Raw genomic sequence first — 288358 nt, forward strand, 5'->3', positions numbered from 1 at the left:
GGCAAACACTCTCGTTTTGCAGCTAATCAGCTGTATGTGAAAACAAGTCCCTCCCCGCCTCTGCACCTCACTTTTTCTTTTTTTTTTTTTTTTTGCGGTACGCGGGCCTCTCACTGTTGTGGCCTCTCCCATTGCGGAGCACAGGCTCCGGACACGCAGGCTCCGGACACGCAGGCTCAGCGGCCATGGCTCACGGGTCCAGCCGCTCCGTGGCATGTGGGATCTTCCCGGACGGGGGTACGAACCCATGTCCCCTGCATCGGCAGGCAGACTCTCAACCACTGCGCCACCAGGGAAGCCCTCTTTTCTTTTTTTTTTTTAATTTATTTTTGGCTGCGTTGGGTCTTCATTGCTGCACGCAGGTTTTCTCTAGTTGCGGTGAGCTGGGGCTACTCTTCGTTGTGGTGCACGGGCTTCTCTCATTGCGGTGGCTTCTCTTGTTGCGGAGCATGGGCTCTAGGACCATGGGCTTCAGTAGTTGCAGCACATGAGCTCAGTAGTTGTGGCTCATGGGCTCTAGGGCACAGGCCCAGTAGTTGTGGCGCACGGGCTTAGTTGCTCCGCGGCATGTGGGATCTTCCTGGACCAGGGCTCGAACCCGTAGTTCCCTGCATTGGCAGGCAGATTCTTAACCACTGCACCATCAGGGAAGTTCCTGCACCTCACTTTTTCATCTAAGTGAGAGACTTGGACAGTCTAACCTTCTCTCCTTTTCGGCTAAAACGCTTTTGTTCTTAGTCCCTTTGGAAAACAGAGGCCAAACGCCTCTGAGGATTGAAGTTGGCCAAGGATCTTTTACCAGAAAAATCACACACAGAATTTGGGAGTGGGGCAATTCACTCAGAGACTGCTAAGGTGTCAGCCAGGCAACACGTAAGCCATTCACTGCTGCGGTGTCCCCTCGGGGGGCTGAGGGCAGCTTGGCCGGCGAGCCACTTCTCCCTTGTAGAGATACAGGTGACGAGGAGCCTGAACCCGTAGCTCATGTCCTACACTTACACCAAAGCCAGGTAGCCTCTCCAGGGCATGCATTCAGGGCTGACGGCTGCCCTGAGCCTCCTAGATAAAGCAATATTCACATTGGGACTCAAAATGCCCCTCAACCGCTCCCTCCTTTCTTCTTCTACTCTTCACCTTCTCCCATGTCCACTGTACACATAGGCCTACTATCTCCTAAGTGACAGCTGCTGAAAATGGATTTGAGGAGTTCTGAGGAGAAACCCTGGGTTCCAGGTTACCCCTCCTTTCTCACTGAACATCCCATTTCATTACTTGAATATTAGTACAGCCATTACTACTTAAAGAAATCCTTGCTACCATGCAATTCCTTAAGCTGTTACTTTTTAACAGCCGGATGCACATTGGCTTTGCTGAGAGTAGAGGAGGTAGAAGACAAGGTTCGGGAAGGGTGTCATGAGGTCACTGACCTCAGGGGTGGGCTGTTGGAAGGGGGAGGCAAGCACTGACTAAACGCGGACATAGCAGGGCCCAGAAAATAAATGTGGCCTAGTTCTGGGCCTGAATGGGAAGGCGGCCATCAGAGACCAGGTGCCATCCATGTGTCACATCTATAAGGAGAAGTTCCAGGTATGTGTTCCCCCCAGGAAGGAGCCTCATCACATGGCTTAAACACATCAGTAGAATGAACAAGTCTGGACACATGAGCTTGAGAGTCAGAAAACCCCAGATCTGGCTTCCAGCTCTCCTGTAAAGGCCTATGGTCCTACTCTGTTTGACCTAATTAGCCAAGAACACGGACATTCTAACAGTAAGTTTCTGAGCGTCAGTGGCAAGTTTACAGTCCGTACTCACAGCTCCGGAGACTTCTTCCAGCAGAGCATGTGGTTGGAGGAGAGTCCTCCCAGTCACCACAGAGAAAATTTAACAAGTAAAAACCTGCAAACTCTTTATTAAATTCTCCCATTTCATCTGTACAGAAAAAAATGCACATTATGTTCAGAATCTCAGTAACATCTCAAAATTACACAGCATGAACATGTAAAAACAAGAAACTTCCAGGATTTTATACATAGAAAGGAAAACCATTTACAAAAGAGGCTTGTTAGTTTTACTTTTCTTTTTTTCCTTCTTAAAAAAAAAAAGTTAAAGGCCTAAGATCTCACACAGCATTTGCTGTACAGTCTGTTTTCCTGCTTCGATTAACCTGGGAACATGGTGTTGGGAGAAGCCGCTCAGGAAGCCTCGGGCTGCCAGCCCCTCCCGTCGGTCACTCACTCTAGTGCCCCTCAGTCTGACAGGGACCTGTTCAAACCATCTAGCGTGTGTGGTACAGGGCCTGCTGGGCTCTGGGGTCCAGTTGTCAATTCTATGTTGGGGGGAAGGCGAAACAGAATATAGAGGCACTATCTGAATTTTCTCCTTGCCCAAGGAGATTCCTCCACTGCATGTATCCCAACATCCCTACCTGTGCGTTGTGGCAGCTCTTGGGAAGGGAGAAGGAGAGGAAGCCACCATCAGGATCCTGTCACTACCAGCCCGAGCAGACAGTCCCACCTTTGTGCTCCAGATGACAAACAGTCCCTGGGTCTCCGCAGTGATCTCACTAGATGGCCTGGATGAACCTGTCACTCTGAAGAGTCAGTCTTGGTTTGCTCATGACTGATCTTTTATCTGGGGTCTGGGCAGGAAGGGGGATTCGGCTTCAAACTTGATTGCCCTGACATGTGACCCTGGTCCTAGGGGAGAGGAGGACCAAGAGGAGTGTAGTGGGAGAGATAACCAACCAAGACATGTGAGAGAGAGACGGAGACCAGAACATCAGCTCTGGCCCCAGGCCCTTTGGGAATTGAAGACCAGTGTGGAAGAGGGGACTTAGGAGTGGAGTATCCCTAAAGGCCTGGGGGAAACTCAGGGCACTGGAATGCTGCATTTTATAAAATTACTTAGGTGCTGTCCAAATGGTGAGAATAAATAAAAGGAGTCTTTGAGGTTTTTCAAATTTCCTAAGAATCAGAAATATAAGTAAACATACCAAAATGCACATGATTCAAAAAGCCATATTCTTCTTTTTGTTCTACGGCCCCAATTTAGTTTGAATGTGTCAGGCTGTGTTGGCTGGCTTCTAAGGGTCCCTGCTCCAGGTTCCTTCTCCGTATCTGCTTGCTTAGAGTAAGTTATATGCAGAAAACGTTTACTTTTTGGTGGGGGAGGGGAAGAAATGGGATGGGGAGGCCTTTCTCAGAGGAACTTGAGACCAGGTAAGGAGGTCCCACAAAGCAACCTACCCCTCCCTGGGTGACTCACACTAGTGGGGTTCTTTAGGATAGAAGTGGTACCACAAGCCTGGGGGTGGCACAGAAGTCAGGCTGATATAGGAGAGTGAATCTTCCTTTGGGAAGGTGGCGGGAGGTCAGCACTCTGTCTGATAGAACGTAAACGATCCTACGACTCTTTACTACTGGCTTCTCTTGTTACTCGAGCTCAGGGAACAGGAAGAAATGAAATCTGATGGTAATTTCCTGGCACACCTAGGAAAGTAGAATCTCCCTCCTTCCCAGCGTCCCCAAGAAGAATATGTGCAGGATGTGAGACGGTCAAAGGCCTGCAATGAATACAAGTCAACACCTGCTCACTCAGTATTAGAATTCCCCTCGCTTCCAAGGATGCACTGGCTCAGAACAAGCTGATGGGATCCATAGCACTGGGCCTGGTAGTGGTACCAGAATTTTAGGGAACGCTAAGAAGGAGGGCTTTCCTGCTGGAGTGAACCCAAGCCCGAGCGATGGCTCCCACCTCAGAGCATCTTGCTAGCAGACTTCTCTTGGGACAGCAGCAATAGCAGGGGAAGGCCAGGGATGCACCAGGGTCAAGGTCTCACTCCCACAGCCACCCTTCTGTGTGAGAAACTCCGACGCAGGGAGAAGACAGCCTTGCTCTTGACGTTCTGCTCAGATTTCTGACCTCCTGCACTGCAGGGCCTCCAGCCCAGAGAGTGACCTCCTGGCACCTCTGGGGTGTTGTAGAGACACCAAGTCTGAGTCTCTGAGACACTGGTGTGAGCTGACAAGGCCTGATGAGTTCTCTGGCTACTGGAATCTTCAGCAAGTGCTTGGAGCCTTGGCCTTGGACAAAAACCCTACCTGCTGCTTATGTTATTGTTCATGGGGTAGACATTAGAAGAGAAAAAGGACACAGGTCTGTCATCAGCTCCACTAGGGCCATGGTTTCTTCTTGACTAATTCTTGACTAGCTGATTTACCCAAGAGTGACCTATGAGCCCAGTAACCAGAGGTGTCCCAGAACCTGTTTTGTTACACCAATGAGGTACAGAAATGGATATAGTTGGGCCGTAGTTTCAGATGGTGCTGGGCCCCTTGGATGCAGGAAACTGCTCAGTCATATGAAACTATTCTAAAAACCAGTCACTGAAACTACTCCAAGTCGGATGGTGAAATGTTTTCTGACAACGAGCAATCAAAGATACCGGCTGAGTTATCCCTTCTATCTATCCGGATCATTTCTAAAGATGACAAATGTTTCAAGAATCAAACTCCTTTTCAAACTTCCAGATCTGCTGCAGACAATTGAGATCATCTCTCAGTTCAGAAAGAACAAAAGTATCTAGACACATTAAACTATGGAGATGTTTTATATACACTGGGAGGGAGACTGCAGAGATGGAGAATGGTACTCCCACTCTCATCAAACAGGGAACAGTCATTCTATCCTGTAAACCACATCAGACATGTCAGTGGGGGCCTGTGTACAGATATATCCCCGGTCCTCGATCCCAGACCCCACCACCCAGGGGGGAGCCCCTGGAGGTGGACTATCTAGATCAGCTCAGTTCAGTCCAAAAGTGGTGGTAGGAGGGGGCGCTGCTCGGACTCCAAGAGTTTCAAGTTTTATGAGGCTGAAGAACCCCAGGACAGTTGCTAAGAATCAGGAAGACCCTAAGAGCAGGACTTGGGGGACCAAGCAGCTTGGAAGCTCCCCTTCATGACTTGGAGTACCCTAGGCAGGGAGGATATGCAGCTTCTAGAACCCACTGCCTCCAGGAAGGGTAGTAAAAAGGAAGAAGAAAGAAAAAGAAGAAAACCACAGTATTCAAATATGTCAGTCAGGTTAGACAAGGAGTCATTTGGATCAACCGAGCCACAAACTGACCCACTTTGTACTGAACACATTCCAGGGAAGACAGATGTGGGGAGGTCCCTCAGCACGTGTGCACAGCGGCAAAGAGGCGCAGGGCAAGGGATGGAGCATGGTCTACGTGGACAGTTTTAGGCACGTGATTTATAATACTTTGTGGAGTCTAACAGGTTAATAAAATATATATTATATAAATATATCTTCTACTGTACACGCCGCCCTCTTGTGCAGCCACTGGATTCCATGCCCCAAACTCAAGTCCAGGTGCACCAGGTTGAACTGTGATGCCTGCACTCCTCCCTTTTTATACTCCAAGCCTGTCATCTCTACACTGGAGGGACGAGGGATGGTCAGGAATATTGCTTCCATAAAGCTCAGATTCAGGAAAGACTGATGAATCATCAAAGTACATTTAGCCAATGCCTACTGTAGTGGGTGTATGCAGCAAACGGACAGAAAGAAAAAACGGAGAAACGCCTCCATCTTTTAATGTAGTAATTTTCCACACCCTCTCCATGTAGAGGTCTAAAGGAGCTTGTCTGGGAAGGTGGCCTTGAACCTGCAGAAAGGTCAGGTTGGACTGCCAGTCACACCCTGAGACCAGGCTAAGTCTTTATAAGCCATTGTCTCACCTGGGAAGTAAAGCAAAGTCAATCAATACCCCGCTCCTCCTTCCTGCCCTGAGCTCCGGCCCCCAGAGTCACGGCCTCCCGGTGAAGCGGAGGGCTTCTGGAGGAACTGCCACCCCAGCAGGATCAATCCAAACGCGACTTGAGTCCTGCAGTGCCCTGGAGGAGGAAGGTCACTGGGGCACTCTGCCTTGGGCCTCAGGGTCCAGCCTCTCCATGCAGATCAGTGGACAGATCAGCTGCACACACTTCTGATCCCCTCTCCAACCCACCTGCCCTCGGCCTAGGGAAGCTCATGCTCTACTCCACTGAGGTGAGGAGATCACACAAATGCCCACGGCTGTGGGGTCCTGACCAGCAGTGGCTCTACTAGGGTAGGAACTGGAAGGCATCACTGTTTCAGCAGAAGAAAACAAGACCCAAAGCGGGCTGGTTAGTCGTTTCCCACTACTCGGTGAAGTCCATGGCCCTGACATGGGCCAAAGGTGCTGTTGAGAAGTAAGCAAGACATCCCAGTTACAGCATGTTGGGTGGTGTGTTTCCCCTCTAAAGTCCTGCCTTCATTTCACACTGTCACACAGAAGAAATAACCCCATTGCTCAAATCAAGCCTGGAGGAGATGTGTTACTATATACATTTTTTTCTTTAAAAATTTCTTTTTTTTTTTTTGGTGTTTTTAAAAAAAAAAATCGTTTGAGTTGCAGGTCAGGTGAGTTGGTTCTGGAAGTACTGGTAGTTCCATCGGTATGAGAGACTTGTCTATGGGCAGGTAAACCCGAGTTTGCCAACAAAGGCAATACCCAAAGCGGCCAGCTGCTGCACAAATGGTCGAGGAGGAGGATACCATGGACACGGGTGAAGTCTGAGACGGGACAATGCGGTGGATACCTGCTGCTGCTCTAACATGGGTGTTGGTGTCACCTCGCAGAAGGACGAGGTGGGTGGGTACGCTATACAGGAGGGCTGTACAAACTGGGCACTGGACAGGTAGTTCCTCTGGTGCTCAAGGTGGCTCTACCTGTCCTTGAGCTCTCGTGTCACTCGTTTGGTGATACGTCCACACATCAGGCCAATCAGGAACAGTATGCAGATGCTCCCACTGATCACAGAGAGAATGTAGTTCTTTGAAGGGGATGTCATCACTTGCATGGCGAGGTCAGAGAAGCCATCCGCGGGGGCCACCTGGAAAACACACAGGGGCATCATCCTCGGAGAGAAGCGGGCTGGGACAATGCTTGCTCTAACTTGCCCCCCTGGACTGCTACTGTAACTTAGGTCATTTCTTTTGGGGAGAGAGGAGGGCAACGGGCAAGAAAATCAAACACCGAGCTACAACTGTTCTTCCCGATCATACAATTCATCACAGTGATCACTGCCGCCCACGTAGTAACAGCTCTCACAGAGGACCTGATGGTGTGCTGGCAAAGGGCTCAGCATGTTTCAATCGTTTAGTCCTCACATTAGTCCTGGGACATACATTTTACTACTCCCACGCTACAGATGAAGGCCCGGAGGCCCGAGGGGTGGGAAGTGGTCAAGTGACTTGCACAAGGTCACAGGTTCTTACATATTTTGATTTATTTTCTTCACGTTGCTGTCTTTTTAAAAACAAAGAGAAAAGCTGAGATTCTGTCGGGTGCTAATTCTCTGTCGTGACTTGTTTTCACTCACCATCATATCATCAGCATCCGCCCCCCACCAAAAACAACTTGCAAACATGACTTATGCTGACTGAATATACTTAATCACTCCCCCAATCGTGGACACTCAGAGTCTAACCAGTTTTCATCCTCAGTTTTCCTCAGTGCTTTCTCCAGTGGACCTCTGTGGTAGGCTACTATAGCAGAATCAGGACCAAAAGGCTCCCCAGGCGCACACGGACCTGTTCCGTTGAGTCTCAACTTAGCCTGGGTGCTGAAAAGGGTCCAGCCCAGAGAGGTCTGGGCTGCTTCTGTGCTCATCCATGTACTCAGAACAGAGCAAGGAGGCTCCAGATTAATCTGATTTAAGAACCAACATCTGCCAACAGAAAACTAGCAGTGGAGTCACTGTGAAGCAACGCTTGGCGGCTCAAAGGCGGAAACTAATGACGAAAGAAGGGACTAATTAATGTCTCTGCTGTGCTACCTGGAGATGATGGCTCCAGGCTCACAGAGCCCAGGCGTCTTATGGTGCACTGAGAGATTTTTTCAAATAAACCTACTGCCAGTCTCACAACAAGGACAAGGAGGCCAGTGAAGTATCTCAAAGAGACCTGGGAAACTGACAGAGGAGACGCCACATCAGGTGATTCTCGTGGTCATTACCTTTGCTGCGTAACTCCACATTTCAATCCGGTCATTGAGGCGTTTTTTGCACTCAGGTTGTAACCTCACCCGCTTATCCTCCAGGGCCTCCATAAGGCAGGACATTTCTGTGCAACGGAAAGGGATAAGAAGCGTCTGAAGCTGTACAGAACAGAAATTTCGGTAAGGATGGGGAGAAGGGTACCTAACCACCAGAGAATTCAGATCTGGAGGCTATACAAAGTTAAATCCCTTCAAGGACACTTAACCCAAGAGCTACCATGGAGAAGAATATTTAAGGTTGGCTGTCCAGAGTCTCTCTTAAAACCTCTCTCATTTTATTCATTGGACACACATGGCTCAGAAACAACCATATACCTGCCCAGGTTCCACCTCACACAGAACCTGTCTGCTGAGCCCACTGTGGTCACCGGGGAAGCTGATGAAGCTGTTCAAGGTTGGACAAGGTAGGGAAGAGGGCCATGATGATAGCTTAACTTTTGCCTCCCTGATAAATAACTCAACTTCCTCTTGTCATCAAATCTTTACCTCGGGTCATGGCTCTATCAGTTCAAACCTGCAGCAGGATTACTCCTAAACTCACTTTGCCACAAAGGCATCAACCAGGCCCCCAGTGGATGCTGTCTATGGTTGAGCTGCAGCTACAGAACAGAGTAGCTGGAACTGATGTCTCAGAGGGAGTCTTTGCTCCTCCCAAGACAGTTCAGACAGGGTCAGAGTGAACACCGTGACTTACGACGCCCTCGGCCAGGGGTGATGGCTGCACAGTGGTGTTTAATGTCCAGGGCACAAGCTGTATGAAGAACTGGGTCCACAAAGATGTCTGCTTTGCTTTCCTTCAGCATGTTTAACACTTCCTAAGAAGGGAAGATCATAGAGCTTTTACAGAGGAAATACATCAGATCCGTTGTCTGTAAATACTTTACATACAAACAAAAAAGTCAAGGAGGGACGATTAAGCCAACAGAGGCTACTCTGAGATAGGTGGCAATGTGGTGATGATGCAAAGAACGCAGACGGCTAGCATCCAATTTAATTCAATAAATACAATTTGGGGACCTAGCGTATGCAGAGCTGTTTGCTAATAAGCAAAGCGAGGCAAGTTTAAGATCAGAATTGGGTTTTGGGCACTCTGGTATGCTATATTATTAAATACTAAGTGTTAGTGTTTATATTGATTTAATGCAGTTATTTTGTTACTTTATATGTCTGAAAATGTGAAAATTGAAAATCAGAGTAATAAGCTATACTAAAATTCCCAAACAGAAAGGTGCATTTGCAAAATGTTTCACTTTACTTCCATTATCCTCAAAAGGAAAGAAAGAACTGACAGAGCATAACTTCTACTGCAAGAATAATTCTTATTTGAGTTTAAAGATGTTCTGAACAACAGGAATATAAACATGATAGAACTGAAATCAACTCTGCAGACTCTCCATTTATACATGATGAAATTATAGCAGGTAAAGACAGTCAAAAATTGCTTTCTTAAGTAAAAATTACTTTGTGCTTCACAGACTGTAAAACAATAAAACAAACAAACAAAAACAAAAACAAAAACCCTGAAATGTTGTTCAAAAAGTCCTCCTTGAAGTTAAATGGGATAATTTGATGAAGAAGTATTCAAAGGAAAATATCTGGATTTAGCCTTTAGCCAACTTCTGCCACTCCTCAGACCATGTGGAATTAGAAACATTTTTAGCAGATGAAAATATCTGCACACAATATTCACAGTGACTCAGTAATATCATTGAAACACTTTTCCAGAAAGAGATTACGTTTTTTAAAAAAGATCAAATACATTATTTCACTTTCAATTTTGTAAGATAATGCATGCTTAGCTATCTTTTTTTTTTTAATTAATTAATTTATTTTTGGCTGCGTTGGGTCTTCGTTGCTGCACGTAGGCTTTCTCTAGTTGTGGTGAGTGGGGGCTACTCTTTGTTGCGGTGTGTGGGCTTCTCATTGTGGTGGCTTCTCTCGTTGCAGAGCATGGGCTCTAGGCGCGTGGGCTTCAGTAGTTGTGGCACACAGGCTCAGCAGTTGTGGCTTGTGGGCTCTAGAGGGCAGGCTCAGTAGTTGTGGCTCACAGGCTCTAGAGCGCAGGCTCAGTAGTTGTGGCACACAGGCTTAGTTGCTCCACAGCATGTGGGATCTTCCCGGACCAGGGCTCGAACCTGTGTCCCCTGCACTGGCAGGAGGATTCTTAACCACTGCGTCACCAGAGAAGTCCAGCTATCATATTTTGATAAATTTGTTTTTATGTGATGTTTCTGAAATGAACTGAATTTGTAGTTTCATTGACTTTTACAAATGCAGTACGCTTACTGATATATTGGAATTGACATTTTACTTTGGCATAGCACTTAAACAATGACCTTAAACAATGGTCTAGTCATGGGGATGAGACATATTCACAAGTAATTAGTACATGTGAAAGACTATTTAAGTTACAGACAATTAATGGTCAAAAGGCAAATTAGTTTGGTAAGAGGGAACAAGATAGAATTCTGGGAAGGAAGGTTTAGATTTGATCACTAAGATGTACAGACTATAGCTTTAAGAGGAAGAAGAGCAGAGAAAAGCAAGTGAGAGAAAATGGTGACTGATGGGAGTTACCTTTTTACACATTTCTGTTTTGATTTTGAGCAGGTTAACTTTGAGGCACTCCTCTACTTGACCTGTCTGCTCCTGGGCTGCTGCTTCTTCGGCACATAGACTGGCAATCTGTTCAGGACACACACAAAAAACAAGGGAACCCCTACTCTCACGAGACACCTTGGTCTCTGAAGCATGTCGATTGGAGATCCTCCCACACATGTGCCCGGGGCTCTTCTCAAACGGATCAAACGGATTCCTGGTGGATTTTACTCCCCTCCCTCCCATATGGGATGCCAGGCTCTGTTCTCCTTCACAAGGACTGACACAGAATTGAAAAACAGTCAATACATGTATCATCATGCTGTCAACCCCAAGACCTGAGTCAGACTGTCCCAGGGCTGGCCACAAAGAAGGCTATTCTCTGATTCCTCAAGAGGAAGGTCATACAGCCAAGTAAAATCCTAAAAGCAAATGCTTGACATTGACAGAGGTTCAGAGTCAACCCAGCTACACAACTTGGAAACACACACACACACACACACACAAAGGGGTCCTGACACATAGCCTGCAGCACAGTTAAAAATTTAACCTTCTTTGGACAGCTTTGTAAGCTTTTTTGAAATATCTTTAGCCATGTTCCCATAAAATGGACATATGTTGAACAAGGTTCACTACATGACCTTTTCTAGCTAGAAAGTCAAGTAATATCCAAGAACTGGCACTTCGGTAGAGGCATTACAGGAGCACTTTTATCCTTCTGGCAAGTGTTGGGAGTATTCTGCGTTGAACGTCAGAATAAGGAGAGGGAAGGACAAACTAGACGTAGACAGATATAATAAACAAAAATGCTGTTCAATAGAGAAATATGGAATCAAAACTGAATAGTGATAGGACTAAGGACAAACCAAATTCAGTGTTACACAGAACCAGGAACTCAGACAGTGGAGAGCCTAGAAGAGCCCTGGATTCAGGGCTGAAGGGAAACAGAGTAAAGAACTTTTCTCCAGTAAAACTTCTCTGACCAGCTCTGTTCACAACCTGTTTTGTCCCCAAATCCTACCTCATCCGAGCAGTGTAGCTGGAGCTGAGGATCCAGTCGGTAATCTAGAGCAGACTCCTGGATAATAATCCGGATCTGGTCTTCACAGTCTGAAGAGAGGCGCTACATGTGACAAGGGAGAGTATGCCAGCCTATTAGAACATGTCAGCTTTTTATCTGGGCCCTGGCTTGGGGAAGGTGTGCAAAAAGGTCTTAGGGAAAGTAGCAGCAAGCTACGGACCTCCAAAGAAAAAACTGCCAGGACTAGTGGAGGTTCCATAAGTACACTCTGTGGAAAGCCCAGGGCAGTTTACCTGGTCAGCATATCTCAACTTGAGGCAAGAGATGACTTGACCTTCTAACTCCGAATCGTCCTTGGCCTTAGTCAGGATACCATGACAGAATTTAGGAATGTCAGCTTTACAGGCTTTCCTCAGCACAGGGTTTAAGCGGTAATCTAGAGCAGAAAGGAATAAGCACAGGATAAAACACTCCACCTGGATTCACAAATGTTTTGAGATCCACTTACCCAAAGGGGGCATATTAGGTCAATGACCACTAATAAACCACTGATTTGTTTACTTGGTAAATGTTTACTGAGCTCTCACTACACTGTTTTATTTTATTTTATTTTTGGCCATGTCCTGCGGCTTGTGGGATTGAACCCGGGCCACGGCAGTGAAAGCCCAGAATCCTAACTAGGCCACCAGGGAACTCCCTCAACACGCTGTTTTAAATCAGCAATATACTGTGGTGGAAGAGCAGACGTGGAAACCCCCAGGAAACGTACTCTGCAGCAGCTCTGCAGGATCTATTGAGGCCAACATTCTAAGCAGTCCTCACAAAAATCTAGCAGACATCAGCAACCTTCCCCATGATACATATTTTTGAAAATTCTGAGAACAGACTATCCAACTCAACCTGACCACTAAGTTACAAGGTCTTGCAACTCAGAGCTTAAATTTCTCTGTTCTAAAACAGATTACCCACATATTCTCCTGCCACATGCGTGAAGTTTTACTAAATTTCTAGACTTTTCAATGAACTTTAGCCCTAATTCGTTTTGTACACCCTTCAAAGGCAAGTGTCCTATGTTTTCAGCCTCCTCTTTCCCATGACTTTCATTCTGTTCTTCTAGATGCTCTTCAAGGAAGAAGTAAGTCACTTTGCTCATCACATCCGGACTCTTCCCTTAACATTCAGGAGCAACAAAGCACCTTTAGTTTAATTAGGCAAGTATATGCCCACTCAATTCCTTTCAAGCCATACCCAGCAGGACCAGGAAAGCCACGCCAAAATGTTACCAGTGTTCTGGGTGATCTGGCGCTTGGTTATCATCTGTTTGCATTTGGGATCCATCAATTCACTGTTCTTATTTTGCTTCAAGCATTGCAACATCGTTTTGGAATCCGCTTCTGGACAGAATCTCTGCAAAGAAACAAAGTTTTATAGAAGTAGTTACCCAAATATGGCAATTAACACCATATTTATCACTCTTACATCTTTTGGGGAGCTTATGACAGAACCTAAAGGCATCACTTGGGACGAGAAATGGTAAGCCTGAATAATCACCCAGCCTCAAGTTCCCCTTTACCTATTCTCTACTATATTTCTCAATTTCTTTCTACTACCTGTTCCTATTTTGGATAGAACGCGTTCCCTACTTACATGGCTATGCTACATTACACGGCCTCTCATAAGCTTACATACTGTTTTTGCATGAACGTAACATTGTACCAGGTGACCACCTAGCCCTCAAGCCACATCTACCCAATCCCAATGGGAAATTTAGGAATTACCCAGCAACCAGTGTGAACAGGGATGTGGGGGAAGGACCTATCTGGTTCACCCCTTTAACCAGAGGGGCTATAATCCTACCAAATCCTGCGAAGCCAGCCCCCGTACACTTGTTAGTGTCCTTGAAGTCAGAGATTCATTTTGGACTAGTGATAAACTCTATCTATATCTGCTAATCCACAGTCTATTAATTATAGTCCACTGTTATCTTAATATGGGGACATGGAGTGCTGACTGATTTTTTTTTTTTTTTTTGCGGTATGCGGGCCTCTCACTGCTGTGGCCTCTCCCGTTGTGTAGCACAGGCTTCGGATGCGCAGGCTCAGCGGCCATGGCTCACGGGCCCAGCCGCTCCGCGGCATGTGGGATCCTCCCAGACCGGGGCACGAACCCGTGTCCCCTGCATCGGCAGGCGGACTCTCAACCACTGCGCCACCAGGGAAGCCCCTGCTGACTGATTTTTATAGAAGTCATCAAAATCTTACAAACCTCCCTCAAATCAGAGCCTGACATTTCCACTTTTACAGAGGACTCAACTCTTCCAGACCCAGCTAAAGAGACTTCTAACTTTCACAGTTCTCTTTGGAGTTTATTGATAGGGTGAGGAGTATCATTTTATTTTAAAGGGAAGCTGAAATAAGGGGTTAGCACTTTAAGTTTAATCTCTTTGTACGTGTGGACAAATAAAGGAACTGACATCCAGGTTCTCCAGTCAGCCCTGCTGCAGGGGGCATTTATTGAAGAAGTAAATGAAGCAAAACAACCTGTAGAACAAAAAAAGCCTTTGATGGTGACAGATGGATGATCAGGACATTTGATGGTGGCCTCCTCAGTATACCTACCACCAACCGTGCTCAAAACCAATCACATATTTAAAGGACATCTATTTACTTCTTCCTCAGGTCAAAGTGAGGTTAGCTATCTTAGCTTAGTGGTTCTGAAACTTGAGCTTCATTGGAACCCCCGGGGGCTTGTGAAAACAGAGGGCGCCACTCCCAGAGCTTGACTCAGAGATCAGGGTGGGGCCTGAGACTTTGTAAGTTCCCAGGTGGTGCTGACGCTGCAGGTCTAGGGACCAGACTTCGAGAACCACAGCCGTAGCTATATAAAACAGGTTGACATTGAGAGATTATATGAATTTTCTCTGAAATCTAAAGAAGTTTGTGTTTTTGTTATGTTGACTTACCCTGTGCTCAACCCTTGGTTTTGGGTCCCTTACCTTTATCATCTGCTTGCAGACTCTCATGAGTGTATAGTCTAGTTCTGGGTCCATCATCTCTGTCTCCTGCAGCTTAAAGACTTTCTGGTGGCAACGGGTGCTCAGCTGCTTCTTGTTTTCTTTCAGACATTCAATAATCTAGGGCATAACAGTTACGGGCAAGTTAAGAGGTGTATCAGGTATTGATAATCCATGTTTTCTGACTGAAGCATTAAGTTCTTAGTACATTCCTCACTTTTCTATACAGGTACCTTTCATTTCTAATTCCTAGGTAATAGGAATCAGGATTTCCTCACAAAGGAGAATTATAATAGATTTACAACCCCAGGGCTAATAGCAAACCAAATGTATAAACATTATGGATAAAGAGCAGGTTGTACTGGAGTCTAAGGGGAAGGAAACCCTCTCAAGATTCCTGGTTTCTTCTTCCTTCCAGGGCTGTTCCTTGTCAAGATCCCTTTTGGAGTATACATCAGGCTCTCTGCCTTTCCCTGGAGCAATAACCCTGACTCGACAGCAAGCACAAGCCAGGAAGTTCAGTTCAACTCACCATTTACCACATGAGAACAGAGCATTAGATGCCAGCTACGAATGAGACTCAATCCTTACCTTTGAAGACTATACAGTCTCACAGGGCAAAGTTATATAAACAAACAACTACAATAAAAAAGATGAGTGACTTAACATAAAAGAATAAAATGCCATGGGATAGATTTTAAGAGAGTGAATTAGGTGTATCCTAAAACCTCCCCTTCCCTACAACAAACTTTTAGCTACTATAAAAAAAAGATAAAGAAAGAAAGCAGATGGGAAGCTGCAGTAGCTAGGGCTGTAGCATGTAGTCATGAGACTTCTATGAAATCCTCAAGGCACAACCAAGAATCACCAAATACAGTTGACCCTTCAATGACAAGGGTTTGAACTACACAGGTCCACTTATATGAGAATTTTTTTCAATAGTAAACACTACAGTTCTACATGATCTGTGACTGGTTGAGTCTGTGGATGTGGAACTTAGATAGGGAAGGCCCAACATATATGGAGGGCTGACACTATACACAGGTTTTTAACTATGTGGACGTGCAGCACTCCTAACCCCATACTGTTCAAGGGTCAACTGCAGTTAAGGAACACTAATACCGTAAGAAACATGATAAACAAAATAAATCAAGGCCTCAAAACTGAGGGGGAAAGGCAACAGAGCAATCAAACGTATATTGAATATCTTCAGAACAACAGAGAAGAAAACAGTAAATAAGAATAAAGAACAGGTAGTTATGAGAAGAACCAATTAGAGATGTTACAAATGAAAAATAAGTGAAGGGGACAAGACGGTGGAGTAGTAGGACCTGAGCTCACCTCCACTCGCAAAAACACCAAAATCACAACTAACTGCTGAACAACCATCAAAAAAGACTGGAACCTACCAAAAAAGATATTCTACTTCCAAAGACAAGCCACAGTGAGATGGTAGGAGGGGCACATTGATGATACAATCAAATCCTATACCCACTGGGTGGGCAACCTACAAACTGGAAAATAAGTATATCGCAGAGGTTCTTGGACTTGGGTGACTGTTTCCTTTCCCATGTTAGGGAAGTTTTCAGCTATCATCTCTTCAAATATTTTCTCAGGCCCTTTCTCTCTTCTCCTTCTGGGACCCCTATAATGCAAATGTTGTTACATTTCACGTTGTCCCAGAGGTCTCTTAAACTCTCCTCACTTTTCATTCTTTTTTATTTTTTTAATTCTGTTCTGCAGCAGTGATTTCCACCATTCTGTCTTCCAGCTCACTTATCCATTCTTCTGCCTCATTTATTCTGCTATTGATTCCTTCTGGTGTATTTTCATTCCATAGGAGTAAGAGTTCTGAGCCCCACTTCAGGCTCCCCAGACTGGGGGTCTGGCATCAGGAGGAGGAGCACACAGAGCATTTGGCTTTGAAGGCCAGCAGGGCTTGATTCCAGGAATGCCACAGGACTGGGGGAAACAGAAACTCCACTCTTGGAGGGCTCACACAAGGTCTTGTGTATACTAGGACCCAGGGGGAAAAGCAGTGACTTCATTGCTGGACTTGGAGGGTCTCCTAGAGAGGCAGGGGGTAGCTGTGGCTCACTGCAGGGACAAGGACATTGGTGGCAGAGGTACTGACGAGTACTCATTGGCGTGAGCTGTCCCGGAGGCCACCATTTTGACACCAAGACATGGCCCCCACCCAACAGCCCTTAGGCTCCGGTGCTGGGAGGTCTCAGGCCAAACAACCAATGGGGCAGGAACACAGCCCCAACCATCAACAGAGAGGCTGCTTAAAGTCTTCCTGAGCCCACAGCCGCCTCTAAACACACCCCACTGACACGGCCCTGCTCACCAGGAAACGTGCACAAGCCTCTTAGCCCAGCCTCACCCACCAGGAGGCAGAAGCCAGAAGCAAGAGGAACTACAATCCTGAAGCCAGTGGGACCACAAACACAGAAAGTCTGACAAAATGAGACGGCAGAGGAATATGTTCCAGATGAAGGAAAAAAGATAAGACCCCAGAAGAACAACTAAGTAACGTGGAGCTAGGCAATCTACCTGAAAAGAACATTCAGAGTAATGATAGTAAAGATGATCCAAGATCTCGGAAAAACAATGGAGTTACAGACTGAGAAGATACATGAAATGTTTAACAAAGAGCTAGAAGATATAAAGAAGAGACAAGCAGAGACGAACAATATAATAACTGGAATGAAAATACACCAGAAGGAATCAATAGCAGAATAAATGAGGCAGAAGAATGGATAAGTGAGCTGGAAGACAGAATGGTGGAAATCACTGCTGCAGAACAGAATTAAAAAAATAAAAAAGAATGAAAAGTGAGGAGAGTTTAAGAGACCTCTGGGACAACGTGAAATGTAACAACATTTGCATTATAGGGGTCCCAGAAGGAGAAGAGAGAAAGGGCCTGAGAAAATATTTGAAGAGATGATAGCTGAAAACTTCCCTAACATGGGAAAGGAAACAGTCACCCAAGTCCAAGAAATGCAGAGAATTCCAGGCAGGATAAACCCACGGAGGAACACACTGAGACACATATTAATCAAACTGACAAAAATTAAAGACAAGCAGGAAATATTAAAAGCAAGAAGGGAAAAGCAACAAATAACATACAAGGGAACTCCCATAAGGTTATCAGCTGATTTTTCAGCAGAAACTCTGCAGGCCAGAAGAGACTGGCATGATATATTTAAAGTGATGAAAAGGAAAAACATACAACCAAGAATACTCTATCCAACAAGGCTCTCGTTCAGATTTGATGGAGAAATCAAAAGCTTTCTGGATAAGCAAAAGCTAAGAGAATTCACCACCAAACCAGTTTTACAACAAATGCTAAAGGAACTTCTCTAGACAGAAAAGAAAAGGTCACAACTAGAAACAAGGAAAATATGAATGGGAAAGCTCACCAGGAAAGGCAAACATACAGTAAAGGTAGGAAATCATCCACAAATATGGTATCAAAGCCAGCAGTCGTGAGAAGAGAAGAGTACAAATGCAGGATATTGGAAATGCATTGGAAATTAAGACAACAGCAACTTAAAACAATCTTGTGTATATATATAGACTGCTATATCAAAACCTCATGGTAACCACAAACCAAAAATCTACAGTAGATATACACACAAAGAAGAAAAAGGAATCCAAACACAACACTAAAGACAGTCATCAAATCACGAGAACAAAAGAGGAAGGGAAGCAAAAAGACCTACAAAAACTAATCCAAAACAATTAACAAAATGGCAATAAGAACATACATATAGGTAATTACCTTAAATGTAAATGGATTAAATGCTCCAACCAAAAGACATAGACTGGCTGAATGGATACAAAAACAAGACCCATATATATGCTGTGTACAAGAGACCCACTTCAGATCTAGGGACCCATACAGACTGAAAGTGAGGGTATGGAAAAAGGTACTCCATGCAAATGGAAATCAAAAGAAAGATGGAGTAGCAATACTCATATGAGACAATATAGACTTTAAAAAGACTATTACAAGAGACAAAGAAGGACACTACGTGATGATCAAGGGGTCACTACAATAAGATATAACAATTGTAAATATATATGCACCCAACATAGGAGTACCTCAATCTATAAGGCAAATGCTAACAGCCTTAAGAGAACAAATCATCAGTAACACAATAATAGTGGGGGACTTTAACACTGCACTTAACGTTAACGGACAGACAGAAAATCAATAAGGAAACATAGGCCTTAAGTGACACATTAGACCAGATGGACTTAACTTTTATTTATAGAGCATTCCATCCAAAAGGAGCAGAATGCACATTCTTTTCAAGTGCACATGGAACATTCTTCAGGATAGACCACATGCTGGGCAAGCCTCAGTAAATTTAAAAAAACTGAAATCATATCAAGCATCTTTTCTGACCACAACACTGTGAGATTAGAAATCAACTACAAGATAAAACAGCATCAGAAAATATAAAGTACATAGGGATAAATCTGACAAAAGATGTAGAAAAACTGTACACCAGAAACTAAAAATCAATGCAGATATAAACCAGTAAGAAAACCTAAATAAATGATAATATGAGGGGAAAACCACCTCATCTATAGAGAAAGAGATTTTAGTAGCTTGAATTTTGGTTCCCCAAAAGATATGTATAAGTCCTAAACCCGCAGTTGTGAATGTGAATATTTGAGACAAAAATTCTTTGCAAAAGTAATTAAGTGAGGAATCTCAAAATGAGATCACCCTGAGTTATCTGGATGGGACCTAAATCTAATGTAAATGTCTTTATAAGTTTATAAGAATAAGAAAATATACATAATACACAAAGGAGAGACATGGAGGAGAAGGTCATGAGAAGATGGAGGCAGAGACTGGAATCATGCATCCCCAAGTCAAGGACTGGAACCACCAGAAGATGGAAAAAGCAAGGAAGCATTTCGCCCTAGAGCCTTAGGAAAGAAAGCAGTCTTGCCAACACCCTGATTTCAGACTTTAGGCCTCCAGAACTGTGAAATAATAAATGTTTTAAGGCACCCAGTATGTGGTAATTTGGCAGCTCTATGAAACTCATATACAGATGCAAGAATTACAGTGGACCTCTCATCAGAAACTATGCAGAAAACTGTGTGAAGTGAAATATTTGAAGTATTGAAAGAAAAAAAAATCCAGCAACCCAGAATTCTATATCCAGCAACCTAGAATTCTATATCCAGCAAAACTGTTCAAAAATGAAGAGAAGAGGAGCTTCCCTGGTGGCACAGTGGTTGAGAGTCCACCTGCCGATGCAGGGGACACGGGTTCATGCCCCGGTCCAGGAAGATCCCACATGCCACAGAGAGGCTAGACCTGTGAGCCATGGCCGCTAAGCCTGCGCGTCCGGAGCCTGTGCTCCGCAACAGGAGGGGCCGCAACAGTGAGAGGCCCGCGTATGGCAAAAAAAAGAAAAAAAAAAAATGAAGAGAAGATAGACTTTCTCACACAAATAAAAACAGGGAATTCATTGCCCATACATGCACCTTGTAAAAAAAATGTTAAAAAGTTCTTTGGGCAGAAGGGAAAATATATAGGTCAAAACCTTGGATCTACATAAAGCAAGGAAGAGCATTAGAGAAGGAAAAAAAGTGAAAAAAATGATTTATTTTCTTAATTGATCTGATAACTGCCTAATAACAATGTACTGGGTGATCATAGCATATGCATAAAAAATGAATAATAGCAATGTCACAAGGGATGGGTGGAAGGAATTGCGAATGCTCTCTAATAAAATACATACACTATATGAGAAAAAAAAAAAAAGAAATGAAAAATAAAACCCAACTGGTAGTCTCTCTAAAGAGCAGGATGGAAAGTGCTAAAGGATAAATTATGAAGCTGGGAAACAACTGAAAAATTACCTCAGTGTAGTACAGAGAGATGAAGAAATGAAAAGCATAAAAGAAAAATTGAGAGACATGGAGGACAGATGCAGATGCTCCAAGTGTCTAACAGGAGTTCCAGAAGGAAGGAAAAGGAATGCAATATTTGAAAGGTTTGAGAATTTCCTAGAACTGAAGTAAGACATGAATTCTGAGACTGAATGAGCCAACCAGGATAATGAAAACAAAAACCATATCTAACTATATCACAGTGAAATTACAGATCATTAAAGATAAAGAGAAAACTCAGAGGTAGATTAACTACACAGAAATAAGAATCAGATTGACATCAGACTTTGCATCACCAACAGCAGATACTAGAAGACAACGAAGCCACTATCTCAAAGGCTAAAGTACCTGGCAATGCCCTGAACTAGAAGAGGTAGATGAGTCAATGGAAGAACATTAAAAACAAAAACAAAAAACCACTTGATTGCATTTCATTCCTGATGATTCTGGGTAGGGCCCTGTTCTGTGAATTAGGGTAAGAAAACCTCCCATGATGGTTCTTACGTGACCTCTAGTTAAGAACTTCTGTGCAATGGGATCATATGAGGGAATAATTAATTTTGGAGGTGCAGAGTGTTGGGAAAGCTATAGAGAGGAGGAGGCATTTGAAGGATAATTAGGAGTTTACTAGGCAGACAAGGTGGAGGAGGACAAGGTAACCTGAAAGAGGGAAGAGAATGAATAGGTGACAAAGAGGAATGAAGGTGAGCAAAAGTAGTCTGTCTGGGAAAAGCAGCCTGGCGTACCTTAAGAAGGGATGATCAGGCTGGATAGGATGTGATGGGGCCTATCTCACCAGCACAGAATTAATTCTTAAAAAGGTACCTTCACGTTACCTTTACAATTAAAAAATAAAAACAAAAAGTTACCTGAGCATTGCCATACTGCACAGTGGAACAGTGGTTCTTGATGTCACTCTTGCAGGCTTCATACAGATCTGGTTCCAGACGGATGTCCTCTGTCTGTATGAGGGGGAACCGGCATGGAAAAGTGAGCTTACTCTAAGCTGGAGAGATCAAATGTTCTACATATTTATTTGTTGATTGGATCTTGTCTGGTGGCCATAACTTCTACACAGCTAAGTGGCAGCAGTGTGGTCACTGCAGTAAACGGAGAAGTAGGATTGAGTTTCAGTTCTGCCACTACCTAGCTACAAGGCCTTGGCCTTTGTTTGCAAAATGAAATGCTACCATCTACTCTGACCCCTTCACAGGACTGCTGTGCGATGAAATAAGATAGCATGATGTGGAAACCACTTTGAAAGCTAAAACCATTATACAGATGTAGGACTCTACTTTTATTATTATTATCATGTTACTGAAAGAGCCAGGTTCAAATCTGAGGACCCAAAGTTCCTATTATAGAAGTATGTTTAGGCCAGTTCCGCTTAAACATAATTACCACAGAATCACTACCTCTGTATATGAAAATCTCGTACTGCAACTTTGGGGATATTACTAATACCTGGTGCCAATTACTAGTTTTTGCTTAGACTGAGGTGAAGTAAGTATGATTCACAATACAAAACATATTAAAATATATTTTTAGCTGTCTTATGTGGCTTAGGCTTATCCTCAAAAGTAAAGTGAAAAGTAGTGTCCCCTCATAGTGCACACTGTGGGTGGCTTCCCAACATCCACCTCCCCTTGATTATCAGTAAGCTCATCAGTGAGTGCATCCCCTGATGGGGGACGGGGCACAGATCTCAAACTGACACAATCAAATTGAGGAGAAGGACCTTTATTTCATGCTGGGGGCAGTTTTCTCTTGTTTCTATTTTCCTGCTGGAGATGAATATTGCAACAGGTGGCCCAGTTGTTGCAGGCAGCCATTGTGCGGCCATGAGGGAAACCAGCCTTAACAATGAAGCTGGTGTCCAAGGCAGCAGACTGGAGAGGGAGAGACCCTCGATCCTCGAGGACATTATTGATGCAATGACTACATCACATGCTTACAGCCTGTCTTACAGCTGGACTTCCAGTTATGTGTGGTAAAAAATACTTTATCATTGAAAAGAAGGGAAACAAGAAGCTGTCCTATGGTAAAATTTTAGCACGCAGCTCCAAGTCTTAACCATCACGCTTGTGGCTGAAATCTTTCAGTTTGCCCTCACCCTTCACCTAACTCTCTAAGCCCTGCCCTGTGGTTTCTGGACCAGAGGTTGTGCTCTGCAGCGTTACCATCTCCAGCTCCTCCACCCGCAGCTGCTTGCGGCACTTCAGGGACACCCTGTGTTCCTTGGCTTCCTGGAGAGTGTCGTTGCGCACGGTGGTGCTTAGGCAGATCACCACGTCCACCCTGCCAAGGAAAGAAGAGGCCTGAGACTGGCTGGAGCCATACAAAGGCAGATGATGAGAACTGGGCTGGGGCAGGGGCCACACCATCCCCCCAGAACCCAGGAACCCCTTTACCATGTTTTTGAATGCCTTTCCTGTAAGTCTCACTGTGTTTTCAGAGAGCTAAAAGCAGCAATTTGTCTGTATATGTCATGAAAGTTGGGCCACAGCTCAAATGCTGACAACATTCCTGGCTGGTGGGGAGGCCAGAGAGGGAACATGTGTGCAAGGACAGTTTAACACTTGTTTTGATGAAAACATGTGACCAGAGAGGAATGCTACTCTCCTCTTAACTCTGGACAGTGTCTTTGATATACTGAGAAAATCATTCCTGAAAAGTACAGAAATCTAAGCAAACACGGGAACTTGGTTTCTATGAGGGGAACTGTGTTCTAGAAATGCACCTTTGCAAAGAGCAGCATGGAAGAATCTGGGAAGCCATGCTATAAAAGCTCATCACTCTCCTCATTAACACCTAATTCTTAAATGAATACAGCTTTTGTTTCTTTACTACATCTCTAACTCAGTGAAAGCTTCTGCTGCTTCCCTGAAGAGATGACACAATGGAATGACGTTCGGAGGAGGAAATCAGTTAACGTCTTATTCACACTGCAACGTGCTCCTCTAAGTACACAATCTGTATGTGCTTCATCAGTTAGATAGCCTGAACCTGGAAAAATTAAAAATGCTCCTTTAGGACACAGGCTCTCCATATCAGAACTACCACCACCAGGTGTGGCTCCAGGCTGCTATAAAGAGGATATGTCTAGACAATCCAAGTGTTTGGCCATACTACCAAAGGAGGGTGTAGGAGGCCTGCAGGGCTAATCCTGTCAGAGAGCAGCAGGCCATCTGACATCCTGGATACTCATTCAGTAGCTAAGAGGGACTTTAGGGAAGCAGAACGAATCAATTAAAAGCTACATACTTCTTCTTTATGTTGGGACAAAGTTTCAACACGTCCTCCTTGCAGGCCATTTTAAACTTGTAAGAGAACCGAAAATCCTTCATCTGCACCTAAAAAAGATGATGAAAAAGAAAATCAGAAGCTCTGTGACGAGGTCTAATCAGCAGCGCTGGGTGTAAGTGTATTCATATACCGTTTGCAGCAGATAGCTTTTCAGGCCTGCACAACTCTGTCTCTTCAGACTTCATGACCTGCTAAGCTGCCCACGGCATCTTTTGCTCCGCGCACACCAGCTTCCAGTCACACACAGGCTGTGACTCTTCCCCCAGATCTTCCCATGGTATGCTCCCTCACTTTTCTTGATGCTTCTATTCAAACACCTCCTTCTCAAGTCCCTTTTTCTCCATCACCCTGCAGGCCTTACACTGCTTTATTTTTCCTCACAGGCTCACCTGAAACTATATATTTGTAAATGTACTTTTGCATCTTTCTTTCACAAGAATGTAAACAAGTCAACAACAGCAGGGTTTGTCTGTTCTCCCCTGTCTCCCAGTGCCCACAGTCCAGAGGCCCTCAGTACCATTTGGGGATGGCAGTCAGGGAGGCTAGGTGCCCCAAGAAGAGGTCAATTTTACATAGATGACTGGATTTCACCCTTCTAGGAAGGAAGTGCTTGCTTTATCAGAAATACTTCCTTTAGACATGTGGTAACTACGAAGACTATGGTTTAACCTTCTTATTCAAATACCAGACCTGGGTAGTATGATTTAAAAGAAAAAAAAAAGCTTAGATTCTAGTGTACTGATACACATTTGGGCTGCTGCACTGAACAGATATTTGGAAAAAATGATTTTTCACAGAAGAGGTGCCCTGATGTTCTGAAAGAGGAAGGGATTCAGTAACCATCCAAGCAGTCAAGATGAGAAGGATGTGCCAGGTGTTACTGACCAGCTGGAAGTGGGTGACTCCAATGGCGCACTTCTCATTCATATCCTTCTGGTGTTTGTTCTGTATGAGACACTCCATCAAGTCTCCAGAGTCTATCTGGTTATCTGCTACATCCTGGGGAAGGTAGTGCACATTTACCCTTCATTTGTAACTATTAAGGAACAAAGCCTGCACCCCAGCCCATACAAAAAATGCAAACGAGATTGATTCTAGAGCCTTTACAAATAAGACACATCATAAATTAGGTCAAAGTAAGTCTGAGACATTACAAAGGATCAACACTCAGGGGAATAAAATTTACGCAGCAAGTTGCCCTCCCTGCGTGAAGCTCCAACAAGAACATGTACTATGCAGGTCTCTTAACTCTTCTCCTTATGTGATGCCGGCAGCTGGCTTTAGGGATAACATCTAACGTTGTCTGCTGATGGTCAGATCCTTAGGGTTACTGGGTGTGTTTTCACTCCCACAATTTAGGTAGTTCAGTAAGTGACTAAAAGTAATAAAGTAACGGAATGCCCTCAACATCAGGTAAAAGGAGAGAGCTGGAAGGGGAAGCCACATTATTGTTAACAAATCCCGGCTGTATGTTATCAGAAGCAATTCAGCCCTACAAATGGGGCTTCCCCCTCCCCTCTTTCCTTACAGACGGCATCTCAGCAAGTGCTGTTAACCAACGATCTGGTTACCTATGAGGGGTAAGCAAATAGTTTCCCAGGATGGTGGCCCCTCTTGATGTTTACATTTTCAACTTTAACTGGTGAAAGTTGGTTATCACTTAGGAGCAATGTGAGCTGAAGACAGAGATGAGTTCAATACACGTGGGGGCCAGAGCCCCAGTGAAACTGGTTCTGTTTCTAACCCTTGTTCCTCTAGACAACACTTACGTGGCAAAAGTTCTGAATTATGGGCTCGCAGGCTCTCATCAGCAAGGCTTCTATTTGAATATCCTGCAGAAGATTAAAAGATCAGTAATTCTTTTTTTTTTTACATCTTTATTGGAGTATAATTGCTTTACAATGGTGTGTTAGTTTCTGCTTTATAACAAAGTGAATCAGTTATACATACACATATGTTCCCATATCTCTTCCCTCTTGTGTCTCCCTCCCTCCCACCCTCCCTATCCCACCCCTCTAGGTGGTCACAAAGCACTGAGCTGATCTCCCTGTGCTATGCGGCTGCTTCCCACTAGCTATCTATTTTACATTTGGTAGTGTATATATATCCATGCCACTCTCTCACTTTGTCACAGCTTACCCTTCCCCCTCCCCATATCCTCAAGTCCATTCTCTAGTAGGTCTGTGTCTTTATTCCCATCTTGCCCCTAGGTTCTTCATGACCCTTTTTTTCCCCCCTTAGATTCTATATATATGTGTTAGCATACGGTATTTGTTTTTCTCTTTCTCTCTTATTTCACTCTGTATGACAGACTCTAGGTTCATCCACCTCACTACAAGTAACTCAATTTCATTTCTTTTTATGGCTGAGTAATATTCCATTGTATATATGTGCCACATCTTCTTTATCCATTCATCTGTCGATGGACACTTAGGTTGCTTCCATGTCCTGGCTATTGTAAATAGAGCCGCAATGAACATTTTGGTACATGACTCTTTTTGAATTATGGTTTTCTCAGGGTATATGCCCAGTGGTGGGATTGCTGGGTTGTATGGTAGTTCTATTTGTAGTTTTTTAAGGAACCTCCATAGTGGCTGTATCAATTTACATTCCCACCAACAGTGCAAAAGGGTTCCCTTTTCTCCACACCCTCTCCAGCTAAAATATCAGTAATTCTGCTTTAGAAAGAGCCAGGGGTAGGGGAGGAGCAGTTTCTTTCTCTGAATCAGTATCATCTGATGGGTATATAGTCCAATATGTACATTTGGAAACTATTCCAGTATTTCGGTTAGATAGCCCCAGCACAGACAGAACAGCAGTTCTACGCTCCTCCTCTAACGCTCCTTCATTATACTTTGAAAGGCAAGTTTTCTAGAGGCAGATTCCCCTCGTGCTTGAGCAAGAGAGAAGACAGAAGTAAGAACTGTGGGTAGAAAAAAACATTCAAAAATAATATTAGAGTATAAACAACTCTACCCCAATAAAAAATAAAATAAAATAAAAAATAAAAATAATATTAGAGTATGTAAAGCCTTTGGAATTTTTCTCCAAAGCTAAGCAGTTCAAAATGAAAACAGGAGTAACTGACATCTATCATTCTGTCCTCGAACCAGATGACAAACTACTACCTCTCGGGAACACACGCTAACTGCCTTCAAGCAGAGTAACTGCTGTGCAGCATTAGCTGCTGAAATAACATCTTCCTTTAAAGAGTTACACACCCCAGGGGCTTCCCTGGTGGCGCAGTGGTTGAGAGGTCGCCTGCCGATGCGGGGGACACGGGTTTGTGCCCGGGCCCAGGAAGATCCCACATGCCACGGAGCGGCTGGGCCCGTGAGCCATGGCTGCTGGGCCCGCGCATCCGGAGCCTGTGCTCCGCGGCGGGAGAGGCCACGACAGTGAGAGGCCCGCGCACCACAAAAAAAAAAAAAAAAAAGAAAAGAGTTACACACCCCAGAACATCCTCATCAGCCCACAAGGACAATGAGAATGAGACAGGAGATGACACAAGATAAAAGAAGACAATGCATTTTTGAAAAACAGAAAGAAAATAAAGACCCTAAGAAATGTAATTTTATGTATTGCCAATTTTGACAACTTAAATAGTTCTAAAAGGTTTACACACACAAAAAAATAGCCATTCACTGTTTCCCTGATTTCTGGCCCTACAAGACAATTTTCACATTTTAACTGCCACCCCCCCAATACTCTCTATATTTCAAATAGTATGCCTATGTTTATGAGGTTTCTTTTTAATCTCATTTTTTGTACTCTAGTGAGTTTTAGGATGGAACAGGGATAAACATGGAATAATATTCAATCTTCCATGTTTTACTGCAAATCTCAGGCTTTTATTTTATTTCAGTGGACACACAAACATTACCAAATGGGGACTTCCCTGGTGGCACAGTGGTTAAGAATCCGCCTGCCAATGGGGGGGAACACGGGTTCGATCCATGGTCGGGGAAGATCCCACATGCCGCAGAGCAACTAAGCCCGTGAGCCACAACTACTGAGCCCGCACGCCTAGAGCCCGTGCTCCACAACAAGAGAAGCCACCACAATGTGAAGCCTGCGCGACACAACCAAGAGTAGCCCCTGCTTGCCTCAACTAGAGAAAGCCCACATGCAGCAAAGAAGACCCAATGCAGCCAAAAATAAATAAATAAATAAGTTAAACAAACAAAACAAAAAGACATTACCAAATGACCTAATTGAAAAAGCTAAGGATGACAGAATAGGAATGCTTGGACTATTCTTGAATGTGATTAAGGGATTTGAAGTATAGCTGTTATCTTTTCTTAAAGGGGGAAAAAAGATTGGTCTTGTCACTGTGATAATTCTAATTTATGAAGAAAACCGAAGGGCTAAATGCAGTGTTTAGCTACAGAAATGAGGAAAGGGGTTCAAGAAGCATCATGATATTCATCTTTAAAAAGCAAACAGAGAATCTGACAAGGTTTCTTTTGTTCTACAGGGAATCTGAACTCTCAAGAGTCTTGAAACAAAAGAACTAAGAAGAAAAGAAAGGCTGCTGACAGGGCACTCTCCTTCCATGAGCTGCAAACTGCTTACCTCGGATTCTAACTCAGTGAGGTTGCCGACTATATCTCTGCACTCTACAGCCAAGTCATCAAGATGATCCTGGAGGCATTCAAGCTCCTGCAAATGAAAAGGCACTCTCTTAGCACCTGTCAGTTATATAAATAGTCAAGGGTAGATGAGACACCAGTGTCCACTTCCTTTTCAGTGGTCTTGCTTTTCTTTTCTTTTAAACAACTTCACTGAACAGAATCCTAGAGCTTTATTTGAGTCCCCAAACTGGGATTTTTGAAAAGATGATTATTTGATGTATCAGGGTGGTTAAGAGGGTCAAGGGGGTACAACAGCCATGCAAATCCTCCAGAAGGCCAAACTGATAAGTCCAACAAGAATCAATGTTCAGGTGTCCTCAGAGTCTAAAAATCTCATCAGGCCTTTACTCCATTCCGTCAACACCTTGCTAATCTGCATTTTGATAATTATCGTTGGACAAAATATTCACAGTGAAAGACACGGCACGTTCTACGACTCTTCGTGGGCAAGTAAGTTGGGACCCAGTTTCAGGGTCTGAAACACAGTAGAGAGCTGATAGCTCCTGCAAATCAAATCTGGGATTCTAACCCTAACCCACATAAAAGGATCCTCTGAGGGTAACTGTAAAACAAGTGAGCACACTAGGGTTTGAGTATCTAAAAGCTATCTTACCTAGGCTTTGGAAACGGAGCTGGAGTTACCTTGTAACATCAGTCTATTGCTATTCCTTTTAGGGACTTAGAGGTTTTAAGTTTTACATTAGCTTACTTTCCCAAAGAACATGAACAGCTATTTCTCAGCAAAGGGCTCTGTTAAAGGATCAAGTTTAACTTACTGACTATTCTGCAAGAATCTCTGTTTCAGAATTAGAATGGGAAGCGAGGAGAAGGATTGTGGGAATTATACAAGAGCCAGAAAGGGAGTGGGGGGTGGGGACCCTAAAGGAAAATGCGTACAACTTTTGGGAGGAGATAAATAGCTAAGGGAAAAATTCCACTCATGGACTCCTTTCCTAAGTTAGCTTCACAGGGATGGGCTGTAATGTAGTGCAGCTTTCTCACTGTTACTTCACAGGGTGTATGAAAGGAAACTGTTTCATGGGATTCCATATGACTATATCCCTTGTTTCATTAGACAGAGGCAACAGCAAGCTAAACTATATGGCATTTCCTAACAATAAACTCGACAGAACTGTAGCAGGCCCAGGAAACAGACTGCTGAAAATGATATTCCCAGGCCCAACAGATCTGAGTAGGCATCATGTTGCTTTTAAAAAATGTCCAATTCCTGCACATGTGACTTTCATTAGTTTAATCCCAGAGGGTGTTTTGGAGTGGTACAAATGGAACCGTTCATGCCTCCTTCTAGTATTAATGGGCCTTTAAATAAGTAGCTATTCCTCACTGCATGGTTCCTCTGCCTTGATCTAAAAGACAAGATACCTTCCCACCTAATTTGCTAGAATGCAACAACGTATCTTTTTTTTTTTTTAACTAGGCACAAAATCCTAAGAAACCATTTATAGCATGCACATTAATTCTTGGGGTTGCTCCTTTTCTACACTTTCCCGTACGGAGAGGTTATAATAAAATGGAACAAATGCCTGGCTAGGATTAGAACTGAGCTCAAGGTAAGTTAAGTCAATACCCTTCATTTCTCTGAGCCTCAAGTGTATCAATTACTAAATGGAAAAAATAATTCCATTTCTACATCTCTTCTAGGACTGTCGTAGGGCAAGCGTACTATTCACGCATATCAGTATTCACATATCGATGTATATATTTATACTCTGCCTTCCCTCAAAAGGACCTAATGTAGCTTACAAAAATGAGAAAAGAAATAAAAAGAAGGGCAAGATAAAATCAATTAAAAATGAGTAAAAAAAGAGAAAGGAAAAAGAAAATATGTTAAGGAAAGTGGAATGAAGCCAGTAGTAAGTTAGTACACAAAATGCCTACTACAAAATCTAATACACCTGCTAGAGGCACGCCATATCTTTGGCTCGAGGCTTTTTAAGAGGCAGCACAAAGAGGGAAAACCATCAGTTACAAACCATAATAACCATAACATTCAAACAAACTAACTGCTTAGGAAAAGTACAGTTATAGAGACCAAAGAGAACATTTTCCTCAGGATTTCTTATAGGAAGAACAGTGACTAATATAACAAATCACACACCTGTGAAGCTGATGGAGATGGATTTTACGGTGTTTGTAGTCGACATTAAATGTTAATCATGAACATTATTATTATTACTGCACCATAAATAAGTAGCTTTGTCACCTACCTGTCCAGTCTCTGTTTTTTCACTGCACCATTTCCCCAGATCAATCAGGCACTTATCCTGAAGGGCAGGATCCAGCTTAACGTCCATGGCACGCTGGTGTAGGATCCTCTGGACTTCAGCTCGGCATTCCCGTGAGAGCTACATGAGAAATAATAAGCAAAATACTTCAAAGGTACCAAAACCAAAAGACACCAGATAGAACAAATCCATTGTCAGGAAAATAACAAATAAGTGTACAGTTATTTGAACCAAACTTTAAGCCTCGAATCTCTTCCAGAATAAAAATTAAATGTTCTATGAGGCTTCTAAACACCTTTATCTCTAGGAATGTGATTATAAATACATTAGGCATTTTCTAATACATATACTGTATGAAACAATATTCTTTTCTCAGAGTATCCTGATAAAAGTGAATTAGGACTGAATCACTATGCTGTACACCTGAAACTAATATAATATTGTAAGTCAACTATACTTCAATTAAAAAATGAACTGGATTTGTTCAGATGAGGTAGAGAGGTTTTTGTTCAGGAAAATTAATTTGCCACTACTCTATGAATGTAGAGTGGAATACTGGGTCTGACTCAAGAGAGAATAAACACTTGGGTGAGGAGAACTGAGTTCAAATTTACCTAAACTCGGAACAAGCAGGTGAGAGTTACTTCAGGTCAGAACCCGACTCTTCCAGATAAGTTAATGAGAATTAAGCAGAGGGTCAAACATATTAAAACTAATATTTTGGGGAGAGTTGTGAGAAAGCTGTCACTGACAGGTACAGTCAGCCTCTCCTCCTAAAAGAGCCAACACATCTGGAGGGAGGTACGGTGGGTATAGAGAGTAACTGCTTAATCGGCATAGGAGTTTCCTTTCAGAGACATGGAAATATTTTGGAAGTAGACAGAGGTGGTGGTTGCACAACTTTGTGAATGTACTAAATGCCACTGAATTTTTCCTTCTAAAATGATTAACTTTATGTTATGTGACTTTAACCTCGATTTTTAAAAGAGGCCTATTTTTTAAAAGGACAGCATACCAGATTCCAACTCTTTCTTTATTTACAAAGACAAGGAACCTCCTACTATAGTGACTACCAAGACGCTAGGATTTAGGAGCTCCTGTGATTAATGACAGGCTCATTATACGAAGAAAAAAGTAACAACAAATTTCCATATTTTCTTACGTAGCAATATAAAAACTGGGTTAATACTGCAGTAACTGAAGTATGACATTTCTTTCTGAGTCTCCTCATTCCGAATCCTAAACAGTCAGACTTTTGCATTAAGCTCAGAAGGGGTATTTGCAAACATGCCTGTGAAATAATACCATCTATATTTTCTGTAACAAATGCAGGGCTGAAATGCAATAGAGTATCTCAGAAGGCTTAAAAAGGCCACCCTGGAGAGCAAGCAGCATGTCAGTACGGGACCAGAAGGCAACAAATGTCACCTGAGAGCCAAGCAGACATGAACATCCCAACAAGAGGCAGTACTCAGGGCAGACAAATACCAAGGGAGTGGGGCGTGGAGGGTGTAGCTCCAACGCGTGTGCTGTCTGAGGGGCCTCACCAATACACGCACTATGGGCTCTGCTGCCAAGGGCAGAAGCCTAAAAACCATTTACACCTTGGCTAAGAGCTTCTAATGGATCTTTAACGCTAAATACAGTTAGGGTAGCGGCATTTGTCTACTTGTGATTTAGATTTTGGTAATTTTAAGAAAAACTGGAAATGTCCCCTCATTTTGTTAAAAACATAAAATCAGATGGAAGGAAGCTGGTAGAACAATTCTATGTACACTCACTGAAGAAGCTTCTAGTAGTGCAGCAACCCCTCCTCGCCAGATATACTAACAAAGTTTTCCTAGGATGATAGGAATCACAACAATTCACAGCAAATGAATTAAATGACGACAGGAAGAAATGAAGTCAATATTGAGCGCATACCCTCCTGCCCTGTTCCTCAGTGCGGTAGGCATGTCGGTATAAGCAAGAGAACACAGCTCCAGGAGGCATAAGTTCACTGGTTTCATTCCAACCGTGGGTGTGGCAAAGACGAGATGCATCTCCCTGGCATTTGCGGTATAAGACAGGGTCCAGCCTATAAGGTTAAGAGTTACGAGATAATCACTCTTACTATACCTTTCCTCCCAAGACATGCTAAGGGTTTCTGCAAGGTGCTTGTTTGTGTACCCGTTGATAATCACTTCTAGGGGAATGGAGACGGCAGGTGAGCACAAGTACATTCCTGAATTTTGTTCTTCATGAACACACAGTGGTTAATCTGTAGAAGTTTGTTAATCCTTAATATAGAAGATTGAAGTTCTGCCTCAAAGATGGTATCTTCGCGGGCTTCCCTGGTGGCGCAGTGGTTGAGAGTCCGCCTGCCGATGCAGGGGACACGGGTTCGTGCCCCGGTCCGGGAAGATCCCACATGCCGCGGAGCGGCTGGGCCCGTGAGCCATGGCCGCTGAGCCTGCGCGTCTGGAGCCTGTGCTCCACAACGGGAGAGGCCACAACAGTGAGAGGCCCGCGTAGTGCAAAAAAAAAAAAAAAAAAAAAAGATGGTATCTTCCCAATGTAAGGCACACAACATTACAATAATAGACTCAGCATTAACATGCCCTAGCTGAAATGAGACAAGGGTTGTAGCAATCACCAGGCAATTCACAACTTTTACTCAGTACTTTTTCTGTGAGTAAAAGTCAATCTTACCTGATATACTGGGTTCATTAAGATCAGGAAAGGACAATATAAACAGTCTCCTCCTCAACTACAGTTTCTAGTAAAACTGTTCCAATTCTTTTTCCCATGCAAGGTAAGGCAGTTATATTTTTAGTTTACCTGAACATGCTTATCAATTAAAAAAACTTGACATTTAACTTTGACTCTGGAGACAGGGGATTAGGTGATGAGCCTGCTGCCTCTCCAAATCAGACCAATGGATACTTCACTCTGTCTATATTATACTATCAACCTTGGGGGAGGGCTACTTAATGGGAGGAAAAAGGCTAATATTTAAGTAGCTTTAAAGATTGGAAAGCATCCTTTGATCATGGATGAAGGAATTACAGAAGAGGAAAAAACATACTTTTTTAAGGTAATAAACTCAGTAAACACTCTGTTATTTCGGTTTAGATAGCTAGAGTAAGCACAGGGAAATTCCCACCCAAGTTTCTGAAGTCCTTTCAAGAGTTAACTTGAGGAAACAGAAATAGACACACTGAGTCTTCAAGTAATCTTTTTCCAGTAAAGTATGGGGGTAAAACATATATTAATCACCAGAAAAATAATTAATGACCAAAGTACAGTGGCGTAAAACAATCAGGAAGCAGCTGAACTTGGGAGGCAGGAGGAACAGCCTGGTCTGGAGGTGGGAAGAGAAAATAAGACATGGACAGAGGGAGGGATTGCAGCCAATAAACAGTTATTCTGACTATAAGAGATATACTTCTATTTCATCTACCTCCTCCCTTTTTTCTGGCTAACAGGATGAGAAGAGAATCAAGTTGTCATTTACCGAGACGAGCTTCTTAAGACAGAATAAATTCAATAACTTTGAATAGTAAAAGAAATAAAGCAAACTCCCATACCCAGGACAAATCAATAAAAATAAAAATCACTATAAGAGACATATCTGAAGATGCTTCTGCTGTCCCACTGCTGCCCTAGTTCTTTCTAGATAGACGTTTGTGGTATCAGAAACACTGGACCCTGACTTTCAATGTAGTAGTTAATGGGGACTCTTGGGAATAGACCTGCAGGGGCTGTCTCCGCTTTTAGATACTGTTCTGAAAGCAAGAAAGAGATTTTTCTGGAGATTAGAGTGTCAGCTATCCCACAACTTAACAAAAACAAATTACTACTGATTATTTTTTAAAAATACAAGGGATAGTGACTACACAGGAGAACAGGCTGAGGCTTACCTTACTATGGCTTCAAAATACTCACTTCCAGTGCTCAAGACTCTGCGCTTCCAATGCAGGGGGCACAGGTTCGATCCCTGGTCAGGGAACTAGGATCTCACATGCTGCATGGCCAGAAAAACCCCCAAACCAAACAAAACAAAATACTCACTTCCAATCACGGGAGATGAAATATTGCAGCTCTAAGAGACGGTGTTCACAATCTTCCACCATTTTTTCTGTGTATAAATGTTCCATCAGGCACGAGAGGATCCTGGGCATAAAACAGGGGTGAAATTGTAACTAGAGAAAGTTCTGACAATGGATTCAGAACTCTCACACCAGTATTGCTTGGTCTGTAGAAAAAGCCATTTAGCTATTTTCCTAGGGCAATCAGGGACTTACTTTCCTGATAATCACTCAAATTAACTCAACCTAACAGTGCTTATGCCTTCTATCAACTTTAGAGCCACTTAGCACTTAGGACTCAGCTTACACAAGAGCTGTGTGCAGCTGCTTTATATTTAACTGTTTATTATGAGAAACTTCCAACCATACAAAAGTAGAGAATCATATAATATCCATCTTCCCTTCCCATAGCTTTAAGACAAAGTTTGTTTTAACCCTATACCCTCCTTGCTAATATTTTGAAATAAATCCCAGATACCCTATCATTTCATTTCTAATTATTATACTTCAGCATGTTTCTCTATAATATGAAAACATAATACCATTATCCACCAAAGAAGTAAATCTAAAAATCCTTAATATCATGAAATATCCTGTCAGCTTTCAAATTTTTCCAATTATCTCATGCCTTTTCACGTTTGTTCAAAACAGGACCCAGAAAAGGTCCATAACCTGCATTTAACTGACAGTATCTCAAATCTATTTAATCTGTAGCAGTTCCCTCCTTCCTCCCTCTCCCCTGTCCCCTTAATAGTTGACACAGTTATTTTCATATTGGTAAATAGTCTTAATCAGTCTTAAGAGTGTTTGTCTACCTCCACCAACCATACAAAGAGCTTCAAGGAAGAAGATCTTTTTTTTAACCTCCTACCACAGCATGAACATCTGGAGTATATGCACAGGAGAATGATGAGAAACATGGACTGCATTTGTTTCACACAGTTGGGTACGGTCAGCTGCAAGCTATAAAGATTTTTGCAGAATGGAAAACCTGTTCTTACTTGCAACCTGGTTTTAAGAGCTGTTTGCACATCATATGGAAAAAAACCAATACATGAGACTCAAATGCTTTATTACAGCATTTTACAGCTTTCCTAGATCTTGGATATAACTTCAGAGTTCATTTTGTCCATGATTACCCCCTCCAACCACCACATTTTGTGCTTTATTTCAATTATAATTAATTACTCTCTAATAATTATCAAGTTGCCAATGCATATGAGACAATATACACATAGGATGAAAAGTATAGAACCAAAGCATGTTTCATTTTATCCTGTGAGTTTTTCTCTCTGATTTTTATTTGCCCATTAAGTAGGATTATTCAGTGACCTAATGTCTAGGACTGTATATGCTCAGTCACTGTCAACACACATCATCACAATGCTGGGTCTAGGTTCTCTACATCATGGATGAGGCAGAGACCAAGTCTCCATCCCAATACTAGTTTTAACAAAAGCTGGTATGTGTTCCTGCTTAACAAAATTTCAGTTAAGTTGCTAAACCGTCTGAAAGTCATTTGGGGATATAGTCCCCATGCTGCACTGCCAAATACAATACAATACCACAAATAAGATAACCTACATTGGGTCTCCGGATCTTATGTGTTTGCAGGCTGTCTGTATTACAGATTCACAAGCTTCATTCAAAGCTCTATCAATGCGGTAATCTGCACCAGGGTCAGTCTCCTGAATCAGTGTTTGAAGCTGGATTAAGAAAAATTAAGAAGGAAGAAAGAAAGTCACTTATACATCTAGGATGAGCAACGTCATGTCTTCAATCAGTTCTCAGTCTGGTATATCACAATGTACTCTTAACAAGGTACTACAATTGTCACTGGCCGAGCTCAACGGCTCTTGTCAAATACTTTCCAACTAGTTCCTCTACTTTGCAAGTTTTTCTGTTTAACTCATTGTAGGTATAGCTTGCCTACCTGTCTGAACCATCCCTGGATGTGTGCAAAACAAGAGGACCTTACAATATAAAAGCTGCCTCTTTCCTCACATCTGCTAATCAAATTACTAAATCTGACACTCAGTGCCAAGGCAGAGTTGAGTGGAGAAGAGTAAACAGAAGACATTTCCAGTTAGAGATCTAATTTGGTCTTAAAAATCTAGAATTTGAATTTTGCTGCAAAGACAATGGCATAAAACAAGTATACTCTGCTTTATTAAAAAGAGATGTGAGATTTCAGTTGCAAGAAATACCAATTACAAAAAACAAGAATATTACTTATAATTTCCTATTTTTCCTCAACTATTTTTTATATAACCAAGAGATGAACCAGAGCTTGTTCATTACAAGTAGTACAGAAAAATACTTGTCACTATGCAGTTGAAAATGAGGATATATTCTTTAACATTTACTTTTGCTTGGTCCACACTCTGTCATAGAATAAAGTGAAAGCATGATAAGATGTGCCTCAGATTCTTTTTTCCTGTCTGAGGAGAAAGCAGTCGGGGCACAGATGAAAAAGCTCTAAATCAAGGATGAGAAAACCTGAGTTCTATTAATAGTTCTGTCTCTGCCAGATACTAGCTTTGAGAACAAAGGCAAGTTGATTAACCTCTAAGTTCCAGTTTCTTTAACTGCAAAGAATTATAAGGAAGAATAATATATAGAAGGTTGTGTAAGCTGCAAAGCATTTTACAGATGTAAAAGATCATTATTACTACAGATGGGTAGCAGATGGTGTTTGGGGTGGGGATCTTAAATAACACAAAGCAAATCTGAAAACTACGGTGCTTCTGCTTGGGGTTCCTTTTGTTCCAAGTTAAAGAATTGGAGCCCTTTTGTGTCATTGAGTTAGCCTCTGTAGGAGCCCTGTCTGATCCTCATACATTTGACCTACAATCCTGTAGAGGCTCATATGAAAGCACTGACCCCATCACACACTTGATCAGAGAACAAAGATCAAAAGAAAAACCCAATTTTGTCTCTCCTAAAAGAAGTCAACAATCAAGATGAGAGAAGTATGAAAGATATCTAATATTCTGGGATGGAACTTATTTATACCAATTCTTGGTGCAATTTGGAGAAGCTTCAAAATGCAGTGGTTAGTTAGTAGGAAGATTACTACTACTGTCAAATGATTACCAATTTTAATTTGCTGACAAAGACCAAAATATTTACTTCTTTTTCTGAGGGACATTATAAGCATCATGGGAGTCTGGAAGTTTCTCTAAGAACTTAGTTAAATATCCATGATTGACAGGCAAACTTTGAGAATTCTCCGTGCATGCACCAGACTGCAGGTTCTAAAAGAAGACAGTGAATGCCCTACAGACTCTAGGAGGTCAAAGGCTCAAGGGATCACTGCTACTCTGGAATCCAGTGACAGCGGTGTGGGAAATAAACACTACGTACGTGAAATATTACATGATGATACATCTATTCCTGCCCTGATTGCTTAGGAAAACGTGAGAAAATGCTTCCAAAAAATTAGTCTAGAGAATAGACAGCAGTCTCCTCAGCCTAGGTGAGACTGGGCCCAGATTTGTTCAGCCATAACTGAAAAGAATTTAAGTTCATGATCACAGTGTATTTGGAAGAGTATATACTCATTAAGATAATAATTATTCTTATGCTTCACTATTTATTTGCTTTACTATTTATTGAGAGATCACTAAATCAAAGCACCACCAAGCAGAGAACAAGGGAAAATTAATGGTCAACCACAGACCAATATGGAAGTCTACTGTATCAAGGAAAGAAACTTTGAAAAGCAAATTATTACAAAACATTCCTCCATGTGACTGAGGATGGATAATGAAGTAGATGACTAAGGAAAACTTTCTCCCTTTGGATCACCTAACTTCAATTTTTGTGAGCAAAGGCTAAAGACCACAGGTCCATAAAAAACAAAATGAAGTGTTTCTTGCCCACTTAGCCAAACTTAATGTGGACAGAACCACGTATTTTACCTTTTGAGGCTAACCTCTAGCTTTGGAAGCACTTTTCTTTTGGGCACAAAGCATGAGGTGGGTGCTATTTATTTCTCTCTCAACAAGCTAAATTTCAAAAAGCCCTGGAGGTAAACTAGATGCTTCCAAATAAAATCAAACTAATTTCTTTTTTCTGTACACCTTAGTACAAAGTGTAGCCTCAGGAAAAATATAAGTTTAGTCCTGACCACCACCCTCCCCTTTGCATGCTGCATTAAGGATGAAATGTCTTGATTCGTTCTCGGTCTGGGGCCCAGGCACACACACTGTCACAGAAGTTTCCCAGGACAATCACCAGCAAAGACTGCTCCTGAGGAACTACATCCAGAAGGCTTCCTTCTAGCTAGGTTTGGTATTCTGGATAAGAGGCGACATTTGTCTATTTTCCCCACTATGGGATGTGTAAGTTACTGTCCACTCTGGGTCAGGGTGAGTAATAGAAGCTAAGATGAAATTTTACTCCATGTCAAAATTCTATGGAAATTTTGTGTTTCAGACTGTAAAATTATGATTTTACCTGATTAGCAGGAAAATCAAATTCAATTAATATTCTGTTTTTAATAAAAAATGCCAACAACAAAAATAAGAGACTAATGAATTGCAGTTTTCTGAAGTTTCACTTAGGAGAGAATCTCAACCTTCTAATTTAGAGTATAAGGCTAAACTCTATCTTCTGTGCTTCCTAAAGGAAGGTATAGGAAACCACAGAATTCATTGTACAGGATGCCACTGTTACATTTCGTATTGTAAATTGCTCAAAGACTCTTATTCGGTAAAAAGCAATAAACATGGATAATGGTAATGAAACAGATGCACTGTATCTATTATAATACTTTGTTAAATTATAATATGTACCTGATCTATAGTTACTCAACTGTTTATCAAGTTTATCAAGAACAACTTTATCTTCTCAAGCAAAGCACACTAATTTTTTCCAACTATGTTTACAGAACTGACTGTAGAGTTTGGCGGTAGAGACAGACCCTCCCATGCACAGCTGCCCTTGTTGAACAAGAAAAGATGGTGGGATTTTGAAAACGACATGCTTTCTTGATCCTTCAGGCCAGGAATTCATGCCATGCTGCATATCAGTAACACGAAGAGAATCTTAGAAAGTTTCAGTTCATTTCAGCTCTCTTTCAGCCTCAACTCAATCAAAAGTGGTGGGAGAGGCACATTCTCTTTTGCTGGAAGACCTTTTCTGATTTACCAGAACCCGGTTTGCCTTAGTAAATACAATCTAGCCAGATATCTCTTCTTTAAACACTCCAGTAAACAATGCATTTAATCTATTTCTTTAAGTTTACTGTATAGCTCTTTTTATTTATTATGAGCTCAAACTTCTGCTCTGCAGCAAATTCCACGTTTTTACTCTGATATGCCTGAAGAAACAGTATTTTGTGTCTAGTTCTTAATACCTAAGGTTCACTGTGATGTCACAAATGATCCAGATAAATGAGCTGGGACAGCGTCAGGAAGAGGCTCCTCGGCTGATAAACTGTAACATTAACAACGGCAGCGGAAAATCTGTCCTTACCGCTTGCTGGCAGTTCATTCCAAGGTTCCCTTTCTCCCCCCGAACTACTTTCATCAGACAATGCAGGGTTCGCCCTTTTCGATGCAATCCAGAACAGTGGTGTTCAATCTCCCCCCGACAGCTCAGGATGATCTCAGGGCTCAAAGAAAAGTCTTCCATCAACATGCGGCGGTAATCTAACATCTCGCCCTGGCACTCACTGCTCACTTGCCGCCCTGTTAGGATTTAAGTCACAACATTATGGATGGTGAGCTACAGGATCGGATATTACCACATATTAAAAGTACAAGTTTTTCCCTAGAATATACCAGTCATACTATTATCTAGACTGAAAAGCAGAGAACTTAGCAAAAGCTTTATCAGCATAAAATGAGTTTAATACTCCAAAGACTAGGGTTTATCCTGTCAGTGTTCTGCCTTATACAGAATTTTATACTACTGAACTAGTAATGCGTATGTTTTGCCAACAGAAGTCTTATCAATAAGATAACTACTGGGGTAAAAATCAAAGCCAGGAAAATCCCTACTGGCTTACACCCTTTAAGCGTGTGGAAAAATCTTCACTTCAAATACTCACTACAGCTCCCCAACTCTTCTTTGAGCTGTCAATGCCATCTGGGAAAACTTATGAAATTTAACCAAAAAAAACCCAGCTTTGCTGAGGTATAACTGACATATAATAAACTACGCTTTTAAAACATACAATTGGATAAGTCTGACATATGTACGCATCAATGAAACCATCACCACAATCAAGGTATCGAACATATAACCATCAACTCCAAAAGCTTCCACATGTTCGTTTAGAATCCCTCCTTTCCTTTCCTCTCTACCCACCTACCCCATGCCCAGTCAACCAATGATCTGCTTTCTGTGACTACACATTATTTTACTAGTTTGCAGTTTTCAGAAGTTCATATAAATAAAGTTCATATAAATGGAATGATATGCTATGGACTCTTTTTTTTTTTGTCTGACTTCTTTCAGATTTTTTGAGATTCAGCCACAAATCAACAGTGCGTTGCTTTTTACTGCTAAGTAATATGATTCCATTATGTGGCTATACTACAATTCGTTTATCCCTTAAACTGCTGATGAACATTTGGGTTATTTCCAGTTTTGGGCTATTACAAATATGCTGTTATGAGCATTCATACACAAGAGTTTATATGGATATATGCTTTCATATATCTTGGGTAACCTAGGATTTACACAGCTGGGTCATAAGTTAGATGTATGCGGAACTTCTTAAGAAACTGGCCAACTATTTTCTGAAGTAGAAATTTAAAATTCCCATCAATAGTCTAGTTCCAGTTCTTTCACATCCTACTAACACTCACATGGTCAGACTTTTTAGTATTAAAAAATCTGTATAACTTCTATGAATTATCTGTTCATATCCTTTGACCATTTATTTGCTGAGTCTTTTTGTGTTTCCTGTTAATTTGCAGTTTAAGGAGATTAACTCTCTATTTTTTAAATACCAAAATTAGATGTTTTGCATTCTGCTTTATAATATGCTTTTAGTAGTCAACAATCTCCACCTTTACATTTCAAGAAAATTTCATCAAACACCCAGATCATAATCAAAATTCTCCAATTTCCTCCAAAACGTCCTTCGTTTGCATGAATACCAAACATGCATGGTCTCTGGTTGCTATTCCATTGCTTTTAAGCTTAGGAGTCTTTCACTACCCAGATATGAGAAAAAAATTCAACAAAAAGTTCTGAGTTTTATTTAACAACTGATCTTTTTCCACTTAACTTTTTAATCACTAGGCAATTGTCCTAGCATCATTCATTCGACAGCTAGAAATTTCATTTTTACATCCTATAGTCCATGTTAAGAAAAATTCTTTCTGAATGACCCTGACCTTTTATACATCCTTCTTAGTTCCTTTATCAGAGATTGACTTTTGGACTGAACAGACCCCGAGTCTGACCTTATAAGGTAATCCTTCCTTCTTTCACCGCTTAATTTCTTTATATCAACACTGTTAGAATAATAACAGTACTTACTTACAACTTACCGTATGTTACGTGCTATGCCAAAAAACCTCATTCGATCCTCACAAGAACTCCTCAACACAGGTAATATATTTTTGTTTTATAGATAAGAAAAATGAGGTTTGGAGAGATTAAGAAACATAAATAATGGTCCCCAGGCAGTTAGTATGGTGATAGAGCCATCATTTGAAGTCACATCTCTCTGACCCAAAGCTCATATGCTAAATCATTACGCTTCCCTGACTCTCCTAAAATTGCTGTGTGACATGCATTTTAAAAATTTTAAATTGGATTTGAGAAATATACCTTACTTTAAAAAGGCTGGGATGTAAAGAAAAACAAAATTTAGGGCTGTTGAGTTAAGAGGAAGGGGCTTCAATAAGACTTACGGATACCAAGCCTTCAGCCTAGAGTTTTGCTTACAAAGAAAGGCTCCTGAGTCACAAGGTACAAGTGTACTCAAAAGAGCCCACATAGCAGGAGACGATCCAAAAAGGAGCGAAAAGGATAAAAAGAAATTAACTCTTACCTCTATGCACAGCTGACTCCAGACACATCAGAAGGTAGGAGAGCCTGGCTTCCCGGGACCGAGGAAGGTTTTCCACGTTGCACCGGTATTTCTTCAAGTCACTCTTACAGGATTTGGCCAATGAATAACTGACTTTATAATCCTGGGCAATCAGCTTTTGGCGGGTTGTTAGTGCTTCTCGACACTGAGAAAAGAGGGCACCAAGGGAGCTGTGAGACCGCTCAGGAGGCTGAGCCGTTCACATGTACCTCTAAGACAAGCAGAGGCTCATGGCCAAGTACAGTAAACAACTGCAGTGGTTACCAAAATGTCTATGTTTAGGTTTGGTTAAAATTGAGCACAAGTGTGCTGAACTAGTGTAGCAAGAAGCAGGGGTATATGAGCAGGAAAGCCTGGAATTCTATGGTGAATTGCTGATTGTTGCAACAACAGCAACTGTCCAAAACACATAAATATTTGGTAGATTCTAATACATTAACTTGACAAAGTATTCTTTTCCTCTTCAACAATATCCCTAAAGTAAATTCCACCAGAATGAAAGTGGCAACTGACATAACACTCTGGAAGCTCCATTCTACTATACTTTTAAAATATAATTATTCAACACTAAATGATATAAAGAAGTGAAATGAAAAACATTTCTTCAGCCGCACAGGAAAGTAAGTGACAGGATAGCAAAGCCAAAAATAACGACTTTCAAAAGTCATGAAAGATTCTTGCATTCATCCAGGGACAAAGAACTAACAGTAATGAGAAAGCTTAATGACACAGTTGCTGAAAAATTAAATCGCTAATTATCTATGAAGCATATTGGTTTGGTTAGTCTAAACTTCTTGAGTACATAGGGATGGCTTCAGTGTAATTCTGACATAAAATTCTCTGATTTTACTCCCCAAATTGATTCCCCATTGGCGTCCCAAAGTCCAGATATCACGAGAAGCTTAATTTTTTTGGTTTAGGTGAAATATGCTTTGGTTTCCTACTAAAAGCCAAGTATCTTACCCCTGAAAAGGACAAGCTGTATCAGTATTTTATATTTTGGTATGAGTTTATAAGAATATTGTTTGAGAGGATTTGAGAAAGCTTTTAAGAAAATGAATAAAATGCTGGTTTGTTTCAAAGTAATACTTACTTTTTCACTCATAGATTCTTCAAATTTATGGTTAAAGAGGCACTTATACACTCTGCCTTCACCAGCTTGTGTCTGTAAGATGGAATATAACATCATCATCATCACTAGCTAAGTAGTTACGCTGGGCAATATCCACAATCTTATAAAGAACTTTCTGTTAAATTATTATAATGATGACTACCTTTGAACATATGGCTCAGCCATTTGTAAAATTTAGTAGCCTTTGAAAGAAAGTAACGATTGCAGTAAAGATGAAAAAAAATTTCCCATGGTATTTGAATACACTGTCATGTGTTCCCAGACATACTGTTAATTAGGAAACCAAGAGAAGCGTCAATGAGTCTCTCTTCTTACAACTTTATGCTAGAGTCAATAAAACTCTAGCATTGGCTCTGACCAGTGGTTCTGGTAGTTAAAGCTATTAATTCAAAACAGCAGGCAGAGTGGGAGTGTACACAAGTCACGCTCAGTCCTTTGCGGTAAAGATGGAGATTATTTCTGCCTAAAGGGTTGGTAAGGTCTTCTATAGGGTACGCAGGTAGTAACCAAGGATTTGGTTTTAAAAGTTAGCCACCTGTTGCTTCCTTCGTCTTAGCCAAAAGTAGTTAAATATAAATACGTAATATGGCCAATTTTTAGCCACGGAATATATGTGAATGGGATTCCCTGGTAAGATAGGATTCCTATATATAAAACAGACTTCCAAAAACTGAATTGAGAAGTGAGATAGAGTAGAAAAAACAACGTATGGAGACTGTTCGAAGCCAAGTGTTAACTAGATGTTACCTCAAGGCTGAGCAGCCGTATCCAGTACCCAGATAACTTTCTGTTATCCTGGGACCAACTCCACCTTCCATTTCAGTGACTTTTCTACATGTGACAGCTTGTGTTGGTTTAATTTTGGAATCAAGTATAAAAAAAATATTTAGGAAGAAAAGGAAGCAAAGAAGAACAGTTTCTGAGCTGACTCACATTTTCACAAAAACGTTCCCGATCATCTCGGCAGGCAAAATATAAATGCCGGTCTAAGTGAAAGTCATCTGAGGACAGCTCAGCCACCCGGAGAATGGCTTTCTTGCAGAGTTCAGAGACTTGAATCTTAGGATCTCTTTCTTCTGCTTCCTTCACCAGGCCTTTCTCCAAGCATGATACCACCTCACCCTGTGAATGTGCATCCTAAAACAGCAAGGATACTAACATTAAAAAACTCTCACCACCATGAGCATCAAATAAACATCATTTGGTTAAAAACAAAAAACCAAAAAAATCAACTCAACACACAATTGTTTATCAATGTTCTATTGAGAAATAGGGTGAGAACCAACCACATTGTGAAAGTTACAGAAAATGCCCTCGATAATCTTTGGTAAGAATGTAATAGTTGCAAGCTATAAATGAAAATACAGATCCTGGGAAATTTAAGTCAGTTTAGTTTGCACTAGAAACAAGAACCTGACTTTTCAGAGTTTAAAATGTCAGAAAATTTTAAAGAAATTACATCAGCCCAATGTAGTGATCACAGTTCATTGTCAATACTGATAGAACACTGCAGAAATATCTGTTCATTTACCTCTAAGGGCTAGGTATTTCTCAAATGTGCTTTAGTCAAGTTTAAAAAATAACAACAAACCTCAAAATTCATTGAGAAAATATGTTATAGAGACCCTCTTTCTCTTTTTTCTATTTTATACTGTCCGCAAAGACCCCAATCTTTAGTGTAATGTTGTTCACTTTGATGTTCTGGATTTATCTTAATATGATTTAACAAGATTACCACCATTTATACAAACTGCTTTTGAGAGCTTTCCTAAAACCATCCAATTATCTTTAATTGTACATTGCATCTACCCCATAGCAACCACAAGCACTCAATCGTTCAAAATATGAAAAATTTCCCCTAAACACTTTCTATTCAAGAGTCCTAATTTCCTATACTCAGAAGATATGCTTCAAAAACTTGAGAGGTATATCCATAAATATACCAAACCAAAGCAGCAGAAAATTCAGTGTTATCATTTTACTGACACACACACACACACACACACACACACGCACGTATATAAAATCTCATTATAGTAAAATACCATGTTTATGAAATCATCTGTATATAAGACTCCTAAAACTAGGTAGGGAAACATCTATTTTACTAAAATTTCAATTCAACAAAAAATGTATATAGTTTTTTTCCATTTTGTTGTAATAGGGTTTGTTCCACAGCACATTTATTTCCAAGTATTTTCATGAAAATTTTCATGTTCTCTCCTAATATACCTGTGAAAAGGGGCTACGAGCTGTGATACCTATTGTGCAGTTGAGTAAACAGAGGCCTAAAGGAGTTTATCAACTTGTCCAAGTTGCAGAACATAAGGCACCTAGCTAACAGTCCACCATTTATTTTTTAGATCTTGGAGTGCTATGAAACTCCTACAATTTGTATGTGGGTTTTGTATATTTTTCCTGAGGAGAGTTCATAGCTTTCATTAAATTTCAAAAGGTTTTCTGATCCAAAAAAGATCAGGAAGCACACTATACTAGCAGATTCTCGTGCCTTCCTATTTTCTATCTGTACCTCAAACTTTCTCACTAGCTTTATGATTCCATCCAATGCTTAGAAACCTGAGATGAGCAAAAAGCTTTTTGAGAGAGTAATTCTGAAGGGAGAAAAAACTCTGAAGGACAAGTGACAAAAAGATAAGGACAGAGAGAAAAGTGGACACAACCCCAGAAATTCAGAGTAAGGCTTATTTTTTCTTCCTAATTTATGAGTGACACTAAAATGTGTCTGACTTTGGCCCACTTAGAAGAGCCCTACCCATTTCCACTTCCCAAAGGAAAAACAAACCTGTGATAACAAAGATTTGGAAACGTATCAGTCACTTACTATTTACAGTTTACAAGAGATTATTATAAACATGATTTTGTGTTAATGAAATAATGTCCTATACCAAATTTTAGTAGCTCATAATAACTTACTGAGAGGTTGCTAGCAATTAGGTCACAATCATATAAAAGAGGTTGAAAATAATAGCATGATAGTCAACTCACGATTTAGACTTACCCTTTAGTTCTGACATCATAGGGTAAAGAAATGATTTCCCTGTAATGAGTCTAAGTTTTTCCCTGTATACTTAGGGTTTACAACTGTTTAAATGCACCAGCACCATGGTTTGGTTTGAAATCCTCTAAGGAATGTGAGATGTAATTTTAATTATAGCAATCGTAGCACCACATATTAGTATTGTGCCATAACATCACCTCCATTAGATATTTTCATTCATCATAACTTTAGATAATTTTTTCTAATAAAGATATTTCAGGAATTCTTCTCAGTTTCCCAGAGTCTCTGAGCTTTTCGGTTCAGCCCATTTGAGTTATACAACTGAAATGTATGCAAATATTTGACAAAGAAGACTGTAGGGTTATTACTGAATATGAATGAAAGCAAGGAACTGTACAGCAGCACATTACCTACAAGAAAATGAAATTACTTAGGGTTAGGTTTTTAAAAGTTATTAATATGCAGGCTTGACATATGAATAACAGATGATATTGTAAATGGATGTAAAATGAATTTTTAAAATTCTTATTGTGGTGAGACAAATGTCTGTCTTAAAACTATTACTGGGCTTCCCTGGTGGCGCAGTGGTTGAGAGTCCACCTGCTGATGCAGGGGACACGGGTTCGTGCCCTGGTCCGGGAAGATCCCACATGCCGCAGAGCAGCTGGGCCCGTGAGCCATGGCCGCTGAGTCTGCGCGTCCGGAGCCTGTGCTCCGCAACGGGAGAGGCCACAACAGTGAGAGGCTCGCGTACCGCAAAAAAACAAAAAAAAACAACAAAAAAACCCCCAACAAACTATTTCTAGGGTCCCGATCAGTTTTTAGCAGTTCAATAGGTAATATTTTTTCTTCTCCATACACCTTGCCTTATTAAAAAAATTTTTTGAAAGACCAGAGAAGGATAACACTAATCACAAAAAGGTGGGCAAGAACTCAGTTTTCATCTTTGCTATTAACCATTCTCCATTTCAACATCTGTAATGTCTTCTGTGATCTACCTCCATAGGTAAAGAGAGAAAAAGAATGTCTGAACTATTCAAAGTAGTTGGTTAAAAGCAGAAAAGGATAAAATGATAAAACTAGTGTGTGAAAAGTATAAAAGTAGTAATAATATGGGGCACTTGTCTGCAATTAAGTTCCTGTACTGGATGCCACATTCTACTTTCTCTTCAAATGATATAAATTATTTACATTTACTTTTGGAGATCTGCCTTTTCATTTTAAAAATATTTATTTAGAAAATTCTAAATGTTTTATTAAATATATAGTCTTTGTTCTAAAAATTTACATATATTAACATTCTGAAAGAATCATTATAGTTTTGAAATTATGACATTTATATGTTCATACAGAGGCAGGGTATAAACAGATTAACCATGACCCCTCTCCTCTGGCCTTTGGAGGTGAGTTCAAAGCTAGTCACAGAGGAGTTTGCAAGCTTCAGGGCAACAAATTTAAAACTGATGAGTGTGTTCTCTTCTGTGGTCAGAAGCTGACTTTATAAATTTTCAGAACTAAATAACTTGGCTTCAGAGAAGTAAACTATAGTTAGAAAAAGGCAAAGAAGGGCTGAGGACAGACTGCTATCATTTTTAAACTTGGCTGTAGCAATAGGGTGGATTACATAGAAAGGAACATGCTTTTTCAGAAGTGCAGGCATGAGTCATTCTAGGGTGCTAGGGTGGGGGTCTGGAGTAAAAAGAAATTCATCTAACTGGCAGGTAGAGCCAAAGATGAAAATGACAAAAATGTGCATTTGGATGGTCCATGGAAACATTTTTTGTTATTTTAACTAGGCTGAAAAATCAATCCTCACTGCCACATCTTTGGGCTCTGGCACTGTTATATTCTACCATGGTTCAAGTCAGTGCAGACTTAGTAACTTGTACACGCAGCTGAAAGCAGGTTTTGCACTAACAGTTCAGATTGCTAGTGGGAAGCTAACCAGCGATTATCTTTGTGGGCAATAGGGAAGAACTACTACAAAGAGAGGTGAATTGTAATGGTCTGCTCTACAGCATGGATCACTAACCACAAAAATGAAAATGTGTCATCACTGAGTCCTGAAAAGTGTGTCTGTTACACTTATATGAAGATTTTTAAGAGCGAGGTTTGGAACTGGATATAACCCTCAACACCCTAAATAAAGTCAGAGGCGCTTCCTGAACTATCAGGGTGACTTAAATGCTTTTGTTCCATTTCTACAGTGTGCTGGGAAAGTGAAGAATCACCCTTCTTTATTAAAACTGGCCTTTCATTAGCTGCCTGAAAGCTAAATGCCAGTTCACGGCGCTCTCAAGACTGACTCAGAGGTTCCCTGTGAAAGGGCGAGCCCTGTGCTGGTATGAAGCAAAGGGTATTTGGTGACAGCCAGACAATAACCAGCGCTCAAACCTTCATTTGAACTGGTGTGTGCAGTTCCAGAATTCTAACACCACGCCCCCCAGTCAGGGATGGAAGCCTGCAAGTCACAGTGCTCTGAACAGAGGGCAAAGGCACAAATGGATTTTGCTTTCTCTCGTACTTCCTGAACAGCAGATTAATGAGCAGCAGCAATTAACAGCTGATGCCATACATAGGTCTCAGACTACCTCTCCCACCGGCATCTGCTACTTTTTAGGAGTTCTTTCATTTTTGCTAAGCAAACAAATTCAGCATTAACCTGGCTGAACCTCCATTGTGACCCTCTGGACAACAGACTAACAAGGACAAAAACAAGATCAGATATAATTAAGGAAGAAGAACCTAGGTAGTTATTTTCTTTCCTGTCTTTACTAAAACTAGTTCTCCTGAGATGAACATAACATATATAACATTTACAGAGTAGCTTTCTTCTGAGAAGCTAAAAGTACCTTCCATATTTTTAAATTTTCTAATTTTTAAATACATTATCTTCTTTTATACTGGTGTGCTTACTAAGTAATTTTTTTTATGGCAACAGTGAGGTATATGCAAAGAAAGGTTAGAGAACTTGAGTCCCTCCTAATCCAACTACTTTTCCCAAAGGACTACTGAATACTTTTCTAGAGGAACGTTATAGGTAATCAGCAGCTGGTTTTGCATTTTGAAGCTAACACTAATCTTAGCAGATATTAATTCCTCTACTCCCCCATACAGTATCGAAACATTTTGTTACAAACAGATGAAGTGTACCCACAGGCCAACTAGCCTTAGATATTGGGGCTGTCTGGACCTCAACTTTAAGTCTACCTCTAGCCCTAAATTTTTCCATGCCAGTCATACAAAGCTTTTCATCCATCGAGTCTGTAAGACCCCTTTGGTGAAGGCAGTGTAGTAGATACCTTTTCTCCAAGCCGAATGCTCCCACATTTCAGAATGTTGATGTCATTTTTACAGTCATCCATGAAGCCACAGATCAGACGGTAATCACTGAAAATGATGGCTGTCATCTTGGTGATGTACTGGTGACACTGGTACTCAGTGATGTTGCCTCGGTGATCCACCAAGCAGGAAACCAAGTAACCTTTTCCAACTGGTTCATCAGCACACTCTTTGATCTGCTCAAAGGAAAGTGGCTGTTTTACACAATTATACTATTCTCTTACCAAACAACTTTTACAAAAGAGAGAATGATATTTTCTTGTTTCTTCTTCCGGGGAAGAAAAAGGAAAACACTTAGAAATGCTTGTGTTTTAAAGAAAATCGTGTGCCATGCCTACTCAGATCGTTGCACCTTCTAGGAAATACCTGATTAATATGCTTTGCAAGAAAATACATATATATACAAATGCTTAGGTAGAACTCATGTTTAAATGGAGTAAAAAGAGCTTTTTAAAAGTTTTCAGCTTTGTTGAGAAAGTTAAAATGTATTTATTGAAAAGAGCTTTTGACAGCTCTTTTTATAATGATTCTACTGAGAAGTCCCTTTATCCATGCAAAGAACACAATGGACAGTGAGAAGATTAGTCCAAGGAATAGGTCTGAAAAACAGGTGCAGAACTAAAGTCTAGTTGCATATCCCAAGCCAAGCTACACAGCAAACTATTAATGTTAGGTAAACCTAATGACCAAGGGGAGGGAGGGAGGAAGGCGTACTATTACCTCTTGACATGACATTAATGTGTTCTGAATTAACTATGGATTTGGACATATGTTTTTGAACCTAGTAGAATCCCAGCTTCAACACTGTGGTCTAGAACAGAAATATGTTTAAATATGATGTTTAGGGACTTCCCTGGTGGCGCAGTGGTTAAGAATCTGCCTGCCAATGCAGGGAACACGCGTTCCAGCCCTGGTCCGGGAAGATCCCACATGCTGCGGAGCAACTAAGCCCGTTCGCCACAACTACTGAGCCTGCGCTCCAGAGCCCGTAAACCACAACTACTGATGCCCACGCACCTAGAGCTCGTGCTCCGCAACAAGAGAAGCCACTGCAGTGAGAAGCCTGCGCACCGCAACAAAGAGTAGCTCCCACTCGCCACAACTAGAGAAAGTCTGCACGTAGCAACAAAGACCCAATGCAGCCAAAAATAAATAATAAATAAATAAATTTATTTAAAAAAAATGATGTTCAGTGCAGTCTGGCAAGAAGTTTGGGAAGGGGAAGGCCATTGCAAGTCTAATTTGGGTGGTTTAGATACATGATCTAGTGGATCAAGCACAGCGTGACTCCACATGGGTAGTGTTCCTGCAAAGTACACAAAATCACAAGCGCTAATGAAGGAAAATAGCCCCAAAATGTTGAAATTCAGGCATAAAAAAGTGAAATCTACTTACACGGTTTTAAGCTTGAATTATAAAGCAGAGAAGGTTGTTTAGAAAAAGCCTGTTGCATTTGGAGCAATTAAAAAAAAAGGCAGTTTTGACAAGAGGAAGGAGCCAAATGTAAATGTCTGTTTCCAATATAAATGAGAAGGAAAAAAAAATGAGAAGGGAATATTTTACCGGTTTTTTTGAAACCAGTAGAGACCGTTCTCTACTATTACACCACCTATGGTAAACATGTACACTTGATAAGATAAATACAATCTCCTTTTCCAAAAGGTGCTAGGTGAAGGATATACCACATACTAATTGTCCTACGGGCCGATGGGTCTCTTCATGTCTAACCCCAGGATTAAATCCAGAGCAAGTCAAAGACTCAGTTCAAGAGAGGAAATCGTGTTTACTTTTAAAGAAGCAAACCTGGAAATTTAAATAGCCTCACACTGGCTTCAAGAGGCAGCAGAGATCTTCAACAGTCAACAAGCTGAATGTAATGTTTCAGCTTAACACTGAGCTCTTTTTTTGGGGTGATGCCTAAAGAGAGGGCCGTGAATGTATTTCCAAGAAAAGGGTTTTTTGTTTGTTTGTTTGTGATTTTTTAAAAGCAAAACAGAGGTAAGTTTCAAAAGTGAAAGGAGAAATAGCTGCTTGAAAATCTCAGCATTTGTAATTCAACCACTGGAAAAACCCTGCATGAAAAACACAGGACTAGTGGCAGACACCTGGGTTTTAAAACAATGAAGTAGAAGTATTCGTATAGGCTCTAATACTGGGCAATCAATGGTTTAAAACTCTGAAGAAAGACCAAGAAACATTTTGAATTGGAGCCTCAATAGGAAATTAAATGTATATTTAGCTTCCATCACCTGAGATTTTACTGAAACACCTATTTGTTCACCACCAATTACAACCAGATGTAGTGTCTGAATTAAAAGTGTATGCTTTTCTTCAACCACTCTATTGGAGAGAAGTCTAATAAAAGTCTAATAAAAGAAATTTCTAAGATTAACAGCAAAAAACAGCATTAAATCGTCAACATATTTATGAATGGGAGTAAACTCTGAAGTGGCTGGGGAGCAGATGCTTAAGGTGCCATTAAAAAATGCTATAGTCACTCTATTTTTGACATGAGGCAGGAGAAAAGCAGGCAATATTTGACTCAATCATGGAGAGTAAATAAAAAGTTTGGTTGGCAGTCTTCAGTATTCTTATGATGTTGTTTTCCTCCTTGGAAAGATTCCAAAATTAAGAAAGAAGATAAGAGGGAGATGTAGAATAAAATGTTTTGTTGGCAACTATGTTCTTCTTGATATTTAATTTTCTTGACTCCAGTATAATCTCCCTCTAGGGAGGGAGAAGTGTCCCTGTTACATTAATCTTTTATAAAACCACAACACCCCAAAAGGTTACAAGAGGGCCATAACATAACATGTACATTACAAGGAAGCCAGTTTCATTTTATAAATACAGATGGATAAAACCAGCAAAGGGGGAGATTATTCTGATGAATCTGCATAGTCTATGAGCTAAATTTCCACATGGCACTCAAACTGGTATGTACACGAGTCACATAGGGAGTTTGAGGTGCGTAATACTGAACCTAGAAGCTGAAGATCAATGCTTTAAAATAAGCTATTCTATTCTGAAGCCCCAACGCATATGAAGAAAGGTCACTGCTTTAAAAGAATAAATCATATCTGATTCAGTAGTAGAAAGTTTGAGGAAGAAAACAGGTTCCACAAGATCCCATAATGACGAAAGTTAGGAACACAAGCTGAGGACTTCTCTGGTTGTAGTAGAGTCTTCCTTAAGACCTCAGGAGAAAATGGTCCTGAATTAAGTCATCAATAGGGTAGTTTGGGGACAAATCTATATGATGCAAGATCTGTGATTATTAACTTGGAGGTAAAAAAATGGCAACTATTTTCTTTGTGATTCTTTCAGTATGAAGAAATCCCCAGCGTCATGGAATTTCTATCACTAATTCTAAAAAATAAAATAAATTAAAATAAAAATTTCAATACCACAATTTTCACTAATATTATTTGATATTTACACTGAGCCAAGAGAAATGATTGAAAAATATCACCAATTAGCATCCATATAATGTTATACATTTTTAGTAATTATTTTTATACTCAATATCCATTTATAACAATATATACAATCTTTTTACAAAACTTTTTAATGCTAACTCCTATTATCTGAAGCATATGCCCTGTGGTTCAACTGGTCCAAGTGCATAGCCAAAACACTTAGGAATGTTTATCAGCCTCCTGGGGAAACCATTCTGATACGCCTCAGTCATAAGCAGATTGTACAATGTGTGAGAGCACTGACGGATGACAGAAGTGATTGTATTCTCCATTTGGGGACAAAAAGAGCCTGATTTCCAACTTGTCTGAATCAACAGTATCCTACTGTAAGTGTAGGTAAATGTTAAGAAAAAGAAGTCTAATTACACCCCTTTAGCCTATCTCTGAGCCAAGACATATGTTAATTCCAAGAAAAGTAAAGTAACTGAATCAGTCATTCCTCCCTTAATGACTGGTCTGGTCAACAGATGTAATTTTCGCTTCTAAGTCATTAAATATGCACAAAATTCTTTCTTTCACAACCTACCTCTGATATGGTAGACTTGCAAACCTCTCTGGCCACAGATTCAAATTTGGGATCTGTAGTTAGGTTCAGCTTATAATTCCATAACAACTAGGTATAAGAGAAAAACAAAACAAAAAAGCCGAAAAAACTCCAGTTAGAATAGTATGAAATTTAACATCAATGGTTACTATAAATGATAAAATTCCATTATACAGAGTCAGATAAAACATATTCACACTTCAGTTAACAAACAAAAAGATAAAATGTCACTGTATTTACAGATAAAAGGAAAAAATGTGCAGACAAAATAAAACACTACCATTCGGACATACATTTTTCTCTTTTTACTTAAGGACAAATTTTTTTTTAAGTCAGGAAAATAATTAAAATGAAAATTCCTGATAAGGGTTTCAGAGAAAATATAAATAGGTTGTATACGCAAAATTCTTAAATCAAAAAGTCTAACCCAGGAGCTCAAGAATTGGTAGGTTTAGTTGCAGATTTCACAATCAACAGTGCTTTTCACACATCATTTTTATGAAGGAGTGTTGTCCAGAGTCTAGTTTCCTGACACATCTTTCTTTATTCCTCTAAAACCCTCAACTTGACATATACACGATAAGGTCTATTTTACACAACTGTTTTAACATGTCTTAAGCTATGAAATCTCTAAATCCATTACTATTCATGGGCGAGGGCTGAATATTACTTTATTTTTGCAGCTTCAGTTAAAAAATTTCAATACATGATTCAATTCCTGAAAAGTAGCAAAAATGAGCTCTTAAACTCTGCTCGGATGGAGAGACAGAGCAGGGGCTTTGTACGACGTAGAACATGAAGAGGTTTGGGGGGTGGAGGGGCAGTTCACAAGCTTTTCTTTCAGATGGCTGCACTCCAAGACTAAAGAATACAATCACTCATTCACTGATTCATTCAAACATCTGCTTAGCACTTCTTATGATGTACCACACACAGTCTAATCTCAAGGGCTTCATAGGTTATTACAGGAAACAGAAGCAAATGTTTGAGCACATACTGTGTTAGGAACTGGGGGTTAAAACAGGAGGAGAAAGACAAACACTGTCCAGTGGTGGCTATGGTAATAGCAGGTAATGTGTATTTGGTTAATGGCATCACAAGGTGCCACAGCAGTACAGGGGAGGAGTACCCCACACTGCAGTAGGGGGTTTGGTCAGGGAAGGTTTACCAGAGAAAGTGCTATCTACGATGAAATCTGAAAAATTAGTAGCAGTTAGCCATATTAAAAAGGGTAAGAAGACTGTTTTAAGTAAATAAAGCAGCATGCATGGAAGCTCATTGGAATGGGAAGCAGGGCATGTTAGACGAACTGAAAGTCCAATGGAGGATTGACTGTGGAGACACAGGCCAGGACCAGATCATAAAGCCCTTGTAAGTCATGTCTGAACTTTAACCCAAGAGTAATGGGGAGTCACTAAAAGGGAAATAAGGGAGTGACATGACCGGATTTGCTTTTTAGAAGTAGAACAGAAGCTAATATAAAGTGCATTAGGAACAACACAAAAACAGGCAGTAAATTCCGCATAAGAGTGCTGAGGAAGATTTTGTGAAGAAATAAAATATAAAGGATGAGGAGGATTTCTTCTCCTTCCTCAAAACCAAAAAACAAAGAAAAGCAGTAAAAAACTCTAATCGCCCAACTATCATCAATAAGTGAGTTTTTAGAAGAAGGGTTAAGAATCTGGCTACTATCTATAATGAAAGTTTTAAGAGGATGGGACTTTTGCCTTGTTTACTACTATATGCCCGGTGCCTAGAAGAGTGCATGTAACACATAGGCATTGATAAATATCTGTTGAATGGATCAACAAAATAACAAATCTATACCATGATAAGTTCAACCAATAGGACATATAAGGCCAAACTGAGAATAGATATAGGAGAAGCTTAGTTCTAACTGAAGGCATCTTAGGCCTCCTGGCTCCTCAGAAGTAGATCCCATGATTCAAAAGATGTGGTTAGAACTGGACAAATATATTTTACTATTTATCTATCTATTACCATCTATCTAAGTCAGTACTACATGGTAATTAAATGTTATATTTTAAAATTAAGGCAACACATTCTGATTATATATGTACATCAAACCAAAGACAGATTAAAAATGTCCTCCTTATAGAGTGACTTGCAGGTGACCCAATGGCATTTCTTCCATGTAAAAAAAAAAAAAGAAAAAAAGAGAAAGAAAGAAAAAAAGGGAAAATGCAAGAAAGAAAAAAGTTGTTTGGTACTTAGAGTTGGAGTAAACAGCAACAAATGTCAAAAAAAATAAATACAAACCACAGAGTATTTCCTTACTTTATCTAATACAAACTCAGATGTCCTATGATTGGGCTAGAAACAGATTTTCTGACAAAAACCATTCAGATAATCGTTTAGATCTTTTGAATGTCTTTAACTTTTAATTTGGAACCTTATTTGTTCTGATAATAGGTGTAAATTTCCTTACGAACAGGACTCCTCCCAGATAACTATGATACTATTGTCTAATGCTAAATATTCTACCTCGTCCTTTTTTCACTTTTTCAGTTATAATTCACATACCATAAAATTCACGATTTTAAAGTGTACAATTCAGTGTTTTTTTAGTATATGGTTGACATTTGAACAACGGCCACATTAGGGGCACCAACCCTCTGTGAAGTTGAAAATCTGAGTATAATTTATAGGGGGCCCTCTGCATCCACAGTTCCCCATGCTCAGATTCCTGCAGTACTGCAGTATTTACTACTGAAAAAAAACCTATGTATAAGTGGACCCGTGCAGTTCAAACCTGTGTCGTTCGAGGGTCAACCGTATTCACAAGGGTGCATAACCATCACCACTTTCTAATTCAAGAACATTCTCATCACCCCAGCAGAAACCCCATGCCTGTTCTATCACTCGCCATCCTCCCTACTTCCATCCTTTACAACCATTAACCTACTTTCTGGTCTTTCACTTTTAATATGACTTATTAATGCTTTATTATTCTCTTTCAGGAATATAGGTTAAAAGGGAATTCAACATAGGTTGCCACAAGTACATTTTCCTCTAGAAAACAGATAAACACACATTACACTTGATTACTGAGAGGTGATTATTTACACCATATTTGATAAGTGTCCTTTCCTCTGAGTGGCTATAATCAACTAAGAAAAATAACTGCAATTTGACAATAAATACTACTGGTTAGCATGATGTATTTCAGCTTCAATTTCCTTAAGAGTCTCATCTTTGAATCCATCTACGCACCCAACTCCCTCCCCCAAATATGTACTGAGTAACTACTATAATCTGAGTATTGTGTTAGGCGACAAAGTTGAGACAGGTGGAAGTAAGAAAAAATAAAAAAAGCCACTGTCTTAGTACTCAAGAAGCTCAACCACAGGAAACAAAAGATGGAAGAGTTCGATTAGGAAGAAAATAAGCAATAAAAACACAGTGTGATAAATGTGGTAACAGAAGCATGCAGAAGATATTATGGGAACACAAGGAAAGAACATATCACAGTGATTGTAGAGGAGGGATAGGTGAGGCTGGTAGTGGTCAAGTTATACTGGGCCAGGAGTAAGAAGGAATTTTGTCAGATGAACTGAGGAAGACTGGGGTTCTAGGACTGCAAGCGTAGAAAGGACAGAAAGAATAATGATAACTTCTGGGAATCCCAGAGTTCAGAATGGCTGGAGTTGAGGGTATGAACGATCAGGGGAGAAGGGGTGTTAGATCACACTACTATAGCTGATATTAAAGAATCTGGATTTTACCTTAAAGGAAATGAGAGGCTAACGGATAATTTTAATCAGAGAACTCAAAAGATGAACTCTGGTTGTATAGAGAAGGGCTGCACTGAGGGGGTTAGTAGGCCAGTTAAAAGGCAAGAGTTTTTGGATGGGAGAAGATGGGATATATTTGAGATATTTATTTAGAATAATGACAAGATTTGGGTATGGAGAGTGAAGGAAAATTCTTTTTTTTAATTTTAATTTTTATTGGAGTATAGTTGACTTACAGTATTGTGTTAGTTTCAGGTGCAGAGCAAAGTGAATCTGTTATACATATACATATATCTACTCTTTTTTAGATTCTTTTCCCATATAGACCATTACAGAGAATTGAGTAGAGTTCCCAGTGCTATACAGTAGGTCCTTAATAGTTATCTATTTTATATATAGTAGTGTGTATATGTCAATCCCAATATTCCAATTTATCCCTCTCCCCTGCCGTGCCCCCTGGTAACCAGAAGTTTGTTTTCTACGTCTGTAACTCTATTTCTTTCTTGTAGGTAAGTTCATTTGTACTCTTTTTTTTTTTAAGATTCCACATATAAGCAATAGCATATGATATTTGTCTTTCTCTGTCTGACTTATGAAGGAAAATTCTTCCTTCACAGTCAAGCTCCTTTAAAGTATAGTCTAAGTTTATTTAATCTACTTACTCTTCCATTCATCCTTAAAATTTTTAAAATCAAAGCTGTCTGTTTAGTTAAATAGTCAAAGGTAGTCAATCTAAACAAACAAGCAGTCCCCCACAAAGTCCCTTTCTAAAGTCCTACCCATTACCCAGAGACAATTATTTTACCTTTTTCTTATGGTAATTACCTCCATACTTTTAAGCTATTAAATTGCTTAAAATTGCCTGACCTGTTAGTTTTAGATACTGTATAATAGCTTTATACTATAGAAGGTAAGGAATGAACTCTTACACCCTCTTCCTGATCCCAATACTCCCAATATAGTTAAATCATAATGTCATTAGATACTCAGTATTTACGTTCTTGATTATGTAAAAATACTATATATAATGAGCCATATAGAATATTATATTTCTTTCAATTTTTAGTTTGTCATATAGTTAACAGTCATTTATTTCATAAGCCTATTTTCGATATACCCATTACTAATTAATCCCCCATCTCTTCACTGGAAAAGCAAATCTCTCAAAATGTTCAAATGCTTCAAGTGATCTCTCAGGTGAGACATTCCTCTTGGAGTCTTCCGTCTTCCTGCTTCAGTCAGGACTGGTTGCCATCTAAGCCTCTGCACAGGTGTCATCCTTCACCATCATCCTTGGAATTCCTTTGCTTTTTCTTAGGCTGATGCATTAATTACTGGATTCTTTAGTTTTCTCTGTCTTGCTGTATTCCCTCATTTTGGTGAAGCACATCCTCTAGTAGCTTTATGAGAAAACATGTATGGGTAGTAAATGTCTTGAAAAATTTTATGTATGAAATGTCTATTTTGTATTATCTTGACTAAATATAATTTTTCCTCAGAATTTTAAAGGCACTGGTCTACTCTCTTCTAGTTTCCAGTAATGCTAATGAGAAGTATCATATTACTCAAACTCCCAGTACTTTAATTATTATTTTTTTCTCTGAAAGCTTTTGAGATCTTTTATTTACTCCCAGGGTTCTTTTCAGAACCCTAAAATTGGTTTGGGTTATCTTTCCATCCATGGTGTGAGGCACTCATGGGCACTTTTAATCTAGAAACTCATCCTTCAGTTCTTGGAAATTTTCTCATATTTTTCATTCAAGTTTTTTCTTTTTTTTTGGAGTGGCTAATATATACCAGGCACCACTCAAGACAGATGTGAGCAAAGAAGGGCAAAATCCCTGCCCTCAAGTAGTTTACACTGTATGAAGGAGAGAAAGATAATATGCAAATGATCAAATAAATAGATCAGGTATTGAATGCTATAAAGAAAATTAAGCTAGTATAAAAGAATTGAAGTGACGAGTGAGGGGTGCTTTAATAGAGGGGGACAAGGAAAATGAACATCCTGAAAAGGTGACTGTTCCATGATGAACAGCAAATGCAAAAGACCTAAGTCAGGCACATTCTGTGAATATCTGAGGGATAGCGAGGAGGCTGCTTGTGGCCTAAGTAGAGTTATCAAGGCGGACAGTGGTAGAAGAGGCCAAGGAGCAGGTCTCTACTCTCTGCATGTGTTGTAGGCCACTGTTAAGGACCTGGGAGTTTAATAAGTGAGAAAAAAGCTTCTGGGGTTTTGGGCAGAGACGTAATATGACCTGACTGTTAAAGGAATCATTCAGGCTGTAGCATGGAGTATAGACTGTAGAGGGACAAGGGCAGAAGAAAGGAGACTGCTTAGGAGGCTATTAAAGAAGCACAAAAGAGAACTGACGATGGCTTGAACCAGGGGGTACCAGTGAAAATGGTCAGATTCAGGACACATTTCAAAAGGAGCGCCAGACAGCAAGGCTGCTAACAGACTGAATGTGGGATATAAGAGGACAAGAGGACTCAAGGTTTTTGATTTGAGCAATGGGAAGAACTGAGATTGGGAAGACTGGAACAAGAGAGGTTTAGAGGTAGAAAATCAAGAGTTCAGTTCTAGAAATGACTGTGAGACAGCGTAGAAACGTGAAATCAGCACTTGGAGTCTGGAGTTTGTGGAAAGGTCTGTGCTGGATAAAAGACAGGAACCACAAATTGTCAGTCAGCAGGGCAGCATCAATTGTTCCTCTCCAATGGGAGTCATGGCAACAGCCTGTGTAGCCATCTGGCGGTATCTTCTCTCCAAATGACGGCTCAGGTGTGAGAAGACAACACTCCCAACAGGCACTGGAAGAGGTAGTTTTGGCTTAGAAACCTCAAGCCCCATGCGAGCCATTATCTGTTGAAACAGCCCTCTGGGCATAGTTTCCAGGATCCCTGCAAGGAACACACACACCCAGGTACAAGAGTCACCACATTCAGGGAAACCTATAGTATGGCACCCCCAATGAGTATTTATAATTCATTTATAGTTCTCCCCAGTCCATATAGAATTTACCAATCAGGGTCATTTTTATCTTAAGTAATACTGCCTTGAACCTTAGTTGGTATTTTACCCTTACTAGGTCACCAGGGAACTGAGCTACATAGTTAACAGGATTGAAATTCTCCTGAAGGGGAAAGAAAGGTTTTGTTAACTGTTTACTCACAGGGCTATTATGAGCTGCTATAAATGTTCCTTACATGTATAGACAGATACATAAGCATTTCTGTGGGTTAAGTACCTGGAAGTGAAAAGGCTGTATTATATACTATGCCTAAGTTCCGCTTTACTAAGTAATACCCAACAGCTTTCAAAGTAGTTACACTAATTTACATTATCACCATCAATATTTGAAAACTCTGTTATTCTAGTATATGTGCTGCCGAAACGATCACAAAAGCTCCCTTATTTTATATTCACAGTAATGCTTGGTATTAACACTGTCGGTCTTTTGAATTTTAGCAGTTCTAATGGTGAATGTAGATACTAGTATCTCACTCAGGTTTTAATTTCCATTTCCCTGATTATTAACGAGGATGAGCACCTTTCCATTTATTTGTAGATCATTCAAGTATCATCTTTAAGATATGGATGTTCAAGTATCTTACCCATTTTTCTTTTCTTTCTTTCTTTTTGTTTTTAATTAAGGGCTTAACCTAAATTTGTCCATCCAGTAGTTATATTGTATCTTAAGGAACAATTTCTATTTTTTAAAAATTCAATTTATTTAAACTAAAACAACAACAACAAAAACCAGCTCACCCATTTCTCCCACCTCTGGCAGCCACCAATCTGTTCTCTGTATCTATGAGCGTGGTGTTTTTTTTGTTTTGTTTTTAAGATTCCACATAAAAGAAAGATCGTATAGTATATGTCTTTGTCTGACTTATTTCAATAGCATAATGCCGTCGAGGTCCATACATGTTGTTTCAAGTGGCAAGATTTCCTTCCTTTTACGGCTGAATAATATTCCATTGTGTGTGTGTGTATGTATGCATATGTATACACACATTTTCTTAACCATTTAACACTTATATTGTTTCCATATCTTGGCTATTGTAAATAATGCTGCAATGAACATGAGGGTGCACATATCTTTCTGAGTTAGTGTTTTCATTATCTTCAGATAAATACCCAGAAGTGGATCATATGGTAGTTCTATTTTTAACTTTTTGAGGAACCTCCACACTGCAGTGGCTGTATCAATTTGCATTCCCCCCAATAGTACACAAAGGTTCCCTTTTCTCCACCTCCTCACCAATACTTGTTATTTCTAGTCCTTTTGATGACAGCCATTCTAACGGGTTTGTGGTGACATCTCGTGATTTGGTTTCTCTGATGATTATCTTTTCACGTACTTATTGGTCATCTGTATGTCTTTTTTGGAAAAGTGTTTATACAGATCTTCTGTTCATTCTTTAATTGGGTTTTTTTGTTTGTTTGTATGAGTTCTTTATACATTTTGGATGTTAGCCCCTTATCTGATATTTGATTTGCAAATATTTTCTCCCATTCAGTAGGCTGCCTTTTAATTTTCTTGGTTGTTTCCTTTGCTGTGCAGAAGCTTTTTAGTCTGATATAGCCTCGCCTTATTTTTGCTTTTGGTGTCACATTCAAAAAACCATCACCAAGACCTATGAAAGAGCTTACCACCTTTTTTTTCCTAAGAGTTTTATGGTCTCAGGTCTCGAGTTAATTTCTGTGTCTGGTGTAAGGCAGTGGTCCACTTTTCTCAATACCAGTTACTGAAGAGACTGTTCTCTTCCCCACTACATATTCTTGGCTCCTTTGTTGTAAACTAACTGACATATACGCATGGGTTTATTTCTGGGATCTATATTCTGTTCCACCGATCTATGTGTCTATTTTTATGCCAATACCATATTGTTTTAATTACTATAGCTTTGTAATATAGTTTGAAATCAGGGCGTGTGATGCCTTCAGCTTCCTTCTTCTTTCTCACGATTGCTTTGGCTATCTGGGGTCTTTTACGGTTCCAAACAAATTTTAGGATTGTTTGTTCTATTTCTGTGAAAAATGTCATTGGAATTTTGATAGGAATTGCACAGAATCTGTATATTGCTTTGAGTAGTATGAACATTTTAACAATACTAATTCCACCAACCCATGAGCATGGAATATCTTTTCATTTATTTATGTCTTCTTCAATTTCTTTCAGTACTGTCTTGTAGTTTTCAATATACAGGTCGTCTTTCACCTCCTTGATTAAATTTATCTTCTCCATTTTTCTATTCTGTTGTCTTTTCTTTCTTTTTTTTAAAAATTTATTTTATCTATTTTATTTTTGGCTGCGTTGGGTCTTTGTTGTTGTGCACGGGCTTTCTCTAGTTGCGGTGAGCAGAGGCTACTCTTTGTTGCAGTGTGCGGTCTTCTCATGGCAGTGGCTTCTCTTGTTGCGGAGCACGGGCTCTAGGTGCATGGACTTCAGTAGTTGTGGCTCGCGGGCTCTAGAGCACAGGCTCAGTGGTTGTGGCGCACGGGCTTAGTTGCTCCACAGCATGTGGGATCTTCCCAGACCAGGGCTCAAACCCGTGTCCCCTGCATTGGCAGGGGGATTCTTTTCTTTTTTTAATAGTTAAGACTTTTTAATATTTATTTTATTTATTATCTTGTATTTTTGGCTGCGTTGGGTCTTCATTACTGCATGCAGGCCTTCTCCAGTTGTGGTGAGCAGGGGCCACTCCTCACTGGGGTGCGCAGGCCTCTCACCGTGGTGGCCCCTCCTGCCATGGAGCACGGGCTCCAGACCTGCAGGCTCAGTAGTTGTGGCTCACGGGCTCTAGAAAGCAGGCTCAGCAGTTGTGGCACACAGGCCCTGCTGCTCTGCAGCATGCGGGATCTTCCCGGACCAGGGCTCGAACCCATGTCCCCCTGCGCTGGCAGGCGGATTCTTAACCACTGCACCACCAGGGAAGCCCTATTGTCTTTTCTTTATTGCTTTGTATGAATTCTTCATATATTCTGCATGTACTGTCAGATAAGGATTAAAATATTTTTTCCTTCTCTATGGCTTGTCTTTTCACACTCTTAATACTATATTTAATGAAACAAACTTTAATATAATCTGATTTATCAATCTTTTGCTTTTGCTTACTGCTTTTTGTTTCCCATTTATTAAATCTTTGCTTATCCCACATAGTCTCTTATGTTATCTTCTAGAAGTTTTATTATTATACTTTTCACCTTTAGATCTATAATGCATCTAGAATAGATTTCTGTGAATGGTGTGCAGTAAGGATTAAGATTTTTTTATTCGAGTGTCTATCTATATATGAGTCTGTTTTTGGACTCATTCTGTTTCACTGGTCTACTTGTTGACCCCTGTGCCTCTGCCACACTGCCTTAATTACTGCTACTTTAAGTCTTCAATCAGGTGGTGAAATTCTCTCTGCTTGGTTCTTTTCAAGACTTTTGGCTATTATTGGTCAAAACTGTGTTCCCATGTAAATTTTAGAATCAGCTTACTATTTTTTGAAACAACAAAAATGGGATCGTACAGAATCTGTAATTTGGTAAGAGCTGACGTCTTTATAATATTGAGTCTTCCAACTCACTAGCATAGTATATATTAATATATCTCTTCATTTATTTAGGTGTTCAAATTTCTCTGAGTAATATTTTATAGTTATCTGTAGAGATGTCTTACATACTTTTGTTAGATTTATTCTTATGTATTTGATGCTTTATATGCTATTTTAAATAGTTTTACTTTTAAATTCACTTGGCTTCCCTGGTGGCAGAGTGGTTAAGAATCCGTCTGCCAATGCAGGGGACACGGGTTTGAGCCCTGGTCAGGGAAGATCCCACATGCCGCGGACCAACTAAGCTTGTGTGCCACAACTACTGAGCCTGCGCTCTAGAGCCCGCGTGCCACAACTACTGAAGCCCACACACCTAGAGCCCGTGCTCCGCAACGAGAGAAGCCACAGCAATGAGAAACCCGCGTGCCGCAACGAAGAGTAGCTCCTGCTTGCTGCAACTACAGAAAGCCCACGCGCAGCAATGAAGACCCAACACAGTCAAAAATAAATAAATAAATAAATTTATAAAAATAAAATAAAAACTTTAATGGGAAAAATTATAATGCATTCCATCCCAACCCAAGTGTATTAGTTTGGTAGGGCTGCTGTAACAAAATACCATAAACTGGGTGGCTTAAACAATAAAAATTTATTTGCTCACAAATCTGGAGGGTAGAAGTCTGAGATCAAGGTGTCAGTAGTACCAATTTCTTCTGTGGGCTCTCATCTTGACTTGTAGATGTCCATCTTCTCCTGTGTCTGTGCCCTAATCTCTCTTTATTAGGACATCAATCTTTCTGTTTTCTGTATACTATTTGTCCCCATTTTCAGCAGTGTAATATCCTTTGGAGATCAGCTTCTTTCTCCACCCCTCTGGAGCTTCTTTCTGGGCTTCCTCTCTGTCAGATTCAGTCTATTAATAGATTTTTGAGGATTTTTTCCTAATCTTTTGCTTAATAAATAATGCCATAATAATGCCATAACAAATATCATTTTAAGTTGACTGCTTTATAAAGAAGTTTTTCTTATTTATATTCCTATCCATAGGCTAGAGCAGAGTTTAGCAAACTTTTCCCACAAGGGCCAGAAAGTAAATTTTTTAGGCTTTCAGGAAACTATAGTCACTGTTGTGACTACTCAACCTTGCCATTATAACATGGTAAGCAGCTACAGTATGTAACTGAATGAGTGTGGCTGTGTTCCAATAAAACTTTATGCATAAAAACAGGCAGTGGTCTGGATTTGGCCAATGGGTAGCCATTGACTGGTGGGCTAGAGAATGCTTAAATCTTCATATGCTTGTCAATACTGTATATTTATCAAATTTTTAATATTTGTTAATCAGATAGATAAAAACAGTGCACTCATTTTTCTTTTAATTTTCACACTTTATGAAAGAATTGAAATTTTTGTTGTTTACTGGACATCTTTTTCTTTCCCTGTGAATAGTCTATTTATGTCTGTTTTCTATGTTTATTAACAGCACTTTCTATTAAAGAATGTAGTCCTTTTCATCTGCACTGCAAATATTTTTTCATAATTTACATAATATTTTTGAGGAAAAAACCCTCAAATCTCTTTTTTGAGTTTTTTTTTTAAAGATTTTTTTTTCTTTGATGTGGACCATTTTTAAAGTGGTTATTGAATTTGTTACAATATTGCTCTGTTTTATGTTTTATGCTTTGGTTTTTTGGCCATGAGGCATGTGGGATCTTAGCTCCCAACCAGGGATTGAACCTTCACCCCCTGCATTGGAAGGTGAAGTCTTTACCACCAGGGAAGTCCCCTTTTCTGAGGTTTTAATGCAATCAGATTTATAAATCTTTTTTTTTTCTTTAAATATTTTTTGAGGTTGTATCATGTTTTAAAAACCCTACCCTCTGTTCATGTTTTCTTCTACTACTCCTGTGGTTTTATTTTTACTTTAAATCTCTGACCTATCTAGACCTTCTGTAGAATAAGTAGTCAACTTAGGCAGCCAACCTGCTTCTCTATTCTTGCAGTCTCCCATTCAAACTATCAAATAATGTGGACACAGAGTGATTTCAGATATATAACTACTCCTCTTTTGAGACACAACTCAAGTATAATCTCCACTATTAAGTGTTTCCTGACATCAACCCACCTGGGCAAAATTCACTCTTGTGTCCCCATTGTACTCTCACAAGTTTCTGCCGAAGCACCTGGTACTTTTTGCACAGATTTGATTTCACGTCACTCTCCTTTTAATGTCAGACTGTATGTAATATGGGGAGATATATAGACACTGAATGTATTACAAATATATATATGACACATATATATGACATTGAATGTATTAATCGTAGTTATCTCTGGAGTTCTTATCTGCTAACTCTAATATATGTCTCTATCTTCAAGGTGCTTATTTGTGTGTCTTTAATTTCTACCACAGTGTTTGGCACACAGTAGATGACTGTATGATGACTAAATGAAACCACTTTAAAATACAAAACTCTACAATTGTAAGCCTGACATGCAAAGAAACAATTTCATATGGTAGCTGTAACTGAAGAAAAATTTAAACTTAAGTATATTAATATTATTTGGCAGAGCCTACTGATTTCGACAATAGAGGAGTGAGTAGGTGTAGATTTACCATAAATGAGGTTAATCACCCTCTTGTTAAGATTAAGTGAATTTAAGAAAACATTATGCTTCCCAGAACAACAGGAAAAGCATCCCGATATCTATCATCATATATATAAAGCACGTAAGGTGAATTATGGAAAATCCATACTTACATGATTGCAGTCTGAAGAAATTTCATTTTCAGGCTAAAAGGAAAAAAAAGAAGAGATGATGTTAAAAAAAATATCCTCTCAAGTTTTCAAACACCACCAAAATAAACTCAAAACAAGAAATCTGAATATTCAACTGAATATAATACTTCAATATGAGGAGTAAAATGGGGCTTATACATCTTTTAGATTGCTGAGGAGAAATATACCAGAAAAGGATGAGACACAGTCCCTTCCCAGTCAATGGTACAATCTGGAAATTGGGAAAATGGAGAAGGATGTACTAAAGACATAAAGCAAGAGTGACAGAAGGAGCCTTACATAATACTTCATAATTCTGAAAGCTGAAGAGGATCAGGCACAATACAGGTGCCCTCACTTTAAAGAAAGTTAGATATCTGGAAAAAAGAAGGCTTATTAAAGAGGGCAAAAAAGGTCTGACAATGACTTAAAAATTAGTCTCACATGTCACCATTAGGGGAAGTGAGGTGGTGGGTACGTGGGACCTCTACGTCTATGTTTGTAACTTCTTATGAGCCTATAATCTTGCAGGTCTATGATTAAAAATACAAAGTTTCAAAAAACAGAAATTATTTATATATTCCCATGAATACATTTGCTCATAAAGCCAGGTACATATAACAGAGATAAAATGAACTTTCAATTCTGTGACAAAAAAGTAGACTAGGTTAGGCCTTATATTGAATACCTTTGCCATACACTTCTCCTTTAATTTCCTTGTTCATACCGTTAAAGGATATACAATTGTCATAATGTACGCCATAATAAAGCACTATTTCCTTTGAGATTCCATAGTACTCCAACCTGCTCAAACAAAGTAAATTGCGTCCCCTCTATGAAATATTCCTGACATAGGCTGTAAAAGATGCCACTTTCAAAATAAAAAGATTCTCCCTATTCAAGGATAGAAATTCTCCCTATTCAAGGATAGAAATAAGGCAATACAGAAAACAGTAAATATTAACAAATTAAGCAGACACACCTAGCAACACTTTAGGAAGAAAAAGGTCTCCAGAGAACTATTCATTCCACTACATTATTTAGCAGGCATTAATTCTAATGTACAAACTCATTTTTGTACTTTCTTATAAAATATTATATTAAAATTGACTTTAATTAGATTGCTAGGCCATCGTGAGATTATAACACACCACTTCTGAACTTTCTCCTTCCTTGTCTAAGTAAGAATAGATATTTTAATGTCTTTCTGAAGTGTCTTCCTAAATCTCAGAAGTCAGCCTCCGTACTATGAGTTAATCTAGCTTAACTCTGTTCCCTTCACTGAAATTCCAAGTGCTTAACTTATAGCCCTTAACAGTTTATTTGCAAGAATACTTTATTTTGTACAGGCAGTTTTCTACCTTATCCCCTTTTAATCTATCCTTTCAATTTTTTCCAATCAATCAGTAATTCTAGCTCTTTCTCAAAGCACAGACGGCAATTAATACCATTAGCATCTCTACTTGTGTTCATTTCTATTAAATGATAACTTTGGATTAAAGGGGCATTCTTGAAAGAAATTCAGAGCATTGGAGAATCTTCAAAGTAAAGTAGTCAAAGAAGATTTAAGTTACCCATGGAAAAAAAGCATTGCCATGTTTTCAGTCCATAGGACTTAAATCAGCAAATTAATGAGTGTTTTAACGTCTTACTTTCCTACAGTGATAGAATGGATTATTTCCCCCAGTTTTCTACTTTTCTTTAATACGATTTGATATCCAGATCCTTCGCCCTGTAACTCTGCATAGTCTCCTGCTGTGGAATGAGTATATACCCTGCTCCACTGATGTTAGGTTAGGCCACTGACTTGCTTTGGCCAATGGGATTTTAGCAGGCATAATATGAGAAGAGGCTTTAAATGTGCTTGGGTGGTTTGGCTTGTACTCTCGCACTCCTGACATTCCTGATGCGAACAACACGTACAGAGAACTGCTAGTACAAGGAAAAGGAGAGACACGTGGAGCAGACCTAAACATAACCCGCAGCCCAGCGCACAGCCACCCCAACTGACCTGCGCAGCCATGAGCAAGAAGAATAAATATTTGTCATTATAAGCCCTTGAAATTTTGAGGGTGTTTGTAATGAAGAAAAAAATGACTAATAAGCCCATCAGGCAAATGAAATAAGAAAAATCTCAAAACCTTTAAGTTGTAATTGGTAACTGCAATGGTTTAATTTAGTGAATTATATTAGTAAGTACAGAATACTACACCTTCTATGAAGGAATGACACAGTCCACAGAGACATAAGTGAACTGCAAATGTGGAGGTCAGTGTTTGGTTTTCATCTCTCTCGCTGTATCAATTTGCAATTGACAATAAACTGGCTTATTTTTTTTCTTTCTAGATTTAGTTTTTCTACCCACAGAGAGAAGACAATATAGGAGTGCCATGAGAACAAGGTTATGATGTTAAGCCACTGAGAGTCACTGAACTGAATAGCTATAAAGAATTTCTAAGTGTAATTATGAATAATTACTCTTATAAATTTAAAAGAGCCTTTAGAATCAAAGGACAAAGTAGTGGTTCAGAGGAACAGAAAAGAGACTTGCAGAATATAAAATATAAAGTAGTATACCCAAACAGTGGGACCATGAATAATGCCAGCACAAACTAACTTCAGAGAAAGTATAAAGAGAAAATGCTATGGTTTGGCACTCAGCCATTTGATAAGAAACTAAAAGACAGAAATTTCAAGGAACAAAAACAAACATGGGTGCTGACACAGGTCTGGTTCTGAGCCTACACCATGGCCATGAGGTCCCAATCAAGTCACTTCATCAGATGTTATCTATTTCTGCAAATCTGTAAATGCAGATAGGCTTGATGATCTTTAATCTTAGAATAAGAATAGTATGAGGACTAACACCAGAATTACTAAGGTGAAAAAAGGCTGAGGATTTTTTCCTTTTATTAACAATTAGTGAAATAATACTCTGAAATGATCCCAAGAAATCAATCAACAAGTAAAAACTGAGTAATTATGAAGTACCCAAAACTGTGCTAGGCATTGTTGTGGGATACAGAAGAAAGGTAAGACACAAATTGTCCCTAACCTCATGTAGTTTACAATCCAGTTATAGAAATAAAATGGTGAAATCAAGCAAGTAAGCAAGAGCAGGGACTTAAGCTAGGTCTGAAGGTTTAGACAGAAGAATGATTTCCAAAGGGGATGCAAGTTAGATGATCCCCTGGGGCTCAGGAAGAAAATAATGGACCTCTCTTTTTTGAAAAGCTCATGCTTTAATTTATACTTTAATGTTTTTATAATATATGTTAGAATAATTAATATTTTATGAATATATATCTACTAGAGTATGCTTAGTAATTTTTTCAAATGATAAGAACATGATCAAGATAGAAAACTGAGAGTTGAAACCTTTCTTCTCACCAGTTTAGGAGTCCTATCCCCATCCCTACCCCTTCAAATCAGAGGCAAAGCGAAGGTTCCTAGCTGTGGAAGCAGTAAATTAGAAGCTAAGCTTTGCCACATTATTAGCTGCTCTCTATTACTCTGGAGATAGAAATCTGGACTTTGAAAAGACTCTTACATCAAGTGTTTCCTCTTTGGAATTAAAATAATTGTCCTCTTAACAACAGAAAACTGGGAGGAGAAAATTTTATGAAAAGCCTCACAAATAACTTTGTTAAATTAATGATCAAATTTTGGAAAAAGACTGCTGAAGTTACCTATATTAATATCAAAAAAGAAATGATTATGAATAGAGGAAAGAGAAAAAAGAAGAAAATGTGAAGCATCCCCCCAACCAAACACAGCAGTGACTAAAATAGAGAAGGAACTCAGTTAATGCTGAATGAATGATGCAGCAATAGCACTGTGGGAGAGACAAGCCCTAAGTACTTGGAGACACCTGCCTGACTCCAATAAAGAATCTGATGGGGGCTTCCCTGGTGGCCCAGTGGTTGAGAGTCCACCTGCCAATGCAGGGGCCGTGGGTTCGTGCCCCGGTCTGGGAGGATCCCACATGATGCGGAGTGGCTGGGCCCATGGGCCATGGCCGCTGGGCCTGCGTGTCCGGAGCCTGTGCTCCGCAACGGGGGAGGCCACAGCAGTGAGAGGCCTGCGTACCGCAAAAAAAAAAAAACGGGCAAAACCAAGAATGGTGTACTAGGAGGACGCAGAATTCGCGTCTCCTCACAACTAGGGCACCTACCAGGCACTGGTGGGGGACCACGGACACCTAAGGGGACGGGAGGAGCCCCTAGTGACTGGGTAGGACGTGGGGTGTGGCGGTAGTGAAGGGGGAGGAGAAGTGGAGGCGGGATGGGACTGGCGCCCCTGAGGGGTGGCTGTGGAAGGGGAAGGTATCCCATGCCCAAAAGGGGAAATTGGGGAACCACTGGGACGGCAGAGGATCAAAAGGGAGCATGGCCAGGTTTACCATGCCCACGTGGGCCCCTGGGAGACTGCTGAAGACCCAGGCCTGATCCTCTGCCCACAGAGGCCCCCTCCAGCTGTGCAGGTCCTGAGGGAGTAGGAGGAAGGCAAGGCGGAGTAAAAGTAAAGGCCGGACCTCCAGGACCGGCACCCCTGAGGGGCGGCTGGGGGAGGTGAGGAGCTCCTACACCAAGCGGTACCCACCCCCGTTAGGGGGCGAGAACCTGGGAGAGAAGGTGGGGGAGGCGCGCAGAGAAACAGAAGGGAACGTGACCAGTGCGTCCCCTGTCCACTTAGGCACCGGGAAGACTGTTGGGCTCCCGGGCCTAGTCCTCTGTCCTCGGAGCGTCCCTCCTGTGCACAGAGCCCAAGCCCCGCCCCCACACCCCCACCCAGGGCCCCACCTCTACACTGGGAGACCCTGTCCAATGAGCTGGGCCTAAACCCCACCCACACACCCTCACTCAGAGCCCTACCTCCAAACTCTGGAACCCCACACTCCAGAGGCCCTCCTTTGGATGTGCTGCCTCTCCCCTTCTCCAGGTCCTAAGCAGAAGCCCCACCCCACGCTGCAACGTGCCCGCCTAGGCCCCACTCCACGCTCAAACATCCCCCCCCCCCCGCCCCGACACCTGCCTAGGCCCCGCCCCACCCAAAACCCCACCCCTGCCTAAGTTCCACCTGCTCCTAAACTCCACCCCCATAGCCAAGGCTTTTTTCTTTATTTTTTTCCTTTTCTTTTTTCCTCTTTTAGATTGGGGTTCTGTTTTACCTTGTTGATTCATTGTTGTTGATTCTTTTATATTTTTATTTTTCCTAATAAATCTTTTATTTTTCTAATTTTATTTTATTTTTTATACTTTGTTAGTGATCTCTCCTTTTGGCTTGTTGCCCTCCCCCCTCTTTCTTTACTTTTTTTTGCTGTGGTTTTATTTTACCTTACTGCAGTTGTTTCAATTATAGTTTTATTTTTCCTAATATATTTTTTATCCTTCTAATTTTATTTTGTTTCTTATTCTTTGATATTGTACAGCTCTTTTTTTTCTTTCTTTCTTCGTTTTTTTTTTTTTTTTCTTTCACCATGCCACGAAACTTGCAGGATCTTGGTTCCCAGGCCGGAGGTTGTGTATGAGCTCCTGTGGTGGGAGCTCCGAGTCCAAACCACTGGACTAATAGAGAACCTCAGACCCCAGGGAGTATCAACTGGAGTGAGGCCTCCCGGAGGTCCTCATCTCAGCACCAACATCCAGCTCTATCTAACTGCCTGCAAACTGGAGTGCTAGATGTCTCAGGCCAAACAACCAGTAAGACAGGACTACAGTACCACCCATCAAACAAACAAAAAAAAGAAATGACAAAAAAAATATGTTACAGACGAAGGAGCAAGGTAAAAACCTACAAGACCAAATAAATGAAGACGAACTAGATAACCTACCTGAAAAAGAATGCAGAGTAATGATAGTAAAGATGATCCAAAATCTTGGAAACAGAATGGAGAAAATACAAGAAAAATTTAAAAAGGATCTAGAAGAACTAAAGAGCAAACAAACAGTGATGAACAACACAGTTACTGAAATCAAAAATACTCTAGAAGGAATCAATAGCAGAATAACTGAGGCAGAAGGACAGATAAGTGAGCTGGAAGATAAAATGGTGGAAATAACTGCCAGGGAGCAGAATAAAGAAAAAAGAATGAAAAGAATTGAGGACAATCTCAGAGACCTCTGGGACAACATTAAACGCACCAACATTCGAATTATAGGGGTCCCAGGAGAAGACAAGAAAAAGAAGGGGTCTGAGAAAGTATTTGAAGAGATTATAGCTGAAAACTTCCTTAACATGGGAAAGGAAATAGTGAATCAAGTCCAGGAAGCACAGGGACTACCATACAGGATAAACCCAAAGAGAAACACACAGAGATACATATGAATCAAACTGTCAAAAATTAAATACAACAGGATTCCCTGGTGGCTCAGTGGTTAAGAATCTGCCTGCCAATGCAGGGGACACGAGTTTAAGCCCTGGTCTGGGAAGATCCCACATGATGCGAAGCAACTAAGCCCATATGCCACAACTACCGAGCCTGTGCTCTAGAGCCCACGGGCCACAACTACTGAAGCCCGCGTGCCTAGAGCCCGAGCTCGGCAGCAAGAGAGGCCACTACAATGAGAAGGCTGCACAGTGCAACGAAGAGTAGCCCCTGCTCACCGCAACTAGAGAAAGCCCGTGTGCAGCAACGAAGACCCAATGCAGCCAAAAATAAATAAATAAGATAAACTTATTTTAAAAATTAAATACAAAGAAAAAATATTAAAAGCAGCAAGGGAAAAGCAACAAATAACATACAAGGGAATCCCCATAAGGTTAACAGCTGATTTTTTTAGCAGAAACTCTGCAAGCCAGAAGGGAGTGGCAGGACATATTTAAAGTGATGAATGGGAAAAACCTACAACCATGATTACTCTACCCAGCAAGGATCTCATTCAGATTTGACAGAGAAATTAAAACCTTTACAGACAAGCAAAAGCTAAGAGAATTCAGCACCACCAAACCAGCTTTACAACAAATGCTAAAGGAACTTCTCTAGGCAGGAAACACAAGAGAATGAAAAGACCTACAATAACAAACCCAAAACAATTAAGAAAATGGTAATAGGAACATACATATTAATAATTACCTTAAATGTAAACGGATTAAATGCTCCAACCAAAAGACACAGACTGGCTGAATGGATACAAAAACAAGACCCATACATATGCTGTCTACAAGACACCACTTCAGACCCAGGGACACATACAGACTGAAAGTGAGGGGACGGAAAAAGATTCCATGCAAATGGAAATCAAAAGAAAGCTGGAGTAGCAATTCTCATATCTGACAAAATAGACTTTAAAATAAAGACTATTACAAGAGACAAAAAAGGACACTACATAATGATCAAGGGATCAATCCAACAAGAAGATATAACAACTGTAAATATTTATGCACCCAACATAGGAGCACCTCAATACATAAGGCAAATGCTAATAACAGCCATAAAAGGGGAAATGGACAGTAACAAAATAATAGTAGGGGACTTTAAGTGGGGACACCCCACTTTCACCAATGGACAGATAATCCAAAATGAAAATAAATAAGGAAACACAAGCTTTAAATGACACATTAAACAAGATGGACTTAATTGATATTTATAGTACATTCCATCCAAAAACAACAGAATACACTTTCTTCTCAAGTGCTCATGGAACATTCTCCAGGATAGACCATATCTTGGGTCACAAATGAAGCCTTGGTAAATTTAAGAAAATTGAAATCGTATCAAGTATCTCTTCTGACCACAAGCTATGAGACTAGATATGAATTACAGGAAAAAACTGTAAAAAATACAAACACATGGAGGCTAAAGAATACACTACTTAATAACCAAGAGATCACTGAAGAAACCAAAGAGGAAATCAAAAAATACCTAGAAACAAACGACAATGAAAACACAATGACCCAAAACCTACGGGATGCAGCAAAAGCAGTTCTAAGAGGCAAGTTTATAGCAATACAATCCTACCTCAAGAAACAAGAAGAATCTCAAATAAACAACCTAACCTTACACCTAAAGCAATTAGAGAAAGAACAACAACAACAACAAAAAAACCCCAAAGTTAGCAGAAGGAAAGAAATCATAAAGATCAGTTCAGAAATAAAAGGAAACAACAGCAAAGATCAATGAAACTAAAACCTGGTTCTTTGAGAAGATAAACAAAATTGATAAACCATTAGCCAGACTCTTCAAGAAAAAAGGAAGACTCAAATCAACAGAATTAGAAATGAAAAAGGAGAAGTAACAACTGACACTGCAGAAATACAAAGGATCCTGAGAGATTACTACAAGCAACTATATGCCAATAAAATGGACAACCTGGAAGAAATGGACAAATTCTTAGAAAAGCACAACCTTCCGACACTGAAACAGGAAGAAATAGAAAATATAAACAGACCAATCACAAGGACCGAAATTGAAACTGTGATTAAAAATCTTCCACCAAGCAAAAGCCCAGGGCCACATGGCTTCACAGGCAAATTCTATCAAACATATAGAGAAGAGCTAACACCTATCCTTCTCAAACTCTTCCAAAATATAGCAGAGGGAGGAACACTCCCAAACTCATTCTATGAGGCCACCATCACCCTGATACCAAAACCAAAGATGTCACAAAAAAAGAAAACTACAGGCCAATATCTCTGATAAACATAGATGCAAAAATCCTCAACAAAATACTAGCAAACAGAATCCAACAGCACATTAACAGGATCATACAGGGACTTCCCTGGTGGCTCAATGGTTAGGAATCTGCCTGCCAATGCAGGGGACATGGGTTCAATCCCTGGCTCGGGAGGATCCCACATGCCATGAAGCAACTGGCCCATGTGCCACAACTACTGGGCTTGCGCTCTGGAGCCCACAAGCCACAAGTGCTGAGCCCATGTGCCACGGCTGCTGAGGCCCGCACATCTGGAGCCCATGCTCTGCAACAGAAAAAGCCACTGTAGTGAGAGGCACATGCACTGCAACAAAGAGTAGCCCCCACTCACAGCAACTAGAGAGAGCCTGTGCACAGCAACAAAGACCCAACACAGACAAAAATAAATAAGTAAAATATTAAAAAATAAATTTAAAAAAAACTTAAAAAAAAAAAGGATCATACACCATGATCAAGTGGGGTTTATCCCAGGAATGCAAGGATTCTTCAATATACGCAAATCAATCAATGTGATACACCATATTAACAAACTGAAGGAGAAAAACCACATGATCATCTCAGTAGATGCAGAAAAAGCTTTTGACAAAATTCAACACCCATTTATGATAAAAACCCTCCAGAAAGTAGGCATAGAGGGAACTTACCTCAACATAATAAATGCCATATATGACAAACCCACAGCCAACATCGTTTTTAATGGTGAAAAACTGAAATCATTTCCACTAAGATCAGGAACAAGACAAGGTTGCCCACTCTCACCACTATTATTCAACATAGTTTTGGAAGTTTTAGCCACAGCAATCAGAGAAGAAAAAGAAATAAAAGGAATCTAAATCAGAAAAGAAGAAGTAAAGCTGTCTCTGTTTGCAGATGACATGATACTATACATAGAGATTCCTAAAGACTCTATCAGAAAACTTCTAGAGCTAATTAATGAATTCAGTAAAGTAGCAGGATACAAAATTAATGCACAGAAATTGCTTGCATTCCTATACACTAATGATGAAAAATCTGAAAGAGAAATTAAGGAAACACTCCCATTTACCATTGCAACAAAAAGAATAAAATACCTAGGAATAAACCTACCTAAGGAGACAAAAGACCTGTATGAAGAAAACTATAAGACACTGATGAAAGAAATTAAAGATGAGACACACAGATAGAGAGATATACCATGTTCTTGGACTGGAAGAATAAACATTTTGAAAATGACTATACTGCCCAAAGCAATCTACAGATTCAATGCAATCCCTATCAAACTACCAATGGCATTTTTCACAGACCTAGAACAAAAAATTGCACAATTTGTATGGAAACACAAAAGACCCCGAACAGCCAAAGCAATCTTGAGAAAGAAAAATGGAGCTGGAGGAATCAGGCTCCCCGACTTCAGACTATACTACAAAGCTACAGTAATCAAGACAATATGGTACTGGCACAAAAAACAGAAATATAGATCAATGGAACAGGATAGAAAGCCCAGAGATAAACCCACACACATATAGTCACCTTATCTTTGATAAAGAAGGCAAGAGTATACAATGGAGAAAAGACAGCTTCTTCAATAAGTGGTTGTGGGAAAACTGGACAGCTACATGTAAAAGAATGAAATTAGAACACTTCTTAACACCATACACAAAAAGAAACTCAAAATAGATTAAAGACCTAAATGTTAGGCCAGACACTATAAAACTCTTAGAAGAAAACTTAGGCAGAACACTCTATGACATAAATCACAACAAGATCCTTTTTGACTCACCTCCTAGAGAAATGGAAATAAAAACAAAAATAAACAAATGGGACCTAATGAAACTTAAAAGCTTTTGCACAGCAAAGGAAACCATAAAAAAGACGAAAAGACAACCCTCAGAATGGGAGAAAATATTTGCAAATGAAGCAACTGACAAAGGATTAATCTCCAAAATATACAAGCAGCTCATGCGGCTCAATATCAAAAAAACAAACAACCCAATCCAAAAATAGGCAGAAGACCGAAATAGACATTTCTCCAAAGAAGACATACAGATAGATGGCCAAAAAACACAGAAAAAGATGCTCAATATCACTAATTATTACAGAAATGCAAATCAAAAGTACAATGAGGTATCACCTCACACCAGTCAGAATGGCCATCATCAAAAAATCTACAAACAATAAATGCTGGAGAGGGTGTGGAGAAAAGGGAACCCTCTTGCACTGTTGGTGGGAATGTAAATTGATACAGCCACTATGGAAAACAGTATGGAGGTTCCTTAAAAAACTAAAACTAGAACTACCATATGACCCAGCAAACCCACTACTGGGCATATACCCTGAGAAAACGATAATTCAAAAAGAATCATGTACCTCAATGTTCACTGCAGCACTATTTACAATAGCCAGGACATGGAAGCAACCTAAGTGTCCACTGACATATGAATGGATAAAGAAGATGTGGCACATATATACAATGGAATATTACTCAGCCATAAAAAGAGACAAAATTGAGTTATTTGTAGTGAGGTGGATGAACCTAGAGTCTGTCATACAGAGTGAAGTAAGTCAGAAAGAGAAAAACAAATACCGTTGCTAACACATATTTATGGAATCTCAAAAAAAAAAAATTGGTTCTGACGAACCTAGGGACAGGACAGGAACAAAGACACAGACATAGAGAATGGACTTGAGGACACAGGGAGGGGGAAGGGTAAGCTGGGACGAGTAGCAATGACATATATACACTACCAAATGTAAAACAGAGAGCTAGTGGGAAGCAGCCGCATAGCACAGGAAGATCAGCTCAGTGCTTTGTGACCACCTAGAGGGGTGGGATAGGGAGGGAGGGAGGGAGATGCAAGATGGAGGGGATATGGGAATATATGCATACATATAGCTGATTGTTACACAGCAGAAACTAACCCACACTGTAAAGCAATTATACTCCAATATACATGTTAAAAACAAACAAACAAACAAAGCAACCAATCCCCCCAAAACCAAAGAAAGGTAGACAGGATGAATAAACAGAACTAGTGCTCTAGACTGATTTGTTTAATGAATTCAGATGCCCGCAGCTTGGGTAAGAAACTGCTAATTAGATCAACTAGGGATCTGGTTTAGCTCTTTGAATAACCACAACAGATTATAAAAAAAAACTTTGCTTAGTTCATTTGCCTTTTCTAAATCAATGACTTAAATGTTTGGGGTATTATTGTACTTTAATCTCCTAACTGGGTAAATTAAGCTGAAACAGTTGATTTTAAGGCTTAATACCCCTAAGCCCTTCCTCTAGTTCTGTAAACTCAGTATGGGCTTTAAGGGATAGAACTGTGGAGAAAGAACAATAGACTAGCAGAAGTATTTAGCTATAGAAGCTCTGTGATTTTATTTATTTATTTTTAATATTTATTTATTATTTTATTTATTTATTTTCTCCTTTATTTTTTTTGGCTGTGTCGGGTCTTAGTTGCGGCACATGGGCTTCTCCCTAGTCGTGGCTTGAGGGTTTTCTCTCTCTAGTTGTGGCACGCAGGCTCCAGGGTGCGTGGAATCTGTAGTTTGCAGCACGTGGGCTGTCTAGTTGAGGCACGCAGGCTCAGTAGTTGCGGTGCACAGGCTTAGTTGCCCCATGGTATGTGGGATTTTAGTTCCCTGACCAGGGATTGAACCCGCATCCCCTGCATTGGAAGGTGGATTCTTTACCACTGGACCACCAGAGAAGTCCCTAGAAGCTCTGTGATTTTAGATGGGTCACTTCTCTAGACCCCCAAGGACAGGCTTTGGACTATAACAGGGATTTCACCACCTAGGATCCATGACAGACTTAGGAGTGAGACTGTCCTGAAACTGAATACAAACTTCTGTGTGCAAGTATATTTTCCTGAGAAGAGAATCCACAGCTGTCATCATAATCTCAAAAAGATCCATAAGTAAGTCAGAAAGACAGATATAGCATGATATTGCTTATATGCGTAATCTAAAAAAAAGACACAAAACAGAGATACAAAACAGATACAGACTCACAAACTTAGAGAACAAATTTATGGTTACCAGGGGGGATAGGGAGAGGGATAGTTAGGGAGTTTGGGATTGACATGTACACACTGCTATATTTAAAATGGGTAACCAGGGACTTCCCTGGTGGTGCAGTGGTTAACAATCCTCCTGCTAATGCAGGGGACACAGGTTCGAGCCCTGGTCCAGGAAGATCCCACATGTCACAGAGCAACTAAGCCCGTGTGCCACAACTCCTGAGCCTGTGTTCTAGAGCCCGCAAGCCACAACTACTGAAGCCCGTGTGCTACAACTACCGAAGCCCGGACACCTAGAGCCCGTGCTCCGCAACAGGAGAAACCACCGCAATGAGAAGCCCGCACACAAGGAAGAGTAGCCCCCGCTCGCTGCAACTAGAGAAAGCCCGCATGCAGCAACAAAGACCCATCCCAGCCATAAATAAATACATAAATAAATAAGTAAAAATAAAACTAAAAAAATGGATAACTAACAAGGACCTCTTGTATAGCACAGGGAACTCTGCTCAATATTACGTAACAACATAAATGGGAAAAGACTTTGAAAAAGCACAGATACATGTATATGTATAACTGAATCACTTTGCTGTACACCTAAAACTAACATAACATTGTTAATCAACTATACTCCAATATAAAATAAAAAGTTAAAAACAAAAGAACACTGGACAGGGCTTCCCTGGTGGCGCAGTGGTTTAGAGTCCACCTGCCGATGCAGGGGACACAGGTTCGTGCCCTGGTCTGGGAAGATCCCACATGCCGCGGAGCAGCTGGGCCCGTGAGCCATGGCTGCTGAGCCTGTGCTCCGCAACAGAAGAGGCTACAACAGTGAGAGGCCCGCATACGGCAAAAAAAAAAAAAAAACAAAAGAACACTGGACAGCCTTCAAGACAATACTATGGCAGTCTTCAGGATAATAATCAAAGCCAACAATGCACTGAAGTACAGTTGACCCTTGAACAACATGAGTTTGAACTATATGGGTCCACTTATATTTGGATTTTTTAAAATAAATGCACACTATGGTTTAAAAAAAAAAAGAAACACGGGTCTAAGATGGTCGAGATTCTTTCCAGCTTTCTGAGTCTATAAAAGCTGAGATGTGGAACACAAAAATAGAGTATTTGTTGAATTCCACACCTTTTAATGCAGGTAATTTTTGTATTATGATTATGGTTTCCTACTACTTCATCTTAATCATTCTATGCTGGTCAAAGTCACAACAAACAGGTTTCAGAATATACTGCTGAAAAGCTTGAGTCTCGATGTTCTCAATTAATTCAACCATCACATTCACTTAAGAGGATGATTTTTGCAAAGAGTAGAAGTCTGGAACTACGATTTCCCCAAAGGCGTACAGACTGAGTTAATGAGTCTGGCAAGAGAAATTAAAGGATTCACAACACTAACTTGGAAGTTGTCCCAGTTTCTGAAACAGAAATCTTGGGAATTAGACTGTATCTAAAATATGAAACATTCTATAGTCACATCCACTGAAGTTGAACTACCCACCAGATCACACCTGATACTAAATTAAGTGGCAAGAGACTCTGTTTATTAATCACTAAGAGAAAACAAAAAAACAACAAAACAGGAAATCAGTAGCATTGGTGCTTTCACGGCCTTGCAAAAATCTGAAGGCTGAGCAACAGCGCGATGCTTCCTTCTGATTAGAAACATTCTGCTACAGTAGTAAGTAAATTCTTCTTTTGGGAGTTACATTAAAAACCCCGTAAACTTCCAATCATATAAGCAATTCATTTATTAACTTGGCCCAAACCACTTCACTCCTGCCCACCAAAAAAGCACACTGAAAATAATGTAGTTGGTAATGATTAGATAAACTCAGTCGTTTAGTCTGGGTAAACTTCCCCTGAGCAAGTGTAAACTGAATATTAACCCTCAGTCAGATTCATAACTAAGTTCCTTTAGTGCCTTATTCTGGCTGAGTCAGAATTAATTTTTTAATAAATTTATTTATTTATTTTTGGCTGCATTGGGTCTTCATTGCTGCGTGCGGGCTTTCTCTCGTTGCGGCAAGCGGGGGCTACTCTTCATTCTGGTGCAGAGGCTTATTGGGGTGGCTTCTCTTGTTGCGGAGCATGGGCTCTAGGCGCGCAGGCTTCAGTAGCTGTGGCTCATGGGCTCTAGAGCATAGGCTAAGTAGTTGTGGTGCACGGGCTTAGCTGCTCCGCAGCATGTGGGATCTTCCCAGACCAGGCCTTGAATCCATGTCCCCTACATTGGCAGGCGGATTCTTAACCACTGCACCACCAGGGAAGTCCCCCAGAATTAATTTTTATTTGTACCCAGGATAGCTGCTAAGTATTGTTTTTCCAAAAGAACAGTGATAAACATAAGCTTCATGCCCTCCAACTGTGCTCTGATTCACTAAAGAGTTTTGCTTTTGTATGATTCTTTAACATTCATCCATCTTTTCAGAAAGGATTTACGTACAGGTTCAGTGCGACATAAAAAGAAAAGGTATGAAACAGAGTTACAGATGCTGGCTCTCAAGTAAATTACTGTGGTAGAGGAGGTAAAACACGAGTCTGTACCTAACGATCACACGAAGTTGAATGTGGAGTTGAAGGAGCTGATATCTTAAAGAACGAAAGAAGTACCACCACCCCTCATGAGTTAGGATGATAGAATCAGAGAGAGTCTAATGGAGGAGGGAACAATTGAGTTCAGCCTTAAAAGGAGGTTGTGATTTGGTGATGTAATACTGTGTCTAGGTTGAGGCAGATGAGAGGGGGGCTGTGAACACTAGGTGTGGAGGAGTTTGAAAGGTATATTCTGTACAGAGGGCAGAGACCTGAGCAAGAAAGTGAGGAACTCTGGTGACCATTCTTAGGCTTACATATTTGGCATCTCCTAATACACAGTGAGATAACTACAAAATTTTAATAAAATCCCAACATTGGTCTAACAGTGGTTTGCCATCATCCATATTAATATGTTATGGTAAACTCAGTGCAGAGAGTGGTGCTTCAATTTACTGTTATTTACCTCTGTGCTCCCCCAATGGGTGGTGGGGTTAACAACAGGTAAATAATGTATAATTACTTTTTAATAATCTTTAAACATTTCATTAACTTTGAAGAAGGAATAAGAACAGCTACTTTAGAAACTGGAGACACTCAAGCACTGATCTATTCATAGAGATTTTACACAGTTCAAGAAGTGTACATCATAGGGGCAAAAAATAGTACAGAAGACCTATATACAGAAAGATTCAGACAAATCCATTTCTAGAAAGCAGATCATATGGACTCACAGACTTCACTGAATCTAGGAGAATCAAAGGGAAACAACATAAAGCCTTCTGCTGGGGCATAAAGGTAGGAACCACTCCATGTAGTCTAAGAAAAGCTCTTTTTCCTCTTGATCTAAATGTTTGCTTCCAGCTGGGTTCAGAGAAAGGTCCTGATCATTTGAACTGATTGTTAGTCAAAGTCCCTTTCATGTTTGCTTTCTTGGCTTCTAGTTCAGCTAGCTCTTGCAACTGCCTGTTGCTCAGGACTTTGCGTTCCAACTGTTTTTCAATCACTTTGGCATTCTGTGCACACAAGTCAGCAACTTCCCCAGCCTCAATCTTCTCTTCCTCTTCATCAATAGCAGACACAGTGACAGAGCTGAACGTGCCCATGTCTTTAGTCCATTTGGTCATTATCACCTTCTTAGGAGGCTCTTGTTTCTGGGTATATGTATTTCATTTTCCCAAAACCCTGGCCAAACCTGACTACTGCTCCATCCACAATGGAGGTCATGGGAGCATTCTTCAGCTGGGACTGGCAGAAGAGTGGCAGTCTACACTTCGTACACTTCTTCCTGTGCTGTCCTTCCACACCTTCAGGCCTCCAAAGATACATAGTACCTTCAACTTGTGTTACAAAATTTGTGACTGTGTTTGGCAGCATCAATTACATAGACCAATCCTGGGGAGTCATGGGTAATTTCTCTGACAGTCCAGTACCAGGACCATCTGGCAACACGAAGAGTAACAGACATCAAGGGGCTTCTCACCATCATCATATTACTCCCCAGGTCAAAGCTGTTGGAGCAGACGACTGACCAGGGCACTACTTTAGGTGTAGTTCAGAGAAACAGCCCAAAAACTCAACACCAAGAATGTTACTCAATGTTACTTCTATAGAAACATGATACAATTTAAAGGGATAAAAGATAAATAGGCAAGATCCCCCACACACAAATTAGGGCCCATTTAACCCTGGTTCTTGGACAGTCAGGGGACTATGATGAGGTCAAGACTTACTTGTCTTATACCTTTAAAATGAAAAATATCCTCAATGGCCTTTAATTCTAATTATATATATATATATCCATATCTATATCTATATCTATATTATAGTGGGAATTAGCAAACGGTTCTGCTCTGGTTCAGGTAACACACTTACTCATAGATAAAAAATACTGGCAAGACTTGCTGCTTTGTCAAGTACTAATTCATTCACCTTCAATGAGGCTTCAGCTCTATTTTAAAAAGATTAAAGCACAACAACCTGGCTAATTACTGGACTTAACAGCTCACACACCAAGACCGAGCAGCTCTTGACTCACTGACTGAATGCTCCATATCCATGAAGATGCTATGCACCAAATTCACTTTGAGAAGTCAAATTACATCTTATTTTTGACTAAGAAAACTCTAAAACTTGTCCAAATGACCAAATGGAAACACTCAAAATTAATAAAATTTATCATCTTCTGTGCCCAGAGCAGGGAATGACAAATAAGGATATAGTAATCTAGTTACTGAACAAAAACTGCATCATTACATTATGGCCCAAAGGATACACACTGGATTATCATTTTACAAATCTTAAAGTTTATTAAGAAATGTAAATTACAGGGCTTCCCTGGTGGCGCAGTGGTTGAGAGTCCGCCTGCCGATGCAGGGGACACGGGTTTGTGCCCCGGTCCGGGAAGATCCCACATGCCGCGGAGCGGCTAGGCCCGTGAGCCATGGCCGCTGAGCCTGCGTGTCCGGAGCCTGTGCTCTGCAACGGGAGAGGCCACAACAGTGAGAGGCCCGCGTACCGCAAAAAAAAAAAAAAAAATGTAAATTACAAAACCAAGTAATTTTCTGTACTATAAGAAATATTGTGAAGTTTTTCCCCATCCCCCCCCATTTTTCTATTATGAATCAGAAATAAAGGTACCTATAAACTGTAGGAGACAGGTCATCCTCAAAAGAATGTTTAGAGATATTTCTTTCACATACAGAGCTCATTCAACCTTTTCATCAACCTTCCATTTGGGACTGCCTAATATTGAAGAAATACAGGGATGGTTTTGTAGTGACAAGCGCTTTAAAATCCAATTATGGCCTTGCAAGGACTCTGCCTCGCTTCACCATCGTGAATGAATTTTTCTGAAACTAAATCATCCTCATGAGAGCCTACTATCAGCAAGGAGAAAAAAGTTACCTCCTACCAACTCTTTTTTTTCTCCCTAGGAGACAACTTAGAAATTCAGAATCCAATTTAGTCCTAATTTGGGGGGGGCGGGGAAGAAAAAAGTCAGGCATTCTATCAAATGCTTGGCCAGATTCCCCTTTAACCTTCAAGGGAAAGAATCTTGGACAGGTCTGTCAACATGGCTTCCAGCCATGACAGGCACACAGATGCAAAGAGATAAAAGACCTTGTTTTTCATTGCCCAGTTTCCTGGATAAAGTCAGTTTTGGTGCCCATGTTACAAGAGTGGCACCTAGAGCATTATCATTCAGTCTAAAGTGCCTAACGTTTATAAACTATTTTGCAGACAATTCATCAAAAAGGACATACTTCCTCTGAACTGTGAGGCTGCAATGACTACTACTACGCCAACACTACAAAAATACAGCACCAAAATTATTCTGAAATAGCTACTTACAGTATTTTTCATACCTCATAAAAACAGACACCATATAATAGATCCCCTCATTTCATCGTGTTTGAGAGGAAACATGGTAGAAAGAATTCTGGATTAGGAGCCAAAAAACTTAAGTTCCACTGTATATTGATTGCATAACAAGCCTTGATCAAGTCACATAATTCTTCAGGCTTCAAATTTCATGTCTACAAAACAGATAAATCCTGCTTTGCGTACTTCACAGGGCTGTTATGAGTAGAATTATTTAAAAGGCCTTTGAAAATTATACAGGGCCTTTCAAATATAAGATAATACTGGCCCTTCAGTCTCTGCACATAATCTAATCAAATAAACATCAAAAGCAACATTACTGCTTTCTAGTAGTCCATAATTCATGCAGGAGAAGAATAAGAATTCAAAATAAATGACATACATATTTGATTGTATTTGTATATACTATCTCTGAAAGGACACATAAAAATATTGACTTTCACTATATACCCTTTTGCACTTTTTGAATTATGTACCACATGCAAAAAAGAAGAAAAAAGAAGAAAAATCAAAGATAATTCCACTTTAAGACATAAACATAGACACCTTTGAAAATATCTGGAATACATATTCATGGTTGGGGCACCAAGGAAATTTAATGATATACCCTCCTCAGTCCGTATTTTTCTCTTTTTTCTCTTCCACTGTCTATTCCAAATAGGGTAGTGGTGGGGAGGAAATATGGAATATCAACATCTTCTGGGACATGGCAAGTGGAAATCTGGCCCTTTTAAGAGTCCTACAGGGGACTTCCCTGGTGGGGCTGTGGTTAAGAATCTGCCTGCCAATGCAGGGGACATGGGTTCGAGCCCTGGTTCAGGAAGATCCCACATGCCATGGAGCAACTAAGCCCAAGCGACACAACTACTGAGCCTGCGCTCTAGAGCCAGCAAGCCACAACTACTGAAGCCCACGTGCCCTAGAGCCCACAGGCCGCAACTACTGAGACCGTGTGCTGCAACTACTGAAGCCTGCACACCTAGAGCCCACGCTCCACAATAAGAGAAGCCACCGCAATGAGAAGCCTGCGCACCACAACGAAGAGCAGCCCCTGCTCGCCGCAACTAGAGAAAGGCTGCGCACAGCAACGAAGACCCAGCACAGACAAAAATAAAATAAATGAATGAATGAATGAAAGAAGAAATGTGTATTTAAAAAAAAAGAAAGAGTCCTACATTGGTAGTTCTACTCTAAGAAAAGCACATTAACAATTTCTGGCCTAGTTTTCCCAGTGTGGTCAACTGTTACATGGGAGTTTTAAAATGAGAGATGAAAACAAAATTCTCTGAAGAACATTATAGGAATTATGAGAAGAATGTCATCCTCATACACTGTTGGTGGAATTGTAAACTGATGCAACAGCTATGGAAACAGTACAGAGATTCTTCAAAAATTTACAAATAGAACTACCATACGATTCAGCAATTCTCCTCCTGGGTATTACCTGAGGAAAACAAAAACACTAATTTGAAAAGATATAAGCACCCCTATGCTCACTGCAGCATTATTTACAATAACAAAGATATGGAAGCAGCCTAAGTGCCCATCAACAGACGAATGGATAAAGACGATATGGTACACACACATACACACACACATAATGGAATATTACTCAGACATAAAAAAGAATGAAATCTTGTCATTTGCAACAACATGGATGAACCCAGAGGGTATTATGCTAAGTGAAATAAATCAGACAGAGAAAGACAAACACTGTATGATATCACTTATATGTGGAATCTTAAAAAAAAAACACAAATGAACAAACATAACAAAACATAAACAGAGTTACAGATACAGAAAAGAAACAGATGTCTACCAGGGAGAAGGAGGGTAGGAGGAAGTAAGAAATAGGAGAGGGGTATTAAGAGGTATAAACTTCCAATTGCAAAATAAATGTCATGGGTATGAAATGTACAGTGTGGGGGATAGAGTCACTAACCATGTAATATCTCTGTATGGTGACATATGCAACTGGACTTATCATGGTGATCATTTTGGAATGAGGAGAAACATTGAATCACTATGTTGTATAACAGCAGCTAACATAGTGTTGTAGGTCAATTATACTTCAAGAACAAACAAATAAACAAACAAACTCATAGAAAAAGACATCAGATTTTTTTTTTTTTTTTTTTTTTTGCGGTACGCGGGCCTCTCACTGCTGTGGCCTCTCCCATTATGGAGCACAGGCTCCGGACGCGCAGGCTCAGCGGCCATGGTTCACGGGCCCAGCCGCTCCGCGGCATGTGGGATCTTCCTGGACCGGGGCACGAACCCGTGTCCCCTGCATCGGCATGCGGACTCTCAACCACTGCGCCACCAGGGAAGCCCAAGACATCAGATTTGTGGTTACCAGAGAAGAAGGGCAGGGGGTGGGGAGGGTAAGAGGAATTGGACAAAGGCAATCAAAAAGTACAAACTTTCAGTTATAAAATAAATAAGTACTAGGGATGTAATGTACAACATGATAAATATAATTAACACTGCTATATGTTATACATGAAAGTTGTTGAGAGTAAATCCTAAGATTATCATCACAAGAAAAAAAATTTTTTCTATTTATTTAATTTTGTACTTCTAAGAGATGATGGATATTCACTAAACTTTTGTGATAATCACTTCATGATGTATGTAAATCAAATCATTATGCTGTATACCTTAAACTTATACAATGCTGTATGTCAATTATATCTCAATAAAACTAGAAGGGAAAGAAAAGGAACAGAATGTCAATTTTAATACGGTACCTTTTATACTCTTTATTTGCCATCTCAGATGATTTGGAACAGCTGAATATAGGTACAAATGTGTCAAAACAGTGGCTACTACAGCCAAATGCAAAGTGGGAAAGGAGACTAAAATAGAGACAAAATTTCCAGACATCTGACAATACTATTAATGTTTATACCCAGTAAATCTGGAATGATTCTATCAATGTAGCTCATTACCTCCAATCCAACTATGCTACTTCTATAATTGTGAAAAGATAAAACCAAAAAAATGGATATAAGATTACAGGATGCAAAAAAAGTCCTGAAATTAAATATAATTTCTCATGCTCCATACCCAAGTATCTAAAAATACCACATTTCTTCCATACTGACTAGTGGTGAGTGCACTGTTTACTTTTACTGGCCTGATGAGAAGAAGCCAATAGGGCTGAATTGCCAGACTGTACAGAACCCTTTCTGTATAACCCATTTCAGATGATTGGTGCTGCTTAAGAGAACAGCTGTGATTCAGGGACTGGCCTTCTATCTGAATTAAGTCTGCAACTACATTGCATAATTCTGAAGGATGTGCAAGTTTTGAAGCAGGAATGCACAGGAGATAAAAATTCAGTTAAATGAGAGAGATGAAGAACTTTAAAAAAAATATTTTACTTACTTACTTATTTATTTATTTTGGCTGTACCGGGTCATAGTTGCGGCATGCAGGATCTTCATTGCAGCATGAGGGATCTTTAGTTGCAGCATGCGGACTTCATAGTTGTGGTATGCGGACTCTTAGTTGCGGCACGCATGTGGGATCTAGTTCCCCGACCAGGGATTGAACCCGAGCCCCCTGCATCGGGAGCACGAAGTCTTGACCACCAGGGAAGTTCCAATGAAGAACATTTGAGTAGGTCTTCCCTGGTGGCACAGTGGTTAAGAATCCGCCTGCCAATGCAAGGGACACGGGTTCAAGTCCTGGTCCAGGAAGATCCCACATGCCATGGAGCAACTAAGCGGGTGTGCCACAACAACTGAGCCTGAACTCTAGAGTCCGTGAGCCACAACTACTGAGGCTACATGCCACAACTACTGAAGCCTGCGTGCCTAGAGCCCGTGCTCTGCAACGAGAGAAGCCACCGCAGTAAGAAGCCCGCGCACAGCAACGAAGAGTAGCCCCCGCTCTCCACACCTAGAGAAAGCCTGCGTGCAGCAACGAAGACCCAATGCAGCCAAAAAAAGAACAGTTGAGTATGGTAAGTTGGAATGGGGGAAGAAGAGTACCTGATACCTTAACACCAGTGGATGCTTAAATGGACTTGAAAAGTGGTAGAGGAACAGCAAAGAGTTATCACATAAATAGTCTCCTCTCAAAAGAGAGTCACATGGAGAAACTGAAAGGGCAAAAGAAATCACTATTGAACAGGGACTTCCCTGGTAGTCCAGTGGTTAAGAATTCACCTTCCAATGCAGGGGACCCATGGTTCAATCCCTGGTCGGGGAACTAAGATCCCACATGCTGCGGGGCAACTAAGCCCGCATGCTGCAAATACTGAGCCTGTGTGTTGCAACGAACTGAGATTCCACAAGCCACTCAGCACGGCCAAAAAAAAAAATCCCATTAAAGCCACTTGACCTCAGACCTCAAAGCCATTTAAATATCCCATTTTTTACTTCTTCCTGTCAAGGTGGTATTCTCCTTTACTGTAGTAAGTTCTAATAAATTCAGCTTTGCTTTATTAACAGATTGATGAAATTTGGAGGAGTTCATCAGGTTCTATGCCAATAGATCCTTCAACATCCAGTTCAAAGGCATTTAGGGCTGAACAGGGAAAAAATTGATATATTTTAGAAACAATCTTCTGGGGTTAACAACATCAGTAATGTACATAAAATCTACAGAAATCTTCAAAAGTTTTCCATATTTCTTCTTGCTTAGATAATATCATTCTATAGCCGGTAGAACAAAGGTACATTAATTGTATGTTAATAATTACCATTATATCAAACTATAAAGGCTGAAATGATAGAATTAAACACTTACTCTGGGAAATATTGAAAAATTAATATAAACATTAATAAAGATGCAATATTTAATAAGAATTATCCATAATCTCTAAATCACATCTTTGCCTTTTAAAGTGGTAATTTTCTATTATAAAATTGATTTGAAACAAAAGTGCAAAGAACAAAAAACCAGGAGGATCCTTTTGCTGGGAAGTTCAGTTGAGCCAATGATCACTATATGACCTGAATATATAATAATTCCCCACACTTCAGTTACAATAGGTAGGAAACAATAAAAAGCAAGACAGTTTGACTCCAATTGGCTAACTAATATGATTCTATAAAAACAGATAATTAGGGCTTCCCTGGTGGCACAGTGGTTGAGAGTCCACCTGCCGATGCAGGGGACACAGGTTCGTGCCCCGGTCCGGGAAGATCTCACATGCCGCGGAGCGGCTGGGCCCATGAGCCATAGCCGCTGAGCCTGCGCATCCGGTTCCTGTGCTCCGCAACGGGAGAGGCCACAACAGTGAGAGGCCCGCGTACCGCCAAAAAGAAAAACAGATAATTACCTTTTTGAGGAAGGAGAAATACTGTTATAGAAATAACTGAGAGAGGTGAAAGGACATAGGCAGAACAATCACAGATCCTTTTAGAATTATAATTATTATTATTTTTTTGCCGTACGCGGGCCTCACTGTTGTGGCCTCTCCCGTTACGGAGCACAGGCTCCGGATGCGCAGGCTCAGCGGCCATGGCGCACGGGCCCAGCCGCTCCGCGGCATGTGGGATCTTCCCGGACCGGGGCACGAACTCATGTCCCCTGCATCGGCAGGTGGACTCTCAACCACTGCGCCACCAGGGAAGCCCCCTTTTAGAATTATTGTTTTAAAACACTGTAAGTTTGTCAGTGGTTTAAATATGCATTACGTCTCCAGTAAAAAAAAATATTTACTTCCAATAATGGAAACAAAGGACACTTCCAGGTATTGTGGCGCACTAATTACTGTATAGTCTGTAGAACTGGCTATGCAGCATAGACTTTGGAGAGACATACCTGGGATCAGATCAATTTGGGCTCTTCCAGGCACTAGCTGTGTAACCCTGGACAAATTATTTAACTTTTGTAAGCCTAAATTTCCTTACCTATAAATGAGGATAGTAAGAGTATTTATTACACATGTAGCGATAAGTAGAGCAAAACACATAAAGCACCTAGCACAGCGCTCATTGTAAATATACAATAAATATTATCTATAAAAATAACATTTATTATTATTATAGTATACTTCTAGAAGAGTTAATTTTGTACTGCCCCAACCCCAAAATAAACCAATTTCAAAAATAAGGAAAAAAACAGAGGTTTTCTTTTAAAATCTAAGACACATAGATTCTTAGCCGTAGGAAGGCAACTTCAGTTTACGTAGTTCAATTACATTAGGATAAACTAGAGTAAAGGAATACATTAATTTAGGAAATTAAGGTAGAAAAATCTTATCCTAATGGAAAGAAAAGTCTTTAAATCACTTCACCAAGTTTGCTCAGCACAAATGTGTGTGGAATTTGTCTTGCTCCTCACTCTAATCTCTCAATCTAATATCCATATACAAATCCAGGTTAGATATCTGTTTTGAACTTCATTTAGGTTTTTGTTTCTAAGTAAACATGAGAAGTTAAATAGTTTTGATTTTGTTCACTCAACTGTTTTAAGGCTCCAAATAACCTCTGTATTTGGTTGTATTTAAGTCCAACTGTTTAGGTGCAAGTATCTTTAAATATGCAAACAAACCAAGGCTCTTAGTCATCTAAAATTGCTTTTCTAAATTTTACTTGGTAAATGTTTCTAGCCCACTGCTGGCAATCAATGCACTTCTCTCATCACATCAAACTCCAGTTGATTCATTTTGTGAAAGTAAATGCTGCTTGTCAGCAACTGTCAATTTTAATAAGCAAGACTGATGCCTTTGACAATTCAGTCAATGCCATGCATCTGTCTGGGTTTGTTACTTTAAATCACCTGACAGCCACCTGTGAACAGATCGTACAAAGCAGTGTAAAAGTGGTCCAGGGTTACACTACCATAATTCTTTCAAATACACTCAGACCTTACAACAGTATCTTTAAAATTTTGATCATCACAGTTATTATTCTTCAGAAGAGTACTGGGAAATCTAATGTCTAAAATAGAAGCCTTTGATTTAGGGTCTCTGAATCTTTAGTCTACACCAGAAATATAGAAGATAAGGATCTATGACTGGAGGAAAGTTCACTATTTCAAAGATAATATTTTAAATTCTGACATGTGATACAAATGAAATGCCTCATGGACCACAGAAAGAGGACACAACAAGTAACATAAGTGAGCCACGGAAAGCACACAAGCATTTTCCCAACTGAAATCTTACTAAATAATCCACATCACAGAACTCGACTGGGGAAAGGCTCTCTGCATTAGGCAGGGCATAACTACACCTATTCAGAAGCAGGACTTAATATCTAATAACCCAAACATATTTTTGTTTCAGTTTCAGAAAAAAGAAAGAAAAAAGACTGGGGAGAGGGGAACAGTAGAAAGTCAATTTTGGATTGCTTTCTCTCTTGCTTTTGGTGCCAAGGAATATTTTTAACCTTTTACCTAGACTCTCTATGATCCTTATTTTCACCTCAGTATGCAAGAAGAAAAGATTCAAGCATTTACCTGAGACTTCTCTCTGTAATATGGACTAAATAAAATCCATAAAATGCAACATTCTAAGACTTATTTAAAATACACACTTCGGGGACTTCCCTGGCTGTCCCGTGGTTAAGACTTCGCCTTCCAATGCAGGGAGTGCGGGTTCGGTCCCTGGTTGGGGAGCTAAGATCCCACATGCCTTGCGGCCAAAAAACCCAAAACATAAAACAGAAGCAGTATTGTAACAAATTCAATAAAGACTTAAAAAAAATTTTTTTTTAAAATAAATACACACTTCAATTGTAAGCTGTACCATACTCACCTTTATGTCTACTCTGAGTCACCTGTCTGGTTAAGAATCTTACAACATTATGAATGTTGGTGGCTAGTTATGCCACTAACATAAAGAATTCAGAAGCATATATATAAGCCAAAATATGTGATTCATGACCGATTTTAAAAGAAAAATTTAGGACATAATTCATACGAGATATCTTATTATCACCTAATTAAGTAACTTACTAAAAACCTTTAGCCAGAATTTTAATTTTTAAACTTCATCTCAAAATTACCAAATACACATTTCTTTTTTCAGGTATAGAAGAGTTTATTTTACATCATAGTACATTGTGAATACCAAATACACATTTTAAAACATAAAATAAATATGGGATAGTTTTGGTCTAACAGCCAGTTAATGAAGTTTGAAAAGAAAGATAAGTGAAGGTATTAATATTCCCTTTCCAAAAGGCTTGACACTGAATAAATAATCTCAACATCCATGATTTACCAAGTAATTTATTAGACTGGTTACTAAATTGTTCCTGCTTCCGAAACAAAGAAACAGTGCATAGGAATTGGAAACCGACTTCCCTGGTTTAAAAGAGTCTCTTATAAGTTCATTTTGGCGCCATTAAAAATTCCTAAGTTTTTCTGACAGCTCATACAACTCAATACAAAAAAAACAACCCAATTGAATAACGGGCAGAAGACCGAAACAGACATTTTTCCAAAGAAGACAGTGGGATGGCCTATAGAGATGGCCAATAGGCACATGAAAAGATGCTCAACATCACTAATTATTAGTGAAATGCAAATCAAAACTACAGTGAGGTACCACCTCACACTGATCAAAATGGCCATTATTGGGCTTCCCTGGTGGCGCAGTGGTTGAGGGTCTGCCTGCCGATGCAGGGGACACGGGTTCGTGCCCCGGTCCGGGAAGATCCCACATGCCGCGGAGAGGCTGGGCCCGTGAGCCATGGCCGCTGAGCCTGTGCGTCCGGAGCCTGTGCTCCGCAATGGGAGAGGCCACAACAGTGAGAGGCCCATGTACCACAAAAAAAAAAAGGCCATTATTAAAAAGTCTACAAATAACAAATGCTGGAAAGGCTGTGGAGAAAAGAGAACCCTCCTACACTGTTGGTGGGAATGTAAGTTGGAGTAGCCACTATGGAAAACAGTATGGAAGTTCCTCAAAAAACTAAAAACAGAGTTGCCATATGATCCAGCAATCATACTCCTGGCCATATATCCTGACAAAAATATAATTTGAAAAGATACATGCACCCCTATGTTCATAGCAGCACTCTTCACAATAGCCAAAACATGGAAACAACCTAAATGTCCATCAACAGATGAACTGACAAAGGAGATGTGGTACATAATATAATGGACTACTACTCAGCCATAAAAAAGAATGAAATAATGCCATTTGCACCAACATGGATGGACCTAGAGATTATCATACTAAGTGAAGTAAGCAGAAAGAGAAAGACAAATACCATATGATATCATTTATATGTGGAATCTAAAATATGACACAAATGACCTTATCTACAAAATAGAAACAGACTCACAGACATAGAGAACGGACTTGTGGTTGCTAAGGGGGAGTGAGGTGGGGGAGGGATGGATTGGGAGTTTGGGGTTAGCAGATGCTAACTATTATATATAGAATGGATAAACAAAGTCCTACTGTATAGCACAAGGAACTATATTCAATATCCTGTGATAAACCGTGATGGAAAAGAATATAAAAAAGAATGTGTGTGTGCGTGTGTGTGTGTGTGTGTATGTATAACTCAATCACTTTGCTGTACAGCAGAAATTAACACAAAATTGTAAATCAACTACATGTCAATAAAAAAAAATTCCTAAGTTTTTCTGGTTTTATTTTGCTCCCTAGGCCCCTTGGAGGTGGTAGTACCTCAATTAAAAACAGTAACAGGGCTTCCCTGGTGGTGCGGTGGTTGAGAGTCTGCCTGCCGATGCAGGGGACACGGGTTCGTGCCCCAGTCCGGGAAGATCCCACATGCTGCGGAGCGGCTAGGCGCGTGAGCCATGGCCGCTGGGCCTGCGCATCCAGAGCCTGTGCTCCACAACGGGAGAGGCCACAACAGTGAGAGGCCCGAGTACCTCAAAAAAAACCCCCAAAAAACAGTAACAAAGGGCTTCCCAGGTGGCGCAGTGGTTGAGAATCCACCTGCCAATGCAGGGGACACGGGTTCAAGCCCTGGTCCGGGAAGATCCCACATGCCGCAGAGCAACTAAGCCTGTGCGCCACAACTACTGAGCCTGCGCTCTAGAGCCTGTGAGCCACAACTACTGGAGCTTATGGGTCCCAACTACTGAAGCCCACACACTTAGAGCACATGCTCCACAACAAGAGAAGCCACCACAATGAGAAGACCGTGCACCGCAATGAAGAGTAGCCCCCACTTGCCGCAACTAGAGAAAGCCCGTGGGCGGAACTAAGACCCAACACAGCCATAAATAAATAAAATGAATGAATGAATAAATAAATAAATAAATTTATTTAATAAAAAAGTAACATAAAAATTCCTAAAAATATAAGTTATCTCTGCAACCTTTTCCTTGTTTCACCAATAGCTTATTTAATATAATTATACATCCTCTCTAAAAATCTCAGGGAAAAAAAGAATAGAAATAATGAATAGCAGATTCTTTTTCCAAAGATGACTGATCACTTTTGCCTTAGAATTTAAGATTAAGTAGATCTAACTTACATAATTAATTGCCACCAAAACAGATCAGACACAACAAAAGTGTCTTATATCTGTGTATTGGCTTAAGGCTACAGTTTCCATTAATGACAAAATTCAAGACATTTTTTTCACATTTAGCTTTCTTTTTGTATGGTGAGGAAAGCAACTGACTAAGACTATGAAATTGTTAATTCCTATCCCGATTCTACCAGTTAACTCATACTATGACTTGGGAGGAGCTAATCATTAATCCCATCCTCTGCCGTTACAGTGCTTTAAATTTTAAGTATGGTGAAAAGAGAAAAACACATTTTTTCAAACCTTTCTCCCATAAAAATTAGAGCCATATCCATCTAAAGCCATCTGACAATTCTGATAGTATAATCACCAACTCAATAGTTAACATCTGTGAAAAATATCCACTTCCTATTAATAGGGGGATCATTTAAGTTGTCTCTGATATCAAAAGTTATATTCTTATTATATATATAAAAATTGATTTAATCCACTGATGACAGCTTAAACTTGCATTTCAGAACAGAAAAATAATTCAGAGTGAAAAATTCAAAGTTTTAAAGTCAATATCCCAACATCAGTTTCTGCATGAGAACCTGGGCCCTTCAGTTGATCCTCCATTCTAAAAATATCTGCTGCAGGATACCTTTATTCAATCTGAAATTGAGTAAGAATTTCAAATCTATGTTCTAATTCTTACTTGGTGCAATTATGACATCACAGAGCAAGCAATGAAACATAATTTTTGGCTCCAAGTTATATCTATCCTGAAAATATTCCTAAAAATATTAAAATCCTAATAAAATAAATTCTTGGTTGATCACAAACCCCCACAAGTCTCTGGCAAAAATTTTCTTCTTAAGATAACTTATATTTAAGGAAGTTCCTGGAAAGCAGTAATTACATCCTGTGCTACACAATACTAGGCACACACTGGCATTCTACAAATATTTGTTACTTGGTTGACAGAAATTCTATTTGATCTCTAAGCTTCCAAAGGCAGGCTGTCAATCACTGGGGTCACAATGAAATAAACAGCTTCTCCTAAACTTCTTCCTTTTTGGTCTATTTTTCAGGCCTTTTATTTTAACATCAATTCCCTAAGATATCCCCAAATTAAGACCAAAACTATGCAATGAATTTAAGCTGGACAGGACAAGAAATTATTAAATAAGGATGTCAAAGAGCAGTATTCTCAGAAAACTAAATCCACTATTTTGGATTCCTGATGGAATAGTACTAGGATGGAGAAGGAAAGGATTATCAAGAATTACATTTCTGGAGTTCCTCTGCGCACCTGTAAAGGAATTCATCACCCTTATTCATTTAAATCCAATTCCCTCAGGAGAAACCGCTCATCCTTCAGGTAAAGCTTTTAGAAATGACTAAGGAAAAAATTTCATATGAATAAACACCAACAGATGAGATCTGGAGGAGAGACACAGAGAGACAGAACTAGGAGCAAAAACTGATTATCTCCCTAGGACAACAAACAAAAATAATTCAAAAGGGAAGAGGAAGTAACAGGAAAGCCATCTCCTATACGGAAAGAAAAACCCCTTTCCTTAGCTTAACAGCTGCTTAGAAAAGACATTCTTGCTAGCTTCTACTGAAGTCTAACAATTCATTTCTAATTCTATCCCATGTTCCACTATGTTCTTCACAAAGTCCACTCAGTCTTTGTGATGAGGACCCTGCAAATCTAAGTCAACAAATATTTTACATAAAATTTAAAATGCTCTTTATCCAACTAAAATTTGCTGCTAATAAAATAGAAAGGAACTTTACTCTTTTGTAAAGTTATAAAACATTACTCTTTTATTTACTTACTGAACAGAAACTGCCTCCACCTAATTGTGTCAAACCACTGCAAATAGACATTCAATTTGTTATGCGAGTACCAATTTTGTTTTGTGAGAAAACAAAATTATTCTTCTGTTCTACAGAAAATGGAAAACTTTACTTAGAGTATCTTGGGAGTGAGGGGGTAAAAGCCAAAAGAATCTCTGTTTTATACTTAATTAAAAAAAATTATAAGGGGAAATACAGATTGCTACATGCCTTAAGAAACATTGTAGGGACTTCCCTGGTGGTCCAGTGGCTAACACTCCGCACCTCCAATGCAGTGGGCCTGGGTTTGATCCCTGGTCAGGGCATGCTGCAACTAAAGATGCCATGTGCCACAACTAAAGATCCCACATGCTGCAACTAAGGAGCCCACATGCTGCAACTAAGGAGCCCACATGCTGCAACTAAGGAGTCCACATGTAGCAACGAAAAGCCCACACGCGGCAAGGAAGATCCCATGTGCCACAACTAAGACTGGGTGCAGCATAAATAAATAAATAATTTTTTCCCCTAAAAAAGGGGGGACTTCCCCAGTGGTGCAGGGGTTAAGAATCCGCCTGCCAATGCAGGGGACACAGGTTCGATCCCTGGTGGGGGAAGATCCCACATGCCGCAGAGCAACTAAGCCCTTGCACCACTACTACTGAGCCTGCACTCTAGAGCCTGCGATCCACAACTACTGAAGCCCATGCTCCACAGCAAGAGAAGCCAACTGCAATGAGAAGCCCGTGGACCGCAATGAAGAGTAGCCCCCATTCGCAGCAACTAGAGAAAGCCCGCGCATAGCAATAAGGACCCAACGCAGCCAAAATTAAATAAATAAATTTATTTAGGAAAAAAGAAACACTGTAGAATCCGTTGATTCTTTATGTGTAACTTTTATAAAAAAACTTAAAAAAAGAAAAATAAAATTATAATAAAATTAAAGAATTCTGAAACTTCTTAAAGATACCTTGTTACTAAGTGTGCTGAGTTTATTCTTGTGAATCTCAAAACTTAAAATGGGTGAAAATTTACTACACTTCCTGTCAAGGCCTGATCTTGCTTAGAATCTCTACAGATTCTTGACCCAAACCACATGGCATACTTATACTACCTAAACTCAGGTTGACTGTATTCAGTGTATATGGTATTTAAAGGGTAATTTCAGAGTTGGTAACTTATTGGATGTGGAAGTGAGGGAAAGAAGAATGAAGGATGATGGCTGCCCTACTTTACAAGTTGGTGAACAAAGTGGAAGGAGGTACCTTCCCTGAAAAGTGAAATTCAGGCCCATTAGGCTTGTATTAGCGGGTATTGAGCTCAGTTTCAGAGATGTTGAGACTGAGGTGCCTGTGGACATACCCTGCAGGTGTAGTTGGCAATATGTGTCTGGAGCTCAGGAAAGAGATTTAGGTTAGTGATAGAGATATGGTAATCATCACATTTAGGTCAGAATGAAATCACCTAGGCTGAGTGAGAACAGAACCCTCGATAGAACATTCAAGCCCTTGACTGAGGAGGTGAGTGAAAAACAACAGTCTGATAGGGAAGCCACAGAGAAATGTTTTAAGAAGGGAATGTTCACATGTTGATGATTCCATTTATATAAAAGTAGATTAGTAGCGTCTAGGTAAAGGAATGAATGGGGATTAACTATAAATGGGCACGAGACATATTTCTGGGGTGATAAAAATGTTCTAAAACTGATTTATGGTGATGATTATACCATTCAGTAAAGTTGCTAAAAATCAATGTAAACTTGAAATTGGTGGATTCTGTGATATGTAAAATACACTTCAATAAAGCTGTTAAAAAAAAGATCAGGTTGAGTGTTGCATCTTCCACAGTGTGATGTGGCTGCTGTCCCTAGTGTGAGAAAATGTTTGCTGAGATTTACAGTAAACAAAATTATACGCTCCTGCACCAAGCCAGCTGGAAACCCCTGCCATACATATCCAAGCATGTATTCTAATTTTAAAAAGAGAGATGTCTTATTTATTAAAGTTCAGGGCAAATCTCTTAAGTTCAGAAAGTAAAATTTTGTACACATGTACAGAAAGCGAAAAGTATTATGTAATAAGGAGATGGTCAACTCCCAACGAGGTACATTTGGAAATGTGAAGGGATATTTTTCTTTATCACACCAACGTGGGAGGGGGAGAAACACTAGCATTTAGAGGGCAATGTTTTAACTATCATTTACTGCTTTTAAAAACAGTAAATCAGAAATACATACTGGTCTTCATTTATACGTAATAAAAGCAGCCTCAATGTTATTGGGTCAAACAGTTGTAAGAAGGCATTCAATTTTTTATATGAATATAAAAAATATAAAAAGAGGCCGAGTATACTAAATGTCCTTCAATGTATAGGACAGTACTACACAAGGAGAAATGATTCCTCCAAAATGCCTAAAGTATTCCTGCTGAAAAACACTGATTTAAACCACGTTCCTATCTAGTAACACCTCAAAATGTAAAATATCTGTGGATTCTTATTCTAGAAATTTAAATATAAGGCATATACATTACTAACAAAATACTTCACCATATTCAAATTAAAAATATAATTTCCCAAAATTTTAACTTTGAAAAATTGCACATGACTATTAGATGTTCAAATTTTAGAAATACTGTAACATAAATTATTTAAAGATATTTAATTTTTCAGTTATTTGTCACTTAGCTTGAACCAGCCTTATAAATTTCTCTGAGCTTTAAGCACTTTTTTGACAGACCAGGCAACAACATTTGTAAGCACTTTGCTGTAACACCAAAGTTTTATATTTTCCTTTGAGTCTTTAGAAACTTTAATTTCAGGAGCTGCCTCAAGATACAACCATAGTATACTGTATATCTTTTCAGTAAAGCATTATACTGTATTATAACCTGCTTATATGTTTCTGGAGGGTGGAATTTTGTCTATTCCATATACATATTGCCCAATACAATTAACACAGTAAATGCTCAATAATATATGTTTCAAGAATAACTAAATAAAGTTATTGAAAACTACAGACATAATCTATATGATGAACAAAACTTAGCTGTGTGCCTTTATTTTCAGAAGAATTAGATAATTTTACACTGGAAAGCCTTAATAGTAATTTTATAAGGTAGAGAAGTGTTTGGATGAAGGTTACAATGAACTAAATGGCTGCTCCAGCCATAACTAAATGGCTGCTCCAGCATAAAAGAGACAAAGAACAGGCAGCAGAGGGTGGTTATTTGGAAAACACTGCACACCTATCCAACAAAGGACAGAATACACAGAAGTGAGTAGAACAGCAATTATTCCCTCTTTCTTTCACATTCTAAACTCTTTCCATCACAGAGAACTACAACTTCCAGCCCATCTTCCTACACTTACACCAACACCTAAGATTAATATTTGCAAACCCTTTTCCTTCTGGGTGTTTGGTCAGGGGAGGGGGGTGAGCAAGAGAGGAGATACCTGTGGAGGGGTACTAGCAGTTAAGGAGCACTGAAACACTTACTGACTGCATTCTAAAACGTACATATTTTCGTTTCTTGCAGTAGTCATTCAAAAGCTTCTTTCTGAGGCTGGGTAAGAGATTCCATAAAGTTTTGAGTATGTATTTTCATAATGTGGTCAAATGTTAAAGCTGGTAGGAAAGAGGGCTACAAGACTCAACTGATAGGATGTCCTGGAATCTTAATATATCTTGGTCAATATGTTGGCTTAAAAAGATAAGCATATGGGGAGCAGCGGCTCTGCTTCATGGCAGGCAACGTCTCCACAGGGTGTGGGTTTCCTAGTGGGACAGCAGTCACACCATATGGTGCTGCTTTTATTGGCATGGGCACGACAGAAGCTGCCAAAAACGGAATGTGCTATTTTAGTCCATAAGACGTGATAAGCCCAAAATTTAAAACATAAGAATCTTTTAATTAAAAAAGATTTTTTAATTTTACGATTTCAAAAATATTGGACTTTCATAATTCAAGGCTCAATTGGGTAACAGCTCTCAGCCTTTGAAATTAGACAAAGATTCAAACAAAAGTCAAAAGATGGGGAATAAGCTTGGCAACAATTCTTTGAAAAAAATTTTTTTAAAGATTTAAACAAAACTTCTCCATAGTTACACTATAAACATAAAGATGCTATGTATAGAAACAGCTTCTGGAATACTATGCTGTGATAACATCAAACACGGGCAGTAGATGTGAGAAGCTGAAAGACGGTTCACCAATGGGATGGATTCTGTATTTCTCTCTAACTACTTCTCCAAGTTTCTGCATAGTAACACACCTCCAACTTCTCAAATAAGCTGATCTAACGTTTGGAGTTAGGACAACCTTGGAAATATTCATGTTGAATCCACAGACAAACTATTTAACCCTTACAAACTCAGCCCTAGATTTGAGTAACTAGGTCCAAGATTCTAAAAACAACAACTTCAAATGCTATATTGAGGCTGGTAACATTAATTTCAGAAAAGCAATTTTTGAGAGCTTCCACACTTGTTTCAATGCTGGCCATTCCCCCACACCTGCTCCTTTTCTGAGAATTAGGTTAATTATACGTAATAAAAATAGCTTCCAGTTTGGCCTGAGATGACAAGATAGGTTTTATGAACTGCTTTATAAGGCAAGAAAAGTTTTATGAACTGCTTTTTATAAGGCAAGAAAAATTTTAAGATAAGGACTAGGTTAAATCTAAAATTATGAGAACTCCATTTTCCTGCCCATTCAATTCCTTGAACAACAATAAACACAAATTATCTAGATTAAGGTGAATCGTAAACTCAAATAACATTCACCTAAAGAGGGCTTTTGTCTGGGCAACCCAAATATGTAGGAATATTCATATAAGCTACTGTGTGATTCTCAAAGTGCATCAATATCAGCATCTGCAAATTCTTGGACCTACTGAATCTATGTTGTAACCAGGCTTCAAAGTGATCTGATGCATGCTCGAGTTTAAGAACCACTGAAGTAACAGTACTTGGACTCCTGATATGAGAAAGACAGAGTATGCCAAATACAGATCACACTGCTGAAAAGCAATTTAGCAACTTTGGTTTATTCTGTCATACTGGCTGTTGTAACTTCCTGAGAATATTAATGCCTAGAAGTCATAAATTAATCAGAGGACTATGACAGGATTATCCGAGAAATGCTTTTAGGGTTTTACAGAATTGTATCTTCTCATCCCTTCAAATGCTATACCTTTTTTTTTTCTTTAATAAAAGAAAATCCAACTTTAAAGAGTCGGTTGATTTGTGTGCACGTGTGTGTGTTCGGGGGCAGAGGGGCTCACCTTTAGGTGTCATGGCAAAGGCTATAATGATGTTAAACAGCTAATTTCAAATGAATGAGGTAAATCATGTACCAGGAGAATTATTGGGGAGAGAAAGGAGGAGGAAGAAGGGGAAGGCATCTTTTTAAAACTACTTATTTTCACCTGCAGGCTCTTAAAAATTTTACCCATTCCTCCAAGTAGGCACAACAGAAGCTAGCCTAGAACAGGAAGTTAATTACAACTAAAAGAAAATGGCAAACACCTTTCCAGTTTTTCTTTTCTTACCAGTCCTATACCTATCCTCCTGAGGAGTTAAGTTTTAACCAAAGAAGTTGGAAGTGTGTATAGCTTAAGACACTGCTATGACCTAGTTTGGAGGAGTGGAAAATAGACTATATTTTCCACCAAAGATCACCGTTTTTTCTTTCAAATGTCTTGACTTGGAAGATACGAACTCCGTTAAGTTATAGGTCCTTTTGTTTAAGCCAGTGTTCAACCTCTGCTTTGGTTCTAAGTTCCTTTACCAGGTTTTTTTTTTCTTAATATTTATTTATTTACTCATTCATTCATTCATTCATTTGGTTGTGCCAGGTCCTAGCTGTGGCAGGCAGGCTCCTTAGTTGCAGCTCACCAGCTCCTTAGTTGCAGCAGGCGGGCTCCTTAGTTGTGGCATGAGAACTCCTAGTTGTGGCATACATGTGGGACCTACTTCCCTGACCAGGGATCGAACCCAGGACCCGGGCATTCGGAGCACTGAGTCTTAACCACTGCACCACCAGGGAAGTCGCCCTTCACCAGTTTTGAAAACATTTTAGTGTAGTACAAACACTAACTTATACACTAAGGAATTAAACAAGGAGTGGAAGGCGGCTTTGAAGAATAGTTGTCATTTGAGCTGGGCCTTGAAAGATGAGGGGGGAGTTACAATAGATGAGAAGGAAGAGAGATTTCAGGCTTAGGGAACAATGTTCACTCCTTCACAAAGCCCAGGTGACTCTGAGGTAGGTGATGGAGACACAGTGCTGTACAAGACAGACAAGGGCACTACCTTGTGGAGCTTTCACGCGAGAGGATGAGATAAACAATGAAAAAATAGGCAGACAACTAAAATAATGGCTAATTTTGTCATGAAAGAAACTGGGGAATAAAGAATAACAGTGGAAATTTTTACTTTAGGTAAGGAGGGCAGGAAAAATTTCTCTGTGGAGATGTCATTTAAGCCTAGATCTAAACGGAGAGGATGTAGCTATGAACAAGTGGGTGGGGAAGGTGGGGGTGGATGGAGAGTATTCTAGGCAGAAGGAACATCATATTGGAAAGAGTCTGGCATGTTTTAGCAACTAAGGAGTGCAGGTATGGACAGAGCCTAGTGAAAAGTAAAGTGGCAGAAAATACATTCCAAAAGAAGTCAGGAAAGAATTTGGATTTTACTTGAAATGCAGTGAGAAAGTGTTAAAAGAGTTTAATCAGGGAATAGACGTGATCAAATTACTTTTGCAAAAGAGATGCTCTTTATTTATTCTTTTTCTTTATTATTTTGGCTGTGCCATGAGGCTTGCAGGATCTTAGTTCCCCGACCAGAGATTGAACCCAGGCTGACGGCAGTGAAAGTGCAGAGTCCTAACCACTGGACTGCCAGGGAATTCCCTATTTATTATTTTTCAATAAAATTCTTTTTAAAAATCAACTTCGAGGTATACTTTGGGTAAATATCTAAGGCTGGAATTTCTGGATCATACGTTAAGTGTATGTTGAAATATAAGAAAATTCGCTACTATGTATAAAATAAATAAGCTACAAGGATATATTGTACAGCTCAGGGGATACAGCCAATATTTTATAATAATTTTAAATGGAATATAATCTATATAAATTGTGGATCAGTATGTTTTACACCTGAAACTAATATAATATTGTAAATCAACTGTACCTCAATAAAAAAATTTTTTTAATTCAATTTTCCAAAGTGGTTACACCAATTTACAACCCACCCACTAGCAATGCATGAGAGTTCTAGTTGCTCCACCTCTTTGCCAACAATTGCTCATGTTTTTTTTTCATATTTTTAATTTTAGCCATTCTAGTGGATAGTAAGTGGTATCTCATGGTTTTAATTTGCATTTCCTTGATGACTAATGATATACAGAGTTTTTCCAAGTGATAAGTGGCCACTAATATCATTTTTTTGTAAAGCACTGTTCAAATCTTTTTCTTGTTTTAAAAAATTGAGTTTACTATTATTGAATTTTAAGACTTCTTGATTTATTCTAGACACATCATATGATGGATATATGTTTTACAAATATTTTCTCCTAGTCTGTGGTTGCCATTTCGTTTTCTGATACTGCTTTTTATTTTTTTTATTTTTATTTTTTTTCAATTTTATTTATTTTTGGCTGTGTTGGGTCTTTGTTGCCGCGCGCAGGCTTTCTCTAGTTGCGGCGAGCAGGGGCTACTCTTCGTCACGATGTGTGGGCTTCTCATTGCAGTGGCTTCTCTTGTTGCAGAGTATGGGCTCTAGGCACATGGGCTTCAGCAGTTGCAGCACACAGGCTCAGCAGCTGTGTCTCGCAGGCTCTAGAGCGCAGGCTCAGTAGTTGTGGCGCACGGGCTTAGTTGCTCCGCGGCATGTGGGATCGGCATGTGGGATCGTCCCGGACCAGGGCTCAAACCCGTGTCCCCTTCATTGGCAGGTGGATTCCTAACCACTGCACCACCAGGGGAGTCCCGATAGTGCTTTTTAAAGAGCAGAAATTTTAATTTTCATGTAATCAAATTTATCCATTTTTTCTGTTTATAGTTAGTGCTTTTATGTCTTAAGAAATCTTTGCTTACTCAGAGTTGATGAATATTCTGTATCTTTTCTAGAATTTTTATTTTTAGCTTGTTAAAAAAAAAGAGAGGACAGGCCCAAAATGGCCCCACATCAGCAAATCAAGACAATACCTAACCTAACTGCAGTTTCAGTCTTTACCAGGAATGTAACCTTTAACCAGTCAATCTGGTTAATTACTGGTCAGCACTAGTGAGGTAATCTGCCTGAGACCCCTTCTGTCCCCCAAAGGAAGGTGACCTTGCCTGAAACAACACACTCTTTGCTAGAAATTTCCTTTTTCTGTCCCCTTTCACCTATAGAAGCCACTCATTTTGTATAGCTCTTCCGAGCTCCTTTCTATTTGGTAGATGGGATGCTGTCCTATTCATGAATCACTGAATAAGGCCAGTAAGATCTTTACATTTTTACTCAGTCGAATTTTGTTTAAAAAGCTTTTAAATTTATATCTATGATCCATTTCAAGTTATTTTTGGTGAAGGTGTGATGTAAGGCTGAAGTTAATTTTCTTCCCATATAAACACAACAGATTCCTCAACAAATTGTGCTTGAACAACTATCCTTTCCTTTTTGATTGGCATCTTTGTTGAAAATCATTTGATCATGTAGGCAGATAGGTTATAGGATCCCCGGAGGAAAAGAAGCAGATACAGCCTTTTTTGACATAAAAGAAGCCATTTTAGGCCTAAGCCATTTTGTAATCTAAGCCAGGCCACAATGCTTGCCCTTAACAGGTCTCAGCAATTAATGATCCTAAGTGAACAAAGGAATGCAGGAACAGAGGAAAAGCAGTCAAGAAACAATAGTTCAGGGACTTCCTTGGTGGCGTAGTGGTTAAGACTGTGCACTCCCAATGCAGGGGGCCTGGGCTCCATCCCTCGACAGGGAACTAGATCCCACCTGCATACCGAAACTAAGAGTTTGCATGCCACAAATAAGGAGCCTGCGTGCAGCAACTAAGAAGCCCACGAGCCGCAACTAAGGAGCCTACCTGCCACGACTAAGACCCAGCACAACCAAGTAAATAAATATTAAAAAAAAAGAAAGAAACAATAGTTCAGCGATAGAACAGAGTCCTAGTTCCTTCTCAAGGGATATAAATGACAATCTGATACATATCTTTGAGCTGTTCAACAGGAACTAAGGCCCCATCCAGGTGGAGAATGGCAACTACATGCTAAGAACCCCAGACTGGCCAGAATCTAAGGAATTATAATGGTGACCTTTTCTGACCCTCATGACTTTAATCAGCTAAAGCTTGGACTCAACCTCTGCCTCAGTTCTACGCTGAATTCTCCTCTGTTCAAGCCCCTTCATGAATATGCATGTACCCTTAGCTTAAAACTTCCCCAGTTTTGCTGTTCAGGGAGACACTGCTTTGGGAAAGATCTCCCGTGTTCTCCTCCTTACTTGCTGCAAGTAACAAATCCTTCCTTCTCCCAGTCTTTGGCTTGGTTGTATCTTTTGGCTCAACACCCACCAAGAGGTGAAATCAGTTTTCAGGTAACAATCAGGCATATGTGGACCTATTTATCAACTTTCGATTCTGAACCACTGAATAGACAGTATTTTAGGCTTGGGGCCATATATAGTCTCTGTTATACTCAATTTGGTAACTGTAGATCAAAAGCAGCCCTAGGGAATACATAAACAAATAGGTTTAGCTTTGTTTCACTAAAATTTTACTTACAAAACACACAGCCATTTTGTCAACCCCAGGTTTATAAGTTTATCTTTCTGACAATACCATACTGTCTTTTTTTTTTGGGCTGTGTTGGGTCTTCGTTGCTGTATGCGGGCTTTCTCTAGTTGTGGTGAGCAGGGGCTACTCTTCATTGCGGTGTGCGGGCTTCTCATTGTGGTGGCTTCTCTTGTTGCAGAGCATGGGCTCTAGGTGCGTGGGCTCAGTAGTTGTGGCAAACGGGCTTAGTTGCTCCGTGGCATGTGGGATCTTCCTGGACCAGGGCTCGAACCCGTGTCCCCTGCATTGGCAGGCGGATTCTTAACCACTGCGCCACAAGGGAAGCCCCACCATACTGTCTTGATTACTTTATAGTAAATCTTTATAAGTGCTGAAATACAAGTAATGCAAGTCATCCAATTTTATTCTTTTTCAGCCGTTTTAGCTATTCAAGCTCACTTGCATTTCTATATAAATGTAAGACTCAGCTTGTCAGTTTCTATTACCTAGCCCCCCAAAAAAGCCTGCTGGGATTTTGACTGCGATTGCATTGAACTGATCTGCAGGTCTTCCAAATCTAGGAAGAATATTATCTCTTTCTGTTAAGTTGGATCTTTACTTTTGTGGACAAAGGATGTTGCCTGCCATTCCAGTAAACAAACAATGTTGCCCGTCATTCCAGTAAACAGCAAATGTGGCCACCACCAAGCCACCAGCCACTGCAGACCCCGCCCTGCCACAGTGCCACAATGTGCTATAAGGGGAATTCAGGATGGAGAAAAAACAGGATACTGGCCCTAAATAGTTAAGATGCGTATCTAAGAAATAATTCCAATGAGCCCAGACTCTAGCTTCTTCCCATACACAGAAAAGCAATAAAATCATTAACTTGAAATGTCTGGGGTTTTTTTTGTGATTGGCAGTAATCTTTTGATGTTCAACCACATGATTCTTTTTCAGAAAAAATTCCTATATATCCTAGCTCCTCCCTTACCTCTTTGGAACAGTTCCTCAGAGCTATCTGAGAGGCTGTCTCCTGGGCTATAGTCCTCAGCAAGGTCCCGAAATAAAACATAACTTGCAATTTTTAGGTTATGCATTTTTCTTCAGTTGACACTTTCTTTGAGCAAATTTATTCTTATGTATTTTTTAATGCAAATGTTAATATCTACTAAGCACATAAAAACAAAGCAGAGGGCTTCCCTGGTGGCACAGTGGTTGAGAATCCGCCTGCCAATGCAGGGGACATGGGTTTGAGCCCTGGTCTGGGAAGATCCCACATGCCGCAGAGCAACTAGGCCCGTGAGCCACAATTACTGAGCCTGCGCGTCTGGAGCCTGTGCTCCGCAACAAGAGAGGCCGCGATAGTGAGAGGCCCGCGCACCGCGATGAAGAGTGGCCCCCCGCTTGCCGCAATTAGAGAAAGCCCTCCCACAGAAAAGAAGACATAACACAGCCAAAAAATAATTAATTAATTAAAAAAACAAAACAAAACAAAAAAACAAAGCAGAATTTATGCTTTTTTTTTTTTTTGGCTACGCTGAGTCTTTGTTGCAGCACACGAACTTAGTTTCCCCGCGGCATGTGGGATCTTAGTTCCCCGACAAGGGATCGAACCTGTGTCCCCTGCATTGGAAGGTGCACCACCAGGGAAGTCCCAAGCAGAGCTTACTCTTTGTGATACCAGCTCTCAGATTCTCCTACGTTAACTGGGTGTCAATTTAGTTCTGACACTGTGAAATAAAATTCATATTCTATGGCAAAATAAGAAAAATTTAAACATAAAAAATTTTCTCTGCCCTCTGGCCTCCTCTCTCCCCACCTACTGTGTATCTGCTTTATGCATCAACCAAACCTCCCCCATCAGAAGAAATACCTGCTCAAGTGAAGCAAAGAGCAACATTCTCCTAAAATCAATAAGAAAACTCCTTAAAAGATAACATTCCTTCTTGATCTTGTAAGGGCCATGCTTAGATCTGGATTGTGTAAACTGTCAATAATACGTCATTTAATGTACAGCCCTCCGTCTAAAAAAACTTATGTAACTGTGTTTTGACTTCCAATGGGAGGAACAGTTCTGGGAGCTTTCTGAGATGCTCTTCCCAAGTTATAATCCTCAAATTTGGCTCAGATAAAATTTTCCACTACTTTCATATACTGACTACTGATTAATTTTCATCGTCACACTAACTACCCAGAGTTAGGGCAGACCCCACAAATTGAGGGCTCGGTTTCACAAGACTGCCCTTACTTCAGATGCCAGTTGTGAATCTCAGGTCCCAAGGACACTTGTAATTCTTCTGACTTGGCTACAAGTTTGAGGGTCCCCATGACGCCCTCCTCAAGTTTAATAACTCTCTAGACCAAATCACAGAACTTAGGAAAACTTTTACTTACATTTACCAGTTTATTATAAAAGATACAACTCAGGAACAGTCAAATGGAAGAGATGCCTAGGGCAAAGTGAGGGAAGGCACAACAGAGCTTCAGGCCCACACAGGGCACGTCACCTCCTGGCACCTTGATCTGTTCACCAACACAGAAGCTCCCCAGGTCTTCCAGTTTGAGTATTTATAACGCTCAGCCTCCAGAGAGCCATCCCACCCCATCCTTGGAGGCTGGTGGGTGGGACTGAACTTCCAACCTCTAATCACTCCTGATGACCCGCCCATTCTCAGGCTATCCTGGGGCCCCGTCGTAAATCACTTCATTAGCATAAACTCAAGTGTAATGAAAGGGGCGTGTTATGAAGTGACAAATCCTATTACTCAGGAAATTCCAAGGGTTTTCGGAGCTCTGTGCCAGGAACTGGAGACAAAGATCAAATATATATTTTATTATACCACTCTTTTAAAAAATGAGGAGGTGAAAAAAAATTAATTACATGGGACTGAGTGAACTGATGAGGATGATTATAATTTTTGTGACTTTCTGCTTGAATAAAAAAAAAAATCCCGGGCTTCCCTGGTGGCGCAGTGGTTGAGAGTCCGCCTGCTGATGCAGGGGACACGAGTTCGTGCCCCGGTCCGGGAAGATCCCACATGCCGCGGAGTAGCTGGGCCCGTGAGCCATGGCCGCTGAGCCTGCGCGTCCGGAGCCTGCGCGTCCGGAGCCTGTGCTCCGCAACGGGAGAGGCCACAACAGTGAGAGGCCCGCGTACCGCAAAAAAAAAAAAAAAAAAAATCCCACAAGGACTCAAGGCAAAAAATATACAAATCAATTTTCACTGCAAAGTAAAGGAGCTGTTACAGTGGAGGATTACTGGACTGAATGTCAATATCATGACATAGTATGAATGTGTTTCGTGTTTGGTAACTGCAATCATTGTTGCTTTTGTTGTGGTCATCCAGTTACAATGCTTGGTGTCAGTTTATTTATCTGTTGTAAAAATAAAATACAGTATGTGTGTGTGGGAAAAAAAAAAAAAAACGAGGAGGGAAACCTGGTTTCTTGTAAATACACTGCTAATTCACCAGTGTGGAAGTGCAGCGGTGGTATGCATGAGGTAGACCGCTCAGTCTCCTCTACAACTGCCTTTAAAAAAATATCAAAACTAGGCCGGGTCACTTCGAGCACAAGGGCCAGAAGAATGTGAGCAGTGTCCCGTGGGGTATGCCTTTACAGTGTCGCTTCAGCCACACCTCAGAAGAGTCGGGTGCGGGCAAAGATTCAGGGAGAGTTCTCCATTCTCCCTTAAGAGAAATCTTCCCTCTTAATTTGTACTTAAGTCCATGGTTGAGTCACAGGACCTTGTTTTATTTTTGCTCAAAATTTGATTGTTTTGACAGATTCTAGCTTAACAGTGTTAGTTAGACAAACGGAAATTTTCTGGAACATTCTTTTTTTTTTTTTTTTGGCCCGGTGTAGAAGCATAGAGTCCTAACCACTGGACTGCCAAGGAATCCCCTGGAACATTCTTTAAAATATGGACTCCATAGCAGTTTCCATTCTAGTTCCTATTATACTTTGCCATTATTTTGGTCTTCTTGTAGCTGTTAAAAGCTGAGTTTTCACTGTATATCCAAATTCCATAATTTGGTATAATAAACAGCTCTTTTATAGAAGTAGCCATCTGATAATAGCAGGACTCACATATACAAAGATACAAATTATCCATCTAGATTTCTCATGGGATTATTAAAAATCCTCAACCATGGGAATTCCCTGATGGTTAGAACTCTGCACTTTCACAGCTGTGGGCCCAGGTTCGATCCCAGGGAACGAAGATCCTGCAAGCGGCATGGCGCAGCAAAAACAAACCAAAAAAAACCCTTCAACCCAAAGCATATGCATCCAACATTCTTAACCACGGCAACATAGTTTACAACCATGCTAAACCTCAGTAACATAAGTCTTTAAGAACCAGGTACAACACAAAATGATCTTTAAAGAGATACTTGGGAATTACTATGCTCACAAAAACAGTCCTGGGGAATAAAAACCAATTTGTACAATTCCTCAGTACTACTTATTTAAACCCTATTTTGTTTGAAAATATTTAAGACAGAATTTTTTCAATAAATGGGTTGAGATTCCTACACTCTTCTGAATATATTACTGCTAAATATCAGTTGGTCACTGAAAAGTCAGATGGGACATCATTAAATCAGGATGAAAATGACTAGTCAGGGAAAGAACTAAGTTATACCCAAGAACTTTGGCAAAGTGCATGAATAAAATTATTTTCTAATGGGATGGATCTTATTAATATTCATTTCCTCAACTTGCAAATTCAACGACATCATTGCTTTGTCACTTTAATTAGCTCTCTGCTTAACAGTGGACCTACTGACAGATACCCCAATAAAGATGAGATGCTAATATAAAAAGATGTAATTTCCTTCAGTTTATTTTATAGGATTTTGTGGTAAAATGGAAAAAAAATAATTTAAAAAACAGTTATAGCTGTGCTTGGAGATATTAACTAAATGGACTATTCTCACATACTGATCAAATGATCACTGTGGTAGTTTAAAAGTTCACAAATTACAATTTTTCCTTCTTTGAAAACTGAATCAGGTCACCAAATACCAAATCATAATCTTGTCTTGTTTAGTGGCTTTGTTTCAGACAACGAAACATAAAATAGGTCAGTTATTCATGTTGTGAAGGGACTTGCCATACAGAACAAAAACAAAAAACTTAGCACAAATTTCCTTTAAATCACTAACTCCATCAATACATTTAAAATGTGATTCTGTTCTTCAAAGAATGATTTGCCACTATTTTTACATTTCTGTATAAAATAACCATGCATAACATCAAGATAACTGTTAATGTGTGTTAACCAGATTCTTAGTATTCTTAATTCACATACTGCAGAAGATGGCAAAGAAGAAAGTCTCCTGCTAGCTTCTTTTTGTACAGCAAGAACTAGGATCATGCCTGGGCTTTCTATCACTTACTTATGCTAAGGAACTCGCTTTGGAACACATAAACTCATATTTGTATTTTGCTTTGGAATTTCATATGGTTTTACTTAGCAACAGATTAACTTTATTAATTATGTTTTTCTTGAGCTAATTATTAATAAAATGTGCTCCCATTCTGAAAACAGGTTGAGCAATGGCTCAGAAACAATTAGCCTAGGATAGAAACAATTTCTGTGGAAAAACAGTCACTAATTCATACAGGGACAATTATAAGCTGGTCAGTTAACTCTAAATTCCTAAATCACACACACACACACAAATACCCTTTTGCTTTTACTATAAGAAAGTGAAACAGTCCTATAGGAGAAAAGCAAGATGATGGAAACGGTCAACAATATTGAATATTTTTATCACATTATAAACCTTGGTTTTAAATACCGGAAGTTCTTTTACTAGAAAGTTTAAAGTTTTTTTACTAGGAGAAATGGACTTCTCTCCACAAAACGTATGTTTTTGTTTGAGGCTAACTCAAGCACGTTATTTAACCAATTTTTTTTTCTTTTTTCTTTTTTTTTTGCGGTACGCAGGCCTCTCACTGTTGTGGCCTCTCCCACTGCGGAGCACAGGCTCCGGACACGCAGGCTCAGTGGCCATGGCTCACGGGCCCAGCCACTCCGCGGCATGTGGGATCTTCCCGTACCGGGGCACGAACCTGTGTCCCCTGCATCGGCAGGTGGACTCTCAACCACTGCACCACCAGGGAAGCCCCTATTTAACCAACTTTTGTATGGAGCACCCTGTAAGGCAGGTTATATGGAAAATAACCTAAAGTCTGGAGCAAGGGGTAAAAACAGAGCTAAAACTAACAGTCTAACTGTATGTAGGTTGTTTACATTATGTAGGCAGATAGGAACAACTTATAAGAACAACCCTAATAATATGTCTCTAATTAACTTAATCACGTTCTCATAAAGAAAATGTATTCAGATTGTCACTGTTCAGAACAGTGAAGTACTTTATTTAGTAGGAGGAAGATTTACCCTCCACACTTGAATCAGTAGGGTGAGTCTCTACTTTTCCTACTGACCAATTTCTCCCTCAATCCCCCATAAAATTGGCATAGTTAGCAAAACTAGAAGGAACCCAGGGTCTCTGATTTAATAGCTTTGTAAATTCTTATCTCAGACATCGCAAACTTTTCTATAACTACATAATATTTGAGTTGTGAGTTTCATTTTATTTTTAGGGATCTTTATTCACTGGATAGTTATCCATTTTATTTTATAGCAAGTTAGATGAAGTAAAGCAGTAAGAATCTCAGTTGAGAGAAATTTTAATCATAGAGAGTTTTAGGTACTAAAATAGGCAGGAAGCTCTACTAGGGTCTAAGAAGCAACGGAGTATAGGCTACTCTAAGAGCATGTGATTGAGTGATGGTGAACACAATTTGCAGACACTGCTAGATCAAAGCCCAGGAGAACATTTTAAAATGTTAGACACACACTAAAGAAAGTAGTAAAACAATGAAACTCTGGGTAATTAAGAATTCAAAATATTTGCATTTTTATTTACAGATGGTCCTCAACTTTCATAATCTGATTTTCATACATTATATACTTACATACCTAGGAGAATTTTAAATGTTGATTTTAAATATTGTGTTTACCAGCTGGCAAATTTTTAAGCTACTGAGTGGAGGTACTACTTGCCCAGCAATATTTCACCTTTGGCAGTATCACCTCTTAAGGCATATCACTGTGAAATTATTAGGATATTTTACTGGGCTTGGAGGGAAAAAACGGGAAGAAAAATGCAAGTGCTAAATACTAGCAGAAAGAAGCATTTCAAATTTAATTTACTGCTTTCTGGCCTAAAGCCAGTCTTCCATGAATTCAATTATAAAGGATGAATAATAAAATGAAAGAGTGTGCATAAATGTTTGAACTATATTACTGAAGACTGTACCTAAAAGGTTAAGAGTGAGTTAGGATTTTATAATATTTGTTAACTCGCCAAGCACCTGCTTTATAACATGTAAGTTTAGCTTTAACCTATATGACTTTCATCCTTGTATCCATGGATACACATTCATAAATTTGAGTACTTGAGAACCTCAAGACATTTTTAGTGGATGTGAAGAATCTGCTTTCTTTCTTGGGCCAGGGGGGTGGGGGGGAACACTTATTTTTCCCCCCACAGTTAGTTACTTTGGCCCTACTTTGGGACTGGAGTAGTTAGAAGAAAAGGGATATCCCAAGAGAGAGGGGCAGATAAAATACAGTTGACTCTTGAACAACTAGGGGGAGTTAAGGGTGCAGACCCTCCTCACAGTCAATAATCCGAGGATAACTTTAGAGTTGGCCCTCTGTTTCTGTGGCTCCACATCTGCGTATTCAACCAACTTCTGATCATGTAGTACTGTAGTATTTATTTACTGAAAAAAAAATCTGCGTATGAGTGGACCTGTGCAGTTCAAATCCGTACGTTCAAAGGTCAACTGTAAAATGAAAATTTAACTTACTTCTATTATCCATTCTGTCACTGACTATGCATCTTCCTTTCACTTTTTAAATGAGGAGTCAGACCACATTTCCTGATTTCCTGCTTCCTGTGATTTTTATCATTAAGAGTCATCTTCTCTATCCCATTTTTTAGCTTTCTGCTGTTTTCGATGTTTAAAAAACAACTCTCTCCTCCTTAACCCTTTATCTTCTTTAACCCTCCATCCTCTCTTAGTTTTGGACAGTGACACAAGATTATGTGTCAACTTGACTGGGCCAACAGGTGCCCAGATATTTGGTCAAACATTTTTCCCATCCAGGATTTAGTCTGATCTCCTTAGCTTCAGTGTTTCTAATGACCTGACAGTTTTTGAGGAAGCCTGGTCAGGTATTTTGTAGAATGTCCTTCAACTTCAGTTAGTGTGATGTTTTTCTCATAGGATATAGGTTTGGGGGAAGAACTGCCATTCTCAACACATCATATCAAGGGCATACATGCTGATGATGCCAACTTTGATCACCCGGACAAGGGAGTGTGTGCCAGGTTTCTCCACTATAAAATGACTCCCTTCTAGCTTTCCACATTCTACTCCTTGGAAGCAATTCACTGAGTCCAGCCCATACTCAAGAGGGGAATGGGGAGTTAAGCTCTACCTCTTGGAAGAAGAAGTATCTACATAAATTATTTTTAATTCTTTTTCTACCATGGCATCATCATTCCCCCAGTAAGTAATGCCCACATACCCAATGGAACTTTGGGTTTACTTTTGATTCCTTTTTTTCCTGCAAGTCCCCTATCTTAGTCCTTTAATAAGCTCTCCTTAGTCATCTTTTTTCAGTATTAGATTTAGTCAATCTCCTTTCTTTCTATCATTGCTTTAATCCAAATCCTCATTTTCTAGACTACAATCTCTGAGCAGGTCTCTTTTTTTTTTTTTTTGTGGCCTCCATGCCTTGTTCTGTTCCAATCTGCCTTTCATCTATCATACAGTCATACTGTATGAGACAGAAATTTCCGGAAAGACAGAAAGAGTATCCCTGATTTGTACCTAGAATGTAGAAAGTACATAATAAATAACTGTTGGGGAAGTAGAAGATACAACAAAATTTTTCTTTACCGTAGTTTAGTCTCCATGCTAGGAAAATAAAAACAGCTTGCAGAAAATTAAAGAAACAATAGAAATATTTAAATGTTAATTATTTTAAACAACACATATTGCTGAGGTGTGGATGAAAAGTATTTATAATACAGGAAGAGTGTAAACGTCAGAGGAGAAAATGTTTAAGGTGCTGCAAAACTAACTACAACTAACTAAGAAGCTAAGAAAAGGAAAATGTCCTTGCCCAGGAAAATAATCTAAGGAAATCTTTCAGACTCCTCAATGGTCTCTTCAAATCTGGTGTTTTGAATTTTTTATAGGAGAACATCTTGACTAAAATGACATAACCTATTCCACAGGGATCCAATCTTGTCTCTTGACCTATGAGCTGGAGATAATGTGGTATAGCTTTTCCAACTATTTAACATATGAAATAAAAAATGGTAACAGTGGCAAAAAAGTGTGGGGGGGGGTTACAAAGGGGGCACATTTTTGTTGAGAAAATAAAGTGTAAGTTACCCAAATGTCATTTACTTTTTTTTGCTTTTATAGAATGCTCACAACATTTCTGACTAGAAAAGGTTTAAAATTATATTTAAAATAGGGAAATATGATTGCATAGAGGTTGAAAACTTTAAATCAGAAAAACACCAAAACTTTACTATGAAGTTCTCAAAGTTATTGCTGAGGACTAACAGCTGGGATCTACAATTTGGGTCATGGAACATGAGCACTGGCCTCTGGGACTTGCCTTTCTTTAAAAGAGACAGAGAGAGGGCGTCCCTGGTGGCTCAGTGGTTGAGAGTCCGCCTGCCGATGCAGGGGACACGGGCTCGTGCCCTGGTCTGGGAAGATCCCACATGCCGCGGAGCGGCTGGGCCCGTGAGCCATGGCCGCTGAGCCTGCGCGTCCGGAGCTTGTGCTCCACGACGGTCGAGGCCACAGCGGTGAGAGGCCTGCGTACCACAAAAAAAAAAAAAGCAGATTGTAAATAGAAGACCCTAACAATTTGTAAAAGAAAGTTGGAATACTACCTCATTTTAAGACTTACAGTAGAGCAACAGTAATTAAGAGTGTGCTATTGGCAAAAGCACCAGATAAAAGGAATAAATATTAAATCTTGTAGATTGCAGGGACGTCCCTGGTGGTACAGTGGTTAGGTTAAGACTCAGCGCTCCCAACACAGGGAGCCCGGGTTCGATTCCTGGTCAGAGAACTAGATCCCACATGCATGCCACAACTAAGAGTTTGCATGCCACAACTAAGAAGCTCATGTGCCGCAACTAAGGAGCTGCAAGCTGCAACTAAGGAGCCCACTTTTCGCAACTAAGGAGGCCACCTGCCACAACTAAGGAGCTCACGTGCCACAACTAAGGAGCTCACATGCCACAACTAAGGAGCCCACCTGCCGCAACTAAGGAGCCCGTGAGCCGCAACTAAGGAGCCCGCCTGCCGCAACACAACCAAATAAATACAACCAAATAAATAAATAATAAAAGTACAATATAAATAGAAAAAAAACCCTGTAGATTGCAAACCAAAAAAAAAAAAAAAAGAAGCAAATTTTACTACATGTAAATTATACCTTAATTTTTTTAAAAGGAAAAAATGATGAACTATGGTAAATTTAATTTTTTTAAAAAGTAGAAGAGTTAAGCAGCTGGGTATAATTGTAGAGAAAATTAGTACACTGAAAGGTAAGTCAACAGAAATTATCCAGAATGTAGCATGAAGACAAAAAGTTAATAAATATGAAGACTCTGCCTCAGAAGCCATTAAGGAACAAAGCCACAGCTCTGTACTACCCCATGGCCATGGGCCTCAACAAGGGCCACAAAGTGACCAAGAACATGAGCAAGCTGAGGCACAGCCACTGCCATGGACGCCTCACCAAGCACACCAAGTCCCTAAGGGACATGATCTGAGAAGTATGAGGCTTTGCCTCATAAAGGCAGAGCATCTGGGACATGCTCAAGTTCTCCAAGGACACACAGGCCCTCAAGTTCATCAAGACAAGAGTGGGGACACACAGCCATGCCAAGAGGCAAGAGAACCTGAGTGATGTCCTGGTTGCCAAGAGGAAAGCCGCTGCCAAGGACTGAGCCCCCTCCCCTCTCTGTGCATAATAAAACCTTTATAGTAAAAAATAAACAAACATGAAAAAATAGCAAGAAATCTAACTTAACTGAAGTTCAAGAAGAAGAGAAAGAGTGGGGCAGAGGCAGATAATGGCTGAGAATTTTGCATAAAGAATGAAAGACACCAAATCAAAAGAAACTCAATAAAGCTCAAGTCAAGAAATAAAAGGAAAGTCACACCAAGACAAATCATAGTGGTCAAGAGAACACAGACAGAAAATCTGAAAAGAAGCCATAGGAACTAACTAACTGCTTAACAGTGACAGTGAAAGCCAAAAGACAGTGGAAAGAAAATGTGCTGAAAAAAAAATACTCCAACCTAAAATTCTACACTGTTATTGATTTTTTATTTTTCGGTACGCAGGCCTCTCACTGTTGTGGCCTCTCCCGTTGCGGAGCACAGGCTCCGGACGCGCAGGCTCAGCGGCCATGGCTCACGGGCCTAGCCGCTCCGCGGCATGTGGGATCTTCCCGGACCGGGGCACGAACCCGTGTCCCATGCATCGGCAGGCGGACTCTCAACCACTGCGCCACCAGGGAAGCCCCTGTTATTGATTTTTTAAGGCCACAAATCCCTCCCATTCCTTAATGCACATCCCTTTGAATGTGACATTGTCCCTCTACCCATAAAGAGATGGAATCTAATTTCTCCACCCTTTGGAATGTGGGCTTGGCCATCTGACTTGCTCTGGTCAATGAGACACTTTTCAAGAAGCTTGAAAAGTACTTGTTCATTGGATCTTGCCATTGCTTTTTTTTTTTTTAAATAAATTTATTTATTTATTTTTGGCTGCACTGGGTCTTAGTTACTGCACGTGGGCTTTCTCTAGTTGCGGCGAGCAGGGGACGCTCTTTGTTGCAGTGCGTGGGCTTCTCATTGCGGTGGCTTCTCCTGTTGCAGAGCATGGGCTCTAGGCGCACGGGCTTCAGTAGTTGTGGCATTTGGGCTCAGTAGTTGTGGCTTGTGGGCTTAGAGTGCAGGCTCAGTAGTTGTGGCGCACGGGCTTAGTTGCTCCACAGCATGTGGGATCTTCCTGGCCCAGGGCTCGAACCCGTGTCCCCTGCATTGGCAGGCAGATTCTTAACCACTGTGCCACCAGGGAAGTCCCTATACTGCTTTATGAACCCAGCTACCACATGAAGGCATTTAGCCTAGCCAGCTGAGAGATATGAGAGATATGTTGCCCAGTTCCTTTCTCACCTCACCAAACCACCAGACATATAAGTGAGGTCATCTGGACTGTCCAGCTCCCAGCTGACGTGACAAGTGACTACAAGCAGACGAATGAGATACCAGGTAGATCAGAGACAAGCCATCCCCTTGAGCCCTGATCAAACTGCTGACCCACAGATTCATGAGGAAATAGTTGTTGTTTTTGAGTCATTAAGTTTGGGATGGTTTGTTAGTCAGAAATAGATAACTGATACCTAGAGCCAGCAAAAAATATCGTTTAAGAGTAAGGTAGAATAAAGACATTTCCAGACAAACAAAACCTGACAGCTGGCCAGCAGGAGACCCTCACTAAAAGATATTCTAAAAAATGTATTGTAGGCAGAAGGAAAGTGGTCCTAGATGGACGCTTAGAGAAGCAAGAAGGTATGAGGAGCAAAGAAAGTACTAACTAACAGGTAAATCTACAAAAATATTGCCTTTGTAACACAATAATAATAGTATCTTAATATTTTTTAAATTCAATGCCAGCAACCAATTCCAGGCATTATAATTTAATTTACCTGAGACCTCTGGGTACTGATATTTTAAAAATCGCCCGAGGTACAACTAGAGTTTAGAATCACTGACTGAAATACACCTGTATATTTAATGTTGGCATCAGTGCCCACCTTCCTCCCGCTTTTATTTGCCTTGCCTTTTTTGAAGTTACTGACTTGTGATTCTGCATTAAAATAAGCTTTAAAAAATGTATTGTCTCCGTAATACAAAGTGGCTTACTTTCAGAGATACTAAAGGCCTAAAAAACAATTATTATATAATTTCTAATTATTTCCCATCAACAGGATACTACTATAAAATCACAGGGTGTTTCAGTTGCAAACACCCAAGAAAATTGCAGGTAAGGCTAAAGCTAAACTGGTTCTGGTTAATGTTCTTCTACAGTATATTCAGCAAAATAGTAACTAACACAAAAGACCAGGCTGCAGGCCATCTGTTAACTAACAGTAACAGATCAGGATATTGTGCTACTCAAAACACTATGCTAACTGTGGATTTTCCTAAATTGCTCTGTTGACCAGATATGGATGATGATGCTTATTATCTAATTCAAATTACAAATCTCAGAATTAAAATAAATCCCCAAACAAATCCTTTAATGATTAAAGATTTCCAAAATAATGAATTTTGGCTGCAATATCCAAGTAAGTAAAAAGGGGTGGAATCAATATAAGGAAAAAGAGGGACTTCCCTGGTGGTCCAGTGGGTAAGACTCTATCCACACTCCCAATGCAGGGGGCCCAAGTTCCATCCCTGGTTAGGGAACTACATCCTGCATGCATGCTGCAACTAAGAAGCCCGCACGCAGCAACTAAGAAGTCCGCATGTCGCAACGAAAGAAACCCATCCCACGTGCTGCAAGGAAGATCCCATGTGCCGCAACTAAGACCCAGCACGGCCTAAATAAATAAATTTTTAAAAACCTATTAAAAATTTATATAAGGAACAAGAAAACAATGCACGTAACAGTTAATATAAGTGAGTAGAATATATGAACCATGCCTTATTGATTTTAAGATGAACCATTATTTTATACACCACGGGGGGGGGAACTGCCAATTGTAATTATGTCATAAAATTTAAGATACATCCTGATTTCCAAAATGTTAAGGTGGGGCTTCCCTGGTGGCGCAGTGGTTAAGAATTCTCCTGCCAATGCAGGGGACACGGGTTCGAGCCCTGGTCTGGGAAGATCCCACATGCTGCAGAGCAACTAAGCCTGTGCGCCACAACTACTAAGCCTGCATTCTAGAGCCCGTGAGCCACAACTACTGAGCCCATATGCCACAACTACCGAAGCCCGCGTGCCTAGAGCCCATGCTCCACAACAAGAGAAGCCACCACAAAGAGAATCCTGCACACCACAAAGAAGACCCAACACAGCCAAAAATAAATAAAATAAAATTAAAAAATTTATTAAAAAAAAAAAACTCTCAGCCAAATCAACCACACCACCCAATTTAACATCAAAATATAGCCTCGGGGCTTCCCTGGTGGCGCAGTGGTTGAGAGTCCACCTGCCGAGGCAGGGGACATGGGTTCGTGCCCCGGTCCAGGAAGATCTCACATGCCGTGGAGTGGCTGGGCCCGTGAGCCATAGCCGCTGAGCCTGCGCATCCGGAGCATGTGCTCCACAACGGGAGAGGCCACGGCAGTGACAGGACCGTGTACCGAAAAGAAAAAAAAGAAGAGTTGCACAAAATAAATAAATACAAATAAAGAGTTGCACATACATTATATATTATAGCCTAAAACAAATTTGTTCTGTAAAGGGACATAGAGTAATTATTTTAGGCTTTGTGGGCTACAAACAATCTCTACAGTCTTGTGGTATCTTCTTTTAACCTTTTAAAAACAACTCTTACCTCCAGAGACATACAAAAAGCAGGTTGTGGTCTGGATTTGGCCCATGGACTGTAGTTTGCCAATTTCTAGTCTAAGATACAAATGGGCACAGAGGAGTGCTTGATAAAACAAGGTTGTGAAGAAATTAGAGAACTGATCTATTCTAGATTTCAGTTTAATAGCTATTTAGTAATGCTTTAACAAGAACTGCTAAGCCAAAAAACAATGAAGCTTACTGAAGATAAAGTTTATATTTTATTCTTTTCACTTTAAAATATAACTGACAACATTCTGTTTACTCATGATCCTGAATGAGTACCTGAAGAAATATTTTATTTTTATTTCTTGGAAGAAATCATGTAGCAATTCTGATTTAGAAAAATAGACGTCAAGATGTTATTGAGGGCAAATTTCTAATGACTCCTATCATACTTTATACATGGGACCCCACCCTCCAAAAACCTGGGCTTCAAATATAAATACACAAAAAATAACTTTTAAAGGATCATCCTATTCACTTTTGCTAATAGCAAAGCCTACCCAGGCTCTGATAACCATCAAGAAGGAGAAGTAAGTCTCTAGCACTAGCGAAAAGCCAAGCCAAGGCAAGCGTTTTTTTATTTGTGCTGCCTAGTATGTACCTGTTATAGAAGAGAAAATAAATTTACTGCTGAGTTTTATATAAATGGCGTTTTCAGTAGTTATTAAGAGAAACTTAAAAACTGAATGCCAATTCAGGAGGGTCTCAAATTAACCAGACATATACCCTTAGCTGTTCCCATGGAGAGTAAAACTTTTCCAAATTTAAAAACCAGATTCAGGGACTTCGCTGGTGGCGCAGTGGTTAAGAATCCGCCTGCCAGTGCAGGGGTCACGGGTTCGAGCCCTGGTCCGGGAAGATCCCACATGCCGCGGAGCAACTAAGCCCGTGCGCCACAACTACTGAGCCCGAGTGCCACAACTATTGAAGCCCACACGGCTAGAGCCCGTGCTCTGCAACAAGAGAAGCCACCGCAATGAGAAGCCCGGGAACCGCAACGAAGAAAAGCCCGCGTTCAGCAACAAAGACCCCAGGCAGCCAAAAATAAAAATAAATAAATAAATATTAAAAAATAAAATAAAATAAAAACCAGATTCACACAAGTTCTAAGTAAATCTATTTTGATATTGCTTGAATCACAAAGAAAATCATCACCAAAAAGTAGACTCTAGAAATGTTTTCTAACGAAAGAATTCTGCAGAGTTAATATGTATCATGACTGTGGATCCAGAAATGAAAAAGAAACATAGCTAGAAGACTGTAATCTATAACAGAAACATAAAAATGAAAATCATAAAACACAAAGGGGTGATCGATAGTTGCTTGAAGTATTCTGACTTCACATTGAAACATTCTTACAGCAATGACCTAGACTTGCTTCCCATTCTGTTAAAACTAAAAAAATGAGTAAGACACAACTTTGTGGATTTTTGTAGGTTTTTTCATTTGTTTGCTTTTATTTTTTTTAACTAATCAGACCTAAGTAGCAATGAATTTGACCTCTTTTTTAAGAAACTGTTTAGTATATGAGTATGCTGATTACTCATGACTGAAAAATGAGACTGAGACAAGAATGAAATGGACCAAAATTGATCTCATTAGAGTAAGTCAAAGCTTTCTGTAGAACTTGGCCAATTAATGCCACATTCTAAAGCCAGTGACTTGTATGAATTCTGTCTGTGGTGCGGCACAGTCTATTTTATCCCTTAGCTTTGTAGAATTTCTTGCTCTACAAAGTTCAATTTCAGAGTAAATACTGTTATGTGTGTTTTATAAGGACAAAATGTAGATAGTTTGTAAGAAATCAATAGATAATGTCTAATAAAAAAAGAGAACAATGTAAGTATTCTACTTAAAAATTAGATAAATACAAAAATAAAGAACTGGGGCTTCCCTGGTGGCACAGTGGTTGAGAGTCTGCCTGCCGATGCAGGGGACACGGGTTCGTGCCCCGGTCTGGGAGGATCCCACATGCCGCGGAGCAACTAGGCCTGTGAGCCATGGCCGCTGAGCCTGCGCATCCGGAGCCTGTGCTCCGCAACGGGAGAAGCCACAACAGTGAGAGGCCCGCGTATCGCAAAAATAAATAAATAAATAAATAAAGAGGGCTTCGCTGGTGGCACAGTGGTTGAGAGTCCGCCTGCTGATGCAGGGGACGCGGGTTCGTGCCCCTGTCCGGGAGGGTCCCGCATGCCACGGGGCGGCTGGGCCCGTGAGCCATGGCCGCTGAGCCTGCGCGTCTGGAGCCTGTGCTCCGCAACGGGAGAGGCCACAGCAATGAGAGGCTCGCGTACCGCAAAAAAAAAAATAAATAAATAAAAATAAAAAAAATAAAGAACTAAGAGTTGAAAGTAGGGAAAGCTAAAATAGGATATTACACTTTTCCATTATATACCTGGTTGTGCTCTGACTTTAATTTTTATGTATTAAAACTATATATGCACTACTGAATAAAAAACGGAGGGGAAAAAACAAAATCCATATGCCTGCCGGGACAAATGGAATCCATGCGAATATGGGAGCATTTTCTTAAGATGTACTCCTAATTCTACTCTGCTGTGCTTCAGTACACAAAGAAAGTTATCTGGTCTAGTGATGCTGGTTTTGTTTTGTTTTAATTCCCCCAAAATACCATTTGCATAGGTTATCTTGAATCAACCAACCAAAACAAGATTTAAGAAAAGACCTTTGAAACAATGTTTTTCCAAGATAACATGGTCTAAGAAGGCATTTCAGTAATCTTTAACTAGCTGAAAACAGGTAGATGTGTCCTGAAAGTTCTACATTTATTAAGAGCCAGTTCTTAATAATCCACATAAATGAGTTGGAATCCAGAATCAGAGGGTTCAAGGCTGCCCCAGGAATGCTGAATAGCAATACTGTACCAGGATTTGAGATATTAAATGCATAAACTGTTTTAAAAACTCAAGAGATCGTCATTTAAGGATATTAGCAAAACTTTTCCAGAATAGTTGAATCTCATGCTGCACCACTGTCCAAAACACGTATCTAAATCCTAAAGGCTATCACATTTTAAAGATGCTAAATCAAAAAACTAAATTGAAAATGTTGCTCTAAATGGGGTTAAGAACAAACACCAGTTAGGGTTCTCTGGGCCTATCAGGAAAATGGGATATCCAAGGGCTGGGTAAGAGAAAATCAACAGTTCATCATAGGAAGTACTTAAGAAGCAAAACCACACTAATAATAAATACAACGAAGTTTTTGTTTTTTAATCAGGCCCCATTTTTTTAAATTATAAGTATTGTTGGGCTTCCCTGGTGGCGCAGTGGTTGAGAGTCCGCCTGCCGATGCAGAGGACACGGGTTTGTGCCCCAGTCCAGGAGGATCCCACATGCCGCGGAGCGGCTGGGCCCGTGAGCCATGGCCACTGAGCCTGTGCGTCCGGAGCCTGTGCTCCACAACGGGAGAGGCCACAGCAGTGAGAGGCCCACGTACCGCAAAAAAATAAATAAATAAAAAATTATAAGTATTGTTAATATATGTTTAGCTTTTTTTCCCTAACGAGTGACAGGCTTGTACTTCACATTATTTGCAGAGATGTACACGATATAATCTTTTCCCAAAAATTCCAACTAAGAATTACTAATTAAGAAAAATCATTATGAAATATATACAATGTTTTGTGACTTAGAAGTGAGCAGTTAACCAACCTGAGATAAGGAGATGCTTCCTGTTCCACTTTACCATGTTCACTTTTAGAGCAATTCAGTTAGGTGGGATTTTTCTGTCTGGTTACATCACCCAGTAGCAGTACCTGGGGAGTCCTTTATTAAGAGGTTTTTGAAAATATCAACTAACGCTTGTGAACAATAAAATGTAAAAAACTTCAAAAATTTTTTGTTTGCTTTTGAACTGATATGCTGTTGGTGCAATAACAAAAGCCAACAAAACTGCACTTCCAGGAATATTATCTACAACAATATGAAACTACATAAAAGCAAGGCTATTCACTGCAGCATTGCTCATAACCGCAAAATACAGGAAATAAACACTCATGCACAGGACAGTGGCTGAATAAACTAAGGAAGATCTCTATGAATTGATATAAAGTGATTTCCAAGACATAAGGTTAAATGAAAAAAAGCAAAGTACAAAAGAGTATCAAGTATGCTATCTTCTGGGTAAGAAATAAGGGGAAAGAAAAAAATATACATATAGTATCTGCTCATTGTACCTAAAGAAAGAGAAAGTATAAACTAAAAACTGAGACTGGCTACCCTGCAAATGGGAAGAAAAGGGTGGAAGGATGGGAATGGGGTAAAAGGTGTAGCAGGGAAGCAATTCTGGAACCATGTTATTTTTAGTGACTCAAAATTTTATTTACTTTTTAAAAATATTTATTTATTCATTCATTCATTCATTTATTTATGGCTGTGCTGGGTATTAGTTGCAGCATGCAGGATCTCTTAGTTGCAACATGCAACTCTTAGTTGCGGCATGCACGTGGGATCTAGTTCTCCAACCAGCGATCAAACCCGGGCCCCCTGCATTGGGAGCACGGAGTCTTACCCATCGGACCACCAGGGAAGTCCCCAAAATTTTAAAAATAAGAATGAGGGAAGGCAAAAATGCAATTCAAAGAGAAACAAGCGAACCTAACTGTATTTCAACTGAATACCATAACCATAGGGGAGAGAGGGGAAGGAAGAGGGAGACTCACTCCAGTGGCTTATAGAGACAGTATTTTGACTTTATATCCTCAGTGCAATGACAAAAAGAGCTATAAACAAATACTGAACCCTAGTTAGTAGGTTTGCTTTCTCACAGTGACATAGTTTAGCATTCTGAAACCATTTTAAGTGTATTATATGATTCAGCAATCAAATAAATAATTTGTGGATAGTAAGAACCAAGTTTTTCACCGTCATGGAAGGGAATTATAAACATGGAAAGGGAGAAAGCTAGAATGAACCTTGTGGTATTGGAGGCATCAATATGAATAAAAATCAGCTTTTAACAAGTTTGTCTATATATATATACACACAGGTAAGAATAGATGTCTGTGTATATACACATATGTGCACGTGTGTGCATATGTCTATATTAATGCATGTATGTAGATGCAAGGACACTATACATTTTCTAGCTCTGTCTGCTGAAGCAATGACACATGAGTAGCAATGAGCACACCTAGCACCCAGACCTTGGCTTCTAAAGACCACTCTCCACTAAAAGGAAACAGAGTTCCTTAGAGAAGTGGTTGATTCCAGGTCTGGGACTGGAAAAGTACAAGATGAGCCAGGAAAACTTCTAGTCTCTGGTCCGACATGTAAAGAGCTTGGAAATCATCACTCCCATCCTCACAATGAGAAAAAAGCTGAACAAACTGAAAATCAACAACTCTTCTGAAATCCATCAGACCTGAAGTCACTCGGCAAACTGTTGCCCCAAAATCGGAGACAGGTGAATACAGGGAATCACAGTTTACCGGAAGCTGAAGCCCAGAAGAAGCCCACTACTGGAGCCAGCAACACTTAAACTGTTACTGACAATTGCTCCAGTGTGGACAGAAATAAACTTTAGCATATATAATGACTCTCAACAAGGGTACCAAGACCATTCAATGGGGAAAGGACAGTCTTTTCAACAAATGGTGTTGGAAAAATTTAACATCCTCATGCAAAAGACTGAAGTTGGATCCTTACCCTACAGCATGTACAGAATTAACTCAAAATGGATGAGACCTAAATGTAAGAGCTAAAACTATAAAATTCTTAAAAGAAAGCATAAGGGGAAAACTTCATGACATGGAATTTGGCAATGATTTCTTGGATATGATGGCAAAAGAAATAGATAAACTGGACTACATCAAAATAAAAAACTTCTGTGCATCAAAGGACACAATCGACAGTGAAAAGGCAACCCATGGGATAGGAGAAAATATCTGCAAATGATTTACCTGATAAGAGTTTAATATTGAGAATACATAAAGAACTCCTACAACTCAACAACAACAAGAAGTAACCCGACTAAAAACTAGGCAAAGGACTTGAATAGACTTTCCTCCAAAGAAGGCATACAAATGGCCAATAAGCACATGAAGATGCTCAAATCAGTAATAATCAGGGAAATGTAAATCAAAACCACAATGAGATATCACTTAACATCCATTAGAAAATTATTTAAAAAATTAAAAAATAGGGAATTCCCTGGCAGTCCAGTGGTTAGGACTCAGTGCTTTCACTGCCATGGCCCAGGTTCAATCCGTGGTTGGGGAACTAAGATCCCACAAGCCGCGGGGCATGGCCAAAAATAAATAAATTAATTTAATTAAAATTTTTTAAAAACTTAAAAATAACAAGTGTTGGAGAGGATGTGAAGAAACTGGAACTTTGTGCACTGCTGGTGGGAATGTAAAATGGTGCAACCACTGCAGAAAACAGTATGGTCATACATTCAAAAAATTAAAAACAATTATGATATTATCCAGCAATTCTATTGATACTTCTAAGTATATGTATATCCAAAAGAATTGAAAGCAGGGTCTCAGATATTTGTATAACCATGTTCATAGCAGCATTATTCACAACAGCTGAAAGGTGCAAGCAACCCAAGTTGCTTGATGGCTGAATGGATAAATAAAATGTAGTCTACACATACAACAGAATATTATTCAGCTTTAAAAAGGAAGGAGGGGCTTCCCTGGTGGCGCAGTGGTTGAGAATCTGCCTGCCAATGCAGGGGACACGGGTTCGAGCCCTGGTCCAGGAGGATCCCATATGCTGTGGAGCAGCTGGGCCCATAAGCCACAACTACTGAGCCTGCGCATCTGGTACCTGTGCTCCGCAACAAGAGAGGCCGCGATAGTGAGTGGCCCCCGCTTGCCGCAACTAGAGAAAGCCCTCGCACAGAAACGAAGACCCAACACAGCCAAAAATAAATATAAAAAAAAATAAAACTTTAAAAAAAAAAAAAGGAAGGAGGTTCTGACACATGCTACAACATGGATGAAACTTGAAGACACTAAGTGAAATAAGCCAGACATAAAAGGACAAATATTGTACTATTCCACTATTATATGAGGTACTAGAGTAGTCAGATTCAGAGACAGAAAACAGAATGGTGGTTGCCAGGGGCTAGGGAGAAGGAGGATGGGTAGTTATTGTTTAATGGCTATGGTTTCAGTTGGGATGATGAAAAGTTCTGGAGATGGATGGTGGTGATGGTTTCACAACAATGTGAATATACTTAATTCATTTTGAACTGTAGACCTAAAAAATGTTTAATAATGGTAAATTCTATGTTACGTATATTTTACCACAATAAAAAAAATGGATGACACAGTTTTGGGTTCTTTTTGAACTTGTATGTTGCTGGTACGATAATAAAACAAGCAGTTGGGTAGATGCCAAGTATGAAAACAAACTATACATGGGACTTCCCTGGTGGTCCAGTGGGTAAGACTCTGTGCTTCCAATGCAGGGGACCCGGGTTTGCTCTCTGGTCGGGGAACTAGCTCCCACATGCATGCCACAACTAAGAGTCTGCATGCCACAACTAAAAGATCCCACAACTAAGACCCGGCAGAGCCAAAATAAATAAATATTTTTTTTAAAAAAGAAAACAAACTATACAAAAGCCAGACACTCCTTGTTTGCATTAGTGGCAGAGAAACTTAAAATAATTTAAGTTTCTAATTACTCATAGCCAATAAAAAGTTACTTTCTTTTTTCATTCAGGATTTATTGAGCATATAAGATGCACTCGGCTAGGAAATGGGAATACAACAGTTGTGTTGCTGTGAGCATGCACATACACCCAGAGCCTAAGAGGCCAGGTGGTACTAGTCAGACACAAAATCAGGTGACACACTGATAAAGTTTAGGCATTTTACGATGTATTGAAAAACTTCTAGCTGGAGAGAGAAGGTTCACTCTTGCAGTCCTGACATTTTGCATTCCTAAAGCTGTAATTCTTCTTTACAGAAGCTACTATGGTGCTTTTCCCAACTGTTCTGCATCTATTCCAGAATGGCATTTAAACCATTGTTTTGTCTACTTTCCTATAGGCAACCAGGTTTACTAAATATTATTTGTGGGGCACAAAGCCCCAGGTGTTTGGCTCCACCCCCAAACTACCTTGCAATACTAAACAACATGGTGACAATTTAGTAAATGACTACACAATTACTTTGAACAATAGGGATAAACATCTCTATTTACGTTCACTGAAATTTAATTTAGGAATGAAACAGTTCTGAGGAAGGAAAAAAAGAAGAAAAGCAGAATAATCTTTACTCTGTGGGTTGTAAGTTAAACCTAAGATAGCAACTCTCCTGGTAAGGTCTGTGAAATTCAAAAGGGCTATAGTCTTTAAGTTCTCCCAAAAAATTACAAATCATGTTTTCTGACACCAAACTGATTTGAATCTCCTCCTCCTTTCTTTCTTTATGAGCATTTATATTTACCTTCTTACTCACCAGCATCTCCTATCTTTTACCTTCTACTTGTTCCTTTCTCTCTGCCTTTAAACTAAAATGAATTTCCTTAATCTTGAAATATCTTTATTTAACTGAGATGGCCTCCCTTCCAGATATTCTCACCTCTTGTCACTATCACACTTCTGAAATAGACTAATATAGTTTCAAATAGTCCAAATCTGGGTTCTACAGAACCTGTTCTATCTCTGTTTTACAAAAACCCATGCCCTTTTCTCAGTCATTAATCTTAACTGTGTTATTTACCCTAGTGATTACCACTACCTCCTTTCAAATGTCCCTTTCCTTGGTTCCCACAACTAAAATTTTCCTCCTTGGCCTCCACAATTAAAAACTCTTCTAAATCTTCTTTTAACTCTCAACCATTCCTTCTGTTCCCTGTAATTCCCTCAACAAGCTTCTTTTCAACCTTCAATTGTGAGCATTCCCCAGGGCTCAGTCCTTGGAATCATACTCTTCTATTTATATACATTCTTTAAGAGGGCTCAACCATTTTCATACCTCCAACTATAGCCTTTTAAGCTGAATGACTAAAATTTAGATTCAGTTCAAGATCTAGTTCCAAATTTACACCCTCTTACTGGAAATTGCTTGACATGCCTGGCTGTCACTTCAAATTCAACACAAGCTAAGAATTATATATTTTTGGAGGGAACCTAACAGTTAAACTTTAACCTCTCTTCACTTGGTTAAATTCTACTGTTCCTTCAGCTCAGCCAACGTCTTCTCAGGAAAATATTTCCTGACTCTCTGATTAGCCAAATGTCCACATAGATCTCTTTCAAAGCATTTATTGTAGCTATAATTTTCCATTTATTTTGCGATTCTTTAATGGCTATCTCCTCCACTAGATGGAAAGCCCCATGAGAACAAGGATCATGCCTTTTAGGAGTAGGAGATGAGTGGTATGATAATCTCCATACTCCCAATACCTACCATTAAGTTTCAGACATGTAGTAAATAACAGTTATCCAAAATGTGGCAAATGAATGAACAAAAGCACTCAATTTTTCCTAAGTAATGAGTCTCCCTTCAATCCCATTGCCATCTCCATTGCTACTAGTCCACTGTGGTCCACAGTTCAATTACAAAAGCAGCTTATTCAGTGAGTTCCTTCAGATCTTCCTTACTTCAATCCACACTGCTACAAAAATAATTTCCCCCCCCCAAAAAATAATAATAATTTCCCTAATTTGCCATGCCATTCTCCTACCCAATAATATTCAGTGACTTCCCATTTCCCTCAAAAACGAATCTAAGCTAATGCAGACGTTTCACTAAAGAGCTCAATTTGCCAAGAACAACTAATGTCAGCTGCTCAGGGCAGTTCTCCCATTGGCCATGGCATTGAAAAACAATGACTAATTCTTCTCTTTGACTCTCCTTTATTTTAAGTTCCTTGCAGACTTCCACCAGCATTATTACCTTGAAAATGTTACTATTAATTGCATCACAAAGGCCTAACATTAAGTAACCAAGTTTTGCTGGCAAAACATTTACAAACTATCTCTTAGGGTGTTTCTTACAAGTATGATTAATATTATTATTTACAACACTGTTATCAAGTAGAGTTTCAGACAGCTGCATTTTATAAATTTGTCCTTAAATTCCAATGCTCACAGATTCAAAATTCTAAATAAAATTATGGCAAATTAATTTACCTATCTAAAATAACAGATGAACTCTGGTTCAACATTAGGAAAAAAATCTGTTAAAAAAATATAGCCCATTAAGAAACTTCAAGTTTCTTTTTCAAGGGATAGTTTCTGTACAAAATAAAATTTACAAAATATATACCTAAAAATAAGAAAAAAATTCAACTATAATGTGTTATCATGCTATGATACTAAAATCTTTATGAAATAACAGTATGTAATACAATCAAGTGGCTTAGTTTTTCTTATTTAAGTCCAATCATTTAAACTGGGTTTTCTAAAGGTAAGTATAAGACAGATTATTCACATCATTTATAGTAAGAGCCACACAGAACAAAATATTAACAAGCTTTCAAAAGATTCTTTATTTTCAAAACACATATAACACTTCTAAGTGATTTAATCCCATGTCTGCAGAGTTTTATGCATGCTTCAATACAAAGAACTTCCTGAACTGAAAAACTGCATTATTAAAGTTCGAGTACCTCTGAATTAGAAAAAGCATAGACAGAACAAGATGGTGGACAACAGAGACAAGGAAGGCTCAGAGAGATCAGAACAATTATCAGGTCACTAGGAAGCTGCCCTAGTGAAGGAGAGCTACATGATCTCATTGCAGAGGTAGAGGAAGAAGAATCCACTGGATACAGTGAATTTGAAAAATTTCTTCCTGATGACTGAAGTACTACTGGAAAGAAGATACAGACCAATTCCGGAAGATCTCCTTCTTCAAGCTTTTGAGGTATTAGATCCAGCTAAACATGGGTTTCTTTCTAAGGAAGAACTGATTAACTATATGACTGAAGAAGGTCAGCCTTTTTCTCAGGAGGAAATGGAAGAAATGTCTGCTGCAATTGATCCAGAATCAAATTCAATTCATTACAAGGACTATGTAACAATGATGGTGATAGATGAAAATTAAACACTCTAAAGACTTCATTTCTTTCTTTCTTTCCTTCTTTTTTTTTTAATATTTATCTATTTATTTTTGGCTGCACCGGGTCTTAGTTGCAGCATGCGGGATCTAGTTTCCCAACCAGGGGTCGAACCCAAGCCCCCTGCACAGGGAGCGCAGAGTCTTACCCACTGGACCACCAGGTAAGTCTCTCTAAAGACTTCATTTCTAACTGAAAGGATAATTTTGAGAATTGCTTGTCCTTATACATATTCCTGTAAGCACAGCTTTAGTCACATCCAAGTTTTGGTATGTAATATTTTTATTATCATTCAGTTCAAATTATTTTCTAACTCCAATTGTGATTTGTTTTTAGGGGGGTTACTTAGAAGTAGTGTATTTCATAACTTCTAGTTACTTTTTTGTTACTGATTTGTAGCTTAACTACAAGTCAAGAAACACACTTTGTATAATTTTAAAACTTTGAAATTTGTTGAAATTTGCCTTATAGCACAATATGGTCAGTTTTAAAAATGTTCCAAGTGTGCTTGAAAATAATTTATAATTTAAAGTTTTGGAGTATAATGACTATATATCTGCTTGTTGAATCAAATTTGCTGCTCATGTTATTTAAATTTTTTATATCCTTACTAATTTTTTGGGGTGGGCGTCTCCTGGTTCTGAAAGCAGTATCCTTATCCTCAGTGAATGACAGCAGTATGTTAAATCTCCTATTATGATAGTGAATTTCTCTATTTTCTCCTTGTAGCTCTGTTGCTCTATATAAGTTGAAGTTAAGTACATACAAATTTAAAACTTCCTGGTAAATTGGACTTGTTGATATGAAGTGCCCTTGTTTATTTCTAGTAACGCTTTTGCTTTCAAGTCTACTATATGTTATTATATAATTTCCTTTTGGTTTATATTTGCACGGTATATCTTTTCCAATTCTTTTACTTTCAACCTTTTTGTACCATTATGTTTTATTTTTTTAATAAATTTTTTAAAATTAAAGAAAAACAATCTTTTAACCTTATATTTATATAGGAATATATTAACAGAAGTGTTCCAAAATTGTATGAAATTCCTGAAATTCTAAGATGCCCTGATACAATGTTATCAGTCCTACTTTAACAATTTATGTCACAGAAATAAGCAGATCTGTTTGCTAATCCCATTATAATGATCTCTCATTAGGTCTTTAATAATAAACATTTTCAGGAGGGAGGGACAAACTGGGAGATTGGGATTCACATATACACATTACTATACAGAAAACATAACTAATAAGAACCTGCAGTATAGCACAGGGAACTCTACTCAATACTCTGTAATGGCCCATATGGGAAAAGAATCTTAAAAAAAAAAAAAAAAAGGTGAATATATGCATATATGTAACTGATTCACTTTGCTGTACACCTGAAATGAACCCATTCTGTAAATCAAGTATACTCCAATAAAAATTTTAAAAAAAGTATTGCTTGTCCTTAATTTCACACTTTATCTTATAATTCCTACATATGCTAATTAATGCCTTGTGACAACAATTTCAAGATACTTTGTTTCTTAAGGTGATCATAACAGTTTAAAACAAATTTATTTAGTATGTCTAGCCTTATGGAGTGACAAATTGTTAATTATTTTTAAACTATTCTTAAAATATTTAAAAAAGAAAAGAAAAGAAAAGAAAAAGCATGGGGCTTCCTTGGTGGCACAGTGGTTAAGAGTCTGCCTGCCAATACAGGGGACATGGGTTCGAGCCCTGGTCTGGGAGGATCCCACATGCCACGGAGCAACTGGGCCCGTGGCGCCACAACTACTGAGCCTGCGCTCTAGGGTCTGCAAGTCACAACTATAGAAGCCTGTGCAACCTAGAGCCCGTGCTCCACAAGAGAAGCCACCACAATGAGAAGCCCATGCACTGCAACAAAGAGTGGCTCCCGCTCACTGCAACTAGAGAAAGCCCGCGCGCAACAGACCCAACACAGCCAAAAAAAAAAAAAAAAAAACTTAAACGTCCTCTTGGCAAAAAGCAGTCATTACAAATACCAACAACATTTTAACATACAGCCAATCATATTAAATTGACTCTTAGAAAGCTCCAGCTGACAGCCATCTTCTGAATCCAGGAAATATAGTTGCTGCACAGCAAGAATAAACCTATGTCCAGACTTCAGCATGCCAATGGAAGTGATTTATCATCACAAAAGACTGAGCTCTAAATCATCCAGTGGAGAACAAAAGTAATGGAATTTTTTAAAAAGCACACTAAACATACACATCAAAAGGTTGACAACATCCTATACAGGTTATTATTATAACTAAATTATTAAACAACTATTTTGGATGACGGAGGATACTAGCTCAGAGGAACAAACACTCTGCGCTTTTGCTACACTCTACTTGCTACATTCTAATTAATCTAAAAAATGAATCTATTATTATCTCAATATAATCTATAAATCACCATTGCATGGCATCGTTAAACTCAGCAAAAGTTCCAACATGTATCAGTTTGAAATGCCATGCCATGTTGCAGGGTCAGCCATTCAGAAGACGGCTCAATTTCCCAAGCTTGGTATATCTTGAATCATCTGGAATTCCTTTTAGGTTACATAAACTTATAATAATGGAAAGGCCAGATCTAGAAAAAGATGACCGTGAAAATAAACATCTTCAGAAACTGAGGAAAAAAGCAAAGTCTAAGGATTTTGGCTCATCATAGCAGAATGAGCAGACCTGCTTCAGAAAAAGACACTGGTTTTCCCAACCACCTTGAGGAGGAGAAAAAAAAGACTAACACAAAATAAATGCAGTTGTTTTTGACTAAGATACAATTTCTCTTTTCTTTCTTTTTTTTTTAAAGTTCTGGCAGTAGGAGAGTGTTTTGTTTTTATTAAGCACAAGAAAAGCTATGAACTAAAACTGACTTGGAATACAATTTTTTCATATAGCTTACAGTAAATGTTTAAAACGTATTTATGTGATAAAGCAAGTAGAGCAAAATGCTAATGGTAAAATTTTAGTGGTCGGGTATATGGGTGATCAATGTACGATTTTTTAAAACTGTTCTGTACCTTTGAAATTTTCCATAATAAAATGAGGGCTAAAACTAAATCTACCTCTTAGAGTAACAGTGGTGATTAAATAAGATTATGTATACAAGCACACAGCAGTTGCCCAATAAATGTTAATCTACTTCCTCATCTCTTTTGAACAAAGTCACTTATCCAAAGAATGAGCTGCCACAGAACTCAAGAACTTCAGGTTCTAGCAATATATATGTTCAGAACTTGAAAAGTCTTCAACAATAAATATGAAGTTCTTTCAAAGGCATAGATGAACTCAGGAGAAAGAGGAATCCCCTAGGTGCCAGGAAAAGGAGGGAGGGAGGATTAAAAACCATGGCACCAGAAGCAGAGGAAGGAAGAAGGGGGACTGTTCCATTAACCTAGGGCTTGGGGCTTAATGCCAGGCATAGGACACAAGGTCTTGACCCTTAGCAAGTATAAAACTGGAACTGAGATCACTACACAAGGCTGAAACTGCTTCCATACTTTAAATCAAAGAGATCATAACACTGAAAAGTGATCACATGGAAGTATTTCCACACATTTAGAGCAAAGAAAAATCTGATTGCTTATAAACAACTGTCATCTTCCTAGAGAAAATGTGAAGGAACATAACTGCTTGATACGACAAATAAAAGGCTGGCACATGAACTTGATCTGACTTGCCCAGGTAACTGTGATACAACTTGCTAGTTGTCTTGCTAGCATTTTGTGCTCCCCTTTTCACAGTGGGGAGCTGTCACTAGGAGCGCATTACCCAGTCCCGTGTATTTAGGTGCTGCATGTGAAGAGTTCTCGCCTGTGGAATGTGAACAAAAGAGTTGGTCACCTTGAGGCCAGGGCTTTTAAGAACTTGTGCTTGGGGGACTTCCCTGCTGGTGCAGTGGTTAAGAATCCGCCTGCCAATGCAGAGAACACGGGTTCGAGCCCTGGTCCAGGAAGATCCCACATGCCGCGAAGCAGCTAAGCCCATGAGCCACAACTACTGAAGCCCACGTGCCTAGAGCCCATGCTCCACTACAAGAGAAGCCACCGCAATGAGAAATGAAAAGCCCGAGCACCGCAGTGAAGAGTAGCCCCCGCTCGCCACAACTAGAGAAAGCTCACATGCACCATCGAAGACCCAACGCAGCCAAAAATAAAAAAAAAAGTACTTGTGGTTGAATTTTATGGTATGTGAATTATATGGAAGGAAGGGTAATAAGGACTTAAAAAAAAAAAAAGAAAAAGCAGCAGGCAGGGTTTCTAATTCTCTTGTCTGCCTGAAAGCAGAAGACTCTAAAGTCCTAGGAAATAGGACCACAAGCTGGGAGGAACCAGGGTTTCCCATCACCAGATGGCTGGCAGTCTTCCACAACTTCTCTTGCGCTAAGCCACTGGTAGTTTTGGGTTTGGTATGGCAGTTAGTTTTGCCCTAAATAATACATTAAGGAAATCTTTTATCTTCTAAGTTCGTGAAAGGCTTGGCTCAACCCAGTTACAAACAAGCCGACCTTGGCACAAAATGAAATTATACCTGTGGAACTCTCATACTAAGATAGTTTAGTCAACATGAGCAATGGGGAAAAAAAGCTCTTTATCTTAATTAAAAAAAAAAAGTTAAACGGGTAACACATACATACACCTCAAATATTTTTTTAGAAAATCAAAAATATAGGGAATTCCCTGGTCGTCAGTGGTTAGGACTCGGCACTTCCACTGCCATGGGCCTGGGTTCAATCCCTGGCTGGGGAACTATGATCCCACAAGCCGCATGGTGCAGCCAAAAAGAAAAAAAATCAAAAATATTAAGAATAGAGTGGAAAGTTTCCCACCCATTTTTATCCTCCATTAGCCTTAATTTCTTCTGTACCCTTCTGGAGCATTCTAATGCAAATACAAGCAAATATTAATAAATATTATTATTTTTCCCCTTTGATTGTAAAAAAGGTAGTATACTATACAAAGTGGCAACTTTACTTTCTTAATTTAGTCACAGATCTTGGAGCTCTTTCCATACCTGACATAAAGAGTTTCTTTTCCACAGTAATACAATAGTTCATTGCATTGATGTACAATAAATTTATTTAATCACTTCCTTATTGAAGGGTGTTAGGTTGCTTCCAATTGTTTGCTATTACCAAAAAAAAAAAAACTTCAATTAAATACCTCCTACACACTGATCATACTGTTATGTATAAATTTTCAGAAGTAGGATTGTTACCTCAAAAGACAGATATATACATTTGCAATTTTAATAAATAATGCTTAATCTCCTTTTCTAACAAATTCTTCTATTCATTTCCATTTGATAGGTCAGAAGTTAAACTTCAAGGGATAGTGATTTCTACTTCTGCTCACAAAGTATTAATTACCACAGAAATTGCCCCCGTAGTAATTAACAACTAGACAAAATATATGAAATAATTCTCAGTAACTGGACAACAGGCAGCATAAGCCTATGATCCCTGAGAGAAGTGAAACAATGTGAGCCTGACGATCACCCCATCTTACTGCCAGGAGGTGGTTTCTAGGCTGCAGCACAGGGAGGAGGAACCCAAACAGACTCTAGTGTACTTGCTGAGTAGAGGAGAGAAATCAAAGTTCAGGGGATCCAAGGCGGCCAGAATCTGCAAGACAGAGAGAGTAATGGAAAGGAGAGCTGTACAAAGAACACAGGAGATCTTCAGAGGAATCGCCCTGAGTCAAGTCCTATCCTATGTGTATGCAGTGCGAAACGAAACACTGAAAAGCAAATACGCCAAATAATTCTTGAAGCTCACAAGGCAGGGAGTAGTTCATTCCCACCAACCAGAAAGGAGAGACCTCACATAACTTGGGACATTGGGTAGAGTCCCAGAAGAGTCACATCTCAGCAGTAGAATTAAAGTAGACATAGACTAAAGGCTGCTCTGGACTTGCCCTAACAAAGTTTAAAAGCAAGCCTCAAAAGGATCAAACTGATCTCCATGTAACCTGTGTGCCAGACAAAATCTAACACTCTTTAAGGGAATTCGACCAAATTCAGCAAAGACGTAAAATGCACAATGACCAACACCCAATAAAATAAATCACCACACGTGCAAAGAAGTAGGAATGTGACCACCAGAAGAAAAATTAATCAGTGGAAAAAGACCAAGAAATGACAGATGATGGAATTAGCAGATGAGGACCTTCTTAAAACAGCTATTACAAATGCATTCAAGGTTGTAAAGGAAAATATGAACATAACGAAGAGAGAAATGGAATATATATGTAAGATCCAAATCAAACTTCTACAGATGAAAAATAGAGTATCTAAAACAAAAGATATACTGGACAGATGGCACTAACAGCAGACTGGAAACCACAAAAGAAAAGACCTATGAACCTAAAAATACAACAATAGTAATAATCCAAAATGAAACAGAGGGGAAAAAAAAAACCCAACCCCACTGTTGGTGGGGAGAGGAGGGTGAAGAAAAGAGCCTCATGACTGTGAGACGATAGCAAGCAATTTAACCTGTGTAAGATTAGCGCCCAGGAGAGGAGAACAGAAAAATTATTTTAAGAAATAGGGGCACACAGTATGTGTTCAAATATTTGTTGGCAGATTTAAATAAAAATGGGCTATAAAAATACATTTAAAAATATGAAAATATATCATTTATGTAAATGTGAAAATTATCAGAGAAGCAATGTGGTAGCACGGAAAAACAGAGGCTCTAAATTTAAAAAGGCTTGAGTTGGCGTCTAAGCTCTGTTTCTTAATACTTACAAGACTTGGCCAAATCACAATCCATCTGATTCTTGTGGTTTTTCTGTCTGTAAAATACGGCTGATATCTGTCCTATCTACCACATACCATTATCAAGAACTGCAAACGAGATTTAAAGGGTTCCATAAACTAAATGTTAGCTAGCAACTTAGAGTAACTAAATATTTAGGGAGAAGGTTGTTAGGTCAATACTCAAGTTTTAAAAAGCAAGTATATTTGGTGAGTTCTTCCCTGACATTTATACCTGGTTCCACATTTCCCCTATTGTAAGAGAGGTAAGAAAAATTTTTCAGAATACATTATTTTTTAAGAAACAAAACTCTCATGTCACCTTTTTTTAATGCCAAATAATCATCTTGCTTATTAATTAACCCCTACAGTGAGCGCTCAGTAAATATTTCACAAATGAATGAGTAAAAATATAAAACAATCTACACTGGTTCTCTTCTTTTGGTCCTAGGGGCAGATAAGCCAAATGAGAAGCTGGGGAAAAAATTTCAGGAAGACTCCCAAGGTGAAAGCCCTACACTACAATGACTAAATTTCTCCTGTCTCTAGAGTTTAAGATGATACAAAAGGAAACAATGATATTGCTACAGAAGCATATACTGCTTACTCAAAATCTGAGCAAGATGAACAACAGACTGAACCATGTGAAACTGCTTTTTATAAATCAAATATGATCAAATATTAGTAATTCTTATGGTTCCGTCTGCTAGTAAAAACAAGCCAGAAAACAATGCTTAAAGGAGAACTGGTAGGGGGTAGGGGCAGTGGACTGTGCAAAGGGAAAGGTAATGAGCAACAGTCTGGGGCAGAAACTTCTCAAATCACTGAATATAAAATCTTTGCCAACAAAATATTTACATAAAAACTCAACAGCTGTAACTGGCACTCTCTGGAAGCCAATACCATTAAACGACTTGGGGGAAAGGTAGCGATCAGTAGGATATCATGTAGGGAGCTAGTGGGAAGCAGAGCTGGAGAATGGAGAAGCAGCGTGAGACCATGGACTAAAGAATGTGAATTTGTTTCCAAAAGAGGAAGGGAACTATACCAATCTCATCTGACTTCCGCTTTCACTGCTCTAATTTCTCCTGTTTCAGATGATACTTTCAAGTTGAAAATCAATATACAATCATATAAATTCTTGAAACTTCTTACAATGATTTAAAAGAAAACCAACAACTCTACACACTAAAAGCTTTTATCTATACACACGTCAGTCAGGTACTAACCTAGCAAATCAGAGTTTGAATAAGAGATTGTGGATTTTTTTTTGCTACACCATGTGGCATGTGGGATCTTAGTTCGACCAGGGATTGAACCCATGCCCCCTGCATTGGGAGGGCGAAGTCTTAACCACTGGACCCCAGGGAAGTCCCGAGATTGTGGAATTTTGCCTATTTCAAAACTATTCAAAACTAACTCTACTACCTAATTACCTCAGAAAGAAGGCTTAAATACTGAGAATATTTTGTGCTGTCCTTAATGTATGATTAATTTATGTATTTATACCTCAATATAGACTGTTTCATAGGCCAGAAAATGTTCCCACCTTAGCAACATAGAAGTCCTTACATATTACTTTCCCTCTGAAAAGTTGCCAACTTTCAGGAAAGTTTAAGTGATTTTTATATTTATCTGGTTTTACAAAGGGCAAAAAGATAACAATCAATGCCTTCTGTTTCTCAGCTGATAAAAGTTACTTAGTCATTCCATTCTACAGAGGGAGGATGTTTTAAGCAACACAGTCTTCAGAAATAGAAGAACTAATTTTTTCCCTCTTATATCAAAGAACAGAGATTTCCTTTGTCTGATAGGCAGTTTATTCCAAATTTAGGCATCATTTAGGCCAAGAGAATGAAAGAACATTTGGTAGAACTGAATTCCTTTACCCAGAGAATTCAGTCCTTTGCACTCCACAACCTCAAAGTGTACACATTTTAAATACCTGGTAAAGACTCTATAAAAAGTTTTTTTTAAAATACTACCTGCATTATTTGTTTTTTAATAAATTTTTATTTATTTATTTATTTTTATTTTTGGCTGCCTTGGGTCTTTGTTGCTGCGCTCGGGCTTTTCTCTAGTTGCGGTGAGCGGGGGCTACTCTTCGTTGCAGTTCCCGGGCTTCTCATTGGGTGGCTTCTCTTGTTGCGGGCTCTAGGCACGCGGACTTCAGTAGTTGTGGCACTCGGGCTCAGCAGTTGTGGCTCGCAGGCTCTAGAGCGCAGGCTCAGTAGTTGTGGTGCGTGGGCTTAGTTGCTCCGCAACATGTGGGACCTTTCCGGACCAGGGCTCGAACCCGTGTCCCCTGCACTGGCAGGCGGATTCTTAACCACTGCGCCACCAGGGAAGTCCTATAAAAAGTTTTTGACCTTACTACTCTTCAAGTTCAACTACAGCTTTCTTGAAGAAGCCTTGGAAGGATTATAATAAAAGGTGTGGCACATTACAATTTACTTCAGATTTCTCTTAAGACAGTGAACATAAAGCCATATCTTGAAGGACATCATCTGCAACAACAAAGGGCAGAAAGACCACTGATGGGCAACTGCAATTTGATGGATGCTCTATATATTTAAATTTTTTTCATCCTCTTCATAACCCTGTGGGAGTGGTTTCATACCTCAACTTTACACATAAGAAAAGTGAAGGCTGAAGAGATAAATCTGTCCAAGGTCACAGTAAGTGGTAAGTGAGCTAGGATTTGAATCCAGGACTGCAGTTCCAGAGCCCACTCTTTACCACTCACCACACTGCTCCTCCTATGATGAGCTCCACATGACTACAGGACCTTATTTCTGCTGATTATTTCATGTGCAACAAGTATGCGCAGTAGATGGCATTAATTAACAAATGGCAGACTTTGTGCATGATTAAAACTCTCCATTACATTCCCTTCTCCCTCCTTGAAGTTTTTGTTCACTTTATGGTGTTTATCACATTACGGAGCTGATTTGGCCAGCATAGGAACTTTGGGAATTCTGTTAAGTGACTTGCAGTCTGTCTTTCTATGTTAACTTAAATTACAAATGAAACCTTCCTAGACATCAGAGCATTTTCTTTAAACATGATTTTTTTCTTTCATTTTTTTTTTTTGGTAACTCTGCATTTGAATTGACTTATAACATACACACATTCTCCTGGTTAATTTCTCTCACATATCATTTCACTTCACTGTTTATCTTCCTTATGATTTTAACTATACATCACATTTGTTATTTTTTTTTTAAAGGAACACAAAAATGTTTTAAGAGTTTGTTCTTTGTTCTGTTTTACAAGGATGCAGATCGAGGAATTCAACCAAGTACCCATTTTCACTATGACTCCCCCTGTATGGAGTTATAATGTTATTCAAGGCTTCAACAGGAGAATTTATAGGTACTGTAAACACCACGCAGTCGATCTAACATAATATTCTAATTTCAGTAAAATTATTTAAACTGAATAAAAATAAATGTCTGGTTCTCTTAATTCATTGTTTTTAGATTCCAGTCCACACTCTCGTTCCTCCACACTCTATTTTAATGCAGATACAAGGGTTAGTCCTGGCACAGTTCTGAGGGCCATCACTTGACATTCTTTCTCAAGTTTTAAATATATCTAACTCAATCAAATAAAGATGAGTCACTTGCTGGCTTCCAGTTTTATGAGTTCAGCTCCTCTTAATCTGAAGGAGCTACTGTACCCCTTTACAACTCATAAAGTCGGCATGAGGAAAATGACATCCATCTATTAACCAGGCATTTTAAGGTGGCTAAATTAAGAATTTCATGATATGAACATCAATTTAAGACTGAAAAGCAGTGAAGAGTTTTTTTCTGATTCTCCCAACCATTTCCTCTACCATATGCGCATAGCATTTAATTTCTCCTTCTCTTATAGTACTTACTACTTTATAACTTGTATTATAGTTTTAATAAAGATACCTTTTTCTTCTTCCAGATCAGTGCTGTCCAACAGAAATATAATGGAAGCCACATATATTATTTTATGTCTTCTAATAGTCACATTAAAAAATAAAAAGTAAAACTGGCTTTAATAATGTTTTTAACCCAATATATCCAAAATATTATCATTCAAACATGTAATCAATATAAAAACTGAGACGGGAATTCCCTGGCAGTACAGTGGTTGGGACTCTGTGCTTTCACTGTTGAGGTCCCGGTTTCGATTGCTGGTGGGGGAACTAGGATCCTGCAAGCTGTGCAGCGCACCCCTACCCCCCCAAAAAAATTGAGATAGTTTACCTTCCTGTGTGTTCTAAGTCTTTAAAATCAAGTGTGCATTTCACACTTACAGCACATCTCAACTCAGACTACTCATATTTCAACTGCTCAGTAGCAACATATATAGCTGGTGACTACCACAGGCACAGGGGGAGGGGGAAAGAGCCATTTTACAGTTGGACAGACTTGCTTTCAAATATCAATTCCACTACTTACTGGCCCTGAGGGAGTTCCCTCATTTAAAAAATAGTAATAATTAAAATAATACTAATGATATATCTCTCATAGGATTAAATGAGATATAACACCTAGAGAACATCTGGTCCCTTAGGGCAGGGCACACAAAAAGCCCTCGATAAATGCTAGCTATAATCAATATTTGTAACCTTTAACACTAAGCACAGTGTCTTGTACACAGTATTTATTCAATAAATGTTTGCTGAAGGAAGAAAAATTAATTTGCATGACATCCTACAAGCCATTTTAACTGCTTCTTTTTAAAATACTACATACATTTCTCATATAAGCAGGAGAAGTTTTTTGGGAGGATTGTTGCTGATGAAATTTGTTTTGAATACATTAGCAGAAACGTATCATCTTATCTCTTGGACTGATCGAGTATTTTATTTTCTTCCAAAGAGCAATGAAATTATTCAGCAACTATATACTGTAAAGCAGTCTTATCAAGAGGCTTGTTAAAAAGTTCCTTCCATAAGTGACAGTGCTATTTTACAGGTAACTCACTTATCTGGGGGAATATTTTTATCTCAGGGATAAAAACACATTCCATTTCTGGGCTTTAGTTGGAGAATAAGACAGTGGTGTATGCAAGACCCTTTATAACCTGGACTCTGAAAAAATTCTCAAACTCTCTACTTCAGTACAGTCAGTACAGCCCCCTTAATTTCTCAAAGCATCTTCCCTTTTCACTTGTGCTTATGATTCCCTTGCAATGTTTTGTATTTCTACAGATGACAGAATCACAAAGTACCAGAGCTGGAAGGATCTTAAGCGATAATCCACTCTTAGAATTTTCCAAAGCATGTACCATAGGTGATAAGCAAGATGATTTCTGGTGGTATGTGTTAGTACTGCCTACTTTAATGGTAACATATTTTTGTTTAACATAAAAAAGAAAACTACAACTAGCACATCAAACTCAAGAACTCATGTGTATCTTCACTTACAACAGGGCTAAACTGTCCCTACTTAAGGGTAAAAAAAAGTGATAAGATTTTTAAGCCAAGAGTAGCAGAGCGGAGTTCCATCCAAGTCTAAATCCTAATTTTGTGCTCTTTTCATCGCCCTAAAGAATTTACTTGTCTGTGTGACACCAAGTGATGAACACTCTCTTATATAACTGTTTCTTGAACACAATCCCATTTATCAAACCAACTGTAAGCAATGGTAGTGTCTTAAAGTACTAGTGTTCTTCCACAATGATAAGTGCATAATAGGGGATCAATAATGCCTTGAGGGGCTTCCCCGGTGGCGCAGTGGTTGAGAGTCCGCCTGCGGATGCAGGGGACACGGGTTCGTGCTCCGGTCCGGGAAGATCCCACATGCCGCGAGGCGGCTGGGCCCGTGAGCCATGGCCGCTGAGCCTGCGTGTCTGGAGCCTGTGCTCCGCAACGGGAGAGGCCACAGCAGTGAGCGGCCCGCGTACCGCAAAAAATAAAAAATAAAAAATAAAATAATGCCTTGATTATGTGGTTAGACTGCTTCCAACCACTGAGAGTCAGCATAGGAGGAAATTCCACATTGGCTCAAACAAAACAATCATAATGTATCCTAAAGCCAAATGATGTTTGGACTAACTGCTGTTTGCATTATCCATTTCACTATTTCACCCGTGAATGAATAAGGAACCAGGAGATGTCACATATATAAATCCTAGAAACTATAAAATACATACATACAGGAATATACACAGGAAACAACTCATAAAGGTTAAATAATAGGAATCTTAGAAATTGTAAATTGTACTGTTTCCCAAGCCTCTCATTTAACACATGAGGAAACTGAGACTCGAGTGGTAAACTGACTTGCTCACAGTCATAGAATTAGTTAATGGCAGTGCCAGCTCTAGTCCTAGTTTACTCTTTGTGGTGTTCCATTGATTCAATACAAATAGTAGGGGAATATATCTAAATTCTTCCATTATACCAGTACAAATTCTGCTTAAGGTGAAATGGGATCTGAAAATCTTTTCATGAAGCAGAAACTCTACTTGTAATGGACTCAGACTAGTAATTAAATTAGCTTTGTCTAATAATGCCAGTCTGTCCACCTGAGAAATCGACAATACTCCAATGCAAAGATGCTGCTCCTACCCAGTTGTTCTTGGTAGTGACGAAAAGAAGATTCTAATTCCAGGTGACTCTTCTCCTTTTGTGTGCTCTTATGAACCCCTGGTGTTCTCAACAGCCACATACTAATTTCCCTAGCTGCAACCATCCATGGCAGATTAGAAAGAATACAATCTTTGAAGTCAAAGAGAACTTGCTGAATACCACCCCTACAACTTAGGATATAACACTGGACAAATTACTTCATCTATCTGAGCCTGTTTCTCAACTAAGATAATAACACTATTCACCTCACAGGATAAATGCGATAATACGGACATTATGGCATACTATCTTAGGATACGTACAGTTAAGAGAAAGGCTAAGAATAGAATAAGAAAATGTTCACCTATGAGTTTGAAAGTAAGTTTGTAATGTTGAAATATTAATTCCTGTTCAATATGTAAAATAGGCCATCTAAAATAAATATTTACAAAGCATTCACTCTGTGCATAGTTTAGAGATGGTGGTCACAAATTTATAACCTGAAACTGATATATCAAGACAAAGTACCAAGAAATTCAGAAAAAATACTCACAATGCTTTCAAATACTAAAAAATAACAATTAGATTCTGTTTTTTTTTTTTAAGTTCTTATCAGAGACTCACACTGAAGTATTTATAACAGAAATGACAGTGTTTGGAACTTGCTTTAAAATATCCATTCTCCTAACCCGTGTGATTAAAAAAAAAAAGTGAGGATAGCTGAAGCTGCGTGATGCGTATGTGGGGAGTCATCATACCATTCTATTTGTGTTTATGTTTGTAATTTTCCATATTAGAAAGTTTTTTGTTTCTTTTTTTAAATCAAACAAAAAAAAACAACCTAAGAAAAACTATGCACATCACTAATAAACTTCTAAAGAAACAACATCTCCATCTGCAACTTCTAAACACAAGATACTATTGGTCGAGACTTCCCTGGTGGCACAGTGGTTAAGAATCTGCCTGCCAATGCAGGGGACACAGGTTTGAGCCCTGGTCCAGGAAGATCCCACATGCCGCGGAGCAACTAAGCCCGTGCGCCACAACTACTGAGCATGTGCGCCACAACTACTGAAGACCGCACGCCTAAAGCCCGTGCTCTGCAACAACATAAGCCACCACAATGAGATGTCCGTGCACCACAACGAAGAGTAGCTCCCACTGGCCGCAACTACAGAAAGCCCGCATGAAGCAACGAACACCCAACACAGCCAAAAATAAATAAATAAATCTATTTTTTAAAAAAATGAAAAAGATACTGTTGGTCATTTCAGCCAAAAATATGTAAACTATTTTAAAATTACTCTCAACATAAAGCATGTCTTATCTCTTTATCAAATACTAGACAGTAATACTTTGGGTATTACTTCTCCACCTGGTAGAACAGCCCAGGATGTATTTTTCCTTTTTACCCTTATACCTTCTAGTTATATATTCTTATGACTAGAACTACTACTAACTACATATACATACACACACACGTAACCAGGACTACTATCCATCATTACTGCTAATATACCCACTATGTAACAGGGGACCCGCTGGGTATACTTCACCTTTTAAAAAGTATGACTCAGCTGACAGAGTTAAAAAAAGAATCCCCCACAACATATAACCTTAAAATAGTGGCCAAAAGGAGAAAAAGCTGTGAACTAATCTTAGTCTATGTACAGTTTCAATATAGTTCACACATAAAATTTTAATTTGGTGGCATATGATGCATTAGACAAACGGAAAGTATCCACTGAAATTATTTAAAGGTAAGTATAAATACCTTCATATAGATTCTCTAAGTGAATTAGTACATAACTTTGAACACTAAAGAGAACCTTAAAATATCTGAACTTAAGACTTAACCTACCTACGTTGTTTCAAAATAAAAATGTGGTTTACTATACTACCATTTAAATACTCACATGCTTTGTCTTTTCATAATTCTAATAGCAAGAACACAGAGAACAATCTTCCCCAAATATGTATCCAAAGGGATAAAGAAGCACAAATGTCTACTTTCCTATCAAACTGTCCTACTTACCAAAAATCACATACAAAACATATTCCACACTTTCACTTCAAATGTGCCTAGCTAGTTTACTTTTTTAATCGTTATGCTCTTTCAAACACATAATTGAGATTTAACTAATTCTCTGAGTGGAATAAAATTTCTTTTTGCTGTCTTTAAAGGAAAAAAAGAAGTAGTTTAAAAATAGCTCCACCTCCTAAAGAATATACACAGCTGTTCATGATACTATTCTTTCAATTTTTATGTATATAAAATTGGAGGAAAATTAATTAAATTGGAAATTTGGAAACCCCTGCCCCCCCCCAAACTGCCTCTTCCAATTTACATGACACCTTTTCTTTCTCTAGAGCATAAAACGGGCTCCATTAGCTTACTCACCTTCAATCAGTCAACACTATTCACTGAGTCTCAGCACTGAATTAGGTACTCTGAAAAGTTACAAAGGAAATACAGGACCTAGTAACTACCTTCAAAGAGTTTAAATCCCTATAAAGGAAGAAAAATGTAGTTACCAAAAGAATACCCTTGCTGAGAATCTTACAGTCAAAGGTGGAGCAGGGACTACATTTTCAGGCCAGGATCTTTACACTAACTAATGCAAGAAAGATAGTACCTACCAAATTAAAAAGACTCCAAAAGTGGTCAAAGCTAAGTTATTTACAGATTATATATGCTGCTACACACTTCTACATGCATGACAAAGGAAGACTGCTCCTGTGAGTGACTGTTTCCAAATGTCCCTAATGCACGTAAGGAGACATGTATTCCTTAAATGGGCCACTTTTTGCCACTTTCGCTAATAACATCCTGTTTCTACCACAAACTGCTTAACCAAATGTTTGGCCTTCAATATTAGGATCCTAGTTTGAGAGAAGAGCATCTATTATATATCCTCGAAGGCCAAATAGAAAATTTCAGGAAGCTTGACAGAATTAAGAATCATAGCTGTTATCGACTAGAGGAGTAGTTGCAGAATAAAGAATAACAAGGGATTATCTTCCTAGTTTTCAAATTGTAGATAAGTCATCTAAGGCCCCACATTTCTGGTGGCTCTAGAAATTTCCCTTCTCGCTGTCTCCTGAGCATGTATATCTTTTCCTCCTGTGAATTACTCTGTGTGGAATACCAGAGCAAATATCACAGGGGGATGAGGGGGAAAAAACCTGCCAAGACTAGTATTTTTCAACAAGCCAGTGGTTTTCCTATGACCATGAACACCTTAGAAAATTCTCTTAACAACTTCCCAAATAAAATTGTATCCAGCGGTGGCTTTATTCTACCTGTCAACCTTTGGGCCTAATTCTATACACCTAAACCTTACAAAAAAAGTATCCCTACCAGATTTGCTCCCAAACTTTGGTAACTGTCAAAAATGCACTTAAGTCTGCAGCATTAAATCCAGAGAAGAAATTCTCTGTTACTTAACTGAATCACATCAAACATCAAACCTAGACTGCATTAAAAGGTACTGTTAAAATCATATTCAGACGTCAGAAAGGCAAAGACCCCACAATCCATCTTCAAATACTGCCCCAACTTTTCAAGCTCTGGGACTCTAAATCACTTGAAATAACAGCTTACACTTGAGATTCATTACAAATTGACCAAAAGAAATGAAGAAGAAAAAGAAGGAAAAATAAAAGCATATATTACTTTCAGCAGCTGGTAAATAATAGGAATTTTTGAATTACAAAAGAATAGGGTAAAGACAGTAAATTCGGTTGCTGTCTACAATACACATCAGAATAGAACCAGTTACCTAAACAAACATTATCTACTGCCAATAAACAGCAGGGCATTCTTTAACAGCTTAAGTACGCCAACCATTTTTCATGTTTAAAAGGGTTGCTACAAATTATCCAAGTCGAAACGGATGGCAAAATCCTAAACAGGTTTTCACCGAGGAGCCACCGCGCTTACAGCATCACACAAAAGACCGGAGCAAATATAAACACGCTCTGGGCCTTCGCCGACTGCAGCCGGGAGCTGGGGTCTGCGTCCCAGACCCCCGCACCCAGAGGTAATGAAAGGTGGGGGTGGGGTCCCCTTCTTGGAATGCGCCGGGGAGCGAGGGGCAGAGAGGGAAGGAGCGAGCGCAGCTCAGAGGAAGCGAGAGAAGCAGCAGACCGTCGTCAGCGGCTTCCAAGGCCGGCGACACCCTCGGGCCCGCAGCAGGCCTGGACCTCCCGGCCCCGTCCTGCCTCCTCACCTCCCTCACGTCCTGCAAACACTCCAGCACCGCCAGGTTGTTGCTCCAGGTATGCTTGGGACACACACGGGTCACGTCCTCCCTGCAGGACTCTTCCTCCGCCAGCTTCCAGCCCCCGCCAGCCCCGCCAGGCCCTGATCCGCCCCGCCGGGCCGGAGACCCACCCGCCGGGAAAGGCGGCTGCGGCTGCTGAGGCGGTTGTTGCTGCTGCTGCTGCTGCTGCTGCTGCTGCTGCAACTGAGATGACTGAGGCAGCTGGAGCTGACCCCCTAGAGCGCCGCCTCCAGGTTGCCCTCCGAGGGGCAGAAGGTTGGCCCCCGGGCCCTGGCCTGGGCTGTGGCCTCCCTGGCCCTGGAGTTTGTCGGCCCCGGCCGCCGCGAGCAGCAGTAGCTGCAGCGCCGCCGACAAGCGGAACATCCTCCGTACACGTCCACACGCCGCCATCTTGAGTCCGCGGCGAGCTCGACGCACCCGCCGGCGCAGCGTATTTAAATGAGGGGGCGGGGAGTCGGGCGGGGCCCGGCGGGGCCCATCCGATCCCTTCTCCTGCCGGCGCAGACCCGCCAGCTGGGAGCAAAGCCCGGGAGTGGCCGAGCTCCGAATGGCCCACGCCCCGGACCTCGGCGGGCGGGAAAGCTGCGCTTTTTGCCGGGGGCGTTCCTGGTGCTCCTTAAGATATCTGGGTAGGGCAGCTTTGCCTAATTCCCTTGGTTGTCGTCACAGAAAAATAAAAAAGGATTGGGATTGCCACAACCAAGATGGCCGGTAGAGTATGTCATCCGTTCAATGACTTGAAATAAAAACTTTATGTGTAGAGGTGAACTTTACACGATCAGGTGTATTCCGGCATCTAAGAACCTCTTCTTGCATTTCTCCTTGCTTCCTTCCACCAGCCCCAAAAGCCTCTCTTACCCAGAAAAGGAGGCAGCATTGAATCAGGGTTAGGAGCACTGGTTCCAGAATAAGAAAAGAGCCTGTTCTATTCCTTGCTCTTCGGCAGACTAGGCAAGTCCTTTAACTTCTCTGACCCTCATTTTTCTCGTCTGAGAAAGAAAAGGAGGAGCTCTAATGTATAATTGTGAAGATTAGAAATAATAAAGTGCCTGGCCCACAATAGGGAATTCAAAAAGTTATAGCCAGTATTATGAATAAACTGGGAAGCCCTTTGCATGTGAGCCAGATTTTAAGCCAGAATTTAAACTCATGTTTCAAGGAGGGAAAGAAAATAACAAAACATGTCTTTGAGGCCTCAGGTTAAGTCTGTGCCTCATAACTGTCTTGCTGACCTGCATGCAGCATCTTCAGCAAGCACTACAGGCAGGGATGGTTGTTTCACTTAACACCAGTGTCCCCTCCTTTTCCATAGGAGAGATGTTATCTTCCTAAAGCATCTTCGCATCTATTGTGTCATCTGAGCCATGCATCAGGCCTGAGTTGGGTTCTCACTCACCTAAAGAATGGCAGAGATGGTAACAGTTCTGCACAGCAGGGTTAAATGTCCTGCCCAGGATGAACTTTGCCAGCCTGGGACCAGAACCCCTGGCCTCTCAGTTGGCGTGGTGCACTTTTATCCCACTCTGCCAGTATACCATGTTGGGGAGTGAGGGCAGCTTGCGACATGTGATCCCCACTGGTCATCCGTGTTCAAAAATGCAGCTTCTGCTGTCCTGACCCACAAATGGGCAGTGAAGACCAGACATAGCTAGAACCTGAGAGGTTGGGTGGGGGCTCATGAGCCTCATAAGGAACCCCTGAGACTGAGAATATTTTAGGGGTACAAACTGCCCACTGTGGCTGACACAGGCCTCTATCTCTAGGAATGAGGACATGTTGACATCTCTACCAAAACTCACTCCTGCTACTGCCATAATGTGGTGCTAAGGCTGCTGCCAACCTTGAGCATTGACCAAGACAGCCCAGGGTAGAACAGATAAATGTACATGTTCCTTAACAGATATGTGGCATGGGTAAATCTCAGACCTGAAGTTCTTGAAAAGTCACTTAGGGTCATTAATTTTTTTAATGGTTTAATTAATTAATTTTTTTTGGCCATGCCATGTAGCTTGTGTGATCTTAGTTCTCCGACTAGGGATTGAACCCAGGCCCTCGGCAGTGAAAGCACAGAGTCCTAACCACTGGATAAGGGTCATTAATTTTCAATGATGGGTCTCCATATGTGCAGACAACAAGTGGGAGTTTATTTTTTAAGCCAGTTTAAGGCCAGAAATTGACAATCCGCTAAGAGAAGCCAACAGTTACCCATCTCACAGCCTGCAGTGAGGAAACCCTAGACCTGGCCACTGACTGCCTCTGGAGATAGGGACGAGTATATGTGCCTATCTTGAAATCACAGTGACCAACAAGCAAGAAATTGAGAGAAATCTGGGAACCTGGCCAGCTCAGGCTGTGTCAGGGAAGTCAGACTTTACAGAAAGCACAAACCCACAGGCCAGTGAGAAGAGGGTTGACCTGACCTGGGTCGCCTGGACTCAGTGACTTTTCAATAAAAACAGACTGTCTCTATCACAAACTAGGAATTCATTTTACCCTTTACTGTACCCCTTGTTTCTTGATCCTCACTTCCATAACTCATCCAATAGATATGTGTTGAGCATTTTTTTTAATATGTCACGCATTGCTCAAGAACTGGCTTATATGAGAGATAAACAATAAGATAGTGAATAAAGAGCAAGATAATTTCAGATAGTATAAGTACTATGAAGAAAATAAAAGACAGGGACTTTGCTGGTGGTCCAGTGGCTAAGACTCTGCACTCCCAATGCAGAGGGCCTGGGTTTGATCCCTGGTTAGGGATCTAGCTCCCACATGACACAACTAAGAGTTTGCATGCTGCAACTAAAGATCTCACATGCTGCAACGAAGATCCCACATGCCACAACTAAGACCCGGCACAGCCAAATAAATAAATAAATATTTTTTAAAATAAAGAAAGAAAGAAAAGATAAATGGGATGACTGGGGTGGGGAGGAGATTTTATATAAAGGCAGTTAGTGATCATTGAGTTAAGAGTGAATTGGCATAAATTCGTAAAAAAAAAAAAAAGGGAGGGGCAGATCTAAAGATACTTAGTCTGTTCAGACTTCTATAACAAAATAGCACACACTGGGTGGCTTATAAACAACAGAAACTTATTTCTCACAGTTCTGGAGGCTAGAAGTCCAAGATCAGGGTGGTAGCATGGTCAGGTTTTGGCAAAGGCCCTCTTATGGGTTGCAGACAGCCAACTTCTAACTGTGTCCTCACAGGGCGGAAGGAGCTGGGAGCTTTGTGGGATCTCTTTTATAAGAACACTAATCTCATTCATGAGGGTTCTACTCTCATGATCTAAGCACCTCCAAAGGCCCCATCTCCTAATACCATCACAGTGGGCATTAGGATTTTAACATATGAATTTAGAGGGGACAAAAACATTTAGACCGTAACAAAAGAGTTCCAAAAGCAAAGGTTAATGACAAGTGCAAGTTCAAGACAAGGGAATAAGCATTCAGAATGAAGGCCTATGTGGCTGCATTGAAATGAGGAAAGAGGGGACTAGAAGAAGGAGTCAGAGAACCCATCAAGGGCCAGATCATATAAGGCCCTGCAGGCCCTATATATACATGAAACTGGGGAGGATTCTGATCCCAAATACGAGTACAAATACAAATTTGTATTTACGCTGAAATAAAACCATAAAAACTAGATAAAATATATAAAATATCTTTTGAGGGGTTAGAAAGTAACTAATACAGTGAGGAAATGGGGGGCTACAATCTTTGAGAAAAGAGAAGTACACAGGGAAGCTCCAGCCCAGATTTTTTTCTGAGGGGACTGTCCAAATTGTGGCCCAGAAGAATTGAGCCCTTGCAGAAAGCAGTAATCTTATTGGGCTGAAAATGTACAGGTAGGAGTTCAGAATCCTCTAAGTGGCTGGGACTTAAGGGTCAAAATACTGGAGAGAAGGAAACCACCGAGAAAAAGCGAAAAATCTGTGAACAAATTTCTCTCAAGTGGCTGACTGACTCCTAAGCTGTGCATGCACAGAGTCAGACTCCAACAAATCCTGAAGAAAACAATAGCTGAGAGAGCAATAAATTGAGAGAGATTTCAGCTTGGAGCCTGGACCCTGCTGAGGTGTAGAGGCCTTGGTAAACACCCCTGGCTTTTAACTGAGGCCTCAGAAGTGTTACACCCTAGGAACAAAGGCCATATTGCAGGAGGAAGGACAACACCCCAGGGGTAAGGACCTTGCCCTAGAAGAAAAGACAAAACTACAATGGGCCAACCCTAATAAAGCTTAAAACATGCCTCAGTGGGGACAAGGTGAGCCTCCAGTACTCTGTCTATAAGAAGAAAAATTAACCTTTTTGGAGAAAGATTAATACCATCCAGAGCTTCTATAATTTTTAATCTGCATGGTCCAGCTTTGAATCAAACATTATGAGGCATGCTAAAAACAAAACAAAGCTGAACTAAGCTAAACTAAATAACCGAAAACAAAAAGTCAGCAAAAACTCCATATGATTCAGATATTCGACTCATCAGATGGGGACTTTAAAATAACTGTGACTAGTATGCTATAGAAAATAAAAGATGGATAAAATAGGTGAAAATGGAGAATTTCAACAGAAAATTGGATTCTATACAAATAATCAAATGGACATTCAAGAACTGAACTAAAATTCATTAGATAACATAAACAGCAGTCTGGATATCTTAGACTGTGTGGGTTGCTTTAACAGAATACTATAGGGAATTCCCTGGTGGTCCAGTGGTTAGGACTCCATGCTTCCACTGCAGGGGGCACGGGTTCAATCCCTGGTTGGGGAACTAAGATCCCGCAAGCCAGGTGGTACGGCCAAAAAAAAAAATTTTAAAAACTAAAAAAAAAACCCAAAACAGAATACCATAGATGGGATAGCTTATAAACAATGGAAATTTATTTCTCATAGTTCTAGAGGCTGGGAAGGCCAAGATCAAGGTGCTGGCAGATTCAGTGTCCAGTGAGAGCCCACGTCCTGGTTCATAGACAGCCTTGGCATGTCATTGTAAAACTGGTGACAATCAAAGAGAGAAAGAGAAAATCTTAAAAGCAGACAAAGATGCATTATCTTCAAAGGACCAATAACAGGCATATCTGATTTTTCATTAAGAAACTATGAAAGCCAGAAAACAGTAGAATGACATAATTTAAATACCAAAAGAAAAAAAAATGTTGCTAACCTAGAATTCTACACCCAGGGAAATTGTACTTCAAAAATGAAGTACTAGGAAAAAAAAAAAAAAATGAAGTACTAGGGACTTCCCTGGTGGTCCAGTGGTTAAAGACTCTGTGCTTCCACTGCAGGGGGCACAGGTTCCATCCCTGGTTGGGGAACTAAGATCCCACATGCTGCGAGGCACAGCCAAAAAAGAAAAAAATGTAATGAAGTACTGATAACACGCTACAACATGGATGAACCTTGAAAACATAATACTAAGTGAAAGAAACCAGAGACAAAAAGCCACCAGTTGTAGGATTACATTCATATGAAATATCCAGAAAAGGCAAATCCATAGAGACAGAAGTAGATTAATGGTTTCCAGGAGATGGGAGGAGGAGAGAACTGAGAAGTATGGGATTTCTTTGGGAATGATGGAAATATTCTGGAATCAGATAATAGTGATGAATCAGATAATCACAATCAAAACATTGTGATTATACTAAAAACCACTGAACTGTGCACTTAAAATTGTTAAAATAGTGGAGTTTATGTTACATGAATTTGATCTCAGTAAGTTTTTGTTTTTTTGTTTTTTTTTTTGCGGTACGCGGGCCTCTCACTGTTGTGGCCTCTCCCGTTGCGGAGCACAGGCTCCGGACGCACAGGCTCAGCGGTCATGGCTCACGGGCCCAGCCGCTCCGCGGCATGTGGGATCTTCCCGGACCGGGGCACGAACCCGTGTCCCTTGCATCAGCAGGCGGACTCTCAACCACTGCGCCACCAGGGAAGCCCTTCAGTAAGTTTTAAAAAATGTAATTAGATCCATTCAAAAAAGGTGAAATAAAGACATTTGCAGGGACTTCTCTGGTGGCGCAGTGGTTAAGAATCCGCCTGCTAGTGCAGGGGCATGGGTTCAAGCTCTGGTCTGGGAAGATCCCACATGCTGCGGAGCAACTAAGCCTGTGTGCCACAACTACTGAGCCTGTGCTCTAGAGCCCGCGAGCCACAACTACTGAGCCCGCATGCCACAACTACTGAAGCCCGCGCGCCTAGAGCCTGTGCTCTGCGACAAGAGAAGACACTGCCATGAGAAGCCTGCACACTGCGGCGAAGAGTAGCCCCCGCTCACCACAACTAGATAAAGCCCGCGTGCAGCAACGAAGACCCAATGCAGCCAAAGATAAATAAACAAATAAATAAATTTAAATAAATAAATTAAATAGTTAAAAAAGGCATTTGCAAACAAACTAAAGCTGAGAGAGTGAGGTAATTCATTGCTAGATGGTCTGCACTACTCTAGGCTGAAGGAAAATGATCCCAGATGGAAGCATAGGACTGCAGGAAGGAATAAAGAGCACTGAAAGGGTAAATATGTGGACAATTAATATTGTTTTAAACAACGATAATGAGAGATTTTTAACATATGTAACAGTGAAATATATGACTCCCATAGCATATAGAGAAGGATGCAGATTGTAACTGCTAGGCCCTGGAGTCTAGGATAAACACTAAAAGAATACTACAAGAATGTGTAAGCGTAAAGCATTTGATTAATCCAAAAGAAGGCAAAAAGGTGGGAATAAAGTAACAAAGAACACGTAGGATAAACAGAAAACAACTGCACTAGGTTTAAGTCTACTTACATCTAAGTGCATTGGGAAGCTGTTGGAGAGGTATCAGCCGGGGTGTGGTTTAATCGCCAAGCAAGAGCTAATAGAGTCTTCAACCACCTCACAAGTACCCTCAGTGCTCAGCATGATGTTGGGCACATAGAGGGCAATCAATGAAGGCTTACTGAGCTGGCCAAGCTTCTCCTCCCACCGCTGAGTGGCTGAAGTGACTTCCCTGAAGCCCTCTAATTGTTCTTCTCATTGTTTGGGCAAGCAAGGTGAAAAGAAGTGATGGGGCAGAGCACTTTCCTCCCCTGACTTCTTACCATCTTCCCCATTTGAGGACTGCGGCAGCTTCCAAAATACAGGAATGCTTTCCCAAACTTGACTGTGCAGCTGAATCACCTGGAGCAATTTTCAAATGTTTCTGATTATGGAATCCAGGAATATGCTTTCCTAACAACTAAGGCAGCACTGGTCCCTGCCAGTCCTCGGCAACTATTGCTCTAGTGCAGAACTGCATCAGTGGTCTCTTTCCTCAAGCGCCTCCTGACCTTTGCCATATCCAAAATTTCAAGATCATGTAGCTGTGACATTGACCCATGAAGTTCTAACACTCTCTTCCTAAAATTTTTTTTTTCTTCTCCTTTCATGCTCAGCTCAAAAGTCTCAATATTTCTGAAGCCTTCCTAGGAAAATTAACCCCTTTTCAACATGCCATTTTTAGATTTATTCGTTTATAATTCAGCAGTTCTTTTCTGAGCACCTCCTATGTACTTCCTGCCTTGGGGATAGCACTGTAGTTAGAAGAACCAGCCTGGACTGTCTGGGTTTATCTAATCCACCATTTGCCTCCTGGTGGGTTATTCTGGGTTCTGTGAGAAGCAATCTCCAGACAGGATTCGCTGTGGAAGAAACTTATTAGGATTAAAGCCTCACAGGAATAGGCCTGCTTTAGCATCTCTTGCCATGCTCAGTCACTGGCTGGAAGAACCCTTGGGGAGTGTGGCCTCAGAGTGAACCCAGCGATGGATTTCAGAGCACAGCAGCTGGCCAATTACATACAGTCCCCACAATTGGACATATGAGAGGCAAATTTTCATGACCATCATATTCCATCCCTTGTGCCCCACAGATTTATTTCTCTACACAAATTTGATGAACAGCTACTCTATAGTTTCCATGGATCTCTTTTTCAGAGGGAAAAACTCAGAAGAGGGAGGTTAGTGAGATAAACTAATGTCCATCATTGCTGGTGATCTCAGGGCTGCAAGTGGTACTCATCCTCTTTTTCCTCCATTCTGAATTTCCTTTACCCTCAGCTAGCACCTCAGAAGTCTTGGTGGCTTACCTGGTGATGTGACCCAAGCCTTCATTTCAGGTGTGGTGTTGGTAGTGGGCATAATAACCTTTTCATCCTGGTGTGGTATTGTTGCATGTCTGTCCACAGTTAGAGAGAGGCAACGGAGCACCAGAAGGCATCCAAGTGGACCACTTGGATATTTCTCTTTGCTCCCGTTATGTACAAGTAGCCCTACTTGCTCCTGTTGATCAGGGTGTTACCACTGCCAATATGGTGATTCCTCTTCTCACCTATTGGTCCCTGGGCACAAGGTCCCAAAGTGCTCTGGTAGCAGCCATAATTTATAGTTCGGTGGGACCCTTGCTGTGTCCTCTGGCAAAGTGCACCCCGGTAGGAACCCAGGACCTTCAATGATGTGGAGCCCAGGTTGCTGGGATGGGAAGTACAAAATCACCCAGGTCATTGGGAGTGACAGTAAATGAAGCCACTCCTGTTTCCTCATGTTGGTTCCTGGACCCATGTATGCTGCCTACTGGGGAAACAGCACCAATAGAGGTCTCTTAACATTGCATCCTGAAGAATGACACCCTATTCTCTCAGAGTGTTGCTTCTTAGCTAGTGCTTCAGCTGTCTTTAGAAGGTCATTATCAGTAGGCTATTAGCTGGCTGTTTCTGGATGGGATAGTATATGACAAGACCAACAGATCCCATGGTCATGGATCCACTTCTGCAATCCCTTCACTGTACAGTGGGTCCCCTGGGTCAGATGCTATGTTGTGTAGCAATCTGTGCCTCAATCTGGCATTCTGCTGGCAGAGGCCCTGAGAGCAAGAAAGTTAAATCCACACGCAGAATAGATATCTATCCCTGTAAGGGAGAACTGCTGGCCTTTTCAAGAGGAAGAGGCCCATCGTATCTGACTTGCCACAAAGTAGCTACTTGATCTTCTCTAGGAAAAGGGCGTATCAGAGACTCAGTGTTGGTCTCTGTTGCTGACAGGTTGGACATTAAGAGGTAGCCTTGGTAAGTGGCAGTCCATTCTCCCAGACAGACTTTGGGCCCATATGTAGCCTCCATCTCTGCCACCGCGGCCACTCCATTCGTGGGCCCAACATATCAGGTCTACAGTGGCTGAAGGATGGCTGTCAATTGGTTGAGTCATTTTGCCTACTTGGTTGTTCAATGCCTCTTCCATGGTAGAGGTTCTGGTGTGCATTGTCCTATAATAAAAAGTCTTTACACATTGTGCCTTCTCCATATAGTCCAACCACATGCCACTATCCCAGACCAGGCTGCTGGACCCTGCCCAGGAATCTGTTTATATTCTCACCTTAAACCACTTCTTCCATACAAAGTGGAAAGATTAGGGCATAGCTTGCAGCTCCACCCACTGGAGTATTTTTCACTCTCCACTGTCTTTCAGGGTCATACTTGCATCCTGTAGGTTTTAATGGGGCACTAATCTCCACCATCCTCCATCCCCCAGTAAGACACTGCTTTTTTTTGTTTTTCTTGGTCACGCCACGCGTCTTGCAGGATCTTAGTTCCCTGATCAGGGACTGAACCCAGACCATGGCAGTGAAAGTGCTGAGTCCTAACCACTGGACTGCTGGGGAATTCCCAACATTGCTTTTAATTTATTATCCTGGCCAGTGATTGCAGAGCAGTTTCCAAGGTTTACATTTGGCCTTTCCTGTAATGGTATTTTTTTTTAATTAATTAATTTATTTTTGGCTGCGTTGGGTCTTCATTGCTGTGCACAGGCTTTCTTCAGGTGCAATAAGCAGGGGCTACTCTTTGTTGCAGTGTGCAGGCTTCTCATTGCAGTGGCTTCTCTTGTTGTGGAGCACAGGCTCTAGGCGCACGGACTCAGGAGTTGTGGCGCCTGGGCTCAGTAGTTGTGGCTCGCGGGCTCCAGAGCACAGGCTCAGTAGTTGTGGTGCACGGGCTTAGCTGCTCCGTGGCACGTGGGATCTTCCCAGACCAGGTATCAAACCCATGTCCCCTGCATTGGCAGGCGGATTCTTAACCACTGCGCCACCAGGGAAGTCCCTGTAATGGTAATTCTAACCCCACAGGCCAGAGACACCACATGTTTCCAGATCATTTTCACAATGATCTAGTGTTTCTAGGTCTGGATTATTCTAGATCATTTCCAGTTATATACTTGGGGACTGGGGAAATGATCACTGGATGGGTCCACATAACCAGTGGGGCCACTGTGAGCCATAATCTAGCCAGGACTCCATTTATAGTACCAGGTCCCCAGGGGCCAGGGACCTATGATGATGCTTTTAGTCTGAGTATCAATGGCAACTTGGACCAAATGTCCAATAGTCCTCAAATAGATGGTTATTTCTCTTTTGTCAGTGTATAGTCACCCAAGTAAATGGCCATTGAGTCTCTGTGGGGAAAGACTGAAGGAACCATATGCTTGGCATGGTGTTGTAGGGTCTTTGTTCCTAGGCTCCCAACTACTTATTCATCAATGGGCTCTGGATCTGAAAATTGGCTCAGGTCTAGAAACTGAGCAAAGGAGCATGACCTTTGGGGATGACCACCTTTAGCCTCCTGCCCCTCCTTTCTTATGGAATTTTTTGTTTATAGATGTTAAAAAGCACCCTCACTGGGCTTCCCTGGTGGTGCAGTGGTTGAGAGTCCGCCTGCCGATGCAGGGGACACGGGTTCGTGCCCCGGTCCGGGAAGATCCCACATGCCGCGGAGCGGCTAGGCCCGTGAGCCATGGCCGCTGAGCCTGCGCGTCCGGAGCCTGTGTTCCGCAGTGGGAGAGGCCACAACAGTGAGAGGCCTGCGTACTGCAAAAAAAAAAAAGCACCCTCATTGGCTGTGTCTATTTTGCCCCTAGGGATGCTGTCTTTTATTAACTCTCTCCCCAACTCCCTGCGGGTCAAGACCCCTTAGTCAGCTCTTCAATCTTGCTGGTAATAATGGAATTGTGGTCTCCTGGCTTCTGGAAGTTAAGCATTGCCACCTGGTCTTTATTATTCTTGGGCCTCAATCATCCCCATCTTACCAAATTTCCCGGAACACTCCTGGCATACCCGTGTTATCTAGGTCTAGCAGGAAGCAGAAAACAAAATGGGATTAGGCATCAACAAATAACCAAACAACCCAATTTAAGAGTGGGCAAGGCGGGTTTCCCTGGTGGCGCAGTGGTTAAGAATCTGCCTGCCAATGCAGGGGACATGGGGTCGAGCCCTGGTCCAAGAAGATCCCACATGCTGTGGAGCAACTAAGCCCGTGTGCCACAACTACTGAGCCTGCGCTCTAGAGCCCACGAGCCACAACTACTGAGCCCACGTGCCACAACTACTGAAGCCCACGTACCTAGAGCCCATGCTCTGCAACAAGAGAAGCCACTGCAATGAGAAGCCCACACATCACAACAAAGAGTAGCCCTCGCTCACCGCAACTAGAGAAAGCCCACACGCAGCAACAAAGACCCAACACAGTCAAAAATAAATAAATAAATAAAAAATAAATAAATAAAGTGGGCAAGGGATTTGAATAAACATTTCTCTAAAGAAGGTATACAAATAGCCAATAAGCGCATGAAAAGATGCTCAACATCACTAATCATTAGGTAAATACAAATCAAAACTACAATAAGATGCCACCTCACACCATTCAGATGGCTACTGTCAAACAAACAACCCCCCCCCCAAAAAAAAGAAAGTAACAAGAGTTGAAGAGGATGTGGAGAAACTGAAACTCTTATGCACTGTTAGTGGGAATGTAAAATGGCACAGCTGCTGTGGAAAAACAGTATGGCAGTTCCTCAAATAATTAAGAAGAGAATTACCATACGATTCAACAATTCCACTTCTGGGTATATACCCAAAAGAATTGAAAGCAGGGTCTCAAAGAGATATCTGTACACCCATGTTCATAGCAACATTGTTCATAATAGCTAAAATGTGGAAACAACTCAAGTGTCCACCGACAGATGAATGGATAAGCAAAATGTGGTCTATGCATGCAATGGAACATCATTGTCTTAAAAAGGAAGGAAATTCTGATACATGCTACAACATGGATGAACTTCGAAGACATTATGCTAAGTGAAATAAGCCAGTCACAACAAGACAAATACTGCATGATTCCACATAGATGAGGCAATTAGAGCAAATACACAGATCTTACCCATGTGAAGCAGAGATAGAGAGGGAGGAAGCAAGCAAGGATGGTTAGGTGGAAACAACTTAGACTGAAGTTCAAGTCTAAGAAAGTTTGGCCAACAACACTGGAGAGTCCTCAAGCTAAAGTTGCCTGTCAGGCATTCAGCGTCTCCCAGAAATGGGCCTGCCTTAGTATCCCTGCCATCCTCAGTCACTGGCTGGGAGCAACTCTTGGAAAGTGCGGCCTTGCTGTGATGCAGCAGTGGATTTCAGAGCTCAGCAGCTGGAACAGCAGTCAATTATGCCCTCCTTGGTCGGAGATCTGAAAGGCTCATGTTCATGGCCACCACACCTGGGCAAATTCTTTCACTTCTCTGAGAGTTCCTTTCATATAAAAGGTATACCACAGCATTAGGTACATACTCAGTAAATGTAGGCTGTTATTATAAATCTAAAATGAACTATTCTGATTATTTTTTAATTTTTAGAAACAAAACAAAACAGTATGACTACTGAGCTGGAATGACAGCAGTTGCTTAATACCAACAAGAGTAAAGGGATGGGGCTTCCCTGGTGGCGCAGTGGTTTGAGAGTCCACCTGCCGATGCAGGGTACACGGGTTCGTGCCCTGGTCTGGGAAGATCCCACATGCCGCGGAGTGGCTAGGCCCGTGAGCCATGGCCGTTGAGCCTGCGCTCCGCAACAGGAGAGGCCACAACAGTGAGAGGCCTGCGTACCGAAAAAAAAAAAAAAGAGTAAAGGGATGAAAAATGGAATAACATACTTCCAGGCACTCCAAATTATCCAGCTAAGGGATCTGAACTTGTTTGTCACAGAAATCTCAGTGATTGTCTAGGGTGAGAACCCTAGATTGTCTAGGGTTGTAAGACCCAGAGAGAAGAACCCAGTATTCTGGAGTGTGGGTGTTCAACCTCCCTTACAACAATTTGCCAAGTTATACAAACTATGGTTCCTAAAGGAATTTCACGTCTCTTTTTTTGGGGGGGGAGAGGGAGGGGTCTTAATCAGAGAAGCAAATGTTAGCATCTGCTAATGTATTTGTTTCCTTTCCTTGACTCAGGCAGCAAGTGACTCAGGTGAGGGAAGGCGCATATTGTTTGCCTAGTGATGTTAAGTACTGTCACTCTCTCTACCTCGTCAGGATACCACCTTCATGAGAGGAACTGGGGTCATGGCCAACTCTAGGGCTACCACTGGAGCCCAAGCGCCACAATTAGAAAGCCCGCATGCCACAACTAAAGAGAAGCCTGCACTCCACAACTAGAGAGAAGCCTGTGCATGGCAATGAAGATCCCGTGTGCTGCAACTAAGACCCAACACAGCCAAAAAAAAAAGACAAAAGACATCAGGAGTAGGTACACATGGTAAATGCTTTATTTTCATATTAACATTAAAACATAAAACACAGAACATGAAGAGATCCCATTGTCCGGTTTTCAAAGCAGGTACAAGGATATATACAACAAGAAAATATTTTTGAGTCTGCTTAACTCCAAACCCTCAAATGGGAAAACAACCTTAGAGCCAGCGTAAGGGAACATGGTGGGGCAGAGTCTGGGTCTACAGAGGTAATCTCTCCTGCCAGGCAGAGGTGAGTGGGGGCAGGGGCAAAGTTTTTTTCCTTTGGAGAAATCAATCACAGTCCCAAGAATTTGCTTCTAAAACATCTAAATTTACTAGAGAAATGCAAGGATTGGTAAGACATGAGATTCTTCCAACTTCCCTAGTAATACAAGTCCCTTGGTTCCTACACTTGGGGGGATTAATCAGCATCAGCTGAGTGTACTTCAACATTAGTCAAATCCTAACCCTGCCCTGGGTTCTGCCTCTGCCAAAGACAAAGGCAGCCAGGGCCTGACCACTTGCATCCTCTGTTATCATCAGCTGAAACCAGATGAGCTCTGCTTTTTTTTTTTTTTTTTTGCGGTACGTGGGCCTCTCACTGTTGTGGCCTCTCCCGTCGCGGAGCACAGGCTCTGGACGCGCCGGCTCAGCGGTCATGGCTCACGGGCCCAGCCGCTCTGCGGCATGTGGGATCCTCCCAGACCGGGGCACGAACCTGTGTCCCCTGTATCGGCAGGCAGACTCTCAACCACTGCGCCACCAGGGAAGCCCGAGCTCTGCTTTTTAATTCAAATCCTTTTCTGCCACTGAAGCTCTAGGCCTGGGTAGTCATTCTTAGTCATCAACATATCAAAAGGAACACCTCCTCTAGAAAAGGGGGCTCTTTCCCAGGCTCTGGAAACTGGCTTTTTGAAAGATGCCCTTAAATAGGAGGCCACTCTTTAAAAGCACAACTAGAATGTGGAACTCTGGGGAAATCTACTGCAATAACCCCTTGCTGGTAAGAAATGCTGGAAACAGTTCAGGAGTTGACCGTCAGAACTGTTTTAAAATAAAAATGATAAAATTTCTACAATTATTTAAGAAAATCACATTGTTAGCCATCCTGCTCCCAAGAACAAGGAGCACACACCTTGAGACATGTTCTGTTGTGGACAATAGTTTAGAAGAGCAGCCTTTAGCAAAGTAAACAGATATAAACTGAGCCCTCTATTGGAGAAAAGCAGCTCCCAAAGTTGGACAATCCAGGGCTGAAATGAAAGCTGGTGGGCATCTCCCTGCAAACCACATAGGCCTCCAACCACTATTATCTTCCTGAGAATAACTGTTTAACTAACAACACTTTTTTTTAAAGTTAGGAAGGGAGGCAAATCAGAGGAACTTGGAATCAAACATCAGTTTCACCTGGGGGAAGGATTTAACCTGGGAATTCTAAACACACTCAAGAATGGCTCCTCACTCCAGGGGGTTGACTTTATTCAGAGAGAAACTCTCTGAATGGAAAGTTGGAAAATGGAAAAATGGAAAATGGAAAAGACAAGTCCTTTTTTTGCTTTCAACAGCAGTCTGAGTAGCTTCTCTTTTGTAGGCCTCTCTTGGTTATTAGCCCCTTGCTCCTGATCTCTCATACTAGGAGACTCAAGTAAGAGCTCTGACATATGGCTCATCTTTTCCTAGTGAGAGAGACAAAGAGTGGCCTTCAAAGCATTGGCTTATATAAAACCAATCCTGAGATCCTAAGCTGGCTAGAAAAAAAAGTGAGTCTTCCTCACTGCTCAAACAACTGGTCTCGTTCCTTGACTCCCACAATGTGATGAACTCCATACACTCGGCATTAGGGAAGGGTCTACAGCTCATCAGCCACCACCATCACTGGGTTTACCAATATCCCAGCACTGCACACCTGAACATTACTGTTCCTGCCACAAAGCAGACCAGATGTGCTCTACCACACACTTCTGTAGGGATGAGACCAAGTTACTAAAAGGTTATCAGCCCGCAAGGTCAGAAATAGATCAAATCCTTTAGAAGATTCTACAGTGCCCTCTTGTGTTCAACGAAAGATTCTTTTGCATCCAGGCTGCATCCAAGCAGCATCAGAAAGACCGTTAGTCCCTTCAGGAACATACACGTTCCCAAGTCATATAGCTCAAGTGACAAGACCACTCTGGTGGGATGTCACATCCTCTGGAAATGCTTGGTGCACACACATATCCTAAATGACTTCTGGGAGGATACTCTCCGAGGTTCAGCAGTAAGTTCGATCAAAAATATTGATTCTCAACGAAGATTCATGAAGGCTTTTACCCCCAAGAAATGTATAATGTGATGGAGTACCAGTCACTGACTCTTTTGATGGACACTGCCACAATCCCAAAAGTTCTAGGCCATAGACATTAAGCACAGATCTTGCTCAGGGCTGCCAGGTGCTAACAAACAACATTTAACATTAACCAGCAGCATGTCCGACAAGTTTCAAGACCATGGTCACTCCCACCTATGGATGTGGACCATCTTCTCCGTTAAGGTAGCCAAGTAGCTGTTATGGTTCACCTGAAATGGGCAGATGTCCAAGACAGGCTGATTAGCCTGCAGTTCCTGCAGCAACGAGCCACTGCCAGCATCCCACAGCTAAAAAAGAAAAGCAGAGATAAAGGTCAGCTAGGTCCCTTCAATTCAGCTAGGGACTTGCATTCTTTATCATCACACAACTTTGAAAGCACTGCAAGGAGCAAAACAGATTGTCCCTAACCTTCACAAGGTTGCACAAAGCCAACACACCTGACACAGGTCACGTATGGCCTCACCTACTAAAATCAGCAATTAGTCTACCTGTGAGTGGATCTGAAAACCAAGCCTAGTATTCACTCCTTCAATCTATGTGCCAAGAACTCTTTTAGGGAAAAAAGGGTTAACAAGACAAAAAGTCCCTGTCTCTGTCCTCATGGAACCTATATTCTAACTGGTGCTTTCTTCTCCTTTAAAAAAATTTTTTATTGTGGAAAAAAAAGATTAAAGTAATAAAAAGTACAATAGTACAATGAGCCATCCATCACCCAGATTACTAAGCTTTTACCATACATGCTTTATTGATCTTACTTTTTTCTTTGCTGACATCATGTCATTTTACCCTTATATACATAAGTATACATCTCTAAAAAAAAGACATTTTCTTGGGACTTCCCTGGTGGCGCAGTGGTTAAGAATCTGCCTGCCAATGCAGGGGACACGGGTTCGAGCCCTGGTCTGGGAAGATCCCACATGCTGCTGAGCAACTAAGCCCGTGTACCACAGCTACTGAGTCTGCGCTCTAGAGCCCGTGAGCCACAACTACTAAGCCCGTGCACCTAGAGCCCATGCTTCACAACAAGAGAAGCCACTGCAATGAGAAGCCTGCGCACCGCAATGAAGAGTAGCACCCACTCGCCACAACTAGAGAAAAAAGCCCGTGTGCAGCAACGAAGACCCAACGCAGCCAAAGGAAAAAAAAAAGACATCTGCTTTAGTTTCTACTGTACAGCAAAATGAATCAGCTATACATATACATATATCCCCTCTCTTTTGGATTTCCTTCCCATCTAGGTCACCACAGTGCATTAAGCAGTTTCCTGTGTTATACAGTATGCCACATAAGGCTCTTTACATTTAAATTAAATTACATAAAAATTTTACAATTAAGTTCTTCATTCACATTAACTACTTTCAAGTGCTCACATGGCCCATGTGACATAATTGGACAGTGCTACTCTATGGGTTCAAGGACAACACACAGAAGGCATCGTGTGCTTCATTTTGCCTAACATCAAGAGGCAAATTATTTCTGGTTAACCCATTTACAGTGATGCAAGGTTGATCAGTGTATTCAGGTGGTGACAGGCTGACCCCTCCACTGTAAATTCATCCTGAACTGATGAAGCTGATGCCTGATTAATTATTTTATAGAGGTTTCAGTAGCGCTTTTTTAAAAAGGTTCACAATACGGCCCATGAGACACTAGAGCTCACATAAAAAGAGTGAGGTCAATCTAAAGATATTGGTATGGAAAGATATCCAAAACAGGAAGTTAAATGGGAAAGAGCAAACTATAGAGTAGTATGTATCAATAAAGTGTGACTTGTGTAAAAAATAAACTAAGCAACCACACACATACCCGTATGAAGATACATGCAATTATGGAGAACTTTGGCTCTTTGCTTTATATACGTCAGTATAAAAAACTGACAGACTACTCACCAGGGCAGAATTTGACATTTCATCCCCAGTACACACCAGGATGCTGCCATCATTCTCTGGATTTTGGAAAATGGCACTTTTGGTCAGTAGTTTGCAAGTGGGTCCCCCACGGAATGTTTGTACAGAATTGCAGGAACAGATTGGCTCTCCAGCATTATCCAGCTTATAGGACATCTCCATGAGTACACTTCGTAAGGTTTTGTGATTTTTATCTATGAGACAGAGAAATCAGTATTGATCCATGGGGATGGTCCAAAGAAATTAACCAAATACATGAACTTGGTTACCAGTTAGTTGAGTGGAAAGGGCACAATTTTATCAAACCATCATGAATAGCTACAGAGCAAACATAACAAGAACAAAATAATACATCATAAATGAAATTCAGAACCCTAGGCTAGGATGAAGCAAGTTATCTACAGTAGGTTTTTGTATATGAGGGATACAATTCTGAGAATGAGCTAGCCTTTTTACGAAAATCACTGTAACTGGCCAGACCTCTGTTTGGGTTTTTGTCTTCCTTAAGGGTTCTGACTACAAGGCTTTTTCCTTCCCCAAGTCAGGACCCCATTAATCCCCGGAACTGTACATATAAAGTGAAAGCATATTATTACAGAAGGGGAAACATATACAAGTGGTTCTGCTGGGAGGCAAACAAAAGCTAGAGAACAAAATGGGATCCCCGAGCTTTCTAAAGTCATAGCAAATCCTTGGAGATAGAGGACCTAGATGACTAAAACCAAAAAGGAAAGAAGAGTCTGCTGAAGCAGCTTCTCAGCTCAAACAAAACTTAAAATGCTTAGGTCAATCCACAACTAGCAGAAATTTAAAAGTACAAGGTTACTGGGCACTTTAATGACTATCTCTTACAAAACATCTGCCTGACCATCAATATAGCTCATCAGGAATTTAGATTCATACCTTTCAGCTAGGAAAAACCTGTGAATTTTAGCATAGTTGCTAGTCGAGGGTTGCAGTCCTGGTTCTGGAGGGCATGAGAAGTTCAGCTGGCTCGGGCCACTACAGTTGTCCGTCTACTCTTCACTTATGTTTGTTGGCCCCAAATAAGGAAGAACAGCTAATAGCCTAGAGTCTGGGCTCTCTACATGACCCCCCTTATCTGGGCCTTTCTTTTAAGTGAAATGAGGGGCAAGTAGAAAACATGAAACTGATCTAAGGGTAGCTCAGTGGCTTCAAGAGCAGGTCTCCTCATTCCACTACTGCCTTAAGTCACAGGGGCTCCTAAAGTGGCTAATTCACTTCCAAGGAGTACCTGGCCAAATATGTCCCAGTTCACACAAGTGAGGAAAAGGGAGGCAGGCTCTACGGAAGAACTCGGGGCCACTGTCCTCACTGTAGTAGCAAGAGCTATTAGTCTGTGAGGGGCTTACCAGTACCACCTGAAGGCTAGGACAAGCTCTCCTTTTCTCCCCTCTACCGATCTGCTCCCAAACAAACCACAGGTCCCACGAGGACATGCGAACAACACTCACCAGGCCTGTAGGTCACAAGACAGTGCCGGCTGCTGCTCTCTGTCTGAAAGTCTATGCAGCCCCCAGGCTCCATGGGCAGCACATGAGGCCAATGAGTAAAGCCCATTTTCAGCTCCCAAAAGGAAGCATTCTCCAAGCTTCCAGCCAACAGCCCACCATATGGAAATGCAGCTGAGGCAGCTCTGGGTATGTATGACAGGGATACCAGCGGGCATCTGAAGGGAAAGAAAGGAAATCATGCCTCACCTTCCAATACTTGGATTGCTCCAGACCCCACTACCAGGAGCCCTTGAGGACTTTCCTAACTCTATAGAAAAGGTTAAAAAACTTCTGAGGGTCACTATCCTCTGATAGCTGATAAAACTACCAACCCACTCTGCAGAAACAAAAGAGCATACATATAATATTCCACGTTCAGTTTCAGAGGAGACACCACATGCTCTAAAAGCAACGGGAAAAAAAATGGACTAGGAAATTTAAAAGTACAAGGTTACAAACACAAGATCTGATTGGTGTGAAGCTTCTGGAAATGGGGTTAGCCACATACACAAGAAAGGTCAGGAAGGAAATTCAGCTTATACATCTAATAAACTAAAGCTTCCAAGCTATAGTTGACAGACCCCCTCAATTAAAATCCAGCCTAGGGAATTCCCTGGCAGTCCAGTGGTTAGGAATCTGTGCATTCACTGCTGTGGGCCCAGGTTCAACCACTGGTCAGGGAACTAAGATCCTACAAGCTGTGTGGCACGGCCAAAAAACAAAACAGCCTAAAGCAACTACATTTTAATTCAGAAACAGGATTGTTTCTTTAGAGATTTTCTAAATGTCTTTCTGCAATCATATGACCCAGACTGCATGCCAAGAGTTCTCTCAGAAATGTTAGCCTACAGACTATGTTCCTATGAACTCGTTTCTGCTGAAGCTGCCAAAGTGATCACATTGCCTGCTTTGTTTCATTTCCTTGTCATAATGAAGCTAACCTAAGCAAACTAAAACAAAAACGAATACATATTCATCCCTTGCTATTTGCTGTATTTTATTGTCTACTCTACGTGGATCCTCTATATCGATGGCAGTCACCTTGTTTGCCTGGAGTTCGTATTTGTATAAACTTACATCAGTCACCTTCAGGCCCATGAACCACATCACTGAAGAACGATTCCACTCAACCCAAACGAAAAGAAGACCCCACAGTGTTGAGGCTAGGTTTCAGTAAACAATTATTACTATAGTGATATCTTTATGTTTAGATTGCTCTACCCCCCTTTTAGTACACTCTGAAGAGCCAAAGTGATGCTGGTGGCTACCCATCCTCAGAACCTGGGCCAACTTCACAAACCTCCCAACTCTATAACTGGATTATAAATGGATAAATCATAGTAAGATGGTTCAGCTGTGGATTAGGGAAGTTTTAAATCACTTTTTATTGGGCTGCTCTTTACTGATCTCTTCCTGTGTGTTAGACATGTGTCTATTAAAGCAAGACTGTGCTAACCATATTTCACAGATGAAGCTCATAACAGGCCAAGAAATGTGACCAAGGTCACACAGCTCATAAATGGTGGAGCTGGGCTCTGAACATAGATCTGATTTCATTTTGGCATGTTGGGTGATCTGGTTATATTTGGTACCAGAACTTTCTACCAAATGAACTATCATGAACACAAACTCTAAGGATGTTACTGATTCTGAAGTGAGAATAGATCAGTGGACTCAGAGAACTGCCCTCTGTTAGGAATTCTGATCAACTGTGAAACACTCTCAAAAGACAGGATTAATACAATAACAGTCTAAGAGAAAGCTGTTACCTACAGGTGGCTCCCTACCTAGCTTTCTGAGGTGCTAACTCCTGGATATGAGAGCTTGTGTTTCGAAGGTCATACAACAGAATTGAACCGTTGACCAATCCAGCATACATGTAATTGTTTTCATCAAGACACCAGCAGCAGCTCCAGACAGGACGTCCAGTATTATAAGTCTGGACCACAGTATTTGTCTCCAGGCTGTGGAGTTAAAAAAGACTTTTACAACTATGCATTACAAAAATCAAATACAGAAGAAAGATGTAAAGATTATCATTTTAATGATGATCCTTTAAGAACATAACCACACACCAAAACTATCTGGATTCCCAATTTCCCCTAAGGACTGCCCAGATAACTCCTTTTAATGCCAAAATATTTGTTTTGGGGGACACAGGTTTCCCTCCTGAGCTGTAAGGAAGTAAAAGAATAAGTTAAAGGGACAGATAGACAGTACATTCCCTACTCTACCCCTATTACCTTCTCCATAGCTACCTATTACACAGGTAATCAATATTTAATATTGAAAAATTAGAAAATACATATAAGAAAAATAAAAATAAATTATAATCCAATCATCCAGAGGTAGTCATTAATAACACTTTGTTATTTAACCTTTCTTTCTCCCCCTATTTTTCAACACTACTAAAATAAGTCATAGCATATAGATACACATAAAACATAACGGTACATTGATTTTTGGGGTAAAATTAAGCTGAAGCATTCTTGAAAAGTCAAAAGGTATATCAGGCCTGGAGCAGGCATCATGATGTCCCTCAGATTTAGCTGCAGAAATTAAATAAGAAGCCAACTAAGAGACATCTAATCAGAACTACTTTTTTTTAAAAAATTAATTTTCATTGGAGTATAGTTGCTTTACAATCTTGTGTTTCTACTGTACAGCAAAAGGAATCAGCTATACGTATACATAGATACCTTCTTTTTTGGATTTCCTTCCCATTTAGGTCACCAGAGAGCACTGAGTAGAGTTCCTTGTGCTATAGAGTAGGTTCTCACTAGTTACCTATTTTATACATAATAGCAATAGTGTATATATGTCAATCCTAATCTCCCAATTCCTCCCACCCCTTTCTTTTCCCCCTTGGTATCCATACATTTGTTCTCTATGTCTGTGTCTCTATTCCTGCTTCGCAAATAAGATCATCTATACCATTTTTCTAGATTCCACATATATGTGTTAATATATTTGTTGTTCTCTTTCTGACTTACTTCACTCTGCATGACAGTCTCTAGGTCCATCCATGTCTCTACAAATGACCCAATTTCGTTTCTTTTTATGGCTGAATAATATTCCATTGTATATACGTACCACATCTTCTTTATCCATTCCTCTGTTGATGGACATTTAGGTTGCTTCCGTGTCCTGGCTACTGTAAATAGAGCTGCAATGAACACTGGAGTGCATGTGTCTTTCTTTTTTTTCAATTAATTAATTAATTTATTGGCTGCATTGGGTCTTCGCTGCTGTGCGCGGGCTTTCTCTAGTTGCACTGAGCGGGGGCTACTGTTTGTTGCGGTGCACTGGCTTCTCATTGCAGTGGCTTCTCTTGTTGTGGAGCACAGGCTCTAGGCGTGTGGGCTTCAGTAGTTGTGGCACATGGGCTCAGTAGTTGTGGCTCACGGGCTCTAGAGCGCAGGCTCAGTAGTCGTACAACATGGGCTTAGTTGCTCCGTGGCGCGTGGGATCTTCCTGGACTAGAGCTTGAACCCGTGTCCCCTGCATTGGCAGGCAGATTCTTAACCACCGTGCCACCAGGGAAGTCTGCAGCATGTGTCTTTTTGAATTATGGTTTCCTCTGGGTGTATGCCCAGTAGTGGGATTGCTGGGTCGTATGGTAGTTCTATTTTTAGTGTTTTAAGGAACCTCCATACTGTTCTCCATAGTGGCTGTATCAATTTACATTCCCACCAACAGTGCAGGAGGGTTCCCTTTTCTCCACACCCTCTCCAGCATTTACTGCTTGTAGATTTTTTGATGATGGCCATTCTGACCAGTGTGAGGTGATGCCTCATTATAGTTTTGATTTGCATTTCTCTAATAATTAGTGATGTTGAGCATCTTTTCATGGTTGGCCATCTATCTGTATGTCTTCTTTGGAGAAATGTCTACTTAGGTCTTCCGCTCATTTTTTGACTGGGTTATTTGTTTTTTTGATATTGAGCTGCATGAGTTGTTTGTGTATTTTGGAGATTAATCCTTTGTCAGCTGCTTCATTTGCAAATATTTTCTCCCATTCTGAGGGGTTGTCTTTTTGTCTTATAGTTTCCTTTGCTGTACAAAAGCTTTTAAGTTTAATTAGGTCCCTTTTGTTTGTTTTTATTCTCATTACTCTAGGCGGTGGGTCAAAAAAGATCTTGCGGGCTTCCCTGGTGGCGCAGTGGTTGAGAGACTGCCTGCTGATGCAGGGGACACGGGTTTGTGCCCCAGTCCGGGAAGATCCCACATGCCGCGGAGCGGCTAGGCCCGTAGCCATGGCCGCTGAGCCTGCGCTCCACAACGGGAGAGGCCACAACGGTGAGAGGCTCGCATACCGCCAAGAAAAAAAAAAAAAGATCTTGCTGTGATTTATGTCAAAGAGTGTTCTGCCTATGTTTTTGTTTTTTTAAAAACAATAGGTTTATTTATTTACTTATTTCTTTTTGGCTGCATTGGGGTTTGTTGCTGCACATGGGCTTTCTTTGGTTGCGGTGAGCAGGGGCTACTCTTTGTTGCGGTGTGCAGGCTTCTCATTGCGGTGGCTTTTCTTGTTGTGGAGCACAGGCTCCAGGTGTGCTGGCTCAGTAGTCGTGGCACGCGGGCTCAGTAGACATGGCTTGCGGGCTCTAGAGCGCAGCCTCATTAGTTGTGGTGCACGGGCTTAGTTGCGGCGCACGGGCTTAGTTGCTCCATGGCATGTGGGATCTTCCTGGACCACGGCTCGAACCCATATCCCCTGCATTGGCAGGCAGATTCTTATGCACCCCCAGGGTAGTCCTCTGCCTATGTTTTCCTCTAAGAGTTTTAAAGTGTCTGGCCTTAAATTTAAGTCTTTAATCCATTTTGAGTTTATTTTTGTGTATGGTGTTAGGGAGTGTTCTAATTTCATTCTTGTCCATGTAGCTGTCCAGTCTTCCCAGCAACACTTATTGAAGAGGCTGTCTTTTCTCCATTCTATATTCTTGCCTCCTTTGTCATAGATTAGGTGGCCATAGGTGTGTGGGTTAGAACTACTTTCTAAAAGATAAAGGCATGGAGCACACTCAGATCTGGTTCAGGGTACTTGCAGAGCATGTGAAAGATAAAATGTAGTAACTGACTACTGATAAAATGTAGTTACTGATGAGAGCAGTCATCATGGCACCCAGGACAATGAGTTCCTGGTAGGCATTTCTGTTAGGCACAACGATCCGGGAACAGACAAGGAATAAGCAGTCCCAAGCTAGTATGGTGACTCCACGGTGTCAGTACCAAGGCTCCCTCCATATTGTCATTCTACCAACTCTAGGGTGTTACTCTCATCTGCATGACTTAAGATATATTTTGTAACATATATAATTTTAAGGAGATGGAACACCACATGTTCTGTTTTGTCACCAGCTGTATCCACTTTTTAAAGCAATACATTTTAAATTCAATGAAGCTGGATCTGAGAAGACAATGCCTTAGACATCTCCCATCCCACCCCCACAAAAGCCAAGGTCATCATAACACAGATAACTAATTTCCACACTATTCAACCCTAGGCAACCTAGGGCCCATCTTCCCCACAAAGCACTCACCTGGTCAGTTTAATAGTGTTGTCTAGGGAAGCAGAGAGAAGTAAGCCTTTGGATCGACTGCTGAAAGCCAGTCCACGTATCTGTTTGCCATGCACGGGAATATACTGACTGCTTTTCATGTTGGCAGTACTCAACATCTTAACACCAAAGCCTGCCAAAGATACGAGAGAGTGAAACAGATCACTGAAAGTCAATTTAGGGCAAAGCAAACTACCATTTCAAGTAGGTCCTTTCTTCACCTTTCTTTGCATGTCTCTGGGAAATAGCTAGTCGAACAAAGAAAATAAAAATTCCCCGGGGTTCTAATTTATCTTAAAAAATACATTCCATCCCAAATATCTATCAATAAGTGAATGATAAACCACTGTATATACATACAATGGAATACTACCCAAAAATAAAAAGAAATGAACTACTGATAGACACAATAATATGGATAATCTTTAAAAAGTTATGTTGAAAAAAGCCAGACAAAAAAAGAGTAACACTGTATGGTTCCATTTATGTACAATTCTAGAAAATATAAACTGATCTATCATGACAGAACGTGGTTGCCTGGGGATGGGGAGAGGAGGGAGGGACAGGTGGATGATGGATTACAAAAGGGCTTGAGCAAACTTTCAGGGTGATAGATATGTTCATTATCTTGACTGTGGCGATGGTTTCAGGAGTGTATACATATATCAACACTCACCAAATGGTACACCACGTTAAGTATGTGCAGTTTATTGCGCATCAATTATACTTTAATAATAAAGCTGTTGGGGGAGAGAGAGAGAGAAAGACACTATTCCACCTGAACCAGATACTCAAGATGTAGAACAGATAGTGAACAATAAAGAATGGAGATAAGTAATTTCTGTGTCAGGTGGTCAAGATATGTTACATTTTTCTGAAACAGAATGAAAACAGATGACATCAAGTATGCTAATCAATGTATACCATTCCAAGAGAGGAAAAGAAAGCCAAAAACTTGTCCTTTTAAATTTGTTACTCTGTTTTCTTACAAGGTTATGATAATACATTTATTTTTACCAAGTATCTATTTTACCTGAGTTATACACAAACAAAATTTGTCAAATCCTAGATTCAAGATCACACTTCTGCTTCACTAGGGGAAAAAGTGAGAGAAAGTTTACTGTGTTTTCTCCTGAAACAGAATTAGGAGAGCCAGAGAAACAAACACAGAAACTACAGGCTTTAAATCAACAAGGGAACATGAGTATTTGCCTAGTTAATCATTAAAGGAAACAAGAGGAAATTAGCATCATCAGTCTATCAGGAAGAGCTAGCTGTGCAGTATGGAATAGACACATTAAGAAATAAAGGAACAGATCACACCCAATTTGGGGAAACAACTGGAAGAAATAAGTATTTTTCCAATTAATGGGGAAGGTTTTATATGATGATAAATCTTTTTATTAAAATCTTGAATGGGATATAGGAACATTATAAACAATCCTTTTACTTTCCCCTCAATTGGAGCCTCCTGATAGCCTCTCAACTCATAGGTAATATTAGTGAATAGAGAAATATAAGATAATCTAGGGATTCCACCACCAATCCTATATATACCTAAGTGTGGGGGACGTAGTTTTGAAGCATTTGAATGTAACTTCTAAGTCGGGGGACAGGAAATCAGGCTGAAGCAAAGGGACCTGACAGTTGACAGAAATCATATGCTGAAGACAGCAGGAAAAACATCTACAACACTGGGCATGTGAGATTTGGTTTTCAACATTAAGACAACCTAAAATTAAGCTTGGAAAGCACACAAAAAAGAGAAAAGCAGTATACTATTAATAAAATAATAATGTTCCCAAATTCTTTTATTTGGAATTTGTCAATTTGAACACTACTGAAAATAAGCATTAAATCTTGTTTTAACTTGAATTAGAGCTTGGGGTAGTGTTTTTTCAAATATTTCTAGTCTAAAATGAACCTGTACTTTAGTGGAACGTACAGGAATGATGTTCTTATCCTTGGACAACCCACACTTCTAAGTACATCTTCTCTCACTTTACCATGGTTCAGTATCTCTACCCTTTTGGTGAACAAATTTACAGAATGACGTCAATAGACAGTACAGACATCTTTGCAGTACCCTAAAGTATCTGTATTAACAGGGAAGTGACTAGGAAAAAGTGATTTGGTGGGCTGTGGACAGTGTTCACCTACTAGTGAGTCCTGGATTCTTCAAGAAGGGAGGAGAGAAATAGAGTCCAAAAATGAACATAAAAACAGGTTCTGGGGACTTCCCTGGTGGTGCAGTGGTTAAGAATCCGCCTGCCAACGCAGGCAACACGGGTTTGAACCCTGGTCCGTGAAGATCCCACATGCCGCGGAGCAACTAAGCCTGTGTGCCACAACTACTGAGCCTGCACTCTAGAGCCCACAAGCTACAAGTACTGAAGCCTGCGTGCCTAGAGCCCATGCTCTGCAGCAAGAGAAGCCACTGCATCTCTTAAGCCCATGCACCACGATGAAGAGTAACCCCCTCTCGCCGCAACTAGAGAAAGCCCACGTGCAGCGACGAAGACCCAACGCAGCCAAAAAATAAATAAATAAATGTTCCTTAAAACAAAACCAAACAAAAACAAAACCACCTGAGGTTCTGGACTATTCACCTGGAAGGAAGGAGGCCTGAGGAGAAGGCTGTGATACTACCAGGCAGCTCAGAGCATCAGAGTATGTCATGACTCGGCAGTTTCCTGTTTGAGACACTGTGAATGTCTTCTGGAAATGGTACTTGTGTTGGCTCTGGCTGGAGGACAGGCTGCTTAGGAAACGTGCTTGGGAACTCCCAGTCAGCTGTGAAATCTCACTCTGATGCTGCACAATAAGTTTTTTCAAGTCCTAAAACGAAAAAGATTTTGTAAATGTGAAGCTTTTTCGTTTGGTATTCCCCTCATACACAATTCCTTGATCTAATACAAGGGTATTTCTTATCCTTTACGAGAAAATGTTAACATGAATCCTAAAGAACTGCTGTAGTTTTCACAATATTTCAACAAGCAACTGAAATAGGGAGAGCATGGAATCATAAAGCACTGAAAGTCCTTAATGGTCATTTTGTCTGAAATTCTCATTTAATTGGTAGATTCAAGGAAGTGAAATGACTTAAACAAGTTTTGATTATCAGGTGGCTGTTCAATTTTTAAATAATTCACACTGCAGTAGAATTCATCATAAAGCATGTATATAAGCCCTAATCAGAAATAAAGAGTTGATCATGTTTACTTCCTGAAAAACCTGGTAAATCCTATTTGTATCTGAGATGAAACTAAATAATATTTAGATGCCTTCTTAATTCCTACTCCAAAAGTTCTTTGGATTAGAGAAGGCAAACTTACCTGAACATGACTGTGAAGCTTAGTGCATTCCTCAGTGAGGACTTGAAGCTGGAGCCGGCACTGTGCCGATTCTAACTCAGCCTTCTTCCTTAGCATCTTCTCCTCTTCTAAGGAACTAGAGGGGGAAAGCCAGCAACAGGTGGAGATTAGAAAGGCTACAGAAGACTTCGCATCAAGATGACATAGTAAATTCACGCTATGATATACACTTTGCTGTAAATATGTCACGATAGTGAATAAAATATAACAAGTGAAAAACCTCTCAAGCCCAGAAACACTATAGGAAAGTAGCATGCAGGGCTGAACTCATGAGCCTACTGGGGTGGGTCTCAGTGTTGAAGTAGGCAGTGATGACCAGGAATCTGGCTCTTACTAGGGAATGGGGACCTACAATGCAAAATGAGGGATTACAGCCAAGCTCACTGCTTGAGTTAGAGCCAAATTATAAAAGAGTAAAAATGACCTGTTAAAAGACCAAGGTTATCTACTGGATAAAAAGAAAATAAGGTACTGGTTGTTCATCAGATATTCAAATTAAAGAACACTATAAAAAGAGGCTGGACTTCCCTGGTGGCACAGTGGTTAGGAATCTGTCTGCCAGTGCAGGGGACATGGGTTCGAGCCCTGGTCTGGGAAGATCCCACATGCCACGGAGCAACTAAGCCCATGTGCCACAACTACTGAGCCTGCACTCTAGAGCCCGCATGCCACAACTACTGAAGCCTGCGCTCCACAACAAGAGAAGCCACCGCAGTGAGAAGCCCGCACACCACAACAAAGAGTAGCCCCCACTAGAGAAAGCCCGCGTGCAGCAATGAAGACCCAATGCAGCCAAAAATAAATAAATAAATAAAATTTAAAAAGAGGCTTAAGTTAAAAAGATAGAAAGTATACACTACGCGAATGTTAAAAAAAAGACTGATTAGAATTAAAAAGGATGAATAGGCATAAAGAGGAACAATGTGTAATGAAAGGACACATTCACCAGGAATAAAAATCATAAATCTGAATGTTTCAAAATATGAAATGCAAAAAAAGAAATTTCCACTCCAATGAGACAGGAGAGAAAAAAAGATGAAAATTAGAAAGGAAGGGATAAAGTGGCTCTTATAATTCAAGAGAACCCACAAACTATTAGAGTTCAGCAAGGCTGCTGTAGTCAAGATCAAGAAATTAGATCAACAGCATTCCCCATATACCAGATAACTGACTAGTAAATATAACAGAAAAAAATTCATTCGAAATAGCGTTCTAACAACAGCAACCTAGGAATAAAGTTAAAGCCTTTAAGAAGCAAAACACAGTTATAAAAGACACAAATGAAACAGGGAATAAGTGAAAGGATATTATATAATATTCACAGCTGGAAAGACTAAATTGAAGTACTGGTGCAAGAATTAACAGACCCCGGAACAACAGAGTAGTCCATTCATAATATAGAAACTTAATTTAGGATAGAGGTAGCAATGGAAATTTATATAGAAAGAACATTTCTATATAAATTTTTATTTATTAATTTAAAATTATTTATTAGTTTTTAAATTATTAATTTTAACAATTAATACAATTGTGGTCATCCATAAAACTAGATTTTAGGTAGACTAAAAACTAGTGTAAAAACTAAAGCTTTTAAAGACATTTAAAAGGGGCTTCCCTGGTGGCACAGTGGTTAAGAATCTGCCTGCCAGTGCAGGGGACATGGGTTCAAGCCCTGGTCCAGGAAGATCCCACATGCCACAGAGCAACTAAGCCCATGCGCCACAACTACTGAGCCCGTTCACCTAGAGCCCATGCTCAACAAGATAAGGCGCCACAAGGAGAAGCCCGTGCACCGGATCGAAGAGTAGCCCTCGCGTGCCACAACTACAGAAAGCCCACACGCAGCAACAAAGACCCAATGCAGCCAAAAGAAAAAATTTATTTAAAAAAAAAAAAAACATTTAAAAGAAGATATTATGTCTCCATGATTGTAATGTAGTAGGGACAAAAACACACAAAACGAGAGACTGATAAATGACTACACTAAAATTAAAAACTTGTGTTCAACAAAAGATACAATAGACAAGTTAAAGAGACAAACCATAAACTAGAAGATGACATTTGCAAGGTATACAACCAACAAAGAGTTGGTATAAGGAAAACAAAGAACTATAAATCAGTAAGAAACAATATATTTTGTTCAATATAAATGAGCAAAATATTTGAGCACAATGTATAGAAAAGTAGGTTCAACCGCAATTGAGGAAAAGCAAATCAAAGTAAATACTACTTCACTCCATGAAACTGGCAAAAATTAAGTCTGATAATATAAAGTAGGTGAGGGTATGAAAAAAAAAGAGAAATCTCTTACACTGCTGCTGATATATACTGGAATAGCCTCTTGGAAGAGCAATTTGACAATATCTAGTAAAGTTGAAATTACACGTACCCTATGATAAAGCAAATCCACTTCTAGACCTAAAGAAACTCACCTATCTCTCTGCAGCATGGCTTATATTAACAAAAACTGGAAACCACCTAACTGTCCACCAATACAAAATACATATAAGTAAACTCTAATTAGAGAAATAGAATATTATATAGAAATTAAAATGAATCAACTAGAGCTACATATATCAACTAGGATATGTGCCTCAGAGTATTAACCAAAAATCAAGTCTTATTAAGTACATCTCTGCACATATCCTTAATCATTTCTTTAGAAAAAATGCCTGAAGCAGAATTACTTTTAGACTTCTGAAGCATATTGCCAAAGGCCTCTCTAAATGTTTGTGCCCGTGTACATTTTTACCAGTAATACATGAGCGAACCCACATCCCTGTACTCTATCAGTGCAGGTTCTTTTTATTTTTTTTGGCTGTGCTGCGAGGCATGTGGGATCTTAGTTCCCTGACCAGGAATTGAACCTGTGCCCCTTGCAGTGGAAGCGTGCAGTGTTAACCACAGGACCGCTAGGGAAGTCCAGTGCAGGTATTTTTAATCTTTAATGTTCTTAGAGCATATTTTATAAGTAGTGTTATTAGCATTTGTTCATGGGCTTCCAAAATCTTGATAATTTCTTGCATTGTACGACAAGTGCAAAGCCTCATTTGTGAGACTTCTTTGCAGAGTACTGTTGCAGGAGGGCTTAGGGACACAAGAAACAAAAATTCTCAGTTTTTAAAAAGTATCATTAAGTCTATTCTAGTGACAAGGAGATTGAGACTTGGGAGTGTGTTCTAGATGGCCATGAATTGGCTACAAAGAGTAAGACAGAGGATTCCCTGATTCAGTGTTCACAGTGTTTAGCAGCAGAGGCAGGCAGTAAATGAATCCCTAGGGAAGAATCTGGACAGGCTACAAAAAATCCAGGCTATCTTTCTGATTGGGTCTGCTTCCCAGCCTAGGTGTGAGGTATTACTGTATGGTTAAAGGTTTCTCTATGACCTTTTTATTTTTTTAATTCATTCATTATTTATTTTTGGTTGCATTGGGTCGGTTGCTGTGCGTGGGCTTTCTCTAGCTGTGGTGAGCAGGGGCTACTCTTCCTTGCGGCACGTGGGCCTCTCATTGTGGTGGCTTCTCCTGTTGCAGAACATGGGCTCTAGGCACGCGGGCTTCAGTAGTTGTGGCTCGTGGGCTCTAGAGCGCAGGCTCAGTAGTTGTGGCTCATGGGCCCAGTTGCTCCATGGCATGTGGGATCTTCCCGGACCTGGGCTCAAACCCGTGTCCCCCGCACTGGCAGGCGGGTTTCTAACCACTGTGCCACCAGGGAAGCCCCAGATCATCATTTTTAATGCTATATGGAGAGCAAACCATGCTTCAGATGATCAGGCATGTATCATAAATCACAGTGTTAGACAGATTGCCAATGATCCCCAGAGATCCCCAGTCACAGCCCAAGGAAAGCCTCAGAACCACACTAAGAGTGACTCATACCTTTTCAGAGGTGCATACAAAGAACCAAAAGCGAATATTCCAGCTAGGCAGACTCTTGCCACCTACCTTTTTGTGAGCTCCTGTTCACTAGTGTCCAAAGCTCTCAGGGTTCGGGCATAAAGGACAACGATGTCACTGTGCTTGGCTTTCTTGTTGCACTAAGGAGCCCAATGGGACACAATAAGTGTGGTTCTAGGAATCCTCCTGACTTAACATGTTGACTGTGCACATGCACAGTTCTTAACTATGGTCTTTACCTGAGGACATTTTCGTGCCTGTCCTTTGAGCCACTTAGAAATGCACTTATACCCAAAGAGGTGCCCACAGCGCAATGCCGAGAGCCGGTGATCCCCAGCACTGGTCCACTGTTCCAAACATATTGTGCAAGTGTCCGCTTCTTCCTCATCCACAGAAGCAGAAGCTAGAAGAGGATTAGACTTCTGGGGAGACTGCTAGATGGAAACCAGAATACATTCAAATTAGAGAAGATGCAAAATCAGTCTTGAAGAAGGTGTGAAACTCTATCAAATTAACAAAAGATACACAAAAATGATACAAACACAATTGAAAATGCCAAAGAAAAACCCCAACACCCATGAATCACTTCCCATCCTTTCCAGAATGCAATCTGGTCAAAGGTAATATAAGCCATGAAAATATTATTACCCTTTGAGCTTATAAAATTCTTGATTTTCTTTCATTCAAATGACAAAAAGGAGCTATATTTACGAAGATATTAAAACAAAACAAATCTAGAAGTGACCCAGTTAAATAACAACAGGGAATATTAAGTTTGTTATACATTGGAAATTAGGTCCATAATCAATTCAAGTAGCTATAAAATACCTGGCTCATGTGAATAAAGAAAAAAAAAATACCAGGAAAAAAAGAAAGGATATAAACAACTCACACAAAAATACAAATGGTCGGTAAGTGTTCACTTATAAAGAAATGAAAATTCAAGTAAGAGACCACATTTTTACTTTTTCATCTAATAGATGTCTGATGACACCAAGCACTGAGGGTGAGGCAGAAATGGGCATACTTACATACTGTTGCTGCAAGTAAAACTGGCACAAATTTTCCTGAGGGCAACTTGGCATTATCTATCAAAACTAAAAATACATACCTCTTTCCTTTGATATAGCAATCTTTCTGCTAGAAATATATCCCATGAATATAATCACAAATATTTGCCAAGACAATAGTACAAAGATGCTCAGTGCAGCATGATCTTATTAGGAAGCAACAGCAACAACAAAGAAATAAAGAAAAAGGGAACAACCATAATGTACATGGCAAGGGAAGAGTTAACTAAAAATGTATTCCTATGTAAAAACACTGTGCAGCTATTACTACCAATAAGAATGAGATTCAATTTTATGTACTGACACTAAAAGGCTCTCCAAAATGCAGTAAGTTGGGGGAAAAGGAACAAGTCCAAGAACAGGATATTATATAATCCCTCTTGTGTGAATTTTAAGATAGAACATTTAAGTGAATTCAGTAAAGTTGAAGGATACAAAATTCATCTACAGAAATCTGTTGCATTTCTACACACTAAAAATGAACTATCAGAAAGAGAAATTAAGAAAATAATCCCATTTGTGAACTACATCAAAAAGAACAAAATACTTAGAAATAAATCTAACTGAAGAGGTAAAAGACCGGTACTCTGAAAATTATAAGACACTGATGAAAGAAACTGAAGACAACACAAACAAATGGAAAGATATACTATGCTCATGGATTGGAAAAATTAACACTGTTAAAATAATCATATCCCCACCAGGTAATCTATAGATTCAATGCAATCCCTGTCAAAATATGAATAACATTTTTCACAGAACTAGAATAAACAATTCTAAAATTTGTATGGAAACACAAAACTCCAAATAGCCAAAGCAATCTCAAGAAAGAGGAACAAAGTTGGAAACATTACACTCCCTGATTTCAAACTATACTACAAAACTACAGTAATCAAAACAGTATAGTACTATCACATAAGCGGACATATAGATCAATGGAACAGAACAGAGAGCCCAGAAATAAAGCCACACTTATATGGGCAATTAATTTACGAACAAAGGAGGCAAGAATAGACAATGGGGAAAAGACAGCCTCTTCAATAAATGGTGTTGGGAAATCTGGACAACTACATGCAAAAAAATCAAACTGGACTACTTTCTCACATCATATACAAAAGTAACCTCAAAATGGACTGAAGATTTAAATATAAGACCTGAAACCATAAAACTTCTAGAAGAAAACATAGGCAATAGGCTCTTTGACATCAGTCCTAGCAGTATTTTTTTTGAATATGTCTCCTCAGGCAAGGGAAGCAAGCGAAAATAAACAAACAGGACTACATCAAACTAAAGTTTTTGCACAGCAAAGGAAACTATCAACAAAATGAACAGGCAGCCTACCGAATTGGAGAAGGTATTAACAAAAGATATATCTGATAATATCCAAAATAAACAAAGAGCTCATACAACTCAACAGCAAAAAAACCACCTGATTAAAAATGGGCAAAAGGGGCTTCCCTGGTGGTGCAGTGGTTGAGAGTCCGCCTGCCAATGCAGGGGACACGGGTTCATTCCCCGGTCCGGGAAGATCCCACATGCCGCGGAGCAGCTGGGCCCGTGAGCCATGGCCCCTGGGCCTGAGCGTCCGGAGCCTGTGCTCCGCAACGGGAGAGGCCACAACAGTGAGAGGCCTGCATACCGCAAAAAAAAAAAAAAAAAAAAAGGGCAAAAGACATGAACAGACATTTTCCCAAAGAAACAGCCAACAGACACATAAAAAGAAAAGATGCTCAGCATGACTAATTATAAGGGAAATGCAAATTAAAACCACAAAGAGATACCACCTTATATCCATCAGAATGGCTATCATCAAAAAGACAACAAATAACAAGCATTGGCGAGGATGTGGAGAAAAAGGAACACTCATGCACTGTTGGTGGGAATGTAAATTGGTGCACCCACTATAGGAAACAGTATGGAGTGTGGACAAATAGCATATAATCTCACTTACATGTGGAATCTGAAAAATAAAACAAAACAAAAAAACCCAGACTAAGAGACACAGAGAATAAATGGGTGAGTGCCAGAGGGAAGGGGAGTGGGCTACGGCAAAATAGGTGAATGGGATTAAGAGGTACTAACCTCCAGTTATAAAATAATAAACCATGGGGATGTAATACATAGCATGAAAAATGTGGTCAATAATATTGTAATAACTTTATATGGGGATAGATGGTTACTAAACTTATTGTGGTGATCACTTCATAATGTATGCAAATGTCAAGTCACTTTGCAGTACACTTGAAACTAATATAATACTGTACATCAACTATATTTCAATAAATAAAGAAACAACATTTATACACATAAGTAAATTTATATGAGAGTAACTTTTCTAGAGAGAATGAATAAAAATAGAAACTTGCAAAAAGTGAATCAATGATGTTTTGGAACTGGCAGGGTCCACAGTTGGTATAAATAAGTCTCATATTGAGGACAGTGATATCTGTAATTTTTAAAAATAAAAACTGTTTATCTCATAGCAATCTTTCTGCCATGCAGTTCATAAACTGCATTCATATCTACTACTTAAACTGATACTTAACCTTCTTAGTTGGACAGGACAAGTTCTCCTCACATCTTCCCCTACTCCATGTTTTTAAACCTAAGGGGAGGCAGTCACACAAATAATGAGTAACTTGTATAGGATCTACACCTGGACCCCCTGCCTACAAAGTCTGTGGGTTTTCCACTTTAATCTGCAGCTGCCTTTTTAAATGTAAATAGAAACCTCTCATTTAAAAGGATGTTCATATTACCTGTTTGGGGAGAGTCTCTCCTCCACCAATACATGTAACTTCTTGCTCTGTTGAGATATCTCCGAGTTGCTCTGCCAAGTCGTTACCTCCTAGTTGCTCTGCCAAGTCGTTTCCAGAAATGATGGGATAGGTAATATATAAAAGAAGATATAAGTCAGGTATGAGGCTAGCAGGAGAGCCTGACTCACCACAGCTTTCCATTTCTAATTGATACTGTTGATGTAAAAGGAATGACAATTTCCCCAAGTAGCATCAATGAATCCTTTTTTTTTTCGCTGTGCAGCACGTGGGATCTTAGTTTCCTGACTGCGGACTGAACCCAAGCCTCCTGCAGTGGAAGCATGGAGTCCCCACCACTGGACCGCCAAGGAAGTCCCAATGAATTAATTTTTAAATGTAGACAGAATAGTAAACTAACCCACAAGTACCCATCACCCAATTTCAAAAATAATATTTTTCCAATCTTGTTCCAAATAAGCCCCCATTCCCTTTATTTTCTTTCCTAATAACAAACCCTAAAATGTGGTTTCACTTGTAAAAACTTTTGTAACACTCACTGATAAGGACTTTTTTTTTTACATAAACACTATACCTAACAAAATTAACAATACTATATCTAACAAAGTTAACAATAATCCTTCAATAACATCCCAGGCACCCAGTTTGTACTCAAAATTTCCCAGTTGTTGTTTTGTGGCCACATAGTGAGGCATGCAGGATCTTCCCCAACCAGGGAACAAACCCATGCCCCGCGTAGAGTCTTAACCACTGGACCACCAGGGAAGTCCCTCCCAATTGCTTTACAGTTGCTCTTTACAATAGATTTATTCCAATCAGGATCCAAACAAGATCTTCAAACAGTGAGCTTGGATTGTTATGTCTCTTAAGTCTTTTTCATTTATAACAATTCTCCTTCACTTATTTCTATCCCCTCCTTGTCACTGATTTGTTGAGGGAGATTTGGTCATTTGTCTTATGAAATGTCCTACATCCTGGATTTGGCTGATTGCTTCCCGTGGTATTCCTTACTTACTGCTTCACTGCCTGCCTTTCCTATAAACTGGCCGTTAGACCTAGATGATTTTGTAGATTGAATTCTGTTTTTTGGAAAGAGGAAGGGCAGCAAGAAACTTAGGTTTTGTGCTTCTGATAGCAGTACACCAGGAGGCTTATACTGGGTTCAGGTGATGTCAGTCTGACCCCTAGACTATCTGGTTCCTCAACAACCTTTCACAGCTTCCATTAATGGTCAAGATAGTAATCTTAATTTTTAGTTATTTTTCTTTTTGAGGCTCAAATTGTTCCATCGTAAGCCAGAAAGAATCCCTTCAAATTGGCTCTTTAAAAAAAAATCTTTTATTGAAATGTAATATGCATACAGAAAAGTGTACCATAAATATTTTTAGTCAATTTTCACAAACTGAACTATAAACCAGAACATCACCAACAACCCTAAGAGTGGCCCTTATACCCTTATGTCCTCCTTTTATCTTGGGTGACAGGCAGGGAGGTGACCTTGCCCCCCAAAAGTAACTACTTTACTAAATTTTAACACCATCGACTGGTTTTGCCTGTTTTTGTATATAAATGGCATCTGAGTTACCCACTTTCTGCTACTTCTGTTTGACATTCTTTGCAAGGTTTTTCCATACTAATGTGTGGAGGTGTAGTTCATTTTCACTTCTGTGTTTTACTGCGTAAAAATATAACATTTATTTATCCATTCTACTGCTAATGGGTTTGTGGATAGTTTTCAATTTTTTCCTATTACAAACAGTGTTATTACATTCTTATACATGTCGTTCATGAACACATGTACTCACTTCCTTGGCTATATACCTAAAAGTGAAATTGTTGAGCCACTGGTTCTATATATATATAGTGAGTGTATAACAATACTAGCAAAATGTTTGTACCAATTTACATTTTGATATAAAAGAGGACATCAAAATCATAAAATGTGGGGGAGGAGAGTAAGAAAATGTAGATTAAAAAAAAAAATTTCCTTAAATGTATTTGAGCCCATATGACTACCAGTCTAAGGCAAGCAGATATAGGAAAGGGTTACTATACTTGAAAAACAGGGTAACCACAAATTAAAAACATACACAAATACCAAAAAGAAGAGAACATAAGTATAATACAAAAGATAACTGGGGGAAGGGATAAATTGGGAGACTGGGATTGACAAATACACACTACTATATATAAAATAGATAACTAATAAGAACCTACTGCATAGCACAGGGTACTCTACTCAATACTCTGTAATGACCTATATGGGAACAGAATCTAAAAAAGAGTGGATATATGTATATGTATAACTGATTGACTTTGCTGTACAGCAGAAACTAACGCAACATTGTAAATCAGCTATACTCCAATAAAAACTAATAATAAGAAGAATCAAACCACAAAAGGAAAAACAAAAAGAAAAAAAGGGAAAAAGAAGAAATATAAAATCAATGGGAAAACAAGGTTTAAAATGGCACTAAATACATATCTATCAATAATTACCTTAAGGACTCCCCTGATGGTGCAGTAGTTAAGAATCCGCCTGCCAACACAGGGGACATGGGTTTGATCCCTGGTCTAGAAAGCTCCCACATGCCACAGAGCAACTAAGCCCATGTGCCACAACTACTGAGCACATGTGCTGCAACTACTGAAGCCTGCGCATCTAGAGCCCATGCTCCACAAGAGAAGCCACTGCAAGGAGAAGCCTGTGCATGGCAACAAAGAGTAGTCCCCGCTTGCTGCAACTAGAGAAAGCCCGTGCACAGCAATGAAGACCCAACACAGCCAAAAATATAATAATAATAATAAAGATACATTTTTTAATTTAAAAAATTGAGAAAATAATAAAGAAACTGTAACATTAAAAAATAAATAAATAGGGGGCTTCCCTGGTGGCGCAGTGGTTGAGGGTCCGCCTGCCGATGCAGGGGACACGGGTTCGTGCCCCGGTCCGGGAGGATCCCACGTGCCGCGGAGCGGCTGGGCCCGTGAGCCATGGCCGCTGGGCCTGCGCGTCGGAGCCTGTGCTCCGCAACGGGAGAGGCCACAGCAGTGAGAGGCCCGTGTACCGCAAAATAAATAAATAAATAAACAAACAAATAAATAAATAAATCGTATATTTCTTTTAAAAAAATTACTTTAAATGTCAATGGACTAAATGCTCCAATCAAAAGACACAGAGTGGCAGACTGGATAGAAACAACAAAAGCCTACAATATGCTGTCTACAAGAGACCCACTTTAGGGCAAAGCACACGTACAGATTGAAAGTGAGGGGATGGAAAAAGATATACGGTGCTAACAGCAATGATAAGAAAGTGGGGGTTGCAATACTCATATCAGACAAAATAGACTTTAAGAAAAAGGCCATAAGGAAAGATAAAGGACACTATATAATGATAAAAGGATCAACACAAGAAGAGGATTTTAACTCATCAACATATATGCACCTAATATAGAAGCATCAAAATACATAAAACACAATTAACAGACATAAAGGGAGAGACTGACAGGAATACAATAATAGTAGGAGACTTTAACACCCCACTCACATCAATGGACGGATCTTCTAGACTGAAAATCAATACAGCAAACAGAGATCCTAAATGATACAACGGAACTGTTAGACTTAATTGATATTTTTAGAAATTATCTCAAGCATCTTTTGTGACCACGACAGCATGAAACTAGAAATCAACCACAGAAAAAGAAATGAGAAAAAAACGATTGCATGGAAACTAAACAACATGCTACTAAAAAACCAATGGGTCAATGATGAAATCAAACAGGAAATTAAAAAATACCTTGAGACAAATGACAATGAAAACACAACCATACAAAATCTATGGGATGCAGCAAAAGCAGTTCTTACAGAGAAGTTCAAGCGATACATGCCTTCCTCAAAAAACAAGAACATGTTTTTTGTCATAAACATGTCTGTTTATGACAAACTCACAGACAATATAATACTCAATGGTGAAAAGCTGAAAGCATTCCTGCTAAAAATCTGGAACAAGACAAGGATGCCCACTCTCACCACTTCTATTCAACATAGTACTGGAAGTCCTAGCCACAGCAATCAGACAAGAAAAAGAAATAAAAGGTATCCAAATTGGAAGGGAAGAGGTAAAACTGTCATTATATGCACATAATATGATACTATATATATAAAATCTTAAGGACTCCACACAAAAACTACTAGAACTGATAAAGGAATTCAGCAAGGTAGCAGGATACAAGATTAACATACAGAAATCAGTTGCATTTTACACTAACAATGAAGTATCAGAAAGGGGATGTAAAAATACAATACCTTTTAAAAATCACACCCGCAAGGGACTTCCCTGGCAGTCCAATGGTTAAGACTCCGCACTTCCACTGCATGGGGCATGAGTTCAATCCCCGGTCAGGGAACTAAGATCCCGCATGCTGTGTGGCCAAAAAGAAGAAAGAAAAAAAATCACACCCCCCAAAATAAAATATTTAGAAATAAACCTGACTAAGGAGGAAAAAGACTTATTCACTGAGAACTATAAAACATTAATAAAGGAAACTGAAGATGATTCAAAGAAATGGAAAGATATCCCATGCTCTTGGACTGGAAGAATTAATACTGCTAAAATGGCCATACTACCCAAAGCAGCCTACAGATTTAATGCAATCCCTATTAAATTACCCATGACATTTTTCACAGCACTAGAACAAATAATCCTAAAATTTATATGGAACCATAAAAGACCCAGAATTGCCAAAGCAATCCTGAAAAAAAAGAATGAAGCAGGAGGCATAACCCTCCCAGACTTCAGACAATACCACAAAGCTACAGTAATCAAAACAGCATGGTATTGGCACAAAAACAGACATATGGATCAATGGAACAGAAAATAGAGCCCACAAATAAACCCACACACCTACAGTCAATTAATCTTCAACAAAGGAGGCAAGAATATACAATGGGAAAAAGACAGTCTCTTTAGCAAGTGGTGTTGGGAAAGTTGGACAGCCATATGTAAATAAATGAAGTTAGAACACACCTTCTCACCATACACTAAAATAAATTCAAAAGACTTAAAGATAAAATATGACACCATAAAACTCCTAAGAAGAGATCATAGGCAAAACAAATCATACCAATGTTTTCTTAGGTCAGTCTCCCAAAGCAATAGAAATAAAAACAAAACTAAATAAATGGGACCCAATCAAACTTACAAGCTTTTGTACAGCAAAGGAAACCATAAGCAAAATGAAAAGACAACCTACAGAATGGGAGAAAATATCTGCAAAAATGCGACTGACATGGGCTTAATTTCCAAAATATACAAACAGCTCATACAACTCAACAACAAAAAAACAACCCAATCAAAAAATGGGCAGAGTAAGTCAGAAAGAGAAAGACAAATACCGTATGCTAACACATATATATGGAATTTAAGGGGAAAAAAAAATGTCACGAAGAACCTAGGGGTAAGACAGGAATAAAGACACAGACCTACTAGAGAATGGACTTGAGGATATGGGGAGGGGGAAGGGTAAGCTGTGACAAAGCGAGAGAGAGGCATGGACATATAAACACTACCAAATGTAAGGTAGATAGCTAGTGGGAAGCAGCCACATAGCACAGGGAGATCAGCTCGGTGCTTTGTGACCGCCTGGAGGGGTGGGATAGGGAGGGTGGGAGGGAGGGAGACACAAGAGGGAAGAGATAAGGGAACATATGTATATGTATAACTGATTCACTTTGTTATAAAGCAGAAACTAACACACCACTGTAAAGCAATTATACTCTAATAAATAAGTAAAAATAAAAAAAGATACAAGGAAATAAAAATTTTAAATAAAAATTACTCAAACCCCCCCCCCCCAAAAAAAATAGAACTCAGGCCTACCGGACCTACTGAATCACAATCTGCACTTACAATCTCCCCAGTGTACTTGTGTACCCATGAATAGTTGAAAGGTACATTTCTACCTCGACATGTCTTTTCTGTCTGAGAAATACACACATTTTATCCAATTTGATATAAATAAAACACTCAAAAATGCAAAGAAAAAAAAAAGGGCAGAAGAGGGACCTCCCTGGTGGTGCAGTGGTTAAGGATCCGCCTACCAATGCAGGGGACATGGGTTCAATCCCTGGTCTGGAAGGATCCCACATACCACGGAGCAACTAAGCCCATGTGCCACAACTACTGAAGCCCGCACACCTAGAGCCCATTCTCAGCAACGAGAAGCCACCGCAACGAGAAGCCCAGGCACCGCAACAAGAGAAAGCCCACGTGCAGCAACAAAGACCCAACACAGCCAAAAATAAATAAATAGATAAATAAATATCCTATGATAAACCATAATGGAAAAGAATATATAAAAAAAGAATATACATATATATATGTATAACTGAATCTCTTTGCTGTACAGCAGAAACTAACACAACATTGTAAATCAACTATGCTTCAATAAAAAAATAAATAAAGTGAACCTCTTACAAGCAGAATTAAAAAAAAAAATTTACACTCCCACCAGTACTCTATGAGAGGTCTGGTTGCTTTATATCCTTCCCAGTACTTGATATTGTCAGTCTTTTAAATTTTAGCTGTTGCGGTGGGTGCATATCAGTTACCACACTGTGGTTTTAATCTGTATTTCCCTGATGACTAATCAAATCTCTGTATATATTTATTGGACATTTAGCTATCTTGTTTTGGAAATACCTTTGCAAATCTTCGGCCCATTTTTCTATAAGGTTGTAGAAGTTATTTATGTATTCTAGATATAAGCCCTTTTCTGGATATATGTATTATGAATGTTTTCTCTAGCCAGTGGGTTGCCATCTCACTCTTTTAATGATGTCTTTTTTTTTTTGGCTGTGTTGGGTCTTCGTTTCGTGTGACGGCTTTCTCTAGTTGCGGCAAGTGGGGGCCACTCTTCATTGTGGTGCGAGGGTCACTCTTCATCACGGTGCGCGGGCCTTTCACTATTGTGGCCTCTCTTGTTGCGGGGCACAGGCTCCAGATGCGCAGGCTCAGTAGCTGTGGCTCACGGGCCTAGTTGCTCCACGGCATGTGGAATCTTCCCGGACCAGGGATTGAACCCGTGTCCCCTGCACTGGCAGGTGGATTGTTAACCACTGCGCCACCAGGGAAGCCCTGGACATTTCTGATTGCAGCACATCAAGAGGCACATAAAATCTGGTGGTTTCACTTTCTGAAATGCTAAGATTGATCAGTGGGTTCAGGTGGTGTCAGCCTGGTCCCTCTATTAAAAAGACTCCCACCAACCTTCCAATCTAATGGTTTGAAGAGTCACTGATGATCTTTGACTAGATACATCAATGCATTAGGAGTCACAAAATGATAATTTTCCCCCCTATCATTCATGCTACAATTACTAGCTGGAATTTTTCTATTAAAAAAAGCTTCCTTAGGGGGTGGGTGGAAGGGAAGAATAGGCAGAGCATAGAGAATCTTTAGGGCACTGAAAATACTGTATATATTATAATGATGGATGTATGTCATTATACATTTGTCCAAACTTACAGAATGTGCAACACCAACAGTAAACCCCAAGGTAAACCAAAGACTTCGAGTGATTACAGTGTGTAACTAACGCACCATTCTGGTGAATGATGCCAATAATGGAGAGGCAGTGCATGTATGTGTGGGGGAGGGAGGGGGGCAGGTGCATATGGGAGATCTCTCTAGCTTCCTTTCAGCTTTGTTGTGAACCATAAACTACTCTAAAAAAAAAAAAAGTCTTAAAAACAAACAAACAGGGCTTCCCTGGTGGCGCAGTGGTTGAGAGTCCACCTGCCGATGCAGGGGACACAGGTTCGTGCCCCGGTCCAGGAAGATCCCACATGCCGCGGAGCGGCTGGGCCCATAAGCCATGGCCACTGAGCCTGCGCGTCCGGAGCCTGTGCTCCGCAACGGGAGAGGCCACAACAGTGAGAGGCCCGCATATCGAAAAACAAAAACAAAAAACAAACAAACAAACAAACACTTAAAAGACCTTCTCCATCAACTATTTGGTTTTCTGGATACAGTTCATATAGGAAAGGCAGGATAAATGCTTAATCCTCTATTCAACAGTTTTCAGAGCAATGAGTTAGGGCTCTAATAACTTATTATGGTGATAAGTAAGGTTTTTTTTTTTTTTTAAAAAGTGCACAATTATGAATTTATAGATTCACACAGATTTGATGTATTTCAATCTGTAATCTAAGAATACATTCATTATTCTTTTTAATGCTCAAACTGTCCCAACTTAGGCCAGTAGGATCTCTTTCAGGGTTGCACCTGTGCCTATTGATGTAACTGTGTAAGACTCAGACGGCTTCCTTGCTTTCCAGCACAATAAAATGCCCTAGGCCCATCTTGTATATTTCCTATCACAGACCTGGAAAGCCATTTCTCCAAGCCTTGGTCCCCTTTAGTGTGAGAAGACCACAGTGTAGGGTATCAGATAGGTTTTTTGGTTTTTGTTTTTTTTCTGGGTAAAGATTTAATTTTATTTATTTTTGGCTGCGTTGGGTCTTTGTTGCTGCGCACGGGCTTTCTCTAGTTGTGGCGACCGGGGGCTACTCTTCATTGTGGTGCGCAGGCTTCTCCTCGTGGTGGCTTTTCTTGTTGCGGAGCATGGGCTCTAGGCGTGTGAGCTTCAGTAGTTGTGGCTCGTGGGCTTAGTTGCTCCGCAGTACGTGGGATCCTCCCAGACCAGGGATCGAATCCGTGTCCCCTGCATTGGCAGGCGGATTCTTATTCACTGTGCCACCAGGGAAGTCCCCAGAGAGTTTTTTAATACAAGCATATGCTTAAAGGGTCTCTGCGCATCTACTGTTAAATAAACTTCCACTTGCACAACACGTAACATTACACTAGGACTTAAAAAGTACCGGACTAGACAGGGTGCTGAATTTACAAAGCTTTTCTTTTAAATAATCTACTTCCTTCTCAAATGTCTAAGAAAACGAAAGGGAATGTAAAATGCCATTATAAAGTGACCAACTCAATGGGTCACAAATCACATTAAATTGCAAGCCAGATCAAATCCTCTCTATATAGTTATGGCCAGTGAAAGCTCTGTACTATAAAGCATTAATCTATGACATTTGGGGCGAAAAGGCAAAGTATTAAAACACTAGAGTTTCTAGCCTTCTGGAGTCTAAGCTTTCCAGATGTTGACCTTGTGGATCAAATCTGGATAAAACACTCACCTTCTAAAACAACAGCTCTAGGTTCCTCTGCCTGGACAACTCCCTCTTCATACTCTGTGGAGCTGTCACTGTCAGAACTACCTGATACCTGCAAGTCTTCAGAGACAGGATTCCTAGTCTCTGAACCATAAGAGGTGGCTGGCGAATGAGGCTGCGTCCTGCTCACTTGAAAGTAAGCATCCAGCGGTGATCTCAACCTATATATGCAGAAAGACAACAGAATTCTTGTACAATGTACCATCATCACAAGAATAATCCACAGTAATTTGGAGGTAAATCCTAGTCATTTTAATGCATCACCAGGCCATTAAATGCTGCCTTTGAACGCTGAAGTAGGAATAGAGATTCAGGCAGGTGCTGACTGGACTAGACATGCTCTTTCCACTCAAGTATTCCATTAGCCCACACTGAAGCCTGACCCCTCTGCTAAAAGCTAATCCTACTTTACTGGCATTTCTTTTGTCAATACCTTTTAAAGACATGACTCATTAATATAAAGAAAGGGAGGGAGGGAGGGAGGGCTGACTCAGCAATTTGTCTGCTGATATTAGGGGGCTGAAAAGAGAGTAGGCAAGATGAAAAAGGGCCCTACTTTTTTTTTCGGTACGCCAGCCTCTCACTGCCGTGGCCTCTCCCATCGCGGAGCACAGGCTCAGGATGCACAGGCCCAGCGGCCATGGCCCACGGGCCCAGCCGATCCGTGGCATATGGGATCCTCCCGGACCAGGGCACGAACCCGTGTCCCCTGCATCAGCAGGCGGACTCTCAACCACTGTGCCACCAGGGAAGCCCTAAAAGGGCCCTATTGATCAAATATGGCCTCATGGGATTCTGCTTCTGCAGCTACTAAGACCAAGGTCTTTTGAAGGTATGAAGCCTGGCTATGGTCATCATTGTCTCATCTCTTATTTTGAGCCACTTTTCAAGTCAAAAATGTCAAAGAAGGACAAAAGTTCTCTCTTTTGCCTGCTCAAACCTGCTGTTGAGCTCTCTAGTGATTTTTTTCCATTTACTGTGTCAACTCCAGTATTTCTATTTTATACATTTTTATAACTTCAGTCTCTTTATTGATATTGTCTATTTTGTTGTTTTATACTTTGCTTTAGTTCTTTGAATATATTTAAATAGCAGATTTAAAGTTGGTCTAGTAAGTCCAACATCTTGGCTTCTTCATGTACAGTTTCTATTTTTTCTTCCTATGTTTTGGTTATACTTTCTTTACATATCTTATTTTTTCTTGAAAACTGGACGTTTCAAATAATATAATGTGGTAACTCTGGAAATGAGATTTCACCCATTCCCAGGGTTTGTTGTTGTTGCTATTTCTTATAGTTGTTACTATTGGTTTAGTGACTTTTCTGAAGTTAATTCTATAAAGTTTGCATTCTTTGTTGTGTGTGGCCACTGAAGTTTCTGTTTGGTTAGCTTAGTGTTCAGTTCATGACTAGACAGAGATTTCCTTAAACACTTGGAATCAGTACACCTCCCAGTCTTTGGTGAGAGACTTGATGTGTGTGTTGGGACACATCATCAATAATCAGCCAGGCAGGTGACAATTCTGCCTCAGCCTTCATTTCCTGCTTATGCAGAGCCTCAAAGTCAGCCAGAGTTGAGAGCTTAGTGCCTTCCTAGGTCTTTCCTGATTGTGGGCCCAGCTGCACACAGCCCTGGGCATGTATGTGGCCTTCTAGATTCCCAGGAATATGTCAGAACTTTTCAAAACCCCATAGGAAGATCTCATTCTCCACCTTTTCCTTTTAAACTTTTTGGTTAGTCTAATGTTTGCCCCAGTGGTCATCCACTGCCACAGGCAGACCCTGGGGAAAAGGCTTTAGAATTTTCGAACTGGACAAGCCAGGGATTGCCTTTCAAGTGGGATCTTCCAGGAAACCAACAAACAGGTCAAAGGAAGAGAATTCTCTGGGGATGAGGCTTTGAAGGACCTCCAATTCCATTCTACTCTCTCTAGTTGCTTCCAGACTGCTGCCCTTTCACTGTGATTGCAGGCATTTAGTTTTCAAGACTACTATGGAGGGACTTCATAGTAAGTCCCTCGATAGTAGTGGTTAAGAATCAGCCTTCTAATGCAGGGAGCATGGGCTCACTCCCTGGTCGGGGAACTAAGATCCCACATGCCGTGGGGCAACGAAGTCCGCGTGCCACAATGAAAGATCCCACATGCTGCAACTAAGACCCAACGCAGCCAAATAAATAAATAAATTTTTTTTTTTAAAAAAAGACTACTATGAAGCTGAGGAAGGGGATGGGAATAGGGAATGCCACAAAGCTTACAGTTCTTACTGAGATTCAGCTGGTTTGAGAATCACTCACTGAATTGCTACAAGTATTTGGTTAATTTCCAGAGTACTGAAAAGTTGATTTTGATAAATTTTGCCAGTTGTTTCAATTATTTTTTTAAAAAATAAATTTATTTATTTATTTATGGCTGTGTCGGGTCTTCGTTTCTGTGTGAGGGCTTTCTTTCTCCAGTTGCGGCGAGCGGGGGCCACTCTTCATCGCGGTGCGCGGGCCTCTCACTGTCGCGGCCTCTCCCGTTGCGGAGCACAGGCTCCAGACGCGCAGGCTCAGTAGCTGGCACACGGGCTTAGTTGCTCCATGGCATGTGGGATCTTCCCAGACCAGGGCTCGAATCCATGTCCCCTGCATTGACAGGCAGACTCCCAACCACTGCGCCACCAGGGAAGCCCTGTTTCAATGATTTTATGGAGAGAATTTTCTGGGGTCCTTACTCTGCCGTTTTCACTGATGTCACTCAGGTTTCCTTTACAAAAAAAAATGCTAACCAAGTTTACAAACTTATTTTAGGAACTGTGCATGAACAGCAGCTATAGCTACTCATGAGAATAAGAATATAAGAACAGTATTTCCTAAGAACATTTTAACCAAATGAAATACATAATAAAGTTAGGCTATTACGTGCATATCAATAGCATTCTGCATAGAAACCAGTAAAAAATTAAGTGATTGACTATTTTTTAAAAAATCACTCATTAATATTGCTTTTACATAGCAAAAGAGGCATTTCCAAGGTCAGGCGGGGACATATAAAAGACGAACTATGAAGAGCAACTGGGAGGCAGTGCTAGGAGTACAGTCTTAGAACCCAAGAAATTCTCCTTTTTTCCCGCACTTATCATCTCTGAATTAAATAACAGTATAGTAAGTTCTTGCCCCTTGCTTACCCTCTATAGTCCTAGATTCCATAAGCTCCAAGAGAAACGGTACCCTGATCTGTCCTGTTCACCAACGTATCTTCAAGGCAAAAGTTCAGTCTCTCACATAGTGGAGTGTTACAAATATTTGATGAATAAGTGATGATGCTGGCTGTCAGAATCAAGCAGCCTCAAACAAAGAAACAGGAAAGGAGTTTGTGACCTTGGCTGAGAAGTAGTTGGGAAAAATATCCCACTATGCAGGTTTCCCCAATTTTGGCTTCTTGGTGGAGTCTGAGGCAAAAGCTGCTCACCTTGGCCCAGGCTCTCAGCATCTGGCCCAGGAATGGTCTGTCGGGTGAGTAATGTCAAACACCATAATGAGAAATTCACCTCAAGAAATTCAGAAGGTATAAGCAATAAGTCCTGGAAAAGCTCAGACTTTTATGTGAATTTAGTGTGGAATTTGTTTACAACACAATTTAAAGGAAAAAGAATTTTAACGCCACATTTATCTGGCTCCAGAATCCATGTTCTCTCCACTGAACTGCATAATTCCTTGCCTTTAAGGTTTATTCTCTTTGTGGAGACAAACATATGACCGTCAGTCAAATAGCTTAACTGACATCATTTAACATCTAAATTCTGTAGCTCAGTCCCTGAGCAGAGATTCTACGCACATCAAGCTATTTTCTGATTAGAGTCTGGCTTCGGTGTGGCAGCATCCCCTAGGTGAATCATGCTGACCATGCCAACAAGAGAATTTGGTCTCTGTGGTGTTTCTAATTTTCTCTGTAAATTGGCATCTGGTTTATAAGTGTCACTCTCCTGTGAACTGGGTAACACAAAAGTCCCTGACCAAGAGCAATCTCCACCCCCGCCTGCTCATGAGTGGATGAACAACCAAGCGTGAGGACTACTGCAAGAGGCCTCTTGACAGTTCTTGGGGACACCACTCTCAACTCTCAGCCCCCTTACTTCAACAGGGACCCCAAATTGCACTACAAGGTACTTTCACCTATGACACAAAGGTATGAAATCCTACTTTGCTTTCAAAATCCGAGTAAACGGCATCTTAAAATAACAGAGTAGCATACATTTGCAACTCTTGTCAACACAGAACTAGGCACCTCTCACCCTTGATGGATCACATCCAGCAGTGACCAGGCATTACAGAGACTGAAGCCACAGTAATAGCAGGCCCTGATACAGTAATCAGCAGGATCCATGGAAAAGGATGCTGAAATCCAGAATCAGAAGGCACAGTCCAGTTCCACAGTTATCCCAGTCAAATCACAAATCACCCCATCATCTTCCTCATTTGTAAAACATAGGTATTAGATGGCCCAGCTACCACTTTTTATTGTCACCTCATTATTTTCACAGTGTTAGAAAACAACTGGGTCTGACTGAAGCTTCCTCTATCTGTTTTTGTTGACAACAGTCAGATTCAAGTTCCAACACCAGCTCTAACCTCCTCAGTGCTGTCGCTATGAGACCCTGAACAAACCACTCTCAGGGTCCAAGTTTCCTTCATATTTAAAATGAAAAGGTTGAATTCAATTTCAACATTATGAAGATACTTAGAAGCCCAAATGTGAAACAAAGTATTTCAAAAAAAGCTGGAGAAAGTGAAAAAACAGGTAAGGCATAGATAACTGTTGTTCTTCATAATAACTCTGTCAAGACCTGACGGCTAAGCCCTTCAAGAGGCAAATTCAAACCAAAACCTATGGAAGAAAATTATTTTTAACTCTACAACACAGTATCAGGTGAAGAGGGCTAGAATGTTTCTCACTTAGTCAGATAAGCTCTAAATTAATTCACACTCTACTTTTCACAAGGCTTCTCTAAATCCAGCCTGCCCATCTTCCAAAATCTACTGCACCACTAAGTGGAGAACAATGAAACATGGGTGAGTGGAGTGGCCTTGCAAGTTAAATATTTTTTTGATGTACAAGAGACAAACGATCTGAAGAAAAGCCAGCCTCTACAGAAACCGCTGCCAACAAACTACCATTGAGTTTTCAAAACATATCAGTGTAACTTGTCCCCTCCATTACTTTGTGAAGTAAATAAGGCAAGCACTTTTATTTTCATCTGACTTATGAGGTAACGGGGGTTCAGAAAGGTCACCTGACTTGCCAAGTCACAACGCCAATTCTTGGCAGCACTGGGGCTACGATCACGGCCTAAGGTTCATAATTCCCAATCTGGCACTAATCCTACTGTTTATACATATATTTACCTGGCACTGTTTGTCCTGTGAGACCCTCCAGCTCTTGCCCTCTGTGAAGCAGAACTCCTCCTCCTAGCTCTCACTGGCCCCACCCTGTGGTCCGAAGTTGGTCTCAGGAATTCCAGCATGCCATGAAGTCTCTGCAGCCCACTGATGAAGCTGTTCACTGGATCCAATGAAGATACTTGGGCAGTGTGGTTAGCACCAGATTCCTGCCTACTCTCCTCTGAAACTCCTGGATTGATGTTCTCCACAGTCTCTTCTCCTGAGAGCTCCTCTGTCATATCAATGGATACCTGTGGAGCAGCCTGAAGCCGGGGCAGTCCCTCTTGGCTGCTGACCACTTCATCAGGAGGGGGCTGGAGCAGGGCTGGTCCCCCTTGGCTGCTGACCACTGCAGCAGGTGTAGGCTCAAACAGGGGTGGTCCTTCCTGGCTGCTGACCACCTCAGTATGAGAAGGCTGGAGCAGGGGTGGTCCCCCTTGGCCGCTGACCACTTCAGGAGGAGCAGGCTGTTGTGCAGCACCATGATCTAACTGCACCTGAAGATCATATTTCATTGCTTCATGAGCCATCACTGAAGAAACAATATTTGTAAGTATTAGTAAAATATATCAGCTATAAGACATGTTTTATCTAATCATATCTGTTCTTTAATATTTCTGTTTAAGATCATTCTTGGCAAAACTGAGAAACTTAAAGAGATGATTTTGTTCGACTTTTTTCCCCCATAATAAGTACTTATAACCAGTTTTCCTGTTTGCCTTTTGAAAACATGAAGTCATGTGATCACAGCACTAACCTTTAAAATAGATCTAGGGACTTCCCTGGTGGCACAGTGGTTAAGAATACGCCTGCTAATGCAGGAGACACAGGTTCGATCCCTGGTCCAGGAAGATCCCACATGCTGCAGAGCAAATAAGCCCATGTGCCACAACTACTGATTCTGTGCTCTACAGGCCGCAAGCCACAAGTACTGAAGCCTGTGTGCTGCAACTACTGAAGCCCATGCACTCTAGGGCTCACATGCCGCAACTACTGAAGCTTGCGTGCCTAGAGCCTGTGCTCGGCAACAAGAGAAGCCACCACGATGAGAAGCGCGCACACCACAACCAAGAGTAGACCCCGCTCGCTGCAGCTAGAGAAAAGCCCGCGCACAGGAATGAAGACTCAACGCAGCCATAAATAAATAAATAAATAAATAAATCGATCGATAAAATAAGGACTGAACTACTGAAAGCAGTGGATCCACAAGTACAAGGCAAAGAGAGTATGAGACACACAAATCAGTTTTTCGGACTGATAACTGGTAGGACTGTGTGCTGTTGAGAAGCAAGCTAATTTCCACTGAGGGGACTGTAAAAACCATGTACCAAAGAAGATAACATTGAAAGACGGAGATGGAAAGCCTGTGAAAGTAGTTACTCTGTCCCTCAGGCAAACAATCAAAAAACCCCTCCCCCTATGCTGCAGACAACTGGAGGTTTGAACCAGACAGACTTAAGACCAGCAGTGAAAACAAAGAGTTAAGTGAAAGTCTACAAACTTTCACAAGTGTGAGACACTTCCAACCCTTCTCCCCAGCTGCACAAATCCAGAACGCAATATTCTGGTTTACATACATTCTCTATGCCTCAAGGCAGGAAATTACAGGATTGTTGCCTAGAGAAAACCAGCTCAAGAGGAAAGATCTATAAATACTGACAGCTCTGACTCTCAAGAAAATGGCTGGATCTCTGCCCATACATCTAACAGTAAAAGTCCATTGGTTGGTAAGGTTCAGTCATTCATAAAGGGCTTCCAATCAGTTTTCTGGGGGTCTCTCCTCAAAATGAACAAATAGCCAAAGAACAACTGACATTCAAGAAAAGCCTCCAACATGAGAGAAAGAGACCAAAGCAGACAAAGAGCAGAAACTCGGAGAAAAGCAAGGAATACAATGCAAGAAACAGAAGTAAGTAAATAAACAAACAAATCCAAACTTAAAAGAATGCCAAGGAAAAAAGATCAAATCAGAAAACAAGAAAGAGCTCTTAAAAAAGAAAATTTACAGCCAAAATAAATGCTTTAATAGAAGGACTGGAAAATAAACCTGAGTAACTCTTTCAGAAAACAAAACACAGTTAAAAGATAATAATATTAAAAGCTCAAGCTAGAATACTTGATTAACTGAAGTACAAGAATGAGAGAACTCAAAATGGAGAAGAAAGTGAAGCAAAACCTCTGGTCAAGATGTAACCATACACTCTCTTCTAAGAACCCCAACATGGTAAATTTCCTCAAAAATTTTTATCAGTTACAGAACAACCTCCATTATTAATTCCAATTTTAGGACACTTATAAAATATGCAAAACCACACTACTATATGGACTTATAGATATAAGATAGTATAAAACAAGCCCAGTCATGAAAAATACCAAATTCAGGAGAGGAAGGGTGCAGAGGTACACATGAGGTTTTGAATACAGAATTTTTTTTTTTAAGGAAAAAAAAAAAGAATTCTATCAAAAAGTCAAAGCCAAGATTTGTTAGACCTGGGTGGTGAATGCACGGGTCTTTTAAAAATTATTCTGTGCACTTCTCAGTATGGTTAAATATTAAAAAGTGAAATTTCTTCCCATCATATGCCAGCTCTGATTAGAGAACAACCAGTTCTGATGAGACGTGAAAGGCCCAGAGCCGAATCCAAACCTGATTCATCGGTGTATCCTACACAGCAAGAAGTACAGAGCAGATGCTAAGTATCTACTGAATTACCCACCATCCACCTAAAAACACAAAACCAACCAAAAATCCCCCAACAACTAAGAACATATTAGCACCCGATATTGACACAGAGATACAAGAGATATAGAACATGTTCATCCCGGCAGAAAGTTCTCTAACCAGCGCCATACTGGAGCAAAGCTTCCCAATCAACGTGGGGAAACACAAATCCCTCCAGGCCTGGGGCTGAGCAGCGGTGCGTCGGCTTCCGTCCCCCCCCCCGCCCCCCCGGCCCCAGGCCGTGAGCAGCCTGGTTCTAGACCTCCCGTAATCTTCCCAAGCTTTGTCACTCAGATTTCAACCAATGTCCGCTCCAGCCGGGATGATGGCTCCCAGTTAAAAGAATAAGAGGCGCCGGCGGAGAGTCGGGCCGACCTGGGTTCAAATCCCTGCTCTGTCACATCCTACCTCTGGGACCTTAGGAGGTTCCCTATTCGACTTGCTCCTCTGTAAAATGGGGATAATAAAAGTGTCTACGTCACAGTGTTGCTGTGAGATAAAGTTGGACAGAACAATAGGTCTTTCGTTCAACTTGAAAGTGATGCAAGTAGAGGGCGCTCCACGGGACGGCAGTTATTTGCAGACGATGAGTCTGAGGCTCGGCTGCCTGGAGAGCAAACCGGGTACCTGTGACTCCGGCCCCGCGGCCAAGTCGGCTCCTTCCGGGATCCCCGATGTTCCTGCCTTCCCCGCCCCCACCCTCACCAGCAACCCCAAAAGAGCGGGGATTCGGGAGACTCAGCCCCGACAGTTGGGGCCGTCCGGAGCGGCCGAACTTCCTCAGACAGCCGGGTTCCAGGCCGGCCCGCAGCCCATCTTGGGGCGTCCCGGGGCCCGGCGTCCATGGACCCAGCGTCCATGGACCCAGCCCGGGAAGTCATCCCGGAGCCAGACGCCCAAGGTCTGGGAAGAGGCAAACGCCCACCTCACCTGAAACCGAAAGGACGCGGCCAGACTCGCGAGACCCCCGGAGCAGCTGCAGTCTCCTTCGAAGAACTCTCGCCGGACTAGCGCCAACAACCACTTCCGGTTGTGCAGCTCAATCCGCCAGCCTGTGTTGCGGCCTCGGCCTGCTCCTATTGGGCAGCAGTCCCAGTCGGCGGCCAATACCCTCTCTTCTTCTTTCTTTGGTCGCCACTGGCTGAAACAGCGGTGCTCTCATTGGCTGATCCTTCGTAAACGGACTAGGCGGGACCACGCTCGAGGAGGCCTCGTACAATTGGTAGAAACCTACGTCCGTCAACTCTCGCCCAAAGAGAAAAGCGGAAGAAGGGTTTTACCGCTCTTTATTTGAATTCTGTGGCGAGAGGAAGTGGCAAGAGAAAGATTTCTTGGTCCATTTTGGAAAGATGAAAATATCAAAACTGTGCCTTATGCTATTTCTCCCTAAGTCTTTGGTGAAGGAGATGTCTTTATCCAAAGGCTGGTAGCTAATCCAATAATTTCAAAATGTTGCCCGCAGTATCCCGGAGCCGGTAAAGAGGAGTGGGACAATCCTGTTCATATATTGTATATCCTCCAGTGGGTTGAAGAGCTCATGCAAAAGAACTTACCTACGCGGTCTCTTCAATCCCAAACCATTGCAACAAACTGCCTGCTACTAAACTACCGTCACATCACTTGACAGCAAACATTTTTCAAGCATTTCCCTGAAAGACGAAATCTCACCTTTAGGAGGAAGACCTAAAAATCTAAACCGCAGGCACAGACTGCACACTGCCGAATTTCATTTGCTCAGCTTCCAATTCTGAGTGGAACTAGTAGCAGAGGAGAGTGTAAACAACTGAAAGCCTTGGATTATCCAAATAATTGACTTTTCAATATTCTCCTCCTCCAAACCTGTCACTAAAGTCAACATTAGCATTTGTAGTTTTTTTTTCCTTTTCCTGCCCCTAAGGGAGCTTCTACTGAGCTATAGCAAGGTTAATATGAGGAAAAGGAATGTTATTTTGTAAACAAATACATAGAATGGCATAGAATGAAAAACATTTTGAGTGATTCTCACTGTTATATAAGTAACTGCATGTCCAATGCAGAAAATTTAGACAATACATAGAAGCAAAAAAGAAAAATTGTCTCCAGAGAAGTCATTAGTTACTTTGTTTAAAATCGTCATCTATCTAAATGTGTATATTTAGGTATAGGTGGAATTGTGTTTTAATCTCAAAATATATCTTGAATTGCTTTCCTTGTCAATGAATACATAGGCACATCATCAAACACTGAGTGATTCTTTGAAAATTAAAAAAAAATTAATAGGTAATATCACATGGCAAAAAAATCTGGACAACACAGAGGGCTGCTTAGTGAAAAATATACAGAATGTTTCTAAAAGGTTCTGAGAGTATATTCATTCATGATCCACCTAATGGCCATGTTTACTAATTAGAAGAGAAAGAATAAACACACAAGCCAGAAGGTTATAGTCTTGTCTCCAACTTCCAAAAGTTTTATATAGTTAGAGGAGAAAGGTATTGGCTGTATTTCATTTTAGGGGTGAAATTCCCATTTACAACGTTATGGGTGATTACTTAAACACCAACCCCCCGTTGGCCCATTTGTAAAAAGACTGAAAAAAAAATGCACTAAGCACCACTTCATAGAAGAGTTGTTTAGATGGATGTCTTTTTTTTTTCTCCACCAAAAGACATAACTAATGGGTTCCCCTAAACTACATGATAGTAACTACTTTTATGGACCTGAACGTATAATTTAAATGAAAAATTTGAAAGAACTGTCAAGGTTAAAATATGCCAAAGAAAGTTTACACTTGTGGTAAGCCTCATCCCCAGGCTCTGGGGAAAGCCATGAATTTCCCTCTACCATTAGCAGTACCTTCATTCATTCATTTTCTAGTTCATTCGGTCAACAAATATTGGAGTAGCCACTGTCCTACTCCAGGAGAGGAATGTGAAAGCAAGGGACTCATACGTGGTTTCTGAGTTTGTAGCAATGTTCTAGTCTTTAACCAGGGGTGGATATGTGATGTTCTTTTCCTCTGACTTAAAAAAAAATTGCACATATATATTTTATACACTACTGTCCTGTGATACATATCACAATGAAGATAAGAAAAACATTATTTTGTATCTTTGAACTCTGTAGCAACTTCAGTGGAAACACTTCCCCAACCCGGGGCTACTGCCTGTGAATCATGTTCTCTTGTGTCTGGAGCTTTGTGGAAACTCTGAGAAATTTGGATCTAGAGTGGGAGAGGGAGACATTCCCAGGGAGGGAGATGGTGTAAAGAAACGGAGGAGCAGCTGATAACCTGGTGAAATAAAAGTCTGAGTAGAGGGCTTCCCTGGTGGCACAGTGGTTGAGAGTCTGCCTGCCGATGCAGGGGACGTGGGTTCGTGCCCCGGTCCGGGAAGATCCCACATGCTGCGGAGTGGCTGGGCCCGTGAGCCATGGCCGCTGAGCCTGCGCGTCCGGAGCCTGTGCTCCGCAACGGGAGAGGCCACAACAGTGAGAGGCCTGCGTGCCGCAAAAAAAAAAAAAGTCTGAGTAGAGGAAATTACGCCCAGGATACTGATAAAAGAGAAGGAAGGGAGAGAAAGAATATAGGCTGGAGTAATCTGCCTTCACAACCCAACTTTAGCCTAAACAATGCCCTTAGGGCTGGGTTTCTGAACTCCTGTGCTATTGATATCTGGGCCGGATAATCTTTGTTGTAGGGGGCTGTCCTGTGCCTTGTAGGATGTTGAGAAGCTTCTATCCACTAGATGCCAATGGCATGTCCACCCCACCCCACCTCCCCTGAGTTGTGACAGCCAAAAATGTCTTTAGACATTGCCAAATGTCCCCCGAAGGGCAAAACAACCCCTGGTTGTGATACATAAGGAAAATCTTTCACAAATGTTAAGTAACACATGTGGCCCATGCTCTTTAGACCAGAAAAAGCCCTACCTTTAACACAGGGCCTCCTGGAGGGCTCATATGCACAGCAATCATCAATGATCTCCTGCAACTGTGAAGGGCAATCTTTATCCACTGGCTCCTGGTGCTGGTCCACAGCCACCAGCTGGTAGATCTTCTTGGAATCACAGCCTGGCGTGGAAATGATAGGATGGGAGGCTTAAAAATTGCTCTGGCACACACACATCTCTCTGGATGCTGATGGCTGGCAATGGAACCAGGGACTTCGAGAACTGAAGAAACAGGAGCTTCCAATGACCCCAATGACAAGCGCAGGCAACGCCCACACTGAAGAACAAAGCGTCCAGGACAGCACTGATGGGAATTTCTAGTCTCTTGGAAGGCGACCCAATCCCAGCACCATCTGAGCCAACTTTCACACTGGTTACCTTCAAATGGGCTTTTCCCAGTGGCGATTTCCCAGAGGACGATTCCAAAGCTAAAAGAGAACCAAGAAACTGAACAACCGTAACAAGTTTCCCTTTTCCCATGCCCCTCTAGCCATTTCCAGAAAACACAGTGGATTTTCTTTTTGGCTGTGCTGAGCAGCTTGTGGGATCTCAGTTCCCCAATCAGGGATTGAACCTGGGCCACGGCAGTGAAAGCGCAGTGTCCTAACCACTGGACCACCAGGGAAGTCCTCACGGTGAATTTTCTGATTACCACCCAATTCCATTCAACAGAGTTAAGGTGCTCCTCCCTAATGGCATTTGACTTGGACTTTCTTGTCCCGTTCATCTGAGTTAGAATCTGCACGAGAACATAAACATACCTGTATATTTCAGCTTTTATGTCATATTTATTATACACATTTTCCAGTCTCTGAGGTGAGATGTATGCGGCAGAATTGACTCTCTCTGCTTCTTTTCCTTTAGTTGGTCAGCTGATGGAACTCTGTGTTTTCTCAACTCAAATCCTGCAAGCTAGATAATGACTCAGAGACAGAAAGAAACAGCACCATCTCGGGTGGGGGATAGAGGGAAGGGGTTGGTGCTACACATGATTTTCAGGGGATGTTTTTTTTCCTTTGGGATGTATTTCCAGTGGTGTCTTCTGGCTCTGTGGCTACTCTCCTGGCTGGCATCCTGGGTTCAATTTATTATGGTGTAACGACCAAGAGAAACACAAAGAGGTTTCTTCTCTATAAAATGAGGCATGAGGATTACTTGAGGCGATGGTTATAAAGCACCTGTAAGACTTGGTATGTTGTTGTTCTAGTGTTACTATGTTAGATACAGGGCTTTCTCAGTTGACGACTCAGCTCCACGGAGTGAGTGTGGACGGGGTGCCTGGAGTCACCGATGGCTCATTTTCTCTCGGAAGCAGACCAAAAAAACACACAAAAAACCAACACAGGGGTATCCTCTCTGTTGTATCTGAACCTATAGGCAGCCTGTTACCCCACTGACCCTGCACGGTCAATGCCATGCTCTTAAAGAAGCCACAGCACAAGTCATGGGAGTGTGCGTTCTCCTTGGTCCATGCACATCTGTCATCAGCACCATCCGTGTGCAGAGGGCTGCCAGCCCTAAACGCAGCCAGGGATCCAAAAGTAGGGGCAAGGTCAGAAAAAGGATTAGACGCTTAGGTGGCTCCTCCTCCTTTCATTCACATGTTCAGTGAGCACTGACATCCTCTGACATCTGGCTCCACGCTAGCCACCAGGGGTGAAAGGCTGAATAGCACATGTTACAGTCAGGTGTGAGAAGGCCCGTGCTTTGTGAACACTTATATTACACCAGCTACGGGGAAAGACATCTGAAAGGCAGAAAAGACCCGTCTTCTGTTATTCAGAGAAAGCTATCTGTGGATGACAGAGAAAATATTCTTTTAGCACTTGGGAACTGTGGACATCGAGTTAACAGAAGCCTTTTCTCTTCCATAGGAGAATCTGAATTTCAGTGGGCCTTTTAGCTCTGTTCCCCTGGGAAACTGACAAAAGCTGACTGTTACCTATGCTCCTAAGTAATATTGCTGCTGATTTTAAAATGATGGGTGATTAGTAAGTTGTTTATGGACAAGAGGTCGGGGGGATGGGGACTATAAAGAGCTACTGGGGGACTTCCCTGGTGGTCCAGTGGTAAAGAATCCGCCTTCCAATGCAGGGGACGCGGGTTCAATCCCTGGTCAGGGAACTAAGATGCCACATGCCCTGGGGTAACTAAGCTGGCACACCACAACTACTGAGCCTTTGCACCTCAACTAGAGAGCCCATGTGTCACAACTAGACAGCCCACACACCGCAACTAGAGAAGCCTATGTGCCACAAGGAAGAGCCCACGTGCCACAGCAAAAGATCCTGCATGCCTCAACGAAGATCCCATGTGCCGCAACTAAGACCCGACGCACCCAAAAAAGTAAAGAAAATAAATAAATAAATAATCTAAAAAAAGGAAAGAATATTGACTCCTGTGAGTCATGAGGCTTCTAAGCCTGGATGGCCCCGCACCCACCCGAGGGGAGCCTCTTTCTGTCACACCTAGGATGAGGAGAATATCTCCTGGAGGATTGTGGGGACAGGTGTGGCATCTCCGGCTGGAGAGAAGGATTTGATGCTGCCCTGCTGGCAAGCTGTGTTGCGTGATACCCTTCTAATTACCTCCAGGTGCCAAGTGTGGGCTATGGCTGGCCTGTGAGTCTGAATGCCTACCTGGGCTTAAGAAGATCCCCTCATGGGTGTTGCAGGGACACAGAAGTGGTGTCCAGGCATCTAAGGGGAAATGGCTCTTAGCCCATCCCTGCTGAGTGCCTGGGCAGTGGTGGACGACGGGCATCAGAAGAGCAGGCAGGACTGAGTCTGTCCTGTGGTGGGCACACGGGAAGCTGTCCAGGCAGGCGAAGAGTTGAACTCAGTTGAAGGCAGAGTAACGAGCAGGCACAGGCCTCTGGGAAACGTGCGTCCGTCTCCTAGCACCAAACAGTCACACAGGTCGAACTCAAAGGGCCCCTGGAAGGCCCTACTCACCTTCACGTTGCAGTCTTTAGTCACCAGGAAGCTCGTGCTGCTGATGTTTCTGTGGAGTTCTGCAGGTGTTTCCGAATGGTGCAGCCTGACACGACCAAAGGCAGGGAACATTAGTGACCTTTGCACAGACTTTGCTATCCACGGGTAGGTGGGAAAACCGGGATGCAGAGGTGAGATGTGACAATTGTGAGCTGTACGCCTCTGTGGTGCTCTGCCTGGGAAGCACTGAGCAAAGCAAAGGGCTCAGGGGCATGGCGGGATGGTTGGACCATACCTAGGACCCTTCTGGTTGAAACAGAATGTGTAGCTGGGGTTCCCACCAAGTTAGTTAATGTTAAGTGTTTTGGATTAATGGAGCCCCTGCCTCCCAGTTTGGGTGTTATCACAGAGCTGGCCTTAGGTTGGGCTCTCCCAGAAGCAGATCATGAGCCACAGATTTGGGTACAAGTGATGGATTAAGAAGGTATTCCCAGGAGAAACCAGGTGAGGGAGTAGAGGAAGCAGGACAGAGGAGGAGAAGAAATCAAGCAAGGGTGTGACTTCAGGTGAAGTTCCAGGCTCAGCCTGACCCCAAGGGGACCTCTAGAGGATAACTACCCCTCAGGGTTTGTTCTGCACGACGCAAAGGAGCTGGACTTTTGTACTCACACCTGTTGTTCAATGACTGTGGACTGGGTGGGGTTGGGGGGAGAGGAACAGGGACAGGGACAGGTGGCTATAAAGCTCCCGGGCACTTTCACCTCTCAGGGCCAAGGGGCTCCAGCGCCCATGGATATTCCTCTGCAGATGGCGGCCATGAGCTGTTAGCAGCAAAGTATGCTGAGTGGGGGATGAGTGTGCAGAGCAGGTAAAAAGGATCAGAGGCCATCTGGATAGGCACTAACAGTGTCTCCTACAGTCCAAAATTACTTCTCCTAAAACTCACTAGTGTAGGGAGTTGAGAAGGAATAAACTTTATGATTTCCAAGAAAGATCTAAGGCAGTATTTCCAAAAGTATGGATAAGTGGTATGCAAGATGACACAGTGAGAAAATTATTCTTCTTTTAATTCCAGTCTTTCCGATTACGCCAAGAAGGAAGCCTCAGTTTGGTGTTGGATGTCTTTAATACCTCCCTAAATCTGCTGACATCTCCTCTGCACAAAGAGAATGCCGGTCTGAATTGCAGGCCTTTGGGCAGGAGGCATCATGCAGCCAGAATTTAATAACATTGTTTTGGTTTTATTTGTGGTCACCTATTTGTGATAAGTGATTCTTGTCTTCAAGTTATGGTAGTAATAGAAAGTGTCCTTTTTTATTTTATTTATTTATTTATTATTTTTTGCTGTACGTGGGCCTCTCACTGTTGTGGCCTCTCCCGTTGCGGATCACAGGCTCCGGACGCGCAGGCTCAGCGGCCATGGCTCACGGGCCCAGCCGCTCCGCGGCATGTGGGATCTTCCCAGACCGGGGCACGAACCCGTGTCCCCTGCATCGGCAGGCAGACTCTCAACCACTGCGCCACCAGGGAAGCCCAAATCTAAAATTCTTATCAGGCCTACCAGGACCTGCATGACCTTGCTCCTGTATCTTCTGGCCTACCTCCCCACTTTCATCTGGTATCTCTCCACCTACCACACTAAAGCCATCCTGGCTTCCAGCTGTTCCTTGCACAGGCTATATTTATTCCCACCTCAGGGCTTTTGCATTCATTGTCTTCCTGGCCATGCACCTCTCCCTCAACTTCACATGACTCACTCCTTTTGATTATTCAAGGTGTCCATTCAAATGTCACCCTGACCACTCTCGCTGCACCCACTGTCACTTTCCATCTCATTACCATGTGTATGATTTTTATTGCCTTTAGATAAAATAATTTACTTAGCCCTCTATCTGCAGACTTTATGTTCCGTGAAGGCAAAGATCTTGTGTATTTTGCTCTGTGTTGAATCTCCGGCACTTAGAACAGTGCCTGGCACATGGTGCTCAATTCCTGTTTGTTTAGATAATTAGTGAATTTTTCTTCCTGGATAATTTACATATTAATGGAACGTCCTGGAAAAACTAAGGCTGGGAGGATTGACATCAAAGAGAATGGAAAGGGAAACACGACTCATCAGTATCACCCCCACCCCGCCACTGGTGGCACACTCAAATCTCACCAGCCCCCACCATGTCTGTACCCAGGGATGTCTGGAGTTCTGAGTTACATGAATAGATACCTGCTAAAACCTCTTCAGCCTTCCTGGTTTTTTGGTAAACCAAAATGAGACTAATATACCCCCATTTGGAGTCCCCCCATCTAAAAAAACTCCTTACCACTTCTCAGTCCTTGGATAACCCTCCTGTCTTCCTCTGCATCCTATTGATCTTCCTGTTGCCAGAATGCTCCTGGGCTGATGCTTGAAATATGCATCCGTTGATCCACCTGAAGCAGCAGTGAGAACTCTCCCAGACATCTCTCAGCCTCTTGTTCACTCCACTGAAGAGTATTCTGTCATGCCCTGCTGTTAGAAACTTCTGGATTTATTGCTGAACTTATCTATCCGCTCCTTAGCTTCCTCTAGGGCAGCCTGGAAACGTTTCAGGGCAGTGGTTCTCTCGGTGGGCAGGTTCCTCTCTCCTTGGGCCTGGAGCATTTGCAGAGGCTGCAGCAGGCCATGGACATGGCTTCTTAGATGCCAGCACTGTTTCTGGCAGTATTTCATCTCTTCACACTGGTTGTAGATAAGCTGGACTAAGGAGATGATCTGCCTCAATTGATCCATATCTGGATGAAACAGATGGAATTTGTTTAAGTCCCAGGAATCTCCTGCATATTTACTACTGGGCTACGGGTGTCTGTGATTTAAATGGCTGTAGAGGTCTCCCCATCAATTTCATGTAAGGTAGCTTTGGTGGCTTGCTGTCCACCAAAATCTTCCAGTTTTAGGTGGAAAGTGTTGGCCCAGCTAGGACTACATCTCCCAGCCTTCCTTGCACCTTGATGTGGCCATGTGACTAGTTCTCACCAATGGGGTGTGAGTAATATAAGTGTTACTTTGGGCTGAGTCAGGTTTGTCTCCTTCACACACTGTCAGCTGGTTACACAGGATGATGTAGCCCTAGGTGTGGTAGAGCCCAAGAAGGGAGAATCCTGGATCCCGGAATCATCACTTGGAGGAGAGCTGCTCATAAACCTGGAATATCTGCCATGGACTAAATTTCTATTGCATTTGAACCATTATATTTTGGGGTCTATTTATTAAATAAATTTAGCCTATTCTAACAAATATATCCTGCCAAAGCATAGGGGTGACTATAGGATAGTAGGTTGAAAAGCTCAGGCCCTTTCCAAATAAGGCAAGGATTACCTAGTAAGTCACCAACTCTTCAAGGATAAAGGGCCCAGTGGTGGAAGATCTTCTAGTTTTTAAAGAGCAATCAGAATTTTGGATTTTTATATTAAATCTCTCAATTTAAAATATTGCAACCAAGTCAAAAAATGTTTTAAAAACTGTGCAGTCCAACACTGTGTTGGTCAAATAAAATACGTTTGTCAACGGGATATTGCCCATGAAGCCTCAGTTTACTACCTTGGCCACAGCCGGCTCAGGATATTCAGGACTGTAATAGAAGTTGGCTTCTGCAGTCTCAAATTTTCTTTTCTGTCTCTTTTCCCAGTGCTTGAGCAGCCCTGCCTCCCTGGTCCTCACCTCCATCCCTCTCTACTGTGTCTTTAGCACTCTGTAAATTTGTTCCAGCCTCCCCATTGGCCGATGCATCAATAAGCCTTCATGTTGTAAGTGCTGACCCCTCAGAGGCCTTTGCACTAAAGACTAAGAGATTTTTCAGGCCCAGAGGAGTTGAGGTAGACATCTGTGTTGCCTACACAGCATCCATTTCTCTACTTCCTATTGTTGCCCAAATTTTCTGTGACTATCTGCTCCTCCTCCATTCAGCAATCAGTTTGTGGGGAGCTGGCCCCACCCCTGGTTCTAAGGGTGAGACTTGTATCTAAGCCAGTGGTTCTAAACTGAAGGTTTTAAACTTTGAAGGTGACACGCCCCCCACTCCCTGCTGGGACTTTTGGCAACGTCTGGAGACATTTTTGGTTGCCACGGCTAGGGGATGGGTGTTATTGACATCTAGCAGGTAAAGGTCAAGGTGCTACGATGCATAGGATGCCTCCCCCCGCCCCCCCGCCCCCCCCCCCCCGCCAACGAAGAATGATCCAGCCCAAAATGTCAATAGTGCAGGGGTTGAGAAACGTTGATCTAAGCCATCAGACAATTCCTAGTAGCTTATCACAGTGATTGGTTCAAAACTGGGCACCTGGGCTACTTTGAGGGGTACGTTTGCTGGGGAACTTCCTGGCTCCCCTAAGCCAGCCCAGGAAGTCAGCTTCTAACTCTCAACCTCTCTCTGAATATGAGTGAGAAAGCATGGAGCCCTGATTCTAAAGCTGTGGAATGAGGCTAACCTACAGATGGCAGAACGGAAAGAAAAGAATGAGTCCTCAGTGACAACATTGAGCCACTGGTGGTTTGAACTGACCCTGAAGTCTACCCCATTCCTCGATTACAGGTTTCATGAACCAATAATCTTCCTTATTGTTTAAGCTACTTTTAAACAAAGTTAATCTCAACAGTTCTATTCCAAGAAGGTAATTGGTCTGGAGCCCAAATCTGGTTTAAAAGCATGAGTAAGAAACTAGCAGAAGCCAAACCAAATAAGCAACTAATTGATACATTTTTGTCGTTGCCTTAGAGTTATACTGATCTAACAAGAGAAGTAACAGGTATTAGGGCATGCCTAAAAAGACTCAATGGGTCTCAGGCTGCCCAGCTATTCGCAGTTGCTAAGCAGAGAGCTTCAAGGACATTTCTTGGGACTCCTGAGGGCAATGAACTATATACCTTTCTCTGGTCCACCGGAGACAAAGGCAGATGTGAAAATGTTGCTCAAGGAACCTTGAGGATTTCAGCTTCATAGCTCCAAGCTTCAGTTATCTTATTGGCAGCCTCATCAAAAGAGCCATATCTCAGAAACAACTAATCAAAAGATAATCGGAAAAAATATCCCACTCATCAAAGCAACAATTTAAAACAATACATTTCGCAGGAAAAGTGATAATGTGGTATGAGAAAAACCACAGAAAACAAAGCTTCAAGAAATGGAGAGGGACTTCCCTGGCAGAGAAGCAGTTAAGACTCCGTGCTTCCACTGCAAGGAGCTCGGGTTCCATCCCTGGTTGGGGGACTAAGATCTCGAGTGCCTCCAGGCATGGCCACAATAAAAACCAAAAAACGAAATGGAAAGAACTGTTATTTTTCTAGCTGGGAAGATTAAAAATGACAAACCTGGCAATCCTTTCCAAAGGTAAATCCAATTTAATGCAGCTCCAATAAAACTCGCAATGGCACGTTTTGGTACTGAAAGTAAATGATCCTCAAGTTCATTTGAAAGAGGAAATTAGTAGCGATAACAAGGATTTTTGTAATAAAAAGGGACTTACCTATAAGATATTAAAATTATAATTACTAAAGTTGTTTAGGGCTTATTAAGTATATGATAAAGATACCAAAAGGATGAAAGGGAATATAAATACATATATACTTTGACTCAACAATGTGAATTTCTAGGAACTTGTGCTGTGGAAAAGCTCATATGTATACAGATAGTTGGATACTAAGGATGTGCATTGAGGTGCTATTTGTAATATGTAAAACTGCTAACAACCTTGATAAGGATATGTTACTTGCAGAAAAACAATGAGGGGTAAAAGTCACTAATTTTAAAAGTGAAAAATCTTAAAACGGTAGTAACAATATAAATCCATTGAGAACTCTAATGCCATTTCCTCCTCCCCTCCGAAAAATGCCACCAAGCAACCTTTCCTGTTGAGACATTTTACATAAGGTTACTCTCCTTGTGTCTAAAATGGGCCCCCAGAAAAGGAAGAGGGCATTAATCATCAAGATCTGGAATCATCTCCCTTGGCAATGTCCCACTGTCTGGAGTTGTCTGTCTGGGGCTGCTTGGCCAATTCTTCTGAGCTGGGTTCCCGAGGCCCTTCCACAACGACCTCCACCCGGAGCCCACCCCTTTGCCGCGCCTTCTTTAGCTGGAAGCAGTCGGAGACACGAGCGGGCGGCTCCACCCTCAGAGCCGAGGAAAGAAAACCAACTCGGTCCTGAGTTCCAGGAAATGGGACCGTGGGTCACCCCACCTCCCACTGCGGCTCTCCCCTCACTGCCCAGGAATCTGGTTGCGCCCTTCAGCCCCGCCGCCTCCGGGGACCGCGCGCGCCCCGGGACGACTGCCAGACTCACCCTCGTCCCTCCTGAGGGCGTCCAGTCGGTCCTGTGCACAGTTCCAGTCAGACACCTCGGCTTCTCTTCTCGGACGACTGCCTTCCTCCCGGGCGAGAAGTCTGCGAACGCGAGACCCTGGGGGAAGTGCCGAGTCCCCGCGCCTCCTGCCCTCGGTGCCCGTGCCGCGCGCCCTGCGCTCCGCTGGCGGAGCGGGACTCACCCGACTCCGGCTGCCACCGGCCGGATGTGTCCCTTCGAAGTCAAGCGACGTTCGGCTCACGGCCCCTGAGCCCGGCCCCTCCACGTGTCTCCCAATCAGCTTTATCGGCGGCTGTTTTTGCCCTGAGCCGGCTAAAGGACTGGGTGTCGGACAGGGAAGTCTGGCCCGCCTTCTCGGAGCTTTCACAGGGCTCTTGTAGCCAAACCCCAGGCTCAGGGTGCATTGGTTCCCTAGAACCTCCTTCCATCTGGCTCAGAGCGAAGGATCCTTCCTTCCTCCTGGTATTCTCCCCTTGCCCTTTCCACACTCCCCCACCTTCCCCAAATTTCTCAGTAATTATTTACAGAGTACTCCTGGGGCCAGGCCCTCTGCTTGGGGCCGGAGATTCAGAAAAGAATAAGGTCCCAGGAAACTATTATAACCAGGACACAGTATGGGAAAGATTAGACGAGCAAAAAACAGAGCTAGAGAGAAGGTGCTTGTGTCTGCTTCTCGGTGCTTGAAAATATTGGGGTTGGGGGAAGGGAGTGAAGGAAGAGACACACTTAAGCTGGGGAGGGGGGTTCGGCAGAAATCAACTTCCTCCTCTAAGGTCACTGCAGAGCTTTCTCTTTTGGTGCAAGTCATGTTTTATTACAGTTAGCTGTGTCCGCAGCTAGAAAGTCTGAGGAATGACATTCATTAACTCATCAGGCTGTTTCCTCTAAAAGGACAGAATTGGATTGTATGAGAAGACTTTTTGGATAGGGAAGACCTGGGTAGAGGACGTCTGGGGTGTTTATTCATTTATATTCTCCTGCTATTTTCTCCACCTACTGCATCATCAGTTTTCTTCTTAGCTCAGGTTCCTTAGTAGCAGAGTCCAAAAAAGAGAATCAGGTACGTTGTGATTTACTGAAGGAAGGCTCTCAGGATAGAGGGTAGGATAGGGCAGGGGGAGAAAATAGCTAAGCAAGGATGCAGTCTCAGTGCAGACTAGCTTCAGCCAGATTCCATGGGGAGGTCTGGAGCAAGAAGCTCTGGAGCAAGAGGTAGCTTCTGCTCTGGATAGATCAGAAGTTAGGTCACAAGAAGTCTTAACAAATTGAAGAAGATTGAAATCATACCAAGTATTTTTTCTGACCACAGTGGAATGAAACTAGAAATCAATAGCAGAAGGAAAACTGGAAAATTCATAAATATGTGGAAATTAAACAACTCTTGAGCAACTATCCTGTCAAAAAAGAAATCAAAAGAAAATTAGAAAGTACCTTGAAACAAATGAAACACAACATACCAAAACTTAGGGGATGCAACAAAAGCAGTACTGAGAGGGACGTTCACAGCAATAAATACCTACATAAAAAAGATCTCAAATAAACAACCAAACTTTACACTTCAAGGAACTAGAAAAAGAAGAACAAACTAAGCCCAAGGTTAACAGAAGGAAGGAAATAAATATTAGAGCAGAAATAAATGAAATAGAAAACAGAAAAATAATAGAAAAAATCAGTGAAACAGTTTATTTTTTTAAAGATAAACTCTACAAACCCTTAGCTTCACTAAGAAAAAAAGAGAGAAAATTCAAATAAAAAGAGTCACAAATAAAAGACATTACAACTGATGTCACAGAAATAAAAAGGATCAAAAGTGACTGTAATTCCCCGGAGGTCCAGGGATTGGGATTCCAGGTCTTCAGTGCCAGGGGCCCGGGTTTGATCCCTGGTTGGGGAACTATTATCCCACAAAGCCCTGCAGCATGAGCAAAAAAAAAAAAAAAAAAAAAAAGGAGAGAGAGAGAGATTGTGATGAACAATTATATGCCAACAAACTGGGTAACCTAGAAGAAACAGATAAATTCCTAGAAACATACAGCCTACCAGGATTAAATCATGAAGAAATAGAAAGTCTGAACAGACCTATAATTAGTAATGGAGACTGAATCAGTAATCAAAAACCTCCCAACAAAGAAAAGCCCAGGGCCAGATGGTTTCACTAGTGAATTGTACGAAACATTTAAAAATGAATTAGTACCAATCTTTGTTAAACTCTTGCAAAAAATTAAAGAGGAGAGAACACTTCGAAGCTCATTTTATAAGCTCAGCATTACCCTGATACCAAAGCCAGACAAAGATATAAGATAAGTACAGGCCAATACTCCTGCTGAATATAGATACAACAATCCTCAACAAAATACTAGCAAACCAAATCCAACAACACATTAAAAGGATCATACACCATGACCAAGTGGGATTTATTCCTAGGATGCAAGAATGGTTCGACATATGAAAATCAATTAATGTGATACACCACAGTAACAGAATAAAGGATAAAAACATATGATCATCTCAATAGGTGCAGAAAAAGTATTTCACGAAATTCAAAACTCTTTAATGATTAAAGACTCTCAACAAATCAGAAATAGGAGGAAATTATCTCAACATCACTAAGGCCATATATTACAAGCTCACAGCTAACATCATTCTCAGTGGTGAAAAACTGAATGCTTTTCCTCCAAGATCAGGAACAAGGCAAGGATGTTGACTCTCACCAGTTCTATTCAATATAATAATAGAAGTCCTAGCCAGAGCAATTAGGCAAGAAAAAGAAAGTAAAGACATCAAAATAGTAAAGAAAGAAGTAAAGTTGTACCTGTTTGCAGATTACATGGTCTTATCTATAGAAAACTCTAAAGACGCCATTTAAAAAGCCCACAAAACTGTTAGAACTAATAAATGAATTCGGTGAAGTTGCAGGATACAAAATCAACGTAAAAAATCAGTTGTGTTTCTATACACTAACAACAAATTATCTGAAAAGGAAATTAGGAAAACAATGTCATTTTCAATAGCACCAAAAAGAATAAAATACTTAGGAATAATAAATCAACTAGGGAGGTAAAAGACTTGTACACTGAAAACTACAAAACACTGATGAAGGAAATTAAACAATACACAAATAAATCTAAAGACGAGTGTTCATGGATTGGAAGACTTAATATTGTTAAAATGAGCATCTACCCAATGCAGTCTACAGATTCAATGCAATCCCTATCAAACTCCCAATGTCACTTTATAGAGAAATAGAAAAACAATTCTAAAATTAATATGGAGGGACTTCCCTGGTGGTCCAATGGTCCATGCTTCCACTGCAAGAGGTGCAGGTTCAATCCCTGGTTGGGGAACTAAGATCCCTCATGCAGCATTAAATTAAATTAAATTAAATTAAATTAAATTAATATGGAAACACAAAAGATCATAAATAGCCAAATCATTCTTTTTAAAATTTATTTATTTTTGGCTGCATTGGGTCTTCATTGCTGCATGCAGGCTTTCTCTAGTTGTGGTGAGTGGGGGCTACTCTTCATTGCGGTGCACTGGCTTCTCATTGCAGTGGCTTCTCTTTTTGCAGAGCATGGGCTCTAGGTGCATGGGATTCAGTAGTTGTGGCTCGTGGGCTCTAGAGTGCAGGCTCAGCAGTTGTGGTGCACGGGCTTAGTTGCTCCGCGGCACATGGGATCTTCCTGGGCATGAACCTGTGGTGTCCCCTGCATTGGCAGGCAGATTCTTAACCACTGTGCCACCAGGGAAGCCCCCAAATCATTCTTGAGAAAGAAGAACGAAACTGGAAGAATCACACTTTCTTATTTCAAAATATATTACAAAGCTACAGTAATCAAAACATTATGGTACTGGCATAACAGCTGACATATAGACCAATGGAACAGAATAGAGAACCCAGAAATAAATCCACATATATACGATCAACTGATCTTTGACAAGGGTGCCAAGAATACACAATGGGACAAGGATAGTCTGTTCAACAAATAGTGCTGGGAAAACCATATCCACATGCCAAAAAATTAAATTGAACCCTTATTTTATATCACTCACAAAAACCAACTCAAAATGGATTAAAGACTTACACATGACACCTGAAACTGTAAAACTTCTAGAAGAAGACATAGGGGAAAAGCTTTGTGACATTGACCCCAGCAATGATTTCATGGATACAACACCAAGAGCACAGGTAACAAAAATAAGTAAAATTATATTAAACTAAAAAGCTTCTACACAGCAAAAGAAACAAGAGTGGAAAAGCAACCTATGGAATGGTAGAAAATATTTTCAAACCATATATTTGATAAGGGGTTAATCTCCAAAATATATAAAGAACTCCTACAACTCAATGATAAAAAAATGAATAACCTGATGAAAAAAATGGGCTAAGGACTTGAACAGACATTTCTCCAAAGAAGACTTACAAATGGCCCACTTGCATGTGAAAAAATGCTCAACGTTACTAATCATTAGGGAAATGCAAATCAAAGCCACAATGAAATATCATCTCACACCTATCAAGATGGCTACTGTAAAAAAGAAGAAGACAACAAGTGTTGGTGAGGATGTAGAGAAACTGAAACCCTTGCACACTGTTGGAGGGAAAATGGTGCAGTCATTACGGAAATCAGTACGGAGGTTTCTCAAAAAGTTAAAAGTAGAACTACCATATGATCCAGCAATCCCACTTTTGGGTATTTAACCAAAATAGTTGAAATCAGGATTTCAAAGAAATAGCACATCTATGTTCATTGCAATACTATTCACAATAGCCAAGAAGTGAAAACAACCTAAATGTCCATTAACAGATGAATGGATAAAGTAAATGTGGTATATACCTACAATGGAATAGAATTCAGCCTTAAAAAAGAAGGAAATTCAGCAATATGTAACAACATGGATGAACCTCGAGGACGTTATACTAAATGAAATAAGCTGATCACAGAAAGACAAATACAGCATGACTCAGCTTATAAGAGGTATCTAAAACATCAAATTCATAGAATCAAAAAGAGGCATGGTGGTTTCCAGAGGCTGTGGGAGGGGGAAATGGGGAGTTACTAGTCATTGAGCATCAAGTGTCGGTCAAGAAAGATGAATAAGCTCCAGAGAACTGCTGTACAACATTGTACCTACAGTCAACAATTAATATATTGTACACTTTAAAAATTGTCAAGAGTGTAGACCTCATGTTAAGTGTTCTTTCCATAATAATAAAAAAGAAATAAAAGGACTGTAAGAGAATATATGAACAATTGTACACCAACCAATTAGATAACCTAGATGAGACGCACACAAATAATCTAAGTGATTCAAGAAGAAATAGAAAAATTTGAACAGACTTATAACAAGTAAAGAGACTGAATCAGTAATCAAAGCCCTCCCTCCAAAATAAAAGGTCGGGCCAGATGATTTCACTGGTGAATTCTACAAAACATTTGAAAATGAATTAACACTAATCCTTCTCAAACTGTTTCAAAAAGATAAATGGAGAGAACACTTCCTAACCCATTTTATGAGGCCAGCATTACCCTGATACCACAAGAAAGAAAACTACAAACCAATACCATTGATGAATATAGATGAAAAAATCCACAACTAAATACTAGAAAACTGAATTCTAAAACACAGTAGTGGATTGTACGCCTTTATATGACCAAATGAGATTTATTCTAGGAATGAAAGTGTGGTTCAACATATGAAATCAATATAATACACCATATTAATAAAACAAAGGAAAAAACCCCACATGATCATCTCAATTGAAGCAGGAACAAATTTTGACAAAATTCAACACCATTTCATGATGAAACACTCAGCAAACCAGGAATAGAAGGGAACTTCCCCTTGATAAAGGACATTTATGAAAAACCCACAGCTAACATCATATCTAATGGTGAAAGACTGAATGCTTTCTCCCTAAGATCAGGAATAAGAGAAGGATGCTCATGTTCATCAGTGCTGTTCAACATTGTACTGGAAGTTCTAGACAGAACAATTAGTCAAGAAAAAAAACTTAAGGCATTCAAACTGGATAACGAGAAGTAAAAATGTCTCTGTCCACTGATGACATAATCTTGTATGTAATAATCTTGTATGTAAAATAAAAATTTTACTAGAGCTAATGAAGGAATTCAGCAGAGTTGCAGGATATAAGATTAACACAAAAATCAGTTGTGTGTCTATACACCAGCAATGAAAAATACAATAAAGGAAATTATGAAAACAATTCCAATTGCAATAGCAGCCAAAAGAATAAAATATTTGGGAATAAATATAACCAAGTAGGTGAAAAGACTTGTACACTGAAAACTACAAACCATTGCTGAAGTAAATTAAAGAGTTCCAGGTATAAACACCTGGACCGCCAGTCTCTTGCCAGTGCCTGTATTTGCAGAACTGGCAGTCAATATGCAAAAGAACACACTGATGCAGTTCACACAGATCAGCCTCACAGGGTACTGAGAGGGATGGGAAAGAAGGGGAGAGTGAGTCTGGAGAGTAAATGGCAAGTGTCTAGCCCATCTCATAATTCCTATGTCTGATGTCTTTGTTGGTGTATTTGTTGCATGTTGTTTCTATCAGCGTTTACTCATGGTGCCTTCTTTCCCTGTGTGTTTTGTTTTGTTTTTATTGTGAGCTTATAGTCCTTGGAATTTTACCTGTGGGAATTTTTTGAGGCCTGGATTGAAGCTACATATTTTTCCACCAAAATTTATAAGTGCTTCTCCTGAGAGCCTTGTGGCTCCACCTGTCAGGGATATTTTACACTAAAATTTTGACTTGAGGTGTTTCAAACCACACAGTTTATGTGAATCCACGCTTCAGACCACCATGAGGGCTATGCTTGGGGTTCTAGATTCTCAAAAGAGCTTTTTCTCCACTCCATGCAGGTAATTTTACTTGCAGTGTCCTGGGAAGGTGGTTTTACTTCTGGTTCGCTCTTCCACTGCGGATCTAGCCTTTTGGGGTCTGTAGCAGACATGTCTGGGATCCTTGTCATATCCCTTCAGTCCACCTCTGGTCTTAACCTCAGTTGTGGTGGAAGGTTCTGTGGGAACTCAGCCACAGTTCTGGCGGATAATTCCTAGCAAGCTCACACTCAGCTTGTACTGACTGCATCCCACTTCAATTGCACACATCTGTCTTTCTGCTTTTGTTCCAGGACCTTTGTCAAAGCCAAGGAATCTGGTTGCGTTGCATGCTGGGACAGCACATCAGTGAGAAGGGTGTTGACACCAATGCTCAACCAATAGGAGAGGAAGCTGTGGGTAAATGTTCCAGCCTCTTGTCCTTTAGGTGGACAATTCTGGCAGGTATTCTGTCTGCTTCTCAAGATGCCCCTGTGGAATCCGTATGAGAACTTCACATACTCATTCTTATTTGGCTCCCCCACTGTCTAATCTTTCCCAATTTCTCACTCTTTATTTCTGCAATTGCCTCCCAAATAAACTACATGCATGAATGTTCTTGTTTTAAGGTTTGCTTTTTAGGGAACCTAAATGAAGACAGCCCCCTACCTTTATGCTTTTGCCAAAATGATATTTTTTCTTCTTTTTCTTATCGCTCCTTCTTCCACCTCCCCCACTATAAGCTAATAAGGTGTCTGGGATGGAGTGCAGTTGAGACTCTTGGCATTTTCCAAATTTCACATTCACCCTGTAGCAACCTTAATAGGTAACAGTTCTTCATTGTGCCGTTATTACCTCATTGTAAAGAAATCTCCATCTTTTTTTGCAACCATCATATCTTTATAGAAAGTTAGAACTGGAAAGTTCCTATGTATAGTTCCATCTTCCTCTCAAAAACAGTAGATCAGACAAAACAGTAAGTTAAGAGAACAGGTAAGGTGGAAAAGTGATGGAATTTTACAATCACAGACATCTGATTTCCAGTCATAAGGGGGCAGAGCCGCATGCTGTCACCAGAGGGCAGCAGAGGCCAGGGAACCGGTGGAAAACCAAACCCAAACAATGTAACCTGCCAGAGATCTGACAGAGACAAGACTAACACTTATTGGGGCCTGTTACAAGTTAGGCTTTGCGCTGAGCACAATTAGAAACAGTACAAAGTTCAAAGACAGAGATGGGAGGCTAGAGCCAATGCAGGAGTGGAACAGAGTCAAGTTAAGAGGGTGGTTCTTCAGGTCAGCTGAGAAACGCCCAAAGACAGCATGTCTGGAGGTAGAGCGATGCCAGAAATAAAGATAACGGCTATGGCCCTGTCCACTGCCAGGGCAGCTGGGTTGTTGCTAGAGAATCAGGTAAGTTGCTAGGGTCATTGAGAGTCAGTCAACCTGCGTATTTACTTTACACTGATCAGAATTTAAATGGCCCTTCGCCCACGTAAACATTAAACTTGCTTGATGATTTTTCTGTCTTCTCCCACTACAGAAATAATCACGTGCTCCAAGCTTCAGGCTTTCCCATCATGCTAGATGCGCTGGCATCTTGATAATGTCCCTTGCTGGCTTTAGCATCTAATCTTTGACTCCTCCTTGGGTCTCTTGCACTTGAAGATAAAATTCTCTGACTCCAGAAGGGACTGCACTGTGAGTGCCAACTGGCTTGAGGTTAAGGGCACTTTCTATATTGTTCTCTTCTGTAGGATGGGGCTCATTCTCTCCCTTCCAAGGCCTTGTGGAAATTCCTAACCCCCTGGAAAGTTCTAGCCAGCACAGTAGGAAGCTCTGGGGGAGTCTGTCCAATATTCACTGAGTGGACCTTTTCATTAATAGATTGGCTTGTTTTTTGTTTCTTTTTTCCCCCTAAATCGTCTCATTACCATGCTACAAACTCACATAGATTTTGACACTTCTTACCAGCTCTGTTTTTTTTTTTTTTTTTTTTTTTTTTGCAGTACGCGGGTCTCTCACTGTCGTGGCCTCTCCTGTTGCGGAGCACAGGCTCCAGACGCGCAGGCTCAGCGGCCATGGCTCACGGGCCCAGCCGCTCCGCGGCATGTGGGATCTTCCCGGACCGGGGCACGAACCCGTGTCCCCTGCATCGTCAGGCGGACTCTCAACCACTGTGCCACCAGGGAAGCCCTGTTTTAATCTTTTCAAAGAATTTTTTTTCCAATTCATGTTTTGCTCAAACTTGCTCATCTTAGGCCTGTCTCCGGTGGACTCACATATTTACAACTAGTTGATCTCTTCCTTTACTCCTGCTTTTTCTTTCTTCCTTCCCCTGGGGAGTGATGCTCCATGGTTGGATTCCCAACAGCATCTAGGGAATGGAGGTTGGACTTCTGCTGCTTCGATGGCCTGATTCCAGGAGCTTGAGGGAGGATTGGCTCAGACAGGTCATCCTAACCTTTAGGCTGGGAGCTGCTCTCTCGGGCAGGGAGAGGCAGCAGGAGCAGGGGCCCCTCCATGTGGCCACAGTCTCGCCAACATCAGCTTGCCTCCACTTTCATTTTTGCCTCTGCATCCTTGTGCAGGCGAATGCAGAGCCCACCTCTGCCGCACCTACTGAATGAGACTCTGAGTGTTGAGGACTTGGATCTGTGGTTTGATAGGTTCCATAGGTGGTTCTGATGTGGTGGCTTGGGAAGATATCCTGGGAAACTGTTTCACCCAGACTGAGCTGGCCTGAAGTTCTAGTTCCTACATTGGGCATTTGTTGCTGGAGCCTTAGAGAAGTCAACTAGAGTCTTAGCTGTGGTCTGATAAATTCCAAAAGAAACACCTCCTCTGTTGTGTACCAAGGCAGCTCGTGGGAGTGACGCCCCCTTATGCCCACCTCCAGGTATAAGCAGTGAGGGAGAGATGCTGTCTGCAGAGAATTTAAAAACAGTAACGAGGGAATTCCCTGGTGGTCCAGTGGTTAGGGCCTCGCGATTTCACTGTGAATGGCGTGGGTTTGATCCCTGGTCGGGGAACTAAGATCCCGCAAGCCCCGAGGCAGTGGCCAAAAAAAAAACCAAACAGTAATAAAATCGAATAAAAAGATAGGGGTTGGTCTGATTTTTATCATCACTATACCCCAGCAAGTCTACACAACCTGGTCAGCGATCGAATAAATACTCCTTCCTGCTCAACCAGCCACACCCCCCAAACCCTTCTACACCTCCCTGGCCTCGACCAAGTCTGGTGAGTCGCCATCAGCAAGTAACACCTCATCTTTTTTGGTTTCTTTTCCAATGTGTTTATTTTTCAAAATATACAATTTATTTACACCTTTATTTCACAACGGTAGTTTGTATATTTATTCCAAAATCTTTAAATAATCCCGCAGTAAACAGTACAAATCACAGGATCGGTCAAACTGCTTCCCTTTAGCCTTTACACACATCGAGTTTTTAAAAAGTTTCAAGTAGTAACGGTTTGTGGGTAAGAAGGGAACAAAAATAAGACAAAAACGTTTTTACACAAGCTCGACATGTAGGATTAGAAAGGGCAATCTGAGCAGCTACTTGGTCTGGGGCCCGACTAAGGGTATTTATAGAGTTTATAAATAAGACCCTCTTATGAGCAGCGAGGGTTTTGGTTATGAGGAAGAAAGGGGGGGAACCTCGTCCGCTGGGGTGGAAGGGGTGGGGAGATAAGGCACCGCATCAAGGCTTCTTCTCGGCTTAAGGAGGCACTGGCTGGAAGGGTCCTGAGTGAGGCGGGCAGGGGCCCACGTCTGCCAGGTGGAGGTCGAGAATGGCTGGGGACAGGATGGGGCTCCCATCCATGGAGAGGTCTCTTCAGCCTCCCTTGGAGAAAAGCTTTGTGATTCTGGAGGCGGAGAGACGGCTAGAGCAGCTGGTGCTTCCTAAAGAAAGGGGCGTGGGCTCCCTCCAGCCTTGAGACCCCAACAGCTACTCTCGGCCCACCTGCACAGACAGGTGAGGGCCAGGCGTGTGGGCGCTGGATGTGTCACAGCCCGAGGCACCTGGTGATGCAGCTGGCATTTGTCATTGGCAGGAGACAAAGGTGCTGCCCCAGGATTGGGGATGGCCTGTAGGAGGCTTCCTGCTTTCTCCTCTTCGGACAGTGCTTCATCCACCTCTGTGTCCTCCAGTCCTCAGGAGAACAGCCTGAGCCACCACACACTCCCCGGCAACAGAAGGTGGGGAAGACGAGGGCCATGGCCCTGCAGACCCCGCTCTTCACTGTTAACACTGGCAGCTCCAGGGTGCTAAGACACAGGTGGGACACCAGCTGGTCCCAGGGGTCAGTTGCCTTCACTCCCCTTAGGAAAGTCCCCACTGGCTGGGTCCTGAAGCAGTCCTGTGGGCTAAGGCACTGGGCGGGGGTGTGAGTGAAGAGGCTGGGATGCTCCAGGAAAGAGCTAGTCCCTGAGGGCCAGTGGGCCACCAAGTGGACGTGACCCTCCTGTGCTGGGTCAGGACGGCAGTCTCAGGGTTAGCCTCGGGCTTCAGGGTTTCCCCAGCACCCTCCACCAAGCCCAAGGGCCGGACAAAGCCCGCACTGCCTGGTCAAGCAAACCTTCTTTGCAGGGTCTGGAAAGGGGTGGACTGGGGTAGGGGCCACAGCGGGGCTGAGGGCAGGACAACAGGGCTGGGAGTTGTCACTGTATCTTCGGGTGGGGTTCTTCCAGAATAAGGGTGTGGAAAAAGTGATCCCAAAATTTAGTGCTGATGCCAAATCCTAGAGAGGGAGACAAATGGGGAGAATATGAGGCATTCTTGAAGGAGTCAATCTGCTTGGAAGGGAGCCTAGCTGGGGCTAGCACGTGGGGAAGATTTCAACATAGTCCCCGATGGCCTTTCCAACTCTCGGGGCCATTCTGGCAGGAGTCAAGAGCAGGGTACCAGTGTTTCTAGACTCCCAAGGATACCGTTGGAATAACCCCAAATTTCTTATCTGGCCTGGCTTCCTGGGAGAGCCTGGCTGCTGCCTGCCTCTTCCTCTCTCTGCCTCACACTCCAGCCGCCTCCTTCTCTTTGAAGATGCCAAGTTCATTCCTGCTTCAAGGCTTCGCACCTGTTGCTCCTGGGAGGCTCTTTCTCCAGACATTGGATGCTGGCTTCTCCTAATTCAGGTCTCAGCTCTAATGACGTCTTTGCAGTGACACCTTCCTGGACCACTTTAGCTAGCATTCTGCTGTCCAGCAGGGTAGCAGCCACTAGCCCATGTGACTTCTGAGCACTGGAAATGTGGCCTGAGTTATGGAGGGACTAAATTCCCAGTTTCATTTAATTTTAATTAACTTACATTTCAATGTAAAAAGCTATACTCGATTCAGTTACTGGAGAACTTTTAGGCACGTTTGGAGCAACTCATGTATGTGAATCTACTTTTTTGACTGTAAATTTTATAAACTCTAAATATGGATCAAGTATTTCCAATGAACATTTAGCCCTTGAATGGCGACAGGCTTGTACGTGCAAGATACACACCGGATATCGAAGACTTAATAGAAGGAAAGAATGTAAAATTTCTCATCAACAATTTTATTTTTTTTGGCCACGCCGCACGGCTTGAGGGATCCCAGTTCCCCAACCAGGGATCAAACCTGGGCCCACGGCAGGCTGAGTCCTCAGGCTGAAAGCTCTGAGTCCTAACCACTGGGCGTCCAGGGAATGCCCAACAATTTTTATATTGATCACACGTTGAAATGATAATATTTTGGTTGTATTTGGCTTAATAAACTATATTATTAGAATTAACTTCATTGGTTTAATTTTACTTGTTAATGTGGCTACTAGAAAATGTAAAATCCCATCTGTGACTCATATTCTATATTATTAAACAGTGTGGGTCCCCTCTCCTGCTGACATGGTTTCTCTAACATCACTTTGCTTTATTTTCTTTGTGGCACTTATCACTGTCTGAAACGGTCTTTGCTATTTACTGGTTTCCTTGTTTGTCTGTCTCCGCACAGCCCCCTGCACCAGGGACTAGGATGGGAGTTCCACGCTTGCCTTGCTGACTGTGTATCCCCAGAACCGTGCCTGGCCCTGGCTAGAAGCTCAGGGGTAGCTGTCAAATAAGAAATGAACAAACGAGGAAGTGGGGAGGCACCGGCAGGTCCTCACCTGACTGCTGATGTGCAAAGTGGTGCTTGACGTGGTGGGCCTTCAGGTTGTACAGGTAGGAGCCCTTGTGCGGGGAGCCGAAGTGCAGATAGTAGTGGATCATGTCGTAGATGACGTAGCCCAGGAGGCCACCTGCAAACACAGTGCCCCCCACCGCCTCGGGCAGGATGAGCCGTAAGAACACGTAGAAGAAAGCTATCACCAGAGAGGCTGGCACAGGGGGGAAGACCAGGCGGGACTCGTCGAAGGGTGCCTGTGGATGGAGGGGCTCATGTGTCAGGACGCAGCCCGGGGCCCCAGGGCCTGACTGTGGTCACACACAGCATGCCGGCCCAGAGGTGCTCCCATGGGGGATGGGGCAGAGCAGTCCGGACAGTCCAGGGAGGGTGTAGGCTTAGCACCCTCGGTGGCTTTGGGGAGGGTGGGCCACCAAGCCTAAAAGCCCTGGAGAGTCTGTCCCACCCCCAATTTCCAAGCCAAGATGGGACCTGGAAAACCGGCCAAGAAAACAGGGGTGGGTGTGATGTGGGCAGGGTGCTCGCAGAGCAGAGTCCCTCTTTAGGCTGAAGAGGCCCCTGTGGCTCTGGAATTTGTTCGGTGCTAGGGAGGAGGCCCAGCCCCCCACCCCAAGTACCAGGCGGGGCACCTGGACACGGTCCGAGGGTGATGAAGGCGCACATGGTAGACGATGCTGGAAGTGTTAACAGGCAGGTCCCCCACCCCAGGTGGCCTTCTTTGTTCCAAGGGGGTGTTGTCACAGTGAACCAGACAACAAAAGAACCTAGTCTTTGGCTCCGGAGCTTCACAAGCCAAGGGCCTGGCAGACAGGTAAGATTTTAGAGACTGTGTGAGTATTCTGAGGAGAGACCCTCTCTGGGCTGAAAGAGGAGACAGAGAAATCAGGCGACAGAGAAAGAGCAATATACCGATGTGGGCCTCCCTCCCCTCTGACCAGGAGCAGCAGGACATGCTGGCCATGTGCCCGAACACCAGCTCCAGGACAAAGAAGGAAGGAAGGGAGGGGGGAGGATGGAGACCTTGGGATAGGCCGAGAACAGCATGGTGCAGGGACAGAGAAGCAGCGGGGAGACACAACTTCCTCTGGGCAGACCTGGCTTCCAATCCCAGCTGCTGGGACCATCATGTTGCCCTTGAGGAGCCCCAGTGGGGTGGATGGCTGACAGCACAGACTCTGGATTCCGCAGGGGACAACATCCAGGTGTGACCTTGGGTGAATTCCTTAGTTCCTTTATTTCCCCAAGCCTCAGTCTGCCAGTCTGTGGAATGGGGAGAACTGTAGCCCCATCTTCAGAATGAAGCTCCACAAGGGCAGTGATTCTGGACTGTTTTGTTCAATGGTGTCTAGAACGGTGCCCGGCACCTAGCGAGCACTTAAGTGAGCATTTACTGAATGAATGAATAAATGAAGGAATGAAGTTGTTGTGAGGATTCAAGTTGGACACACAGGCTCACTCTGTCCACGCCCGGTGCAGGTTAGGACCCAGTCACACCCAGTCACATTTCCCCTCGCTCTCAACCTGACTCCCACCAAGACGGGCAGCTCCCATGGGTGGGACCCGGGTGAGAGCCTGCCCTGCTCACCTTGTGGTGCTGGCCGTGCATGATGAAGTGCAGCATGATGAGGTAATAGCTGTCGTTAGGGGGTTTCATGTGGAACAGGAAGCGGTGGATGAGGTACTCTACGAGGCTCCAGAGGAGCAGCCCCAGCATGAAGAGGCCCGGGAACGTGGACTCAGGCATGGCTACCGAGTACTCTGCAGAGGGGCAGGAGAGAGGCAAGGTCAGGGCAGACAGCCCCAGGGCACAGCAGTGCCTGGTAGCTCCAGAGGTCCTGTCTCAAGGCCCTGTCACCTTAGGAGCTGCTGCCCTTTGCCCAGCAGCTATGGGGCCCAGCCCCACTATTAGGGCCTTTGAATCAAAATGGGAAGGAGGCTGTGACGATCTATGCTGGGCTTAGGAGAAGTCCTCTCAGAGGACTGTTGATGTGGGGTATTACATGGATTTCCGATGTTGAACCACCCTTGCATTCTGGAATAAATCCTATTTGGTGGTGGTGTATAATCCTTTCATATGTTCTAGGATTCAGTTTTCTAGTGTTTCGTTGAGGACTGTTGCATCTATATTCGTCAGTGATATTAGTTGGTAGTTTTCTTTCTTGTGGTGTCTCTGTCTGGCTTTGGTATTGGAGTAAGATTTGGGTAGACATCTGAGATCTTCCTTAAAGTGACTGTAAGAGGAACAGCTATGGCCAGCACTGGACCTTTACCTGGTGCTATGGTCGGAACGTGTTCCCTCAAGTTCATATGTTGAAACCTAACCCCCAAGGTGATCGGAGGTGATTAGGTCACGGGTGAATAGGACTAATTCCCTTATAAAAGAGGCTCGAGAGAACTCTTCCCCTTTCTGCCGTGGGAGGATACAATGAGTCTTTGACCTAGAAGAGTGCCCTCACCTGACCATGCTGACACCCTGATCTGGGACTTCCAGCCTCCGGAATCGTGAGCAATTCATTTCTGTTTTTACAAGCCACCCAGTCTGTGATGTTTCGTTATAGAAGACTGAACGGACAAGGAAAAAGTGACCTTGCCCCAGCGGCATGGAGGAGAGGGAGGGGCGATTCTGATGAAGCCAGCAGAGCTGGGGGGCTATTGGTGGAAGATGTTAACCACCAGGGACTGGGGGGCCAGGAGGGCCAGGAAAACCCAAGGAGAGATGGGTTCATGAACAATACTTCAAATCATAGCATATGAGGAAGATGCGAAAAACCTGAAGATGATTGGCCCGGAGACCAGAAGACTGGAGAGATGTAATTATCATGAAGTGTGAGGTTCCCCATGCCCAGCCCTTGGAGGACAGCCTGCAGTCCTTCCGGCTCTCGTTTCTTTTCTCTACTTCATCCATTCTTCGACTTCACCAACACTTCAGCTCTTGTCACAGTTTTCTTCACGTCTATGCTCACCCTCTTAGCTCTACTTCTTTTCTCCACAAGCTATTGCTTTGGCTATACTGGCTCTCTCTTTTAAAAAGGAGCAGCTTTATTGAAATATAACTCACATATCTTACAATTCACCCATTTCAAGTGTACAATTCAATGGTTTTTAGTATACTCAGAGTGGTACAACCATCACCACAATTTTAGAACATTTTTATCACCCCAGAAAGAAACCCATTACCCATTAGCAGTCACTACTCATTTCCTCCAACCCCTGCCATTTCCCAGAGCCAGGAATCGCCTAATCTACTTTCTGTCTATTGCATCTGCCTATTCTGTATATTTCGTATCCATGGACTCATCCAGTATGTGGTCTTTTGTGACTGGCTTCTTTTACTTACAATATTTTCAAGGTTCATCCACGTTGTAGCGTGTATCAGAACTTCATTCCTTTTTAAGGCTGAATAATATTCCTTATCAATACAGATGCACCACATTTGTTTATCCACTCCTCAGTTGATGGACAGCTGGGTTGTTTCTACTTTTTGGCTATTATGAATAATGCTGCTGTGAACATTCATGTGCGATTTTTTGAGTGGACGTATGTCTCCAGTTGTCTTGGGTATATGCCTAGGAGTGGAATTGCTGGCACCTACTGCAACTATGCTTAACTTTTGGGGAAACTACCAAACTGTTTTCTAAAGCTAGCCATTCTTTTTTTTTTTTTTTTTTTTTTTTTGCTGTACGCGGGCCTCTCACTGTTGTGGCCTCTCCCGCTGCGGAGCACAGGCTCCGGACGCGCAGGCTCAGCGGCCATGGCTCACGGGCCCAGCTGCTCTGCGGCATGTGGGATCTTCCCGGACCGGGGCACGCACCCGTGTCCCCTGCATCGGCAGGCGGACTCTCAACCACTGCGCCACCAGGGAAGCCCGACCACTCTATTTTTGAATCTGTAACCCCGTAAGTTCCCATCCTGAGGTTTACGAATACCCAGAGTCCTCGGTCGGATTTCAGAGGGAACCTGCTGACGTGGTATCCCAAACGATGCATCTGTGTGCATCTTTCTGGGGGTTGAGTCCACAAATTTTCAGATCCTCAAAGGAACTGGAACCAACAAGGTTTGAACACACAGCTCCACTCCCTGCCTGCTGGGATACTTGGCTTTTCTCCTCTTCTCTAGATGCCCTTTGTCAGGCTCCATCGTGGAAACTGCCTCTGTTCCCAGGGTCAAAACCTTGACCCTCCCCTCTTATATGCTCTCTGTTTGATCTAGGATGTCAGCCGCACCTGCCTGCTGACAAGCCCCAGATCTATGCCTCCAGCTCAGCCCTGGACGGCCGCTTGCTACTGGGCATCTCCATGCAGCTGTCCACAGCCCCGCCTCCAAGGTCAGCAGCTTCCAAATGAAGCCAATCATCTTCTTCTTCCTTCCTGCCCACCCTGTCACCCCAGGCTGCACCTCAGTGCGGGGGTTAATGACTTCCACACATTACCTAAGGCTCAACTTATTCCTGTCTCCCGCGTCCAACCTGTCACCAAGCTCTGTCAGCTGCCTCTCCTTAATATCTTCTGGCAAAATAAAAAAAAAGCCAGACACAAAAGACCACATGCTGTAGGACTCTATTTATATGGCATGTCCAGAATAGGCAAATGTAGAGAGACAGAAGTAGACTGGTGGTTGCCAGGGGCTGGACGAGGGGGGAATGGGGAGCAGAAGCTCAGTGGGGGTGGGGTTTCGTTTTGGGGTGATGAAAACCTTTTGGAACTAGACAAAAGTGGTGGTGGCACAACATTGTGAACGTACTAAATGCCACTGAATTGTTCTCTTCAGAATGGTTCATTTTATGTTATATGTATCTCACCTCAATTTAAAAAAGAATCTCTTGGGTCAGTTCACTGCTCTGACGCCCCCACTACCTCATCACCCGGTGGCTGCATCAGCTTCCTACTCCAACTCTCTGCCCCTACATGCTGTTAAAACCCTCCTGTGGTGCCTCGTTCTCTTTAGGTAAAGTCCAAACCCCTAGCCTGGTACTCGAGCTCCCTTGAGACCCAGCCCTGCCAGACACATCCCTGCCTCATTGCCCCATCACCCTGTACGGGGGCCAAACCGAACCACCTGTGGCTCCTGAGATGCCCGTGTTCCCCACCCACACGTATCTTTTCCTTCGCTGGAATTCCCTCCCTCCCCTCCTTACCCCACGTGTCTCCTCCTGTGAGAAGCCTCTGCAGACACCCTTTGCCCCGACCTGGGCCGGGTTCGAGGCCTGCCACATCATCCTTCCTCATGTTGAGCTATGGCTGCCGTTTTACCCACTTGTCCCCATCAGGTTGTGAGCATTTTATGGGCAGAGGGGGCATTTTGTTCTGTATCTCCTGTGCTTAACACAGCAGGTGCTCAGACACTCGTGGGCGATTCGTGGGCCAGCCCAAGTCTCTCTGGAGGGCTGGACAAAGATGAGATTTGACCCGTACTGCTCTAAGGGCAGAACAGGGGCAGCCTCTGGTTCTGTTTAAGAAAGCATTTCTGAAGGACTGTGCCCAGTGTGAATGACCACAGGGAACTAGTGAGTAAGGAGAGAGCCCAGGAAGGTGAGGAGGAGAGGTGACTTTCCTGCTCTGTGGACCAGATTCCAGGCCCAGGGCCATTCTGATAGATGGTTCCAAATGAGTCTCTAAGCTAAGAAAGGATTTTTCACACCTTGCCTGGAAAGTAACACAACGCAGCTAAGGTTCAATCCCCAAAGGACCCAGCCAATCTTTCTGAAATCAGGCGTTGAGCTGGTCTGACATTTCTCATCAGTGGGGCCTGCTGTGTCCACATCTGGCATGAGACATATGCCTGACAGCACTCCCTGTCAGTAGCCATCCAGCCCTGGCTGGGCTGCTCTGGTTGGCCAGGTCCCACTTTGAGGGAAGGCTGGACACCTCTGGGGTCTTTCAGGACACTCTGGTGAAGTGCAGGGAGCCTGGGCTTTGGATTTGCAGACCGGGGTTCAGATCCCGGCTCTGTACCATCTACGTGTTTTCTCAACAGTAAAATATCCTACCACTTGTGAAGGGCTGTTGCTAAGACAGAGGGAATATAACACCTGATTATGTGATAAATATATATCTTATATATAAGAATAATATACTGTATATTAATACTTGTCATAATAATATAATATGCCTCATATATAACAAGAAGCTACTATAATTTTTAAATATAATGAGTCAAAGTACATCTAAGTTCCACACAGTCCTCCTTGTGCTGTGTTTTCTCAGTTCTCCTTGCAGGGCTCTGGAGGGTCCCTGGTTGGGGGAGAAGGAGTTTCCCAGCTCCCCCGCCCCAGAGTGCAGGAGCCCTTCCTCGCTGTGTAGCTCTCTTGTCAGCAGGGAAAGGACTGGACATACAGAAGCATTCCCTGGCCACAGACTTTGGTCTTGACCTTTGCTGGGGCTCCCACCACAATTGCATGGGGGCCTGAATCCTTGCCGAGGACGCTGCTCTGTACTCACTCTAACGCACCTCCAGGAACCGCGCTGGGGGCCAGCCTGGATGTGCAGAAGCCCTCTGCTTTCCAAAGCATTTTCACACACGCACCGAGGAATCTCAGCCTTGCACTGGTGTCTCCACGCAGCTTCCACTGTTCCTTGGCACCCTGAGTCTCCTGCATTTACTCCAGTGCACCCTTTGTCCAGCAGCTGTGCTGGGACCCTGCTGAGTTTCCACTCGCCTTGCTTTGTGGCTCTATTCTTTTCTGCCTGTGGCCTGTGCCTTGCCTGACGAGCTGCAGGTGAGGGAGGCGTGTGCGGCTCTCATGCCACCATCGCTGGCATCATGGTCACAGCCCCATTAACCCCCTACACTAGACCTTTATTAGACAGCACATTTCAGCTCTCTGCAGAGGCCCGTGGTTCTGATGAAGCCATCGAATCACCCTCCCTGCCTCGCAGGAGAGTCCCCTCCTATAGGTCAAGTCTCCGCCCGCCCCCTCACCCCAGCATCACCCCCGTCAGCCCATCAGGCCGGAGCTGGTACCGAGTGGCATCTCTGGAGGAATCCTGCAAAGGGACCTGGGCCAAAGCTCTGGCATCCCATTCCCCCTCTGGCCCCAGCCCTGGCGGCCCTGCCACTGTTGGTGATTGTTAGGGGAGCGCCCGGCAGACAGTGGGTGATTCAGTGAGCAGGCCGTCTCAGCAACAAGCCCTGTGCTGTGCCTGAGCTATTCAGCGTGGGCAGAAAAGGGTAACCTTGGCTCGAGGGGTGCACACATTAACCCTTGGGGACCGGGAGCAGCCTGGGCTCTGGGGGACTTCCTGCAGCTGGCTCAGCACCTCCCCATCCTGGACCAGGTGGGAAAACTGGGGCTCCAGGTGCTGTGGCTGTGGCCCCTCTCATCTAAACCATTCAGCCCTCAACTTCTGCTCCTGGGGGAGGCGGGCAGGAGAGAGCCTCGGAGTGTGGAGAGAAGGAGCCTCTGTCTGGCAGCGACAGGGGTTCAGAGGCTCACAGTTGGGAACATGACATGTGATCAGGAGAGGAAAGCCCACCTGAGCTATTCCCAGCACCCCTCTCCCACCTGTCCCCCTACCCGGCCTCTGTCTGAGCCATTTGCCATGGGCAAGCACTTCCCCAAGGCAGGTTCTGCCAGGACGGACAGATTACCTGGGCAGGTGGCACACACCTGGAGACCAAAGGTAGGTGATGAACTTGGGAGGCAGGCTGGCAGAAGAGGCCCAAACCTGTGGCTGCCCTGAGAGACTCAGCCTCACAGGCTCTTTGGAAGTCACCCCATGTCAGCCCTTCTCTCTGTCCCCTGCCCACCTGGGTGGCACCTAGCATCTACATCCCAGCCACGTGACCCTGAATTGCTCACTTGACTTCCTGAGGTTCCATTTCCTTATCTCTAAAGGGGTGTACCTTTCTTGTGGGGCTGTTGGGAGGGTTAAATGAGATGGTCCCTGGAAAGCACCAGGCATGTGATAAGTGCTCAGTAGAGGTTAGTGGGTTGCTACTCTGAGTCAGGGCTTCTGCCGCCGGGCCTTTGCCCTGGGGGACATTCTAGGACACTCTGGGATCCTTCTCTCCCAGGCTCTAATCTGTGTTCTGTTCGTGAACCATTCCAAGTTCAGCTCTCTGCTGTGCCACCTGGTGAAATGACTTCATTTAGTTTCCTGACGAACAATCCCAGGTCACACTTTTTCTGTTCTTAGACTCAGTGAGAAACCCCGTCTTTATTGTTACACCACTTGATGAAATGATTTCATTTAGTGTCTGCTAATGTGTGGCTGGTTGTTTTTTAAAACTCATTTTGTGGAGGGTGGGGAGGTCTGACATTTCTTTTGGAAGAATATTTCTACAGATAGACCTCATTTTAAAATCTTTGTGATATGGTTTAGGGTTCTATGTTCTCAGAAACTCAGGACCAGGGAGAGCACCAAGGTCTCCAGCCTTCAGGAGCCACGGGAGCAATTGAGGAAGGACCCAACATTACCTGTGGTGAAGGACGTGAAGAGTCGAACATTGCCCTGGGCGAGGGTTCGGTAGTAGGACCAACTGAGATACAGCATCAGGGGAACCCAGATGATAGGGACGCTGTACCTGCAGGAAGGTCGTCAGGGTGAGAGATATACATGCACAGAAGCTCGAGAGGGTCCAACTTCCCTAGAGACACACCGCTCAACTAGAGGGGGATGAGATGATACCAAAGCATGTGCACAAAGCATATGGAGACTTGCGGTCCAGGGGACACTGATGTGGGGGATGGGGAGGGGAGGAGGAGAGAAGCTGTGAGTCTGTCTCAGTCTCTGAGATGAATTACTGGCAGGAAAAAAAAAAAAGTCCTTCTGGCTAACAGTGCAGCTAGATGGGTGCTGACCTCTTGTGGCAGAGGGGCTAATTGCAGGCAAAATAGTCTGCCATGGGCAGGGAAGGCTAGAAACCCCTCACAGGAGTCTGGAATAGAACAGGAGTGACATTCAAAGTGGTTTCTGGCTACATGTTGGATTGTCACTCAGTGGACAAAATCATGCATACGAATGGATTATGCCTATGGCATGTTCCACTATTGCCAAGAGCTTACAGTACAGCTCTGGGCTCCAGGGAGGGATCCATTTGACCCTTCCCCTTTGCATCTGACTGGCACCATCAGGAGAGAGGGATAGCCCACCATGGTCCGAGAGCAGGGCTCACCAGACAGTCTTGCTGAGGGCCTCGACGAGATCTGAGTGGAAGAGGCGGATGGGCCTGGTCACCGGCTGGTGGACCCACTCATCGTACTTCTCTCCCAAGTGGCCTACCTGCCACAGTAGGGGCTTCTGCCAGTCTACCAGGTCCTGCAAGAGATAAAGTCAAGTGGACACTTGAAATTCACACCTGTGCACATTCGTTCTCCCATCTCCTGGTTACAGCATCCTACTCCCCAGCCCCACCTCAGCATATGTGGTCTGTATGGAGCTACCAACCCTCCTGCTCCAGTGCTTGGGGACTAACTGTTCATCCCAACCCGAGGGCCACAGAAATGGGATCCAGGATAGGCCCATGGCCTAGGTTGGTGCAATGAGCCATCGGACAGCCCTCTCCTCTTGCTGGGATTGCTAGGTTGGCAGGGCATGACCCTGGAGTTGCCAGTGAAGGCTGCCTGAGGATGAAGTCAACACAGAGGATGCCCAAGCCTGGAGCTGGAGACACTGAATCCTGGTGATGACATCTGAGTGCCTAGATTCAGCCACGCATGAAGCTTGAAGTCTTAACCAGGATTCTTTAGGTATAGGAGCCAATACATTCTGTACTAGGAATCAAGTAGGCCCTTTCTCCTCCAACAAGGGCTTTCTTCTTTTTTTGTGTGGCTGCACTGGGCCTTCGTTGATGTGCACAGGCTTTTCTCTAGTTGCGGTGAGTGGGAGCTATTCTTCATTGCAGTGTGTGGGCTTCTCATTGCAGTGGCTTCTCTTGTTGTGGAGCACAGGCTCTAGGGGCATGGGCTTCAGTAGTTGCAGCACGCAGGCCCCAGAGCACGAGGGCTTCAGTAGTTGTGGTGTGTGGGCTCAGTGGTTGCAGCTCACAGGCTCTAGAGTGTGTACTCAGTAGTTGGTGGCACATGGGCTTAGTTGCCTCGAGGCATGTGGGATCTTCTCAGACCAGGGATCGAACCCATGTTCCCTGCATTGGCAGGCAGATTCTTTTCTTTTTTTTCTTTAATTTATTTATGTATTTTTATTTATTTATTTTTGGCTGCATTGGGTCTTCGTTGCTGTGCGCAGGCTTTCTCTAGTTGCTGCGAGGAGGGGCTACTCTTCATTGTGGTGCATGGGCTTCTCATTGCAGTGGCTTCTCTTGTTGCAGAGTATGGGCTCTAGGCACGTGGGCTTCAGTAGTTGTGGCACACGGGCTCAGCAGTTGTGGCATGCAGGCTCTAGAGCGCAGGCTCAGTAGTTGTGGCGCACAGGCTCAGTTGCTCTGTGGCATGTGGGATCATCCCGGACCAGGGCTCGAATCCATGTCTCCTGCACGGGCAGGTGGATTCTTAACCACTGCCCCACCAGAGAAGTCCAAGGGCTTTCTTCTTAGTGGTGGCCTGTGTAATTCATTCATTCACCCATTCAAACAATCATTCGTTCAGCACTTTGCTTGACATATATCTATATTTCTATGTTAGTTGCTGGGAAGAATAAACAACAATGTAAGAGATCATCTTTGCTTCACATAGCTTAGTGCTGAAGCACAGTTCAGACTCTAGAGACAGGCTCTATCACTTACTGTGTGACCTCGGGGAAATTACTTGACCTCTCTGAGCCCCAGTTTACCTAGCTATGAAATGGAAGTAATAATAATGGTACCCACATAAAGTACTCAGCAAGGTGAGACATGCCAGGCAAGAAAATTTAATGGTGATGCAGGCAGGCTGAGGTTGGGAGGCAGAATGATTGGTACAAATGCCCGGGTCTAGGGTAGGAGAGGAGGGCTTTGCCACAGAACCTAAGATTTGGGTTGAGCTCATACAATATGGAATACTTGGGAAGGGGGAGAAGGGAAAGGAGGTGGGGAGGGAGTATGGGCATAGATGTGGAGTTGAGAATGATTGTGGCCCATTTGATTCCTTGACATTGGTCTGTGGGGCAGTAGAAAGAGATCTTCTGAGGGCTTTAGATGACAGAACACCCAGTATCAGGCCCAGGAGTTGTCACTTCATCTTCCAGGCTGGCTGTCTCCAAGGTAGGGATGTATGTGTACCCCAGGGATACTCACAGGCTGATCCCCAGAGGTGAGGAGAAAATATTAGAGACTCTTTTTGATATATTTCTTTCATATATAAACCATATTTGAATGTTTTCTAATGTACATAATACAAGAGTACATTAGCTCGCACAAATAATTTGTAGATAATTTAAATGGACATATAATGGAGAATGTGCTCAAAACGTTTAGTTAATAGGGATGCAAGGTCAAAAAAGTTTGGAGGCTTCAGAAGCCCTTGAAGATTTTTGATGAGTCCGTGTATTGAAGATTAATCTAGACCAAAATCAGTAAAGAAAAATGACCTTGGAGTCAGGTGACCACCTTCCAAGCCTGACTCTGCCTTTTATCAGCTGTGGGATCCTGGGCAAGTGCCTTTACCTCTCAGAGCCTCTCGGCTCTCTCGTCTGTAAAGCCGGGTGTGCCTGGACCCACCACCCACAATAGGAGAGAGGGCGCCACGTGCCCAGTGTCTGGTACTCAGTGGGTGTCAATGAACGTCCAATGCAGGGCATTTGGCGGCCACTGGGGGTGACAGGGACGTGGTGTCAGGAACTGAGGGCTAACAGTCACAGAGCACTGGTTATGTGCCAAGCATGTTTCTAAACACCTGACGTGAGTTAAATCCTGTGATCCTCACTGTACCCATAACTAGGTGGGTACTTTTATTGTTGGCGTTTGCAGATGAGGAAATTGAAGGTGAGTAACATGCCCAAGGCTGCCCAGTTAAGACATTTTTGATGAATTGGCCCCTTTATTATTGGGAAATAGTCCCTGGTAATACTCCTTGTCCTGAAGTCCACTTTGTCTGATTTTAGCAAGGCTTCCTTATACTTGGTGTTTGCATGGTCTTTCTTTCCCCACCCTTTTAATTTCACCTTGCACACGCCTTTAAATTTAAAGTGCATCTCTTGCAGACAGTGTATAGTTGGGTCTTGCTTTTCGATCTAGTCAGACACTCTCTGCCTTTTAATTGGAGTATTCAGTCCATTTACATTTAATGTTGTCTTGCTATTTGCTTTCTGTTTGTCTCCTCTGTTCTTCCCTTCTTGACTTGTTTGTGATCAAGAATTTAAAATATTCCATATTATCTGCTCTGTTGGCACTTTAGCTATGCGTTTTTGTATATTTCTTAGTTGCTGTTCAAAGGATGATAATATGCATCCATAGCTTATCACCATCTATCTCAAGCGAAAGCCCTGGTTTTTACATGTTCCACTTTTGCATGTTACACACGACACTTAATTCAGACTCAGCTACCTCAGACAAGAAATGTTTCCAGCTGTGGCACAGGTACGTGAACAGGCAGGCCTCTCTGTCAGCCAAGCAGTGGTTTGGGAAAATTTTTTCTGTTGATCCGTTTTGCCCTTATTTTGTAAAGCGAACAGAAAACAGCATGGGATTCATAAGCTTGATTCAGTTGAGACCCAGGAGGAAACGTCTAGGTCTAGCAGCAAGCAGGGATTCCAGCCTGAATCTAACACCCTGTTGCGAAGGGAACAGAACAGACGGACAGAGAATGTATGGAGAAGCTGGAGTCAGATGGCCAGAGAGCTGCTTGTTTACAGGCATGATGGAAACAGAGCCAGCCTCTCCTCCCAGACACAAGCGTCTCTCATTTGATGGCCTGTTGCCCACTGGATCTTTGGACATGACTTGGGTTCCTCCCTGGCTAGACCAGTGGGCACTGGCCACTGTACAAAGGGCGGACTTGCTGTCTTGAGTTGGTCCCAAGGGTCCTCTGACTTGGCTGGCTGGCCTTGGAGGGCCTGGAACCTGGGCTCTGTGTCTAGCCCCCCGTGCATTTCTGCAAGGTAGCCCTCACTGGTGCCCAGGAAGGGCCACTTCACCCTGGGGGGATGAAGGACCACGGCGGAGGAATCCCAAGAAGGCTCACTTTCCTGTCTGCAAACATCCCCCTCAGTCCTCAAAGGCTGACACCTGCACTCTCCCCGCTGGCAGTCCTGCTATGCCAGGGGCAGTAAAGCTACCCTTCCACATTAAGTGTAGAAATGCAGCTTGGCTGACTTCCTCCCCACTTTGAGAAGGAGGACACTGAGGCCAGGAGGGGTCAGGTGACTCTTCAGATAAGGCTGGTTGGTCCTGTAGTAGGAGCCTCCCTTCCCGCCTCCCCCAAGCTCATAACATCCTCCACACAATCTCCCAGGAGCTGGGACATTCACCATGGGCTCCACCCAGATTCAGACAGTACATGCACACACAGGGTGTCTCTTCTCAATTCTCTTCCAGTCGTGCTCACTGATGAGAAAGTCTCAGGTGGGTGCTAATTCAACACCTCTCGCTTGCTGGTCATTTCCAACATGGCAACTGTCTGAGAAGGGGGGATGGCAAGAGATGATGGCTCGGATCCAATGAGGTAGGAAGGGACTCAGGATAAATTTCACTTCCTATTCTACCTGGCCGGGACCCCTTGGCCCCTTAACCCTCCCACATAAACGGCTCTCTTCCTCCAGAGCTGGTGCCTGCTCCTGGCCCTCTCCCACCCCTACTTCCTAAGGCTCAGGGGAGACAGGGAAGGCGTCAGCAAAGGTCTGCGGACCTCGGAAGGAAGCTGGGTGGGGGAAGGAGGGGGGAACAGCCCACTGATCACGCCTCCAGTTCCCAGGCATCTGGGGGTTTCCGTTGCTACCCTCACGATAGCAAATCCTCCTTTTACAGCTGTGGAACCTAATGCTCAGAGAGGGCAAGTGATTCACTCAGGGTCACCCAGCTAAAGCCAGACTGCATGGATGAGGGTGAGGATATGTCCAGAAACTGCTCTTGAGTGCACTTGTTGAGGGTGGTGGTCGGGGGGGCGGGCTCGAGTGAACTCAAAGACCCAGAGCAACAGGCCAAGTCCCAGGGAGCACACGTGTAAGTCGTGTAAGTCGGGGTGAGTTTGGCCCAAGCACCTGGTGTCCCATTCCCCTCCCCTATGCAGCTCTGTCCCTGCCCTAACCGGAGGGAGGGGGAGGGAGTCTCCCCGGGCTATGCCAGGAATGCAGCTGCAGCAGGGCCAGCGGGGGAAAAGGGCAGCCTGCTGCCCAGAGGGTGGGTGGAAGGGTGCTGCCAGGGTGGGGAGAGGGCCTCTTTTCTCGCCCCACCCGTTCTCCAGAGGCCCCTCCTCCTGGGCAGCACAGGGGCCAGGTGGCACATAACTCTTTCCAGGGGCAGCCCCAGCTCAGGAGTGGGAATCTGCTCATCCCCAGACGGGGCGAGGGGCAAACGTGGGGAGAGGGGGCAGCTGCTCTCTGTCAGCAGCTCCTCCCACCACCGCAGCTGTGAGCTGAGGCGATTGTTGAAAGAAATGTGTGCCCAAACCCCAGAGCTCACAGCTCTAGGGCAGCTTTCTGGGCCAGGGAGGTGGGGGAGGGGCTTCCAACCAGCAGGAGCAGGGGCGGGGCGGGGGACGGTGCCCGGGAAGGACGAGAATTCCAGCCACTGTTTCTGCATCCTTGTAACAGGCCCCTGGGCTCAGACTTCAGGTCCAATATTCTTGGAAGCTGGAATTTTGGAAGTTGGGGCCTCTGATGAGCTCATCTGACAGATGAGGAGACTTAGGCTAGATGCTCAGCTACACATGCTGCACCTCAGCCGCCCAGCTCCGGAGCCCAGGTTCTAACCACGAGGCCGGGAGGCCCGCTCTCAGCTGGCTCAGGACCCCCACGGCAGTGGGTTCTCTGGCACAGAGTCTGTGAGGGGTCCAGCAGGGGTGTCTAGTGCCGCGGCTCTTGGTGGCCTTGCAGGGGTGAGTGCAGGCCTATTCCCTGAGGTCTAACTGGGGGCTCCCAGCTGGACAAGCTCCAGTCCACAGGGGCGTGTTCTGCCTTCCCTGCCCGTGCCCTATAACCTTCCCGTACCCAGAGGGGGTGGCCTCGTGCTCCCCGCTGCAAAGGTCCAGGGGATGAGAGTGACAGGGAGCGGGGTGTCGAGTGGGCCGAGGCCCAGGGAGAGAGGAAGGAGGCATGCTGTGCAGAAAGCCGGTACCACCACAGTCCTGCCCCGGGTGCCCAGCCCAAGGCCAGGCGGGGTGGTCTTTCACTGGCAGCTCACTTTCCGACACCCCACACAATACAGGGCAGGAATAATTTCCTCCTTCTTCTTGATGGAGAAACAGGCCGCAACGGCCTGTGGTCACCCAGTGGCACCTCCTGCCCCCCAGCCAGCCTGCCTGGTGTCTCCCCGAGGGGTATTTTTTGAGCATAGCTGAGCTCTTTAGAAGAGGGGCCCAGACCTCCGGGCAAGGGGACGAGCAGGGAGGAAACTTGAGAGGCTCTGGGCCAGGAGGACAATCCTGGGGACCCCCTGTGGATCCCTCTGCAGCCAGACCCTCCACACCCCTACTCTGGGGCAGGCCAAAGGGAGAAGGGAGGCTCAAGGGGGCCCCAGGTGACTGGGGGGCAGAGTCCTGGGAAGGAAGCCAGCACCCTTGGTGTCGAGGTCGGCCCTGTCCCGGGGCAGCTGCCTGAGGGGCGCTGGTTCCGATCCAGGTGTTACTTGCCCAGGTTCTCAGTGACTTATGTGAGGGTCGTGAAAGGGTAAAACTCACTGGGCAAAATCAACATCTTTGCCAGGCAGCCCCTGATGCCAAGGGGTGTGTGTGTGTGTGTGTGTGCGTGTGCGTGTGTGTGTGTGTGTGTGTGTGTGTGTGTGTAGGGGCAGGGAGGTTGGGGAGCTGCAGTTTGCTCTGTGACACCTGTTGGCGGCCTCCAGGAGCCTGAGGGAAGCAGGATGCAGAGAGGAGGTGCCAAGTTTTGAAGACACCTCCCTGAGTACCTGCTCGGCCTCCTCCCTGCCTTCTGCCACCCACCCACCCCCCACCCCCAGTCACAGGCCGCAAGGTCTTATTCTTGGCCAGCCACCAGGGTGGAAGGGCTCCAGGACACGTGGAGGGGGCAGGGCAGGGGGCTCAGCTGTGATCCCCTACGCTAACCAGCAGAGTGACTTTGACCTTGGGCTGAAGAACTTCCTCATTAGTTAAATCAGGATCATTATCACCTTGTGTTGCTGATAAAAGATAGTATCATTAAAGTGCTTAGCCTAAAGCTCTTATCCTGTGTTTGGCACAGGGTAACAGCTCAACAAACGAAGAGTTAATCCAGTGTTAACTCCCGTTAACTGTCCCGTTAGCTGTCCAGGGGGATCTGCAAACCCCTCAAATCACACTAGTTCAATGTGGTTCCCAGGACCCTGGCCCCCTAATGGGAAGCCTGCCAAGGACACAGTGAAGGAGCAAAAGAGGTCGTGGGACAAATGGAACCGGTGTGCCCAGAAGCCAGGAGGAGTGGGCGCTCTGTCTACCTCTACTGGGGTAGCTCCCGAGCTGGCTGGGTTCCAGGAAACAGGGAGAGACATGTAGGGCGTAGTGTGGGGTAAGGAGATACAACCTGGTTTCTTGTCCCACAAGGAAACTTGGGTCCTGCCCAAGAGGTGATGCAAGGTATGATTCAGAAATTGTTCCAATAAAATCCCATGCAGAGCTCGAGAGTCAGATGATACTGCACCTCTAAGCAGGGCAGGGCCCCCCGGGCTTGCTTCCTGGCCTTTCCTCCTGTCTTTTCAGAACTCTCCGTCCTCCACTCTCTGCCCCAGCACCCCCATCCCAGTTTCCCTCCCTCTTTCCAGCATGGCTGACTCTGTCCCCCAGCTTCTAGGACCAGGGAGGCTGGGCCATGGTAACCAAGACTCCCTTCCTTAGCAGCATCTAGAGGGGCTTCCCGTGAATGCAAAACATGAAGGGTTACCTTTGGCAAGTCCACCCCAGGCCCGGGAACCCCAGCTGAGACAAAGCTGCTGCCTCTTGGCCTTTCTCTAGAGCTCCTCAAGGTCCAGACCCTGGCCTGGGTCAGAAACAGATGGGGGGTCTCCCAGCCTCTCGTCTCCCCGCAAAGGGGCTGGGACTGACCACGCGGTAGATGAATAAAAAAGGGGAAAAAAGCAAGGAAAGCACTGTCCGCTCTCCCTGGGAAGTGAGTTCCTCGAGCTGGGTCTTCTCAGGGCTTGGGGGAGGCATGAAGCTGACCCCCCATTGCTCCCAGTGGGTCTCCACACCGCCTCTTGGGCCAGCCCTTGCCCCTCTCTCTCAGCCCAGGGACAAAGGAAGAGGGAGAGGAGGAAGAGAGAGTGTGTGAGAGAGAGAGAATGACAGAGGCGGGGAAGGTGAGTCAGGTATGACCAGGATGTGCTGGAGAGGAGCCTGGGCAGGGCCCGGGGAGGAGGGGGAGGGGAGGTCTCTCTTCCCCTTGGGTAGGGGCGGGGTGGATGGTGGAACAGGCCTGGGGGACTTGATCCGTCTGCCTCGTGCCCAGGGCAGCCCAGGGAAACTGGGAGGACCCCTCCCCTGAGCAGTGATCTGCCAGTCCCCAGCCAGGCTCATGTGACAGTCCCCTCCCTTCTAGGATGATTCTTTCTTGCCTCCCCACCCCAGGCCTGCTCAGCCCTCTGTAGAGTATTTTCTTTCCAACCTTCAACCCCTAAACCAAGCCCACACATGCTGGCCCCAAGGACCCCTCTTCATGTGGTCCTTTCAGCACCGTCCACTGGCCTCTGAGCCCAGAGCTCGACATGCTGCAGCTCACTCTCTGGTCCTACCCTCATCCCCACACCTTCCTCGTCTCCCACCACAGCTCCTCCTTTTTCAAGTCGAGGTCCTGACTCCACCAGCTTCCAGGATCCTTGTCCCATTCAAGCTGGCTGTCTCCCCCTCCATCCTGCCCTCGTGCAGAACAAGCCCAGGTCCCCAAAGTTTCCAGAGAAGTCAGCCGTTTGTACTGAGACCCTCAACCTGTGCCCCTGGCCTGGGCAATGAGCAATCGTGGCTGAGTCCAGCGTCAAGGTCAGGAGACCAGGTCCAGTGAGCCCTCTGGGGACATACTGCGTGGCCTATGCAAGCCTTTCCCCTTGACGGCCTTCAATTTCCCTTTCGTCACAGGCCTGCTTGAAGGGGATGGAGCACAGGACCACTTGTCCCGGCCTCTTTAGTGAAGCACCCGAAGGCGTCTTAGCCCTGGGCTGATGGGCTTCCCCAGAGGCAGAGGCGATTCCCACGTGACAGATGCCATCTCTGAGTTCCTGGGGTCAGGGCCTCAGGAGTCCTGGCAAAAGGGGCCCAGCAAACAATCAGTGGGGGCCTCCTCTGGTCACCTGTGTCCCTTGGGTGTGGTTCTCACATCTCCCCATGTTGTAATAACATGTCTGGGGGGAGATCTGCCCTCCGCACCAGATTGTGAGCTCCCTGAAAGCAATGGCCTGTCCTGTTGGTCTCTTGTTCCCAGTGTCCAGCACAGGTTGGGGACATTTATAGACATACACACTTATGTCTATTACAGGAGGAAATGGCGACATGACATTGAGAAAGTCCTATGACCCAGGTTGGAGGGAAATGACACCCAGGTCTGGTTCTCTCCAGAACCCCCAGGCAATGCTACCCCTCCCTCCTCTTGACTCCACTGCCACCTGTGACTACCCAGCTCCTCTAGCACTTCCCTAGCCAGAAAATGGGTGTGCCTAATCACAGCAAGATGCTGGTCTCCCAGCACCAAGAGAGGTCTGTCATCAGGCTCCGCAGCCACATGCTACAGAAGGCTGCAGCCCTTTCCCTGCCGGCCTCCGCAGGCTCCCGTGCCGGCCACTCCTGCGAGTGGTCGCCGGCACCTGGGGCAGCTCTGCCTTGTGCACTGGCCAAGCTGGGCGCGTCTAGGCCTCCTGACCCTGTCATCGTGCCCTTCTCAGCTGCAGGGGTCCCTGTGGGAGACCTCCCTCTGGGGTCTTTGGAGCCTGGTTCTGCACAGATCTCGTGTGTCATTTCCCCAGACCCACCATAACCTCAGTCCAGGTTTGCTGCCCCAGGTCGTGCTTGTGAGCTGTGGGCACCTGCTCCTCGGTTCTCATCTTCCCTGGGCAAACGTCATGAATAACCATAGCCTGTGGCTCCACGCACCCTGTCCTCGGCCCTGGGAGCCCCGACCATCACCCCACCCAGTCTTGTGCCCACTACCTTGTCCCAGTCCACTGCTTTGAGCTTCGGCTCCATCGCAGGGTCTGTCTTCTGAGTGCTTGCAGAGGTCACAGCCCCATTCTCCACGGAACCCTGGGGAGAGGAGACACAAGGGGATTACCCACAGTGGGCGAAGGAAGAGAACCCCCAACTGCCCCACGATGAGGCAGTCAGGAGTGGTGGGAGCACCATGGCAGGGCAGGGTGGGCGGAAATCAAGGGCACCGAGTGCACTTGAAAAAGGGTAGACACTGATGTGGGTGGTCTTATTCTCTGCACTTTTCTTCTCTCTGAAAAAGAAAATAATACCCATAAAAACAAGAGGCAAAAGATCTGGGGGAGCATAGAAGCTGGCAGAGAGACTGGAGGGAAATGAGAGCAGTGAGTGGGAATGCCCTGGCCCAGGAGATCCCTGCCAGCCTTTCCCCAGGCCCCTGACAGGTGTCAGGTAAAGAGTCACAGGGTGGCACCCAGGGGACCTGGCAGGCTCACTGGGTCACGCCCAATGACTACATCACCTGCCTCTCTTCCTGGTAATTCTACAGAGCTCGTGGGCCACAGGCTGGGCAGCTAGGTCCACACGCCCACAAAAAAGAAAGGCAGCAGAGCGTGAGGGAGCCGTCCCTCCAGGAACTCCCAGGTGTGGGTCAGCGGCCACACGTGGGGTGGGACTGGCAGAGGAGAACCCAGATGGGCTCAAGGTCAAATGGACGGAGCAAAGAGGCAAAGGCAGAAGGAAATGGAATGTACTGGGAAAATCACATGGCTCCAGCTGGCCCTGACGTCATGTGGGGCGAGGCCAGAGAGGGCAGGCCAGCACGTAGGTAAAATGCAGGCTTCCCTCCAGGAAGGTGGGCAGAGCGCTTACCAATGGTGGGGGGGTGTCCTCTGCGTCCCTGTGACTAAAGGAAGCTGTGGTGGCCATGGAGAAGGGGCCCTTGGAACCTGGATATTGGCAAGAACCCAAGAAGAGTGTTTGAGCAGCCAGTTGGGGTTTCTGTTGCTACGATTCTTACATTTTTTGCTTCCAAATGAATGAAGAGAACTTGATGGTGACAGTGACGCTGTCAGTTTCTGGGAAAACCCATATGTAACCCAAGTAAAAGCGGGCTTTCATGGTCCTGTCTTGGTCTGGGTATCTCAGTATTTTTAGTCTTTGTCACCATGCTAATACCTGAATTCTTCTCAAAAGCATCTCTGATGACCTCTTGAGGATGGAGTGGATTTTATAGTATTTCATACAAGGAAACTCCCTAAGTATCAAAAATAAATGTCATATAAGAATCTTGTCCCTTCTAATTCTGTTCTACCCTTAAAATACCTCCGAGCGCCTCCAATCATGGACCTATTGGTTCTCCCTCCCTCCTGGGTAGTTCTTTTCTCCCGTTCACCCCAAGTCCTTTCTTAAGTAGGGTGATCTAATCCTTCTCTGCACCTCCAACCCCTCTCATTCACTACAACTCCATGCATCTCTCTCCACACAAGGCTTGTCTTGGGGTCCACCCATCCCAAGCAGGGAAGGGGTTATCACTCAAATTAGCATTTGATGTTTTTGTCTGCGCTACACTTTTCAGACATCCCTGAGTGGCAGACACAGACCTGTTTGGGGCACGTGCATCTAAACAACAAGTGGAAGCAGAAGAAATGGTCATCACTTTTCAGCACTGGGCACAGAGCCCTCATCTATCCAGCCTGTGCTTCTGGTCACTTAAGGCTGGGCTGTTTTCTGAGAGCTCGAGTCCTTAGGAAAGTCTCCCTTCTGCTCAGCTGGCTGCCTCAGTTTCCAGGGACCACTCCTGGCTCTTCCCCTCTAGGACTGTACAGGTTCTTCTTCGCCTGGCAGCTTCTACATACATGAGGACCACCGCCATCTGCTTTTCCACAAGACCCTCTTAGGACATAACAGGGTCTCTAAGCATAATGATTGGTTCCGGCTCCTCTTCCAAGGTGGGTGTGATGGGACCAGGCCAGAACCCAGCAGGGCTCATGCCTCCCCCACGTGGAACATCCTATTTCAGGCCATGGGAACTGAGCTCCCATTGGCACTTTGACCTCCATCTTATGCGGCTCATTCACTTAGCTTATAGCCACCTGAAGCTTTTTTCATGGACTGCTGCTGCTGGCGTGGTGTGGAGAGCTTGTGTGGCCCAGGAGGCGAGCTGGACCTGCAGACCCACTGTGATGAAGGCTGGGATGCCCGGAGTAGTGATGGACAGGAGGGCAGAAGGCGGTGGAAACCAAAGAAACCCTAAGAAATGGGATCATCGAGGGGAGTTTGCGGGGACAGAAGCCCTGGTTCCACATCCGCCTCCTCTTCAGGGGCTGGTGGTCTCAGTGAAGTATCACCATGGTCCCCTCCTCTTCCCTTAATTCCTCCCTCCTACAAGGATCTGATCCACACCCACTGCTGTCACCCACTCATCCACAGACATAGGTGTTTGAACATCTGCAACGTGCCAATCACACATCAGCTCAGAAGACTCCGCAACGTCTCTCTAACACTGGTCCTGCTCCTTGCTCCGGGAGTACGTTTCCAACAGCTGACATTATAGTCTGACCCTCTGACCACTTTCCTAAGAGGGAACACGCTGTCCTCCTCTGTAGGTCGGCTTATCCTTGACTTCCTTGTATTTAACGTCTTTCCCCTGTATTTCCAAGCTCTTCTCCTGTCACGCCTTTGAATTAAGCCTCATTTTTCCCTCTCACCGGTAGGGACGACTTGCCATTTTCTCAACATGCCTCGCGTTTTTCTCCTCATATGTCATCCTATCTAGCATGATGACAACGGTTAATATTCATGAAGGCCTACCATGTGCCCAGCCCTCTCATCTGCATAACAACCATATGAAGCAGCATGATTATTATTCCCACTTGACGGATGGGAGGGCCAAGGCATGAAGGAGCCCCACAGCTAATGAGGGGTAGAGCCGCAGCTGGGCTCCAGAATATTCTCTTGACAACCACGTGCTTCTTCCCTAACCATTCTAGCCAGAAATGAGCTCTTTATTTTCCAACTTAAAAAGAGTCACACTTTCCATGTGTCCCACTGCCTCAGTTGGTATTTACAATTTCCTTCCTCTTATTGTTTTTGCATGTTCCGGCCATGATCTTTTGTCCAATGGTGGACGAACAATAGATTCTAACAGGCCAGGAAACTACTGTTTCCTCTCTTCAAGTTACCTAGGGTGGGCTCTTGAAAATATTACATCTCCACCCATACTTCTCAAGTGGATCATGTTTCAGTGTTGGCTCTTTGCAACATAGCCACGATCCCCTGACACTCCAGACCCCTGAGATGTGGCAGGAACCTCAGGGGATCCTGACTGTGTTGTTCAGGGTGGAGCCCTGAAACTCTGCCAGGCTCACGCTCCTTGGAAATATATAAAGAATGGGGGGTGAGCACATCTGCTTGGAAGAGAGAGGTCGCCCAGGACACTGAACACACCATCTTAGAATGCCACCCGGGCTGGGTGGGGTGGTGCCCAGACACAAGGGTCAAAGTCCAATAATGTGGGCCATATATTCTCAGTGCCCTTTGGCCAAGGGTAGTCCACAGGATAGGCATGAGCAGAACTGAAAGTACATTAGTCTGACATGAAATTACCAGCATCTTATTTTGCCAAATAAAGATATTAAAAAAGGGGCTTCCTTGGTGGCGCAGTGGTTGGGAATCTGCCTGCCAATGCAGTGGACACAGGTTTGAGCACTGGTCTGGGGAGATCCCACGTGCCGCGGAGCAACTAAACCCGTGCACCACAACTACCGAGCCTGTGCTCTAGAGCCCGTGAGCCACAACTACTGAGCCCACGCGCCACAACTGCTGAAGCCCGCGTGCCTGTAGCCCGTGCTCTGCAACTGCAATAAGAGAAGCCACCGCAATGAGAAGCCCACGCACCGCAATGAAGGGTAGCCCCCGCTCGCCTCAACTAGAGAAAGCCCGTGCGCAGCAACAAAGACCCAATGCAGCCAAAAAAAAAAGAGTAAATAAAATAAATACATGAAAAACATATATTAAAAAATATTTTTAAAATTAGCAGCAGCATTTCATAAATGAAAGAAATAGGTAGGAAACACATGCTTGCAGAATAAAAGGCAGTTCTTCCCAAGGAAGGGCATTTGGCAAATTTACAGGGGGATTAAAAAAAAAAAAGGTTCCATTTAAAAATATTTATTAATGCAGAAGAAATTACAACCTAAAATTTTGTTTTGTGAGAATTAATTGTACATCATTGTTTTCTTGGTTCATGGTGGTCGGTGTGGGTCTCTAGTCTCTGTGTAACAGGAAGTAGGTCAAATGCTCTCTTTGTTCCAGTTCCAAGGTTTCTTAACAAATTACTAAAAATCCAGTTTCACAGAGAGATGTTGGCTGAAAATGAAAACAGAACTTTCAAGGGTTTTTTGTTGTTGTTGTTGTCGTTTAGCTGGAAATATTCCGGGTGGAATGAGGGAAATGGAGGGAGGATCCCCGTGGCTCTCTGCCTCTTTCCTGAGAGCCAGAAGGAAGGGGAGCGGCTCCTGCCCAGCACCGGGCTCACCAGCTTGCTTCCCCAGCCCTGAGCAGTCAGGGACTCTCCCAAGATGCTGCCCTTGAATCCTGCACCAGCTCCTGTCTGAAGGCTGGCACGGGCCGTGCGCTGCCATGGAGGGTGGGGAAAGGGGAGGAAGACGGATGGGGCTGTTTCCTCCTGTCCTCCTGCAACCCCAGCTAATCACAACTTGAGGGTCCTGGAACCAGGCAGTCATGTCGTGGGTGACAGGCTTTTGGCCAATAGATCGCAGACTGACAATAGAACCAAGGTGCTTTCTGGGTGGCCTCATCGGGACCACAGCCCTCCATGGCAGGAGCCCAGGTTTATTAACCACAAGATTGTACACAGCTCCAATACGGGAGGAGATTTCAAGGAGAACCAGAGCAAGCAGCACATGGGCGCTGCCAGGAGCAGAAATGCCCTCAGGTACAAGGAAGTGTCCTCTAGTGCGTCTTTTATTGACTCTTTTTCTAGGGTCTAGTTGTGAGTTTTCAAAAGGTCTCCCATTCCCACTCGGGGGCTGCTCCCATCCGAACCAGGGCAGAGGGCGGGTGTTCCAGGAAGCGAGTCCTGCTGGGAGCCGCCACACCACACACACTGATCTGAGCCATGGTTTCCAGACTTCCCTGCCTCGTGTTTATTTTATGGTTGAGCCAGGCTCACGCTTGAATTCCATGGGCAAACACCATCTATGAATCAGAAGTATGTAAAGGTCATTCCTAGGGACTAGGGTACAACTCAGACTCTAAAAGACTTTTTAAAAAAAGTTTCTTGGAAACTTCCACAATGCATTATTTAAAAGACTCTCCTGATCCTGGAAGCAAGCCTGAAAACCAAAAACCTTTGAAAACCAAAAGGCAGCGGCAAGTGAAGAAAACATGTACTCTTTTCCAGGTTTTGGAAATTGTTCTGGGTCCTGCCTTCAGATTGCATTAGCTACAGACTTTGGGGAAGGGAAGTGAGTAATTCTGTAGTCAGACTCACAATGGCTTTCACAAGAATAATCAGCCCAAGTGTTGATGGATGTGGCTTGACATGCGGTGTCCAACCCACCTGTGTCAGATGACAGCTTTCCTAGAGGGTCTACCCGAGGGACACAAGATTGTCCCAGGGGAGCAAGGATGGAGCTGAAGACCCACCCCTCCTCTTGAGCCCTGCCGACCTTTCCATCCTGGGAAGGCAGGCAGGAGACCTGGCTAGAAGCACATTTATGGTCAGGCCCCAAGGCTGTTTGGGAGAAGCTGGTGAGCCTAGCAAAGTATCGATAGTTCAGGGGCTGAAAGCATCTTGCTTTCCTATGCATTTCCCTGTGATTGCCTCCCAAGCCAGAATGCAAGCTCCATGAGGGTAGAGACCCTGATGCTTTGCTCACTGCTCTGCTCCTGGTAGCTGGCACGGGGTCAGCACCTGAATACGTGCTGAATGGTATATTTGAGTAGATGGTGGCCTGTTTAGGGTCTGGGGGCCCAGGCAGGCAGGATGCCTACTTGAGGGGAGAAGGTCAATGTGCCCTGCTAAGGAGACTAGGTAGGCGGGCACTGCCCACCCTGAGCTGGGAACCACTGGACATGCTGGGCAATATGGGGCAGGAGGTGAGGAGGGCATTTTGATCTCCTTAGATCCTCCCAGCCACAGTCCAAGGCTGCAGGGAAAGAAGCCAATGAAACAGCAGCACCAGCCCTATTTTCTCCCACTACAGTGCCAGTTCCCGGCTGCTAATGAATCATGATGTCCTCTCAGGTCAGCCCAAGCCACTGCTCTTGTCTCATGGAGATGGTCCTGCTGACACCACCACCCCCTCTCCTGGGCTCCCTCGGCCGCCGCCTCCTCTCTCACACTGAGTTCAATGCCCTCGGACCCAAACTCACAGAGGACCCAGGAGTTGTCCCCTGCTAGCTTGCTGAGGTTCCAGCCAGTTCCCCCAACATGCCTGTCTCTCAGGGAGGCAGCCCTCGGGGGAAGAATCCGGGTCTGACCATCTATTCCAGACCCTGCAGATTCAGCTTTAATGAAGAGACAAAGTTCTAGACCAGCCTCCCTCATCAACTTGCTTTGTGACCTGAGGATCTTCCTCTTGGAACAAGAAGTGCTTCTCTCTGGCAAAGGCACCCCGAGTTCTTGCTCTGTCCTCAGAAGGTGGGCAGGTGCCTTCAATGAATGAAGCAGGCAGAGTGTGGTTCATAATACAGACTCATTTCGTTTGCGGACTAAACACATAGGAATACTCTTTTTTTTTTTTTAATTAACTTTTTAAAAAAAAATTATTTATTTATTTTTGGCTGTGTTGGGTCTTCGTTGCTGCGCATGGGCTTTCTCTAGTTGTGGCGAGACGGAGCTACTCTCTGTTGCGGTGCGCGGGCTTCTCATTGTGGTGGCTTCTCTTGTTGCGGAGCACAGGCTCTAGGTGCACAGGCTTCAGGAGTTGTGGTTCACAGGCTCAGTAGTTGTGGCTCACGGGCTTAGTTGCTCTGCGGCATGTGGGATCTTCCCGGACCAAGGATTGAACCCGTGTCCCCTGCATTGGCAGGTGGATTCTTAACCACTGAGCCACCAGGGAAGTCTCTGCGAACTTTTTTTTTTTAATTTTATTTTTATTTATTTATTTTTGGCTAAATACATAGGAATATTCTTTACTTCCATGAGGAAAGATGCTCACTCTCCTTTTTCTTAAAACACGAGGCACCAAGAAACAAAAGACAAGCAAAAACATGAGGAGCCCTTTTGCTAGAGACAGCAGTACAGAGAAAAAAAGAAATGCAACATGTGCAGTAACCTGTGGTCATTGTCGTGGGGTCTTGGCATGGGGGAGGCTGTGGGGAATGGAGGGGACTGCAGCAAACTGGAGGGGGTCACACCCCGTTGAAAGGGGGCAGCCCCGACTGAGGTTCAGGTCAGGTGAGGATGGGGCCCAGTGTTGCCAGACCTTCCGACTTCTAAGAAAAACTGGAAAACTAGATTTCTCTGTGGAATCTCCAGATTTCAAAATCTGACGCATGTTTAAAACAAACACACGATGTGGGCCAAACCAACCTGCCTGAATACAAACACAGCCCTTAGCCCGCCGCTTTGAAAAGCCTGGGTGAGCTGCAGCCCTCCTGCCCCCGGGACAGCCTCAGAGAGGGATGGGCGTGGACGGGCAAGAGCAAGGGTCTTGTCCTCCTGTTCCCACAACAGGGAATCCACGGGGAGCCCACGTGCACCCACCCAGCTGTACCAATGCCCTGAGTGGGTTGGTGACAGGTGGGCGGCACTGAGAGGACCAGAGCCCCAGCAAGGCTCAACGAAGGGCAACCCGGGCCTCCTTCTCCCTCTAGGCTAGCCGAGAGGAGGCAGGGTGTCTGGAAGCAGAAGTGGGTGGTGGATGCGGACTTTTACTGGCGCTCTTCCCCCTCATGGTGTCTGGAAGGGAGACAAATCCGTGAGGGTGAGGGAATCGCAGCAGAGACGCAGCTGAGCACCAAGGATGTTCCCTCCAGGGAGGGTTGATTCGATCCTCCGCATGCCCACCCCACCTCTAAATTCCTATGTTGATGTCCTAACCCCAAGTCCATCAGAACATGACCTTATTTGGAACTAGGGTCACCGCAGGTGTGACTAGTTAAAGTGAAGTGATGAGGGTGGGCCCTAATCCAATGTGGCTGGTGCCCCTATAAAGAGGTGAAATTTGGAAACAGACACACACCCTGAGAACACCATGTGAAGAGGCAGAGATCAGGGTGAAGCATCTGCAAGGGCCAAACCACCAGAGATTACCAACAAAGTACCAGGAGCTAGGGAGAGGCCTGGGACAGAGTCCCTCCCACAGCCCTCGCTAGGAACCAAGCCTGCCACACCTTGGTCTCCTTCAGAACTTCAGAACTGGGACACGTAAATTTCTGTTGCCTAAGCCACCCAGGGTGTGGGACTTGGTTATGTCAGCGATAGCAAAGGAATCCAAGCTGAACTAGTTTCTCCTGGGTTTGCCTCAGGGCCACAGAAGGAGAAGGAATCCAACCAGGAATGAGAACAAATGATGGAGGCATCCAAGGAGATGTGGAGACAAGATGTGAGGAGGTGGCAGAAACCAGGGTCTTGCAATCAGCACAGTCTTCCTGCCAGGCCCTTGGTGGCAGCCCACACAGACGGCGCTGGGAGGGGTAGGCATTCGAGTACAGCAAGTCCCCTACATACGAACCTTCAAGTTGCGAACTTTCAAAGATGCAAACGTGTGTTCCGTCAACGTTAGGCGTGAGTGAAACTGCAGCTTGCCCTCCGTCTCCTGTTGCTGGCGATCCTTCAGCTCTACCATCTCCCACCTCCTCTCCCTCCTCCAGTCAGTAACTCTTCTTGCCTGTTCCCTCGATGCCAGTCCCTGTATGCCAGCTGTTGTGCTGTACTACTGTACTTTTCAAGGTACTGTACTGTAAGATTAAAAATGTTGTCTTTATTTTTTGTGTTTGTTTTTTATGTATTATCTGTTTGAAAAGTATTATAAACCTATTACAGTAAATACTATATAGCCAATTGTGTTAGTTGGGTACCTACCTAACTTTGTTGGACTCATGAACAAATTGGACTTACGAACGTGCACTTGGAACGGAACTCGTTCGTATGTAGGGGATTTACTATACCTCCCTCCCCAGCCCACCGTTCCTCGTCAAGCAGCCAGGGGTGGCCTTGCTCCCCTTCTTCGGGGCCTGGGAAGTCACTCCCCAGCACCTGGAAGCACTGTGCTGCGGAGGCAGGCTGAACTGGGGTGGGGGGAGGTCCGGTGCACCGCGACCCCCTTTAGTGCAAACCTTGGCCTACTTGGTGATCCCCACCCCCCACCCAGCCACGAGGCTTCTGGGACAGCTGCACCACCTCCACGGTGAGTGCCATTACCACCTGCACGTGTGGCCAACATCTCATCGGAATCAACACAATTCTCTCTGAGGACATGTTCCCTGGATGAGGGAAACGGAGGCAGAGAGGGACCAAGTCACTGATTCAAGGACTTGCAAACAGTTGCTGGGAGAGCCAGCCAGGAATCCACTTCCAGGGCTGTCCCCGCCGAGGTCCTTCCCGCGTCCTCTTCTATCCCCTCTGGGAGAACTCACTGGGATGTTCCAAGCCCCTGCCCTGAGCCCCCAAGCCCCTCTCTAGTGCCCCAGACCGTCCCCAGAGAGGGTGTGCTTGGATGGTGCATGAGGGGGAGAGAAAAGAGAACAACAAAAAGCCTGCCCTCTGCATGGCAAACAAACAAGCCGACCGCAGAGGCAGTGAAAGGAGGCTGTGTGCAGCGGGGCGGGGGCTGCAGGAGGCGGGGGAGCCGGCATAAAGGAATGTTGTTTGGGAAAGCCAGGGCTGGGTACCGAGGGACAGACAGATGGCCTTTTATCCCATGGCCTGGGTTCGGCCTGAAAACCCTTCTTCTGAAATGAGAGGGTGCCCCAGGCCCTGTGTCCAGCTGCTCCCCTCCCATGGAGGCCCAGAGGCCCACGTGTCTCAGGATACCTGGGTTGCACATGGCCCAGGCAGGTCCCGGAAGGAGGAGGACCGTAACCGCACCAAGAGGCTTCCCTGGGGAGAAGCCAGTGTTAACAAGCCCACCCCCGGGCCCCCCAGGAAGCAGCCTCCCTGGAGCTGGCTGTTTTCTGCAGCCAGAAACATGGGGCGAAAGTGAAGGCAGCAGGACCTGCCTGCTTCTGTCTCCAGGAAGCTGCTGTGTGATGAGGTCCAAATCAGAAGCCAGGACCAGCCAGGTCCTGTGGCCTATCCACGCCTTAAAACACTTAAAATAAACCCCTGACGTGCACAAAACCCAAACCAAAACAAAATCCATGCCTAGCAAGTGACAAGCCACAGAACTCCCAAAGCACACCCACGTCCCACTCGCCCAGTCACTGCAAGGCAGCCAGCTCTGCCAGCCACTCTCCCTGTATTCATGGTAGGAAGATGAAAGGAAAAGAGAAAATGAGCAGGAATAGGAAACCTGTACCTGAGGTGTGCCCCACAGCTCTCTCTCAGAAGACGTGGAGATGTGGACAAGACATTCCCAGCCTCCTGGGTCCTTGATGTCAGTTTGCTGTGGACCCAGCATTGCTCTTACTTGTGAAATGAGCCCCCTTGGATGACATCACCAGCAACCTTGTCACCAGAAGCAGGAGTCAGCATAGGTAGGCATTCCAAGACATCAGAAAAGGGGGCCAGTGGATTGAAAATAGTAAATTACCACTCACAACTCGCCCGAGCACCCCACAAGTTTTCAGGCTACTAACTGGATTCTCTACCAAGTCCTGCCGTGGAACATCCGTATCCAGGCAGATCTCTTCTGCTCTAGCTGCTAACCTTAGACGAGGGCACCATTTCCAGGATGTCACCAAGAGTCAAGTGGACACAGTTTTTTCCCAATGAAAGCCGAACTCGGGGATTTGGAACAGCCCGAGGGGAAAACTCCATCTGGGAGCCTGTGCTGGGGAGGTTGACCTGGGCATGGTCGGGGGGGACCAGGGGAGCTCTCTGAGGCTCACTTCCTTGGTCCTGCCTTACAAAACCCTGCCTCGCCTGCAGTGGTAGGATGGGTGGGACCAGAGCTTCAACTCTAATAAGCAGCATTAGCAACTGCAGCAAATGAGCTCCTCAAGGTTTAGCCTTTTGCAGATTCCACGGGACATTTCTAGACTGTGCTCTCTCAAGTCTTAGACCTCAAGGCACCTCAGGTGGGCTTACAGAATGTGCTATCCACAGGGAAGACACACTTAAGCCATCTAAAATATATTATCTCCTGACTGACCCAACTTCTATAAAACAACCAATTTCAGATGTAACACTCCGTCTGTAAGGATTAATCTCAAAATACTATTTTGCTGTTTTATTAAAGGAGAAACAAGACCATTGATTTACAAATAACCTCATATATCTCTATTCCAGAGACAAGATTCCTAAATGTGCCTTTTGTAATCTAATAACTTAAGAAAGAAAAATACTGTTGTTCTCTTTGTTTACAAAATGGCAAATGATTATATTGCCAGAAACAATAAAAGCCACTGAACTGTTTTGTAAACAAAACAATAAAAACAACAACAAAAAACAACCTGTCTTATACCCACTACCTCTTTTTACTTATTCAAGCAATTTCCCCCTCTCCCTTGCTCAGGCATGGAATCTTCTCCCATTTGTAGCTGAGCATGTTGATGTTCAAGAGGCTGGCTGGCTTCCCTCCAGTGACACAGTGAGTTCAAGAACATAAGACTGTTGAACTCTAAACCTGTCTTCTTTTCCACCCTCATTTATCCTGACAACTTCCAAATCCACTGCACATTTCTCAAACTAGCCAAGTCTACACAGTGAGCCCTAGAACTGGTACCTTCTCATGAGTAATAGCCTACACGCCACGTTTTATGCTCAGGTGTTTATACTCATCACTCTAATGATGCTCAGCCCCAGGGGATGACGTCCTTGATCAGCCTCAAGGCAACTTGTCCTTCTGGGTGGCCAGTGCCTCTCTGACATGGCCACATGTCAGGGACATCACTGAATACATGATATGGTGTGATCATGTAGAGAGAGAGCAAGAAGGAGCCATTTGAGAAGGATGCAGGGACACCAGGTTTCTGGTGTCCAGATTAGGATGCCACTATCCTAGAGAGAAATGCCTTGTGACTCTGGGCCACAGCTCAGACCAACGCTTTTTTGCCCAAGAGAACTTTCTGCAACGATGGAAATGTTCTAGATCTGTCCTGTCCAATATAGTAGTCACTAGCCACATATGTCTACTGAGCACTTGAAATCTAGCCAGTGTGACTGAGGAACTGAATTTTTATTTATTTAATTTAAAATTAAATTGCCACATGTGCCTCGTGGCTACCATATTGGACACCAGATTTCTGGACTCATATATTCAGCTACTATTTGAAATCTCTACCTGGGTGTTTCCTGGGCATCTCAAACCTGATAGGGTCCTAGTGAACTTTAATTGCCCCATCCCAAACCATGGACCCCCATCCCAGTATTCATCATTCCACAAATCAAACCACCTAATTGCTCAGGTCAAAACCTTGATGTCCCTTCAACTCCTCTCTTCCCTCACTCCCAATGTTTAATCCCTCAGCAAGACATTTCCAATTTCTATCTACTTCTTTCTGTCCCAATGGCCTCCCAGTCCAGGCCACCTCTTTTTTTCATCTGGACAACAGGGATGGCCTCTTAGCTCTCTTCCTGTTTCCACTCTTTTTAAATTAATTAATTAGTTAATTAATTAAGTTTTGGCTTTGTTGGGTCTTTGTTGCTGCACGCGGGCTCTCCCTAGCTGTGGCGAGCGGGGGCTACTCTCCACTGTGGTGTGTGGGCCTCTCATCGCGGTGGCCTCTGTTGTTGTGGAGCACGGGCTCTAGGTGCGTGGGCCTCAGCAGTTGTGGCATGTGGCCTCAGTAGTTGTGGCACGCAGGCTTAGTAGTTGTGGCGCATGGGCTTAGTTGCTCCGTGGCATGTGAGATCTTCCTGGACCAGGGCTTGAACCCGTGTCCCCTGCCTTGGCAGGCGGATTCTTAACCACTGTGCCACCAGGGAAGCTCCCTGTTTCCGCTCTTGCCTCCCTTCAAGCTACCATCCACATGGCAGCCAGAATGATCTAATAAACTATAGACCAACTTTGTCAGTGTTCCGCTTCAAGTCCTCCAGCCCCTTGTTCTCAGAGTAAAATCTAAGCCCCCTACAATGACCTGTGAGCCCCGCTGAGGTAGGGCTCCTGCTGACTCCCCGCTCCAGCCCACACCCACTCCCCGTCGCCCACAGCACTCCAGCAACAGCAGAGCCATCTTTTGCATGCCTGATGTCACCAATCCTGCCAGACCCCAGGACCTTAGTGCTTGCTGTTCCTCTGCCTAGAATGCTTTTTCATCCAGTTCTTATGACAACTCCTTTTCATCCATCATATATCAGTTCCCCAGAGAAGCCTTCCCTGACCATCCCCATCAGAAGCTGCAGCTGTCACTCTGTCACAGCCCCCTGATCTAAAATATATTTTCTGTCTGTCTGTCTGTCTATCTATCTAAAATATATTCTGTTACAGCTCTTGCCACCACCTGTAATTGTCCTATCTATCTCCCTCTGTCTACTGGTAGGTACCCCCCATGAGGGCAGCGAACAGTTGTCTTTTTGTCCCCAGCATCGAGCTTGGTCTGGGCATGATGAGACTATATCCACTATGTTTGCAGGTGAATAGAGGAAGGAATGGTGGGGAGAAAGAGGCAGCCCTGCAAGCCCCTGGGACCACTGGGGCAGTCGCCAGCCTCTGTTTCAGAGACTAACTGTCCCTGACCAGGGCGTGTGTCCCCAGTCCAACATTGTATTTGTCCAGGTGAAGACAGAAGGACAGCAGGTTGGTGCAGACCCCACACGCCCTAGCTGGGGGGAGGGGTAACTCTGAGAGACTGAATGTCACCACTCTCCAGCTCCTCCAGCGGGTAAGTGGCCTCACCCAAGAGAGTCTGAGCACATAGCAACTCAGATCTTAAAAGCATCCATCCCTCACCACCTAACAGGAACCTGCCTTTTCTTAGCAGAAGCCGGGGCTAAAGGGGCTCGTAATCATCTATCTCAGTTTAATCTACATGTTCTGTCTTACAGAGCTCACACGATGTCATTGAAGCCGCAGAAAATCCTGTAGTGATGCAAGGAATAAGGAAATCAAGGCCAAGAGAGGTTTAGTGACTCATGCGATGTCACGTAGCCAGTAAGATCCAGAGCTAGACCCAGAGCTGCAGATCCCCGGCGCCTCCTCTCTCCTGGAGGGGAGTAGGATGGGCTGCTAATTCAGCGCCCACCACACAACTGCTCTGCACTAAGCTCCACTCTGGGAGCTTGGGGACGCTGATTCTTCAGTAATTCCAAGAGATCTACCTACTGAGCCACTTTCAGTGACTCCAGCTTTTCCATCTCCATTTTCCCTCTGCCCTTAGCCTTCTGGGACAGTGGGTTGCAAACTTTATGTTGTCTCTAAGGCACACAGAGAGCTTGTTAAAAGTACAGATTTCTGGGGTCTTGCCTTCAGAGATTCTGATTTTGTAGATTTGGGGAATGGCCCAAGAATATGAAATATATATATATATATACACACACACACACACACACACACACATATATCTATATGTGTGTGTGTGTGTGTATATATATATATATATACACATATATCCTTATGGCAATTAATTCTCTAATTTAGTTTTATGTCTATTTTTTCACCCCCAGTGAAACATCAAACTTTTCACACAAGTCTTAAAATATTAGAATCTCTGTTGCTACTAGAGCCATTTTTCTGAAATATAACGCAGTTCTCCAGTGCCTATCACATTCACTTTCTTCTAGGTTATTTGAGCGGCAGAAGTTGTTTAACGATATCTGTATTGGGAGGAATAGTATCTCTCTGCACCCCACCCCTGCCAAATTCATGTCTACCCAGAACCTTGTGAATGTGACTTTATTTGGACATAGTGTCTTTGCACTGATCATGTTATCATGAGGTCATACTGAGTTAGGGTGGGCTCTGAATCCAATATGACTGGTGTCCTAGTAAGAAGAGGGGAAATTTGGAGACACAGATGCAGAGACACAGGGAAGAATGCTTTTGTGCAGATGGTTGCAGAGACTGGAGTGATGTATCCACAAGCCAAGGAACACCAAGCATTGCCAGCTCCATCAGAAGCTAGGAAAGAGGCAAGGAACAGATTTTCCCTTAGAGCCTCCAGAAGGAACCAACTTTGCCAACTCCTTGATTTCAGACTTCTAGCATCTAGAATGGTGAGAATAAATTCCTGTTATTTTAAGTGCCCACTTTGTGGTATTTTGTTACAGCTGCTCTAGGAAACTAATACAATTTCATTAGAAATGTGATGCCTTGTTACAGGTAACCATTCATGTGCTGTTACCTTGTTTTATTTTCCCACTCATCCTTTAAGAACACATTTGGGAGTGATGTCCATGATGTAACTACCCAGTATTTTTCCAGCTTTTTATTATGAAACAATTTAAACATGCAGCCAAGGTGAAAGAATCTCACTGTGAATACCTGTATCCCTACTACCTAGATCCTACCATTCACATTCTACTCTTTCTTTTTAAAAGCACTTTTGGTACATACCTTAATTAAAAAATACGTTATTGCTAAAAAATGCTAACCATCACCTGAGTCTTCAGTGAGTTATTACCTTTTTGCTGTAAGAGGGTTTGAAATATTGTAAGAATTACCAGATTGTGACACGGAGACACAAAGTGAGCAAATTCTGTTGGAAAAACGGCACCAACAGACTTGCTTGACACAGGGTTGCCACAAACCTTCAATTAAAAAAAAAAAATGCAGTATCTGCGAAGTGCAACAAAGTGAAGTGCAATAAAACAAGGCCTGCCTGTTTACACTGTGTGATTCTGCTTCTGTAGTATTCTGTATATGTCTGAAAGAGGAGGACGATCAGAGGACAAAGAAGTACCTCACTGTGTTGTGTCACCTGTGGACAGTCCTAAGTAAAATGTTGATCCTTGCACCTCCCTACCAGCTAGTCTCACTGCCCTCCCCCCAAGGCTCTTGGAAACCCAGTCCCTACATTACAGTATGCTCCTATTACCCAAACAACACCACGCTGGGACCTCCCTGCTTCCCAGAGCCTTTCTCCAAAGCCATCTCCTCACCAAAAACCCCAAACCAGCATTCCCTCAGTGTGCTCCAATTCTGCCCAGTTCTAGCAGGAAAAAAACCTAATTTACGTGATTGACATTAAGATCTGAATGACCAGAGACAACCCTTTTAACCTGTCAGAGTTTTCATGCTTTTAATTGAGCTAAGATTTCTAATCTCTAGTTGATAGACCTTCAGACAATACTACTCAACGGTAAAATGATTGAAAAAAAAAAAAGCAATTTTTAAAGGCTGGTGTATACCAACATCTAACGCTTGCAATCATGAGGTCATATCTTTAGAAGCAATTACTAAATATGTGTTAAATTTATTTGCCTCCTTTAAAAAAATTGGGTATAAACTTCATATAGTAAAAAATTACCAATCTTAAGTGTATTGTTTGATATGTTTTGACAATTATATGCCTCCTTGCAGCCAATGCCCACATCAAGATGTAGGACATTTCCACCGTCCCAGAAAGTCCCAGGAATCTATTTTTAGTAAGGCCTCATTTGATTTTGATGAAAGGAAGGTAGAGAGGGATAAGTATTCAGTTCCCTTGACCAGAGGGACAAGAAGTTTTAGATTTACAGGGCTTTACAAGAGAGGTGCCAGTTTCCCTGATAGGGTTCCTTCCGGCTCTCCTAGCCTCGTCTGTCCCTACACACATAGAACTTGACCTGTAGGCCCCTCCTCCAACTACAAGCTGTGGACACAAAGTAGGAAAGGTACACAGGACCCGCCCCCATGCTGAGTTCCAGCGGCAAGGCTGCCTCCAGACATTCTCTCCACACCACTCCTCATCCTTGCATTCCCTGCTGAAATCACTACCATTCCGCAACCACTGCACACCCACCGTGCACCCCCCCTTCCCATGGGCTTTCGGACTGCGGCAGCAGCCTGTCTGAGCTTCCCTGAGCCACTTCCTCCCTGCTCCAGCCACACGACATCAGGGTCAGGGCGTGCTGGGCAGCCACAGCCCCTGAAAGTCAGACTTGACTGTATTTCCCCAAGGCTGGCAACATGGTCCAGAATTGATGCTCAGCTCTTGTCCTGCCCTTTGCTTTCTCTAGTGGAGCAGGTGGGAGCAGGATGGAATGGAACAGAAGGAGGAGAGGGGAAAAAAAACCTGAATGGCTAAAACCTAATAAGAAAATGAGTGATTTCATTAGTATAGCATAGAGTCCAAGAATAGACCAAAATATAACTGTGAATGTTTGATGTGTGGTAAAGGTTTTTGTTTTTGTTTTAAATCAGTGAGAAAAGATAGCTTATTCCATAAATCTACTGGGATAACCAGTTGGTCACTTGGAAAAATATAAACCTAAAATAACCTCTGTTTTGTTCTTTACACCAAAAAAAAAAAAAAATCCAGGTAGATAAAACATTTAAGCAAAAACAAACAAACAACAACAGAATCATTAAAGATAAAAACTGTGAGAAGGATACAAAATATTTTTTGCTTGCTTTTATATATAAAATCATAAAGTAGAGGTGGTCTTTCTAAGAATGATAAGATGACAGCTTTTACTACATGGAAAACTGAAAGGTTTAAATGGAGAAAAGAAAAAAATTAAACAAGCCAAAAGACAAATGAGAGCTGGAAGACAAGTAGTATTATGTATGATGGAAAATAGGCTAATATTCTTTATATATAAAGAGTGATATAAATCAATAAGAAAAAGATCAACTATCCAGTACAGATGGACAAAGGACCTGAACATGCAGTTTACCAAAAAGGTGCAAATAATTTAGAAATGTATAATTTGAACAGGGAGCAAATTTTTTCTCCCATTGGCAAAGATTAAAAATACTGGCAGTACACAGCATTGGTGAGGGTGTGAAGGAACAGGCATTCTTGTATGCTTTTGGAGGGCGTTTTAATTGGTACAACCTTTTTAGAGGGCAGTTTGGCAATATCCATCAAAATACAAAATGGATATCATTTTGATCTAGAAATTTCACGTCTAGGACTCTATATTACAAATTTATTTGCATATGTGTGCAAAATGATTATGTAAGGATGCTTCTTGTAGCATTGATACAATAGGGAAAAACATCAATAGGGACAGCTATCAGAAAGAATGTTGACAACCTAGAAGAAATGGACGACCTTCTAGAAACATACAGCCCACCAAAACTGAATCAAGAGGAAATAGATAATTTGAAGAGACCGATCACTAGACGTGAAATAGAATCTGTAATAAAAAAAACTCCCTACAAAAAAGTCCAGGACCAGATAGCTTCACAGAATTCTACCAAACAAACAAAGAAGAACTTATACTGATTCTTCTCAAACTCTTCCAAAAGATTGAAGAGGAGGGAACACTCCCAAAGATAGTCTCTTAAGCCACCATCACACTGATACCAAAACCAGAAAAGATATCACCAAAAAAGATTACAGACCAATATCTTTGATGAATATAGATGCAAAAATTCTCAACAAAATATTAGCAAACCGAATCCAACAACACATAAAAAAGATCGTACACCACGACCAAGTGGGATTCATCCCAAGTTCACAAGGATGGTTCAACATATGCAAATCAATCAATGTAATACACCACATAAACAAAAGAAAAGTCAAAAACCACATGACCATCTCAATAGATGCAGAGAAAGCATTTGACAAAATTCAACATCCATTCATGATAAAAACTCTCACCAAAGTGAGTATAGAGGGAACATAGCTCAACATAATAAAAGCCATTTATGACAAACCCACAGCCAATATAATACTCAACAGTGAAAAGCTGAAAACCTTCCCACTAAAATCTGGAACAAGACAAGGATGCCCACTCTCACCACTTCTATTTAACATAGTATTGAAAGTCCCAACCACAGCAATCAGAGAAGAAAAAGAAATAAAAGGTATCCAAATTGGAAGAGAAGAGGTAAAACTGTCATTATATGCAGATGACATGATACTATATATAGAAAACCCTAAGCACGCCACACGAAAACTACTAGATCTAACAAATGAATTCAGCAAAGTAGCAGGAAACAAGATTAATATTCAGAAATCAGTTGCATTTTTCTACATTAACAATGAAATATCAGAAAGGGAATGCAAAAAAAACAATAACTTTTAAAATCACCCCACCCCCAAAATATACCTAGGAATAAACCTGACCAAGGAGGTGAAAGACTTATATGCTGAGAACTAAAACATTAATAAAGGAAATCAAGGGACTTCCCTGGTGGTGCAGTGGTTAAGAATCTGCCTGCCAGTGCTGGGGATATGGGTTCAATCCTGGTCCAGGAAGATCCCACATGCCACGGAGCAACTAAGCCCGTGCTCCACAATTACTGAGCCTGTGCTCTATAGCCAGTGAGCCACAACTACTGAGCTTGTGCACCTAGAGCGCGTGCTCCGCCACGAGAGAAGCCACTGCAATGAGAAGCCCGTGCACCTCAACTAAGAGTAGCCCCCACTCGACGCAACTAGAGAAAGCCTGAGCGCATCAGTGAAGACCCAATTGAAACATAAATAAATAAATTAAATAAAGGAAATCAAAGAGGACTCAAAGAAATGGAAAGATATCCCATGCTCTTGGACTGGAAGAAAGAATGAAGAAAACTTTTATTGCTGATGTGTAAGGAAGTACAAAACATGTCATTAGGTGAAAAAAGCTGCAAGTTGCCAAGTAGCCTGTACCATACAACTCCTTTATGTGGGAAACAGATAGAATAATATATGTGTTTCTCTGAGGCCACATAAGAAATTGTTGGTAGTGTTTACACAGGGACTAGGTTGGGAGGGGCACTCAATATTTTGTTTTGCACATTACTTTTTTTTTTTTTTTTTTTTTTGCGGTACGCGGGCCTCTGACTGTTGTGGCCTCTCCCGTTGCGGAGCACAGGCTCCGGACGCGCAGGCTCAGCGGCCATGGCTCACGGGCCCAGCCGCTCCGCGGCATGTGGGATCTTCCCGGACCAGGGCACGAACCCGTGTCCCCTGCATCGGCAGGCGGACTCTCAACCACTGCGCCACCAGGGAAGCCCTGCACATTACTTTTAATGATTTAAATTTTTGTATGAACTATGTTCATGGGTAATTATCACAATAGAGAAAAGGAGGGACAAAGTGATGGCTGGGGTTACTACCATCTGACAGTATACAATATAACAAAATGCAAACTGACTGCAAAGTGGAAATTCGAAATCAATGCAAAAACTTAGAAAAATTTCATGAAGTCAATGAAAGTGAGAGAAAACTGTTTTAGTTACAGTTCCACTGCCAAATAAGGCTCTGGCAAAGTCAGGCTGTTTAACACTGAAATACAGGCAATCAACAAAGGGTGAGGCCCTTCAAAAGAGGAGGACTTGTATATTAAAGGATCAAAAGAGATCCTTAGCCCTTAAATACTCTTGCTAAAATGACCTTTTTAAAAAAATTTTAAAATTTTGGCTGCATTGGGTCTTCGTTGCTGCACGCGGACTTTCTCTTGTTGCGGTGCGCGGGCTTCGCATTGCGGTGGCTTCTCTTGTTGCAGAGCATGGGCTCTAGGCACGTGGGCTGCAGTAGTTGTGGCTCACGGGCTCAGTAGTTGTGGCACACGAGCTTAGTTGCTCCACTGCATGTGGGATCTTCCCAGAGCAGGGATCAATCCCGTGTCCCCTGCATTGGCAGGTGGATTCTTAACCACTGCAGCACCAGGGAAGTCTCTAAAATGACCTTTATGATCACACAGTGAACAGCCAATGCAAAGTTTAGAATGTCACAATGTACTTTCATACGTTTTTGTCAGAAAAACCACACATGCGCAAAACAACACTACTTGATTCATTATATGCTCAATTTAAGAATCAGCACCCAAGTGCAATCTGAATTTTGCTGTCAGATTTTTTTTTTTTTTGGCTGTGCCACAGGGCTTGCAGGATCTTAGTTGCCCAACCAGGGATCAAACCCGTGTCCCTTGCAGTGCAAGCACAGAATCCTAACCACTGGACTGCCAGGGAATTCCCTTGCTGTCAGATTAAAATAAACTAAAGCAAACAACAAAAAAAACTTTTCAGTTTCATTTTTAAAGAGTATCAGTTTCCTTCTCTCAACCACTTGGCTCATTTTCTATGAAGTTTCGGTCTTCATTTAAAGTAGATTCACTTTAAGTGACCTTTAATCCTAGGAGTCAAGGACTTTCCTACTCAGGTTCAAGAACAACTGAGTTTTTTTATGGCACCCTGTCTCCAACCTGCATAATCTTTTACACCTGGCACTCCAAAGGGTCTTGCCCAGGACATGGGGAAGCAACAACTAAATCGGGTTGGTCTGTCCTGGTGCCTAACTTGGGATCATGGAAGCTGTATTTATTCAGCTAAATGTAACTTCTCCTTATTCCTCCATGGAAGCCAGTCTCAAAGTGTGGGCCTTAACTTGATTTAAAAATGTGAGATCCTGTGATAACAAATGGAAAAAAATAAAAATGTGAGGTCTTTCTTTGATCTTTGTGGGTAAGTGATGCTTGTTTCATAGACATTCATTATTACATAAGACTAGGAGCTATTTATTAGCAACTAAGTAGGGTATTATGGACTATTAACATTTGGGATTTATAAAACAAAGCTAGCCATTACTAGAGATCCCTAAAATCTCCAATTCCATTTTCCAGTGGGAAAGGTAAGCATCATGCAATGCTAAGCAATGTTAAAAAGGTTCTGCTGGGCATAGAAGAATGTACAGAGCTAGAACTCTACTCCCTGTAAATTCTATTTGTTTTAAAGGAGAAACTATGACGAATTCACTTAGGTAATTATCAACCACGTTTGTTGTAGATTACATGGTTCACTCTAAGTGTGTAGTCACATGTACTTCCATCAAAGGAATTTTTGGCTACTAGCTTTCCTCTAACAGGACCTTAAGACATTCTGTATGCATCGTAGTTCAACACATACCCTCAAATTTGCTTATCTGGTACTGCTATTTTAACACCTTGCAATATAAATACTATCGAAGTCAGAAAACAAAGCATTTGAATAATTATGTTTTAGGGCAATGCTTCACAACAACAAATCCTGAGTATGAGGTTTCTATTTCTCAGTGATAACTTTACAGCTGTTGGTAGCATCAATTTTTTTGTTCCCCAGTCTTGTTACTATGACTGAGTTTGTTTTCCATCAGAGGGCAAGAGCAGGTGGGGAAACGGTCGTTAGAATCTTCTGCCCATCTTAGATGAGCAACAATTAAAGAAGATTGAGAATCACCATTCGGAGATGACACGCTTTAGAGAATTTTGCGTGAAAAGACACAGGAAAGAGTAAACAGAACTGGAAACCCAGGAACCTGGGTCCTGCCTATGCACATCATCCAGACACTTATAGACACATGGGGACGGGTCACAGCCCTGAGAGCAACGAGGGCTCTCAATTGGCATTTTCTATGGTTAATTTCACTTCTAACCTTGCAGGGATGAACTTCAGTAGCCTGGCATGGAAGACGTTTTGCCAACTCTTTCTGGCGGCAAAACACTGAGGGCAAAAGTAGAAATGAGTGACTCACTTGATAGTCCTCCATCCTTTCCATCAACTCCCAACCCTTTTAGCTAACAAAAAAGAAACTGGAAAGAGGTTTGTTTCTGTTTTGTTTTTTTTTTTTAACATCTTACTACTTGAAGTATCTTGTCTGCGCTAATATCACCACTTTCCTTTTCAATCTGGTACACATATCAGTTTTCCAAGCAGTTCATTCATTCATTTATTCAGACATTTGTTACTTCCTGTTGGCAGGCACCAGTGTGCTACTGTCTCCTAGGGAAACCCAGATGAATCAGGCAATTCCAGTCTTCGGAGAGTTTACAGTTTAGTAGAGAAGATAAGACACATAGTGAAAACACAGTGAATAAGGAAGAACATTTTGAATGCTGTAATGTAGGGAGAGGCCAAGTGCTATGAGAGTTTGGGAGAAGGAAAAACCCAGTTCTAGATGGGGAGATAAGGAGAATCTCTGTGGAAGAAATAGAGTTTGAGATGGACTTAAAGGATGTGGCAATCGGGAGCCACTGAAGATTTAGGAATCCCGCTGTAACAAAACCACATGCTCTTTGGAAAGCTTCACAAGGCAATGGGCTGAAGGAAGTGTTGGCAAGGAGACACCTGCCCAGGACTCTGCTGCAGTAATGAGTATAACGCAGCTCTGGCCAAGGTAGGGTAGTAGTGGGTAGGCGTCCTGGAAGGAGGACTAAGGAGACTCATGAGGATCGGCATGGGGTCTGTCCCAGCCTCTGGCTCTGGTTTTTTCCAATTATCCCCCATTTTCCCCTCTACAGCCTCTGGATTCTCTAGGACACAGCAAGGAATGGAGACAGTTGAAAAACACAGATCATCTCCCAGACGTAGTAGTGGGTGAAAGAAGCTGTACAGCAGAGCACACACTGTGTGACTTTTCTGGAAAATGTAGAGCAAGAGAAACTAGCAGTGGAGACTGAGCCGTAACGACCAGGGGTATAAGGGGTGAAGTAGGCGCGATAATGCACCCCCCCCTTCAAAATCTACGTCCCAATACCTGGAACCCGTGACTATGTTACTTTACATGGCACAGAGGACTTTGCAGGTGTGATTAAAGATTTTGTGATGAGGAGATGATCCTGGATATCTGGTGTGGGGGTGGGGGTGGGGGGGATGGGAGCACAGTATAATCACAGGGTTCCTTATAAGTGAAAGATGGAGGCAGGAGAATCAGAGTCTGAGAACGAGAAGGGACAGGAGAGCAGAGGTCAGAGCAATGTGACTGCTGGCTGGGGGCCAGGAGCCAGGGAACACAGGCAGCCTCTAAAAGCTGGAAAAAGGGAGGAAATGTTCTCCGCTAGAGCCTCCAGAAGGAGGCAGCCCTGCCAATTCATTTCTGACTTCTGACGCTCCAGAAACACAAGAGAATAGATGTGTGTTGCTTTAAGTCACTGAGTTTGTGGTAATTTGTTACAGCAGCAATAGAAAACCAAAGGGGCGAGGTATCCAGAAACCAGCTGAGGACAGTGTGTCAAGCAGCGGGGAGCGATCGCCATGTCGAGAGTTGCTGCCAGGCCAGGTGAGAAGTGACCACCAGGGTTAGCCAGGTGAAGGTCCCGATGGCCCTGGCAAAGGTACTGTCAGTGCCGTGGTGGGTTTCCGAGAGAACAGGGCGCTTATTTCCTGTCTGTCTAAATGAATGAAGACGACATATGGACCAACAGTGAGTTGTGGGTCTTAAGATAAATAAATAAGGAAAGGGAAGATGATGGATGCTGCTCAGGCGTCAATTTGGGTTCTTCGTTGGGAATGTTTCCAGAAATGATTACCCTCGGGTGTTGCTGAGATTCCTGTCTATTTCTTTTTATTTCCCCCATAGAGTCCTAATTTCCAACCTTCGCCCTAATTTGGGTCTCGAAGCCCCTTCTATCACTGAATTCTGAGGTGACACCAGGGGGCACTCTTGGAGCCTGTGTTTACCCTGTGTCACATGGAACCACAGTGACTTGTGTCCCTGGCCCTCTCCCAGCTTGCGCTAGCTTCATCCTCCAGGTAAGGCTCACCTGGCACCACAGCAGGCCAGGGCTCACAAGTCCCTGGCAGGTAGCAAAGGACGGTGGCTGCTGACTGGCCAGGCAGGCCCACTTAGGAAGCCTTGTTGTGGGCTGAGCAGACCTCGACCCCCTTCGGTTAGCAGATTTCTCACATCCACTCCGCTCTGCAGGCAGGGGGAGTTTAAGAGTTTCCCAATCATCAGCTTTTACCTGAATTCTCAGCTCAGACCGGCATTCCAAGCTGGGCTGTGCTCAAGCTGTTCCGGAGCCCCGGGTGGGGTGGGGACCCTGAGTCTTCCTGCACTTAGATCTCCTCCCTATGGTCCATCCCCATTTAGTTACTCAAGCTCCAAAGTTCTGAAGGGCTGGACCCCCAAAGCCTGGTAGAACCACATGTGGCAGAATCTGGGGACTTCTCAGCCACTCAGAGACAGATACACCTTGTGGGATTAGGATGCGACACACATTCAGACATTAGGGTGAACCCAACGGCAGGGGCTGGGGAGTCAGGGCTTGCCTTCCTCTAGGGTCTCCCCAAACAGAGGGCTTTTCTCCAGGGGCAATGGTCAGATGTCTGCCCACAGGAGGCCCCCTCAAGGTCTGGGTGTGTAAGACGGGGGGAGTATGATCTGCCTTTTCAGTTCTGTTCCTCTTGGTGGCAGGTCTGGAGCGAGGGAAGGATTCTGGTTGGACTGTGATGAAAGCTGCAGCTCTGTCACCAGAAAAATGCACAACCGCGCATGTTTCACACACAATTTCATCTCTTCCGTCAATCCCAGAAAATGGTCCATAGAGCTCCAGGGTTAAGAAGCTCTGCGCCTTGTGTCTTCCAAAGTGAGACTTACTCCACTGATGGTGCTCAGGGTTTTAGGGGATAGGAGGATGAGCATTGATTTTAATAGCTCTGTTTTTAAAGTGCATGTAGACCCTGATTTCACTGGTAATATTGCCTAGGGGGAGTAAACGGTAAAATAAAAAGTGAGTCTACTTAAAAATAAATATTAAATAGTTCAAGTCATATGCCAATTTGGAAAAAAACTGGAACAGTGATTCGTGGATGACAAGTCTGGGAAACGGTATCTATGGTCTTGGGAGGTTTGGACCCAAAGTTATTTTCTTTCCTATTTCTTTAAAAAAATTGCTGGTTGGGCTTCCCTGGTGGCACAGTGGTTGAGAGTCCGCCTGCCGATGCAGGGGACACGGGTTCGTGCCCCTGTCCGGGAAGATCCCACATGCCACGGAGCGGCTGGGCCCGTGAGCCATGGCCGCTGAGCCTGCGCGTCCGGAGCCTGTGCTCCGCAACGGGAGAGGCCACAGCAGTGAGAGGCCCGCGTACCACACACACACACACAAATTGCTGGTTGCAGCTCAGTCAATGGATTTCATGCCCCACTAACAACATGAGCCACTCTTATCTAAGCTTGGAGTGAGGAGCCCTGAGCGCCCAATCGAGGAGAGGGCCTGGCTTCCCTGCTCAGCCATCTCCGATTCACTTCCTCAAGTCCAGGGCTACAAAAGATCTTGTCTCATCCCCACGGTATGTTGGCTCAAACAAGTTTGACTTGTTTCATGTGTGTGTGCTTCCCTGTGAGTGTGAATGTGTGGGTAAGTGTGTATACAGAGGAGGTGTGGCAAAGTGGGGGAAAGGGGAAACCAGTGGGGCTGAGCCTTGTCCCTGGAATTTCATGGCAGAGCTCCAGCAGGCTCCCTGCTGAGGACTACACTTGGGAAGAAGGACTTCAAGGAGGGGCACCATTCAGAAATGAGCTCCAAACAACAGAGCTGGTTCATGACACTCCCCTTCCCCATCAACGCCCCTTCTGGTCTTCACACTACAGGAGCTGGGTTCTAGCCTCAACAGGTGTCAGCATCCCTGGTCCAGCAGGAGGAGATGGGAGAGGTGGAGAAGGCAGCATGGGGGTTGCCAGAAGGGCTTAACCAGAGAGAAGAACAGATATGTCTTCTCTCCATTCAGCCCTTATGAAGATGGTTTCTCTCTGAAAAGACATCTTCTCCAGATTTCTCCTCTGAATACCTCTCTTCCCCAATAGAAAGACAACCCTACACTAGTTTCCAGAATAGTAGACAGAAGCTGATGAGCAACTGGAGTATTGGGTGACTACGGCCGTTGGTCAAGTTTGGGCCATGGGTTTGTAAATGTGGTGTTAATTTTTAGTTTTCTTCCCACATCCTCAGGTGGGGGCCCAGATATAAGGATGCCTGAAACATGGCCACACTGGGACTCTTGGGGTAACAGGTGAGCGCAGGGGTGAGAAACAAATTTAGACTCAGTATTCTCTGAAGGTCAGGTAAAGCAAAGCAAAACAAAGCCAAATCAAACCATAGTGCTGGGTAGCTAGCAGAGCTAGGAGGTAAAGCCATCTAGGGCATCTAGCCAGGAGAGGTGCTCTAGATGGGGCTGAGAGGAGAGGCCACACCCTAAGGCTCCTGTTTATAGGACACAGTTACAATGTAGGATGGCTTCCATGAGCCATCACGAGCCTGGAAGTCTCTAGTATTCCGGCTCCCACCTCTCATTTCCTGCACTCAGCTTCAGTTATATCTATGGCTAAACCTTCTGCCCCTTCAGCATGACCTGACACCTAACATCAGCTTCCAAGATTAAACTGGGCCCCCGCTGCAGAATGCTGAGTCCTACCATTTTACATATGAAGTCTCCCAAATTCAACCTTCCCCTTCCCTTGGTCATCGTCACCGTTACCTCTCACTTGGGCTATGGGGTAGCCTCCCGCCTGGTCTCCTCACACCCACATGGGCTCCTTCCACCCCTTCTTGGCATCGCAGCCAGGATGCTCTTCCAACGATGCAGATCTGACCACGCCACACCCCTGCTTGAATCCATGACCTGGCTTCCCATTGTTCTTAGAATCAAGTCCCAAAACCTGACCACAGCGGCCCTGGCTGATCTCCGGCCTCCTTCCACTCCCTCTCCTTGCCCAACAGCCTCTGGTCACATTGGTTTTATTTCTGTCCCTTGACTCTGCCAAGCCCTTACCCTTCAGAGCCTTCACACATTCTTTTCCCTCTGTCTGGAAGGTTCTTCTCACCACACTTCACCTGGCTTAAGCCCTATCCATTGATTAGCTCCCAGGGTAAATATCACTTTCTTCAGAAAGCTCTCCCTGATTCATACTCTGATAGCACCAGGTAACTGAAGAATTACTGTAGGATTAGTATGTTACCTCATTAGCCTGTTAGGTCCATGAAGACAGTATTGCTTTTGTCCATTGATACCTCCTCAGTGCCTAGCTCAGTACTGCCAATCACTAAGGGACCAAGTGAGTGAGTGAATAAATGATTAAAGAATTAGGCAAGATGGTCTAGTGAAAAGCCACCTGGAACAGTGAGAGACAAGTCCTTTCATCCAAAGATCTACAAGCACTTGCTGGGGCCATCTTGAATGCAAGAGCTAGAAGCAGGGAACAACTGTTGGTTTATGTCCAAGCATGATGGCCTCGCTGTCACCAGTCCTACAGCTGGGCCTGGGGAAGTCCTGAAGAGTCGGTTTTCCTCTGGCACAAGCCTACCTGGAACCCAACGGATAGGATCATCTCCCAGGCCCAAGGATCCTTGGGATGGAGAGAGCACTGATTTTGGAATCAGACACACTTGACTTTTCCACTAACTAGCTCAAATTACCTCAAATTCCAAATTGACCTCAAATTACAGTGCCTCCTTGATCCTCAGTTTCCACATCCTAAAATAGGGATAACAAAAGCTACCCCAGGATCAGTCAGAGGTTTAAATACAATCACGAGCCTGTGGTGCACAGCAGCAGGCAGCCCAGAGTGCTACTCCCTTCTCCCCAGCAAAACTGGCTTAGCCCTGTCACGTCACTCTGCTGGACACCCAAGCCAGCATGCAAGACAAGGAATAAAGGGAGGTCTGAGGGGTGGGAGGACATAGGCCACCCAAGACACTGCGCCAGCCTCTCCACGCAACCAGAGAAGCCGCTGTGCAAGACTAGGGTGGCACCAAGAAATCCAAACTAGCTGAGAAGGGTGACTGGCACCTTATGAGGTGGGAGAAGTAGCAGATAGAGGAGGGACAGGGGAAATGCTGGAGAGGAAGGGCAAACTCCTGGTTGGGGGTGGGGGTGGTGGTAGGCAGGGACCTGTTACCTGGAGAGAAGAGAGGTGAGGGCGGAGGCTGTCACCTTGGGTCCTCCTAGAGGGCAGGTGAACGCGGCCTGCCGGGGAGTGGCGAGTTGGGGCGGGGAGGGTGGGGGGAATAGAGGGTGTGTGACACCCGGGCCCGGCTGTACCTGAGGGTCTCCTTGCAGGTCTCCCACGTAGTACTGCTCGAGCCAGCGGCGCGCGTTGTCCGAGTGCCGGTGTGGTGGCCCATCCAGGTCGGCGCTAACATCCTGACCAGCCCGTGCCCGCAGCAGCTGCTCGCCCCCTGGGTGGTGCCGCACGAAGCCGGTGAGGTCGTAGAGGCGGACCCCGCAGCGGACCCAGCAGGCGCCGGCCGCCAGGCGCCGCTGGACCTCGGCGGGGGAGAAGGAGGCGGCGGGGGGCGGAGCGGGGGCCATGGCGGGAGACGGGAGCTCGCAGCTCGAAGCCTGCGTGTCTACTCCGCGACCGCCCTGCTCGCCTCTTAACATCCCCTGAGCCGCTGCCGCCTTGACTGGTCAGCCGTCGCCGCACCTGCTCATTTGCATGCCGCGCTCCCATTGGCCGCTCCTAAGGACGCTGCCTGTGTCCGGAGGGGCTCCTTCCCCATTGGCCGGCAGGACGCCCAGCCGACCCGAGCGGGCCGGACCAAGGGATGCCCGCCCTCCGTCAGGTGGTTCTGGGCAGGTAGAGGAAGCGCCAGCCAAGTGTGTCTCATTGCAAGAGAGCAAAGGCGGCGGGAGGATGCGGGTGGAGCAAGTCTTCATGTTGCCGGCGGCTGTGTGGACGGACGTCCTCAATAGCCTGTTCGCCACCGGAATAACTCTTCTGCTGCTGCCTTATAGGAGAAACTTGCAGTTTTCCTTCCTCAGGCTGCAGGAGTGGGTGAAGAGTCGGGGAGGCAGCGTGAGAACTAGAGTAAGGCAAGGGAGACACTGGCCTCTGGCGCCCCCAAACTCAGTAATCACGATACACAATATTTTAATGTAATATTTTTTAAAAAAATCATGTCGTGTACAGAACAATGTGAATGTGCTTAATGCCACTGAACTGTAAAGTTTAAAATGGTTAAAATGGTACATTTTATAGTATGTATATTTTACCACAATAAAAGAATTTTTAAAAATAGGAATATTGGCAAACCACAGCCAGTGGCGCTGGCCACCTGATTTTGTATATAAAGTTTTAGTGGAACCAGGACTAGTGAGAGGAGTGAGGCAGGTTGGTGAAAGTGAAGGGTTGGATCTCGTCTTTAACACTGTAAGTTCTGGTATTTTGTTCATCATGGATTTTTTTGTTTGCATTAGTTTTGAATTTTTGAAATGCTGCATTAAAATACTTATTGTTTTTGTTTTTGTTTTCGGCTGCGCCATGCGGCAAAAAGAATCTTAGTTCCGGGAGGAGGAATCAAACCCCTGCCCCCTGCAGTGGAAGCTCGGAGTCCTAACCACTGGACTGCCAGGGAATTCCCTAAAGTATTCTTTATCTTGATTACTGAGTTTTTTTGGCACACCCTTAACTTTTGCCTGCAGAATGGCTGCCTCAGTTGCCTCACTCTAGTCTCAACTTCTGGGGAGGATCCTGAGGGACGAACAGAGAATCCTGCTGCCATTATAGGAGGGGAAATAGGGACCTAAAGAAGTGAAGCCTGGTAGTCATGCTGGATGGAAGGGAAGAGCAAGTGTGCTCAATCCAGTTTTGTTTATAACAGGGGAGAACTGCACACAACTTTAACTGCCCAGCAATTGGGGATCTCACCTGAACTCATGATTTGTAATAAAAGGATCCTGGTACTGAGGTTGCCCCATTCAACTGGCCTTGGTCTCTCTCAGCAAAAGGTATTTTCAGGGTCACCCCTGTTTATGCTCTTCTGGGGTTGGGCCTCTATGCTGGGCCAGCGCTGTGGGGGAAAGCCTAGCTCAGATGCCCTAGGGGCCACCCCAACTACAGACAAGTCCAAGGCCAGGAGAGTTGTTCCTTCCTTCTCTCCTTCCCAAGACTTTCCTGGCTCACCCTCAGGGAGTAGGCAAGAGTTTGGCTGAGTATACGGGTCGGCTGTGGAAATGCTGTCCAACAGGCCTGGAGGGAGGCCTTAGGTCACTAACTTTGCTTTTCTCAAGCAGTGAATACATAGTCACTCTCACTCCACTTCCACACCTACTCTGTTCTAAATACCTTGCATGTGCAAAAGCATTCAAACACTCCTGGGTGTCCTCAGGTACTTCCTGATGACAGTATCTGTAGGCCACCCGCATTTGGATTTTTCACCGCTGCCTTAAACTCGTATTGTCTGAAGTTAAACAAGCAATTTAATTTTTTTTTTTTTTTTTTTTCCTGTACGCGGGCCTCTCACTGTTGTGGCCTCTCCCGTTGTGGAGCACAGGCTCTGGACGCGCAGGCTCAGCGGCCATGGCTCACGGGCCCAGCCGCTCTGCGGCATGTGGGATCTTCCCGGACCGGGGCACGAACCCGTGTTCCCTGCATCGGCAGGCGGACTCTCAACCACTGCGCCACCAGGGAAGCCCCTAAACAAGCAATTTAGTCATCTATTCAGAATTGTAACATTTCTTACCATAGTAATTCCATTTCTAGAAATTTGACCTTTCAGATTACTGTATAAAGATGTGTAGGGAGGAAAAATAATTTTCCTTCTACCCTTCTAGGTTCTTGGCTGAGACACTCCCTGAAATAAAAGATTAATAGGAGAACAACAAACTTAATTTCATATGTAAGGGGACCCCAAAGGTATGAGACCCAAAGAAGTGACCAGGGCAGGGAGCTTTTATACCTTTTGGACAATTATTTGAAATAGAACATTTTTGTCTGCTTTTGATCCTTATATTAATGGAATCATATAGGGTGTGCTCTTTTGTAGCTACCTTCTTTCACTCAAATTATGTTCCTGAAATTCACCCATGTTTTGAGGTGTGGTAACCATTTGTACATTCTTGTGGCTGTATAGTATTTCACTATATGAAAAAGCCACACTAATTTATTCATTCTATCATTGATACCTATTTGAGTTGCTTCCAGCTTGGGGCAATTAAGAATAAAGTTGCTATGAACACTCTTGTACACGTCTTTTTTTTTTTTTTTTTTAGTGTAATTGACCTACAACAATATGTTAGTTCCAAGCGTACAACATAGTGATTCAATATTTCTATATATTACAGGATGATCACAAGTCTACTTACCATCTGTCACCAAAGTTATTCCAATATTCTTGACTATATTCCTCATGCTGTACACTTCATCCCTGTGACTCATTTATTTTGTAGCTGAAAATATGTACCTCTTAATCTCCCTCACCTATTCCACTCATCCCCCTTCCCTCCCTCTGGCAACCACCTGTTTGTTCTCTGTATCTATAAGCCTGTTTCTGTTTTTTTTGTGTGTGTTTGTTCATTTGTTTTGTTTTTTAGAGTCCACATATAAGTGAATTCATATGATGTTTGTCTTTCTCTGTCTGACATTTCATTTGGCATAATACCTTCTAGGTCCATCCGTGTTGTCACAAATGGCAAGATTTCATTCTTTTTATGATTGAGTCATATTCCATTGTATATATATATACCACATCTTCTTTATCTGTTCACCTATTGATGGGCACTTAGTTTGTTTCTAAACCTTGGCTATTGTAAATAACGTAAACAATGCTGCAATGAACATAAGGACGCATATATCTTTTTGAATTAGTGTTTTTGTTTTCTTTGGAAAAATCCCCAGAAGTGGAATTGGTGGACCACATGGTTGTTCTATTTTTAATTTTTTGAGGAACCCCATACTATTTTCCATAGTGGCTGCACCAATTTACATTCCCACCAACAGTGCACAAAGGTTCCCTTTTCTCCACATCCTTACCAACACTTGTTATTTGTTGTCTTTTTTAATAATAGCCATTCAAAGAGGTGTGTGTGTGGGGGTATCTCGTTGTGGTTTTGATTTGCATCTCCCTGATGGTTTGTGATGTTAAGCACCTTTTCCTGTGCCTGTTGGCCATCTGTATTATCTTCTTTGGAAAAATGCTTATTTTAAAATCAGATTATTTAGTTGATATTGAGTTGTATGAGTTCTTTGTATATTTTGGCTATTTAAATCCTTACCAGATATATTGTTTGCAGATGCCTTTTCCCATTCAGTAGGCAGCCTTTTCATTTTGTTGATAGTTTTCTTTGCTCTGCAAAGGCTTTTTAGTTTGATGTGGTCCCATTTGCTGAATTTTGCTTTTGTTTCCCTTGCCTGAGGAGACAGATCCCAAAAAAAATATTGCTAAGACCCATGTCAAAGAGTGTACTGCCTATGCTTTCTTCTAGGAATTCTATGGTTTCAGGTCTTAAAAGCTTTTTCTTAAGTCAGTAGACCCTTCTAGATTGCCTTATTTCTGTCCACGATACTACAGCTCACCTAGCCCTGACATGCAAAATCTTAGAATCACCCAAGACCTATACCGCAAGCTTCTCCTTTAAAATGCATCTTCTGTACCTTGTATTTTCTTTTCATCGTAGAAAGGATAGAATTAGAAGTGACCCAAGAGAAGGAATATGGTTCAATTTCATCATTTGATAGATGAGGAAGATTAGACGTGAGACCACAGAACTAGTGAGGAATACAGCTGGGAGCCTAGTTTAACTTCAAATTTAATGCTAATTTTTCTATTGCCACTAGACGTGAGCAACTCAAGGGCAGGGGCCACTTTGCCTCCATCATTGCTGTTTTGCTCCTCACAGAGGTTCAGACACATAGTAGGTGCTTAATAAATATGTGTTGAAATTGAACTCTACTCTCTAATTCAGATGCTCCCCTGATGCTTAGACTAGTGCAATAGCCCAACAGTTTCTTTTCCTTCAAGTTCCGCTTCTTCTGATTCATCTTCAACACCACAGAAGAAGTGCAAATTAACTAAGTACATGTCATTACCCTGCTCAGAAACTGTCGGATGTTCCCTCTTGCAAAAATGATGCGATCCAAATTCAAGCTGGGATGCGAGCCCTAATCACTTCCTCAGGCTCACCTCACCCTCCTTCAAATGGAAAGATCCTCTATCTCTCTGCCTGGCAGGCCTGACCCCTAGATTCAAGGACCACCTCTCCAAAGAATCTCCTCTGATTCCTTTACTGTCTGTCCCACTCATATTGCCCTTGCCATAGAGTGTCCTGTACTATTACCCTCACTCCCTAACTAGACTGGAAGTGCTCGAGGGCAGGGAATGATTCCCATGTTAGTTTGAATCTCCAGCACTTAGCACACAGTAGAAAACCAATAAATATTTACTTATAATTATGCCAGTAAGTATAAACACAAATTAGTCACAAGCAAACATGCACACATTTCAAGTGTTGTGCAAATCTCTTGCACAACGACCACCCTTTCAGATCCTGCTTCTGGAAAACCCATCTAATGATAATGTCCTGCCCACACCAGTCTTATAAAAAGATCTGTAAGAAATAAGTTTCTTTCAAGTGCTCTTTTTTTTAAATTAATTAATTATTTTATTTTTGGCTGCGTTGGGTCTTTGTTGTGGCGTGTGGGCTTCTCATTGCGGTGGCTTCTCTTGTTGCGGAGCACGGGCTCTAGGCACGCGGGGTGCAGTAGTTGTGGCTCGTGGGCTCTAGAGCGCAGGCACAGTAGTTGTGGCACACGGGCTTAGTTGCTCCACGGCATGCGGGATCTTCCCAGACCAGGTATCGAACCCGTATCCCCTGCAATGGCAGGTGGATTCTTACACTGCGCCACCAGGGAAGTCCCTCAAGCACTCTTTTGAACACTAAGCATTTTGCTTATACTAGGAAAATCTGAAGGTAGTATCTTTTTCTTCCACGTCATTGACTACGTACCTCATTCATTGCGGGACAAACCCTGGGGTTTTTGTTTATTTATTTTTGATGGGCTTTTTGTTTATCGGCTGGTTGGCTAGCTGGTTGGTTGGTTTGCTAGAAGACAGCATAGTGTCTGTTGAAGCATTGGGTTTGGGGGGTTTGTTTTTTCCATTTTATTGAGATATAATTGACATACAGCTCTATGCGAGTTTAAGAGGTGTCTGATGATCTCAATTCTATGTGGAATCTAAAACAAAACAAAAATCACAGAAAATAGATAGTAGATCATATTTGTGGTTACCAGTGGTGAAGCACTGGTTTTTGAGTCTGAAGCCCTGAATCTACTGGAGGTCCTAACATTGACCCTGGTGACTTTAGCCAGCTTCTTATGCTAGTGAACACTGGTTTGTCTTTTTTTTTTTTTTTTTTTTTTTGCGGTACGCGGGCCTCTCACTGTTGTGGCCTCTCCCGTTGCGGAGCACAGGCTCCGGACGCGCAGGCTCAGCGGCCATGGCTCACGGGCCCAGCCGCTCTGCGGCATGTGGGATCCTCCCGGACCGGGGCACGAACCCGTGTCCCCTGCATCGGCAGGCGGACTCTCAACCACTGCGCCACCAGGGAAGCCCCTTCTTTTGTCTTTTTAAAAAAATTCTCACACAGATGAGAGCCATTCGTCCGACTGCGTAGTCTTGCAACTGCAAGATGAAATTTCCCCTTCGTCTGGTAAGGTATCTCTATCTTAGAGATGATGACAGTCCAGAACAGGAATGGCCAGGAGAACAACAGCAGGTGCTCCAAAGACTAGCCTGATTCTTGTGCAGCCGCAGGAGACACCATAGGCAGGACTGAGGCTCGCCATGGTCTTTCCCAAAGTGTGACTGTGACACAACTGTTGGTGTCCCGTCCAGATGCCCTCATTGGGGCATGCACCTGTCCTCCAGCTCCAGGGTTTTGGCTGCTAACTGCTCACCCCTACACCCTCCTCCTGTCCTTGGCTGGCCACCACGGCTTTGTCTGGAGATGCCTGGAAGGTTCTGCACCATCCTTGGAGGGAAGCCTGTGGCCAGTGACTAATCTATGTGGGAGTACAACAGCCCTGCTCCCTTGCCTCTGGCTGTGTGTGGAAGGACAACCTCAGTGATACATGTCACATCCGAGAGCTCCCCTGGGATCAGGCTGAAGCTACACTGAACCCACACTCACGTCTTTCCTTGGCTCACCCCCTGCCCTATCCTGCTTCCCTCTCCGCCTTACATGTTTCTTTGGAGCCCCTTCTCTCAGTAAATCTCTTGCACAACAACCACCCTTTCAGATCCTGCTTCTGGAAAACCCATCTAATAATAATGTCCTGCCCACACCAGTCTTATAAAAAGATCTGTAAGAAATAAGTTTCATGGTCAAATAAGTGGGAGCAGCTCTGCCAATTCTGTTCCCCTCCTAAAGGACCAAAATGCATATTAAAGGTTCTGAGGGGCTTCCCTGGTGGCGCAGTGGTTGAGAGTCCGCTTGCCGATGCAGGGGACGCGGGTTCGTGCCCCGGTCCGGGAAGATCCCACATGCCGCAGAGCGGCTGGGCCCGTGAGCCATGGCCGCTGAGCCTGCGTGTCCGGAGGCTGTGCTCCGCAACGGGAGAGGCCGCAACAGTGAGAGGCCCGCGTACCGCAAAAAAAAAAAATTAAAAAATAAAAAAATTTAAAAAACAATAAATAAAGGTTCTGAGACACCTTGCCATAAAGAAACCTGCTTAATCCTGTTAGCACTTGCTTTAGCACACCTAAGCCAGTCAAGTTCAGAATAAGTAGGTCGGGGGTGGGAAAGGGATATCGGGAAGAATCACTGATGGAGAATATTCTAAGACTAAGTCTATTCTGAGGCTGGCTTTGGGGTATGGATTCAGTTTGGTTGAAGATTAGAGAGAGGATTTGTTCTGTGTAACTGTGGGGAAGTTCCCAGACCAGTAGTCACCCAAGTCCAAGCTTGGACACAAATGACAACGCTAGAACCAGCTCAAACCCCAGGGTCTGGGTGTGGAAGCATCATCCCTCTTGCCCTTCTGGCTAGACTGCTGACCCCTAGTCACAGCTCCTCTGTTGCTCGCTCTAAACAAGGACCACGCGGGATGACCACCTCTCTCCTGCTTTCACTGCCAACTGGCAAGAGTATTGTTTGACTACAGAAAACGTTTGGCTTTATTTCCTAACTGAAGATGTTCCAAAGTCAAACTCCGTCTAGGAGATCAGTTTGCCAGAGTCCATCTTCTCTTTTCTTTCTCTAAGAGGGTGTGAGGAAAATTATTCTCTATTAACAACGTGGGTTGGCAGGTCCACAGTGATGGGGAAAACATGATATCAACATGAACGTGGCAGAGCTGCAAGATCAGAGTGTGAGAAAAGGAGCAGGGCAGGGGCAAGACGGACCCAGTCTCCTCTTTGACTTTCCCTATCCCTGCCTCAGGGTGACGCTGAAATGTCCTGGAGCCAGTGCCCGATCCGTGAGGGTCTTCATAATCCTCATTCTAGGGGCTTGGTGTCCGCTCCTTTCCTGCCACTTCCATCTGATTGGAGGAAGTGTGCTGCCTGGAGAGCGTTGGGTCCAACTGGATGAGTGGTGACCCCAAGGCCCTACATTTGGGGAGCTCAAGGCTTTCCAGAGCATCTGAGGGAGGCAGCTGGCTTTCCCACCCAACCTCTAAAGCTACCTTGAAACTTCTAAACATTGAACCTCCAAACTGCAAATAAGAAGCCAAGGCACACTTGGTACTTCCCTGGCGATCCAGTGGTTAGAACTCTGTGTTCCCAATGCAGGGAGCGTGGGTTCAATCCCCGATCAGGGAACTAAGATCCCACATGCAGCGAGGCCAAAAAAAAAAATTAATTAATTAAAAAAAAAAAAGCCAAGGTGCACTGAAAAGAGGAGCTTGAAATGCCCGATTATTTGATTATACAATTCCACTTAAGATGATGATATCACATAGGAAACCTGCTTGAACAAGCCAGTTTAAACTTAACCAATAGTTGAATTGTCTCCAGACATGAAAAAGCCACAGAAGCCAGCAGTTTAGATGTAGGTCTAGAAAGAAATAAAATAAAAACAAACTTGATCAGAATACCAGCCTGTGGCGACTGGTGTACTAGCACAATGAACTTGAGTCATCCTGAGTTTTATAGATATTATGTGATTAATTGCTTAGGGCAGCCCTTGCAAAAGCCTGAGACCAAGAAGCTGGGAGCATGGGAGGAAATTTGTGGTGTGTTCGTGGAAGGCTGTGTGCTTCCAAGGGGACTCATGGTGTGGACACAGGTGTATCCAAGATGTGTGCGTGTGAGCGGAAGCTGGGTGCCCGTGAGGAGCCCTGTGGTACAGAGGCAAACGGCTGTGTCTGAGAAGGCCTGTGTGGAGGAAAAGGGCTGTGTGTGGGGAGG

General features: G+C 42.6%; 5 protein-coding genes and 1 pseudogene across 8 annotated transcripts; 1 reads left to right on the forward strand and 5 right to left on the reverse strand.

Moving 5' to 3' along the window:
- Positions 1-1880: 1880 nt before the first annotated feature.
- On the reverse strand, positions 1881-151974 carry GLG1 (golgi glycoprotein 1). 3 transcript variants are annotated; one of them, XM_060129729.1, is made up of 26 exons: positions 151526-151974; positions 67544-67576; positions 54457-54543; positions 50412-50627; positions 45024-45227; positions 44052-44123; positions 42920-43103; positions 40384-40598; positions 36487-36608; positions 34886-34987; positions 32756-32909; positions 30815-30952; positions 28528-28614; positions 25722-25784; positions 24838-24951; positions 23911-23999; positions 22827-22944; positions 21516-21608; positions 14704-14841; positions 12992-13115; positions 12002-12144; positions 11709-11810; positions 10667-10774; positions 8784-8904; positions 8048-8154; positions 1881-6923 (listed from the first exon to the last, which is right to left on the reverse strand). In XM_060129729.1, the coding sequence occupies exons 1-26, from the start codon at positions 151967-151969 to the stop codon at positions 6756-6758; spliced, it is 3546 nt and encodes a 1181-aa protein (XP_059985712.1). In that variant the 5' UTR covers positions 151970-151974; the 3' UTR covers positions 1881-6755. The 3 variants fall into 3 exon arrangements, 2 of the variants coding, with proteins under 2 accessions (XP_059985712.1, XP_059985713.1); XR_009536907.1 differs by having other exon boundaries at positions 6785-6923; positions 8048-8188; XM_060129730.1 differs by lacking the exon at positions 54457-54543.
- LOC132510159 (STING ER exit protein-like) lies at positions 83659-84323 on the reverse strand (annotated as a pseudogene).
- LOC132510160 (large ribosomal subunit protein eL36-like) lies at positions 118907-119257 on the forward strand. The gene is given in 1 exon segment (XM_060131943.1): positions 118907-119257. A coding segment is annotated over 1 exon segment (351 nt).
- A 14702-nt stretch (positions 151975-166676) lies between the features above and the next one.
- RFWD3 (ring finger and WD repeat domain 3) lies at positions 166677-206290 on the reverse strand. Of its 2 annotated transcripts, none has more exons than XM_060131606.1 (13): positions 205907-206290; positions 202219-202786; positions 196798-196994; positions 187573-187670; positions 183983-184174; positions 183792-183883; positions 179808-179922; positions 179082-179310; positions 176455-176605; positions 172699-172875; positions 170873-171087; positions 169380-169591; positions 166677-167777 (listed from the first exon to the last, which is right to left on the reverse strand). In XM_060131606.1, exons 2-13 carry the CDS (start codon positions 202782-202784, stop codon positions 167634-167636), a joined length of 2388 nt encoding a protein of 795 aa, XP_059987589.1. In that variant the 5' UTR covers positions 202785-202786; positions 205907-206290; the 3' UTR covers positions 166677-167633. The 2 variants fall into 2 exon arrangements, with proteins under 2 accessions (XP_059987589.1, XP_059987588.1); XM_060131605.1 differs by having other exon boundaries at positions 183983-184177.
- On the reverse strand, positions 206016-218175 carry MLKL (mixed lineage kinase domain like pseudokinase). The gene is given in 11 exon segments (XM_060129814.1): positions 206016-206219; positions 208815-209026; positions 209284-209333; positions 209667-209799; positions 209802-209817; positions 211860-211944; positions 212600-212678; positions 214157-214288; positions 214291-214359; positions 214362-214607; positions 218152-218175. Coding segments are annotated over 10 exon segments (1224 nt in total). The 5' UTR covers positions 214606-214607; positions 218152-218175.
- Positions 218176-228296: 10121 nt separating this feature from the next.
- On the reverse strand, positions 228297-279620 carry FA2H (fatty acid 2-hydroxylase). Its single transcript, XM_060130088.1, has 7 exons — positions 279270-279620; positions 250333-250425; positions 240294-240436; positions 239596-239702; positions 232765-232937; positions 231163-231415; positions 228297-229771 (listed from the first exon to the last, which is right to left on the reverse strand). The coding sequence occupies exons 1-7, from the start codon at positions 279609-279611 to the stop codon at positions 229692-229694; spliced, it is 1191 nt and encodes a 396-aa protein (XP_059986071.1). The 5' UTR covers positions 279612-279620; the 3' UTR covers positions 228297-229691.
- Between the last annotated feature and the right edge of the window lie 8738 nt (positions 279621-288358).

This window comes from Lagenorhynchus albirostris, chromosome 19 (assembly GCF_949774975.1).
Source record: "Lagenorhynchus albirostris chromosome 19, mLagAlb1.1, whole genome shotgun sequence".
Taxonomy (NCBI): domain Eukaryota; kingdom Metazoa; phylum Chordata; class Mammalia; order Artiodactyla; family Delphinidae; genus Lagenorhynchus; species Lagenorhynchus albirostris.

What these genes read in the sequence shown, in the direction of transcription:
- GLG1 (XM_060129729.1), bottom strand. Translation starts at nt 151,969, where the DNA reads ATGGCGGCGTGTGGACGTGTACGGAGGATGTTCCGCTTGTCGGCGGCG. An exon ending in GAATGAACTGCCAGCAAGCG is followed by an intron (nt 36,609 to 40,383) that starts GTAAGGACAGAT and finishes TTCTTAATCCAG; the next exon opens with CTTCAAACACTGATTCAGGA. An exon ending in TGTGGAGTTACGCAGCAAAG is followed by an intron (nt 6,924 to 8,047) that starts GTAATGACCACG and finishes TGTGTTTTCCAG; the next exon opens with GTGGCCCCCGCGGATGGCTT.
- RFWD3 (XM_060131605.1), bottom strand. Translation starts at nt 202,784, where the DNA reads ATGGCTCATGAAGCAATGAAATATGATCTTCAGGTGCAGTTAGATCAT. An exon ending in AGCTTCACAGTCATGTTCAG is followed by an intron (nt 179,311 to 179,807) that starts GTAAGTTTGCCT and finishes TTTTCGTTTTAG; the next exon opens with GACTTGAAAAAACTTATTGT. An exon ending in TTAGCACCTCAGAAAGCTAG is followed by an intron (nt 171,088 to 172,698) that starts GTAGGGAGCCAC and finishes CTTTCCCTTCAG; the next exon opens with ATGCCCGCTGGTATCCCTGT.
- FA2H (XM_060130088.1), bottom strand. Translation starts at nt 279,611, where the DNA reads ATGTTAAGAGGCGAGCAGGGCGGTCGCGGAGTAGACACGCAGGCTTCG. An exon ending in AAGCAGTGGACTGGGACAAG is followed by an intron (nt 240,437 to 250,332) that starts GTAGTGGGCACA and finishes TATCTCTTGCAG; the next exon opens with GACCTGGTAGACTGGCAGAA. An exon ending in CTTCACGTCCTTCACCACAG is followed by an intron (nt 232,938 to 239,595) that starts GTAATGTTGGGT and finishes GCCCCTCTGCAG; the next exon opens with AGTACTCGGTAGCCATGCCT.